Here is a 232943-nt window from a genome sequence, read left to right on the forward strand (position 1 = left end):
ATTCTCCCAATCCTTTAAAGATGATTGATAACTGGGAGGCGGCACGGTGGGCTCAGCTGGTAAAGCGTCGGCCTCACAGTTCTGAGGACCCGGGTGCGACCCCGCCCCGCCTGTGTGGGGTTTGCATGTTCTCCCCATTCCTGCGTGGGTTTTCTCCGGGTGGGCACTCCGCTTTCCTCCCACATCCCCAAAAAACATGCAACATTAATTGGACACTCTAAATTGCCCGTCGGTGTGATTGCGAGTGTAAATGTTTGTCTCTATGTGCCCTGCGATTGGCTGGCGACCGGTTCAGGGTGTAACCCCGCCTCCTGCCCGTTGACAGCTGGGATAGGCTCCGGCACTCCCCGCGACCCTCGTGAGGATCAGCGGCAAAGATGACTGGGATATTTTATATTAACCAAAAAAAGGACGCTTAATTTGAACTAAAATAAATGTAAAAAAAAAATGGAAATTACAAGTACAAAATATCATATCAAAACCATGAAATATGAGCGTAATCCTGCTATAAAAAAAAATGAAAACTTATGGATCATTTTTAAAATCGTACAAATTGTTCCTCTGGTGAATATTGAGATCATTTTCAGTGTAAATTGTCTTCATAAGGCCCAAGTTTGGTGGTTATGAATTGAATGTGACAACTCGTCTCCCAGCACGGTGATCAAATCCAACATGGCCGGACGGCAGACGGCGAGCCCGGCCGAGCGGGTGATGATGCCATCCCCGGGTTGACTGACATCGTGCGGGCGCAAGGGCAGCGCGAGCCTCGCGGGGGTCGCGGCGGGCGGACCCGTTTGCGATTTCGTTGTACACTTGACATCCCTTAAATGGGGAAAAGCTGAGATTTCTGTCCATCTTAATAGTGTTTGCCCCCCCCCCTCCCCCCTCAGCCCCCAGTCTGGAAGGCTGAGGAAAAGCAATTGGAAGGAGCCTCGCGGTGGCCACTGTTGTGTATTTCTTGGGTGACAAGAGAAGAGGAAGGCACTTCCATTAGGGCAGTGGAACACAATCTGAAGACCTCTGGCTCTTTCATCACTTGTGAGGACGAGCGAGGATGAATTCTTAAACCCACATTATACTCTTGCGGACGACGTTTCATCTTCGTAGCTTGTGCCTAGCCTGCCATGCACAGGTAAAAATAAAAAAAAAATAGCACCGGGGAGCTCATCTCTCGTGATTGGCCAGTTTTGGTCACATGCTACGATGACATATTCACTGTCCCTCCCGGCTCCACATACCACCTACGCCGTCGCTTTCTCGATCAATTTTGCGGGATAATTAAATGTCATTTAAGTCCATTTTTGCACGCAGAAACACTTCCACTGTCGCCATTGTCGTTGTTTTGTCCCTAGTTATGGAAAGGAAATTAATATGGAAATGATCAAATTGGGCTGAGGGAACTCCACCCTTTGGCATCCTCGCCAATACCAGCCGTTAGCGCCACCGCTGCCTCGGAGAAGAATTGCAGCACATTTTCACTCAGCCAAAGTGAGCGAGTGTAAAGAGGCCTTTAGCGCTAATGAGTTTTGACTTTGTCTGCAGACGAGAACTTGATGTGCACGCCAACGGCGAGAGACAGCTACGAGCGCCTGTCGCTGGCCGGACCGACTCTGCCTCCCGGCTTCCCCTCGCCCTTCCTCTTCCCGGACGGCCTGTCGTCAATAGAGACCCTCCTCACCAACATCCAGGTGCGATCGATCACGCCGATGATTCCCGTCCCGTACTAGTCACTATTTCCGTGAATAAGTGCAATTCCAGGGACCGTTATGATACCGTGGCACTTTTTTGGTACCAGGTAAATATTACGAGCACAATTCCGTCTTGTACCAGCTATTGGTTCAGTGACTATTGTGGTTCTACATATTTCAGGACAGTTCTAGTACCAGGTACTATTTCAAATACTGGGTCAAACGACGCCATCCGGGCGGTATAGGGCAGATCTCTTACCGCTCCATCAGAGTCGTCGTTGTATCGTTCGAAACAGTTCAGAAACAGAAAGAGACAGTTCTCAAGTTCGCTTAGCCTGGTGCTGTGCATTCGCTCACGATGCTGCGGAATTATTCTCACCGGGCGTTCCAGTTTCCTCCCACCTCCCAAAAACACGCCTTAAAACAGAGACTTTTTGATTGCCCGTAGGTGTGATTGCCAGCGGGACTGTTGTCTGACTCTATGTACCCTGCAATTGGCTGGCAACCAGTTCACGGTGTTGAAAGCTCGGATAGGCTCCAGCACTCCCTCGACCCTTGTGAGGATAAGCAGCTAAAAAATGGCTGGATGGATGAATGATTGAGGTTTATGGAAGAGTTGAAAAAGCCCCATCTCCTCTATATGGCCTCCCTCGAGGGTGCAGGACCACCAGGCTGAGGAACTGTTTAATTGTTCAATGTCTAGCAAGTCAAAGGACCTTATTTTGTTTCATCTTATTTTCACATAATATTTCTATTTCACAAGTCTCGGGACATGTTGGATCTAGCCTGACACATGCTAATATACGACGACAACAACGTTGGAGAAGGAGGCTCTCTCAAATGGAGACTAATTTTACCTACGACTGGGACAACCGTTGGCAGCAAGAAAACACTGAAGCAAAACGGCGACTGCGGCGAACAGTACCACAACCGCACCTGCAAGTATGACCTTCGTGTTCGATCTGCAGGGCCTGCTGAAGGTGGCCATCGACAACGCGCGAGCGCAGGAGAAGCAAGTCCAGCTGGAGAAGACCGAGTTGAAGATGGAGCTGTTCCGAGAGCGGGAACTCCGCGAGACTCTGGAAAAGCAGCTGGCCATGGAGCAGAAGAACAGAGGTAAACAAGAAGGGGCCGGATAACGGCAGTCGGCGGGATTTCATTTGCGTTTTATACAGCATATCTAAGAATGTATTTTCATTAGCCATCATCCAGAAGCGTCTGAAGAAGGAGAAGAAAGCCAAGAGGAAACTGCAAGAAGCTCTGGAGTACGAATCCAAGAGGAGAGAGCAGGCGGAGCAGACCCTCAAGCAGCCGTCGCCCGCCGACAGCATGCGTTCGCTCAACGGTCAGACACTGAAACACAATCTTTTAACACAAGCTGCGAGTGTAAATATATATATTCATATATATATATATATATTTGTAGGTTGTAATTATACCACAGTTGACAGTTGAAATTGACTGTTCTGATTTGTATTTCACGTCTTCTTTACTTTCCAACATTCAAAACTTGTTTTCACCTTTTCACACAGTGAAGCTAATTGTCGCCACAGACAAGCAAACATGCTAGGTTGCCTCCAAAAGCAGAATTGCTAGCTCAGAATTTATAAACATATGGGATCAACTACCTTTTTGCCTGGTGAAAGTCACTCCTGGTAAGCGTTCACTGTCGAAAATGTTCTGTGAACTCATAGTACACAAAATATGAGGCCAACTCTCGTAGCTAGTTAGCGATGAACGGCTTTTAATTTGTCCTTAGCGTTGTGTGCGACCTCAGCATGTGATGCCGCGAGAATTTCCGGTGAAAGATGCTTTTTTACACTCAAGACACGTTTATTTGAGTGAAGTTCGTACTCGCGTCAGGTTAGCGCTTTGCTAGCGCTAACTCAATATCAGCGAGGTGCCGTTGACTGTTTAGTCAATACTACAAACCAATGGCAGTTTTTCATAATGGCCAATCTCCCTGTAATTGGGACATTATAGTGTTAGCATCAAGAGGCGGAAGAATTCAGGCAAGGTACCAAATGGACGGCCCACCACTCAGAATGATGCCGCAACCGCCAAGTAATTGAGACGCTGCGTCTATTCTGTTGGCTATTTGAGGCCGAACTGTGACCGGTTCTGAACCTGCCCCTTATTCGGGTCGAGCGACTCCGAGCGACGGATTATTAAAGCGAATGTCGGCCTCACGCGGCATAAGCCCGCGAGGCTCCGGGGCGCCGCCGCTCGTTTCGGGAGAGCTGACATGGGGCCGGCCGGACGTCGGCAGGATGTTTAACGGCGCTGATCTCTTTTGTCTCGCAGACGCTCTGACCCCTGAGATGGAGAGCGACCGCGGCAGCGGAAGAACAGATGCTGAAAGGACAATACAAGGTACAAGGGCTCAGATGAGACTATAAATCTTTCTTTTTCTTCGTCTGGTCCTCTTTTACACACACACACACACATTTAGTGTGCCTGCTGTCGGGCCATCGCTATTCGCCATCTGGGCCTCCAGACTGGGTCAAGATCATCGCTTCTATTCAGAAACAATGTAACCCTTCCAAGAGGGAAACAATCAAACAAACTCAACCGAACCGAACCAAACGCTTTATTTACCGTCCTGCAGGCGCTGCAATGTTCACCATTTCACCGCAAGGCTAAGCTAAAGTAGGACTGCCAGCTGTCAAACTTCACAAAAACGAACCGACAAAGAGTGAGCATAAAATTGTGATGGGTCATATTCATAACTGTCAACTTTTCGGAGTGCCAACCTGTATAAACTTATGGAGAGCAAAAAAATCCTTAAATCATACCGAAGCAAATTATATGTCAAAAACCCACAAAGTTTTCCAATGATTTTTTTATTGGAGATTTCCATAATGGTCATATCTGAAGTGAATGTCTAATTATCAAAGTCTATTTAGTGGCATGACTGTGTTCAGAATTGTATTCATGTGTAACTTCCTTCACCAATTCTAAATGCTGAATTTTCAGAATCCGTATGATTTGTGATATACGGCCGTTTACGTAAGATTCACCACAAAATCCGGATGAACTACGGCTAAACCGTACGATTTGACAGGTATGCATATTTGAGGAACTGGGGGCGATTGTCGATATGTTAGCCAACACAACTTTTCTCGGTTCATAGAGATTGACTTTGATTATTTAGATGGAGTCTACCGTTTGCGTTCAGTCCTGGAGTTCGCTGTTCTATCACTACTGAATCAATGAAAATATAAAATATCATTGTGGGCGGGGAGTCCATGTTAGCTAGTACACCACTTCCTGTTTTATTGACTACGACGTCACGGTAAGATTTGAACTTTGCAGCGGAGGAGCACTTTCGTAGCTATTTTTTTTTTTTTTTTTTGCTAGGGCGCAGGCAAACTTCGGGGTTGTCAAGAATTACCAATTTTATTTAAATAAGACAAGATAAAGTATCCCATATTGGATCGGCACCGCTAACCTGCAGGGCGTCAGTGGAAATTCAGCTCCTGTGGGTCAAAGACAAAGAACAGGAGGAAACCGGATCCGTCGTCAGAAGAAGAAGAGGAATGCACAGAGCCTCCAACTCAGTGTAGGGACTTTGAATGTTGGGACTATGATAGGAAGAGCTCAGGTGTTGGTTGATTCGTGACTTTGTATCCCACAGGGGCCTTTACGCCCCAAGACAGGTTGCGTCAGGAAGCGCATCCGGCGTTAAAAACTGTGCCAAACAAATATGAGCGTTCATCTGAGATGTCACGCTGTGGCGACCCCTAACGGGACAAGCCGAAAGAAGCTTACTTACTTTCACTAGCTGGATAGGATGTTGTGAGGGAAGACATGAGGACAGTTTGGGTTAGAGAGGAAGATGCAGGAGATGGAAAAAGATGACACGTTGTGGCGACCCCGAACGGGACAAGCCGAAGGAAAAAGAAGAAGACTGGACGCTACCATTTGAAATGGGTTGTTGGTGGAGGTGTACGATCCCGTCATAAATCGCAAAAGACAGATTTAACCAAGTCCTCACCGAAATCGAACGGTTGCTTATTTCTTCAACTGTGCAGTTTCCGCGTTTTTGTGCGACCTGACAAACGAATCAACCGAGCGAAAAGTCGCCCGCTGTCCTGTTGTGTGCTAAAATGTTGCAAGCGATCGCAAGGCGGATTCGTTTGGGATATTTGCTCGCACTATGAAAATAAATGTCATCGTTTGGGAGGAGCAGCACGCAGATACAAACAGCGACACGCTAAACAAACATTTAACCCTTTCACCGTCGCCAAGGGTAAAAACATCTCCGTGCGGTTTTAAAGCGCCAAACGGCGCGCTTGTGCGCGTGTTAGCTTCCTTTGCAGAAGCAGACGCGTTTTGTTTACCGCTCAGGAAATACTAATGAGTCATAAAACCACCAAAAGCGTCAAAATCTCCCCTTTGGTAGCAATAAAAGAGGCCAAATCAATCCAGTTTATGAATAAGCCTTGTGCATTTTTAATGCTTTGTTTGTTTGTTTGCCTCCGGGGCCTGGAAGGAGGGAGGGGGGGGGGGGGGTCGGGGGGGGCGCTTTTTTTCGGGAAGGGCGCACACCGGCGATAACCACAGCGGGCCGTCTGCTCCACACACAAGACACCGCGCTAAAACATCCTCAATTATCACAGCGAAGTCGGGTGGCTTTAATTCGCCTCGAATTTGGCCTGAAAATTGTTCATAAAAAAAAAGAAGTTAGATTTGCGAAAAGAGCAAACACGACTCCTCTTTTAATTAAATGTCATTCAATTGCTGTTTGATGTCAAGATTTACACGGTTAACGCAAAGGTAGCGCACACATCCAAAAGTTCAGATAGCCGAGCTCGAATTCCAAAGAAAATCACGTCAAGTCACTTAATGAACAATAAAACATTTATCAACCGTACAGCTACCGATAAGTGTTAAACATTATGTAAAACGAAACTGTAAAAAAATGCTGGTGAGGTTTTCACGCTAGTCTTTATACTCGCAGCTACGTGCTAATTACGTTAGCTTCGTTGATATTTGCAGATCGTTGCAATAATCACCAGCGCATCCTCTAATTGGTGGCCCCACCCAACCCAATCGCACATTTCACAAACTATGCTCTCAAAAGAATTTGGTATTATTTTAAAATCATCATCTTAACGATCATTTTGGAGAAGAAAAATCACTTCGCAAAGTGCTCGTATACGTACGGCAACGACAACTTTCTGGAAACGTTTTTCACCGACGTCGACTTTGATCAAGGCGTCTTTATAGTACGGCGCTAGCACGGGCGACGACGCCCACATTGGGTCACGTGACCGACGCGTTGCAACAAAAATGGTTGTTGCTTTGTTCTTTGTTTGCGGAAATGACCATAAAAGGCAGAGGTAGCTCCCCGATAGCCAATAGCGACACCCCTGGCTTGGAGGGGAACTGCAGGACATTTGAAAAACTGCATCAGCGTGGTTGAAAGAAGCCTCGAGCTCGTCTTTGAGTTGGGACGTGTCACGTCAACGTATTGCTTTGTCTATGTTGTTGCATTTTCATTTTTTTAAATCTGTGAATATGCACACCACCACATGCAAAATTCTGGTAGCATTCTGTAGCGACAACTCAAAAAGCAAAACACGGCTAAACGCTAAATCGCAATTCCGTCGGATAGCACACGGAGACTTAAAAAGAGCTTTATGAGATTTATTTTTTTAATGTTTTGTTTGTTTTCTTCTTTTTTTATACTGTCCTTGTCAGTCATAAAACTGTGAAAAATTCTCGTGCCACCGCCTTGAAGGAGCAATCAAAATATTTAATCAAATAACGTTTACACTGGGCGGCAGCTGGAAAGCTTTGGTCTCGCAGTTCTGAGGACCCGGGTTCGATCCCGGCTCCGCCTGTGTGGAGTTTGCACGGTTCCCTCCCACATCCCAAAAACACGCAACATTAATCGGACACTCTAAATTGCCCGTAGGTGTGATTGTGAGTGCGGCTCTTTGTCCCAATGTGCCCTGCGATTGGCTGGCGACCAGTTCAGGGTGTCCCCCCCCGCCTCCTGCCCGTTGACAGCTGGGATAGCCTCCAGCACTCCCCGCGACCCTCGTGAGGATAAGCGGCTAAGGAAATGGATGGATGGATGAATATTCATACTGCAGAATAAGTCTAATTTTTCCATTGTCTCCGTGTGTCATAAATAAGTGAAATTTGCTCACCTGGAGAAGGAAGTGAAATGAACAAATGGGCAAATGAAAGCTGCTTTTTGTTTTGTGCATTTTTCATTTTTGTGCGCCACGCGCGTCTCTCCCCCTGCCAGCCCGGCTGCATAATTAACCTCCGATGGCAAACAAACAAAAAAAAAAAAAAAAAAGAGGTTGACAAATTGCACAGAGGGGGAAATAAATAACAAAATAAAGGGAAGCCTATCAGCAAAGCGAACGTGTTGGTATATTCGCGTCCTCACTCCGAATTGAAGGAGGTGGCGGGGGGGGGGGGGGATAATGAGGGCGTAATTTTTGGCAAACTAATTATTTCTATTTGTCTTTTGTCACACTTCTCTAATTCTGCAATATGAACACAGTCGGTGTTTATTAATTGCTTTTGGCTGTGTTTTGAATGGCTTCCAAGAGGGAGCGAGGCTCTTTTGGCGGGGGGGGGGGGGGTGGGGGGGGCACAACCACCGCCTTCTTCAATATCTCCGTTATCGACTATCTCTAAAATTCTTCCTTCTGTTGTGTGTGTGTGTGTGTTTTTTAATGTTGTTATTAGATTTACCGTCAAAACAGCCAAAGTCAAATAAAAAAAATTAAATGAATGAATGTCGCCGAAGCAAAAGAAAGGCAGAGAAGAAAATGGCTGTAATTAATGAATCCCTTAATTGTCTTCATAAAATATTAGCACGGGCGTAATTTGCATAATTTACATGTATTAATTAATCTTTCAAAGGATTTTTTTTTATGCTGAGAGAGGCCGGAAAAAAAAATCCCTTTGTTTTATTTAGCATCCAATTAAATATGTATTTTCTGTAATGAATTCTGAATGTAAAAATACTAAAGTTTTAACGCGTTTTAATGAGGCTGTTTCGTAAAAACAATTTCTCGTGCAATTTTTCAACATTTGCAAGCGCGCTAATGGTTTGGGAATGAATCGTTTAAAAATGAAAAAATGACATTGTTAGGAAAAGTACAGTTCATATCGACAAGTCAATTCTAGAACGGCCTATTTCTATTTCTCATGATTTCTAATGAGCAAAAACCAAAAACAAAAAAAATTCCCATTTTTGTTAACAGTGTGCCCTTCTTGTTCTTCTCTGCACAATTACAAACATTAATCTCCAAATATTTTCAAGTTTTACTAAAAGTAAAATAAAACAAAAAAAAATGGATGTTTGTGTTGGTGCATGAAAAGATTCATTTGGCAAATTTGGATGTACAGTACGTCCTTGTCATTGTTCTTCGAACCACAATATTTTTACTCGTAATTTGATATTTGATATTAAGATATTTGTCAAAATAATGATTTTACATGTATGACAACTTTTTTTTTTTTTACATAAGTATCTGATTTGTACAACAAATGTTAAAAAAACAGGGAACATTTTAACGTTTTCTAGTTGTTAGCTTGCCTCCTCTGCCGAACTTTTGTGGAAATCTTTCACTGATGCATTTTTTTTCGCACACCCCCTCACCCACTATTTTTTTTTTTTTTTGGGGGGGGGGGTTGAAATTATCAACACCACCCACGACCCCGCTTTCAAACATTATTCCCTAGGAATTGTGAAAAACGTGATCTAAGATGCTAATCCTCACAAGGGTCGCGGCGGGGCACGCCCTCAACTGGTTGGCGGCCAATCACAGGGCACATCCAAACAAGCGACCATTCACACTTCAGGGCAATTGGGCGTGTTTTTGGGGATGGAGGAGTTACGGTATTTGTCAGAGGGCCACTATGACTGAAACCACGAAAATATGTACTTGACCCATCATATTTACACATTAAATTGATCAACTCGTTTTGGAATCAGAAATCAAGAGTAATGTGTTTTCCAACTATTGTTGATGTTTGCTAACACAAAAACGCTTGCGATATCTCAGCCCCATCATTTATGATATGACGGTTTGAAATTTTGCTTTAAATTTTAACAAAACTCATGGAAGTTGATCAAATCTGGCCCCCGGGCCTTGGGTTTGACACCTGCGCTCTAACCAGTTGTTCCAATGTGCCGCCTCATGATGAAAAGTGTTTGCGGTGGGCACGAGCACCACCGGTTTGAAAACCGCTGCCCTAATCTATTTTATTTGTTGTTTTGCTCAAGACGTTAAAACCGAATGACAAAACTTGAACCCAAAACAAAACGTGACAAAGTTCCAAAATCTAAAAGTAAAATGAGCAAATGGCGAATCTAGGCCAAAATGTTTTTGTGGTGTTTCCCAACATTCCCAGTTCCGACTTGCCCACTTAGCATCCATTTAGCGTCGGTTCGACCTCCGCCGAGCGCAAACTGTCCACGAAGGTGAAACCAATTTGTCTGTAAGCAGGCTACTTCCCGTTTCCTGGAGGACGCCAAACGGACGGGCCGTACCATTTTCTTTCCGTGGGGTGGATCGGCTCCACTGATGCGATTGCGACTCAAACGGTAAAAGAAAAAAAAAAAAAAAAATCCATTCCCGTGTGTGCGCCTTTTTCCAGCTTCTTGACACCATGAAAGTTTCTTGACCACCCCCATCGGCCATGTTTGGTCTCGTTTTGCGCAATCGGCCAAAATCGAAGTGGACCGGGAGGAACGTCGAACATTCAAGACAGACGCATGAAACGGAAAACAATTTCACATGCAGAATATTTCATGGAGGGCGGCACGGTGGATCAGCTGGTAAACCGTTGGCCTCACAGTTGTGAGGTCTCGGGTTCAATCCCGGCCAAACCTGTGTGGAGTTTGCATGTTCTCCCCGTTTCTTGGGTGGGTTTTCTCCGGGTGGGCACTCCCTTTTCCTCCCACGTCCCAAAAACGCGCAAAATCAACCTGGCACTCTAAATTGCCCCACGGTGTGATTGTGAGTGCGGCTGTTTGTCTCTCTGTGCCCTGCGATTGGCTGGCGACCAGTTCAGGGTGTGCCCCGCCGTTTTGAAAGGTGGTACTTGGTGTAAAAAGTTTGAGAAACGCTGCACGGGAGAGTCGCGAGCCGTTCGGGTCCGCGTCCGAACGGCCGCCGGCTAACGGTGCCCGATTTTTGTGTTGCAGACGGACGACTCTTCCTGAAAACGGCCGTCATGTACTAAAGGCGCCGGCGGGAGCTGCGAACTGGCACGAAATCTGGTGGGAGCGAAACAACAAAAAATGAAGAAGAAGGAAACAAAGGATGGGAAAGATTCTCCAGAGTCCGTTTCCAGCGCCATTTTTTTTTTTTTTTTTTTTTTTGGGTGGGGGGGACGGACGCCGCAGGAAGTCTGAATGTAGAATAACAACAAGTTTTTCTCTCCCTGGGATTTTAGCTCATTTCGTCATGGGGGGGGAGGTTGTGGGGGGGGTGGGGGGGGGCGTAGACCGAGCACAGCCGGAACGTCGCTAGCGACACATCCAAGCGCAGTACTGAAGATTTCTTTTTAATACCAGTGAGAGGAATTTGCCCGTTTTTTGTATTTCAAAATTTGAATTTTCAGACGCAAGCAGAAAAGATGGAAACGGTTGTGAACAAGCGTTTAGTTTTTTTCCCCCCTTTGACAATACAATCAAGTTTCTTTTTTCTACCATTGTTGTACATACAATGCTAACAAGTGGAGCGGGTTGATATGATATGTGTGTATATATATCTATAATGTCATGCAGTAGCGCTATTAGGCAAACAAAGCAGCGTTTCTCTCGACTTCTCTTTTGTTTTTCGGTTGTCTTCCTGAGCCATCCTTCTCCTTCTTTCCTCTAGCTGACACTTTGTTGAGAAAGCATGCAGGCATGATGTAAATGTTTGTCCTGGAATTATGATATTTAATAATAAATCCTCTATTGTAACGAACAAACACCACCACCACGAGAAATTTCAAATTCAAGACTTTTCCTCGTACGCTCATGATGTAATCTTTGTAAGGGGCGATCTTTTCTTGGAAGCTTCCGGAACTTTTTGGATGATTTTGAGCCCTCAAAATCTGCACCTTTTTTTTTTTTTTTTTTGTGTTGTTGTTCTTTTTTTCTTTTCTAAAAAAAAAAAAAAGATGAGACTCTCGAGGAAAAACCCGTCGATGTTTGTGCAACAAGTTCTCCGAGGAAAAAACAAAAAACTACAAAAAAAAAAAAAACACTGCACATCTTTTTCCATGAACTTTCCTGCCATCCCAACGGACGCTGAGCGAACTTTTTGCCCCGGAAAGACTTTTCAACGTGTGTGTGTGTGTGTGTGTGTATATTCTTATCGAAATAACCCGATGTCACTTTTGAGCGTTTGTGTTCCAATCAGAAAACGACAAATACGACGAAGCCTCGCGCACGTGTGTGTGTGTTTTATCACTGCTAACTTATATAGCTTCTTGTTTTTTTTCCCCCTCTCCACATCATCTCTTCGTTGTACTTTCAATACTGTTGACAATAAAACCATGTGAGCGTGAGAAAGGGGGGTGCGCCCTCTCTTTTTTTCCCCCCACGCGTGTTCCCCGAGAAAATTGCCAGGTATGCTGTACTGTAGAAAAATGACTGAGCATATTGTTCTTCTCTTTGTATAGCAGTGAAAGAAAAAGTATACAAATCATCGTGCGGGTGGGCCGCCCACCTTTGACTTCCATCTTTGTGTGTGTGTGTTTTTTTGGAGGCCAGTCGGAGACCCAAACTGTAAATAAATTATTCCCTGTGTTCTTTCAAGTGTATGACGCTGCTGATTGGGCAAAAGGCACCGACCGCCCGCGTGTCAATTGCGCTGCGCTCGGCTTGGATAAAGCTCGCCCGGGTTCGGGGTACGGGTGGGAAGGGCACAGATCTAAAAAGACTGGATGGCTCACTGGCCACCACCAAAAGTGAAGTCGCCATCCGCCATCTTGCTACTCCCAAAACGAGCGTGCCGAACCTGTGCGTTAATCGCCAGTTTCGTGGCTGTGAGAAAACATTCCACAGGTAAGTTACAAAGATTTACTTTCACACTGTTAAAGTTGGTTTGTAAACCGTTTTTTGTTTTTTTTTTATTTACTGATCAGCATAATTCAGTTGAACAAAGTTTTGTATACTGTTGTTGTTGTTCACTGTTCAGTCTCTACCTTAGCTTCATACGCCGACTATTTTTAGCGAAAAAGCAATGTCAATATTTTCCCAAACTTCATCAGTGGATAAGCAAAAAAAACACATTTTCTGTGACATTTTTGATGAATTTCATTTTACAGAACTCTGCAAATTGAATTAGATTTTCAAATGCGAGGAAACAAGTTTCAATTTTCCGTCTGAAATGGGACGTGGCACAGACAACAAATGAACAATGCGTTTAGCATGAATTTCCTCATTTCAAGTCCTTATTTCCAAAAATATATCCAACTGATTGATGCTTTTTTTTTTTTTTGCTATGTTATGATGATAGTGCTTCACAGCGTATTTTGGAAAAAGTTAACGTCACGCAAATCGGGCCCTGGGTAATATGCAAGGTTTCTTGCTAGCCACGGTGTTCTATGTCTTTCCTTTGCACTTAGCTTTTTTTTTTTTGGCTTACCAAATCGAATTAAAAATCCTTCGCGTTAGCAGAACCGAAAAAATGTTAAGCTCACCCAACCAGTTTTAATTCTACATGCCAAATTGTGAGAAACAACCCGCCATAATCTAACCTGTAAACCGTGTCTTCCACACGTTTTGGGAGTACCGAGCTAGCGTCCAACTGGCTTCAACCAATCTGCATACCGCTCGATGTGTCTATGCGCTAGTGGGGAAGGGGCTATCGGATGTAAAATCACGGAAGGACAAACCCTTGAATACCGTAATTTCTCGAAAATCATGCGCAATTTCTTTCCCAAAATATTTTCAAAAATTCTATAAAGCGCATTATATTTAGGTATGGATGAAAAATGGGAAGGGCACTGATCCAAAAAAAAAAAAAAGACTGGAAGGCTCAGTGGCCACCAAAAGTGAAGTCACCATCCGCCATCTTGCTACTCCCAAAACAAGCACGGCGACCTGTGCGTTAATCGCCAGTTTCGTGGCTGTGAGAAAACATTACAAAGATTTACTTTCACACTGTTATAGTTTGTTTGTAAAGGTATTTTTTATCATTTTCTGATGAGCTTAATTCACTTGAACAAAGTTTTGTTTACAGTTGCTGTTGTTCACTCTTCAGTCTCTGCTTCCGACATTTTTTCGCAAAAAAGCGATGTCAATATTTCATCACTTCATCAGTGGATAAGCAAGAAAACACATTTTTTGGTGAAATTTTTGGTATCAGGAGGTAGTAGTAGTAGTAGTTGTTGTTCAATTCTCAATTAATTTTACAAATGCGACCAAAATGTCGACGTGTCCTGCACACATGAAAAATCTTTTTGATTGTGCGCTTTTAAAAGTTGCATCATTAATAATGATAACAATCTCTTCTGCCTGTTGAAAACCATTTCCAGAGTTGCCCCATTGCATCTAAATGTTTTTTTTAAATATAGTTTTTACTGTATACGTGCAGTAATGCTGTTGGTTGAACAGGAGAATATTGAGCACATTTTTGTGTACATTATTTTTCCGAAATATTTGTTTTCTATTGTATCTACATTATTTTCCATTTCTGCAATTTTTTTTTCTATATCTCGCCCTGACTAATTATTGAAAGTCCGTGGTCGGGGTGGGGGGAGGGGGGGGGGGTCGGTGTTTTCACGCGCACGGAATATGAAATGGACACGGAGAGACAAATTTCTCCCGTAAGCATTTCTGAGTGAAAAGTGTCGACACAGCACGCCGGCCCGGGCCCGTTCCCGTTTTGCGTGCTTTTGAAAGCGCGGCGGCAACGCGTCCGCCCCGATGAATAATTGACCGATTGTTGCATAATTCAAGGGCGCATTGTTCACGTCGAAGGACTGCACTATTTCGAGCGGCCGCGTCTTCTTTCTTTCTTTTATTTTTATTTTATGCTTTTTCTTCCTTTTTTCAAGCAAAGCAAGGTTTAAGTTTTCAACCGAGCCCGAAAGAACAATACGGCCCGCGACGGGGACGGCCGCGACCGAACCAAGTCGCCTTTTTTAATGACTCGCTGCTTCGCGCGCATTTTTTCACTCACTTCCTGCGTGCTATGATATTATATTTATTTCTCTTTATGTGATGCGTGTGCTCGGGGGCAGCTACATGTTTCATATCACTGCACATTTTGTCGGAAACGCAACTCTCGGCAAATTTGACCACGAGGCACACAAACACTTTAAATACCAAATGTGCATTATTCTTGCTTTTTGTTGATTTATTTATTTATGAAAGAATGTGACTCATTGCATATTCAAAACATGCAAGGCATTGTTTCCGCGCTTTCCTCGTGGGGATTTCATCTACAGCGGCATTATCACCTTGCATTTGTTTTCTGTCCCAAGTGGACATTTTCGGATTATTTTGGAACTTTTCAGGAGTCCTTCAAAAGTCGACTTGTCCCACAAATTTCATCCAATTGTGACCAAATTTTAGATATCTTACCTACCCGACACTAAATTGTGAGGAATTCGGTTTGGCTCTTTTGAGGTCAAACCACCCATGCGCACTATCAGCACCGGGACACCCCAAGGTTGTGTCCTCTCCCCTCTGCTCTTCTTGTTCTACACAAATGGCTGCAGCAAACTCCCGAAGTTCGCAGATGACATCGGGCTCATCAAAGACCGCAACAAGTCGACAGGAAGTGGTGAGAATGGAGCTTTGAACACTCGAAAGACTGTAGAGGTGATTGTGGACTTCAGGAGTTGTCCTTCAAGACTGTCCAGCTGTCTTGTATCGACTGTCGAGACCTTCAAGTTCTTGGGGACTGCGGGAGACCAACATAAACTCCATCCTCAAAAAAGGATGAACGTCTTGCGGCTTCTGAGGAAGGACAACTTGTCACAAGAGCTGCTGAGGCAGTTCTACGCAGCGCTCATCCAACCAGTACTGTGTACCTCCGCCACAGTCTTGTTTGGGGCCGCCACAAAAAAAGGACAAACTCCGACTGCAACGGACAATCAAAACCGCTGAATGGATTGTCGTCGCCACGCTACCCACTATTGAAGACTTGCACGCAACTAAGTCCAGACCAGGCAGGATCCTTTCGGACCCTCCGCATCCCAGCCAGCAGCTCTTCCAGCTCCTTCCGTCTGGAAAGCGCTGCAGATCAATGCAAGTCAAAACTTTTTCCCTCTGGCATTTAAGTCATTAAATTATTGATCAGCGAACATACTTTTCATATTTTCTGCCTTGTGCCGTTGTTGGGACACACCCTCACATCCTGCTGGTCCAATCAGTATTGGTAAGATTTTCTGTAGACTCGCACGATTCGTCACTTTAAACTGCTCCCTTTGCACAATTGGCATTGCACTTGCACCGGTCTAGAACGGGAACCGCGCTAGCGTACGGGCGCTCTGTACAAGCTAAACGTAGCGTGGGGCGTTGACGGACTCTTAACTGTCGTAAATGAAGAAGACGCTGCATCTTACCCATCTGCGACTCTTCTAAGGACTCGTTCCTATGAACTGAATTTCCCTTGTTCTTTGGTCTTTGTTCTGAATGTCGTACCAGGGCGGCACCGACTGCCGGAGACAAATCCTGATATGCCCGCGACCCTTGTGAGGATAAGCGGCATGGAAAATGGACACGGACTGCACTGTCTCTCAAACACCCACGGGCACATTTTTGTGAAGAGAAGGACACGACTTCAAAGTCCCGCTTTGTCGTTTTGAGGCTCCAAAGCCTCACCGGTTTTTCCGCGGAGTCCGAGGCGAGCCCGGCGAGAAGTAATTCGCCGCCGCGTTAATCGAGATGAACTCGCATCAGGACGCTCCGATAGGCCCGCTGTCATCTAATCAGATGGACCATTATGTATTAGGCCACGTACAAAACACTTTCATCTGACAAGGGCCGCGGACACATTACCTAAATTAACATTTTGCAAGTATGAACATGGAGGCCCACCGAGGCGGGGAGGGGGGGGGGCGGCTTTGACGGTCGCGGCGGCGCGGCCTGCGCTTAGACATTCGGCAGTAATTATTAATTTATGATTGTCTCTGCTCTTAATGAAAATGAAAGGCAGGCAAGAGAACAGGGAGGGATAATGTGGCGTGAAATTGAGTTTCATTTGTACAGGGGCCACCTTTTAACTCCGCGGAAATGGAGACGGCCGCTTCTGTCGCTTTCTCTCTCCAGAGAGAGATTCGCTCGCTCTCTCTCTCTCTCTCTCTCTCTCTCTCGCTTCCATTTTTTTTTTTCTCGACTTTATCATCCACGTTCCCTTTTGTGATCGGGGACCCTCTGACATCTCCATTCGGCGCTCTCGACGGCGGTTAAGTGAGCGGATATTTGGCGTCCTTCTTTTCCTATCAACAGGCCGTCAGTGACTCATTTGTGATTTGCTTACTTGTTTTTTTTTTTTTTTTTAATTTAAAAAAAGAAAAAAGTGTAAACGACGTGAGTGGAACACAAACAGACTGGGGGAATGAAGCAAAATTATTCATTTGGGGAGAGTGAACAAGTTTTTATATTGACACAGAAATCGAACAAAAACCTTGATTGCAGGACGTCTCCAGTCAAATGAAGTCGATGCAAGCGGACTGTAACGCCGCATTGTGAGCGACGTCCGAATCCATCCATCCATCCCTCCATTCACTTAGCGTCGCGCGGAGTGCTGCAGAAGGCGGGGTTGCACCCTGAACAGGTCGCCAGCCAATTGCAGGCCACATGTAGAGAGACAACAGCCGCACTCAGAATTACACCTATGGGCAATTTAGAATGTCCAATTAATATTGCGTGTGGGAGGAAAGCGGAGTGTCCGGAGGAAAACCACGCAGGCGGGGTCGGGATTGAACCCGGGACCTCAGAACTGTGAGGCCAATGCTTTACCAGCTGATCCACTCTGCCGCTAATAAGTCCAAAATTGCGTGGCTTTTCTCCAGTTGGGCACTCCGGTTTCCTCCCACAACATTAATTGGACACTCTAAATTGCCCCAAGGTGTGATTGTGAGTGCGGCTGTTTGTCTCTATTTGTTTGGGTGGCGACCAGTTCAGGGTGTACCCCGCCCACCTCCTGCCCGATGACAGCTGGGATTGGCTCCAGCACTCCCCGCGACCCTCGTGAGGATAAGCCGCTAAGAAAATGGTTTTCTTTCGATGCGGGTGTCAAAAAAGGGAGGAGGGAATGACGAGTTTGTGGGCACCCAAAGAAAATGGACGCTCAGCGGGCGTCGCTTCAAAACGCACAAGCGCGCATGCACAAATACAAAGTTAAGCCATTCCGTCATTTTGCCGCTCTACAAGTATGAAGAAAAAAAATTAAAATGAAATACAGTAAAATAATTTTTAAAAAAGATGAAAACTTACACATGAAAATAAAACTACGCATTTCTGTTGAACACAAATGAAAAATTTAAATTAAATTAAATTAATTCATTACAAATTCAACCTTTTATCAAATGAGAAATACTATTTTTTTTTCAATATTTCAAGGTGAAAACCTCCTTTAGAAAATATCAAAATGTTTTTTAGATGACGGTCCTTTTGAGAATGCTCGCGGGCACTCCAGCGTGCAGACGTTGCGCGTTCAGCGGCGTTCACTCGACGTTTGTTCGGCAACATCACTCACTTCTGACCTTTCACCTTAAGTCAACGCAATGAGAAAAAGATGCTCAAAATCAAGCAGGAATGTTCAATTTTTATTTTTTTTTTAGCATTTAGCATTAGCCACAAGGAACAAATTGCTTGTCTTTGCTTTGCGCGTAGCTTCTATTGTGCGTCTGTCGTCCACGCTAGCAAAAAGTGAACGCGGAGGAATGGTTTCGCGCGGCGCTCTTGACAGCTGCGCCGGCCCGTCGCCGGGTTGTTTTAATAAAGTTGTGCGTCGAGCGGGAAGATTAATGGACGCGCGGGAAGTGCGGCGAGGAGACGCAAGACGGAGCGGGCCCGCCGCCATCTGTTCCCTCCCCTTTTTGGATCTCTTAATGGAGAAGCCAAAAAGCAAAACAACAAAACGTATCGTGGCGTTAAAGGCAAGGTTTTTTTTCCCCGAGTGTTTGTGTTATACGTGTGAAGCGAAAGCGCTTAAATCTGTGTGTGTTTGTTGCGGCGGGGGGGGGGGGGGGGGGGTGCGTCTTATTGGGGTTTCTCACGCTAATGACGGCTGTGCCCAGCGATGCCCACAGCACTTTATGGAGCTGTCTGCCTCGTTCACATTATTTACTATATGATGGAGCTAAACGGCTCTGGGACAGGCTTTCCAGTTTTGTTTTTGGTTTTTGGTTTTTGGTTTCCGCCTTGACTGAGTGACAATCGAATGAGCGAAATAAGTAGCTCCATTAAGCAAAATGTGAAAATAATGCTCAGTTTTGGGGCACGAGTCAATATGCAAAGCTTTTTTGATTTATTTTTAAGTGTTTTAGGGTTAGCTCGTTATTTAGCCTTCCGTTGTCACGGATTGGGGTTTTGTGCTTAGGTTACCGTGTTGGGGATTGGTTAGTGTTAACCATCCTTGGTTAGGTTCAGGGATTTGGGATTGGGGGGTCACGATTAGGAATTTAAAGTTCAATGAAAGTTTAAAGAGGTCATTAAATTTAGGATTAAGGGTTACAGTTATGTGCTAATGGTTAGGTTTTGGGGTAAGGATGAGGTCTTTAGGATTATGATTATTGGTTTCCACTGGGTTGGGATTCGGGATGTGTGCTTAAGGTTTGGGTTTCATTTTAAACAATTTGGGATTGGTGTTTGGGTGGAATGGTTAAAATTATTATTAGTTGGGGTTGGGTTAGGTTTAGGGCTTGGGGGGGGGGGGTGAGATTGCGGAAGAGCAGGGGTCGTGAGTTTGTGCCTCACTGGGGCCTCGACTCCTCAAGAGGCGTTGCGCGAGGAAGGGCATCCGGGGTAAAAACTGCGCCAAACAAATAGGAGCGTTCATCCGAGATGTCCCGCTGTGGCGAACCCTAACGGGACAAGCCGAAAGAAATTTACGTACTGGTGCAGGGTGAGATTAAGTAGGTTTAAATTCAGGGGTTACCATAATGTTGAGGGGGGGGGGGGGTCGTCTAACTGTGGGGTTAAAATGAAATGGTTCAGATTCAGGTTCAGGTAGGCCAGTTTTAGAGAGATGATTCAGGGTTTAGGGTGAGGTAGCGAGGGTTGGGTTTAGCGGTTATGATGAAGATTCGCGTTAGGTGGTCAGTCAAAATCTCCAAATTATGTGAGATGATCTGCAGGGACTCAGTCTGTAACGTTCGAGAGACTTTTAATGTTCATCTGTAAGGTGGCGTGCTTTTTGTGAGCAACTGAGTTCAAATTGGCTCAGCCGTTAGCTTAGTTACAGTTGATGAACTGAGCTCATAAGTTGCTACTTCCGTTTATTCATTCGAGTAAATGACACGCAAAAAGCGTCGCATTGAATGAGCGCGCACGTCGTCTCTCGTACGACTCGATCCAGTTTCCTCTTTTCGTCTCGATTTCGTGACTGAGCTCTCGGAGCAGAGTCGGACCGAAACGTTAATATGCAAAAAATATTGGTGGCAGTTGACGTTTTTCCCCTTTTTCTCCCCCATGCCTGAAATATTTGACTGGTATATTGTGTTTTGTTTTTTGTTTGTTTGTTTTTTTAACTACAAAAGCGGAAATCTTAATTTCAGTCATCAGTAATGGCGCAGTGGTGAGAGAGATAATTCATCTTTTTCTTCATTTAAAAACATTAAAAGTGACTTACCGAGTCTGTGTTGGGCACAGTGGAGCTATCATTTTTTTTTTTGTTTTTTGTTTTTTATTGATGCCCCTTCATACGCGGTCAGTCCTAAATACCAGCGATCCGATTGAAAAAAAAGATTAAAATTGCCATCTTAAGGTTGGTTTTCCGCGATCAACGTCCCGAAGCTACGGAAGCTACGGCGCCGTCGTTGGCCTCACAAGGTTGCTTCCACGTTGTGAAACTGAAAGTTAGACGGGATTAAATATTAACAAGACCCGATATGGACCCCCGCTTTCATCTCACGTGATACAATTGAAAAACATCTCCGGCGCGTTCCAGAACACGGAGCTTTGCCGACTTAAAATAAATCTTATACTAATCTATGGAGGAGAGTGACAAGCGGAGGCCAAGGTTCCTCTGCAGGCACTTAGCTGAGTGGGGGGGGGGGGGGCTTACATTATTTATATGTGCTAATGGCGTTTGGCAGCAAATGTGAATGAGCAAGCGCACAATCAGATAAAATAGACACACAGCAGTAATCAAGGACGTTTGCTCCTCCTCGCCGGGGTCAATTGGAGTCACTTTAGCAACGTTTGAAACTCCGCCACTACATTATGTCTTTTTAATGGAGACGACGAAAGGCGACGCAGGCGGGGGGGGGGAGAAAGTAAAAGATTGCCGCGGCCAAGCGGCCCTGACACTTCCCGCTGCGCCCCGAGATCTGATTGTTTATCTAGCGCACGTGGCCACGATACATCTCGCGCCGAACGTCGTTTTGCCCCGCGAAAGGAGTCTCATTGAGTAGCCCGTAAGAGCGAGCATCCGAAAGGGGGGGCGCCACATGTGCCTCTCATTTCCGATGGCGGCCCACGAGCATCCTCCGACGCTGTAAACTTTACCAGGGGAGAGCTCGGGTGTACGAAAGCGCCCGCAGCGGAAAGCTTAAGCACGTCAACGCAGGCAGCTGCGCTCGCTGAATGTTTGCACAGCAGACCGAGCGAGAGGGGCCGACCCCGCCGACGGAACCCCGACGACATCGGGAGCTCACTTTCGTTCCTGCTACCCGCTAATGAGAACAACGTGGGCGCCCAAGCAAAAAAAGACGACGCCGGCCTTTTTTCACGAGGTTGTAAACGCGTGTAAGCTAATTAAGGCGTTCGACATGTTTGGTCTTTTGAGGTGGCTTCTTGGGGGAGGAGTTACGACATGCTAAACCGCCGACAAGTCAGTCGATGGCGAGCCGTCGACCTTTCCACGAAAAAAAAATGTGATTTTTTTTCTGGGATTAATCGCACAATTTGACATGGGCTTCACGTTGGTCGAAAAAGATTTCGGTGATCGGGTCGGCGCCTGCGCCAGCACAAACGTGAGCCCGGAGACGTAAATTTTGCTTCAGAAGTCGACTCGGATGTGAATTTTCCACAAAATAAAGCCGACTCTCTTTTCATCAAAGCGCAACAATCTTGAAATATCACCGGAAAATTTCCCCCCCAAAAAAATCATGGATCGACAATCTCAATAAAAATGCAGAAATGAATGGTAAATGTCGTTGGCGTCAGGCCAAAACCTCCTCTTTTCCCAAATCTGTATCGAGAATTTTACGATTGTTATTTCTCCAAATGATTACCATAATTTCCAGCCTATAAACCACAACATTTTTCAGACACTTTCAACCCTGCGGCTTATGCAGTGATGCGGACAATTTGTACATTTTTTCCAATGGCCGAGAGGGGGGCACTCGAGCAGTAAAGGTAAGAGTGAGACTGGTGGAATATATGTGCCGAGGAAGTGACTTTTACAGGTATGTTTACTTTTTTCACCGGCCCTGTTAGCGCCACGCTAGCGTCAGTGCCACTCTTGCATGTTGCTGCTGTGTTACTGCCGTGTTTCAGTGAATTTACTGGTATGTATTTTTTTTTTTAAACCAGCCCTGTTAGTGCAGTGCTACCGTGTTGCTACTGTGTAGCTGCCGTGGCTGTTTTTTTTTTTTTTTTTTAATCGGTATGTTTTTTTTTTTTTTTTAATACCAGCCCTGTTTGTGCTACCGTGTTGTTGCTATGTTAAGCTAAGCTAAGGTATTAAAACTTTGAAAAAACGCTTTCTGTGTACCGTCTTTGTAAATATCTCGTGTTTCAATGTGGGCCCTTGCGGCTTTTACACGGGTGCAGCTTATATATGTACCAAATGGTATTTCCTTTACAAATGTACTGGGTGAGGCTTATAATCAGGCCGGAAATTACGGTAACCAGTCTGGAGTGTTTGAAATAGCTTGCTTCGTTTGACGATGCAACGTTAGCGGCTCATCTTGTTTGTTGTGTACGTTCCAAAAAAAAAAAAAAAAAAAAAGTTGGATTTTTTTATTGTATATATTTGTGGCACGGTGGCTCAGCTGGTAAAGCGTTGGCCTCACAGTTCTGAGATCCCGGGTTCAATCCGGATTGGAGTTTGCATGTTCTCCTCGTGCCGGCGTGGGTTTTCTCCGGGCAATCCGGTTTTGCTCCCACATCCCAAAAACATGCAACATTCATTGGACACTCTAAATTGCCCCAAGGTGTGATTGTGAGTGCGGCTGTTTGTCTCCACGTGCCCTGCGATCGGCTGGCGACCAGTTCAGGGTGGAGTTGCCTCCTGCCCGTTGACAGCTGGGATAGTCTTCACCACTCCCTGCGACCCTTGTGAGGATAAGCAGCTAAGAAAACGGATGGACGGATATTTGTCTGTATGGCCCGCCCAAAGACAGCCGACCCCGTGACCCCGACGAGGGACAAGACGGAACTTCTTAAGGACGCCTAGCACACGATCTCTGCTAATTCGTCATGCCAAAGCGAGCGCCGGCGCATGCATAAACATATAAAAGCGACATTTGGGACGCAAAGGCTCCGTCTGCGCCGATCACGCCAAAGTCTATTAGGCCGCGCACGCGCACGCAAACAAACAACGATATGATTTGACAATGATTAGAAATCCACTTCCCCAGCTGGCGGCCTGGAGCGTCTCCATTTGTCATCGACTAGTGTCTCCAATTATATGATTAGCTTTGAACACTCCGCCACGCCGAGAGAGCTCTCGTGCGCTGATTCGCAAACAAAGTCATTACAACGCGTATTCACACATATCAAATAACAAAACAGATGGCCGAGTGCGCTCGTCGCCTGATTTGTTTTCTCCACGCGAGTGGTAGGAAGGAAGAAAAACACGAGTATTCTGGCACTTTGCTGTTTTTTCGCGGCGAATGAGAGAGCAGCTGGCTGTCGCCTTTGTCAGATCGACTCTCACCAAAGACAATCTTGTTTCCATTCATTTCTCCACAACAGAGGGACTTGTTGGGGAAGATTTGGAATCACAGCGGGTAAAGCTTCCGGATAATTCATCACGGCCGTTTGAAAATGCCAGCTCGGTGGCCGTTTCCTTTAGTTGCGTTATCGGCGACGCTGGAAAAAAGATTTTCACATCCACCCCAAATCTGAAATGAAGCGGAACATTTTGGTATGCACGTCGGACAAAAGTAGATCCACAAGCCCGGGAATTGAAACCCACTGGGGTTCTAGGCAGGACGTGTCCCACCGCTATCTGATTGGATCCAGGACGCGGCCTGTCGCAATCAGATTGGCTGAGGGCGGGTCCTGCCTGGATGCAACAGCCAATCGCGTTACTTCAGGGCGTGTCCTGCCTGGAACTCTGAAATGCATGATTTTTAATACGTTATCAATGGAAAAAAAAAAGGCACCTGGAACGGAATCCACCCGTTTGTTTTTTTTTCACCACACAACATGATTTTGACGTATTTTTGACTATGAAAATCCTCTCGAGGGATTTGTTTTCGAGAAGAAGCAGGAAGCGACGTACATGGCAGGACCGCCCTCAGGTGGACTCGTTTGTTTCTATTAGTTTTACCTGCTGGGAGGTAGCTCGTTGCTCCTTCGTGTTAGCCAAAAATTTCCGGCTCGCTGCATTGCCGGATCTCGTTCGAACGCTCGGGAGGACGGATTCATTCTTCATACTTTTCAAAAAGACCCGGTTGGATTGCACGGGTCCAAAGGACGAGAGCTTCGTGGGTTCCAAATCACAGGTAGGTGTGTATAGAGCTACTAAAATAATAGTTTGGGGGGGGGGGGGGGGGGGGGGGGGAGCGTAATCCTCTCAGAATGTAACAAAAGATCCCCCCACATGCAAGTCAGGGGTGCTGAATGTGTCGATGTACACGTCCGTCTTCGGCCGGGCTGGCTCATACTGTCTGGGAGTCTGTTGTTAGTGAGAGGTGATCCGCATATCATCTAAATATGACTTGAAATGATTGGGTAATCACTCGATTTGCGAGATGTTCTCTTCGCTTCCGTGTCCCATAATAGGTGGCACAGCTTGTTTTCAATAACGAAGGGGATGATGCAGCCAAAATGGCTCCCACTCGGATGTCGAACGGGAATTCCGCAACTTTGCGCACGGATGACGGGCTCGCCGCTCATATTTATTTTTCCGTATGGACATTGAAGTGAATAACGTTACATGTATTTTTCATGACAATATCTATTTTAGAATGTTTATAGGCATGACCCTTGACCTTTAAGGACGAGCCTGAAAATAGACAAGAGGTCGGCCATTTTCCCATCCCGAACGTTCAATCGACGAATCAGATTTTCCCAAAAAACAAAAAAATTCAAGAAAAGTAGTTTGACTTTTGAGGAACACTTTTTTTTTTTTTTTTTGAACCACTTCCCGTCTGTAGTCCAACCGCCCGCCGAGGACGACGGCGACCGCCGCCACGGGGCGAAAAGAAGACGCCCGCAAATGTTTGCCCCGTTTCTCGTGTTGTCGTCTTTGTAGCCCCGCTGACCTCGCCCGATGATGTTACTGTAAATGCACTTCCAGTGTCTGAATCATTTAAGACGCAATCGATAACGTGCACGCCGCGGCGCTGTTGTGATGGCCGCAGGAGTTAACAACCTCCATTTGTCGTAGTAAAAAGATATGGACGCATATACATCAAAGCTTCTACTTTTCCCGCTTGGATATGAGAGAAGTTTTTCTTTGTCTTGATGTGCAAGATGGCCGGCGAGCTGTGCCATGCTGCCACCGCCTGTTCGTTCCATGTATTACACCGCTCTTGCTATCAGCCTCTCCCGGTGCATTTCAAATCGAGCAAATGCTTGTATTGCTATGATACATATTTGAACACAAGCATTGTCATTCGACCATCTTTAAATTACTTTGCAAACACTTACTTTAAGCCCTATTAAATAGCCCCCATTGAATGCATAGAAATGTCCATCTATTATCCAAGCCGCTTATCCTCACAAGGGTTACAGGAGAGCTGGAGCATATCCCAGCTAGCTTCGGGCGAAAGGCGGACGACACCCTGAACTGGTCGGCGGTCGGTCGCAGGGCAGATATCGATCACACGCTGGCCGCACCAAAGTCAGGCGTGTGTACCGCTACGCCACGGTTGACTCCATAGAAATATTTCATAAATATTGGACGACAGAGGCGGCACGGTGGCTCAGCTGGAAGAGCGTTGGCCTCACAGTTCCGAGGTCCCGGGTTCGATCCGGACCCGCCTGTGTGGACTTTGCATGTTCTCCCCATGCCTGCGTGGTTTCCTCCCACATCCCAAAATCAAGCAACATTAATTGGACACTCTGAATTGCCCCAAGGTGTGATTGTGAGTGCGCCTGTTGGTCTCCATGTGCCCTGCGATTGGCTGGCGACCGGTTCAGGGTGTAACCCCGCCTCCTGCCCGTTGACAGCCGGGATAGGCTCTAGCACTCCCTGCGACCCTCGTGAGGATAAGCAGCAAAGAAAATCAATGAATGGATTGTACTACAGAAGATATCAGTCGGCACACTTTTGCACAATGGTCACATTTGATTTTTCAATTGGACCGGAGTTGAAATGTATATGTTAAATAGTTTGTTTTAAAATAACAAACTCGAATATTTTTTGGGAATTGTGCGATGTATAATTTATCTAATCGTCGTCCGCCACAATATGGAGCAGTCCAGGCAAGAAGTGGAGTTTGTCAAGGCTTCTGTCAATCCAGATCCTTCATTCTAAGACACAGCAGGTGAGGCTGGGGGGGGGGGGGGGGGGTCAGCACCTCATCCCCACGCACCATCAGCACCGGGGCACCCCAAGGTTCTGTCCTCTCCCCGCTGCTCTTCTCGGTCAACACAAACCAACGCGCCCGGCTGTAAAAGTCATCTCAAAGACGCCTGGCTGGAGTTTTGGTCTGGCCGACGCAACCGGGACCTGAACGCACTAAAGACTGCAGAAGTGATTGTGGACCTCACGCAGTCCAACTGTCTTGTAAAAAAAAAACCGCCGAGACCTTCAAGTTCCTGGGAGTCACAGTCTCACAGAACCTCAACGTCAACCCCAGCCACCCTTCAGGACTCGCACGCCGCCCGAACCAGGACGAGACCATCTCGAATCCAGCTTGACCACCGAATAAAGTCGTGTCAGTGTTGTGACATCACTTCCCTTGCGTGCGGTGGCCGTGCGCGGTTCCGCCCCCTCGAGAAAATGATGCGCCGTTAAAAGTGCGTTTGGCAGATTTAGGGCGAGTTATTGATTGGAAAAGTGGGCTCTGTCACAGCCCATCAGCTCTCGGGGGAGTCGTCCGCAGCAGGTTGCTGGAGACGAGCATCTGCTACGCCGCACAAGTCATTAAAAACAGGATGTTGAGCCAGTTGCCGCATAAACAGGAACTAAGAAGGCTGGACTAGACGCATCACGCCGCTGCTGGAAAATGTGGTTGTTGTTTCACAAAAAAAAAAAAAAAAATCTCTGGTGACTTTATGAGCGGGAGCGAGTGGACGTGAGGTGAAACTTGAAGGTCAGCCCATCAAATACATATTTGTGTTCTCTTGGAAAATTGGGACCAGGCTTTTTTTTTTTTTTTTTTTTTCCCCAAACGTCGTCATGTGGCCACACGTGCTCATCTGTCGTCAAATTGAGACTCGCATTTTCCCATTTTGCAGGAAATATGAAAATTCGGCTGTTGTAATGATGGAACAAAATATCAATGCAAAGTAGAATCAAAATAAAACAATTTAATGACATCATGAGGTTGTCTGTAGGATTCACAGGCAGTGGAAAGAAAAGACCACCAGGGGGCAGCGTAGCTCCGCCTCATTGCCTACCTTGACTGCACAGGATTGTAGCCATCTCTTGTCTAAGCCGCTTATCCTCACAAGGGTCGCGGGGAGTGCCGGAGCCAATGCCAGCTGTCATTGGGCAGGAGGCCGGGCACACCCTCAACTGGTCGCCGGCCAATCGCAGGCAACAGCCGCGCTCACGATCGCAATTTAAAGTTTCCGATTCATGCTTGTTTTTAGGATGGGGGGAACTGGCGTGCCCGGAGAAAAGCCACACAGGCACGGGGGAGAACATGCAAACTCCACACAGATTTGAACCCCCTGAACTGCGAGGCAGCCGCTCTAACCAGCTGCCCCACCGTGCCGCCTCGCTCTTTTCAACAAGAGGTCAATATTGTAATTCTTAAAATTGGTTAACATTCCTACATTGCAATAACTTCAGAAATATGACAAATCCGATCCCTTCAGAACAGATTTCTGTCATCAACCGAGATGGACTCGGGAGAAGCGGTTGCTGCTGCGTGGCGGCCATATTGCAGAAAAAAAAAATGATAATAATAAAGAACTAAGAGTCGTAGTTGTAGTAGCGGGTGGAGTAAACGTCAGTTGTAAATTAAAACACAGAAGAATCCATTCATCCATTTTTTTTTTAATATATATATATATATATATTTTTTTACTGCTTTTCCGGGTCGGGTCGCGAAGGAAATAGCTTCAGCAAGGACACCCAGACTTCCCTTTCCCCAGCCACTTCTTCCGGAGGGATCCCGAGGCGTTCCCAAGCCAAACGAGAGACGTACTCCCTCCGGCGTGTCCTGGGTCGTCCCCGGGGTCTCTTTCCGCTGGGACACGCCCGGAACACCTCACCGGGGAGGCGTCCGGACCGGATGCCCCAGCCACTTCATCTGGCTCCTCTCAATGCGGAGGAGCACTGAGCCCCTCCCGGATGACCGAGCTTCTCAGCCGTTCTCTAAGGGAGACCCCGGACACCCTGCGGAGGAAACTCATTTCGGCAGCTTGTATCCGGGATCTTGTTCTTTCGGTCACGACCCGCAGCTCGTGCCCATAAGTGAGGGGAGGCACGTAGATCGACTGGTAAACTGAGAGCTTGGCCTGTCGACTTACAGTATCTCCCTCTTCACCGCAACGGACAGATACAAAGTCCGCCATCCGTGGAGCGGGAATCACAGAATAATCGCTCAGGATAATCAATTGAAGCCATTTCACAACACCGCGTTGACTCGACTGCTTGCTTCACGAACAACAACAACATCATCATCATCAACATCTTCTTCTTCTTCTTCTTCTTCTTCCCTGTACACTCGCATAATCGTAGCTGGCCTTGTCTGACATCTAGTGGCCTTTTGTCGTTACTACCACAAGAGCGTGGGCGTCGCGCTCGCTCGCCGCTCACTGAGCTGAAGTCTCAAGAGATTGTTTTCCCTCCAATTTTGGAGGCACAGATGTTTTGCGCTCGGCTTGTTTTGATTTGAAAGCCTGCCGCGTGTTTTCGGCATCCTTGTTATTTCCGCGTCCTCATTCCTAATTATCGATCGACTTGTCCCCTCAATGAGTCTTAAAAAGGTCCCAAGCAGATGGCGCTTTGTGTTCACGGCAATATGTTGTTATGACAACAGTCTGTCCGCTCTGCTGTTTTGTTTTTTTTTTTTTTTTGTTTTTTTGCTTGTTTGTTTTTGTTTTCTTAATCCCTTTGATACTTGTCATGTGCTTATTTTTACTATAATTACTGTTGCAGTTGTAAAGTCTGCTTGACATTTTTATCAAGCTATTTCTATTTCTACTTCTTCTGTGTACGAAGTACCATGTTTTGCCTTTTAATTATGACTTGCACGCCATATTTCCTCCATCCTCTGGTATGTACTGCCCTCTAGAGGCTCAAAGTAATTACTGCACAGCTACCTTCGTCAACAATGTTACAGTACATATTGTATTTGTGTAAGATAAAAGTCAATAAGACATGCATTACTGCAAACGTATTACATGCACACTGTATACATGCATTCATTCATAGTGACAGAAAATTGAATACTAATATATATCATTGTAAAAATTTGTGTTGAATATAATGTGTGAGATTTAAAAAAAAAAAATAAATAAATCAACTCAAAGAAATGCAGCGTTTGTGTTAAAGATTTGATTGCACCACTCAAGTTAACACGCATAAGTTAAGCATTTTATCATTAAAATGTATGTGAAGTTGCAGAGCACTGTGGTCAGAGCGTCCGCCTCAGTTCTGGGGACTGGGTTCAAATCCCGGCCACACCTACGTGGAGTTAGCGTTCCAAAAACACGCATAGCCGTTGGGTTGTCTTGTTTCTTTGTGGCCCGTGATTGGCTGGCAACTAGTTCAGGGTGTGCCCCGCCTCCTTCCCGAAGACAACTGCGATTGCGACCCTTGTGAGGATGAACAGAGCGGATGATCAATGAATGAGTTACTCAACCTTGAAACGAGTTAAAGATTTGAGAGAGAGAGGAGGAGAAGCGGCTGAGAAAATGGATGGATAGACATTCCTTCTGCCGCGCTTTTATCTATGTACATTAAAAATGATCATTGATGCAGTTTTTTTTGTACATTTGACTAAAATATAATTACTTTTTAAATCAAAATTTGGCTCTGATCCAGCAGCAAGTGCAGTGATAAGTGCTAAATCGAAGGTGGATACTTGTACGTTGTGAAGATTTTGGCTCTACAAATTATTAAGCTAATCATAAAATGTCGCTAATGCTCAGCGTGTGGGGGGGCAAACGACCATAAAATTTATTCAAGCAAATGATGAGAGCCAGACAGCCTTGGCTGGGGCGGTTCGGAAGATGGGCGGCGTTGCTGCCGAAAGACGCCATCCTGTGCTCAGCAACAGGAAAAACATGGCCGCATCCCTCAGCAGTCCTCGTGCCTTTTGTGACCTCGACCCCCGGGCGGTCCCCGGACGGCCCAGCTGCCTGCGCCCGGCTTCCCGGTGCTGCTTTCTCGACGGATTGCTCCCCGATGACTTCAAACTGGAAAAGCCACAAACGTTCAGACAATGGAATTTTTTTTCTTCTTCTTTTTAATACAACGCGTGTGCTGGCGGCACAGTGGATCAGCTGGAAAGCGTTGGCCTCGCAGTTCTGAGGTCCCGGCTTCGATCCCAGACCCGCCTGTGTGGAGTGTGCATCTTCTACCCCCCCCCCCCCCCCCCCCTGTCTGCGTGGTTTTTTTTTTCCGGATGGGCACTCCTGTTTCCTCCCACATCCCAAAACATGCAACATTAATTGGACGCTCAAAATTGCACAGAGGTGTGTTTGTGAGTACGTCTGTTTGTCTCTATGTGCCCTGCGATTGGCTGGTGACCAGTTCAGGGCGTATCCCGCCTCCTGCCCGTTGACAGCTGGGATAGGCTCCAGCACTACCCGCGACCCTTGTGAGGATAAGCGGAAAAGAAAATGGATGGATGGATGCATGCACGTGCTTCATTTCACGCTTGTGGGGGGCAAATACTCCAAAACACACAAAGCAAAAAAGCAGTCATTAAAAAACACACAAAAAACTAAAATATTTTGCTTAAAGGAACTATCTTCAAATGTCTTGTTTAAAAAAAAAAAAAAGAGGAAAGTACAGAGAAAATCATTTCTTTTTTTTTTTTCTCCACGGGAATGAGGATGCCCTTCGGTCATGAGGATGATGATAATGATGAGGAGGAGGATGATGCAACATGTCCATCTTGTGACTCGCTTGCTTTTTTTTTTTTTTTTTTTTTTGTCACGCGTTGTGCAGGAGACGCTTTCAAACCCGCCGCCACAATGCAGTGCGCTTTGCCGAGTTTTGCAGATTCAAATTCATATTTGTGCACAGCAGCCGGCACGACGACGTCGGCTGGTGGGGGGGGGGGGGGAGCCTCGAGGGTGTCAGGGGCGTGGCCAGGCCACTGCCCTGGGCGGAGCTTCCTCAGGCAGCAGCTCCACACCTGCACTGGATTGAGACCAATGACCGCGCACAGCGCCCTTTCACTTGGTAATTCGGCTTCAGCTTCCGGTCAGGGCAAAAAACATTGTAAATCGTGAAACATAATATTGCTTTAGCTTTTTTTCGGTGTCAAAATGGTTCATTCTTGTTGTGCTGTTAGCTGTCAAAACGGCAAAGAAGTAACTTTTCACCGGTGAGTGTGTTTCGGTTTAACCTTCGTAATTAATTATTATAATTATGAATGTGGAAAATACATCATGACTGTATTATGAAGGTCTGTATCTCCTATTGCATATGTGTCAATATATCTTTTAAACCTTCCTGGCCATGCTGCACATGTTTACATTATATTCATGTCTCTGGGATCCAAAACATCCCAAGTATTTAAATTTATCCCATCGTTTTTCATAAAGTGTGTATTGTTTTCCCTGCTTTTTTTTTTTTTTTGCCCTGACCGGAAGTTAGTCTGTTGACCATGCTAGAACCAATGTTGGATGGTGAGTGTCTGGTTTTTATTCCGCGTCACTGATTGAGACTAATTAGCCTCGAATTCGTCACTTTCGTGCACCGGGTCGTTGTGCGTGCTGGACACTGCATGGTCGTGTGTAAGTACGCAAGCGTCTTATCGTGCGTCTCCTTCGTTACGGCGTTTCTGTGCCATTATAGTCCAAGTCTTGTTGTTGTTCATGTTTCAAGTTTAGCCTCGTAGTTGGCGAACCTCGTTTCTGGATTTTTGGACCTTGCCTTTTGTCACGTGTTTTTTGTACTTCTGCTCCCCGTGTAAGACCTCTGACAGGACAAAACTCCTCTCGTAAATGTCGTCCTTGCCTCGGAACCCTGCATTTGGGTCCCATCCCTTGCCGCGTGCTCGTGACACAGAGTTGATATTTTTTTAGGTTTGAAATTGGTACCGTTTGTAAAGCAAACCTCTGTGAGCTTTATCGGAAGAGTGCTTTCATTTGATTTCTAGTTCACTCAAAAAGTATTTATTGCTCCTAGTCTGAGATGTTTTTTTTTTTTTTTTTTGAGAACAGTGGAGAGATGTCTTAAGTTGAAGTGCGCAAATTTCTCTTTAAAGTTCAGAAAAATATTTTGTGGCAACACCTGAAGGGAAGTGACATCATAACCGCATCCACTTTCGGAATCACAACGCTCGTGCGCGACCGGAACAGTCGAAAATGTTTTTTTTTTACAAAGACGAATGCCAACATAACGTTTGGGATTGTCAGAATAATCCATAACTTCATTGTTTTATTACGCGGTCGATGAATTATGATGTGGAACAGGTTAAACGTGTCTTCGAGCCATGAGAATATTTTCCATCTTAATTGTGGAATTTTGCTGTCAGTCCACGTGATCCATACGATTCTCAAAGTTGTGGTTGCTGTGAATTTCATACCGCATTTGCTTATGAATACAAAACTTATGTATTCAGCAACCGACGGCATTGGACTTGACCACAGTTTACGGCTAAAACTGTTTCACATTTTCTTGTGCTTGACAGCCCGTTCTTTCGAAAACCTTTTTAAAAGCACCACTGGTGATTTTTTTTTTTTTTTTTTTTTAACAACGCGTCCGTTTTACGTGAACAAATCACCACCGGGATTTTTGTTCTCGGCGACTTTTTGGAAGCAGCTCAACATAAACACGAAAATGTTAGTCAGCTCAGGCGCAGAAGTGAGCATAAAAGTCCAAGTTCCAAGCCTGAAGTTGGTCTTGAATGCTTCTGGAAGATGAGCCATGAAAGTTGTAAGGCTTCCTTCTCGAATCAGCGCGCTCAAAAGTTCTACCCCGATATTTTGCGGAGCAGTCCCGGCGGACTAGCGAAAGTTCAACATTCTCCTTGTCGACACTGCAGCAGCGACCGCCGCGTCGTCGGCCTCTCGTTGGTCGAGGCCAAGGCGGCGCAGGCGAGTTGGATTTTGTTGCCGTCGATAATTTCCTTGGAGGAGCCTTCGGGCGAAGTTCTGCCGACGCTGGAGACGGACGCGCTGACCTCCAGCCTCAGCAGCTTCAGCAGCTTCCTCTTGTAGCCCTTGCAGGCGAAGAAGTAGACGAAAGGGTCCAAGCAGGCGTTGAGGTTCATCAGACACACGCTGACGTGCAGCGACACCTGGAAGGCGGCCAGCTCGGCGCAGTCGGGCCGGGACGCCAGCTTGCGGACCATGTACTGCAGGATGTTGACGTGGTACGGGCTGTAGCAGAGCACGAAGACGAGGGACACGCAGCAGATGACGCCGATGGCCTTGCGGCTGCGCCCCGACTTTTCGGTCAGGTGGTTGGTCTTGGCCGTGGAGCGCAGTTTGGAGCACAGGGTGGAGTAGCACACCAGGATGGTGACGACGGGGACGACGTAACCCAGGAAGACGGCGCCGATGAGGGCGGCGGCGATGTGGTCCACCCTGTCGAAGTTGGGGTACTCCATGCAGGTGACGAAGCCGTCCGGCTCGGCGTTGGTCATCGGCATGCCGAGCAGCGGGAGCGTCTGGCCCAGGACCAGCAGCCACACGCCGACGCAGATGTAGCGCACGTTGCTAACGTTGCGCAGTCGCGAGAAGCGCAGGGGCAGCACGACGGCGACGAAGCGGTCCACGCTCAGGCAGGTCATGAAGTTGACGCCGGCGTAGGTGTTGACGTAGAACACCAGGCCCGAGATTTTGCAGGCGGCCTCGCCCAGCGGCCAGTGGAAGCCCATCGCGTAGTAGCTTATCCTCAACGGGAGCGAGAGGGTGAAGAGGATGTCGGAAATCACCAGGTTGAGCGAGTACAAGGTGGTGGAGTTCATCTTTTTCAGGTTGGCACGGATGACGTGCAGCGCCAGCACGTTGCCCAGCAGGCCCACCAGGAAGACGCCGGAGTAGACCAGCGGCATGAGGACCCGGGCGTAACGCCGGTGGGCGTACAGGCCGTCGCAGACCGAGTCGTTGTCGGCGCCGATCGCGGGGGAGGGGGCGGCGGCGGCCATCTCCATGTCCTGATTTTTGGGAACGTGAAAGAGAGTTAGCCTTTTCCAAAGGGGGGGGCAGACACATGATCTGAAGGTGCTTTCAAAGAGGAAGTCGGTCTAAATATTGCTCTTTCCCCGTGAGTAAAGCTGCTTCCTTAAACGCTCGTTTTCGTGACATTAACGTTTCTGTCGGACTGGAACAAGCGACCGAAAACGAGGCTGCGGTTTTCTCGTCTGCCGAGCCGAGCCGAGCCGGAACCTTCCCCGGATGACTTTGGCCGAGGTGCCCGTCGGACAAACGAGCCACCATCCGAACATTTGGGGCAGTGGTGGCCAAACTGCTCCCACCCCCGTTATAAGAATTTATGCTACTGTACATGGTCGATTGGTTGCTTTTACCAGACTTCAATTTTACGGTGCGTGGTCTTCATAGGAAAAAGTTAGTACGTCCCTGATTTAAAATCTTCGGTGAACCTCACGTGCACGTTTTGAGATTGTGGGAACTCAGCTTGACTATCTGGCAAAATTTGGGAGAAGAAATCCACACAAGGAGCCCAAAGCAGGGAATGGGAGCCCAAACTCAAGTTCACCGTAAGGCCACTGAGAAAAAAAAACTAAAAAGTGGCACGCTAACTAACATACAAACACAAACGGGCATTGCAGGTTCCTGCGACTTGTCTTGTCTTTTGCTGTATTTTGGAAATCTGGCATTAACTGTTATTTGTTTGAAAGCCCAAGTCTCCAACGCACTCAGCAGTTTCTTGAAATAATGAAAATAAGAAAAGACGCACTCATGCGAGAGCTGCGGTTGGCCACAGCTCGCACTCACGCGTCGACCCTCACCGGGCCCTCCCCATTAAACACAAACATACTACAGCTGCTGCTACACTTTTGCATTTCTTTTTGTTCAATTATCTTGCCAGTGTGGTCTAAATGTGTTCTAATATGTTTCGTTATATTTCAATTGGGCGGCACGGTGGACCAGCTGGAAAGCGTTGGCCTCACAGTTCTGAGGTCCCTGGTTCAATCCCGGACCCGCCTGTGTGGCGTTTGCTTCTTCTCCCTGTGCCTGCGTGTGTGTTTTTTTTTTTTTTTTTTTTTCCCCCCCCCCAGGTACTCCGGTTTCCTCCCACATTACAAAAACATGCAGCATTAATTGGACAATCTAAATTGCCGCAAGGTGTGATCGTGAGTGCGACTGTTGCCTGTCTCGATGCGCCCTGCGATTGGCTGGCGACCAGTTCAGGGTGTGCCCCGCCTCCTGCCTGTTGACAACCGGGTTAGGCACCGGCACTCCCTGCAACCCTTGTGAGGATAAGCGGCTAAGAAAATGGATAGATGGGTGGGATAAAATGGCTTAAAAATATATGGTCTCATCGCAACAGTTCATCGTGTCCAAATTTGATGTTTTAATTTCTTCCTTCCTTCCTTTTGAATGGAATTATCTAATAAAATCAATTTGTGCTCATAAGTAGGTGATTTAATGTGGTTTTATTTTTTTTTATTCCCCCCCCCCCCCCCCCCCCCAGCGTTCCCCAACGTCAAACGAGCGGACTCGCAACTTTGTCGCCTGTCAAAGCGTAACCGCACAAACAATACTGAGCCACCTTCAGCGAGCGAAAACGAAAAGTTGCCCGGGTGCAGCGTGAGGAAGTGGGGCCTCCCCCAACGCCGACCCCCCCCCCCCTTTTTTTTTTTTTTTTTTTTTTTTTGCCTTTTGTGTTTGCAGCTGGCACACGGAATTGTGAATCGTAGAAGTTAAAAAAAAAAATCATTTGAATGAAATATGAATGCCGGCTTTGATGTGACAAATCACAAGTTTGAAATGATGGCCGAGCTGGTGTCAAACCATCGTTTTTTTTTTTTTTTTTTTTTTTTACAGCAGGTAACAAGTTTGCCGTTTCCCCCGCTTATGTCATTCTACAACCATCCGTAAGTGAATATGCAAAAAACACATTTAAGATATTTTTTTTTTTTTTAAATTTGAATATCCCAATAAAAGAAGCGATCTTACCTCAAAGCTGCGTGCGGTCTGCTTTGGCTCCTGCGCACGTGGCACCACACGCCAGACTTGCCCGAGAAAGCCGCCCGCCTTTCACCGGCTGCACGCAAAAAAAAAAATTATATAAATAACGATGTGCTGATTTGCTGCCAGCGACAACGGTGACAAAATATCCTGTTTTTGCACTCACACGCAGACACACACTACCACCCCTTTCACCACTTCCCTACCGCCCTCTCTCGCTCTCTCGCTCCACTTCCACCAATTTCACAAAAAGTCTCAACTCGATAATCGAGTTCACGCTCGTTTTGACTCCTTTCAATGGGGGTGCAAAGTGAAGACTGAAGATTCTGCTTCATATTTCATATTTTCAATGGCGGGTTGTCAAACGCATTTTTGCGGGGGCCACGCGGATGGTATGGTTTTCCCCCAGAAGGCCGCCAAAAACCATATACAGTACTGTCAATGTTTTATTACCTCATCGTCGTAATACAACAAACGCAAAACAACTTGATGGGGAAAAATCCGAAGGCCGGGACAATCGTTTGGGGTTTGGTAACTGGAAAATGGCTTACAATATTTCAGCCTTATTCTCATATATATATATATATATATATATATATATATATATGACGATTTGGAAATTTAGCAAGAACCACAGAAGTTGACAGATGATTTAGCCTCGATGGGCCGCTAAACATGTAGTGGCGGACCCCGAAAAGGGTGGCGTTACCCCCTCCAGGTCAGGGAAAGAAAGTATCTCAAGGTCTCGTCGACGAGTGAGGGAAGAAGGAAACCGTAGATCGACGCAAGTCACGCGGACTTTGTGTCAGGTCCGTCGTGGTGTCGAAGGAGCTAAGTCCAAAGGTGAAGAACTCAATTTAGCGGGCGATCTCCGTCCCACCTTCACCTTCGGTCAGGAGCGGGAATGACCCGATGAACGAGATCCCACTTGAATTTTGACAATCGTAGCTATTCCGGCAACAGACACGCAGTTCTATCCATTTAGCGGCGTCTCCAGATGGCCACAGTTCAGTTGAGGTGTTGTGTCCGTCCGTCTAAAACCGGTAACTGGATGAGCCGACATTTTCTTCCATTAAACTGCGACAAAACCGAGAATAGTTTTTTGGCACTAAATAAAAAAGGATCGCTATTGGGTAATACCTGGACTCGCTATCTTTAAAAACCAAAGACCGAGTCTGAAATTGTGCTGTTCTGGTTGATTCTGACCTGACTTTCAACATTCCCATCGAAGCAATAAGTAGAACTGCCAGACCAGGAGAAGCTCATCCATGCTTTTATCTCAAGTTGACTTGACTATTGTAATAGTCACTGATGGTAAAGTGGTGCGGGCAGGGTGGGATCGATTCCCGCTCAGTGACTGTGTCGCTATCTGCCAGTTCGGGGTGTAGTCTGCCTTCGCCCGAAGTTAGCCGGGATAGGCTCCAGCTCCCTCCCCGGATAAATGCAGAGGAGGTCGCGTCAGGGAGGGTATCCGGCGTAAAAACTGTGCCGAACAGACATGAGCGTTCATCTGACATGACACGCTGTGGCGATCCCTGATGGGACAAGCCAAAAGAAATGCATGCAGACTTGACCGTTGTAATGTTCTTCTGAATGGCCTGGAAAAAGTAACTCGGTGACTACTGATTAATTCAAAGTAAAGTGTTTCGTTACATTCAGCAGCTGCATACGGCACATTATCGGAAATGTGAGCGCCACTTTCCGACATAAATCGAAGCGCCCAATCGGCTTGTGTTAGCATAGCGAGCTCCGGGGCACAAATGCGTGGACTCGGCTTCGCCAGGATCAAAAGGTGTAATGAACTTCCGCAGGTTTTCCAGGAGAAATATCTTCGGTAAAACTTTTAGCGCCATAACTTACCTGATCACTCCGCCACTCTAACTTTGCTAACTTTTCTCTCTCCAACTGGTCTTCGTTTTGTTTCCAGACTTCGTTCAAGCTGCTGTGGGATCAAGAAAATGGCGCCCGCAACATTCGCAAAATTCACAAAACGTCTTTTGTCCACTGTAAACGATGTGACGTTTTTTTTTTTGTTTTGTTTCCTAATTGTTCGTGTTGTCCTTTTCCTTTTGACGTTGGAGCGTTACGAAAGGACCGACCGAGCGAGTTGCGAGTGCGCCAGTCTGCGAATTTCTCGTGAAAGAATTATTTCTTCAGCACGCTGAAGTTTCTCAACTTTTGTCAGCGAGGTTCTCATCACCGCAGTCCTGCGCAAAACCGCCGAGAAGGTCCTTTGGTCTGATGGTCACGTTGATAATACGTTGGGGTTAGAGACATAACGTGTGCTTCTTGGTTTTTATCATTTTTAAATGAAGCTTTTTGTTGAGTTTGCTCTCCCCAAAAAGAAAAAAAAAAAGATAAACCTTTTTTTTTTTTTTTTAAATTCTAACACCGATAACACAACTGACAACCGCTTGGAGTGTAAATCCACTTACCTTATGTCACGTTCTGAATGCACAATCTCGTCTCTAATGTCTTGTCGAGGTTATTAATAAGTGTATTAAAAGCAAGAAAGACGCCAATGAGCAAGGGACTCGCGCCCTCGCCAATTTATTTTCCCTCCAAAGATGTTGTTTTCGCACCGGAACTAGCTGTGATTTTCAAACTTGTTTTGCAGCTCCAAGGCACTCGCGCGCACACTCACACACAGGATGTTATTTAGTAAGCGGTGGCCTCCAAGCAAACAACGCGGAGTTGGTTCCATTCCTCCTCCAAGACGAGTGCGCTGGTCAGGACATGCGCGTGATCTCCTCCGCTAATGCAGTTGTAACGCTGCAATTGCAGTATGAACAATTGAAGAGAGGAGGAGAGCAAATCTTTGCCCCGAACGCTGTGGCTGTCTCGCACACTCGAGGGCCGCTCGCTGTTTAGTTCGCTCGTGACCTACGACCTCCGTCTGAGAAGCAACTTTGCCACGCAAAGAGGCGCGTTTTTCGCTTCTGGGTTGTCTGTCTTACGATAACTTTTGACGGCGCCAAAAACATCACGCGTCCTTCCCTCGGTGTCGTGTTTTTGTTTGTCCGATTTATTTCAGCGCAGGGAGTGACGTGCAATTTTCGCGGTTACAAACTGCGTGGGGATATATCGTGAAACGGCGTAAGAACACAAGAAGCCGTCGTTTTTCGCTTGAACGTTGACCGACAAATGTTTCGTCAAAGAATCTACGGTAATTAGGACTCGAGTTCCCGACAGCCGCGCAGTTCGGTTTTCCTGTCTGAACAAATTCAGGAAGGGCATCCGGCGTAAAAACTGCGCCAAACAAATGAGGATGTCGCCATGAATGGGTGAGCGTCATACATGAGAACGGGAAAATGTCGCATTTGTGCTACTTTACAACTCGTCACGACCGAGACGAGCAAATCGCGGTTCCTTTGTCGCGCTCGACCGATTTTAGATTGTGAGCAAAAGACATATTTTTTTGCTTGAAATGATAATAATTTGTACTTTCCGGCAACTTTCACTCATGATGATTGTTTGAAAGTGAGCAAACCATCTGATTTTTTTTTGTCTTTTATTCGCGACTTGTTGCTGCCGTTTTTGCGTTTATTCTTTGTACATTCTGCAGTTGTTCCTAATAAACTGGGCAGCGGGCGTCAGCGGGCGTCGGGCGGCGTCCGGCGCCAAATCTCGATAATCCGACACGCTAGCATTCGGGAAATGGGAGGGACTGTTTTCTTAAGCGCCTGCAAATGCAAGCGTCGTATTCTCCGGCGCTAATGAGCGCAACCGTCGTTTGTTCAAAACAAGTCCGGCGGCGCGGCGGAGGAAGGAAGCGCTCCGACTTCCTCACGGCCGAGACGTGCGCTCGTGACTCACCGGGGGCCTCGCCGGCGGGCCGCAGGCCGCCCGCTGCGCCGCCTACGCTATTTTTACACAACAATGCCCGAGGAAAAGCCGTTCGTGTTTTCAACATGCGATGAGTTCCGATGCTTCGTGTTGACAAAGTGAATGGGAGGACGTGCCTCTGAGCAGCTGATGCTCATCAATGTCTATTGAATGCGGCAAGTTACGAGAGGTAATCCCCTGTGGAAATGTGCTCCTTTGCCTCATTCAGAAATCCGCAAAGTCAACACCCTGTGCGAGCTTTTACATTTGTGGCTAGCTAGCTAGATACCCTTGAGCTGTGGTGGTAAGGTACTAAAAAGCACAACACCGGTACGGTTGTCCTCAGAGGGCCGTTATCGCCGTGAATCTATCAACGATTCATGACGCCTCATCGTTGTACGCAGTGGCAGGTGGTCAGCAGAGGGCGCTAGGGAAGTTTTTAGATCGCAGATGAGGCCTTGCTGGCCCTGACGGCTCGCCACTTTTCAAAACCAGAACAGTTCGTGGAAATACACACATGGTAGATACACACACGCCCTCCCCACCTTCACTGTGGTTTTGCTCTCTGCACCGCCTGGAGAGGACCAAATGTGTGGTGTGTATTGAAAAGTGAAGAAAACCAATAATAATAATGCTCGTCATATAATAATCACGTAACTCATGCAAAGCAGATCGCAGAGCCAAATAAAACGACCTGGCGATCCAGACGGGGCCAACGTTGCAGCACGCACGACGTTCGCCGTGTGAAGTTAGCGCAGTGGTTTTCAAAGTCTCTCAGACGTGCCCACCTTCTCCCCCCCAAGGGCGTGTTCCCCCCCCCCCCCCACAAGTTTGACAACCACCGACTTAGCCGACTAAATTTTTCTCACACTTCGAACAAGTGGCCTCGCATCAGTTGCATCAGATTTCCATAACTTCCTTTTGGGGATAATCCATGCGAGCGTTACTAACGTACAGTACGACGCACGCAGGCCCGCACCTAATTCTGTAAATGCAAATGAATTTCCTGTCTCGGTTTGACACGTATGAGCCGGATTCAAAGGTGCTGAATGTGGGATCTTTTTTTTTTTTTTAATTGTTGAAGTTATGACAGTTTTTTTTTTTTTTTTTGGTTTGTTGCTTAAAGTACGCGCCTGACTTAAAATGCGGTTTGATGTATCTGAGCGGCACCTCACGGTCTCCTCTGATTGTGTCGCAGTTTTTGCTACGAACGACTTCTAACCGTGGCGTTGGCGAGTGCAGCGTGCAGATAAACAAGCGTGACACCGAGCTGATTCGGTCAACTTGCGGTTAAGACAAGATTGCAGTCGTCGCACAGGAAGCGACCGCGGCTCGCTCCTTATTTTTCAACAGAACGACACCACACAAGCTCTCAGCGGGCCGGTTGGGATTTCGATGATGTTCTTACAAATCAAGTCAGAGTCAAGAAACGACAGGAATAATAACTAAAATAGACAAAAATGTAAATGGTAATCACAGCTCGCATTGCTACCTAACGGAAAACATCGTGGCAGGAGTTTGCTGGGGTTCACCGCGTGGTCTCAGTCTGAAAGGTTTTTTCAAAATATTTTTATTTATCGTCGTCTCTCCAAACCGATGACGGTGCGGCGCTTGAATCACTCTTTGATGTCACTGGCGCAGGGTAGAAGCCGGCGCTCCCTCTGAGCTGCTTTTTCCTCCCCAAAATCCAAATCCTCAACCCTGCTGTCCTCTAATCCCGCAACCGGGGAGCGGCTTTGTCCCATTTCTGAGGCCGCTAACGCTTACCACCCGTTGAGAGTGAAATTAAATAACGAACAATGAGCTGAGGCTAGCGACGAGCTAACGCTAGCGAGGCCTACGTTGGACCATCAGTCGGAAGACTACAGCGAGGACCGTCAGCACTTTGAGGACGCTGGACAAGTGGACACAACCCTCAAGTTCAATTTTGTCCACTCTTGCCGTGTGAAACACTGCAGGACGAATGAAAAGAGCGATGATGATGTTCGGACCCTTACTTTAATTTTGCCTACGTATTATGTGAATTGTGTACCTTGTGAGATGATTTCAATGGTTTGGACATGTCCAGAGGTGAGAAAGTCTGAGGATGGAGCGAGAGAGAGGAAGACCAAAGAAAAGGGTGATGGATGTCATGAGGGAGGGACAGGAGGACAGTTGGGGCTACAGAGGAAGATGCAGGAGATGGAAAAAGATGACACCTTGTGGCGACCCCTAACGGGACAAGTCGAAAGGAAAAGAAGAAGAAGAAGAAGTGTGGCGCTTGAATCTCATGCCCGCCGTAACACCGAAAGCAGAACCGAGTCGACGCATCATGCAGGTGTCCCGCCAAGTCCTTATTTGGCGGCTAGTTTTGCAGAATTTTGCAAATTTGAAATGCAGACAGGTGTAAAGGTCAATCAAAAATGCACAAAAAGCTTTTGCAGTAAAAAAAAAAAAATTCAACAATTCTGGATTCTGATTAGTTTCAAAAATTTGGAGGGATCGGCCATCCGTCCTCTAGGGGCCCCCGACATCGACGAAACAGAACGTTTGACGTCGTCTGTGTCGTTTTCCCGCTTACGTGCACCCCCGATGAATCCTTTGCTCCTTCAAGCCAGGTGACGTCACTTCCGACCTTCAAAGTTTTGTCCTTGCAACTGTTGGAAACAATCTAACTTTTGGGGAAACATTTGCAAATTCTCTGTATCTACTTTTTCTTTTGTCGTGAGTCATATTTAATAGACAATTAATTGGTTGCTTGGTCAATGACGCCATCTTGCTGTATATGATGTTGGGCAGCACAGCGTAACGCGTTTCCCTCGTAATTCTGAGTTGTTGCAGTGTTTGAATTCTTCCTGGATGGAGTTTGATGCTCTGTCTTCTGTATTTGGAGTAACAGTGCCACACCCCGGCACAAAAGAGCTGTTGCAGCTTTAGGGGATGATTGGGGGGGGGCTGCAGTACTACAAGAAGCCGCAAGAGAGAGACAAAGTCAACACCAACAGCGAAACGTGATCGCTGATGGAAGTACAGTACTATCACTATAATTTTCGTATCATGTAGACTCTTTTTGTGCTATTGTGTGTAATGTTTTGAAACTGTGAGGCCTAAGATGCAGAAGTGGATCAGAGGTGCACTTTCACAACGTGTGGACTGAATGTTGCACGCAAAATGGACGAACAATTTGACTTGTGCCCGAATCCCACAACCGCCTCGTCAGGGTACAAAGGAAGAGCACACAAGGAAGTGGCACTAGCAACTCTACAATTGCGCTTGAACGTCTCCCTCCCACGCTCCCAGAGGTTTTCTTCATGTTTGGGCCTCGTCAAGCAGATGCGGCGTGTGAAACTTTGATCAACTGCGTTTCATGTGATCAGCGTCGTCACAAATGCACGAAAAGCCTCTTCAACCACGAGGTTCTGCGCGGCTATCCATGACGTGGAAGTATTAGTCATTCAAGTACTGTGGACCTCAGGAATTAAGCCTTTCCCGGCAGGTGTTGCAAATTTGCAACAGGTTTCACAGAATCGAAAAAGTTTCAAGCCCAGAGTATCATTTTCTGAAAGTGTCTCAGATTTTTCTCTCTGCAAAATTTTATTTGTTCCAGAGAGGGTTCAATTTTAAATAATCCCTTCTTGGTTTTCTTTTTGATGGGAACCAGCCGTAAAAATAGTTCAAGCGTATTTCTTATGTCCGTCAATTACTCGCAGATCTTTGCCGTTGACAGTCCTTCTGCGCTGCATTGGGAAGCAGGAAGTAGACCAAAAAGTGAAATTAAAAGCCTTTTTGCGGAGTGAAGGATGACGACGCGTGAATTCTTTTCTCAGCTGTTGGTGCTGCTGTTCTCGGTGGTCTCGGGCGCGCTGGAGGAAGCGCACAGGCGGTCCGGAAGCAGGCTCAACATTTGCTTCTTGTACGTCTTGATGGCGAAGAAGTAGATGATCGGGTCCAAGCAGCAGTTGAAATTCATCAGCGAGACGGTAATCTGCAACACGGTTGTTAATGTTCATTCTTAGCGGCAGTCGGGATTTTGCAGCATAGCATCAAGGGCGTGTCAACTTTAGCTCGCAACGGGATTTGTCGCACTCAATCTTTGCCGGAAAAATTCACCTTAGTCACTCGCCATTTTTTTTTTTTTTTCTGTGTAGCCTTAAAAAAAAACAAAGCTCATCTGTGTATTTTGGTGCTTTTTCTGTACAACCCTAAATTGCCCAAAGTTGTGCTACCAGATAGGAACGTAGTGATTGATATTTTTATAGCTTTCAAAGCAGACATGCCTGGAAACCATTCATTTTTTAGGAGTATTATAAAATGATTTTTGTGTGTGCGTGTGTGTGTGATTATAGTAAACCACTGTAACATCATACACAGTTTGAACGTCAACACTTGCTTCAATATAGGAAAACAAAAATTGTACGTAAATTTAAAATGCATCGCACGATAAAGTTCAAAACAAGCAAAACTGTACTCAGGCAGTGATTATTTCACGTACCACTAGAGGGCGCCGCAAACCACACTTTGAAATCACTGCAGTAAGAAGTCAATACGATTGTTTGCTTGCAACAACGTTTATATTTTGGCAGTCTTGTAGGCATCGTTGCGCTCTGATTGGCTACTGGTAACGCTACACAAACTCTGCTAAGCGCTGCTTCTGTATCCCCCGCACTTAACGGGGCATACGTCATATGAAACGGCTCCCGAATATGACCGCGAAGAGCATCCGTCCTACCTGGGACGACACCTTGAAGCCCACCAGATCCTCGCAGGACGGCTCCCGCTGCGTCGTTCGCCACATGAACTGCATCACGTTGAGGTGGTACGGCCCGAAGCACACCGTGAACGTGAGGAGGATGAGGAGGATGATGCCGTTGGCTCGTCGGTTCCTCCTCGACGCGGACTTGCACTCGCCACCAGCCGCCAGCAGCTTGGAGCGGATCCTGGCGTAGGATCCCAGGATGGCGGCCAGCGGGCAGAAGAAGGAGAGCACGCAGGCCAGCAGCAGGAAGCCCGAAGTCCAGCGGGAGACGCCCAGATCCAAGTACTCCATGCAGGTCCGTCTGCCTTCGTGGTGCCGCAGCGAGGCGCGCGACAGCACCGGAGCCACCTGAGCGGACACCAGAAGCCAAACCGCGCCGCAGACCCGGCGGACCGCCTTCGCCCGCCGCATGCAGCGCAGCCGATGAGGGTGCACCACCGCCAGGTAGCGATCCAGACTGATGCAGGTCATGAAGCCGATGCCTGCCGCGAGTAAACGTTATTTCGAGACCGACCGGGCGAGCGAGTCGAGATGCGAGGAAGATGTCGGCGACGCTGCGGAAACGCACACCGTCTCGGGATAACGTGTGAAGTTTAGTCTTGGGCCTTCGACTTAGGAAGTCGTGGCCGTTAGGCGTATTTTTTTGCAAACATTTTAGATTCATTCAAATTGGATGTCAAAGGTTCCCCTACATCTACGGTGCTCATTCGAGATGGATCTTTGTGCCTGCACCACGCCTCTCCGCCCTTGGTCTCGAACCCCCAAGTCCGAATGGTCAAGTGGCCTCCGGAGTGGCCCACGCCAGCCGCGCTGCTCCGCATTGAGCCCAACCCTGCTCACAACTCCCGCGGCCCGTGAGTTCGACGCTATCGCAACTCCGTTCGGGCTGGTGTCACAAGCTCGACAACTATCAGCATTGACGATAAATGCCCATCGTGTGACGTCGCCCCCCCCCCCCCCCCACCATAAGCATCATCTCTTCAATTGTACTCAAAAACCGACAACACCTGTGGAGCCCCCCCGGCCGACGTGACTCACTTTCTGGACCTTGATACGGAATAACGACCGTCGTACTTGGCTACAACAACAACACGTCGTTTGACTCACTCAGTTCTTCGTTTGAGCTGCTCCCTAAGAAACCGTTCGCACCACGCCGAGAAGATACAACCGGGCCTTCGACATCCTCGTCCGTCTCGTTTACCTGCGTACGTGTTGGCAAAGAAGAGGAGCGTGCTCGTCCTGCACAGGAGGTCACCGAAGGGCCAATCGAAGCGCAGCACGTAGTAAACGACCCTGCCCGGCAGCGTCAGCGCGAACAGGCCGTCCGACAGGGCCAAGTTGAGCAGGTACGCGGCGGTGGAGTTGAACTTGCCCTGCCGTCGGCAGATCACCGCCAGCACCACAGCGTTGCTGCACGCGCTGACCAGGAAGACCAGCGAGTAGAAGGCGGGGAAGACGGCGACGGCGGCTCGCTGGCCGGCGAACACGTCGCAGCTGCTGTTGTTGCCGGCGGCCATCGAGAATCACAGCGAGCGGACCAAAACGACGCAGGAAGCGCAACGCTTAACGACTGATTGTTCTGCTGTGTGCGCTTCCACTTTTGGCAACACAGTAGAGTGTCAATACTTGGAAATACGTCTGCGGGCCTCTCAGTTCCACCTCTGCTTTTTCATACCGCGCAGAACCAGCGAAGCGTTTTTGATCCGCCGTTGCACTGCAAAAAGGTCCTTGCCTGCTTCGCCTCGCAGGATGCGTGCAAGCCTTAGATAATCATCTACAACTTTATTTTGTCTCGAATTTTAGTTTGCGAAGCGTATTCGTGGTTCGGAGTTCTTTTGCTTGCTTGCCGAATGAAGGTAAGGCAAGTAGTTGCAATGGCTGGCGCTGTGCCAGCGCGTGCCCACAGGTTGGCATTCATGCCACCCGCTTGCTTCCTTGTGAACGCTTCACTTGAGCGTTGCCACCTTTACACTCACAGGATGTGGATGGAACATCTTTTTTTTTCGTTTGTTTGTTTTTGAAGAACTTCTGTCACGCCGGCGCCCCGCGGCGTGCCATAATTGACCGGCGAAGCGACGCCAGCACGTCGAAGTCAACCCGAGATTTCGGGGAAAGTTCCCGACGCCGCAAACGTGCGCGGTGACGACTCTGCGGCGCGCTCGTCTGCTGCGGGAAAGCGGGCCGCAGCTCTGCTCACTTCCGATTAACCGGCGTGCCTGGAGAGAAGCCGGCTCGACGCCTGAATACTGCCACGGTGCCCGTGAGCAAGGAGCTGAACACCTTCCACTTGCTCGCTTTATCCCCTCAAAGAAGGATTTGCTTGCCCAAGACTTGTGCACATTCATACAAATGTTCTTCTGCCTTCAACTCAACTCAAGCCCTCAAAATTACCTTCCCAAAGGACTGACTCAAACCAACTAGTGACCACTTGACTTGGGGGGTGGTGGGGGGGGGGGGGGCGACAACGCGCCAAGAAGATAATGAGGAGAAATGAAGACATAAAATAGCTCGAACGACCCAACTAAACAATCACCACAGACAAGTTTGAAGAAACTAGTTTGCACAACACAAACAAAGGCACCACAAGCGAATGATTGACCGGAGGCAGCAAACTCATCAACTAACCGAAACGGACGACAGTCCCTCAAATCAATGGTCGCAAACTCAACTGGAACAAATAAAGTTTACTAACTCAAAAACTAACCAGTTTAGATGTTGGGGGAAACGCCACATGTATCGGCCGAGGGACTAAAAAGAAAAGGATGTTCTTAACCTTGTCGGAGCTACCGAAGCCCACCGGTTTCAAATTGGCATTCACCGAATCTCACTTTCGTGAAAAATAAAATCAGATTTTTATTTTTTTTTTTTTTTCACAAATTCGAGACAGTTTTTGCAGAGTTGCAGAACAAAACCAACATGGTGTTACATGTGAATTTAGACTAAAATCCCCAAGCTGGAACCAGCAAAATATGACAAAGCAGTTGTATTGCGTTGAAGACAATTGAATCACACACACAACACAAAAATAAAAGAACCAACACAGAATTGAAGTTCAAAGACTGAGTAGTTGAGCCAAGCGATGAATAGTCACCAGAGTTGAACAACTGGGCAAATGTTCATTCCAGCAAATATTCCAAGTCGACAAATGTCCAGAAAAGTTGCAGGAATTAAAGGCGGAATGCGGCGTGGCGTATACTTGATACTTTATACCTTCTCAGTCTTCTTAGGTAGCCACACCTCGGAACATTCCAGAATTCCACATCACCAAAGAACCGCATCATAAAGTATGAAGGGAAAATAAAAAATAAAAATAGACACGTACCAAGTGCACCAACTCGCAACAAATGACATTTCGGCACATCAGTGTGACTCCTGGTGTTGCCTTCCAGAGACCGGTTCAGAGTTGCGTCGTGTCATTTTCACGGCAAAGTCTGGTCCTTTTCTTTGTTTTTGTGTCCAGATTGCTTGCAAAGATATGTTGTAACAAATTGTATATTTAAAACAAACGAAAAAAAACCTCCAGGGATTTCTTGGCAATAACTGGAGACTTTTCCAATTGTTGACACCAACGCGTCGAGAGCGCTGCCGAACCTGGCTCTGCTGAGTTTCAATGATTTCATCCAGATATTCATCACTGACTTCTACTGTCTCAACGTCAAACGTGAACGGCTGTCAAGTTATTAGAACAAATCAATTTACCAACTAAATCCCACAAATAGCTCCAACAACCAAACTGGCTAAATACCACAAACCAAGGGATTGACGCACTCGAACTAAGGATACGACTAACACACACGCAAAAATGAACTAAGAGGCAATGTAATAATGCAACTCAACGAGTTATTTCAGTCCCAAGCACAAACAAATGAACCGATCCACGAAATGAAATGAAATCAAGTGGGAGACGACGTTCCTCCCTGGAAAATGAGTCCAGCAACTAATCGGGACAACCGGCTGACTAACCGATGTCGGAACAATTTCCTTGTTTTGGGACAAAGAATCCACTCGACTACGGTGGCTGTCAAGTGCAAAACACGACAACCAAAGCGGATTTGTTTTGGTGTTTCCGCTTTTGTTGTCGTGTTTTGCACTTGACAGCCACCGTCGTCATCAGATTAGATTAACTTCAATTAGTTTAGAGTGCCGACCTCAACCGCGGTCATCAGAGGTACGTCCGAATTTGCTCTTCCAGTTTCTGTGTTTGTTCGTTTTCTCCGTAATTCTGCCGACAAACAAACAAACGAAGAAGAAACGTTCTCCGTTCTCCAGCGTAGATGGCGGGCGTGCCGCCGTCCGGCGCCGGGGCGTCTGCTGTAATGGAAGCAGATGGCTTCCGGATCGGCGAAAGGTCGCGCACGTTGGCAGCAGTCAGCTGCGGTTATTGCCCGAGTCGCTTACGCCAGGTCACAACCGGGGCACGCCCTGCCGTGCGCAAAGTTACGAGCTCCGCTTCACGTTGACACGTGCGCGTTCCCCCCAGCTCAGAGTTTTACTTTCACCAAGATACGTAGGTAAGGGTAACAATATGTTAATACACAGTAATAAGGTAGTAATAAAGCTATGCGTGCGTGCGTGCGGTTGTCTTTCCGGGCTGACGAGTGTGTGACGTGAAAGGTTTCAGGAAATTGAAAGTGACGACCCAGCGTGCAACTGGTATGGAAGTCACTTCTCCGAAATGTGACCTTTGTCTGCTGGCAAAGTCGGGGGTGGGCTTCCAGGGGGAGGGGGGGGGGGGGTTGAGGTCAGGTCAGGGGGGGGGTGATGTGAAGAGAATTATACAATAATAGTCAATGGTTTCCACCGTGGCCCTAAAAAGACAAGCTCCCCAGAGGGAGTATGGTTTTCAGGACAACGGTGGAGGTGGACCAGTCCGCTGCGCCGCTGACCCAAACTGCCATTGACTTGTGGCGAGCGCAACGCGTGTGCGGACGCCAGCGTGGGTCCACAATTTGGGGCGTGCATCGCGTGCGAAGCAACTCTTGTCACGTTGTAAACAATCTCACTTTGTTCCCGCTGGGAGGGCCAATATGATAAGTGTGTTGGTGGGGGAAAATTATGCAAAATATTACAGATTGCACATAACCTCGTGGAGTATGTCCATCTAGTCTGTCCAGGAATCCACTGTGGCTGTGACTGAACTATACAGCATGTCGCTCGCTTGAACGGACGGGCTAACAACGAATTCAAACAAACCACCAACTCATTTGAAGTAACTTACAAATAAACGTTTCATGACCAATGTAGTCAAGTAACTCGAATGTATTTTGACAAACAAGGTAAAAAGGGATCAACTCAAACAAACAAAAGAATCCAAATAATCTGCAAACAAAATGAACGTGAATAAGCCGACCTACTAATTGTAATGAACTGCAGAAATTGGAGAAAACTAGCTGGCCAACTTAATAACTTGACAGGACCGGCAAAATAACTTAAGCTTAACCAACCAGTGCTAGCAAAGAAGGAGCTAACTCATCTGAACAAACGAGCTAACATTTGTTGCCACTTTGAGAAACTGACTAATAAAAAGTAAGAAACAAGCAAACCGGTTTACTCATGTCAACAAAGCAGCTCCAAAACAACTGGAATCGACAAGCAAACTAAAAAACTTGAGTGACTAACTGCTAGCTGACTTGTTTCGACTACAGAGCTAAGAACTAACCAAGGTCTTAAACAAGCTAAATAGCCAACTTGAAGCAACTAATTAAATCAAACAAACAAACTAAGCCACTTTCCAACTTGGGCAAACAAGCTAGCAATATAACTGAAATCAAGCAACTCTAACAAATTAATGACTAAAACCAATAATTTACCTGAACAAACAAGCTAGCAAAATAACTTCTCAACAGCCATCGCCAACAAAAAAAAAAAAGAGCTAATTTGAACAAATCAACTAACACTAACCAACTTATACCTTCTTACTAACTTAACCAAACCAGCTTGTAAAATAACTCTCCTTAACTAAAAAAACAAAGCAAAAAACAAAACCCGAACTGAATCTCGTTTGAACAAACAAGTCAATAACTTCTTCTGAGCCACTGCCAAAGTTGAAGTTTGAACGTGTAACTTGAACAAAGCGACTCATTCCGAGAAATGAAACGAGCAACTCTTTCTAGTTCTAACTAACAAGCTAATCGAGAACCTCCAACAGATAAAATGACTCCATTAGGCGACTCCAACAAACGGACTTGGGAAGGAGAGATGTTTTTTGTGTGTGTGTGTGTGTGTGGTGTTTTTCAAGATGTACCCTGCGACTAGTTTAGGTTTAGGTCTCAGACTGTGGACTGTGGACCCATTCCATCTGGTTCTCCTGCTCGCCCACGCTCGACTTGACGCGTGCACGGCCGCCGCTACTCTGGTTCTCTCTCCCAAACCCGTTCTTCTTTTGCTAAAATCTGATCGGTCTTCCTCTGTAAATTCAAATATTCCATTTATGTTTCGTAAACGTGTTCTTGTGGCGTGATTGGAGCAGCCAAGTGCAATTCGAGGCGAGACCACTAGAGGGGAGGCAAACCCAAGGAATTGTAGATTAGAATGACACTTTATAATCACACAGACACGTTACTCATCCACAAAGGATATTCACTACAATCTAAGTAAGATTTAAAAAAAACAAACAAACAAAGCCCCCCCTCCCGAATTGAAGGATTTATTGCTTCATTCAAATGTCAAATATTATTATTGTGTATTGCAGCAGTTCTCAGTCCAATCTATTTTAAAAAGCATGTCGCATGTGTGTGTAAACAGACCCGAGGCTTCATTGCGGCGAGGGGGGCCTCATGTGGCTCGTGTCTGGTCTCATCACCACCACGCCAGCAACACCCCCCCCCCCCCCCCCCCCCCCCCCCCCACACACACACACACAGACCAGACATCTGCCCCCCGCCCCGCCCCATGTCGACACCGTCGGCTTGCCAGGCCCGTTTTCAAGCGTGCAGCTTTTGTTGTTTCTCAGGGACACCGTTTGGACGTCACGTTTTGGTATTGTGCAGGTGTCCTGAATGAAAGAAGTTTCTATTTTGGGAAAAGAGCAACCCCTAACTGTGACTTAGCCGGTTGCGTCGAGATCCCGTGACGGATTCACTCGCCGCGTTCCATCCCAGCTGAGCGCCCGCCGCCGGGCTCGAGGGGCTTCATTCGAGGCCTTTTTAGCGCTCAGTGCCTTCGCACGGTAAAACTGGCGCTGTTGGTTTTGCTGGTGTCGGGAACTTCGCCCGGAATCTCTTTAAAACTGAGATTCCACAAAATTGCTGCGTCAAGAGCCACGAAAGAGGAGCAGCTATTGCGTAGAATCCAGATGCTGCGGCAACCTGCGCTCAGGTCATTACGTGAGGTCAGCGGCAGGATTAGGTGCCGTGTGCAAAATGTCTCGCTTTGAGCACAACACAGTGGCAAAATCTGAATCTCTGTCATGGTTCTGCCGGTCCAGCCCGGGCTGATTAGGAGGCGCACACCTGCGCCTCGTGCTGCTGATTGTCTCCGGTATATACAGGACCCAGGGGACGACTGGTCTTCGCCAGATCGTCGCAACTCATGCCCCGTTCCTGCACTCCCGTATCTCTGATCGTGAACCCGTGTGTACCGACCTCCGCCTGTTCTCCGACCGACCCCGTAAGCCTGACTTCTTTGACACTCCTGCCTTCTTTGATCGATCTCCCGTGAACCGACTCCCGCCTGCACGCGGACCTGCTCTCTACGCCCGACGTCCTTGTTACCACTGCTCCACTTAACGGTCTGCCTGATCCCTGTCATTGGAACGAATAAACACTTTTCCCAAAATGCCTCTGCGTCTCCAGAGTCCTGCATTTGGGCCGTGACAATCTCGGACTTTCCGAATTCTGTGCTGGCATCAAGACGCAGACGTCATGCCGCCTCAGAATCCAAACCTCGAAAAAAAGCGGATAATCGGGTGGTTTACAGGCAGCGTTTGGCTTCACAATCGCGTGTGTTGGTTGTCACTCAAATCTAACATTTTTCTTACGCTAAACGGTATCAGGATTTGTGTTCAATTTGCACTTTTGGTTCCTATCGGCCTTCTGTCCCAATTCTGCCAAGCAATAGGCACCATCGGGAAAATCATTTCGAGCGATTCTGTCCGTGTACTCTTCCACCGACTAAACCTGATCGCCTTGACGTATTTATTTTAGACTGCAACAGATTGGCCCACCAGACCGGGGCAGCGTAAGTTGATTTCTGTGCAGAGGAAAAGATCTTACGGGGTCCCCTTTGTTGCACCAAGGAAAGGGAAAATAGCAAGGCTTCGATCCAAAGGTAGACATTTTTATATGGCTCGGCAATATTTGCGGTTCGAAGCGCACGCGCACGCGCGGCTCTCATCCACACTGTTGCCCGCCCGACTTTTCTCTTCTTCTCAATATGATCCTGATAGGGAAATGTCATTCATTTGCTGAGGATCCATTCAGCCAAATATTTAAAAATAAATCAATCATTTTGAACTTCCAAACGCCACTTCCCGGTACACAGCCAAGATCATCTGTGACGAGCTGGCAATGTGAGAATTCTGACAATTTGCTCACTTTGCTTTGAATTATCGAGCCCAGTCAAAGGCCATATTGGTTCGCGGCTCCCGAATTTTCCGCCCGGTTCCCCAACTTTCGGGGCGACGTGAAGGCGACGTGCGTATTTCGGACGTGCATTACTGTTGTATTCGCGGGGCATGGACTAATTATTCCAACAGCTTCTGCTCTTTGGTGGGAGGCAGACTGACAGTTGCTGTCATTGGAGTGATCAGCGCGTTTCTCGGACTGGGCTGAGGCCGTTTGATTTGATGAAGAATAATTGGTGCCACCGCCACAATGATGTTTGGTAAACCTTTGTGCTATTTTCCACGAGGATGCCCACGAGGAATTTTTCAGCTCCGTCTAAAACAGATGGGTGGACCCGCCGCCGCCGCCGCCGCCGCCGCAGCACAGACGTGACGAGCAGATCGTTGTTATCACCTTACGGTCTACAGTCTCGCTCATTGTCTTGTTGTCGCCTCGCATCAGCACCAGACTCGCGTCGGGCGGGATGCTAACCTTTGCTTGACTGAACCGTGGGCTCCAAAAGAACGTGACTTGCACTTCGCCACTGGGCGATCGTCCGTTTACCTGTCAGGAGGTTGCGCTCCCGAAGGCGACGCTGAGCATCTCGTCGGCGTGAAATCGCCGCTCGCCAACGCTGCCCTCGGTACTCGCATTGTACGTTACGTCAGTTCATCGATTTTTCCCGATGCTAGGCAACTCTTAGCCACACTCGGGGAAAACAAAACAAAACAAGTTGCAGTCTTCGCAGAAAGGTTGTAAGACGAGGATAAAAAGGATAGCATTTCTTACAAGAAAAGTGTTATTTTGCAGAACAATGTGATTAAGCCTAAAAACGTGCAATTTAGACATTTTAGTTTGGGTTTCGAAAACAATGAAATCCTTTTTGGCTTTGAAATCCAGAAAGCATTTCTCCAAAAAAATGTGCCTTTGTTCTTGTAAGATAGCGACCTTGTTGTTCCGCTCTGGTCTAATCGTTTATGCTTCTTGCTTTATTTTGTCTTTTCAAAGGCATCAAATTGCTCTTTGGTGGAACAAAAGAACAAGGAAGACTGTGCCCCCCCCCCCCCCCGTCTCCTTCCCCAGTAAATTATGAATATATTTCCAGTGTCAGAATCTTCTATTAACCTCATTGCTGTCCGATATCAACTACCGAGATCTTTTATTTTGTGGTGCAAAAAGCCCGTTTTACCCAATTTGATTGAAGCGGGCTACAAAGTACCTTTAGCGACAGAAACGGATATCCTCAGTTCACAACAATCACCGTATGCATTACGTTGCATATTTTCAAATGTTTCCTAAGGTGGGCAATAAAATAATATGCATTTGAAATTGAATTCTCCATAAATGGAAGTTTAATTGCAAATTTGCCAGTCTGCAACAGCCAATCGTTTGCTTTCAACTTTTAAATTCATGACTTGAGGTGTCCAGTACTCGTTTTAAAAAAATAAATAAATAAAACTAAGTAAGGACGATCGTTTGTGAATCTGCAAGCTGTGGCGTGCGGGCCTGTGCGTGCCAGGTGTTCAGGACTCTTGTGACGGCTGATGAAAAGAGCCGTAAAAAACAGCACGATTAAGACGAGCCATGTATGGATTTATGAGGATTTCGTCAATGTTTGTGTGGCATTTTTGTTGCTTGGAAGTCCCTTTCACCGCTTTTCTCATCAGTTCCAGTATTGATGCAAGTAACGTACTGCAGTCCTTCCAATTGCACACTTTGCGGAAGTCATGTTTGACAAGCAAGTTATCGTTATAGCGACGTGTCACAATTCCCAAACCAGGTCATCGATTTCAACGGCCTCTTTGCCTCTTTGATGGAAGTGAAATTGGAAAAAAATAATGATGGAAAACGTGTCATTTTCTCTCAGGCGTGACCAAAAGCATATTTGCGTGTGCCGCCGTTCGAATTTCCAGCTGAAGTCGGTTTGTCGGGCGTTTTTTTTTTTTTTTTTTTCCTGACAAACGGCGACGGGCGCAGCGAGGTGTTGGCCGTCTGCAGTTCCGGCGCGGAGCGGCAGGTTTTTTCGGACTCTGCCAGATTCTACAAGTGAGCGCGAGGCAGATGTGCGGTGACAGCTGAACGCTCATTAGGCCGAATCAGTGTCACGCCGTGACAAGCGGCCAACTTGAGGCTTCTCCTGTCACTCGCGGTGCTTATCCATCCAGCCGAGACCGACTTGGACTCTGGCGGACTCTGGCAACTTGACACCTTCGGGTTCTGCCTTTTTTTTTTTGGTTTGGTTTTGTTTTGTTTAATCACTTGAATCGAGCATTTGGGTTATTAAATGCTGCTAAACCCATTCCCTGAAGTCTTTAGCGGTAACTTCTCTGCAGCGCCGCCTTCACAGTCCCAACTGGACGGACCCCTCGGGACACTCCGTCCTTTGGGCTGAAGTTGTGATATCTATCTATCTATCTATTTCAGTCTGCCGGAGAGCAGACGCTCGCCAACGTAGCCTCAGAGAATTCGCTGTCCTCGCCATTACGGACGCTAACGCGCCGCTCATATGCTTCGGCATCAGCCGTGTCCAAACCGCTCAGCGTCCGGCGGCTCGCTCGGAGCCATTAAGGTCCCGGTTTGCAATTAGAGATGTGTGGCTGCCGGGTAGCCAAACAGATGTGCTTTGATCTATTTACGCTAGGCTGCACGAGGGAGGGGTCGAGGGTGGAGGGTGTGCGAACAGCTTATATCCACGCGTGGGTCAGATCACGCACCTCTGACATCGCTCGTCTTACACTTGACTTGACATTCGCTGGTGTTTTTTCACTCAGCCAAATGTAAGTAAGTAATGAACCGGCTTTGGGGACTTGCAGCTGCTCCAGAATGTGGTGCTGCATGTCCGACCCCAACGCCCCATCTGTTCACGTTTCCGACTCTACCAAAGGGTGATGTGGTTGTTTTAACGCCTTGTCTTGGGCAGTCGCCCTTGGACTTTAAGTGCTCCGGGTGGTGAAAAATGGAAAACAAACGTTCTGTTGACACTTTTCTTATATGCCCAGGGTTGGGGGGAGTATTTATATCGAAAAGGTGCCAACGCAGTTGCAGTCGTTCCTACGGGACGACTCTCCCTGGGGGGGCACACCAGTTGTTACTGTGTTGTTGTTACTATCAAGCGTTTTGTCCAGAAAGGCGAACAAAACTAGCCCACGTCACGACGCCCGTTCACAGATTAGCATGTCTGCCTCATACTGTTGAGGTTCGGGGTATTGAATCCAGGCAAATCCTGGTCAATATTTTCTCATGTATTGAAATGTACTTGTACAATCCAAAAAGTCACCCCGCCAAACTTGCGCCACCGCTCCGCAAAGTTGCACAAAAGGGAGTTTTGTAGTTTTTGTGTCATCCTGCGAGCTAACAACCAAGAAATTGTCATCGCTTAGCTATTGTGTTTGCCCGAGGTCACGAGATGTAATAGCGACGTAACCACTTTCAAGGATAGATACGGCAATCAAGCTAGCAGTAAAAACCAACTAATAGCTTCGCTGTCTTCAGTTCTGCATGGGGCCTTTAGCACCTACTAGTGGTGGGAGAATGATAACCGATAAGCACGTACGGTACTTAACTAGCGTAATTGTTGTGAACAAATGCTAGAAATAAATTGACACTGCCGTTTGTTCATTGCGTACGTTTGCACTACATGTTCTGTCATGACAGACCTCACTAACCCTAAATGACAGGAACATTTAGTTTCGAGGTATTTTGTTTTATTTGCAATCGCATTTCTTCCACATTGTGTTTTCCTTGTATTAAAAATTCCGAGGTCACTTGAACGGCATTTAGCGCTGCGACGTCGCCGCTAACTAGTCACTTGTGACCACTTTTCACGGCGGCGGCAACGTGTTCAGCAAGCTGGAATTTCATTCCGTTTATGGTGTCGGCGGCGCGCCTCAAGGGAGAGGCCCTAATAAATCCGCTGCCGTTCTGAATTATGAATGAACGTGCTCCGTTTTGTGAAAGAGCTGAGTGAACGAGATACGCAACGCCACAGTAGTATTTAATTATTAAATGACAGCTACGCGTTTGAAACTCTGTTGAACCCAATAATGCTGCACGTTCGACGGGGTTTTAGACTCACACGGGGGGAGGGGGGCGACAGTGAAACCTCGTGTACACAGCTTAAAGGTACCGAAGTTGTCATTCTGCTGCTCCAAATGAGCTTTTGAAACTCCGACTCTCTTAGATGACATTTTGAACATAATTCTCAGGGATATGCTACCAGGAAGAAAGCCATCCATCAACAAATTAGCGCTAACCAAAAGCTTCAATCCTCTGGGTCTGCTTGGACCGGTGAAATAAAGTCAGAGGGTGAACAAGTTTCTCGTGATTCAGGGGGGAAAAAAACCGATTCATTCTTCCCCCTGACAATTTCCCTCAAAGTGAATATTCACGTACGCGTCTTGTGTTTCTGCCCAAATCCGTCACTCTCCTTCTCATCTCGCTCTGTTTTGCTCATGATTGCTGGGTCAGTAGCTTTGTAGTTGGCCGGGTCAGGGGGGTGGGGGGGCAGACTGGTTCTGTCCACCAGCTTCGGGCCGCGGGGGCTAATGCCTCCTGACAACCCCCCCCCCCCCCCCCCAACGACCCCCCGATCAGTCTCGGCCGCATCATTCCGGTAATGTTGCAGCCATTCAGGCCTCAAGATCGCGTCGTGTCTTTCATCCGGAAAAACTCAACAGTCCTTCTGGACGAATATTGAAAAATAATATTTTATTGTTGCTTGTTGGGAATTCTTGATGACAGGTTTACTCGCACTGGAAAAACAACTTTTCAGATGCAGTAATTATGTACTTAATGCAATCGGTGAAGCTTTGTTGGCAAACGCGAGGTATACGACTAGCAGGGCGGTTGGCCAAGGGTGCTTCTGAAAGGGACTACAAGAAGCTCACAAGTCGAGATTTGTTTCCGAGCAGACTGCAAGACGTCATCAGACAAAGATTGCTTTGGAACAAGACGACGAGAAGTCTGAAGACTGAGATTGGTTCAGAAGTAGACTCCGAAAAAGCCCGTCAACCAAACCTCGTTCAGACAAAACACAAGTTTCAAGACTTGATAGCTACAAAAAAAACCCCAATAAGACCAAGACTGGTTTAGAAATAGACCAGAATACAGTTAAAGACCCAGATTGGTTGAGGAGTAAACTACAACCAGGAACCTGACGAAAATCTGTGCAAGAAGCAAATTTGACCAGGACGGGGGCACCACTGCCTTCAAAAAGAACGCTTAGCAAAACAAATACTGTCGTGTTTCTGGCCAATAATTCAACTCTCTTCACTACTCTCTCATCTACATACACCGTACACTAAAAAGATGCAAGTACGATATTTTCTTTAATGTGGAAAAAAACAGTGTTTTGTGTTCAAGGTGACATCGATTAGGACTGACTTCCTATCGCAGGTTCTCGTGGCGTAGGCCATCTTGTTTGCGCTGTCACGCTAAATGCATTTCGCCCTTGTTTATGGTTGCCGTCCCGTTTTGTGTTTTTGAATTTTGCCGAAATGAAAAACGCAGGAGCCCATCTCGCGTGAGCATATACGCGATCCGCATACGATCGGTGACGCTTATCCGAACTGAACCACTTTGAGGAAAACATCAGCGGGGGTCCCCGGACCCACGTCGTGTCACAGCAGCTTTGGTTAAGATACGTCTGTGGCTTGACTAAACTCTGCAAGTCCAGAGCGAACATTCCGAAAGCTGTCTTCTGTGCTCTTTTACCGCGGCATCTGCGTTGCGCCCTCGCTTGCTGGTGCGCCGGTCTTTTCCGAGCACGCGGAACTCGCTTTACACTCAACTGAATCGTTGCTTAACCTGCGCAGTGACCCTGCCACTTGTCATCTGCGTCCTCGTAGCCCAGATCTTCCTCCGCGCTGCTTACGGCCCCTCGGGCGCAGGCGGTTTCGCGCCACCGCCGACTCGTGAAGGGAATCGGCAAGCCTCGTTCTGCACGGGAAAGTGGAAGTCAAGAGCGCTGCTCACTCATCTGTTAAAAGCGGAGTGATCGGCAAAGTTTGTACGAGAGGCTTTTTGACGGTGCCCTGCTGCTTTGTCAGCGCAGCACATGCCGCGGGCGCCGGCGTCCCCGATCGCCTTCCAGGTCGTCGGCCAGGCCCGGCGGGGGGAGCGGCTTCTAGCCCACGTCACGACGCCCGTTCACAGCTGGATCCGTAACAAGGTATCACAGCAAATGAGTCGGTAAAACATCACTCGGCCCAAGAGCGTGAAAAATTGTCATGATATCATTTGCGGCTCCTCGTCCGGGAAGACGAAGGAGATCCGGCGATGGAGCGCCGTCGTTCTCCCATCCGCCGCTCCGAAACGGCGCCCGAGGCGGCGGTCGCGATATGTCAGGCTAATGTAAGGAGGCAATAATTAAACATCTCGTGACGCTGGGCCAAGTGGCTCGTAGGTGTCGCGCCAGTTACATGTGGCCGCCGTGACACGCTGTCCCATCCTTACACGCGGACGCCCTCATCGCACGAGACCGCCGAGCGGTCGGGTGGCGTCGCGTCGGGCCGCTCGCGCTACATCGCGCTAATAGCCGTGATCAGAAAGGATGTACCACAGCTGCTGTGTGTGCGTCTGCGGCGTGTACGGGAATGGGCCGCTTGGCCGGATTTCAACTTGCCACTTCAGATTTGGTCTCGTGAGCCGCGTCCAAATTCTGAAGGCAGGAAATATGCACACGAGCGTCACGGATGAATGGCGCACAAGACATTTTTACGTATGACGTCACGCAAAATACATTTCAGATCCGCAGGGACTACCTTGACGACCGGGTGTTGCGTTTTCTTTGACGCTGTTTTTTTCATTTTCTTTGTGACGCCACCGCAAAGGGGTGAGTGTAAATGACTTGAGATACAGGACAGGCCAAGCAACATCCATTTTCTGAGTCGCGGGCGTGCCGGTGCCTATCCCGGGTATCTTCGGGCGAGAGCTGGGGAACGCCCGGAACCGGTCGCCAGCAGTAATTGAGCAACAAATGCACGCCTCATTCAATTGTCCCTAGGACACTAAGATGAGTAGCACAACGCTGAAATGAGCAGCGATGCCGGCAGACCCCTTCAAGAGTTAAGTTATTTTACTCAACTATTCATTTTTCTTTTATCTGCACGATACATTTTCTCGATTCTTGTGTGACAGTTAAGCATATGAAGTAATATTTCAGGGTGCAGCGACTGACTGGTGACCAGTTCAGCGTGTGGTTTGCCTTTTTGCCCAAAATTTAGCAGCACCCTTGTGAGGATAAGCGGCTTTGAAAGTGGACACGAGTAGTTATTATGACGCAAACAGTTTGCGAATAATTCTTTTACCCCACATGGTTTTCCTCTTGGCGGCGGCACGGTGGATCAGCTGGTAAAGGGCTGGCCTCACAGTTCTGAGGTTCAATCCCGGACCCGCCTGTGTGGCGTTTGCATGTTCTCCCCGTTCCTGCGTGGCTTTTCTCCGGGTGGGCACTCCCACAGGTTTCCTCCCACATCCCAAAAACATCCGACATTCATTGGACACTCTAAATTGCCCCTAGGTGTGATTGTGAGTGCGGCTGTTGTCTGTCTCCTTGTGCCCTGTGATTGGTTGATTCGCCTCCTGCCCGTTGACAGCTGGGATAGGCTCCAGCACTCCCCGCGACCCTCGTGAGGATAAGCGACAAAGGTAATGGATGGATGGATGGATGCTTTTCCTCTCTTATGTTTCTTACGGGAAAATTGTTGTGAAATTGTTACTGCGTTACAGGAAGCATCATTTCGCTGTGATCATTGTCTAGCCGTCCATCCATTTTCTTAGCTGCCTATCCTCACAAGGGTCATGGGGCGTGCCGGAGCCTATCTCAGCTGTCAACGGGCAGGAGAAGGAGTACACCCTGAACTGGTCGCCAGCCAATCGCAGGGCGCATAGAGACAAACAACCGCGCTCACGATCACACCTATGGGCAATTTAGAGTCTCCAAAGAATGTTGCAAGTTTTTTTTTGGATGTGGGAGGAAACAGGATTGCCCACCCGGAGAAAACCCACGCAGGCACGGGGAGAAACATGCAAACTCCACACAGGCGGGTCCGGGATTGAACCCGGGACCTCAGAAGTGTGAGGTCAACGCTTTAGCAGCTGAGACACCGTGCCGCCTGATCATCGTCCTCCCATCTAAATTAAAAACATTTTTGAGATCTTACGAAAATGTTTCTTTCCTGGGGGGGGGGGGGGGGGGGAGACGACATCCGTAGACTACTTTGTGTATTCTGCTGATGCACGACACGGTGGACTTCTGCGGCGCTCGGATGCAAAGCAGACCGGCCTAAAAAGAGCCACAATGGAGACCTTGGATCTAAATGTCACGGTTTCATAACGGATACGCTGACATTTGTGTGATGGGATTTAGCCGTGGGTTAATGCAGCCATCATTGATGTCCATCTTGCGCCCTCAGCCTGTGAAGTCTATTGCGCCGTTTTTGCTTTTTAGCTGCCCTCACAGAAGTTTCTTTCAAAAGGCACCAATTGAAAGTCAATTATTTTATCGGTGGAGAAAGAATCCGGCTTGATACGTTGATACGTTGTTTTGTCCGATGCTAATAACGGGCCTCAGGAGCTAACTGGCTAAAAAGCGCGTTCAAATCAAAAGCACGCAAATCTAATCAATGATACTGTTTCCCTTTTATTTCTTTCTTTTCCAATGAGAAACGCATTTGGCAAAAGTCACAGTATAATGAGGAATTTAAATTGGAAAGCCAAAAGCTTTTGTTTATGATTATAAATGCCAGGGCGAGGCGGCGACTCGCCATCCGTGAATTATCCTTTCATATTCCCTCTTTTTTTTTCCATTCTTATTGTTATTTAATCGCTGACTACAGCTTTGGCCCGCTTTTTAATGAAGGCAGACTTCTGAGCGTTGCACCCCCCCCCCCCTCAAAAAAATCACTTACCTTTGACGTTATTGTTTTATATTTGTCTACCTTTACGGGGGTCATTAGGTGAATGCAATATTTTGAAAAAAATGTCTTCAATGAGCTTCCTTGCTGTTCTCCCGTGCGTGCAGGTGGCAAAGGCTATTACTCCACGCCAAAGAAGATGATTTTCTTCTCTTCTTTTTTTTTTCTCTTTCTTTTCCTTGGGACAACACAAGAGAAACCCGCCGCTCCCCCGCCCTCCGAGTTGCCGCGGCGCGACCCGGCGTCGGCCGCTTTCTTGGGCTCAGGAGGTTCCTCGGGGGGGGGGGAAGCAGAATGGAAGTCGAGCATCTCGCTGTGATCCAAAGAACGTGTGCCAAATTCTATCAGCGCTGGATTAGCGCACGACATTTGTGTTCGATCAGCGGAAGGAGAAGAAGAAGGTGACGGGCGGAGGGATAAAGAAGCTTGTTTCCAAGGAGCACAAAGATGGAATTTTCTCAAAGCGTTTCGCCTTCTATTCCATGGGAACGGATGTTGCGCGTGAGCCCCCCGCCCCCCCCCCCCTTTTTGTTTTGTTTTGCAAATTTGCAGGGAAACTATATTTGTGCGCCGGATAACATCCTTGAAATCACGTTTTCAGCATGGGATAAGTCTTCCCGAGGTCCGCCGAGCACAGCGATGCGACCGAACGTGACTGGAGTGGCCCACCGCCAAAGAAATGACAGTTGGTGACTCTCGCCTGCACACTAAGCAATCGTGACCCCACAAATTTCCGAGCAACCGTGTGAATGCTCCTCACGTAATGGTTTCTTTTCACTGACGTGACATTTTTTCGCTGAATTAGCCACGCACCACTTTGCGCCGCCATTTAAGCTCTCGACTTACGGAATGCCCTCCGTTACAGTTTTTGCGTTTCACGGGCGTCTCGGGACTCAAAGTACACGAGAGAGGACTTGCTAACCATCAGAGAGCCTTCTTCCGACTTTTGTTCGACAACTCTCGCCAATTCGCTGAAGCTTTTTCCCGAGTTGCTAGTCGGCGCGTTCTTCCAAGCCTCGCGAGTCCGGCCCCGTAAGCGGGGGACATCGTCTAACGCTTCCGATGAAAGACTGCCAACGTTCTATGACCTCAGTGGACAATTGCCCGATGCTGCTATCCCGCTACCCGGCTTCAACCTCCATCGTGATGATCGGTTTGCCGAGCGAAGCTAACAAGCTTAATCGATACACTTTTCAGAAGGCCAACCTTACAGTTAAGATCGTTTGGTTTTTTTTTTTTTTGTAAGAATGGAGAATTTTCTAAAATACTGGATTTGTTGACGGCAGCACGGTGGCTCAGCTGGTGAAGCGTTGGCCTCACAGTTCTGAGGTCCCCGTTTCAATCCCTGCCCCGCCTGTGTGGAGTTTGCATGTTCTCCCCGTGCCTGCCGTGGGTTTCCTCCGGGCACTCCGGTTTCCTTCCACATCCCAAAAAACATTAATTGGACACTCCAAATTGCCAATAGGTGTGATCATGAGTGCGGTTGTTTGTCTCCATGTGCCCTGCGATTGGCTGGCGACCAGTTCAGGGTTGGCGTCCCCCACCTCCTGCCCACTGACAGCCGGGATAAGCTCCAGCACTCCTCGCGACCCTCGTGAGGATAAGCGGGAAAGAAAATCTTGTTTATTCTTTTGTCTTTCTGCCATTGTGGTCAAATTTGAAACCAATAATAAACATTTTGCTTTGCTTGTGGTGAACTAATATACAGGTTATTAAATGGAGTTTGCCTCGATATTAAAAAATATAATATTCCACCGTGTTAGCATACAGGTCAGTGCTCCAATTTCGTGATTTCTGTCACATAGAGGAAAAGATCAAGGGCACGATAGCCTGATAAGTCAGTCTGGGCTCGATGCGCTGTGGGTAGTTGGAAACGTAATGTCGTCCGTCCGTCCGTCCACCTTTTGCGTATGCATGAGAAACGGAGCTCAGGGATCGAAAATGGCCGCCGTTGGAGGCAGCCCAACGGTTGACGTCACGTGTAAACAAGCCATTGTTTAACATTTCACGAGTACAATTATTAAGTGACTTTATTTCTGGTTGTGGGGGTCAATACGATGGTTCGTTCGTTCGCTTTCAAAATCACACGGCGGCTTTTGGGCCGCCGTTGACATTTGGAGCAAAACTCCCCGCTGACTTAATCACGGCAGATATTGCGTGCCATTTTGTGGGGCGCGCTCGGACCGGAGCTGACGGCGGGCCTGGTAATTCGCCACCGCTGTGAGGGGGGGGGGGGGGTCACGCGTCTCCTCGCTCTCACTCGAGGTCACAAGCTTCATTCTGTCTCGGCGCCTTCCCCGTCCCGCTGAGCCGGCCGGTGTCAACACGAGCGGCGGTGACGCGAAGCGGTCTCCGATGCCACGCGGGACCAACATCGGGAGGCGAACGAGCTGGCAGCTGCTTCGTCACAATGAGCGTCCACGTGGACATTTTTCTGGGCAGGTGCTCAATTAATTGTTTTTCTACACATGTATTTCTCTGTCAATCCATTTTCTGAGACGCTTATCCACACAAGTTCATGGGATTTTGGCCAGGAGGCGGGCTACACCCTGGACCAGTTGCCAATAAATCGCAGGGCACATACCAACAACCCCTCGCACTCACAATCACACCTACGGGCAATTTAGAGTCCTCAATTAATGCACGTTTTTGGGGATGTGGGAGGAAACCGGAGTGCCCGGAGAAAACCCGCATAGGCATGGGGAGAACATGCAAACTCCACACAGGCGGGGCTGTAATCGAACCCGGGTCCTCAGAACTTTACAGCTGCTCCACCGTGCCACCGCGTTGAAATCCATCCATTTTCTTTGCTGCTTATCCTCACGAGGGTCGCAGGAGTGCCGGAGCCTGTCCCAGCTGTCAACGGGCAGGAGGCGGGTGAGGTACAGTACACCCTGAACTGGTCGCCAGTCAATCGCAGGGCACATCGAGACAAGCAGCCGCACTCACAATCACACCTTGGGGCAAATTAGAGCGTCCAATTAATATTGCATGTTTTGTTTTGTTTTTTTTTTTTTGGAATGTGGGAAGAAACCGGAGTGCCCGGAGGAAACCCACGCAGGCACGGGGAGAACATGCAAACTCCACACAGGCGGGTCCGGGATTGAACCGGGGACCTCAGAACTGTCAGGCCATGGCTTTACCATCTGATCCACCGTGCTGCCCCGTTTAAATATAATAAGGGGAAAAAAATACTCTCATTCAACATTGATTCAAGTTAAGTAAAAATATCTAAGTAATTTTTGATAATCGTACAGTACAGAGTAAATTTACTGCACTGGATTAAAAAAACTCCAAAACTCCAAACTCTGAACTTTCAGCGTTTAAATCAGTAATTGTCGCTTATCCCTAGACTAGTGGCACTTTTAATACACTTTGAGAAAAACTCGGCTCCAATGTAAAAAAAAAAACAAACACATTTTTAATTTTATTGTCAACGATTTACACAGATCATAATTATACTTGAATATTTGAATGGCTTGTTTTTTTTTTTTTTTTTTTTTGCCTACTTTTGAGCTGGCCTTTCTGTTCACTGTGGAAATGAAACGCGCCCCCCACCAAGGTTGCCCCCCTCCCGCACGCGCAAACATGACACCGCCCCTCCTCTCGTTGCGGCCAATGAGCTCGTTCCCGGTCAGTACCCGCCCCTCCTACCATTGCGACCAATCACTAAGGACCAAATTTGACCAAACCAGCCATTCAGCACCCGACTTTCCGTGACGTCAAAGAAAATGGCGGCCCCCGTCAGAAGGACTGTCCAGCGAATTCTGCAACAGTAAGTCCTATTTTATGCTTTTTTTTTTTTTTTTAACTTTATTGTTTTGCGACGCCTTTACTGTCGTTAAACATTTGAAAAATATCCCCGGTGGAGTTTGTCCGGCTGACCGCAGCGCTTATTTTGCTTGCTCAAGGAGTCCAACCAATGCTTGGAAGGCTTCATTTGTTTGTATAAAAAGACCACGAAGTCGTTTTTGATTTTAGCCTAACAACTGGTCGTTTTTCTATCTGCTCTCGCTTTTTAATATGTATAATATATAGTGTTGAATTAAGTGCACATGTAACCTTCGAAGAGGCTTCAGTGGTCAGTCATTGCGGCTCTGGGGTCATTTTCTTGTCCTGTCAGGTGCAATTAGCCTCACGTGAAATAAAGATTGAAAGGCGATAAAGCCTTGACATTTTAGAAAACAAGTGCAACACATTTGTTCAGGCATGTAACAAAAGTGAATGATCCTTTGCTGTGATGAGTTTGGGGAATTTTTGGAATAACTAAAACATTCGCTTTATGATTTCTGATTTGCATTCTAGAATTATGTGACGCAAGGTGTGAGTCCTTTCTGTATGAAGTGCTAAATAAAGTAAGTGATCCAACATGCCGTAAAGTAGATGGGCTTAAAATATCCAGTAAATCATTTTTGAAAACACCGAGAATAGATCTCAGCTAGGCACGAGACTTGTCTAGAAATGTGTTTTTGGTCCGTTCATTTTTTTTGCACAAACTGAATTCCCCAAAATGCAAATGCACTTTTCTCAACACGATTACACCACTTCAATCACAGTAGTATTAAAAACATGTCAACGCAAACGAGAGACCGTAAATAGGAGGCCATCTTGTGCGATCGACGTATTTGCCACACCTGAATCAAGCGACGAGATGGATGATAGGCTGACCGTCTTAATTTTTTTTACCTGTCTGAATCCTTTGACCGCTGTGAGCAACATCAGACGTACGCACTATGGTCCGATTAATGGCATCGTCAAATTCTGACATTAAAAGCGACCAAAAATTGCCGTTCGGTTTATTCAGCACCGCATGGACCCCACCCGAGGGCTGACGCTCCTGTCGGACTTCTTGGATGGACGAATTAGGACGTTAAGGGCCAGCCGCTTCCACATCAACTCATCACTTGGCCGTTAAAGCTGATTCCGATTCTGATCAACTGGCCCCCGGTGCAAGGAGACCGTAAGGGGGGAAATAACTTCTCCAATCTTGGAGGGGTAGACTAAATGTCTTTGATCCGCTATTGTCGTCAACAATTTATAAATTCATTTTTTTAGAGACCAGAAAATACACAGCAGTGTTTTTTTTTGTTTTTTTTTTTTGCATTTTTATTTCTAGATCGATTCTTTTCCCCTCAAAAGATCTGCTTTGCTGAATAAGTCAGTACTTTGTAAGAAAACGTTGAAAACTCTTCGGTCCCACTGATGCTACACGCGTCCTACGGGCCCTATTTGCGTTTTGAGCGGTGTCGTTTTGTTGTGCTGTCGTGTGATGGTGGCTCAAGGTCCCGTTCTAGTTTAGACCGCAACAGCGCCTACGCTGGCTCCAGCTGAGTAGTGCACTCCATTTTGTGCCAATTGCAATTATTTGTCTAATTCTACATAATTGACAAAATTAAACAAATCCATTTTTGTGCAGCCACGCTATTATAATGGGATTGTCGAGCGTTTGCCTAATTTTGCTGACTAATAAGCCATCAGAATGCCTCTCGTCCTCGCGTTTAACACTCGGCGGGGGTAATAAATGTAATCGATAGAATTTACAGCCTCAACAAAGGGTCGTGTCTTGCTAATTGGATCCGTTATGACACGAGGGAAGCGGCGTCTCCAAGGTTAAGACGGCCGAGACCGCCAAGGGGAACGTGCGCGCTTGTTGTTTTGTTTTATGGACCGCCCGAAGCCGCCGGCGCTCGGCCTCGACACCGGCGGCGGCGGCCTGCTCTTTGTCACCGACACCCTCGCGCCAAAGATGCAACGGCATCCTGGGAGGAAGCGTCGGCTGCCGCTATGAAGTCCACAAGTGATGAAAGTAGCCTGGAGCTTGTCAATTAAGGGAGCCGAGGCCTGGACCTTATAAGTTAATGGGCAGTTTCCCCTCTGGGGGCCTGCTGGGGCTACGGGGCCCACGCGGAATGCGTCGTCTCCGTCATGTTTTCACTTCAGAGATGGGAAGTGCGACAATCTTTTGCGCGCTGGCGTTTGGCGGAAGTTGCAACGGCACTTTAACCGCCGCCGTGGTTTGAAAGTGGCCACGACTCTGCGGGGACATTTTTGGATACTGCTTGCTCCACAGCGTCACTAATTGCACCACCAGTGATATTGCAGTGCAGTACAAACCCACATGAAAAAAAAAAAAAAAAACATCTTTTATTATCTATGTGCCCTGCGATTGGCTGGCAACCAATTCAGGGTTTACACCGCCTCCTCCCCGTTGAGAGCTGGGCTAGGCTCCAGCACTCCCGCGACCCTCGTGAGGATAAGCGGCTAAGAAAACGAATGGATGGATGTTTTAGTAATTGACAAACCTCTGAGGTAGAATACAAAATTTATGGAGGATTTTTTTTTTTTTCAGAACTGCTGCCAGTTATCCGTACGGACTACCAATTATTTTGTCTTCACGGGAGACTTTAACATTCACGTTGACAATTTGGGATGGATCAAGATCACATCTTAGAGCCGTTCATCGCTCAGGGTGTCGAAATTCTGACATTTCACATGAAGCATGCGGCTATTTCTGTCCATTTTTGTGTTTTCCTTGAATTCCAAAAGTTCAGTCAATCTCTAAGTCTATTAAAAAAATGTATGTAAATGAGAATAGCACCACAAGGTTTGTGGAGACCATAGAAACGGCGAACACTGAGATAGTTGATAAACTTTAGGACATTTTCACCTGGAAAACCTCAAATGTCAGGAGTATTGTCCCCCTTATCGAAACGAAGACAATCTTGAGGCGACGTCGAGCACCGCGGAGGAGCACATTGATGGAAAAGAATTTGTAATCGCAGCGTAGGAAAGCAAAATGTAAGTGGACAAAAACTATAAACTCCGAGTTGCCTACGACGTCTAGAAAGTCTTTGGGGTTTTAAAGGCTAGCCAGCGAAACCTTTCTGAACTCATCCGTAACAACGTCTACGAACGTCAATATTCGCTCTCAAGTTTGCTGTGGTTAACGAGCTCGCAACCCTCCAAAAATACATTTGCTTTGCCTTATTTTCTTATGGGGCGGAACCAACACCAAAAATGATTATTTGCTGTTTATCCCTTATTCAAGAATTATTTCCGCGTTCGAAGATCCACTGTACAGTGATTAGGTATTCATTATCTACAGCTGCATTTCAACAAATTATAATATTGTGTCAAAGTTGTGTTTGACAAGCAAAATTCATATAGATTTACCAAACCGAGCAAAATACTTTTCAGAAAGCCAATTCCCATCTACTTTTTAAAAGTAACAAATCACATATACTGTATTGTCCTTTCTTGTAAACAAGAATATTTTCATTTACTGTGACGTTAAAATGTCACTTAGCTGGTAGCCATAATGACGAAAATTTGAACGAAATAAAATTCCATTTTATTTTGTGTGTGGTGCGTCGAAGGAATATGAGCTCCTGATATTTGATGTTTTTCACAACTCTAATTTGTAATTCATTGAGCTGCACCTGTATAAAATTATATCTACAACTGAAGGATTGCTCACAAATTCAATAATTTAATCAAGTGGATACAAAAATACGCTTCAATTTACACCCATTACAAGTTTTCCCCAGCAAACCTTGTCCAATGTATATCATCCAAGTATAAAACGTAACAAAGCAAAGAATTTACTGCTGTATATTAATGAAAGTAAAACACAATGCCACGTGGTACGCTCACTTCACCTGTTCCCGCTGTCCACCATTTGTAAAATATGTAACAGGTTTTTCCCCGAGAGAAGAATTGGTGCCTCCGTTGACGCTTATAAGCCGTACCACCACATCTTTGATGTATGTATGACAACATCCGTGTTTCGTCCCGACCCCGCTACGCGTAACTCTGGAGCCTCGAATAGGCCCCGACACCGCGATCGCATTCATTTGCGTGAGCTTTATTTGTATAGCAGGGAGGGAAACCCTGGGTGAAAATCCCCTCACTCATCTGGTGTCGTCGTCTGTGCCGGAGCTGGCGTGGGCTTCCGCTAGAAAAATAAATGGCTGTTTGAATAAACACCCGCGTGTTGACACCTCATTTCCTCATTGATTGGCGCTGGTAACCGAGAGCTTCGAGTGTGTGTGGCCATAATCCAATCAGGCTGGAAAACAGCGAGTGGCTCTGTGTAACCAACTTTGTCGGATACTTCGTCCTTTGCGCGAGCTTGAGATTTGAATACATTAGTTCAACCGTTATTGACTTAGAAATACTGCGTTTCCTCATCGTGCCGACTGCATCGTGTCAACGTTTGTTTGGGGTTTTACGGATCGTTTGAGCCGCCACCGTGACCCTTTTTGTTCCCTCGTAGAGTCGTCATTTGACGTACACATTTGGAAAAATAAAGTCGTGACTGGCAACATGTCACGGTTCAAACATAACACGAAACTTTATGGCATCTCATGCCAGACCACAGCCAGACCGGCTGCTGAGTTCTGTTTCTGGCGTGTTCTTTGGGCCACTCGCCATAATTTCCGGCCTATCAGCCGCGACTTTTTTTCCACATGTTTGCAACCCTGCGGTTTATGCGGTGATGCGGCTCATTTCGGCATTTTTATCGAACGGCCGCAGGGGGGCGCTCGAGCGGAAAAGATGAGAATGAGACCGGTGGAACGTATGCGCCGAGGAAGTGACTTTTACCGGTCCGGCTACTGTTAGCGCGGCACTAGCGTTAAACTGTGTATTTCTTTGTAAGTATCTCGTGTTTCAATGTGGGCACTTGCGCCTTTTACACAGCTGCGCCAAATGGTATTTCCTTTACAAATGTACTGGGTGAGGCTCCGTAGGCCGGGAATTGCAGTATTTCCAGTGCCTTCGTGACGCATGACAGTCACACAAAATTGTAGCATATCGCAAATTGACTTTATTTTAGTAATATTTATAGAGCGCGACTGAGGTCATGGAGCAGGTCTGTATGTGTCACTTTAAATAGGCAACCAACTCCACGCAATCACGCTTTGCCTCTTATTCGGAGAGACTTGTGAGCAAGCCGGAGAAAACAGGTGCTGAGGATTACTTTAGAAACGGTCTTTGAATACATTGAAATTAAAACCTGATAAAAAGAAAGGATTTATGAATTAGAAATGATCCCTACATATCACAGATTCCGACGTCTTGTGGGCGGGCCTTCAATGCGTTTCCCTCAAAAAAAGGGGCTTAGCTGCTTGTGTCGTTATTAAATGTAACCATTCTTGATTTCTCTGCGTTGGTTTAACCTAGCAAGCCTCCATTTTTCTTTTTTTTTTTTAAAGCAATGCATCAATAAATGGCTCTATTACCTGTTGTTGACCCAGCTCAGCTCGCCTTTGAAATGAGTTACGGAGCATTAAGTTAACACATGTTGCTATGCAAAAACAAACTGTGGCGACTGGTGTGGGGTGAGTGTGTGTGTGTGTGTGTGTGGGGGGGGGGGGGCAGCTGAGTAAACGTGGGGCGGGGTGGGCGGCGAGAGGGAAGAGGCCCCACGTTACACTTGTCCCGGCGAAAGGTGGATCCATGCGGCCAACAGATGGATCTGTTGGGCCTTGGATCCCCCAGAGGCAACCAAAACAAGTGTCTCGGCCCGAGAACAGAAGCCTTTGATCAGCGGCACATCTTCAGCCGCCGAGGGGTTAAAAGGGAAGTGAAGAAGAAGAAGGGAGAGAAGGGGGGGGGGGGGGATGAAAGAAAAGACTTTTCGGACCCTCGGTGCGCACATCTGTATAAACACGACCAGGGAGGAATGTGTGAACAATGCAACAAAAGAATTTTGTTCTTGGCAAATAGGTCATACATATTTTGCACTTTAGTGTGAAATGAAGGAGCAAAGGGATGTTCTTTTGTTTTGAAGGATAACACAAACTGAGAATGTGCGCGTTTGCTCTTTACAGATGTGAGCTGAACTGCGTTGGAATTTTGACCCAAGTTTCAGTTAAATGGGGAAATGTTTTGACCCTATTGAGATTTTTTTTCAAGAAAAATACACTAGTTTAAAAACATACTTAGCACTCGAAAACAAAATGCATGGTGCCCAACCAAAATATGCACATCGCTTCATTTCAGGTGGGAATTATTCTTCTCAATCTGAAATTTGAGAACAATGCGTACTGTCGCAAAAGTTTACAGAGGTTAAGTGTGGCCGCAATCGCTTCCGTGTACGTTCCGTGAAGACGACTCGGTCCTCTTTCTTTTTTTTTTTTTTTTTTTTTTTTTCCCAATCGAATGCGAGTTTGTGTGAAACCAGCGGTCATTTATTCAAACATTTGTATTGAATACCAGCTGAAAAGATCGATGGACTCCGGCAAAGGTTAACGTGTGGCCGAACACGCTTCCGCGTTCGCGAGCAGTCAACCCTTCACTACGTGGCATTTATTCTTGATTGAGAGCAGGTCCAGCAATGAAGTATTTGTATGCGTCCAGACTTTTCTACGCTTTCAAACTTTTCCGTGTAAATCTCGACGACTTCCTCACCTGATCCATCTGTAGATCCAGTTGTCCGAGACAAGCGGAACCGGGTTAACGGTCCAATTTCTTATCGGCGAAAACATCGACTTCGGCATTAAATACGGGTCCTCTACGCCGAGTTTATCAAAATTTTCCACGTACCTTTTGTTTATTTTCACCTTCTAAATGTCTAACGGCATCGGACAAAACTCTGGGCGTCGTGCTATCGGACATTATTTTCATGTCGTCTCCGTCCGACTTAGCATTGAACAATGCTTAGCTCGACCGGCGATATGGCGGCGTAAACAAAAGTCGCGTGATTTTACGACGTAGGTGCACGAGCTCTATACTTGGCTTGTGTGACACATCATCCTGATGTCTACGATCAAACTTTTGAAGCAAGTGAGGCAGAAATCCCAAGTAAAAGAACAATCGGATCGTGAACCAAAGCTTGGCAAACAGAACTACGCTCAGGTCGGCCACCGTCTGCTAACAACGTCGTCGACGGTACATGACGATGGACTCTCTTTGGAATTCTGAAACCACGTGTACGCCATCAAGGGCACTCGAGAAGTTATGTATGAATATATTTACAGTGTGCAGCCATCAAATCTAAATGTTCTTATTAGGTGCTGATAGCCAGGTTGCTCTCTCCAAGTATGAGTACTCAACCCTAATGGCTTCCTTACGAGCTTGTTGCTGTTATAGTTCGACGTCCCGTGTAGGATTAATTGGCTACCAGTCGGTGATGTTTGTGTGTGGGCAGGATATTACTTCCAGGTTTGCTGTGAGACAGATTTTTTTTTTGTTTTTTTTTTCTTTTTAAACTATGAAAAAAGGCAATTCAATGAACCCCTCCCACCCCTTCTCTTACCCGGTGGTGAAGGTGGCGCTTTTGGTCTTCTTCTCACGCCTCTGAAGTTGGCTCATTGCCACGGTGACGGTTAGTCGGTTCCTGTCATTTTGCAGCTTCTCCTGTCTGATGCGCAACACCCGAACGTGGAATGAGTTTGAATTTTAATAGAGGGGTGTTTGTTAAGCGGGGGGTGGGGGGTGGGTACACGGTTCTCTGGGCCCAGCCACCTTTATGCTCGTTTTAAAGCTTCCAGTTAGAGGAGATACTGAGGCCATGTGGATGCTGTTCTTGCTGTGGCCCATAGGGGTCAGTATTGACAGTGGCCTTTTTGTGGTTTGGACTTTTGTTTCATGTCGGCTGTCCATTCGAATGTTAATAATTAGGTTTGTGTTACACGTTTTCTATTAAAAAGGCATTCACGTGGCACTTTAAACCCTTTTAATGACATTGGCATTGGAACAACAACAACTAAACAAAAACACAAAGGACAGCAGGACAACTATTATGAAAGTGACCCAAGAAAGACAAGAGATGATCCAGTTGTATTAAAAGAATGAAATATTCTTCGCCTCATGGCATCATTACCCCAAATTTTCAGAAACTGGTGAATTTTTTTTATATTTTGACGTTATGTAGGATGCTTATTAGACTGATTTTTTTTTTTTTTAAATATATATATATCCAACTGATATACCAATAAATAAGAAAGTATTACAGTTAATGCTTTACTTTTGTGTAATATATTAGTGTATGTTGGTTCTGTTTGCACTGAAAAAAAAACATTGTTTGCTATTTTAATTTTGCTGGTGTCGAACAATTGATAGGTTTGGTGTACATAATTTCTTCTTTTGTGATGCTCATTTGGGGGACTGTATTCTTATTTTTATACTAAACGTATCAATGTTACATGTTTTAGCTGATCTTGAAAAGGAATTTTGACCCGTTAATTGGCCGAACACGCAAACAATCTTGTACATTTTGTGTGTCAAAACCGACTTTGGTCCCGACGTTGACGTCGCACAGTTGAATCCGAGGTCCGACGTGATTTGTTGAAGTCCAAGTGGAGCGTGTTCATAAAGTGGACGAAGAGAAGAATATTGTACATGGTATTATGACAGGGGTGGTTGCATGTCATGTTTTCATCCAAATCTCAGGGGATTGCTCACTTTTTGTTAGCGTTTTTAATTGGTTAGCATTCAGACCACACGGAAGGCGGTAACAAAAAAATTCCTCCAGGACTTACTGTAAGTCGAGGAGCAATGGGCCGTCTTTGGCTTTGACTGTTCGTCACAGGCGATTAATTCGCAAAGCTCCTTATGTGTCATTTCAGTGTGAGATGACCAAAAGGAGGTAATAAATCCAAAGAGTTGTGTACCTTTGCTCGGGTACTGTGTCGCCGATCCAATCCCATCACTGGCACGACTTGTAGCCAGGCAGCCTCCCGTGAGCCTGGGACTTTATTAGAAACAGGTTGCAGTTGTACCACACACATTCAGAACAGCAGGGTCATCTCCGTTAGTTTTTGTCTTCCACAAAGCCTCGTCTCTATGCGTCTTCCCATGAGTGTCTGCTAATGATGCGGGACTCTTTAAATCGTCCTCTCCCTGTCACTCATTTGCACCCTCCATCTTTAGATCGCTTTCTCTCTTCCGTGGTGTTTGTTTGGGGCTGCTGGGTTTTTGTTTGTTTATTGTTTCCAGATGGCAAACGCAGACTTCATTTGTGTGGCTTTCAAGTTTCCCAGAGAGCTTTTTACTGCCTTGGCTCAAGCGCTTATCCTGTTTCCTCTCGGCGGGCTTTATGACGGGCCTTTTCATACTGGAAACAACTGTCACTACCACATACTAGCAGTGGACATCAATGAAGATCGTTTTGAACGTCTTCATTTCAGGCGACGAGGCAATCCAATTCTTGCCCAGAGGGCTCTGTGAATGACTATACTCGTGTCCATTGCTGGGTACGTTGAGACTCTGTGAAGAGCTAGCACTGTTGACTGTTTTGCTCCCCTCACTAAGTCCTGCTGAGTCTCGTCTGGGCATCGTTAAGCACTGTGACGTCACTTATTTACAGGAACCCAGGAGGCAGACTCACCCAGTAAACCCAGGGGAGGACCAAGAGCTTGTCTTTACTCATCGGATGCGGTTTTTAAGATGGTGCAAGAACCAAAGCTCTCCGCTATATAAAACCCAGCCCTTCTTCGCCTTTAAGGAGGGCTTCTCTCGCGGCCGTTGCGGAATGAGTGATTACCGCGGCATTCTGAGCTGCCTAATCCCGTTTTCAGCATTGATTTAGCTCTGACTGGTCAAGGGGGTGGACCTCTCTGACCCATCCCCAAAAATCTTCAAGCTCAAGGCAATTTACAGTCGTTTAGCCTTTGTCTTCCCCCCCCCCCCCCCCCCAGTGTATGATCAAGTCAAGTTGTTGTTGTTGGATTTGCTCATTCGTGGTTCAGATCCATTCGGGCCAACGGTTCAACCGAAAGCAAGGGAATCCGATCCGAGGTGCTGGGCATCCGACGGTAGTATTTGCGTAATCAGTGGTGTTTTTTGCCTTACAACTGCTCAGCCTCCTGGCTGGCCAAGCTAATCTCATCAGGGTTTGGGCTCTACTGCGGGGGTGAGCGAGAGGACAGCCTACCGTGACCCATATCTCCGTGCCAGGACGGCTACACAACTCTGTCGCGACTGTGCAGTTGCATCAGTTTACTACGAGGACGAGGCCCTCTGCCAGGGTGTTTACTACAGAACTGTCTGGCACAACAAGATAATGCCCATGCTAATGCCCTGCGAGTACACAGCCACTCGTATTAATGAGGGCCTGAACTTTCTCATCGTACACCACATTCCTACCCTTTGTAGAAATACCGAATGGACCGTGTTACGGTAATCAGTTTTCCCAGTCTTGTGTAATCCTTGCTGTGTGAGGGTGTGGTTGTGTGTATTTGTTTTTTTAATTGCACAAATAAACATCATTCCCATTAGGACGCAAACTTAAATTCTTGCAATCATTTATTGTCATGAAATAGGGATGGTAGTAATAAGTGATGAATGACCCTGAAGAGTTCTGTTGCTTGTGTGGAATTTTAATGAACCACATATTGACGCCACAAAGTGGCGAATTCCACGGCTGCGACTACCAGAGGTGTGAACGAGATAGCCGTCGCAAGAACAGGATGTCAGCAATGGGAAGTTGAGCGACACGGACAGCATATTGTTCCAATACATTTTGTTAATTGCCCACCGATTGTTAAAGGCATACTTGAAGTAGGAAAGTAGAATGCGGACTAATTTTGAAGAACAATACATAGTTGTTTTCGTGATGATTCACAGAGTTGCTCTATTGTTTAACCTTTTTCTTGTTGTTTTTAAAAGAACATCAGAAACTACATGAAACTGATATTTGTGTCACCTCAACAAATTTGGCTGAAACGGAACCAAAAGCCCGTCTCAAGTTTAAGCGTCCACCTGAATGCAAAACTCATTCCTCTCAATACTTGCTTTATAATCTTAGCCTGACCAAGTGCAACGGATCCATGTCGTAGTACTCTGTCACTCCTCTAGAGGTGGCAGTTAATCAACAGGATCACTGAAGGGCTCGATCAAAACCCAGCTCTGCACTTGCAGCTGTGGACCAACGGGACAATACGCAAGCGAAGCTGGAAAAACACACACACACGAGAAACACCAAACACACCGACAGAATAACAAATCAGCAGCTGTCTGTTTTGAGTCTCTCGTACTGAACAGGTTGATTTATTTAAAACCACTTTCAGTCTTCTGGTGGATCTTTTGACATTGGACTGTTTGGTCAGTTTGAGGGGTTAAGACTTGAGTTTTGAGGTTAGGCCGGTTGGAAGGGTTAAAATAAAAACCAATGGTCAGTGTTCCAGAAATTAAAACATACACACGTACTGCCATTGTATCAGATTCAGATCAACCGAAACTCAAAATCAAGGAGCTGGGGTGCATGCACCCGTTCTCAAGAGACTCCTAAAATGAGTCTTGATTGGCAGGCCGCTCTCTATCTCACCCTCCGTGTAATGCAGAATATTATTATTGACGGACAGGCGTTTTTGTTTTGGTGCAGTGGGGAAGGTCGCTGCCATACATGAACGTCTTGAAGTGCAACTTCATTCATTTCTAGTTTGATCATCCCTTTTGCCAGCTCTAGACCGTGTTTTAATCAGACTTTACGCCGATCTTATCGGTCTTATCGCTTCATGCTAATCATCTTTGTAGTAATTCGGCGATCCGATCAATGACTCCATTGATCAGAACAGTGTACAGTCTTTGAATCCAAAAGTTACTTTGACTTTAGCTTTGTCGCGTGTCTTTTGCCGTAGTACTGTAAATATCCGACGGCCAATAACGTGATTAAAAAAAATCCGCCACAATCTGGTGCAGACATCACGTCTGAGACCGACAGCGCATAATGCCCGGATCAGACGACAAGACAGAAATTTTCTCTTTCCCGATTGCACTGCGTCAGATTACTGCAATAAAATCTTGTATTGCGATACCACTGCGTCACGTTTTTCACAATCACGGGGCTTTAACTTGCCGACTCACTTGCGATCATACACACTCATTACCCCGTCGACGGCGTCACGAGTGGATCGCGCCGTCTGTATTATAAGAAGAAAACGATGAAAACTGTGTTGGTAGTTCATTCAAGGCTTGCTTGAGGTATGTTCACGTACTTTTAGCACGATACGTCTCGCGAGCAGCAACCAAACGCTATGTAGCTTAGCAACCTGGTACTAGCACAAGCGTAAGCATGCTACCGTTCGGTCGAATAATGCATGAAAGTTTGCGTTTGAAGTCATTTCATTACAATAAACTCATTTAATTACACTCATTATTGCTGTCTTGTTGTAACGTTGGTATTACAATACATGACCAGACTAGAGCGGTGACTTCCAGGCTTTTTGGAGCCGAGGACCATATTTTAAAGTTTGAAAAATCTCACAGCACACCAAAACGACAAAAATGTACATGAATTACTTCTACTTCTCATAGAAGACCACTCATTTGTTCTTTCCGTCACTCTCTGCCTCACTGGCATAAATAGATGAACAAAGATACATTATTTATTGTAAATGTAAATTAGTCAACAAGCATAGTCAGTAAATGATCGGAACAGTGATTGGTCGTATTTTTTTTTTTTTTTTTAACTCGCTGATCGGCCCCAAAAATCCCAATTGTATAAAATTTTAGTTTTAAGAGAAATGTGAGTTGTTTTTGCATCATCCCACAAACAAATTGTGATCAATTCCAAGATGGCAACTCTCCAAATTTTGCAAAAAACGAATGCGTTAATTATGCTTGCAAAGGAAACTTCAAAATGCCACAGAGACAAAACTACATTTTCCCGGTGTTGAGTTTTTCTGGGATGGGAGAAAATTATCAATGAAAGAAGAAGAGCAAAGAAATACATTTCCGGTGCTTTAGGCTGAGTTTTCGGCAAAGTTTAGCTGCCGATATTCTGACCCCAGAATCTACCTTAGCCACAGTTGAATTACGCCATTGGTGGCGGTACACTCTGTTCAATTTGCAGCTTGTTTTGTATCTTTTTCACCCGCTTGTTTGTCGACTAAAGGTCGCCTTTCACTTGGCCGTGTTGCGCCACGAATAGTCGACCAAGCCGTCGACATCGAGACCAGACCACAAACTAATCGCCGCGGCTGTTTACTCCAATCTTCGATGATGCGGCACTTCCTCTGGGCTTTTGTCTGCACTGTGGGCCGCAGCTGTCGGGGCTCTCGGCGCACCCCTGCCAAAAAAGAAAAAGGGGTGGGGGGGGGTGAGGGGGTGGACCTCAGGCCACGCGCCACTGAACCCCCAAACATTAAATAGGAGCATTAGACACACCTTGTTAAGGGCTGCTGGTGTCGGAGCCGTGGCTGCGGATGCGTGTCTCATCCCATGATGAGAGCAGATACACACATGCGCGCAAGTGCACAAGTACTTTGCGTCGCCCCCTTTTTATAAACCCGCAGATGTATTCTCCTTTTGTCCTCCACTGACACCTCACTCCGATTTCAGTGTCTGGTCGGAAAAAGCCCCAAGACCGAAGCTTCCTTTTTTTTTTTTTTTTATTATGTAGCGTTTCTGTAATTATGCACCTCTGGCGTCGCACCTCAGCAGGGTTGATCCAAACACGCAAATTAATTCACAGCTAAACGATGCTCTGTGTGGCCTGACAAGGTAAAGGAGAAATCAAACGTCGGGTTTAAAGTGTCAGAGCCTAAAGGCAGGCGCAACGTTCATTAATGCGGCGCTCGTTCGGATGGAGGCTCACTGAAGGGAATAGCAACGGGCGGAAGAAATGGACTTAAATGAAGCAGATGTAAAATATTCACTGCTTAAAAATCATCTTATTGAGCAGAAAGAATAAATCAGCATAATAAGATAAAACTGTAAACACGGGAGAGCTTGCGCAGCGGAGCGACATCCGTAGAGAGGATTTCTCCCATCTATTGACCGACAATGCCAATGGCGGACTTTTGTCACAGCTGTCCCGGTTTAACTGGATTTCTGGAACAGTTCCTTTAACCAAACATATTAAAGGCCAAAAATTTCATGAATTTTCAAGTGCACGCTTGCTTGCGCGCACACAAGACAAAAAAAAAAAAAAAACAGCTGTGCTCCGATTAAAAGTTACCAAACTGAAAAATTCCATTTCGGTTTTGAACGTTACGCTTGATTGATTTATGACGTATCGGAGTGGCCCGGTGAGCTGGCTCGAATTTGGTTATGAATTCAGTCAGAAATTCCTTATTCCATTTCGAAATGTTGCGTCATGAGCTCACTGAAATCGAAAGAGTCCTCATGAAAGCACTTCGTGATTCTGGATGGTCTCTCCTTTTTTTTTTGTTTTTTTTTTTTTTTTTTTTTTTATTTAAAGGTGGTCGAATTATAGCAACTGCTGTATTCCGTTTTTCAATCAAGAAGTATGTTAGGAAAAATATTTTTAAACAAATTGAAAGAATTATTTGACGGCTACGTTAGCCAATATAAAGATTAAAAAAAAAAAAATGGTATGAGGAGGCCTTTTTCATGGTTCCGGTATAATCTGCAAGGACAGGTCCTGATCTATATGAGTTACTAAATATATATATGCCTGGCTACTTTTGCATTATGTTGTCACGGTGTCCCTGATAGTTGCTAGCGGGACGGGCTCAAAGGCCCCTTTTGGTCCAGCATAGCCAAATGAAACACACGGCTTAGCTTCAGCAGAGTTGCAGGCGAGAAGCGCGAGTTATCGGGAAAAACAATCCTTCGCGTGCGGACAGCCTCCGAGTTGTCACCCTTGCACTGTCCGGTGAATTTGCCGGCACCCTGTTTTACTACGATATCGTACCGGGACTACCGTGGTAAATGTTTCGATGATTTAAACAATTTCAAGATCACGACAGTCACGGCCCGTCTTGTTTGTCCTTTTCGTCCCTTGAAACGGGACAACTATGACCGACTGAGTGGAAAAATAGCGTAAATGTAGCGTCAAGTTTCAATTTAAACGAGGCTTGATCCGAGATTTTGGTTTTGGTGACCAAAACATCCCTCAGCATGCAAAAATCTGTTTAAAAGCAAGTCGTTTATTTCTTCTTTTCCACTGGAAATCTGGACAGAGAACAGTGAGAGAGGAAAGTTCAAATCCAGCCTTGCAACTAATTAATATAACGTGACGTGGCACTCCTTTTGAGCATGGGGAGGAATTGGAGCGGGAAGGTCTGCAGCACCCTGCACGGGGGTTTCTGCCCTTCATGAGGCCGCGTCGAAAGCGTCACTCTTGTACTTGTTAGTAACTTCGCCACTCTTCAATTCTTTTGGGGAGAAAATAACAATGACAGACTCGGAGTTAGTTCACATCTACAAACAGCCAAAAAGGCGACGTTTCCAGATATGTTTGCCGCCGACGCAATTTTCCTCAAGTCATTTATTAAAAATAGCGCAGCGTTCCAGTCCAAACAGTCGGCAACAGGTCCACGTCAAATGTGGCCCGTGTCAATCGGCAGACGTTTCCAGCGGCACCAAGTTAACGCCAGAATCCACACACGCTCAGGAAATCTATTATTGACTCCAAATGGAATCTTCCTGATGATTTCCTGAGCCTCACGCCTCCTTTTATACGATCCTCGTGAGTTTTTATGTCGGCTTTGCTTTCCCGATTTGTTTTATGAACGCCGCTCGCAATAAGTGCTCTTGCCAAGCTTCAAGTTCAGTTCATTTGTTTTTCGTGTTTAGCGAATAGTTGTCCTATTTAAACACAAGCCGTAGACGCACGCGGGGCGGGATTTTGTACCTTGATAAATCAGGTTTTTATATGCCAGGTTTTCAATTGGGCCCCCCACCACCATATTCTTTTCTTTTAACACCTCTTCTTGTTCAGTCCAGCTGATGGTCTGTTTTTATATCAATCGGTTCACGTTTTGTCAAAGAACGCCGTTTTTGTCTTGACCTCTTCGACGACAAGATTGAACAAGAATTGGTGCGTCAGAACCGCAAGCCGAGATGTGGCTTTTATTGCGCCTGCGCCAGGATTTTTTCCATTATTTTGTGCGCTTTCACACGACGACACTGCATCCTGCGATCACATATAAAAATCTGAATTTTGGGTACGGAATCTCCGACACACAGGCGGCGTGCCCCAAAACGACCGGGCCGACGAGGTCTTTCGGTGGAGTCCAAACAGAACGGTGACCCAAAAATTTGTCACCTCTTCCGGGGCTTTTGTGTTCATTTTTTTTTCCTTCCATGGCTGTTCTTTAGGCCTTAAGATGATTGTGTTTTGATGAAAAATTGGCTGATTTGGTGCGAACCGCTTTGCAAGACTAATCTAACGGACTAATAGGTCGGCCCCTCTATTGGTATTTGATTTTCCTCGGGAGACGGAATCTGACGTGACAGGAGAGTGACCGCGGTGATTATCGTCAGCTGAAGCTAGCGCCCAATTTCTTGGATGGGCTACGACATTGATTTCAGATGCGTCTTTCTTACGAAACCCTAATAATTCCCCTCTTGAAGATTTGGATGACCGTAATCTCAGTTTACGCTGACATCATTTTCCATGTGATCCCGAGATGTGTGGCTTTGGAGTTGAATACGAGACCGTGTTTTTCCGTGGTCCACCCAGTAAAGGAAGGAAGCGGGGCACTTGGTTCGTGCCCGCCCGCCCCCGCCCAATCCGCACCCTTCATGGGCCGAGCAAGGTAGGATCCTGCTCACTGACACTTTCCGCTTTCTGTTTTTTTGGTTCTGAAGGCTTCACATACGAACATGGCATACATGCAGTCCCCCAACCCAGTATTTATTTATTGGGGACACAAATACTTAAACCACAAAACTCCCCCCACATATATGCTACATTTTGCCTGTTCGTATTGAAATGATTACACTGGGATCTCTTAATTTGAATGCAGCCAAAATTTGAGATTAAAGCCAAATATTTTAATATTTTGCGAAATTATTTTCAAAATAGTTGTCCATGATCACTGCACCTGCATTTAGCCGTTTATTGCTAACGTGCAATATATTGCTGTATTGATTTGTATATTGGGTTCATGTATTTCTTTTGCTTAGTGTAATTAAACGAAAATAATTTTGGGGAAAAAGTAAGCCCTTAGATCAAAACCCCATCACACGATATGCAAATTCTGCGAAACCTGTCAGTGAAAATTAAAATGATTAACTGTGTAGCTTTTTTCTTTTTTTTTTTTTTGTGGCACTTTGACCTCAGCACAGTTAGTTGCTGTATTTGTTTATTTAAAACGTGTAACGTAATAAACATTTGACAGGTTCCTTTCGATTGTGGAGATTAAAAGTAGTTTTGCTGCCAGAAGACCACGAGGAACATTTATGCTGCGTGTCCCCACAAAACGAGTTGAAATTCAGTGCTTTGCAGTTTGGTCTTTTTTTTTTTCCTGTAAATCGAGTTTTTTTTTTTGTTTTTTTTTCCATGATTTCTGAGGGTAAAAAAAATGGACGTCAGCCGGCTGTATTTTCTGAGGCCACGTCAAACCCACGTTAATTGTGGACCTGATCCTACTCTGAGCAACATATTTAGCCTTATTTGAAACGTCACGTTGTCAAACCAGAACACTTCCAATTAAATTGAGGTTTATTCTCCCAAGACGATTTTACCATTGAAGATGCGTTTATTTGGTTAATTTTTCACTTTCACAATTTGAATTCATTCATTCGTTTTGATATGAGAGCGATTTGAATTTGAAAGTGATTTTTTTTTTTTTTTCCCCCCGGTCTTTTTTCTGACTCATCGGTGGCTCGGTTGCGGTGAGGACGGGCCACAGGGCTCCCCTCACATGTGGTGCCTGTAGACATGCGCCACACAGAGCTCGGACAAACCTGACAAAACCTGCTTCCATTTTTGTTTCTTTTGCGGAGGGATATATGATGTGGATTTATTGACTGTGGAGGATTTGAGCTTTTTGTACATTTGATGTGTGGCCTTTACATCAAATAAATGTCCTCTAATTATTCACGTGTGCAAGCGACAGAAGGTAGTTAAGGGTTAATTCTTGCAGCATACCACAAAAATGTAGAAGCTTTCAGCTTGGAATCTTTTTTTTTTTTTTTTTTTTTTTATGTGGGGTGCCAGGAGGGGGCTGCGAGGGGGGTTGTGGCCTATATAATACTTTCATGGTTTTGGCAGTCAGATTTTCAAGAAACTTCCTGGTGTGTCAGGATCAATCAGGCCTAAGCCAGTCTTAATTAAAGGCTCGGGGCCGGGCAGAAGTCGAGGGCAAGCGGCATCCCCGTTGGTCAAAAGAATGAAGTGTCTGTCATTACAACGCGATAGGGAGCATCAGCTTTATGACTTAAATTCCTTTTAAAAAGTTTTCCTGGGCAGTAGTGACATACCTAAATTGACCATATCTTAGGGGGTTGACGTGCATTTTAGAATTCATTAAAAACATACAATTTCATTAGGATTACAGGTGTCGTTTTCCCGTGTGACCGCTTGGGGGCGCAGGCAACTTACAAGGGAGAAAGAGGAGCAAGGAGGTGGGGGTGTCTCTGTTCAGCGCTTCCGTGACGGTGGTCCATTGCATTAAGCAGACCATGATCCGAAAAACCTCAGTCGTGACACATTCCGGCCCAAAAGAGAGGAAATAAGAGCAAAAACATTTAAAACAAACAAACAAAAAAAAAAACAACAACAACAACAACACTCCTACCTTGCTTTTTTTCCTCGCTGGAGTTGCAAATGTGAACATCAGATGCACTGCACCTTAAGTCAATTTCAGTCCTCTTGAGTGGATCTTTTATGCGCACACATCTGCCTGACTTCTTCCAGGGTCCGAGTCTGGGTTATGAGCCCCGCAATCAGACGCAGGGCAGGCCAAATATTCCGACGTTCTGATCGACCGTCGGACCAGCCGTCCAAGGCTCGTCCCTGCAGCCCGAGGGTGGCCGTGCTTCTGTCCTCACGTTGTTTCTTTCGGATTCGTTTTTGCATCCGGTTGTGACCTCTGTGGTAGGAACACCCAGTTTTCCAAGTCTGCAAAGTACGGCTACACTGCTGATAAGCCGAATTCTGAATCGGAGTTGTGTTGAGGTTTATTTTATTGAAGTCACCCATGAAATGATACACTATCCTCACCTCTGCTGTTCAAGCTTTGAAATACCACAAACAAAAATGCTTTTGTTTCCTCGGTAAACACTTGTAGGGGTTGTGCTTCTACGGGTACCTTCACATGATGACAATGTCCAAGTCAAATATTTAGTTTAGTTGTTTTTTTTGTTTGTTTTTTGTTCGTGTTTTTTTTTTTTTTTTTTTCATACTGCAGCTGTTCCACAAAACGGAAAACAATTTTGTCGAAATTATCCCATTGAAAGTGAATCTTACGCAGTGAGGATTCGGTTAGACTTGGATGTCTTGGGAGTGAAAGCTCAGGAGGGTTTTTGCTCTGCACTGTTGCAGCCATTTTTTTTTTTTTTTTTTTTTTTCCTCTGGCCGGCTCTTTTCAAAAGCACCCGCTTGATCTCCGGTATAAAGACCAGGAAAAAACACGCTCGTAAAGATAAACCCGTGTTGTTCTCTGGTCGTTTTGAAGTTGGTAGCAAGAACCACCACGGTCGCAGCAGCTCAATTAAAGTGCGAGTCATTTGTCGTTATTTGTCCTCCTGGTGTATTTTTTTTTTTTTTTTGTACCCCATTCTTCAGAACCGTGAGTTACATCCACTCATGGCCAGATTGAGATCTGAAAGGTATTGAATCACCAGGCTAAAGGATTTCTTTGAAATTGCGTACTGGGCATAAACACGAGACGACTCGTATCTTCCTTTTCCTTGCGTCTGTGCCTTGATTTCCAAGTATCTTAATCTTAAGGACCCGATGCCACTTTGTCTCCGCGTTTGAACGGCTGTTTAAAAGTAAACTCTGATCATTCTGGCCCGTCTCTCTCTGTCGATACAGATTATTATTGGATTCACTCCACCCTCTCGTCTGCCTCCTTTCAATCCATTCTTCGTAATCCTGACACTGGAAACTGACCCCTGTTCCGCTCTTGGCGTCGTGGGCAGTCTGCGCCACCCCCCCCCCCCCCTCCATTTTCTGGTTTAGCACCTTCAAAACGTCTCGCGCTGATAGGCGTGACGATTAACAAGGCGCTGACCGCAGCGATGCGACTCGGCACTACTTTTTGACCGTCGTGTTGACGAGAGGAGTGGTTGAACTTTTTTTGAGGTTTCTCGTGTGTTTCTTGTCAGTTTTATGGGAACGCGTCGTGCCGGTATAAAATGACGGTTGCTGATCAGTTAGGTCACTGCGACCGATGCTTTCGACCCACCTTCGGCGTAAATACATTCCGAACGTGAAAATTCACCCCTCGCCATTGCGTGCCCCCTTTCTGCTCGTTCAGTACAGTACAGTTTTATTTTGATTTTTCTGCAGAACCAATTGCCCTCCAGGGACAAATGAAGCGTTAAAGCTGAAATTTAGCTCTGTAATTGTATTGTTATCTGTTAATTTTCCGTTGCACTTTCCCACCAGTTTTAATCGACTCCTATCGCTGACCCATTTTCTGGGCCCGAGCGCCAGTCGTCACCCAAGCATCCCCGACGTGTCGTTTCTGCCCGGGGTTCAAGGGAGTTCGGGGATAGATAAAGGGAGGGTCAAGTACTTTTCTGTCTTGAGCAAACACGGACACGGTGACGGCGTTTAGGGCAACGAGCGTTCCACGAGAACCGGGCCGTCCTTCCCGCCAACAGTCAACCCCGCCTGTGCACGACCACAGCGAACCCCCTGGCCCCTCCAGCCTCGGGGCCTGCGAACCTGCAAAGGCAGCATAATGAAGCCATATAAGCCTGTTATTTGCTGCTTTATGGCTTGTTTTATGAAGGTGAGCGGACAAGTTGCTCCCAGAATGGTTCCTGTCACTTTACAGACAGCATTACCAAGAGAAAAGGAGAGTCGGCGAGGGAGGACAGAGCTCGGCGGAGAATGGGCCGGGCCCTTTGATGGGTAGCGGCCTGGCTGCAGGCTATCACCGCTACATTTTACGTCTTCCCCCTTTTGTTTGGGGTGAGGTGGGGGCGGATGACCTATGTACTCCTCTTCACTAATCAATTACCGCATCGATCCATCTATCAGACAGGGGGATGGCCAGTGAAAGGCCCCCATGGGTCTGTCTGAAGAACGGCGGGATCGGCCTTGGGCTATCATGGAAGAGGACTTCGGGTCACCTGTGGACGCGCTCTTAGCCCCCCCCTGACTGAAATGCACCACGATGTCGAGGCATTGCATTTGTTGCTAAAAGTGGTTTGCTTTAGCGGCTTGTCCGGTTAGGGCTCGCCACAGCGTAACATCTCAGATATTTGTTTGGTACAGTTTTTTTTTTTTTTTTTGTTTGTTTTTTTTTACGCCGGACGCCCTTCCTGACGCGACCCTTCTCAGGGAGTGGAGGCCCCAGTGAGATATGAACACGCTGATAAAATAAAATCCACGTTCATACATAATTGCGAAAGCTTTTCAAATCTTTGTGCAATGCATGTCAGGTAAATTGCTCGTTCTGAGCATCTTTTTTCCAAAAGCATATTTTTGACAATCAGTTTCTGAGCTGTTAACAGAAAAAAAAAAAAAGGGGGGGGGTGCTGTGAGGCACATTTTTAGAAATTTGCAGTCGGAGTTACGCATTTAACAACTAAAATTAAAGATAGTCCAGCGAAAACAGAAAATTTGTTATCCATGAGACCTGGAAATGATTCAAAAAGTTTGCATCTGAAGTCTCTAAATCATACGTGTAAATGAACAAACTTTTCTTTTTTAAATGTATCCCTGAAATGCCCTTTACATAGCAATAACAAATACATTTTTTCCAACAAGTTGTATTGAATTTGGCAGACGCGTGGTCGTTGTCAATCAAAAGTGAGTATTTTCAATCTCTAAAATGCTCTCGACATAAACAAATAAATCTTTATTCACACGCTCAAGACCCTCTTGGACATGGAGCCCATGGGAAAATCCAAAGTCCAAATTCTTTTTCTCAAAGCCAACACAATCAATCACCAAAAACATGGAGGCATATTCAGTGAGCGCAAACATGTTTTTGTTTGTCCGACAGTTACCATGGCATTTCGACACTGGCATAATTATTAGCGGGGCGCAAAGAGAAACGTTTGTAAGATTAAAAAAAAAAAAAAAAAAAAAAACCAAGAAGGCGAAACTGCGGGAGCGGAAGTCACCACACTTGGATTTGTTTTTGGTGCGTCCCCCAGTGCGCCTCCGCCGTCAGCAAGTTTTTGTTGTTGTTGTTGTTGTGGTGGTTTTTGACAGAAGCGGGCGATATTTTGGAAGCAAAGTTAAACTGTTGTGCTTGATTCTGTCCCACCCCCCTTTTCAGCCTGAGCCAGGTCCGCCAGCGCTTGTGGGTTTAGTGAATTGAAAAGACACTTCTTGTGTGGATTTTTCAATTCTTGGACGTGTCATCGGCCAGGAGTGCTATTGTCCCGCCGCCCTTTCTTCGGGCTCCTTCTGCTGAGACAAGTCGTGTCATCCCCTCGTGATCAGCACTTTTGTTGCCTTTGTTTTTGCTGCTACCTCAGAAGTCCATCTTGTCTTTTATGTGGCTGCCTTTCATGCATAAGGGAACAGTTGTGGGCTGTTGTGGGGCTGTTCCACTGCATTTCCACCAGTGGGGTTTCCTTTCATTGCCTTCAAAGTAGTACAATGGGCCTCAGAAGGCCTGAATGGCCGATGCAGAGGGCACAATCCTACAGAGGCCGCTCATTTTGTTTTGCCAGAGTCAATAAAAATGCTAAGTTAAAAGCTAACCCCCTTACGTCCCCCTGAAATGGAACGACTTAGTTGACCTCTTTGAAGGCCTCCCTCTCAATTGACTTTTAATGATAAATTCATTTCGACTGTCAACAAAAGTGTTTTACGCCGCGCGTTGCCATTCAACGTATTCTGTTTGCTGTCCAATGAAAATGCGTTTTGGAGCCTTTTATGCAGTATTCACATCGAATGTTGATGCGCGTTATTCACTTGAAAGCGTTGACGGACCTCCACAGTAAGTGTCTTTTTTTTTTTTTTTTTTTTTTTAATGAGATGATGACAAATGTTTTCTATAAACCGGACCAAACTGGTCCAGTGAAAATGAGCCCATCGCACATCCCTCTTCGTAGGGTTTAATGGGAAAAGTTCAATATGTCCGTGGTGGTGTCATTTACTAATGTTCTCCTTTTGTCAGGTTTCCTTTCATTCCGTATTTCCATATTTGACGATTGACGTATTGTTATTGTCCTTTCTTTTACCAGATGAACAACCCTCAACATTTTGCTTTGCGTGCTCGTTGTTGGGTCGCAACCACAAACGTACGCAATGATCTTTTCCCGAAATAGCGACTCACGTTCCCTCGCGCTACATTTTCGTGGCGCTTGTTGTTCTTTCCGTTCCTTCACCTCGATGAAGATGTCTCCATTCTTCAGGAGAATTAAAGCTGTTTTATACGGGAGGGATGACAAAAGTCCAAAGTCGGCGGTTCCCCTTTGCGTTATGGTGGAGAGATTGCATAACGAGCGTTGTGCGCCCATTTTGTGAGCTTTGGAGAAATCTTGGGGGTCTTGGAAGAAGGATTACAGGTGGGACAGGCATTGGCTGCCCAAGAAAACTGCCATGACTTGGTCCTCATTGTGCAGCTGAATGCATAAAGCCCAAACTAATGAGGGAGGGGGGGAGTTGGGTTTGGTTCATGCTGAGGGTCTATCGGCAGCATTTTTTTTTTTTTTAAATCAAAAATATTCCTGCAATGCTGATTACAATCTGGGGAAATGAATCCCCAACGTTTTGCGCCCTTCTTTTTACACGTACCTGCAGTATATGGAGCAAAAATTGTGCAATAGTATCTAGAAAAAGATAATGGCTTGAATCTATGCTATCCTTTAGAGCTAAGAGAGTCCTGTGAAGAATTCTTCTCCAGGCAGGTTGACGTGAAACTGGGAAAATATTAACCCATCACCACCCGTAGACATTTTTCTACATCTGGATGTCATCACGATTACTGTTTGGACGCAATATTTCCTCTCCCCGAAAGTGAGAACCGGCGACGTGGGAAAATGTAGTTTGCATATGCATCGCTGGGTGATTTTTGTAAGGGGGGGGGGGGGTGGGGGGAGGAAGAAACCCAAATGTTTAATTTTGCACATTTGCCACACAGCATCTGTCCGCACCTCCATGCTGGAGGTAATTGTGTAAATCTACATATTGAGTGCGTGGCTGTTGTCGTCCTCTGTTTTAGAGTGGAGCCTCTTGTTATCTGCCATCATTCATGTGGTACAATGAATATCGCCACCTGAATTAGGCCATTAAGCTGCCGGTTGGAGGTCTGTGGAGTTACAGGAAACGCTCATCATTACATTGTGATAATGAAACAACTGCCGTAGGCTAATTCATTCAACACATGGGTGACACGGAAAAAAGGAAACGCAACAAAACAGGAAATTGGTGGAGCATCTTCGATACACTGTGGGATGTTATTTCGCTCTTGATTTGATTTGAATTTTTTTTTTTTTTTTTTTTTTTTTTAAACATGGAAAATAGTAAATGGACTGCACTTATGTGGCGCTTGGGCCACACCATCACAGCACCCAAAGTTCTCCGCTGAGCGTCACATTCACCCGTTCAGCCGCACATTTGTACACCAACGGCGCCGCCAAGCCCGCTGGGCCCTCACGAGCTTTCGCCGTCTTGCCCGAGGACTCGTCGACGTCCGGACAGTCGGAGCTGGGATTCGAACCGGCTACCCTTTGGTCAATGGACGACCAAAATCTACCCGCTGATCCCCAGTGGCCCATAAAAAAACAAATAGTCATGAGATAATAAATAATAAGATATATACTTTGGAGGTCTGACAATAATAAAAACACAACATAGACTAGTGACAAATAAGAGTGAATTTATTGAATAAAAAGTAATGATAACCAGTCACGCTCCTGTGACGGCCCCTTTTCAACTCTGTGTCTTTACAAATTGTGATTTTTATATTTCATCTCAAATTGATGCGCCTGAATTGTTCCACTGTCTCATCCACAGAATGAAAGATGAAGAAGATTCTTTTCATTTTGAACTTCTATTTCCTCCTTAATTCATAACCCCCACTCTAGCGAAGCCATTTTCTAAACAATTTTGCTTTATGATCCATATCATATACAGACATTGTAATGATACAGATAGCATAGCTACAATTTTCATCATTTTGACTGCAAGTGGAGTTGTGATTCTGATCTAAATGGTGAATTTTATGGGATTTTTTTTTTTTTTATTATTTATAGTGAACTGACTGAACTTTTATGGAGTTATTGCTCTAAAGCTTGAAATGGTAACTAAAATGTGGCAAGATTCTGGAAGCGTCTCTTAATTCACGATTGTCTCTGCTGTTGTTGTTTTGTTTCCCTTAACCGGCTGACAAGAAGGATGAAGACGTTTCCAAAACATATAGGCAAATTTCCCGCTTGTAGCAAAAAAAAAAAAAAAAAAAAAAAAAAAAGAGGCAAGATTTGCGCCTGTCCTTGCCTTGTTTTCAGTGCCATTCGGTCTGCGTCTGCCGCCGCTCTGCTAATGAGAACCAGCACCATATAAAGCCACAAACACGCACTCACTTCTGATCTCAGACCAGTAAACGCCGCCGCTGTGGTCGTGTCCCAGCACTTTACAGCTGCCTGCATTATCATAACCTTTCATGTCAAAAACCGGAAACATGACTGCAAGGGAAATGCATTGTTAATGTAGTCCCTATGCCATGTTTGGGACTGCTTTTAACATGGAAGACAGATGCGTTCGGATCAGCTAATAATAATTGGTCACGAGCCAGATGTTTCCGATTTCAATGAAAAGTCATTGAGAGTTGGAAAGAAGCAAGCTAAGGGTTGTTTTTTTTTTTTTTTTTTTTTTAAACAAACACAATTGTCCATGATTGTCCTTAATCTATATACAGTTACATCTGTGGATACAATCAGTTCCTTTATGAAAGGACAGAACAGACAACGTTACAGTCACTGTGATTTGACGGGCGCGTACGCGCCATCGCGCTCGCAAATCTGCACAGTCGAGCACAAAAAAAATCACGCGCGTAAAATTTTGTTCCGAGTAGAAATACGTAGACATTGAAAGGCGTCGCTTATTTTGTGTCATCTTGACCATTGTTCCCTCTAAGCTGCGCACTTGTCGCACAATCTCAGCGCACATGAAAACCGATCCAACGCAGTGAACCACAGCCTGACACGGAAGCACATGAAGTGCTCCTTCTACTTCCGCTCGGCTCTTTAAGGGGTACACTCATAAATGCAAACGGAACACACACCCGCAACTTAACATATGCGGGCATGACTGACCCCACCCCTACATTTTTCAACTGTGAGTGACTGACGTTACATTTTAATATTCTTAACATCCATACCACAGGGATGGAATTTCTCATTCCTTGAATTAATTTTTACTTTTACGATCACTGAACACTGTCAGAGAGGCAGAACCACAAAACGTGTCACCAGTCATCGCTACTGGATGCACCTGTTACCGTGGTGACGATGCCAACAATGGATCGCACCCATGTATTGTAATGTGTTGGAGGGGGGCAAAAAAGAAGTAACGGCATCGGAGAGTCCATACAAGAAGAGCTTGACGTATATTCTTACTTCTAATCCAATACGGCAACATAATGTTATGTGTCTTAGAAGGCTAATGTTCGTAAGTAAACGGGCCGGCTTTCTGTTGAATCACGCTTAAAGCTTTGCTTAACTTTTGTCCGTTTAAGTAAATGTTGAGAATAATGGGCAAGTATGTTGACAACCGCAAAAACGGGAGGCAAAGCTCCAGTCACAATCGGCAATTCGACTGGTAGACGCCGAGGTGCGCTGTCCAGAGGCTTGCGGTTGATACGTCTCATTGCACGGACAATATCACCAAAATGGAACATGCTCGGCTTTTCATTTTGGCGTCGGAGGGTCGAATCGTTTCTCGTGGATTATTTCGCATTCACGGAATTTTTGTTGTCGGGCCCGATCAGGGAAATACGACCAGGGAAATCTGTTGTCTGATCCGAGCAGAATCAACTTTAGCGGTTCCTCTGTCTGTATTTCATCGACTACAACTATCTATGCATACTCCCTTTTTTTTTTTTGTTCGTTTCCTTCGTTGAATACTTTCCACAGTCCAAAGTGCTTCCGTCACGTATGCAAGCATCCGCCTAATTCAGTGGAACTGGCTCGGACGAAAATCACAAGAAGATTAGAGCCGGCGCTGCCTCTAATCTGACCTGGAGGACACGTGGATGCGTTGTTGACGGGATTAAGTGGCTGTTGAAGTGATTGTATCTCCTTTTGAGAAAGCAAAAGACAAGTCATGAGGAGAATAATTGTCCTTTTGGTGAAAGGCAGAGAAGAAAATCCCCTTCATCCTCCTTTTGTAGCCGTCTCACAAAAGGACGTTGCCATAATCCACCAACAATATGATCCTTCTTAGTGAGATTTCGCAGGAAGAGAAGAGGTTTGTCTCTAATTAAATGTATCTGTGGCGAAACAATTCTTAGAGCGGACGTATATGTCGAATATTATTTTTCCAAGTCTGCATTTTCCCTCCCGCATCTGCCAATATTTTTCCAGACGAGCCGTGTTGTTGTGGTGAACGGCTCTACCTGTACATTTTTCTGAGCTTGCCCCTCTGCATTTATTTCTTCGATTCTTTCGTTATTCCGACAAACAATGTCGAAAAGCTGTTTTATGCGTACCCGGGCCTGTAGTTGGTGATGTCATTCATTCATTCACCACAGAGAAGAAACGCCAGTATCGGAACCTGTGCTCGTATATGTAAGTGAAAAGGTAACGAATATGACTTCAAGATGTATGCTCCATTAAGTAACTGTGAACTTTAAAAATAACTACAGCGCCTTGTTCATAACTGAGCGTGTAGTTTGTACTCGAGTATTAAGGCAAAGTACGAGTACGAGGAAAGCCGCAGCGACCTCACACGTGCGAGTATGGGGGGGGGGGGAGCTTTAAATGTTTCCACTCGTAGCCTCCCAATTCGTTCACTGCTCCCGTCGGTGACAACAAGCACAAGAAGCACCCCCCCCCCCAGCCCCCCCCCCCCCCCGACACGCAGCACTGTGGCCCCATTAGCATATGAGTGGCCGGAGTGTTTGGGTGAGTTTGTCTTCAACAAAAGAAAACTAAAGCCCGGGTCATCTTCACTCCAATGAGCAGCTGAAGGGCAAACGGAACTAAAATAAATAAACATATATATTTGCAGACTTTCACTGCGGTCTCCGCGTTTACCATGAAAGCTAAGCGGTTTAGATTATGAAGATGAATGCAACGACAACCTTTAATTATTCAATGCCCTTAACCCTGGATTCGTACCGGATAAGGGCTCGTAATTTATGCGACAAATATGTGAATTACTGTGTATTTGAGTGCTGATAGATATTGGTGTTAACAGGGAGGCTGCCCGGGCGAGGTTGTATACCAAGGGATGGCGTCACCGCCATGACGCCGCGGGCGCTTGGCTGCCCTACGTACCCCGCAGAGCCGTGCTCTACTGCCCCGGCAATGATGAGCGAAAGCTGAGGAAACTGGCCACGCTGGACGTCGACTGCGCCGTGCTGGACTGCGAGGATGGCGTCGCCCTCAACAAGAAGGTAAGCCAGCCAGCCGCCTTGCACTCGCAGGCGTCAGGAGCTACTCGGCCTTCGGCGTCTTGCTCAAGGACGCTTGGACGTGCTCACAAGGGCTGCGGGTCCAACCCGCAGGTTGCAAGATGGCCACTCTACCGCCTGATGTAACAACAAATCCCCTGCGTCGATAATAACTCTTTTCAGCAGTTTGTTTCTTAGTCGGATTCCACGCAAAAACTTTACAGCGCCGATGTCAAACTCAAGGCCCGAGGGCCAGATCTGGCCCACCATATGGTTTTATGTGGCCCCCGAAGGGAAATCACGTGTGTCAACTTCATGGGTTTTAATTCCAATTTCATATTGCCTCGTTATATTGGTGGGAAAACGCAACTACGATCTGGCCTGCGGCAAAAATGAGTGTTGACAAATATCTACTCGGCAATGCAACAAAACGGCCTCTATCAAAGGTTGCAGGACACCAAAATCAGAGATGGGACACCGGATCCTGCGCTAGAACAATGTCACCAGCAACTGCTGTGCTGTTCTAAAAATGTTTGCGTTGAACACAACCAGGTGGGAGAAGTGAGCGTCTGTTCGGGAAATTTCCCCGACGCAAAACCGTTGTCCAAAAACAAACGCTGATACTTGCCAATGTCTTGGCCATCTTCTCCTTTTCCTTTCGGCTGGTCCCGGTAAGGGTCGCCACAGCGTGTCGTCTTTTTCCATCCAAGCCCATCTCATGCGTCTTCTTCTTTAACACCCGCTGTCCTCACAACATCCATCACCGTTTTCTTTGGTCTTCCTCTCTCTCGCACCTTTGCCTGGCAGCTCCATCCTCAGCACCCTTCTACCAATGTATTCACTCTCTCTCTCCTCTTGACATGTCCAAACCATCGAAATCTGCTCCCGCTAACCTTGTCTCCAAACCCTCCAGGTTTGGCTGTCCCTCCCTCTAACGAGCTCATTTCTCATCCTATCCAACCTGCGAGAACCTCAAGATCTTCATTTCTGCCGCCTCCAGTTCCGCTTCCTGCCACCGTCTCTAATCCGTCCATCATGGCCGGCCTCACCGCAGTTTTATAAACTTTGCCCTTCATCCTAACGGAGACTCACATAGAACACCAGACACCTTCCAGCAAGTGTTCCACCCCGCTTGGACCCTTGTCTTCACTTCCTGACCTCACTCACCATTTTTCTGTATTGCTGACCCCAAGTATTTGAAGTCGTCCACCCTCGCCATCTCTTCTCCCTGGAGCTTCACCCTTCCCCCTCTGTCCCTCTCATTCAAGCACATATATTCTGTTTTACTTTGGCTAATCTTCGTTCCTCTCCTTTCCAGTGCGGGCCTCCATCTTTCTAATTGTTCCTCCGCCTGCTCCCTGCTTTCACTGCAGATCGCAATACCATCTGCGAACATCACGGTCCGAGGGGATTCCAGTCTCGCCTCGTCTGTCAGCCTATCCGTTACGACTGCAAACAGGAAGGGGCTGAGCGCGGATCCCTGATGCAGTCCCACCTCCACCTACGCCACATCTCACCGCTGTTCTGCTGCCCTCGTGCATGTCTTTTACTATTCCAACATATTTCTCCGCCACACCAGACTTGCGCATGCAGTAGTAGCACAGTTCCTCTCTTGGTACTCGGTCATAGACTTTCTGTCGGTCTAGAAAGACACAATATAGCTCCTTCTGACATTCTGTGTACTTTTCCACAAGCATCCTAAAGGGAAATAATGCAATAGTGGACATAAACACTGAAATTATTCCACAGTGGATTTACATAGCGTATGATGAACACTGAATGACAGAAAACTTTTGGGAAAGTACAAAATAAAGACAAAGATTATTGGCACTCTCTGATTTAATTTTTTTCCCCCCAAATTAAAAGATGCAAACGTACGTCAATAAAATGTACCGTACAAAATGTGAAAGGCATAAAAGGGTGGCTCGTAAGCCAAGACCGAAATCCTTGAAACGTTGGTGCGGATCTGGATGAAGGTTTTTCTTTAATGTTGTCTACGTTATCCTTAATGTCTGCGTGCATTTATCCTAATGAAGAACAACAATTTGCAAATCTGCACAAGTTGGATTTCAGTGACGGTGTTCAATTTTGATTTGGGCCTAAATTCAAATTCTTGGGCCAAACAGGTGCTTTGACGCTTAATCCCTTAAAGGCAAACTACCTAAGTAAGATGTTTGAAACAAGCAGATTTCTCCCCATTATGGTGGCATAAAGGCAGCGGTGCCCCCCTCCCAGGCCTCCTTTAAAACAAGGTGACCACGTCCCACTGGGCAAGCAGCGGGAAAGCAGCAGATGCAGCAGGTTAAAAGCATTCTCCTCCCGCCCGCGCCGCCTCCCCATTGGCCCGGCGGAACCGTCCATGAAATCGTGATTGGAGAGCCGGATAAAGACAAAAAAGTCAGCTAACAAAGGTTTTTAAGTCAGGATAATAAAGATGATTGATATGGCCGCGGGCCGTTCCTGCAGTTAGGCCGAGACAATACGACGGCGGAACCGCGTGACTGACGGCTCCGAGCTGTGACCCCCCCTCGATGATGTCACAGCAATGCCACCGTTCGTCCTGTTCCTTCACTTGGTTGCCACCCGCTTGTGCCGTGGCAGCCGCGCCGTCATTTGGTCAAAATAATTCGAGACAATGGCGGTTTCCGACCTTTCTGAAAGCCACAGCTGCTTTTCCAGTGCTAGTAATTGCCATCCATCCAGCCATTTTCCGAGCCACTTATCCTCACAAGGGTCGCAGGAGTGCTGTAGCCAATGCCAGCTATCTTTGGGCAGTAGAAAGGGGTACACCCTGGACCTGATGCCAGCCAATCACAAGGCACGTTTACCTTACTTGCATAGTTTCTGCACCATATCGCATCTATTAATTGTATCACTCCCGTGCTGAGCATTATCATATCGTTCCACCCTTAGATATGTCTGAAATCGGCTTCATGCCTGCCAGAGATTCCCAAGCCTACTTCAGGTTGTTTGTCTTTCTTTCCGGCCTCTCATGTGTTTTTTTTTTTCTTGAACACGCCGGCTTCACCTTTTAAAACTTGCCGAGCGCTTCCACGTATCGCTTGCCACCTCGACTCCCAAAATGTCCGCCCTCCTTCTCGGCAGCAGGAACGCGGGCACGAGAGACGTGGCCGAAGGGCCAAGATAAGGCTGACTGCTTGGAACGCTCTTCCACGTATCTTCATATCTGTATGATCAGTGGGGGGGGGCTCGAAACCCTGGAGCGGAACTGACGGCTACACCTGTCCGGTTTCCTCTGGGTTAAGATGCCTCCCCCCGGTCTCTCGGTTGCCCTATGGTCTACGTTTCCCCTCCCTGGCCTGTGTCTTTCTGCCCCCCTTTTCCTCACACGACTCCCTCCATCGTCCCCCCCCCCTGCCTCCGAGATTCCCTCCTAATCCTTGGAAATTTGGAACTAATGAACTAACTGCTGAGCTACTGCTACGGCGCTTGCTCCCAAACTATACTGTACTTCACACTCGATTTCATCTCCAGATGGCATCGTGGCTCGGCGGGGGCGTCGGGGGGGCCGCCGGGTGGGCACCTCTCTCGCTCTGCAGAGGAACGCGCGCACACACACACACGCGCACAATCTACCAGAAATACACGAAACACGAGTTGTATTCAAGGATGCTTTTCCTGTTTCCTTCTTATTCATTGTTGTGCAGATTCTTCACGTGAATGGAGGCCGAGGCGAAGGTTGGAGCAGACTTTGCTCGACAGTTCACTTTCAAACGGTCTGGAATTACATCAAGGATAGCAAATATCAGTGGCACAGTTTCGCTGTTCTATATCATTCAACTTTCATAGCGATCAATCCGTCACTCAGGTTGTCTGACGACTGCGAAGAAATAACGATCGCGGGTAGTTTTGAAACGCTGCCAAATGTCAGGCCGAGAATTGCAAGTTTGGTGAATTTGACACAGCGTACCGATAAACAAAACGCAGTGCATCGTTATTTTGTAAACAAAGTGTCGTGTTCCGTTCAATGCCACTGTATTGTCATTTCTATTGTCTTGTATATTTAACAGTTCTTTGGCCGACGTACGATCAGGTTTTACTCATTCAGCCATTTTCCACCAAACGGTTCAGTTCAGCCAGGCAAAACCTTCTCGGGTTGGTGTTTCTGCATCTGTAGTTTGTTTCCATCGTGTGACGACGTAGCCACTGCGTAATGTCATAAAGATGATATGACATGTGACATGAGCATGGCTGGCTGCTGGCATTAGCCATAAAAAGGCAACACAAACGCCATGAATTTCATCTTCTTTGTCATCTGTCGTTCATTTAAAGATTGCGTTTTTTTCGTTTTGCAATGTAACAGCATGAGGACAGCATAGTATTTCCTTCCCTCCTTCACAATAATAAACTGTAGTTTTACTGCATCCAGTACCGCAAAGCAAAGCAAATTTAATTGTGTAGCGCATTTCATACACGAGGTAACTCATGAGTACTCATTGATTTTACATGATTAAAGGCATTTGAAAACAAAGACAGAAACATTTAAAACGGGATAGAAACAATAAAAATGACAAAATATGAAAAGGAAAAAAAAGACAAAACCGCATACCGCAGTACAAATACTATGATCAAAAATATGTGGATATATTCTTATAAAGCATGAGGAAAAAAAGAAGAGTTTTCAACCCGGATTTAAAAAGATTGACACTCGGGGCTGACCTCACCTCTGTTGGCAACTTCTTCCATTTGTGTGCAGCGTAAGAGCCAAATGCTGCTTCACCATGTTCGCTTTGGACTCTGCGCTCCACGATTTGGCCCGAGTCAGTCGGTCTCAGAGCTCTACAGGGTTTGGATTCTGGATTTCTTTCACGTATTCAGGACCTAAATCATGTAGTGATTTGTAGACCAGTAGCAGAACTTTGAAATCTATTCTAAAGGTGACTGGAAGCCAGTGCAAGGATTTGAGGATTGGATTTATATGCTCTGACCGCTTTGTTTTGGTCAGGACGTGAGCTGCAGCATTCTGAATGAGCTGCAGCTGTTTAATACTTTTTTTTTTTTTTGGGTAGGGAGTCCTGTCAGAAGACCATTACAGTAGTCAAGCCTACTTGAGATAAAAGCATAGATGAGCTTTTCAAAGGCAGTTTTTGTGATTGATTTGATGTGATTGTTGAAAGTCAGGTCGGAGTCAATCAGAACACCAAGGTTTTGGACTTGGTCTTTGGTTTTTAAAGATAGCGAGTCCAGGTTTTTACTAACGGCAATTCTCTTTTTTTTTTTTTTTTTTTGCCAAAAACAATTGTCAAAGAAGGTTAACACCAAGTGGGATGTTGGATATTTATTTTGGTTGCCTTTTATATAATTCATCTGTCGTGTCTCTATCCCGCTTGGCTTCTTTAGAGTTTGCGGGTAACTAGAGGCGAGGTACACACTAGATCGCTTGCCAGTCAGTCGCAGTGCTGCTAAAAGAAGAATTTGCCACTTTTAGTCAATTGACAGCGAGTACAGGGAGAAACTGTAAACTCCACGCACGCTCCGCCGGACTTGGGAAGCCGGATCCCGACTGCGAGCTAAACGTGCCAACCACAATTCTCAACATACAAGCGCTGCTCTTTTGCACAGTGGAATGAAATCAAAAACGGATCAAAACGTAGCAAACGGTACTCACCGGTTGCCCCGGGCTTGAAAATGCCGCTGACGCGTGTGAATGGGCAAACTGGTGGCTTTTCCCTCCGCTGGTCTTCCTTTGAGCCAGTGAAGCAAAGGAAGATCCGTGTCACTGCGGCCCCAACAGCTGAGCGCAGATTAGATGTTCAGTGCATGACATTATTACGCGCTATTACCTTTTTACCGTTGGCGGTGCCGTCACTATATGAGCTGTGGCCTATGCGTGAACCGGTGTCTGACACCAGAGATTTTCAATTTAACATAAATTATGCGGCCAACTGTCAACTGCTACATGACCCTAGTTGAGTACTTGGTGTATTATTCCTGAGGACACGGAAAGATCTGCTCTGCCTTGAAGTGGTCTCGAATGACTAAACTCTTGACAAGCTCCTGGGAAATACCGATCTAGTCTCTTGGCTTATGAATACCGACTATTTTCTATTTGGTGGTTTAAGGTTTAAACGTGTGCTTGACACCAAGAAGGCCCAGGAGACTCGGGGAAATTCTCAGTCGGGCTGCCAAGACTCACAAATGGAAAGTCTCGGCTCGATCGCGTCAGAATCAGGATTTCTTTTATTGATTGTAAACTTTGACGCCGTAACGATTTTTCCTGGTATGCCGTTCCACTTCGAGGTTCTTGCTGGCCCCAGTGTTGGCTCCTTAACACTGCCGCCTCACTTCAGAGGAGTGAGGACGGGTCGGGAAGAGAAGATAACGTGAACGGCAGTACATTAGGTGGTGTTGCGCAGATGTGGAAGCACAATGAAGAGAGCGGTATCCATTGAAAAAAAAAAAAAAAAAAAAAGTGGGCTACACATGCTGTATGCATCCTTCCAAATGACATGGATTATTGGAATGTCACGTCAAAATATGAACAATGCTTGGGAGTAAACTGAAAAACTGTTGGAACCCAAAGGCATACATTTGGAAGGAACTCGGCTGTAAGTCTCAATGCCAGTCGATCATCTACGTTACGGAGCTCAGTGGGTTCAACATTCGGATCTTTTCGAAGAACCGATGAGTATGGAAGCGCGATTGCATTTTGAAGGTGAGCAAATACAATCGACAGAAGCAGCAGGGCTCTCCGCATTGAAGGCCCTTGAACGCGTTCCCCCTCGAAAGCGCAAACGCCGGTGTCAAGATGAAAAGTGTTTTCAAAATGTGACGTCCGTTCACGACCGCGCCGAGTGAGCAAATTAACTTTAATGAGCATGCGATGGAGATGATCAGGTAATTGCTTGTTTGGAAATGACCGCACCTGCCTCGCGAGGCCGACAGCTTGCAATGCGCGAGCTGCGGGTGCTCAGGCCGTGCCGTTGCAGATGCATATCCATACGCGTATGGAAGCGCCCACGATCTCCCGGTAATCGAGTCAAATTCTTTGTTTAGAATTGACTGAAGAGCTGATGGGTGAACTCGCAGGAAAGTTTTAGCGCATCGTAACAAAATGAAATCTGAAAGGGCTTTTTACAACAGCGACCAAAGGGAAACGGTGGAAGGACACCTCGTCAAGTTTCATCCAAGATGGGTGGACGAACGACAGTTTTATTTGTTTTTTTTTTTTTACTGTTTTCCATGAACCTCTTGCGAAGGGATGGACTCTTGTTTTGCTTCCAATCCCGATACGTATACCTACAAACATCTTCCTATCTTACCTAGTGGATATTCCATTCATCTTAATGGCAGTTGCAGGAGTCAAGTGAGGTGCGAATTCAAATTCAACAGATTTTTGGTCTCCACTCTGCAATTAGTTTTATGTTTCTGGGGTAATTATAAGTAGAGAAAATTTCGGGGTAGCAGTATCGTGCAAGGTGTGAAAGGACTTCAAGGCTTTGAACCCCAAGATCGCAGGTTTACGAGCTTCTGCTTGGGAAAGTCTGGAAATTGGCAATTCGTGATGTTGAACTCGCGACCGTGTGGGAAAGCGAAAACGGTGGAGTCTTCCAAGAGCCGGCCGAAGGCAGGAATTCCCAGCAGCGTTACGAGCAAGGGAGAAGATCCTCCTTATTGAACTTTAATGCCACGTTCGTTTTCTGGTCGGATGTGATGTCAACAAGGCGGTGTGCGTGCTGCGTCAAGCGTACGGCCGACTCGACGGGATCCGGAGGTTGAGGATGCGCGTTAAGGAGCCGCCGGTTCGCTCGCGTTGGGAGGCCCTGCCTTCGCCTTCCCTGCATGTCAGCGTCTAATGATGGCGATGATGGAAGGAATCAAAGAGGAGATGGAGCTGATGTTGGGGAGAGCGCTCCGTGGGGCACCGGCTGAAATGGGGTGGGGGCTTTGTAGCAACTAGTCGGATGGCTGTCCATTCATGTAAAAATCCTTCTTTTCAAAGGGCTTTATTCACGCCCTGAGAAGCACAAACCCATAGGGGTCAAGGTGTCTTGTAGAATCATATTCTTTACTTTACAGGGGGGGGGGGGGAACGCTCGGTGAGCTGTCCGTCTTTCCTGACGTCCTTGAGATCGCTCTCCAGTTACAGTGAAAGCGTTCGACCCTCCTCGCTCCACTTGATCCAACGACGTTTGATTTGGTCCGGGGATCGATGTCAGACGGACGTTTTCCACAGCCGCCACCGACGGCAGACGTCCTGGCACTTTTATGAAAACGTGAATTATGGCCTTGTAAATAACCATTTTGTCTAAAATTACAAAGATGGCGCCGGCTCGAGAGCGTGACGGTGAGATGCCGCCATGAGACGTTTCGACGTTATCATGCAAATCCTTTCTTGAGGCCAACTCAAGATCGCCAACATTGACCCCTTTCAAAAACAATGTCGTTTTTTTTTATATGTATACTTCGATACCATATTTGATTGATTCGAGACGAGTATTCATAATGTCAAAAATACGGTTGTGTATTGCAGTTGATGAGAGTTGGGAGCGTCCTTGTAAAATGCTCACACGACTTAATTTTCAGGTGAATCAGAAAAGATTTACAAACATTTTGACGCACGGCTCTCCGCGTTATATTTGTTTCCAGTTTCTGTTCATCGATAATATAACACAAGATATGTTACTGGGTCATTTCTTTTAGCAGCAGGACACCGTAGATATGAAATGCCGTCGAGTGATTGTGGGAGTCTGAAGAACAAACGTCGTCAATTCAACAGCGAAGCGACTCCGCCGAGCTTCCACAAAAGGGAGCGAGCGAGCCTAACGGGCTCGGCAGCAATTAGTAGTTGACGCTTGCCTTTGCGTTTCAAAAGTTGCTCATTAGAAGTTACGTACAGTAAGCAGCCGAACTTCTCCGCGGTCACATAAAAGTGTTTTTTTTTTTTTTGCTTTCAAAAACTTTGAGGCATTCTGACTCATTTCCCTGATCTAATGATCCGCGAGGCCCGAACGGTCCGTCAACAGCTCCGGTGTCTGATGCAACCCGACAATTTGGAAGCTTCCGTTTCCGTGCGCGATTTAACTCGGACCACGTTTCTCCTCTCAGGAACAGGACGTCATTGGCAGCTTTCCTTCAGTCGCGGGCATCTGTTTCAAATCGAGCGGCGCACGCTTTGTTACTGATCGAATTTGGAACTGCGGGCCCTCACTTTGATTTGCTTTTTCTTCCATCGGTCGTCCTCCCCTCCCTCCCTGCCCTGTTTTTCCCCCGTGTTTATTTTCGAAGAAGAACGTACAAAGTGTTTTATTGTGCAGCTGTTGCTCCTCTTCTCGACGTGTCGGTCACAACGTCGCGTGTCCTAATTTCGGCTTTTCTTTTTTTTTTTTTTTGGTTTGTTTCCCCGTCTTAGACGGAGGCCCGGGAAACCATCGCCAGGATGTTGGCGGAACTGAACCTGGGCCGAACAGAGAAGTGCGTGCGGGTCAATTCGGTGTCCAGCGGCTTCGCTGAGGGTGACCTGGAAGTTGTCCTGCAGGCCGACGTTCTGCCACCCGCCCTGATGTTGCCCAAAGTGGAGGACACTCAAGAGGTTCAGTGGGTGAGTTTGGGAAACTGTTGGCCCTTGGAGCTCCTGCCAAGCAAATAAGTGGAGCAGCATTTCTGTGGAAGTAAATCTGCGCCACCAGGATTTGAATTTGAAATGCCACAGAAAACAGGCTTTGAATTTAAATAGTTGTATTTCAGTGGAACTTTTCAATGGTAACAAGTCAAATGGCTACAATTCGGTGTCTAAAATTCACCGTCTGTGCCACCAGGCAGGGTTACTTCATGTCAGAACCCAACAGCCAGCCAATCCAGTTACACTTTACACTTAGTATGTGACATCATGTGACTGCGATTGGCTGGGTCTTGGGTTCTGACCTGAAGTAACCCTGCCTGGTGGCACAGACGGTGAATTTTAGACAGCGAATTGTAGCCAGTTGAATTGTTAGCATTGATAAGTTACACTAAAATACAACTACTGAAAATGTGACGAGACAAGATCCAACGTTAATCTTCTACATAATTAATCAATGAGGGAAATTTGGTTGACTTGAGTTTGTGAAATCCTGTAACCTTATGTGACCGCTTTCAACGAAACGAAACAAAACAAAACAAAACAAAACTCTATAGTTTCAGCACTTACATATCTTTACAACCCTTTGATACTTCTTCCCACGTCCTCTGGGTCCACCAAACGTAGTCGTATCCTTACACAAACTCAAGAAGTAAGTCGAAACTAGGGGGACTCTTCAAAGGAAGCAAGCATAACATGCTTTTGCATTTCACAGTAAAAGTGGGAATTGATCCCCGTGGCGGGACTCAGGTGGACCGGAGTGTTTTTCTTGGCCGCCGCTCAACAAGTCCACGTTTGTGCGGGTTCGCTTCATAAGCGTAACGGAGCTCACAATTGCGCCTTTGCTGAGGCTCGCTCAAGACTGCGTTTTAGTTGCATTTTAGATGCCACAGATAAAAATGTATTTCATCCAGGCTACAGCACGGCCATTCATCAAATCGCGCAACCGTCTGACCTCTAAAGTGCAGAATTTGCAGGTCATTCAATTTGTCTCTTCGAACCCGCTGAAACTTGATCCAAAAACTGAATTTCCTGACAAAACCGGTCTGACTCACTATCAAGACTTCTCGCTTTATTGAGGTCTAAAGTCTCAACTGATGGTTCTCTTTGACCTTGTCATTTGTTTGCAGGAATTGCGGGAAAAATTAGATTTGGACAAAGTCTCAGCCCTTTTCACGCATTAGCCAATCACGGCTGTCGTTGGCCGCGGCACCCTCGCACATTGGCCCAAATTTTTCTTTGACGCTTGCGTCCTTTCTTCTTCGTTTGGTCTTGTCGTCGCTGAGCAGATCATCTCATTTGTGCGGCGCAGAAGTTTGTCAGCAACTAAAAATATTGGATAATCATTTTAAACATTGGCTGTACCAGACCGAAATGTACTCGCAAATTCTAGGGGGGGGGAAACGGGACCATTTGTGGGGCGGTCGGGACCCCAAATTGGAACAACATCAGTGTCACCTTTCCTACGTTCAACCGAAAGACAAAGATTAGATTTTTTTTTCTTTCCCCCCTCAAATTTTTGAGAGAACGGCAGCGCTCGATTTGTCGGCTTATTCCGGACAAAGCGTTAGAAAAGTGATGTGTTTATGTCGAATGTGTTAAAAAGCGAAGCAGGTGCAGACGCTCGCTCGCTCGCACGCACGCACGCACGCACGCGTGTTGTCGTGGACGCTTCCTATCGGGTCAGCTCAACTTTCCTTTCTTCCTTTGTGGCCTTTTCAGCTGCTTTTGCATGCGCATTGAGGCATCTTGTGTTGCAAGCATGTGTCTGATTCTCTCCACTCTTGTAAGCCAGGCGTAGTAAATCCCCTCCCACCTCATGTCTCCCCTCCCTCACTTGTTTATTTTTCTCCTCTTTTTTTTTTTTTTTTAATTGATATTAGCCCAGGAGCCTCCAGACTGATTTGTCGCTAAAAGATGGACTCGCTTGTTTCCTTTTGTGTGGAAAATCTTTAGCGGGGGCCTTCCTCCTCTGGGCCGCACCCCCACGGCCCCCTTTGTGACTGACGGGCCTTATTGGGCTGTAACAGGCGTAACCCTCCTCCTCTCCGAGCACCCCCCCCCCCCTTTTTTTTTTTCACACAGATTCGGAGCCGTGCGGCATTCTTTGCCCGGCCGAGCTGTTTGGTGTAGCCAAAAGAATGGCGCCCCCGTCCCGCTCCGCCTCCTCCCGTAACCTCCCCTTATCCCATTCTCCGCTTCCCCTCTGTGAAATGAACACTTCAGCAGGCAGGAAACATTTAATCTGGCCTCCTTTTGAAGCAAAATTAATTGAAACTTGTCCCGCTATCGCTTCCTTTCTCTTGCTCTTTGCTGAATTGTCTGCGGGACTGCTTGGAAGAGGCGTTCTCTCTCTCTCTCTCTCTCTCTCTCTCTCTCTCTCTCTCCCCCCCCAACCTTTTTTTTTTTTTTAAAGAAATTCTTCTTTTTTTTTTTTTTTTTTTTTTTTTTTACCCACCCCAATTGAGTCTCAATTAAAGGGCCCTAGTTGTGAGAGGCATTGACATCTAATGGCGGCCGTACATAAGAGAAGCACAATGAAAGCACCTCTTATGGCGTGTAAATCAGCCTCTCCAAGTGCATAATAGCTAAAGAGGAGAATACGGAGACGGAAACATGTAATCAGAGACGCTTGGAGCCTCTTAAAAGAAGCTTTTTTTCCCCCCTTTCTCCTTTTCCCCCTTCTTCTTTTTTCTCTGCCTGACGACAATGTCCGCTGCGGCGCCCGATCCCAGCGCCGTCGCCGCACAATGGCCCCGCCGTCTCTCGATCTTGTTTCTTCTGTCACAAAAATAGATTTATCTTACACCCTCTTTTCACACTCTCGGACGCAAACTCCCCCCACGTCGCCTCCGCCCGCCCCGTGCCCGACTAAGCCCCCAGCGTTCACGTTGCCACGGCAACCAGGCTCCCACCGGGTTGTGACCTCAGATGATTACAGTACAAAGCCTGTTGGGGTCTTGGAAAGGGGGAAAAAAGACCCTTTTGAAGATGAAAAGTCTTTGATGGGTTTGTATTTATGCAAATCTCTTCAGATATGATTTATCCCGGCTGTGATTGAATGGAGAGATGATTAAAATTGGCCCTATTTTGGAAATCCTTCAATGGAGGCCTCGTTCTTTCAGAAACGAGCGAGTACGGGGGACGTTTGGGGTCGCGTACCTGCGATTATCATGGAAAAAGGCGAGGGGACACAAAATTTTCGCCTCTGCTTTGCGAGTAAGGGGGGCGGGGGGCTTCTAGCTTTGGAAGGAAATATCTGATTGGGGGGGGGGGGGTCTTTTGTGTGTTTCCAGATGATAGATTTTGGAATTTGGGCTATCCCGCCGGCAGTCCCGAGGCTCGCTGTGAACTGGTCTGATGGGGAAAAAAAAAAAAATTGGAACGCTTTGGTCTTTAAAAGAATTAAACTGCAGTTTTTAAGGTCTGCCCAGGTGAGCTCGCATATTAGCGCGGGGAAGGCAAAGAAAAAGAAAAACAAGACCTCGGCAAAAGAGTGGCATTGTTGGCCCCACTCGAAGTGACGGATGTGTCCGTGTGTGCGCGTGTCTGCGTGGAACCCACTCGAGAGACTTTTCTAATCTTGTTTGATCTCACCTTGACGCGTATGCAAAGCGCGCGTCTATTTACATGAGCGTGCCAAGCCTGTGTCGCCGTGCAGCGCTTCTGAAGTCCTTGAGCGAAACCAAGAAATGCTCCCCGGTGGTGATGTATAAAATATGTCATTGTGTCTGCTTCTCTTGGCGTTTGAACCCGCGGCCGCGTTGCTTGGCATGATGGCCGCTAAGTGAGCGAGCGCCGCAGGTAGCGGTAGATCCGCATGCATATGAAAATGTTGCACTTTGTTTTTTTTTTTCTCTCTCTTTTTTTTTTTTTTTTTTAAACCCCGTGACGGATGTTGAAAACTGTCATATCGCTTACCGGTATCCCAACATTTTTATTCCATTTTTGTCCCCCTTGAATTCATTCTCTCCCAATAGCGCAGTGTGAGCTCTTTGGAGTGGGCTAATAATGCATCGCTAAGTGCACTTAGGGTGGCAGCTGCACGGTGAGGAGCAGCAACTTTACAGTCCCTCGGAGCGCCGCGCATCTTCTAATTTATTCATTTAAACATCTATTACAAATTAATTCGGGAATCATCAAAAGGCGGGGACGGGGAGTTATTATTACGGCTAAATTCTGCGGAGGATACAAAATGTCTGATGCACGTCTGCCGTACAAACAAATATTAATTTATTGTAATTGCGCGGTGCCGTGTTGCTTTGCTGCACGCGCAAACGGCGAGCTAATGAGTCGGGCGGCGCCTGTGTTGTTCAGTTCGTTGACAGGTTTCAGCGCAGCTTGAAAGGACGGCCGCTGACGGAACCCGTTCGCCTGGTGACCTTTGTGGAAACTGCTGTGGGCCTGCTCAACTTTAAGGTAAATTCAAAATGACTAGCAGACAAACCCCCACCACCCCCTTCCAGATTTGGTTGTGGGTCAGTGAAATGACGTACTTGTTACAGTACAATTCAAAACACGTACCACCAAATTTAATGAATCCCACCCCTCCCCCCTTTTTTAAAGTTTTTTTAAAAATATTGCCAGATGGGTTTTCTAGTAATTGGAAGAAATTGAACTGTACATGCTTTTCATCGGACAGGGACAAAATCCATCTGAGTTCTTTTAAGTTTAGTTTTGTTTCTTTAGGCGGGTCAGTAGGGAGGATTTGGGTGGCCGTCAGAAGCAGAGCTGAGATCGGATTTTCTGAACGCTGCAGTTCGGTTTGCGGTATGAATGATGACGCGTGATGATGATGATGATGATGTCATCGACGGTGATGGCAACAATCCCTTCAGGATCCTTACTTGTCACTCAAAGCAGGCTCTCGTTCTTGGGCTTTGGTCCTGGACACCCCCGACCCCCTTTTTTTTTTTTTTTTTTTGACTGCACTCTTTCCCATTGCAGCTTTCAGCTTTCTTATACAACCCTTCTAAAAATGTGTCATGACATTTCTCCTTCCAAAGCAAGAAATTTAATCACAGATCTTTTGCTTGTGACGGCCACACCACGATGACATAATTCCAAAATGGCTTAATCATATATTTGCCTGTGTGTGTGTGTTATTAATATTTAAATATTTATATTTCAAACGTTTCCCGCATTTTGTTGTTTGAGTTTACGCCCAAGTTGACGAATCAATACCAATTCATCAATGAAAAAATGCGGCTGATTGTTTGGAATCAAATGTTGATGAATTTGTTTCTTGAGGCAATTGTGGCAAAATGGAATGCACCACTCGGCTGTGACCAGCAGAGGCGCTGTTGATTCAAGGCTAAAGGTTACACCCACGTAGCCATTAAATGCAACACTGGCGTGGAAACAGAAGTTCAGAACATTCAGACATTGTCGCATCCCAGTGGTGTTTATTTAAAAATTAAAAAAAAAATCAATTATTATGCATTGTTAATTTTATTTCCCCATCGTGGATGAAGGACATTGATGCCTTCCTCTAATTCTGCCGTCAAACATGATTAAAAAGAATCTGATGAATTAGAAAAAAAGAAAAAAAAATCTCCATGAAGGCTTGTCTCTCAGTATTTTGCACAATCATAAGATTGAAAAAGGGAGACGTCTTCTTGTTCGTGCCCACCGGCGACGTACCGAGTTGTCTCGTATTCTAATTTTCACCCTTGATGGAGAGTAAAGGCGAGGGAAGGGCTTTGCCTTCATTAGCATATTTGGTCAAAGCAAAGTACTTTTGTCATGAAGTGATTTTTCGTGAAGGCAAATCACAAAGGCAGACTGTTTGAAGTCGCAAGAGCGGAGCGTAATGAGATTGAAGTCGGCGGCGTTTGCGCCGACGTTCCGCCGGCCGGCCCGTGACGCGCCTCCCTCTTTTTCTCTCCAGGGGCTGTGCGAGGAAATCCGTCGGCTCGCTCCCCAGGCCGGCCTCCGCCACGACGGCGTGGTGTTCGGCTCCGACGACTTCTGCGCCAGTATAGGTAGCTATATCGGGCCAGAGTCGATCACGTTTGGGTCGCTTGCGGAGGGCCACGGGCCGCGATGACGACGGAACGTCCCGTTCAGATGAAGGCCTCGTTTTTACGGCGTCGTCGTGACGGAAAAGGTTGCCCTCGACAATTTCTTTATCACGACGTTGTGCCCTATTGATGACAAGGTGTCTCATGGAAAGCTACAACAGGTATAAAATAATGCTACTGATGTCATTACGAAAAAGTAAAAAAAAAAAAGTCGTTTAACATGACTTTCAATAAGGTACAACATTTGTCACTCAGTCTGGACGCCGGCTGACCGCCCAATTGTTCAGATTTCAATCCGTTTTCCGATAGAAATGATCGGAAATAGAACTAACACGACACGTGGCCGTATCCGCTGATCCGTCCGTCGGTTCGAGAGCGGCACGTCAAATTCCGCCTTTGCAACGGTATTCATTTAATGACACATTTATCAAACTGCGAAATGGATCTCATATCGTTTGTCGCGGTGTGTAAGATCAACTCGATGAAAGCAAAATGGATTTGCCGACTTTCCTGCAACGCCGCTGCACGCGAGCGGAATTTATTAGCGACGATGCCGTCGATGTTCCCGACTTGCTCGCTGTCCTCGCTTCCTCCCTCTCACACTTTGACACGTGAGCCGCGCGCGGCGTGTGTTTACCCAAAAGGCGCCACGCGGACCCGGGATGCCAAGGAGCTGCTGTACGCCAGGCAGAAAGTGGTGACCGCCGCCAAGGCTTTCGGGCTGCAGGCTATCGACTTGGTGTACATCGACTACAAGGACGAGGACGGGCTGAGGCGGCAGGCCCGAGAGGGAGCGCTCATGGGCTTCACAGGTAAGACTCCTCCTGAGTTACCCTTTGATTCCAGAAAGCACCGGAAACAAAAATGGAACGCCCACATTTTTTGTATCCCCAAAAACGAGCATTAACTCTCAAAACAAAAGGCAGGCAAAAGCTACGCGGAGGTCGAATCGCTCGCGGCGAAACTGAATTTGACGACCATCGCAACGGGAGTGCTGCTCGAACTATTTGGTCCACGGACACCAAAACAAAAAGAGGTTCGAAAGAAGCCCGCTAAGCCCCGGGAAAGTCTCGCCGCACTTATTTTTCGATACAACGTTTTGCTCCGTCAACGGTGACTGGATTAAACACGAATGGCCCCGGCGAGAACAAAAAGCTCGAGGAATTTTAGGAATTCACGTTCAAATTCTCAACGCTGACTTGCGAAGAACGACAGCCTACGCAAAGCTAAATTCGTACTTTTTGTGAGCACTTTCGATGTCTGAGGTTGTCCGAAGAGGCGACACACTTGTTGGCAGTGTTCGTTGCTGCTCACTGCACCCAATTAAAAAGGTAAATAAAACCCGAATTAAAAAAAAAAAAAAAAAAAGTCCTTTTCCAATCGCAACTAGTGATGCATTTAGGGTCACCGTGCTTTTTACTGAAGATGTACCGGTTCCAAATATTCACCCGCATGGAGCGGGGGATGAATTTTGAGGTGTTTTGAGACATTTCCGCTGCTATTCAGTCAACTTGTACCTTCGCGTATTGTCATCTTTTGTCTAAATCGGAGCGGCGCAGTCGCTTAAACGCTCTGACATTTCTATGCAAGAGTCCGGCCGAAACGAAGCGAAGGTGCGATTAAAGCGATCTGTCGGCTAAAAGCCGAGACGACGCCAACATGGCGCTCTGCGTTGCATATCGGTCGCCCGGCAACCGCCTTAAGTGTGTGCGCGCTCTCGCCGGCAGGGACGTTCCGATCTGGCCCCCCCGGTCCCCTCCCGCCCTCACTTCATTTTTATTCTGCCGTTTTCTCTCCCTAACGACTCGGGAAGGAATCTACACACACACACACACACACAGCCGCTTCATTAGGGACACGTGCGCAATACAAATATTGTCTCCCTACAAAGACATTAATAACACTTAGCTTTGTTACAGTGCGACAGATATTATATCAACCGAAACAGCAATCAGTACAAATATAAAGCAAACTGCAAACGCACTCTCCGTCAGTAGGAATTCAAACACAGCAGTATTATTATTTTGGATGTGGCTCGACTATCATTACTTTGCAAAGTTCAAATTTGGTGCAAATGCAGAATGTTGTTTTGTTTTTTTAAATCTCATGTTTTGTATTTGCATAACCATTTTTAAAATGATCTATCTGATGTTTTCCTCCAATATGGATCCTTTTCCCCGAATTTTAGCCGGTCGAGTTGCATCCGATTTTCTTTTCGGCCTCACTTGGCCGATTTGTGCAAGTGAATGAAAGCTGAAAATGCGCAAAATAAAACAAACTTTTGATTTGAAAGCTACGAGTGTCCCCTTGGGCAATAAAAGCATTGCGGCCGGAAGCTTCCACCCGAGTTGTAATTGATCATGGCACAATCCAAAAAGCATCCTGTGATTGGCGAGGAAATGGATTGATGCGCTCGCCTTCATCTTACACTTTATTTACTGTGAAGTGCCCCGTTTCAAATATATCTCCTCAAAAAGCTTTTTTTTTTTTTCTTCTTTTTTTTTTTCCGCCTAAGAGTTGACAAATTCTCAGCTTTTAAGAGAAGGTTCGCTTTCTCTTGCCTGCCCTGCCCGTGCATCCATCGCCGGAGAGCCGCTTGCCAAGTAGCCATCGTCCAATGAGGCGCCGGCTCCACACGGCAGCCCGCGATTGGCCGCCGGGCATGCGTGATGCATTTTGGGAGGGGGGGGGGGCGGTCACTCACTGAGGACACCTGAACAACACGCACACACACACACACACACACCACACACACACTCTTGAGTCTCTAGCGTCAAACAGGCGACACGCACATTCTCAAAACGCAAATTTGACACTCCAATGGTTAGCAGTTACATATTTCTCGCACATAATTCCTCCTGCAAGCCTGAGTCAGCGTTCTCACAGGTGTTGCCGCCACAAACTGTAAAAACAGGAAGACCGGGGGTTTGCAACGCCAAAGACGGTTCGAATTCAGTCGCATCTTCAGACAGTCGGAATGTTCCAAAAATGCATAGTCAGTTTTGCAGGACAAAATGTCTCTCATATTCCAGCAAAATTAAGATTGTTTATTTGCTAGAGCAAATCAAATTGTCAAATTTACATTTTACAAGAACTACAAGTTTTTGTAGAGAGAGAAAAGGAATTTTACAGTCAATTGCAGTCCCTTAAGAATTCATTTACGAGATTAAAGTTGTCATTTTATGAAAATAATGAGAGAGTGAGAATAATTTGAATCAAAAGGTGAAGTATGCTCCCCCCCCACAATAAAGATGGCATTTTCAAATGATAAATTCGGAATATTTACAATAATTCGCCTGATATCGTGACATTTCCTTTATTTTATGAAAATAAAACTTTTTGACTGTTTCGTTCCTTTGGCGGCGACATAACCACAATTTCTACATGGCAGTCATAAGTATTATAAATATTTACACTATCCATCCATCCATTTTCCTTTGCCGCTTATCCTCACGAGGGTCGCAGGGAGTGCCGGAGCCCATCCCATCTGTCAACGGGCAGGAAGCGGGGTACGCCCTCAACTGGTCGCCAGCCAAATGTTTACACTACTTTGCCATAAATTTGAAATAATAATGAGAAAGCCAGCAAGCGCTGTGATAACTTTTCGCACCTTGTTGTGCTGCGTGACGACGTATTCGGCGATCGCGACCTCGAAATGTGGGAAAACGAGGTAGGCCTCGGCTTTACGTTGCTGTCGTTTGCCAAAAAAAAAAAAAGTTTGAGTACGATACAAAACAAGTTGTAGTTTGAATTAAACGGGAGGGGGGAAAAAAAGATGTTAATTTTACAACTCTGCCTTCAAATTTAGATATTTTGTTTTTTTTTTTTTTAATTATCATTGATCAGGCGTTTGTTTTTGTTTTGAATTCTTCCTTTTCAGCGTGACCTTAATACGCCTTCGTAGTGAGCGGCTTCTCAGCTTGCCAACAAGTGTGTGTGTGTGTGTGGTTAGTACGTCACACACACACACACAGCAGCTTTTCCGCACTTGTCCTCACATTCATGCAAACGTGAAATGAGCGTTTTTAAAATGAAACGTCGACGGCTCGCAGCCTAATTAATGATGTCAGGAGACGTTCAACAGCCCGTAACCGCAGTGTGTGTGTGTGTGTGTGTGTGTGTGTGTGTGCGTGGGGGTTAACTGGGGTGAGCAGCTCGAATGGAAGGAGTCCCCCCCCCCCCCCTTTTGTTTTGGGGGGGGGTTTGGTTTGCTTCCTTTTTTGGAAGGATTCGCCGTTTCCTAACGGCTAAAACGTACGGAAACGAGTCCGATCTGCAACGTGCGCGGGATTACGTCTGCGGCGTTTGCCATGTTTATCCGGGATGTGAGCGACTTTTAGCGAGGGTTGTGCTGGCTTTGTCATTTTTGATCGTATGAAAAGAATTAAATGGCACGGCGACTTTCATCTTGGTGTAGTCGAGTCGTGAAAGATGAGCGCAGTTCAAAGAGCCCGCGTGGAGAAAGTTGGACTTGTCGTTTGACCAAACTAGTTGGACTAAAATGTCAAGTTTTATGTGAATCAAGTTATGGTATTATGAGTCATTTCCACAATCAAAAGTCAGCGCAGTACATGAATTTGACTTTGTTATATTTTCATTTAAAAAGAGAAACGCATCTTTTGAGAATAAAGTCGTAAAATCACGAGAAGTCAGAATTTGAAAAGGTAAAAAAAAAAAACGTTGTTTCGATATGACGAGTGGTAGTTTTATCAGAACAAGGTCACCATCTCATGAGGGTGTCATGAAAGCGTTATCTGTATGAGAATAAAAACATATCATCATTGGAAAAAAGTTGGACTAAAATGTGAAGTTTTATGTGAATCAAGTTACGGTATTATGAGTCATTTCCAGAGTCAAAAGTCAGTGCAGTACATGAATTTGACTTTGTTATATTTTCATTTAAAAAGAGAAACGCATCTTTTGAGAATAAAGTCGTAAAATCACGAGAAGTCAGAATTTGACAAGGTAAAAAAAAATAAAAAATTCACCAGAATAAAGTTGTTTAAATATGACGAGTGGTAGTTTTATCAGAACAAGGTCACCATCTCATGAGGGTGTCATGAAAGCGTCATCTGTATGAGAATAAAAACATATCATCATTGGAAAAAAGTTGGACTAAAATGTGAAGTTTTATGTGAATCAAGTTACGGTATTATGAGTCATTTCCAGAGTCAAAAGTCAGTGCAGTACATGAATTTGACTTTGACAAGCAAGTAAACAGTTGTACTTTCATTTAAAAAAAAGTGACAAAAGAAACGCATCTTGTGAGAATAAAGTCGTAAAATCGCGAGAAGTCAGAATTTGACAAGGTAAAAAAAAAAAACGTTGTTTCGATATGACAAGTGGTCGTTTTATCAGAATAAGGTCACGATCTCATGAGGGTGTCATGAAAGCGTCAATTGTATGAGAATAAAAACATATCATCATTGGAAAAAAGTTGCACAAGAATCTAATTGAAGTATTATGATGGGGGCGGCTGGTGTATTTTAAGTAAGTTGTTGGTGAAGTTTTACTGAGGATGAGTGGTACAGAAAATGGACGGAAATCACGTTTTGAAGGATTTTCATTATGTTTCACAAGAAATGATTTCAATCTTTGAAGGCAAATTTTGTCGTTTCAGGAGAAAAAGGGAAGGATACAATAAAGTTGTACCGGGACGTGATGTTAAAACAAAAACATTTGCACAGGCTCGATTCAAAAGTCTGAATTGGATCTTTGTATTAAAGTGTCGGAATTCAATAGTCAATAACGTCAAAGCTGAGCATTGATTGATCGAGCTCCGGGGACCGATCTTTGAATATTTTGCAGGTGTGCAATCTCAGTGTGAGGAATTCGGAATGGTTGTTGTCCAATTTCTGCTCCCGTCTTGCTTTACTTTCCTTTCTTCTTCTTCTTCTTCTTCTTCTCTCTGCTCTGCCTCCGTTTGAATGTATTCAAAGATGAATAAATGATTTCAAAACGACAGCAAAGCCTGTCGTGTGAGAGGCAAACGAGTCCCACGGCCGCCCGCACGCGACATTTCTGCAGAAACGCGCTCCGAATTCCCGTGACGACAAAGCTTCGTTAACAGCGCTGCGACTCCCGACGTCACTGTTTTCTGCTGCCAGTCACTTTTTAAACGCAAGCGATGTTTGGGGCGCAGGGGCGCTCGCCTTAATGATGCACGTCGTCCTGCGGGGTCCTGTGCTGCTGCTGCTGCTGCTGCTGCTGCTGGTCCTCCTCACACTCCACAAATCATTTAAACATGCACAATTAACTTTTCCCCTTCCGGCCAAATTATTCTCTTTGTGTGTGTGTGTGTGTGTGTTCGTGGGACAAAGCCTCCACGTCTTTTTCCTTCCACCTAGATTTTTTTTTTTTTTTTCCCCATATTTCCTAGCGCATTTGCTTTAAATGTGAAAGTAAGTGAAGAATATTTTTTGGGCTGTTTTTTTTTTCTTTCTTTTCATACAGAAATTAAATTCCCACATTTTTCCCCTCTTTTTTTTTCCTCACCCAGTTTGCTTTAAATGTAAAAGTGAAGACTTTTTTTTCCTCTTTTTTTAGATGAGAAAATAAATTTTAAAAACATTTGAAAATGTCATGTTTAATTGTAGCAAAACATTTTTAAACCTCCATTTTGTTTTGGAATTATCTTCATACTTTTTTTTTTTTTTTACATGCAAATTCATGTTTGAAAATATTTCAAGTACATGAAATTTTGTCAGCACGCGGGAGCTAATTTTTTGCCTGACTTCCGCGCGTTTAGGTAAGCAGATCATCCACCCCGGCCAAGTCGTCGCCGTGCAAGAAGAATTCTCTCCCACTCAGCAGAGGGTCCGCTGGGCTAAAGAGCTCATCGCTGCGTTTGAGCGACACCAGAAAGAAGGAAAGGTAAAACTAATAACATGCGAATATGGATTTAGGAATCTCCACAACTAGAGCGTGTTTGTGTACTTTAGCCAAAAAGTACCACGGTGCTCCTCTTATTTATTTATTTATCTATTTGTTTGCTTGTTTGTTTGTTTTGTGGAAGTTAAATTGCTGAAACAAAGCAGCAATTTAAATGCTCTCGCCGAAGCCATAAAATGCCGCCAAACACACAAATAAAGCATTCACAAGTTGACTTTGGAAATGTGCTCGGTTCCAATTACAAGTTACCAAGTTGAAAATGTAATTATTGTGTAAGTATTTCAATTTCTAAGACAACTACCGTAATTCCCGGCCCACAGAGCTCACCTGGTTACGAGCCTCACCGAGTACATTTGGAAAGGAAATACCATTTGGTACATAAAGATGCCGCAGCTGTGTCAAAGCGCAAGTGTCCACATTCAAACACGAGATATTTACAAAGAAAGACGGTGCACAGAAAGAGTTTAACGCGGTTAAAATAAAACTTACCGGTAAATATCACCGGGACACGCCAGTAACACAGCAGCAGCAGGGCCGGTAAAAGTCACTTCCTCGGCACATATATTCCACCGCTCTCACTTTTACCTTTTCCGCTCGAGTGCCCCTTTGTGGCCGTTGGGGAAAAAAAATACACAAGTTAGCTGCATCAGTTGAAAGCCTGTGAAAAAAGTTGCGGCTCGTAGGCCGGAAATTACGGTAATTACTTCTGCATCCCATTTTGTTGGCTGCTTCCTCGACAAAATTGACACAAATTACTATTTGGGGAAAAGTGTAGCATTTTGAGTACACCATGAGGGGTACCAACATCATACTGCGTTGACTTAACGACAAATTTGCACCGTTTTCGACAAAATTATTTCCTATGACAAGATGAGTGAATTTTTTTTTTCCCTTGCAAAAAAAAGTCCAAAATGACAAAGATGAAACGGTTCAAAAGTCAACATTCTTTTACGTTTTCTAAAAGGAAACTTTGAGTCGAACCTTTTTGAAATCTCAGACAACCTTAATAAAGGGCACCACAAGGTGGCGCTTTGAAGTCATATTTGGAAAAAGAGGTCATGTTTGAGACTACGGAAGGGCACATGACCAGAGGGAGCCAATCACGAATGTCGGTTTGACAAGAAGGAACTCCTATGGAAAAAAATGAGATATATATATAATTAACAGCATCCAAATGGAACGTAAATTGTAACTGTGGACATTTCCAGAAGCAGCTGTGATGTCAACTATTACGACGACGCGCGTTAGTGACGAAACGAGTTGGCGCTTGTTGGAGCGCTTCATCTTGCATCCCGTCCACCCTTGGGTGACTCTCAGATGCTGTCGAAAGGGGGCGGGGGGCCGGCGGGGGCCGGGGGCTCCTCGGGCCAATTAAGCGCACATTATTATCGTATCTAATTTAGTGCATGGTTGGATCGGACGTGTCGGGCTCGGCGGGCTATCTGCTGATGTAAAGCGCAGACGTGCCCGCGACCCAACCGGCTTTTCCCACCATGGCGGCTTTTTGCGTCGTTTTTTTTTTTTTGGGGTGGGGGGGGGGGGGGCTGTGTTCTCATGTCAATTCGTAGAAAAGTGAGGTCCAAAATATGCTTTTAAGCAAGCCTCAAAATGTTTGTTTCTGAAGGAATCTTACTTCATTCTTGCACGCAGTCCCAAATAAACCGACGCGAGCTGAGAGAAAAGTTAAGCATAAGTTCATTTGCTGTCACGACTACCCCGAAAAGTTATTGCAATCTTTTTTTTATAGTGCTGAGTGTAAATTTTCAACCATCCCCCAAATTGTAAGATGTCTACCACTTGCAACTTTCCTCTGTTAGAAATCGTGCACAAATCTGCTGTTCCAGATGCGCACTTCACGCACAACTTTAGTACAAATTCACACCCAAAATTCGCAAGCACGCTGGCCGACGGAAATTTCCCAAATTACTCTGTGCATGTAAAAAACGAAATTTTGAGAATTATGACTTCTGCTAACGAACAGGCTACCCAAAGCTTGACACGCCACTGAAAAGTATGACAAAGTTATTAAAATACAAAAACGAACCAATGAGCATTTAGTGAGTAGTAACGCCCCCACCCCCCCAAAAAAAAAAAAAAAAAAGTGCTGTATCACCTTCCTCAAATATGGCTGACGTGCTTTGAGACCAAAAAAATGGGAGGTTATGCCATACTTTCAAAGCACAATTTTTTTTTTCTTTTTTGTTTTGTTTTTAGATTTTACGAAGTAAATTCTCCTGGCGCCGTGGTACTTACAAATAAATTTAGTCAAATGGAATGGAAGGAAGTGTCGAGAGGTTTGTCGTGTATTTTGTAGATAACGTTCTCGTTTTGGACCCTGGGCAGGGCGCGTTCACGTTCCAGGGCAGCATGATCGACCTGCCCTCGCTGAAGCAGGCGCAGAACGTCGTGACGCTGTCGGCTGCCGTGGCGCGGGGAGAATGAGGCCGCCGGGGACGAAGTACGTAGAAGTGCTGCCGGGTGGGAACCGCACTTCGCCGGACGCCGGGAGGACGGTTTTGTTCCAATTTTTGGCTTTTTGCAAAATGAAAAAAAAAAAAAAAAAATGTACGAGCCACCGTCTATTGGTTGAGGGCCGTCATCGATTTGAGTCATCGCGTGCTGGAGGACACCTTGAAAGCATCTCGATGTTCTTGAGCTGCTGGGCGGGAAAAAAAAAAAAAAAAGTGTAAACAAACATTATTTTGATTTGCGGGAGATCCATTCAGCTCACGTCCCCCCCCCCCCCCCCAAGCCCTCATCAGGAATGCAGAACCACGTGAAGTCGCCGTTTAGCGCCTTTGTGCGGGTCCCTTCGGCGAAAGTCGTGCGGCTCCTCGCCGGCCGGCCTGCGGGGTTAAATGCGGACAAATATAATAAAAGCCGCCTGATCTCCGGTGGAAGGCGGAGCCACTTTATTCGGGAGCGGGCGCCTCTCGCGGGACTTTGGGCCCCGGCGGCGCCGCCTGCGTGCGCTACAATACGGCGACGTGGAATCGCCATCAGGCTAACCTCGGCGGCGCAGGAGCGCTATTGCCCCAGCAGAGGCGATAGCAGCTTTTGTCTTCTCCTGAGGATAATTGGGGGGACGGGGGGGGGACGGGGGGGGGGTGCCGCCGGTGTCCATGGCGATGAAAAGCTCGCTTCGCACCCCGCCTTACCCACTCATCTTCCCCTCGCTTTCTTGCCACTGTATGATGTATTGTGTCCACGAACGGGCCCGGGTCCGCGCCAGCCGAAAAGGGCGGGCGGGGGGCTGGACGGCGCCCGAGCCGAAGGCCCCGGCAGTAAGCTGTCTGTCTGGCGCGGGGCCACGCGATTCCTCCCGCCGCCGCTCCGCTTTTTGCCGCCGTCTATTCACCGGCTTTTGTGTTTGTTTGTTTTCGCGAGCGACGCAGAGGTCGGCCGCAAAGCCGCTGACGCCGGTCGCGCCTTTCATTAAGTCAATCGCGACGCTACAACTGACAACTTGGACGTCTAGTACAAGTTTGTAGACACACAAAAAATATTATAAATATTTCTTTCATCATTTTAGGATACGCTAATACCAAAGTGTTCAAACTACTTAGTGTCGTTTAAATTTTTTTTTTTTTTTTTTTTTTGCAGATTGTCTACGTTTTAGCTGAACACCATATCGGACCTATCTTCAGTATAATTTTGTTGTAAAACCATAAAAATCTTTTGCTCCGGGGGAGGCAGGAATTCGCTTCTTCTTGCTTTGTAGGATTTAATGAATCCTACATAATTACACGCTAACCCGCAACCCTAATCCCAACTTTTTTTTTTAGTTTGGTTTAAACAAATTAAAATTTTGGTACAGTTTTTTAATAAAAATAAAGTCAAGTGGGCCACATAAATTGATGTGGTGGCCAGATCTGGCCCCCAGGCCTGGAGTTTGACACCGGTGGTTTAAAAGGGCCAGAGTTAAAACTTTCCGAAATTTGCTAAACTTGCCGGTCGTAATCAGGCGTCACGTGCAGCGACGTCAGGAAAGATTTGATATTGTCCAATTTTATTTAAATGATTTCCACAGCAGTGCGGCCGTTTTCTTTGAATTTATGTATTTTTGCCCCGCAAAAAAACGATTCCTCGGTTGCGTGCGGATTGGCCCGCGAGACGATCTCGCCGTCGTCTTCCCCCGCGAGACGGCAGCCGGCCGGCGTAAATTACAATTAACACGATTAGAGGCCGTCCCCGATTGCGGCGAGAATCAATTAGAAAAGGGGGGGGGGGGGCGTGCAAGTGCGGGCCCGCATGTCTGCAAAACACGTCGGAACACAATTCAAATGTCGCCTCTTCCATATTTGCCCATTAATCTTAATGTGGCAAATGTGCGTTGCTTTTATTGCCCCCACCCGGGACGCTCTCACATAATGATTTCATATTCTAATTTGACGTTTTAATAGACTTGTAATGACAACATATCAGCAGCTTATTGCAGCCGAACGCCGTTGACCTGACGATCAATGAAGATTAACGCCGAAATGTTTTGCATATTTTTTCGTGAGATTATTTATCTTAATTATTTTTCCAGTGGGGAGGGAGTACACCGCTGCAGGAAAATTGTACAGTCATAATTTAATGCGGATTTTCTTTTCCCATGATTAATTTCTGTTGACTCGACTGAACGTTTCTGAGCTTGGCTTGCACAAATTATGTTGATAGCAAAGCTTTTGTTTTACATTTTAAATATAATTGAGCATAAAACAGGGCTCTGCTTGGTGCAGAGCCTTAAATGTCATTTAACAATGCATGGGGAGGAAAAAAATGTTTTTCAAAATTCTATTGAGGTGAAATATGCTGCTGGCATTTGAGATAAATTTCAGATTTACAGGTATCCAAACTAATGACAACATGCTAACGTAAAATTCATTCAAGTTGGAAATTTTAGGCAGGCCAGCATTTTTTTATGACATGGTTTTGTGACACCCCCCCCCCCCCACCACCACCACCCTCCTGTATAACTTTACATAATACGCAAATTTGACCAGGGACCGATGGATTATGTCAAATTCTGATGAAACGAAAAGACGTTTTCCTTTGGCGATTTCACAGTGCAGGTGTGCAAAGAGCCCACCTGCTGATCCTGCTGAATGGGGGGGTCCTGCAGAAGGCCCCCGAAACAGGCTGTGCACGGCCTGCCTGAATAGAAATATGCTTTTAAGTCGTGGTGTAAAATTTCAAAGATTTTAAAGTGAGACGTATTTATGTATGTCGGCCAAAAGCCCATTCATTGTGGTAACACTCAACAATAATTTATAAATAATGATAATTATTAAATTAAACAGCTAATTAAAATCTATTTTTTCAATGTATTAAATTAAAAATCAATGTAATTTAATATTAACAGAAATAACAAAGATATAAATATGCAATTTTTCTTGCTTAAATGTATGAATAATTTAGGTGATGCTTGCCTTTTTGTTGTTCTGTTTTGTGTATTTGGGGGCCTTGAGCACCCGCCGCCCAAAATGTGTGCACGTGCCTGTTTGTATCCCTTAAATAAACGAGTTTTGATAGTTTTCCTCGGGTTGTAATTGGACTTAGTTATGAAAAATTAGGAACAAATCTGAGGCTTTTGGGTGTTTATTCTTTTCAGATTGAACCAAAAGTCCCACGAGCCGCAGATGAGCCCTCTTTTCCCAATGCTTGTTTTAACACTTTTTTTTTTTTTTTTAATCGGGGTGGGGGGCATATAATTTTATTTGATGTGTGAGAGGAGGACAGAGCGGATGTGGACGCGTTGGTCACGCTCGGGACTCGAACACGACACCCCGTTAATCCAATTAAAGAGACGATAACCCCGCCGCTCGGGCATTCTTGTCGTCTTTCTTCGCCGACAAGGACTCTCGTGCTCCAGCGTGAAAGGAAAGGAGTCAAGAACCGGCTCTCTTAATCCCGGCCACGAACCACCAGTGAAAGAAAAGCCCTCATTGGCCCTCCAGCTTTGTTTGGATCGTGCCCCCGGCGCCCCCCCCCCCTTTCCTCCCCTCCCTACTTTTTTTTTTTTTTTTTTTTTTTGCCAACACAGTGCAAGGCAGCCTTGTTAATTTGGCTCTTCAAGCAAAAAGGAGGCGAAGGGGACTCGAATTCAAAGGTGCTGACAGTTATTAGTTCGTCTGAATGAGGATGACTAAATAATCACTTTGCATTGAGCGTCCTCGGAAGCGCTTTGACGGACGAGTCAAGCGCTCTTGAGTCCAAACTGTTTGGACAGTCGCTCTTACATTTATTTGACTTGATGCTGGACCTTTACGGAAAAGATTCGAGTGGAGACTTTCCGCTTTAATCCAACAGGCTGCACAATAATGTTTTTAGGAATTCGTGCTCATTTTAATACGTGAAGGGCGTACCTCTATTTTCAAGAAAATGAAGGATATAAAAACAATGTTAGGATGCTTTTGGAAGTCATCTTTGAAATGTTGTGTGAGTAGTACATTGAAATAATATGCAAATAAAGATACCTTAATTTTGAATAAGTTGTGGCTTATAGGCCGGAAATTACGCTAACTAACGTAATTTCCGGCCAACAGAGCCCACCTGGTTACAAGCCTCACCGAGTACATTTGTCAAGGAAATACCATTTGGTACATACATAAGCCGCACCTGTGTATAAGCCGCAAGTGACCGCATTGAAACACCAGATATTTCCAAAGAAAGACAGCACGCAGAAAGAGTATTCGAAGTTTTAATAGCTTAGCTTAACATAGCAACAACACGGTAGCACGAACAGGTCTGTTAAAAAAATAAAAAACAAAAACTAGTCAGCCAGGGCAGCTACACAGTAGCAACACGGTAGCACAGCACTAACAGGTCCGGTTTTAAAAAAAAAAAAACATACCTAAATCAATGAGATGCAGCAGTAATACAGAAGCAACACGCTAGCACGGCGGTAACAGGGCCGGATTAAGAAAAAATACTGGTAAAAACCACTGAGACACGGCAGTAACACAGCACCAACGCGCTAGCGATTCGCTAACCGGGCCAGTTTAAAAAAATACTGGTAAAAACCACTGAGACACGGCAGTAACACAGCACCAAGGCGCTAGCGGTTCGCTAACCGGGCCAGTTTAAAAAAATACTGGTAAAAATCACTGAGCCGCGGCAGTAACAGAGCAGCAACATGCTAGCGCAGCGGTTAAAAAAACATACCGGTAAAAGTCACTTCCTCGGCGCATATTTTCCACCGGTCTCACTCTTACCTTTTCCGCTCAAGTGACCCCTCGCGACCATTAGAAAAAATGCACAAATTAGCCGCATGAAAAAAGTCACGGTTCATAGGTCAGAGATTACGGTACTCAGTGGAGCAAAAATAATCAATTTTACCATCAAACCAAAGCACGAGTACTCTTACAAGTACGCTCACTCCAAAATGTTCAAGTTGTCTTTCTACCTTGATGACAGTTGAAGCGTTTCCTCAAAGCTGACCTGCACATTTAGTGTTGGACAGTTTGTGCGACGACGACTTTGAAGTCAACCGCTGAAAGTTTTCTGCGTTCGCACCGCCGTCGATCGAAGTGCATCCAGACCGAAGTCATTTGGAGTTTCCGTGGATTTTTAGCTGTCGCAAAGGGACGGGAAATTGACATCAATCCTATATGAGAAAGTGAAGTGGGAATTGGGGGGGGGGGGGGTCGACTGGGGTTCAGAGCGTCTCCTGTAAATGTGGCAGTAAGGGTTAATGACGGCGGCACTCGCCCTTTCGGGTCGCGGTCACACTGTGCGGCGTTTGTGTTGAATACTTTGTGGGCGGGCACGAGACGGCGTCTGTAACTTGAAGCGCAATCTAACGAGGGCCAATCCAAAACATTCGTTAGCCTTTGGCTTTACTAGCGTTAGCCCTTCCGTTCCGATGCGACCTGGATGGCGGAACGGAAGCATTGTTGGCGCTCTTCAGACTTCTTGCTGTCACTCTTGAGTCTTAGACCAGCTCAACATTGGAAAGAAGAAACTGTTCTCTGAGTTCTGTTACGGAACAGCACCGACGCGGGTCGTAGTCGAACCGTCACGACAGACTCCCCTTTGGCAGGACTTTTCAAGGCTGGTTGTTTGTCACCAATTTGAGCAAAAATGCGCCGATCGAGTCAACGGGGCAACGTTTCCGGCTTCAGGCGTCAAAAGAGTGGTCGGACGCTGGTCTCGGTTGAGGGACGCCTGCGGACTCAAGTTTCAAGGCCTCTTTATACTCCAGAACCGGCATTGCCTCACATGACCAAAGTGCTCAATGCCCGAGATGGCGCCCTGCGACCTTAAAAGCTACTGTGGTGGTCTGGACACGCAAGCAGCAGCTCCCGTTTGCCATTTTTTCCGATTCTCTGTCAAAGAGATTCAAGGAGCAAGTGCAGATCCTGGTGCTGATCCAAATCGGTCCTTGAGTGCCATTCGGCTCGTTGTCAAGACGGATTTGACGAAGGAAACCGTCATTTACTCGGGAATATGTTTGCGGGAGGCCGAAAGGTGGTGGGCCCCTGCTCGAGCCGTCCTAATGACATCATTAGTCTTGCGATCGGGACCCTGGCGGGGGCCTTTGGAAGCCTCATTGAAGAGCGTCCCACTGACTTGAAGCTTTGTTTAATTGTGGCTTTTTAGCAAATGGAGTATACGGTGGAGGCTACTTTGGGAACGCCATCGCTCATCTCGACATTCTCTCGTTTCCGTGCTAAGCCTCGTTGGGTCTCTTTGAAGCCATCGATTGGCTCCGATTGGCCGTTTCGGCCATTTTGTGCTTCCTTCCCGGCTTATCCCAGGCGGGTTGCAAACATCAAGACGGCGCATTTTCTTCCGTCCGACCGCGCCGCTATCAGTCGTCGTCGAAGCCGAGCCGTCCTGTGATGTTTGTTTCTGGATCGGCGCCGGTCCGGGGGGAGGGGGGTCCCCGCCTGTACGTGGTTGAGGGGGTCATGTGATGTGTCTACACTGATTTTTTTTTTTTTTTTTTTTTTTAAACTGGCGCACCGGGTTTATCCCAACAGATTAGCGGTCCTACGGCGAGGCTGAAGGCGATTGGTTGGTGCCGGTCCCGGATGGACTTCCAGTGAGATGTTAATAGGCTGTGGGGGGGCTTAATCTGAGCTTCCCTTCCGTACGATCACGGACATCAGCTTCCTCCGAGCTTCCCGTTATGTGGAAACGTTGACCTTTTCCCGCAGGCGGACCAGATGCATTGGAGGCCTCCCCTCTGATGATACCGATCTGTACCGCCAACAGAATCGCGAAGTCAAAGGGAACGGGAGGCGCCTCCGGGAAGGCTGGGTGCAAAAACTGGCCCGTCCCTCGCTGGTAGAAAGTCTGCTTTTTTGGCACGAAATCTTCTGTCCCGCTTGATGTTACATTTTATGAATCGTTTTTGTTTGCGAGCTCAAAAGCATTTTTGAAGTGAGCACAATATTTTCAGAGATGTTTGTCGTTTCCCCGTTTTTGTTTGTCTTTTGAAAGGCCAGACCCGATGGTGTGGCGGGCCCCGATGTGGCCCCCCCCCGAGCTTGAGTTTGACAACGCGGCGTCGAATCGTGTTCCTATTTTGGGGTTTGAAAGGCCCGCGGCAGGATGTCGTTCTCACTCGAGCGGTTCATCTGCCCCTTGGACTGTCCGCTCTCATCCCTGGGCACAAATCAAGAGTGTCCATCCCGTAAAGAGTCCATCTGGTTCTCTTGCCTTGTGCGCTTGCCCACCCCGCCGCCCCACCTGTCCGTGTTGGCTTTCTTTGCGAGTACGCCGAAGCCGACATCCCGCATTTAGAAGCTTTTAGGGGACGGCGCTCGATCGGCGACGGGCCGCCGGGCCGAGCTCGCTCACGCCTCTCCGCGCTTTCCTCCGGCCCGCGGACGACCTTGCCGTCCGCCCGCCCGCCCGCTCGCCCGCTGGCTTGGAGCGGCTCCCGGTCCTCGGGATGGGGCCCGTTGGACCGGCACCAAGTCCTCTACCCCCGCAGATGTTATGCTAGCCGGCCGCCGCGTATGATGCATTGTCTCGGTTGGCGACCGCCGGAGCAAGCGCAACCGATTTTCGCGTTTTATGGTTTGAAAGACGGATTCTCGCCGCTGCCCGTCGCAAACTGGCCGCTAAGAACGATCACTTCATTGTTCGGATTATCAAAATAATATAATCGCTCCCTGATTTTGTCAAAATGCAATTTAATCCCATGTGGGGAAGATGCATAACCGGATTTGATCTAAACTGTATTTCTTGACATTTTTGATGGCTAAATGAAGAGACTAATCACTTATCACACTTTAGGGTACCCAACATAAAAGTTCTTCATATCGGGAAGGATTCAAACCCATTGCACGTATTTGTGTTTAAAGATAATTTTCTTTTAAAAGTCCAAGCTTGGCTCCATTTGGCAAAAGCAGGTCTGAAAGGTTTTCCTGTCAGGATACCAAAGTTGATCTATTTATTTATTTATTTTTTAACCATAATTTGTTGTGCTTTTTAATGCTAACCATTTGAATGCTGCAACGTTTTCATTTTGGGTGTGAAGTCGCTTTTCGCTTCTGCGAAATCGTTTTCGCTTCGCATTCGAGCAAAGTCAAAAGTTCCTCAGTTGATGAAGCGAACCACGCACGCACAATGAATCCAAAATCCTGATGTGCTCACTGACTAATTGATTTAATGAAGTTCCAATGGAAAAGCCTGGAAGGGTCCAGGTCAGTGGGCGCCCCCTCCCCCCCCCCGACCCCCCCCCCCCGCCCTCCTCCGGGCGTCTCACATGTCTCAACTCCTCTCGGCCTTGAAGGGACGACTCAGAGACCACAACACCGCCACTCGCACCTGAAATGTGCCCACTCGGACCACTGAAAGCAAGATAGACTTTGATTGAAAGGGGGGTCGCCCCCCCCCTCCGCCCCCCAACACACACACACACACACACACACACACTCCCGCCCCCCTTTGCCGCGTCATTAAGTCACAATCATCATCTTTCCAGGAAAATGTTTTCTTTCAAAAAAGTGGAAAAATGTTTAGCCCCCATTTTTTTGTCACCCAAAAACATAAGCGCCCCCCCCCCATCCCCCCTCCCCTTGTCAGCCAGGAAGTCGCCATGAGTACACAGATACAATATTGCTTCTTCTTCTTTTTTTAAAAAAATAATGATCTTTTTAAAGAAAATATGATTTCTATATATTTCTAGTGAAGAAAATGCCAAAAGGCTTGGGCAAGGTGCAATTCCCTGTTGCCTGCATACCCCCCCCCATCCCCCACCCCCCCAAAAAAAGTATATATATTTTTTTCTCCTGAAATAACATTTTTTGAGAGTCCCGCAATGTGACTCTTCCACTAAACTGACTTTGTTGTTGGTGTTTTTCTGAATGGCCCTTTTTTTGTAGCACCTTGGAAATTTGGAGGCCACCCACCACCCCCTTGCAACGTCCTCCACCCCCCAAGAAGAAAAAAATATTTTCAAGATGTGTCCTGTGACACTTTTCCCTTCATTTCAGCTTCCTGCACATGACAACATTTTGACTTATTTTCAAAGAAAATGAAAAAAGTTGAACATGCTCTGTCGCTGCCTCGTTTTGGTCACCCCCCGCCCCCAAAAAAGAGGGGGCCATTCAAGTTGAAGCCCCTTTTCTTCCTCAACCCCCCCCCCCAAAAAAAATGGACGATGCCTCCTAAAACAAATCCTCTAATTTTGATGTTTAATTAAAAAAAAGAGTCTCAGGAAAATGTGAATTGAGTGGGGGACATTTTTTCTTTTGCACGCCCCCGTTTTTTCTTCTAAACCTCTTAAAAAAAAAAAAGAAAAAGAAATCAAATAAAAAATGAAAAGGTAGAGCAGCCTGGACCGGTGCCAATAACTCAGAGACCTCCTCCTTAAAAAGATATTTTTGAAAGTGATGACTGCCTTCATCAGGTTTTGTTTGTGCATCTCCCCGATTAGCTCTTAAAAAAAAGTGGAAGACCCCCCCCCGCTCGACCCCCCCCCTGCAATCCACACCTTGAGAACATCAAATTTGAAAGGTCGTGCGTCACATGACTTCACAATGACAAAAGTTTGATTTGTGCATGGCTTCTTTTTCCGAACCTGCTAAAAAGGAAGTCACACCCCTTGCGAGGTGCACCCACCCCCCACTGCAAAAAGGGGGGGGGGGTCTATTTTTTGCATAATATCTTTTAGTTGTATTTATTTTAAGGTATAGGTTATGTGAAATTATTAAAACTAAAAGCGGCAATCAATTAGTTTTTTTTCCTGTGCCCCCACCCAACAAGATTAAAACGGAGGCAACAATGCGCAGGTGCCTTGGACCCCCACTTCTTTTTCTATTTCGATTTATTTCTCTTAAGGCGTGATCCAATTGACGATTCAAATTTTGTGGTTTGATGATTTTTTTTTTTTTTTTTGTGCTCGGCTACTGTCACGCTTCCCCCCCCCTTTTTTTTTTTTTTTTTTGGTTTTATTTTGCGGTTTTGCTTCTCGTTTCTCTTCCGCTTGGTGCGCGGCGTCTGCTTGTCTGCGTCGGCCGCTCACTGATTTGCAGGTGGCCGCGTAAAAAAAAAAAAGAAAGAAAAAAGTGCCTTTCCACGGGCGTCCCACGAAAGGAGAACAAATCGCCGACAAAGGGGGGCCTCGGCCCATTCAGCGGCGTCGTTAGGACAACCCCGCAAGTATTCCCGGGAGAAGAACTTGGTCCACTTCAAAGTCTTGGCCCACTCCGGGGTGACCGACCGACCGCCGTCTTCTTCTTCTTCATTTTCTATTTTTACATTTCATTTTATGAACTCCCTTCAGCTGTTGATGTTTATTTTGCTCATTCGGAACGACGAGAAGGCGATTTTTTAAGGGGGGGGGGGGGGGGGGGGGGGATCAAAGTGCCCACTCACCATTTGGGTGGGCGGCAACATCAGAGAGAGGAAACAATTATATCAAACAATGTCAAACGGGTTTTTAGATGCGTGTGATTGATATCATCATATATATTTTGTTTTAATGAACATTTAGATGGATAAACGGCAAGCATTTTTTTTTTTTTTTGACAGCATGGAGTTGCAATTTTTCTTTGGCGTAACATTCAAATCCACAAGAAAGGCGCCAGCGGGTCATTTTGAAATGTATTTTTGTCCGATTTTTTTTCTGTAATTGGGATGCAAAATGCGATCATTTTTCTTTTTGTCTTTGAGCCGTCTATCAGAAGGGATGGGGGAGTATGTATATGATGGCGGCACATGACTACGATTATATTTACAGTTTTTATAGCTCCATTTATAATTATGATGATGAATTATGTATCCATAATCCATCGGAAGACTTTTTTTATTTGGGGGTTCGACTTCCTTTAGGCGAGCGTTGTGGTGATGATCGAAAATATAGCAGGGAACCACCTTTCAAAATGGACTATAATGCCAGAATATTTTATGTGTGTGTGTGTGTGTATATATATATATATATATATATATATATATATATGCACACAGACACACAAGACAGACTAGTTATGCTTTTTGTACTATTTGAGTGAATGAATTAGAAGTATAGTCAAAAATGAGCTGCACTCCAGCAATTTATTTATTCATTAATATCAAACGTTTTCCCCTCATTTTTTTCTCCCCGTGATTAAAACAATCGTGACTCCCAAACGTTTTTTTCTGTCTCGCGCTGTTTGTTTATTATTATTTTTTTTTTTTTGTAACGTTGCAGATTTTTGGGTGGACTCTCTAATATTTGTTGCGCATCTTGCGGAGCAGCCGTACACCCCCACCCCGCCCCCCGGGTTCGTTGTTGCAGGTTTCGGAAGCTACTTTTGCTCAAAGTCTTTGAGGTGACGAACGCAACGTTAACGTTACTTTTTTTTTTTTTTTTTTTGGGGGGGGGGGTCCTTGAAGCCGCTTGCACAGGCCGCTCCTCCATCGCGGGCCACGTTGGGCCTTCTCCACTTTCAATCCAAAATATTGTGTCAGAGCTTCGATCCGATTTTTTTTGTTTGTTTGTGTGGGGTTTTTTTTTTGCACCCCTCCGCTTCAGCAATTTGTAATTTCAGGTGACAATCTCTGAATATCATAACTCACACACTAAAATAATTCGGATCGAAATTAAGAATGTAATCAACGTAATAAAATGACGCGTGCACTTGTTACCTTCCGGACTGGAATTTATTCATCTTGTTTCTGTTGTTTTGCTTTTATATCAGAAAATGATATTTGAACACCAACAGCTGCACAGTCATCTTTTCCCCATTTTTTTTAAATATTCATCATGTACAAATGGCACCGTGCACCTCAACGAAAGAGACACATCACTAATATTTCAAAAATAAAAAAGGCATGCGAGAAATATCCTTTCTTTTTTTAAAATGGAACGTTTCACATTACAACATCCTATTCAAGTCAATATTTTTACAGGACAAAAATTTGTTTTAATAAAAAAAAATCTGCAAATCATTTTTAAAAATATATAACAAAAGTTACAAAAATATCAGCAGGGAACTACCACGAAAACTGGTATTATTATTATTATTATTATTATTATTACTTCTTTGGTGCTTCTGTAATTTCAGTACAACATTAAAACCAGCAAATAAATTAGAATGTACAAAAAAAAAAAGCCCAAATGTTTTTCTACAACATTCAAAAACAGGACACTCACAAATGCTCAAATCCAAACAGGCCTGTCACTTTTTTGTTTTTAAGAGTCCACAGGGACATTTTTTTCTTGTTGTTGTTGAATAAAATATAGACTTAAATACCTCTTAAATATTACAAAAACAATCCGTCCAAAAACACAATGACAACCCTTGAGACGAAATCCCTTGTTAGCAAAATCTGTATCTCATTATTTTTGAAAGTAGGAGATAGCTCATAATTGGTTTTTTTTTCGTTTTGTTTTGTTTTATAGTCCTTTACACAATAAGTGAGGGGTGAGAAACCTAAGGCCAGGGGGCTGTTTTGGAGCAGCAAGATTTTTTTTTTTTGCCGTGGATATTCTAAAAATCAAGCCAATAATAAACATTTGTTTGATCCTTTTTGTTTCCAGGAATTGGGTTGCACCCCTCAGGACCTTTTTTTTTTTTTTTTTTTTTAAACTGTTCAATGTTGGCCCAACCCTGCACTCCAGAGTGATGGAATCCGAATCTTGGACTTTCAAAGGCCGACGTGTGGATGCTGACGCAGCTGCCTCCACTTTTATTGAAGATGTTTTGTTTTTTTGTTGTTGTCGTTGTTCTTATCCTCCCCCCCACCCCCTCAGTGCGGCGGGGGCGTCAATCATAACACCGTCCTGGGGTGTTCGTCTCCAAACGAGCGGTCGTCTTCGGACTCTGAGGTGGGCGCCTCACTTGAGGGGGAGTGCAGGGGCTGCTGCGGGTGCTGGTGGACGCCCCCGCCGCTGCCTTGGCACACGTACCACTCGTTCAGGTTGCTCACCTGCGGGGAGAGGCCGCCGCAGCGGTTCCTCGGCGGCGGCGGCGGCGGGGTGAGGCTCTCCCCGAGCGGGTTTCCGGGGGCGTAGGTGGTGGCGTTGTGGCGGTGGTGGTGGTGGGGCGGCGGGGGCGGGGGGCTCTTGCAATGCACCTTCATGTGCTTGCGCAGGGAGCTCGGGTGCGTGTAGGACTTGTCGCAGCCGCGCACCTTGCAGTAGTAGGGCTTGTCGGACGTGTGCACGTGCGAGTGCTTCTTCCGGTCGCTGCTGTTGGCGAACTTCCGGTCGCAGCCTTCAAACTCGCACTTGAAGGGCTTCTCACCTTCAGGACAAGAACATTAAAAAAAAAAAAAAACATCTTGAGCGCATGAGTGCGCCCCCACATGCAAGGCATGTTTTACAGTGTGAACACGTGAAACAAAACCCCCGAGGCCTCATGCGTGGGGAGAGGAGGGAGGGGCGAAGGAGGAACGGGAGGAGGGGGGGGGCGCACGCACGCACCATGTTTAAAGTGCAGTGCGGTGGCGCACACTTGGAGACGTGCACCGCGAACCGCATCTTGCGCATGCGCAGCTCAAAGTCAACGGTATGGCATTGCTCGAGTTTGTTTTTTTGTTAACTTTTTTGTGTGTTTTTTTTTTTTTTAGCTTTAACTTTTAATGCGCGCGTGTGCACGCGTTTAACTTGACGATACTTGAGATGCGTCCAATTCGACTTTGTGTTGGCCAAATCTCGAAAACCGAAAACAAACCTTTAAATGTCGCCCTCGCTTCCGGTTTGCACGTCGACACCCCCCCCCCTCACTTTTGTGAACTCCAACCGCAACCCGACCTTCCTTCCGCGCGTAATTACGCACACCAATTGCCCGTCCTGCGGCTCTACTGACCTGTGTGCGTGCGCTTGTGGATCTTGAGGTTCTCGGAGCGGGCGAAGACCTTCCCGCAGCCGGGGAAGGGGCACGGGAAGGGCTTCTCGCCCGTGTGCACGCGGATGTGGTTGATGAGTTTGTACTTGGCCTTGAAGGCCTTGCCCTGGCGCGGGCACTCCTCCCAGAAGCAGACGTGGGAGCTCTGCTCGGGCCCGCCGACGTGCTCCACCGTCACGTGGTTGACCAGCTCGTGCATGGTGCCGTAGGTCTTGGAGCAGGGCTTCTTGGGACTCCGCAGCTCCGGTTCCAGCCACTTGCAGATGAGCTCCTGCTTGATGGGCTGTCGCATGTAGCGCAGGAAGGCCCCCGCGGGGCCGTGGGCGCCGCCGTAGCCGTGCAGCGCGGAGGCTCCGTAGTGCTCCGACCTGCCGTAGAGGTCCCCCGGGAGTCCCAAGCGCATCTGGCCGTTGAGGGCGTGGTGCTGATGGTGCGGGTGCGAGCCCGGGGACGCTTGCTCGCGGAGCCCCGAGAAGAGCGGGTGGGCTCCGCCGTCCGCGTGGCCGTACGCACCTGTTGGGGAGATGAAGACGCCGTGGTGCGGGTGGGGCTGCTGCTGCTGCTGCTGCTGCTGGTGGTGGTGGTGGTGATGCTGGTGGGCGTGGGGGGAGCCGGCGGACTGATCGCCGAGCGCGTGCATGGCGGAGGCTGACAGTTCTCTGCGGAGGATCAGGTCCCTAGTGCTCGAGTAGCCCGGGTGGGTTTGGTGCGCCACGGGGAAAGCCGCGGCGCCCTGCCCCGGAGCGAAGGAGGCTGCGCCCGCCGCCGCAGCCGCAGCCGCAGCCGCAGCCGCCGCCGCCGCAGCCGCCGCGGTCTGCGCCTCGTGCTGGCTCGGGATGTGCTGCGAGGGACTCAGTTTGAGCGCACCGCTCTGCGCCATGTGCTCCGGTCCGAATGGAGTGAGCGCCACGCCGGGGTCGTTGGCCAGCTCCCCGGGGTGGGAGAGAGGGTGATGCCCCCCCAGCCCCGGGAAGCCCGTCATGTTCTGCTGAAGGACGACTTGAGTGGCTGCCAAATCCGCTAATCTGAACGCGGGGTTCCTCTTGCTCAAAGGCGCTTCCATGACTACTCCATGCGCGCGCCCTCCGCCTCGCGCATGGAACTATGCTCACGAGGGGCTCCAAAGTTCTTTTGTCCGGCGTCTAACTCGGCTTTTCCCTTCGCTCTGTCCTCCGGCGATGGGCAGAACGCACAACAGTTGGAGCGCGCAGTGGGGGCGCGCGCTTGAGAAAGGCCGCCGCGGGTATTGGACGGATTTGGCTGAGTGGCAGCTCGGCGGACGAGGCCATTGGCTGCCGTTCAGCCGAGGGGCCCGGCGGGGGGCCGCCCGACCCGAGCCCTCCCCTCATCTTCCTCCGCGCTCCCAAAAGTTGGCCAAGTTCGTTGCCGCCGCCGCCGCTGCCGGCTTTTCGTTTGTCGGATCAACAGCTGATCGATCGGCCGCGACGATTGATTGTCTCTCGTTTCTCAGCGTGTCCACACACACTTCACGCACAATATTGCACTGGTGGGCGAAATCTTTCCCCGTCCTTCCTCTTCACGACTGTGCGCGACTTTGCACTTGTCCCGTCCGGCACTTTTGACGCCCTTCCTGACGCAATCCCCCCCCGCCAGATCATTATTATTATTTTCTTTTCTCTCCAAATATCTGCGCTTTTGTTGGGGGAATCGAACCCGCGTCGTCTGCACGAAAGCCAGGAGCATGTAACCACTACACTTGCGGTACTTCGTCAGCGCAGAAATGTAAATTTTCAAGCAGATACTTAAAAAAAAAAAAAAAAAAAAAAAAGAAACATTCATAAATGCATGCATTTATATTTATATTTTTGTTCCACTCTTCCCATTGAAATATTCCCCAAAAGATTCACAACATAACGCCAATCTTTATTGGCAAAAACGTTGCAGCGTCCAATGAGCCAAATGACGAAAACGACACTTGAGCGTCGTGCACCAGCAAAATGATTTCAGCTGTGTGCGCGTGCGTGTTCGCGCGCGCCGCCCACTATGATTTACAATCAGGATGGAGGGTTACACGCGCACGTGCGCGCGCACGCTTTGATTTGCCCCCTCTTGACGGCCGGACGGGAATCTGTCACTCAAATGTCTTCATCGGCGTCTCTGTCACGTTTGCTGCGCGGGGGGACTTGTTGCACGCAAACCCGCTCCAAAATCAAGTTTTGCAGTCAAAAAAAAAAAACAAATTTCACATCCCGTAGAACTGCGGATTATATTTACAGATGAGCAAAAGTGTAATATTTGTGTCCATAACGTGTATGTATATACGCATACACATCGCATATTCGTAGATTATTTTATATACTGTACATATCAAACCAGGCATGAAACACATTTGGTGTACAATCCATTTTTTTTTTTGCCTCCAAAAGACTCATTATAAGTATAAAACTCACATTTAGTTAATATGAGCAATTTCTGCTTTCAATTTACTTTTAATTGCAGCCATGTAAATACAGTCGTTTTAGCCCACTTGTATTATTTGTAAATATTTTAATTCAGGAGCCACAAAAACGTGCACAGATTGGCAACAAATTCAAATTTTCATCCTAAAACGTGGTAGGAATATGTCGTCATCTAGTTAAAAGAGAGAGAGAGAGAGAGAGAGATTCCAAAAAATGACCAAGGGGCTCTGAGGCATAAGAAAAACAATATTGGGGTTGGATTTGCGCAGATAAAAATATTTCTGAATGATGTATAATCATCAAGCCTCGTAAGGGGCAGCAATGGGTGTGTGTGTGTGGGGGGGGGGGGGTGAGGGGGGTCTGCGGCGGGCAAAAAACAAACACAACCAAAGCGTTTTTGTGACAAACAGGCTCATTTTCCAGCGAGGTGTCCGGAGGGCAGCATATGTGGTCTTAAGAGGGTCAAAGTTCAAACAGCCATGAAAGCAGCGGGTCACGCCGGGCCGGCCCGCCGTCGCAACATATTGATCTTGTCACCAAGTATTAGAAGACCCTCGCGGGGGCTTTCGGAAAGTCTGGCGCGTCGTTTTCAAAGCTTCTGGAAGGCGACACTCCAAACTTTCACCTTCAATTGGTTCCCGACACCTCTGTTGAGATTTTTGCTCCTTTTTTTTTTTTCTTCCATCCCACCGTTCAAGTTCTTCCAAGGCAACTCGACGGACCGGACTTCGAACCCGGATCAGCTCCTCCGTTTGCTGCCCCTGTAACAAATTTCCAGATTATTCTTCATTTTACAGCGATCGTCAGACACAGAAGGTACGAAAAAGCCAACTTCGGTCACATGACGTGAGCTGTTGCAAATTTGCCAACTCCTAATCCATTTTTCAATATTTCACCGTAACCCTGGAAACTCGCTCAAAAGGCTTTTATTATTTTGCCTGTTCCAACTTTTGGGCTTCCTAAAATGCACGCTGGATGGATACAAAATCACGTTTTGCAGCTGTTTGTTTGACTTTTGCATGTTGAATTTCCTTTTCGAATTGCACGGCAGGCCCGATCCGACACTCGCGCGGGTCGTATTTCCAGCCCATGGGCCGCATTTTGCCCACCCCTGTTTCTGACGCTTTCTTACTGCCGAATTTGGTGCTGCGACCTCACTGGTGGTTTTGTTTTGAATGGTCGTTCAGAGGCGCCGCCGCAACATGTCGCCTCCAGTAGTGTGTGTGTGTGTGTGTGTGTGTGTTGGAGGGAGTCAAAGGGAAACCCATAAAGTGGAACATGGGGGGGGGGGGCAAGCAAACAAGCAGTAACTCTTGTTTTGTTGTGTTGTGCGGTCGTCGCATTGACTGACAACCACTGGCCTCCCCCCACTGAATTTTGATTTTTCATTTTGAAACAAAGTGGAAGCTTTTTTGCGTCGTTGCAAAAACGATCAGCGTGCACGCAAATGAAGCACAAGTTGAAGACATGCTAGTTAGAAGCCACTTATTATATTCTTTTCCTTTCTTCAAAAAGGCATTTGTTATTTTCTCGCAACATTTGTCTTGCATGCCCCAAAACCTGACTGCATTATTCCAGCAAAACATAAATACAGCATTCAATCCCTAGATATTGTAATTATGTTACATGTGCTACATATGTTAATTATCACGATGGCTAGGGATATGAAATTGATATTTTATTTACAGGATAGTCACACAATCGCAATGCACAGTACTCATTATTAGTATGAAAAATAAATAAAAGATGCCATCCCATTTTTTAAATTCCCTTTTACTAGGCCCATAATGTCACAATTAATATGTAGTCCTTATATTTTTTTGTTGGAGGGGGGGGGGGTGTGTGAATAAATGCAATCCTCAGTTCTGATCAAATACCAGATGGACATTTTATTTTACTTGGGGTTAAACATGCATTCTTTTGGTGTTTGTACTTCAGCGACAATTCCAGCACACATCCCACATTCCAATAAGAAAGTCAAAAAGGGGTAAAAAAAAAAAAAAAAGAACAACAAAACATGTATTAACAGTGTAATAAATGACACTTTTTAAGATTCTTCCCATTATGAAACATAGTCAGAATATCCCCGTTACGTACCATAATATTGTCACTGTGAGGGGACCTGGCCAACGTGATGCAGTAGGTGTAATAAACATTTAATATGTGTGTAATAAATGATTAACATCGAATTCAATTGGTGTTGATACTACACATTTTCTTTCAGTGTACAATAATTGTTTGATATCTAACTCTAAAAATGCATTACTTAATTTAAAAGAAATACTTTAGTTAGAAGGCCTTCATTACTGAGCGAAATTCATTTAATTTTGGGCAATCATTGGGGGTGGGGCTCGATATCATGTATTGCCCTTTTAGATGAGTGAATTTATATTGGATCAAAGATGTGTAAAATGTGCACGTTTCCTAGCTTGTTTTTTTTTTTAAAGTAAATAACACGATGAGTTCTTCAAGCTTCACGAGCAATGCAATAAAAACATGCCTATGCAAATGGAGAAAACACACACATATCCTCTCCCTCCCTCTCTCTCTCTCTCTCTCTCTCTCTCTCTCTCTCTGTCTTTTACCAGACTGCCTTCTTGGCAAAGCAGTCTTGTTGGAAAAAAAAAAAAAATAAAAAGTAGGCGGTAATTATTGGCGGAAGAACGCCGCGTTACCTGCCATTGGAGGGCCACCTGGGATTGATGAGCCGGAGCGGCCAATGAGGCTGCGAGGAGCCCGTCGAGTGGCCCCAGTTAAAGGGGGCGTTGGAGGAGGAAGGGCCAGTCCGCCGAGGAGCTTTTGGGACCCTCGGCGCCAGAAGAGACCCCGAGAGCGAGCGAAGGAGCGAGCGAGACGCCGCGCCGCACGACAGGCGAAGCAGAGCGTGCAGAAAGACCACTAAAAAAAAAAAAAACTAAACAAAACAAACCACTTTGCGCTTGTTCAATCCGCCGCTAGGATCAGGGAGACTTGGGACGCCCGAGAGGAGGCCGCCACATTGGAATTGTTGCATCTTGGTGAAAGTTGAAGAGAAGTGAGTTGGTTTTGGCGCGGGGCACCGCAGTCAACGATGCGGCGGCCCTACGCGTGACCCTCTCGCGCCTCCTCCACCTCCACCTCCACCTCCTCCTTCTTCTCCTTCTCCACCTCCACCTCCTCCTCCTCCTCCTCCTCCTCCTCCTCCCACCTCCTCCCTCCTCCCCGCCGCCGCTCGCTTACAGCCGCCGCCGCCGACCGCTCATTTGCCGAACACTCCGCGCGGCGTCAGTCCGGCCGCGATGCTGCTGGACGCGGGCCACCAGTTCCCCGGCCTGGGCTCGTTCGGCCGCCACCACCCGGCGGCCGGCGACGTCCAGGAGCGAGACCTGAGCCTGGCCCAGAACTCCTTCGCGGACCCGACGGCCCACATGGGCGCCTTCAAGCTCAACCACGAGCTGTCCCCGCCGGGCCAGAGTTCCGCCTTCAGCAGCCAGGCGCCCGGCGGCTACCCGCCGGCGGCCCTGGGCGCGCACGTCTCGCCGTACGCGGGCTCCCCGTTCAACTCGACGCGGGACTTCCTGTTTCGCGGCCGCGGAGGCTTCGGCGAGGGCTCGGCGGCGGCGGCGGCGGGGGGCCAGCACGCGCTCTTCGGCCCCGCGGGGGGCGCCCTGCACCCCGCGCACCACCACGCCGACGGGCCGCAGGGCCACATCTTGTTCCCGGGCATCCACGAGCAGCACGGCTCCCACGCGGCGGCCGGCAACGTGCTCAACGGGCAGATGCGGCTGGGCTTGGCGGGGGAGGTGTTCGGCCGCTCCGAGCAGTACCACCATCACCACCACCATCACCACCAGGTGTCCAGTCCCCGGGCCGACGCCTACAACCAGTACGGCTCCGTCAACGTCAACGTGCACGCGGCGGCGGCGGCGGCAGCGGCGGCGGCGGCGCACCACCACCACCACCACCACCACCCGGGCGCCTTCTTTCGCTACATGCGCCAGCAGTGCATCAAGCAGGAGCTCATCTGCAAGTGGATCGAACCCGAGCAGCTGAGCGAGCCCAAGAAGTGCTGCAACAAGACCTTCAGCACCATGCACGAGCTGGTCACGCACGTGTCCGTGGAGCACGTCGGCGGGCCCGAGCAGACCAACCACGTCTGCTTCTGGGAGGAGTGCCCCCGCGACAGCAAGCCCTTCAAGGCCAAGTACAAGCTGGTCAACCACATCCGCGTGCACACGGGCGAGAAGCCCTTCCCGTGCCCCTTCCCCGGCTGCGGGAAGGTCTTCGCCCGCTCCGAGAACCTCAAGATCCACAAGCGCACGCACACAGGTAACGCGGGCGGGCGGTCGGGCGGGCGGGCGAGTCTTCCGCCGCTTCGGTTGGGAAAAGACAAAAAAAAAAAAAAAAAAAAAACAATAATAATAATAATAAAAAGAGAAAGACAAAAAAAAAAAAAAGGCTTCGAGCCGAGCAAAAGTCGCCGAAACGCGTTCGCCTTAACCAACCGGGCCCAATTCGTCGTGCGAACATTCTGCTCCGAATTGGAATCAACTTGATGACAAAAGAAAACAAAAATAGTCACATTTCTGCCCTCCTGCGGGATTTTTCCAACTTTGTAATTCCACCTGAAATGAAAACAACTCTTGCTGGTGATGCTTCCTAAATCATAAAAACGTAACGGACATTTTTTGGGGTTATTCGTAAAATGGATTGCATTTACACCGGAAAACAAATTCATAAGACTCGGGGGTAAACGTAGAAAATAACGGGTCAGCTATTTATATGGTCTTTAAAAAAAAAAAAAAATACCTCAAAAAATATTCCCATCATTTTTTCTTATTCATGCAACCCTAAAACAAATTTATTTGGTCATTTCATTTAACATTTTTGCGACAAACCGCACGATAGTAAAACCCAGGCTTTGCTAGTTGTATTTTTATGTATGCCATTTTCACGTGTATTTATTATTTTTTTGAATGCCAATAAAACACGAGCTCCTTTCGAATTGGTGTACTTTTGAGTTGGCAGAGATTTCAAAGAAAGCACATTTTCGGCGTGCTCCGTGTGCGGCAATGCGCAAGGCCTTTCAACAAAAAAAAAAAAAAAAAAAAAAAGAAAACAAAAACAAACAAAAAAAAAAGAAAACAAAAAGGCCAGCTGCTAATTCTGCCGTTTATGGTCTCCCTGCAAGCAAATGGTGCCTTCTGCGGGGCCGACTGTCGATGATGGCCCAAACAACTCTCCCCTAAATCAATATGCGCATTATTTAGCCAGGCACGCTAACCCCCATTCAGCTTTGCATATGCAAGAAATGTGCTGCTATCTTTGTTCCAGCTACGTGACTTTTTTTTCTCTCTCTTCCTTTTCGAATGCATTTCGCCCTGAGGCACTTTGGGGGCTGCTCCTGACTGCTTTTACTATTCTTATTTCGAAATGAACAATAGGAGAGAAACCCTTCCAGTGCGAGTTCGAAGGCTGCGACAGGAGATTCGCCAACAGCAGCGACCGAAAGAAGCACATGCACGTCCACACCTCGGACAAGCCCTACCTGTGCAAGATGTGCGACAAGTCCTACACGCACCCCAGCTCCCTACGAAAACACATGAAGGTAAAAGGAAAAAAAAAAAAATCATCATCTTGTAATAACAGTGTAATAAACATGACAAATGGCAGGCAGCCTGTAAAAATAACATAAGGACATTAATACAACATTTCCCTATTATGTATCATTTTGCACAGTTAACTTCATTGTAATGGTGAGGAGTTTGTAGCCAATAATTAGCAGTCTGTGTAATAAATGAGGGTTGATGCTTTTCCATGTTAAAAGCTCTATCAGATATGATCAATTATGAATAAAAACACGAGGAAGTCCCACTTCAAACACACACGCACACACACACACAGTGGAAAATGTGCCTTTCATGTACAGCAGCTAGTAAAATGCATTATACGTAATAGATGTGTAATAAATGTAATGTGCAATGAACAAGACATTACGTTGGAGGCAGTGAGCTATAAAATTTAAATGCATGATGTAGCCACTTTTACAGTTGATACAGAGTTACATAAGATATGCCAAATTTGGATTGGAAATATTTGGCATTCTCATATAGATAAATAGAACATGCATGCATGCAAACAGTGTATATTCCTTACTGTAACAAACATGGTAGATGTGCCAAGTCGGCCTTGGAAATGACAAACGATTCTCAAGGGCTAAATTAAGGTTCATTATAAACATTTGAGGAGTAAAATAAATGAGTAATTAAATCGTGAGCACTTTCATTGACCCAAAAAATAATCGCAACAATCGCGCTCTTTTCAGAGTACAAAACGTGATGTGCGATAGCACACATTTTGAATACAAATGTCACTTGTTGTCAACAATGAATTGGCTATTACATAATGTAATAGACATGTAATAAACGCACGAAATGTGTAATAGCCTCTTGGTCCTCGTATGAACTTTTTACCACGACCGCCCCACAGGTGCACGAGTCGTCCCCGTCCACGTCCGACTCGTCGCCGGCGGCCAGCTCTGGCTACGAGTCGTCCACCCCCCCGGGCCTGGTGTCGCCCGCCACCGAGAGCCAAAGCAACACCACGCTGTCGCCCGCCTCGGCCGTGCACGGCGGCGCCGGCCACGGCGGCCTCTCGTCCAATTTCAGTGAATGGTACGTGTAGGAAACCCAACCCCCCCACCCCGAAATAAATAATAAATAAATAAAGACACACACACACACACACACACACATACACACCACACACTCCACATCACTGGACCCCCCCCCCCCAAAGTGACACAAAATGTTTTGAGTTTTTGTTCTTGTTGCTGTCCTCCGTCCACCACAAGAGGGGAATTGTAAAATATTGTAAATAGCGGCCGACTTGGGTTTGTGCTAGATTTGTCTTTCTGTGTCTAGATGTTTCTTCAACGGTAGCTACCACTCCCAACCGGACTCTTAGCGCACACGATCCAATCAAAGTTGTACTCCACATTGTCGTCCTGATCGGGCAAAGTGAAACTTTTAAACGCCTACGAACTGAAAAAGCGTGCCAAAGTTGAACACACGGACACACCACGTTTATCATGCTTGTGAATGTACATTTTTTTTTTTATTTCCTTTCTTTAGTTTTTTTTTAAAGAAAAAAAGTTTGCCGGGCTGAACTTGTGCTGTTTTTTTTTTCTTTCTTTTCGTGCTCTGCAAATTGTGTAACAAATAATTATGCTACACGTACGTACGTGGAAGGCCTGTCGAGGAAAAAGGAAACTTTAAATTTTTTTTTTCCCGAAACTCTTTCCACTTTTGTGTGTTTGTGTGTGTGTGTGTGTAAATAGCCAACTGCCATATTTATCCATTTGTAATTAAATTATGGTATTTACTTACTACAGATGAAACAGTATTTATAAAAAGAATGTTTCTTTTTGTTTTGAACTATAAATATGTAAAATTGAAGAGCTTAAAACCCCCCCCGAGGCAGTTGTTTTTTCTCGTCGTGCTTTTTTTTGTTTTGTTTTGTTTTGGGAGGGAAAAAAAAAGTTTTAAAGAGGTGTTTTCATCCTGTGATAAAACATTTGACTCCATCTAAATATAATAAAAACAAAAGTGTTGCAAGTGCTAATATTCCTCCTTTGTGCGTCTTTTCTGTGTTGTTAGCGTCACGCTTGGGGCGAGGAATCAACAGCCCAAAATTTTGGGGGGGTAGAAAACTTTTGAAGCGATACGAAATATTGTCAAATCTTCAAGAAACACACACAAACTCTCTCATGACAATTATGTCCTGTAATTTAAAAAAAATATCCAAAACATCTTGTTTGTTTCTGGAGGTTTAGGAAGTTGTATGCACATTCCAGTTATCGATGGCGACAACATATGATGTGTTTTTAATAATTGTGGAAAAATCCTTTTGTAGCCTTGAACTTGAACTCGCGTGTGTGCAATTTGTGGTCGGCCACCTTCTTGCCGCTGATGCTAGTTTGAGCTTGCGGTTTATTATTCCGCGTGTCTTTCAATCATTTTGAATAAAATGCTAATTTAGGAAAAACATTGAGGGGAAAAAAAAGCTCGATTTGGATATACTATATAAGGGACAAAAAAAAAAAAGGAGTGCTTACCTTCGCTATATATATATTTATATATATATATATATATATATATATATATATATATATATATATATATATATATTTTTTTTTTTTTTTTAATAGCTCGACCGATTCATTGGTTATCGGAATTTAGTTTCTGCCAAATGTCAGAAACGGACTAAAAAAAAAAAATAGAAAAAATCAATATTGGTCCAGCTCTAATTAGAAATACAGCATATTTGTTAATCCCACAGAGAACCCCGACTCTTTTAACATATTTCTTCTCTGTAATTAGCATTTTTGAATGTGTTATTAATTCATGTAAATGAAACGCTGTTTGGCTGTTTTTTGATTTTGTCCTGCCTGATTTCGCAGCCTTTTGTTGAAAACGTTGCGGTCGTCTTTTCCAGCGTCATCAGTAGCAAAGGCAAGCCTTGAACTTGACGTGGGGGGGGGGGGGGGAAGAGACAATGGGGGGTCCGGCACTAGCCAGACTGCAGACTCGAACTGGGCGTTGTGCGCATGCTCGTTGGCACTTTTTGTTTGAATTCTCTTCGAAATGTTACCTGGCTTTTTTGCAGACTTTTATCAAATATGCACAAAAACTGCGAGGGAAGAAGTTGGCGTGGAAATATTGCAATAGAAAATGATGCAGTATATTTTTGTGTGTGCTTTATTGCGGCAGCATGTTGTTGTCGGTCCTGCGGTCCCGGCGGGCCGGTCCGCCATCGCCTCGTCATGGGCAATCAGGCCTCTTATTAAACTGGCAATTTTTTGGGCATTCGACATTTCTCTGGCACCGTGAAACGTAGACTTGATTCTTCAAATCAAGTCTTGAACTCGACCGAAGTCAACTTGGTGTACTTTTCTACTTTCTTGTATGATTTGCGACGACGTCTCGCGGGTCACGTCGACTTTTGAACGTCCGCGTGAAAGTTGCTGCGTCGCCTGTGTTGCCGGCTGGCCCACGAGGGGACTTTTGCCCGCCGGGCCTGGAACTCGCCAGAACTTATTTGTCCGTTTTTCCCCCGCGTGAGATGCGCATGCGCCGCCTCTTCTTCTTAATGCTGCTTTAATTCCAAGACGTGTGAAAGGCGGCGAGCGGATGGCGACGCCGTCGCCGGCCGGGTCACGTGCGGTGGGCTTCTAGACAAGAAGCGAGGGGCCCGGTGACCTCCGAGGAGGAAGGGGCGTGCGCGGCGGGGAGGGAAGCGGGGAAAGGTCGCGCGCGCTCGCTGGGCCCACAGGGCGCCGGGTTCCTCTTTGGCTCCTGCTGGGCCCGTATCGATCGCCACTGGAAACGGAGACATGCAGCTTCTTCTTCTTCTTCTTCGCCATCGTGAGCGAGCGTTGTCGTTGGGATGCCACGTGCGTCCTGATTTGATGTGAGTGAAAAGAAACGACCTATGAATGTTGAATTCATTTGGACACGGACGCCATTCAAATGTGTTCACCTAACATCCTTGATTTGATTATTTTCAATGAAATGATGAAAGGATAAAATCACTCAGTTTAATCACATGCAGCCTAAAATTAAAATACATTTTCTTCAACAGTGTGTAGTTAAAGATCTGCACAACTTCCTGTTTTCAATCATGTCACATGATTGAAACATTTTAATTTTTAATACGCAGCTCTGAAAAAAAGGTCACATTTGTTTCTTTTTCGCTGTCGAACGATCCATTTTTGACTCTTCTTTATTCTTTGTTGCAATCGTACGACATTGTGTGCGCATGTCGGTTCCGGCACGCTTTCGATTGTTGTGCTCAAAAGTTCGAGGTGGCTTGTTCATTTGTTTTGTTCTGTTTTCTTGAATTCATTCGTGAGGGTTTCACCCGCCGCGCAAAAGCGCCGTCGGCCTCTGAATGGCGGCTGCACGTGGACATAAATTGTGAGCAGGAAAGTGTATTTTTGAATCATTCTGCTCGAGCACGTTTATTCCTGTCATTGTTCCAAAAATGTGCAGTTGATCAGTGCAAATGAATTACATAAGGTTCAAATCGTCCCCAATCAACGCGGACGCGTTGCACTCATTGTGGTAATGACTCGATGAATTATAATTAGTTGTCATGGCAACGCCAGTAATGATGGCAAACTTAAACACAAAATGCATTTTTAGATTCCATGTAATCACTTTGACTGTGTTTTCAATCATACAGTTTTTAAAAATGAAATCACACATATTTTTGTATTCACAAGCTTTTTTTTTGTTGTTGTTTGGTCGGACTGCACTACGATTGTGCATCAGTTTTATTTTGAAAGAACAGAACAATCGCATAACGGGCAGCACCAGCCACACGCAATCCTCATTATTGGGATTTTTCGATTTGATTACTTTGAATTCCTGTGTTATGCATTGTTGTTTTATGCCTTATATTTTGGTGCATGACTTTATTCGACATATCCAGTCCCTTGCGGTATGAAGATTTAAAGGACTGACATATACGGCGGCGTAAAAATGCACTTAATGAATTGAAATCATGCTAAGATGGGCTCTGATCTTGCAGTCATCTGCCGGGACGCGAGCGAGCTCTCGATTGGGCTGCGCTGAACCCGCCTGCGATTGGGGGTTAGCAACAAAACGGCCGTGACGCCAAATTTCCTTTTTGACGTTTTTGCATTTTGTCGTCGGCGCATGCGAGTCGAAGTGGTTCTCAAACTGTGGGTTGAGGTGTGAAGTGGCTCCATTTTGATGAGGTCAAAGTAAAAAGCTGTAATGTTCTTTTTGTTTTGTTTTTCTCGGTTATCGGCGAGACATATTCTTGGTTTCGTGAGGCCAACAAAAGTTTGTGTACACTATGGCAAAGCACACACACCCTCTCCCGTTTGTGTCCCCGGTTTTCATTTTTTTCCGTCCCTTTGTCCTACTCCACGTCTGCGTTTTGTATTTCAGACATGTATTACATTGTGCGCGCTTTCCACGAGGCGCTTCAACAGCCTTCCTGCGCGAGAGCCGCCATCCCCCTTTCGCCGCCTTTCATCCCGAGCTCGTTCTCACACACATGAATGCGGCGCTGCCACAGAGCCGGAATGGCTGTCACTTCTGCTGGCACGCAGTAGAAACAAACAAACCCTCCCCCCGTGCACCACAACCCCCCCCCCCCCCGGACCCCCACTCCCACTCCTCCGGCTTTACTCCTTTAAGGAAGCACCTCCCATTTGCAGAAGACTTTTCCTCCACGCTTTGACTGGAATACGCTAAAAAATAAGAACAGGAAAAGTGCTGAGCAAAGAAGCGCCGGCGTCTTGTTGCTTTTACGCAATTCCCTCTCCCGAAACTTTGACAATTCAATCGAGGCCTCACGACTTTCAGCCTACAGTGGAACCAAAATCTTTTTCAAGCAGTCGAGCCCAAACTTCAGCCAACATAAAATTAACCGGACAGGAAATGTTCAAGTCATATTTGAAAGTTCTCGGGGCTTCCTGGATGACATTTTTGGGGTTCTCCAGCTCCGTCCCCAATTTCAATTTCATCAAAAAGCCAAACGCGATTCGTCTCCACTCGGGCTTCCTACGCGAGTATGGAAAAGTATGGAATATGATTTCATCCATTTTGAGCGCTGGAGTAGTAAGATGGTGGAAACTATTGGAAAGAAGCAAGTTGTCCAAAAACAACCAAATTATGGAAAAGTAAATAACAATCGTGATTTTTGTGGAAGCGCGGCTGCCATGTGAACACTGGGTTCTGAACGGCTCTGAGAATTCCATCGCTCCATTTGAACGTCTCAAGAAGTTCCTGTCAAAAACAAGATCGACGATCGAGTTAACCAGCAAACACGACAGCGTGGCACGCTCGCGATATCGAAGAAGTCGACGTGAAATCGTGAGGACGGCAAGAAGCGCATTTGAAACAATAATGAGCGATTTCATCATTTGGATTATTTGGTGATTGCGAGATCTCCCTGCAAAAAAGGACACAATATGTGAGCGTTTAATGGTGGAGGGGTTCAAAGGAGGGTTCGGGTTTCAAAAAGATGGTCAGTGTTTCAAATTGGGCTTTAAAACAGGGTTGGGGTTTCAAAAGAAGGGAGTCAAAAGAGAATTTGGGTTTCAAAACAGGATTAGGCTTTCAAAGTGACTTCAAAACAAGGCTGCCATTCCGAGTTATGGTTTTAAAACAGGGTCAGGGGTTAGTAGTCGGGTTTTCAAGTAAGGTTTAAGGTTAAGGAGTTGGGTTTCGAAAGAGTTCAAAGTTGGGTTGGGCTTTCGAGGTAGTAGACTTTAAAACCATGATCAACTCGAATGTTTTCTTCATTTCTCTGGAAGTGTGTACATTTCTAAATGATTTAGCCCCGTCCCCGCCCCCAAAAAATAATTCCAAGAAATCACAATGTATTATTATCAGTGGTGAGGCCATTTTAGAACGGGCCCGCGGGCTTCTCACGTGGTTCTTCTCACCGCCATGTTGGCCGTCTTTGACGATCTGCTCCATCAATCTTGACTGGTTTAAAAAAATAAATTGCACAATCATGAAAAAGCGCGAATTGGCGGTGCTGCGAAGGTGAACCCCCGACGTAGCGAGATTTAAGCAATAAACGATCGCATATCGGCACTGAATCAGAATCGGCCACTCAGCGTCGCTGGCCAAATCCCTCCCAAATGTCGCTGGAAGCAGACCGACGGGAAGGCGACTTCGTGTTGGAGGTGGCATCTGAAGCGGAAAGTTGCTCCTCCTGCGTTCGGCGGCACACTCCGCCCAGGAAATGTTCAATTTCCCCGACACCTGCAGACATCCGGCTTCAACTTTGCCGCCTTTCATCTTCAAAAGCACCAGAGACGCGCCCTGAGGGACCCCGTGAAGGACGGGGACTGGGTGGTGTGTGTGTGTGGTTTTTTTCATTATTATTATTATTTCTATTTTTTTTTTTTATAAGGGGAGGATGGCAGGTAATGGAAGAAACCTTGTAGCGATTTTGCATCCCATCTTTTTCAGAGAAGGGGGGAGGGGTTGCGGGCTGGGAAGGTTTTGCCGCCAAGGAAACCGGAGCAGGAACACCAGAGCTCAGTTCCAGAACTCGCTCGCGACCCAAGGCAAACGGACTGTTGACAAGTACACAGCCAGACTCTTATTTTGAAAAATATCTTATTTGGAGGAAAGATGTTCAAGAAAGTCAATTAAAAGATGTTATAAGTAAAAATGACAACCCAGCAGCACGAGCGAAAATGGACAATCAAAGATTTGATTTATTTCCACTGAAGACGTTGACCATCTTGAAGGTTGTTGAAAAACAAGTTCAAAAATCCAAAATGGAAGATCCTCGTGAAAATATTTCACTCTAGTGGCAGATATTCAAAGAGACTCGTCTGCACTTTGTCAAGTGCTACAAAACGTTTCTGGCTTTGTTCTCTGAGAAGATGATGAAAACATCTGTGGACGGAAAATTCCTTTTGCAGAATTAACGATGCTCCCCCATATTCAGTTTCAATATTATTCCGGCATGCGCCACAACATTTTTTTCTAACGTTCAGTTTCCTCTCCAAAGGCAACCACAGACGAAGGTTATCGGTTTAATTGTTTTTCTTTTTTTAACATGGATAACAAACAACAAGGGCTAATTGACACTCGATTGATCTTTTATTCTGGCATCTTGTACCCAGAAAATAAAAAAGTAGTTAGATTTGTTGTTTGTGGAACCCGCCCGAGGGTTTCTTTTAAACGCAATAACAAGCTGCATGCTGCCACCATAAAGGTTTCATTTTTTTATGATTTTTTTGTAACTTTTGTAACTTAATGAAGGCGCAACTGTGCTAGCTTCCCAAAATGCTGTCACAATTCTCACAAGGTTCAAAGATAAACACTTGAAGGCACGTTTAATAATAATAATAAAAAGATCTTTATGAAATCTTGTTGGCCAACAGCTGACACTTTCACAACGTAAAAAGGCCAGAATTTGTCGTCGGACTCTCCGCGATACCGAGCGGCAGATTTAATTTGAGACGCGTGGTGACGGATCGCACTTTTGACGTCCTTTTGATGCGTCGGCCAGGTTGACCTAATGAGATCCGAATGAAAGGCCGACAGGATCAAACCACTCGTCGGCCGGCCGAGTCATTATCGCCGGGATCTTAACGGCATTTGGGCCGTCTGCTGCTCTCCGGAGGGTTCCGTTCACCAGAGGAGACAAACAAATAAGGCGCTCGTGTGGGCTTTGTCACATGCAAATGAGCCGTGTGAAACTTTCCCGTCGTCTTTGTTCCTCCCCCATCTATTTTTATTTTGGCGCTGTGCGGAACTGGCTCCGGTCGCTACAGGTTAATCAGCGCTAGCTTCTCCGCGGGCGACCGTTCGGCCGGCCGCCCCGCGGACACCGGGCTCTTCTCGGGGTAGCGGGTCGGAAGGAATTTCTCTCCTTTGATTGGCGTTTTTTTTTTTTTCCTTCGTTGACCTTTCTGGTCAGCAAGCGTATCGACGGCCAGTCAAATCGTCGATGTGCTGTTCGCTCTCGTCATGTTAGCTTCTTTGCGTGTCATTGATTGATCCCAGGTGTTTGCCAGCAATCTAATATAGATTGATGTCTTCGTCGCCGTCTGTAACTAGTTAAACCTCGCTCGAGTGCCGTCTAACATTTTGTTCGCGAGCAATTGACCCGTTTCAGGTAAAACGGGCCTTGGACGGCAGCCACCTGACAAAATTGTCCCATTTGTTGTCAATGTGCTGCCCAACATCCTCTCACATTTGATTCATTTGCGATGAGTTCAAGTGCAGGATGAAAATTCTGAAAAAACTTCCCGGTGGGCCGTGCAGCAGATGATGTTTTATTTGATATCTCGTCTGTAAGTAGCAAACTTGGCTTGAGTGCAGCCGAAAATGTACACACGGGAACGACTTGCTTCCGAACTTTTAAGACTGATCGTAATACTTTGAGTTTGGCTTCAAAAATTGTGGAGCAACTTTCCCACCACAAATCGCACGATTTTAATTGATTTATTGTAGCTATCTGCTTCATAATCTCTGCAGCATTTCTTTTTGAATAATTTGCTCATAGATTTCCCTGATTAGTGTTTAGTGTCGCTATTTTCAAGCACTTTCCTGCAGCAATCAATCTCCAATTCTAACAAATTAAATCTTGTACGACTGCCGACAAATGTAGGTTTTTTTTTTTTTTTTTCCAGAACCAATAATTTGTGATGTAGAAGTATTTCAAAGATCTGCAAGCAGCATTTGTCCAAGTTAAGCCTTCTGTATTCACAGGTTCGGGGACCCCCCCCCCCCCCACTGTTTTCTGTTAATTAGCATCGAATCACAACACTAATTAACCCTAATGTGAAGTCTGAGTAACTTTACAGAGCTGCAGTGCGGCCCGTCTCGCTATTGAGAATTGGAAACGGGCTCAGTCAATATGATATCAGCATATATTCTGGACCAGTGTGAAACAATTAAGAAAAAATTGGACAATGCCCTTCAACGTGCTCCGTCCAAATGTGCAAATTTTCACACAAAAGATGAAATCCATTTGAAGAAAATTGAGTAATCGCTGTCTTTACTTGATTGCAGAGCCCTCAACTGTTGCTTCGCAGATATCTATTGAATGCTTGGAGACGTAAACAACGAGCACGCCAACTCTGGACACACAAATGCCACCTCAACAAGTCCCGCCCCTTAAAGGGACACATACGACGCACGCATACAACAATCTGTTTAAAAGTGTGTTTTAAGAAGTTGAACTACGTTTACAGTATGTGTGCAAAGAAGGAAGTAGGGATGAGTGAGTACTGATACCAGATACCGATATTAGACAGATACTGGCCTTATTTCATGTGCGAGGTACTCATGAAAGCAACTGAAGTCCTCCTTGCCGGTAGTTGGTGCTACAATGTGGCAGTCGTCATATGTGTCAGAAAGAAGAAAGAAAGAAAGAAAGAAAGAAAGAGAGAAAGAAGAAAAAGAAGAAAAGGTTAGGGTTAGAAGGGAAAAAAGAAAATGAAAGAAAAATAACGAAAGAAAAAGAAAGAAAGAAGGAAAGAAAGAAGGAGAAAGAAAGATAGAAAGAAAAGTCCTCCTTGCCAGTCGTTGGCGCTACAATGTGGCAGTCGTCATGTGTCAGAAAGAAAGAAAGAAAGAAAGAAGGAGAAAGAAAGATAGAAAGAAAGAAAGAAAAGGTTAGGGTTAGAAGGGAAAAAAGAAAATGAAAGAAAAATAACGAAAGAAAAGAAAGAAGAAAGAAAGAAGGAAAGAAAGAAGGAGAAAGAAAGATAGATAGAAAGAAAGAAGTCCTCCTTGCCAGTCGTTGGCGCTACAATGTGGCAGTCGTCATGTGTCAGAAAGAGAAAGAAGAAAAAGAAAAAAAGACAATGAAAGAAAAAGAAAGACAGAAGTCCTCCTTGCCAGTCGTTGGCGCTACAATGTGGCAGTCGTCATGTGTCAGAAAGAAAGAAAGAAAGAAAGAAAGAGAGAAAGAAGAAAAAGAAAGAAAAGGTTAGGGTTAGAAGGGAAAAAAGAAAATGAAAGAAAAATAACGAAAGAAAAAGAAAGAAGAAAGAAAGAAGGAAAGAAAGAAGGAGAAAGAAAGATAGACAGAAAGAAAGAAGTCCTCCTTGCGAGTCGTTGGCGCTACAATGTGGCAGTCGTCATGTGTCAGAAAGAGAAAGAAGAAAAAGAAAAAAAGACAATGAAAGAAAAAGAAAGACAGAAGTCCTCCTTGCCAGTAGTTAGCACTACAATGTGGCAGTCATGCGGCAGAAAGACAAAGAAAGAAGAAAAAGAAAGAAAGAAAGAAAAGAGTCTGTTCAAAATAACCTGTCATCCTCCATCCAATTTCTGAGCTGCTTATCCTCATGAGGGTCGCGGGAGCCAAACTCAGAATGTTTTTGCGACGTGGGAGGAAAGCCACGAAGGCACGGGGAGAACACGCAAACTCCACCCAGGCGGGGCCGGGATTGATCCCTGGTCCTAAGAACCGTGAGGCCACCGCGCCGCCACCTGACATCATGATCATTGAAATTTCATGTACCAAAACACTTGTGGGATCAGAACTCGGCATTGGTTAGTATCGGTCTGAGAAAAGGTGCAGTTGAAAATCCTCAAGGAAAATCTTCCATGTCAGGTGTTGCGAATATCGTGGACTTGAGGCGGCCACGGAACCCGTCCCCTGCGCTCAAGTGGAGGACGTTTGCCGCATCGACCTCGATTTGTCTGGCGTCTTGGATGACGTGATGCGTTTGCGTGCGTGTAAACAATGTCAGCGCATCACGCGCGTATCAACGTGCTGTCAGCTTGATGAATATATTTTGGAAGGATCCGCATTCATTTTGTTTCTTATGAATATAAACATGACTTTCCCACTACCCCCCCAAATAAAAAGGTCCTTGAAGTGCTCGAGTCTGACATGCCTTCCCGTCTCCTTTAGCTTTTTGGGGGTTTTTTTTTTTTCCCCCTTTCGGGTTCTCGTCGATGGCGTGCTTGCGTCGCGGCGCTCGGGAGTTCCCGGGCCGTCGGTTCAGTTCACTTCTCACCTTCTGGGGGCCGAGGCTCGGTTTGCCCTCCCCCGCGGGGCACGGGGAGCTCTACAAATAAAAGCCGGGGCACCGCTGGCGTACGTTTTGGTGGCCCGAATGAGAAATCCCCTCCCGTGTCGTCCGTTTGGAAGGTGGCACGGCAGGCTGTCGATGAAAGACAAACCCAGGCGGGTTTTTTTGGTTTTGCCGTAAAACCCCCGCCCCCACCTTCGCCGCGGCTCCCGTTTAATGGACGAGCGGCAGTGCCTTTGGGTTTTCCCTAATCAGGCGGCTGAGGTGCGCCCGGCCCGGGTTGAGCGTTTATGGCATGTTGGCACACGTCTGAGGGCGGAGTGGACACACAGACGGATGAGTTCATCAGCGGATGGATTACGGCGCTCCCATGCTGATCGCTAACTAGCGCCCGGCCCTCGGCGCGTCCGCTCATTAACGCCAGAGTCATGGCGGATCGGCAAACGGGCCTCGTTAAAGGAGCCTCCGAGCGCCAATGGGCGAAAAAGCTCGGACGGGCGCGTTCGTTGCCTTTTCGTGGCCCACCCCGTCGAACAATACGGCTTTTCAATCGTGACGATTCTTCCGAGGAGATTGATTCCCTTTCCGGTTTTTTTTTTGCAATCGCTATAAATTTTGCAATTTGCGCTTACACAGTTTACATAATTTAACAAAAATGATCTGACGAGAGATTAGGAACGAGACAAGTTAGCCTAAACCACTACACACAATTATTTAGACTACCGACACGTAAAAGTGCGGTATTTGCTATCCGAACCAGCTGTGAAATCTTAATTTAGTTATCCCTGACTAGGATTTGGAAGAACCTCCACAGAAATTGCTCGCAAAGCCCAAAATATAACATTTAGTTTATCTGCCGCATGCTGACCAGACACTTGTACAGTAAGAGCTCTTCGAGTACTTCAAGTAGACTCGGCGCATACGTTGCTCCTCTCATTCTGCCGTCTGATTGGCCGATGCTGTAATATTTGCACACGCATTTGCTCTGATCATTTCTCCGTGCTCTGTTCAATTTGAATTTCCCCACTGCAACAAGTATTCTAAAGCTAAAATAATTTGTGAGTATGAAGCCGCTATGTTAAATGTCAGATGTGATCCATGTTCATTGTCATCATTCTAATATCACTTCATTTGAAAAAGTACAAAATCCATATACAGGAAAATCCAAATATTGGAATACCAGCAGAAGCGGATTTGTGCAGTCTTTTTACATTTTGCACTTCTAGATTGAATTTTTCCACGTCTAATTCGGTGTAGATTTGCTACAAATGAACCAAATATTTCCCAAAATGTGAAGTAATACGCGGTCTCGTGATTGCAATCGAGTCCAAAAGTACCGCGCTTCCTGGGGTTTCGATTTAACCTGAATTTGTGACCAAAACAGTCGCAACGAGTGTTACTACCTTCCGCTAACGCAGCAGCGAAATCCCGACGATTGGATGAAAAACAATCCCTTGAAAAGGAGTCAGCCCAGCGGCAGGCGGCGTCTCGCCGTCGTGCAACCAGTTCTCATTTGGGATCGGCAGAAAACCCGGAGGAGGTCTTTGCGGCGAGAACTGATTTCAAATCAGAACCGCAAGTGCCGTATCGGGGGGCCGCCCGACGCCCCCTCTCTCCCACCAATTTTGGAGCCCCTCGTCTCCCACGTAAGAATGAAATAAGAAATACGGTGGCCCTTCAGGGTACAAAAAAAAAAAAAAAAAAAAGGGGCTAAATACTGAAAGGTGGACCCGACTTGCAGTTGTACGCGTCGGGGACTATCTGACACGGCGGAATGCAACCCACGCCAAAGCGGTCGGGTTGATTTTAGAGCTCGACTTTGCCAACCCCCGAAAACGCCCCTTGAAGGAAATAACCTCTTTCTCTCTCTTCTCATGTCGGCTTGAAAGCATTTCGCGCCTTCTGGGCCCAGTGTGACCCTCCTTTGTCAGAGAAAAATGCACCGTAAGCCGGCGGACATGTCAGGCCGCAGTATGGGGTCCTTACATGTGCTGTAATCCCGCCGATGACCTTTGAACCCGCCGCAGCTCACCGGCCTGACGTGGAACATCGAAAAACAAATGGGGACCTTGAAAACCAGAAGGCTCTTCTTGTTTACCCTCTAACTTGCCCGTGTCTGGGTTTTTGTTTGTTTGTTTTTGAACATTTCATCGTCTTTTGCATCTTTTTGGGTTTCGCCTATGTGAAAATTAAATATCTGATTTTCTGTGTGCGCTGCCGTATTTTGCTTTCAAACCACTTTGATGAGATGAATTCGGTGGTGGCCGCAGATTGATACAACTGATTGGGGGGAAAAAAAAAAAAACATTCATTCCTTTTCTGTACCGCTTATCCTCACTCGGATGGTGGGCGTGCCGCAGCCTATCCCAGCTAGGCGGGGTGCACCCTCAATTGGTCGCCAGCCAATCGCACGGCACATAAAAACAATCAACCAATCGCACCCACGGGGCAATTTGGAGTCTCCAAGTGAATACATATTTTTGGGATGTGGGAGGAAAGTCGAGGCGCGGGGAGAACACGCAAATTACACACAGTTGGGGCCGGGATTTGAACCACGGTCCTCATGCTCCAACGCCTTTTTCAAATTATGATTGATAATTCTCATGATATCAGGGTCTTCACGTAAATGAAGATCATGAAATTATAAATATTAGTCTACGCGCAAATGATTCGTTTCATAACTATGCACGAAACCGGCAACACCTGACATAAATCAGCCCCCGAGTAGTCGCTCCAAGTTTCTAAAAGGTTGTTTACCTCTTATCTAAAAATTATAAATCTTTGTACCGTGTTTTGCTTCATTGTGTATTTTGAAAAGTAAAGATTAAAAAAAAAAAAAAGTCCTTTTTATAATCATCCAGGGTTCCCATTTCCAATCTCGAGTAGCTCAATAAGTGCCCCAAAAAGGATTAAGGTCTTAGATCCACCATCAGTGTACGTATGAAGTTAATTTCCCCCTTCTCCCGCGTATACTGTAGCGCCCACCCCCCTCTTACTTTTACTAATAAAGCCATGTTCCCCGCTGATGGAAAATTGTTGGTTTACCTCGAGCGGCAGGGGGGCCTGGCAATCAGTCCTCTGGAAAAGCAGCGCCAGGTTAACCTGCTGTGATCGCGGACCCCGGGGACGGCGCCCCGCCCACCTGCGCTCGACGCGCTCGCCAAAATGAGGCGATGCCCCGTGCCAGCGACGTCATCGTCGCTGCCAACCTGCTCGCTTCAAGAATTGTTTTGTTTGAATTTGTGCTTCTGGCTGGGCAAAGCAAACACTGCGTTGTTTGATTGCTAATCGGGAAAAATCTACACTTACTGTTGATAATCTTTACATTTAGCTATAATGGAACAATACGCAAGAAAAACCGTAAATCCCGGCCTACAAGCTTCACCAAGTACATTTGTAAAGGAAATACCATTTGGTACATAAGTGCGTCCCAGCTGTGTAAAACCCACAAGTGGCCACGTTCAAACCCGCGTTGAAACGAGAGACATTGACAAAGAAAGACGGCGCAAGCGCGGCGTTTAGTTTGGTGCTAACGCTGGCGCTAACAGGGCCGGTTAAAATAGAACTTATCGGTAAATATCACTGAGACGCGCGCCAGTAACACAGCAGCAAGACGCTAGCTTGCGCAGCGCTAACAGCACCGATAAAAGTCACTTCCTCGGCACATATATTCCACCGGACTTGTTCTTACCTTTTCCGCTCGAGTGTCCCCTTGCGGCCGTTAGCGAAAAAAAAAAAATGCACAAATTAGCCGCGTCACCGGCTAAACCGCAGCAGGGTTGAAAGCGTGTGAAGAAAAGTCGCGGCTCGTAGGCCGGAAATTACGGCAATAGGAAAGGGACACTGATGGGTAAAGTTAACTTGGTGCAAGTGAAGGATTTGCTTTCTGCTGCTGTCTCTTGCTGTTACTGATTGATTTTGTTGGAAATGACTGGTTTCCAAGAACATCACGCTGGAAATTTTGCACTTAACGTCAGATGCGTGTGAGCTAAGAATGTACAGCATAAAAAAAGAACAGAAAGTGACCTTTTGAAATGGCAGCTTTTGAGGCATCGACACATCATGAATTTGTACTATTTTTGCAACATTAGTTGAAAAAAACCTTTAAAAACATCGTAATACGGTAGTTTTGAGAAATATGACTAGCATGTGTGCTGAATAGCAGATTACAATAAGATGTATTAGGAAGGCTATGATCAGCATTATTCTTCTTCTTATCATTCAATGCTCCCCACACTCAGGATGAGCGACCTCTTAAGCGCAATGCACACACCCGGCGGCATCTGACACGAGCCCACCATGCCTACAGATTTGGTGCTGTTCACATTATGAAGTTTTCTCTCTGACTCGGAATTTTCCCATCGTGTGAGCAGTCCTTGAACTCCTCGCGTTTTCCCTTTTGGTTCTCCCAAAACAGCCTGACCCGCATTTTTGTTGTTGTCCGTACATTACAAAAGGGCTCACTTTATTCGGGTGTTCCATTTGGTATTTCGTGAACGTTTCACAAAATATGTTTACTAGCGTCTGATGTCACTTCAATTGACATGAACCACCAAGTTTGGTTGGCATGCTAAACTGGTACAATGTCGTCTTTCATGCGAATGTGATTTGCTTGGGTTGGGTTTAATGAGTGAGTGCAGTACGGTGGCCTCGATGTGCTAAACACAAATACACAACTTATAACAAAACCCTAACAATAGCGAAATAAAAAGCACATCAGCAAATGACTAAAATATCCTACCGCAATAGGCGCAATGGCGGTGTGATGGGACTCGCCGATGATTGGATGAACCTACAGGAAGATCCAGAGAGATTTTTTATGGTGCTGAGGGTAATACAACTCATTCACTTCATGACTTGAGGAAAAACTGGAAGGCAACATTTTGAACACCAACAGTATTTTGAACTACGTTCGCCACAAACCCAACAGCCACATCTGCTCGGTCCAACGCGACACAGAATAAAGACCGAATTTGTTATCAAATGTATGGTCTCTGTTATCTCTTCTTTCTTTTATATTTGTAAGAAAAAAAAAAAATACACTGTTAAATTTATTGCGAGGGGCCATATACCGTGTACTAAGTACTGTGTATTTTGGAGGAGCTAAAAACAAGCCGAGGGAGTCAATCCCCAGTAGGAACCGGTTAATGGGCCACTTACACGATGGCCGTTCTGGCATTAAGATGCGCGACAACAATTCACATTTCCAACAACCTTTACCTTGAAATCTGTCTTGTGTGTGTGTGTGTGTGTGTGGGTTGTTTTTTTTTTTTGGGGTTTGTTTTTTTTCTGGGCAACTGGAGCAATCGAATGTACTCCAAACGCGCCTCGAGTGTTTTCCCAACACGAGCAATTGTAATGCTGATGCCTTCTGAATTGGCGGTACTGTAAGAGCACCGGAATTGGACAATTTAGAGCTCGTTGGGATTTGGATTCATGGCCCTGCGCGACCGTATTTACATCACAATGTGCAGCCGTGCAAATGTCTTTCTAGTAGCTGCACGGGGGTTGCAGCTATTGTTCACGGGTACTCACAGAACAGCCGCTGTTGTTTCTTCACACCGCAGTGTGAGGAATTGCTTTTCCTGACATTTTTTTTACAGCTTTTATTTCATGACAAGTGCGTTTGAGTGACGCTGTCGCAATAGTTTTTAGTAAGGAAAGGGCGTCACTGGAATGGATCTCTTGTTCCATTCTTTGCTCACTCGTGAACAAGACCGATGAGACGCTTGAACTCCGGCAACTGGGGCAGGATCTCGTTCCTGGATCCACAAGAGGGCAATTCACACTTTTCCGACTGAGGACGACCGTCTCACATTGGGAGACGCTGATTTCCGGCGAGACTCGGTGATCATGGCTGATGAAGCCACCAGAACCGCATCATATGCAAAAAGCATAAAGGCAACACGGAATCCACCAAACCAGACAACATCGCGGCCACGCCTAGAAGTTCGGTCCATAAAAGTTCTGAACAGACTCGGCCACAACGGCAACCTCGGCGGAGTCCAACTCTCACTGGGCATGAACCTGACTTCCTGCCGGAAAAGCGGCCCACAAGGGGACCGGAATGGTCCTAATCTGAGGGTCCAAGTAGCTCAGTCCCTCGAACAAGCCAAAATATAAAGATGGCATGAATTGGATTGGCTTTGTAAGCACGTCATCACTTTCCTGTATGTGGTTTGATTTGTTGTTCTTGCTGGAAATTCTATTACCAAACAAAAATATTATCACAATAATGTCAACAATGTATTTTCTTGTTCAAACGCTTTCCCTTGGACTCTGCAATATCATCACGATTACAGGCCAAGATCCTACAATCTGATTGGAGACTTGGTAAATGCATCATCCCTTTTCATTTTTTTTTTTTTTTGGCAGATGTGAAATTATGGTCAGAGTAATAGCATACTTGTCTCAGAGAAAAAAAAATAAAGCATAAAGCATTGTACTTTTTGTGTTTTTGTTGCTTGAGCAATTTTGCCTCGACATTGTGTCTGCGAGAAGAAAACAGATGACATAATCATAATCACATGCTGAGTGAGACCGTCATCACATTTTTATCCATCGGTTTACCTTTCAGTTTTGTTCAAAAAAGCGTGATTCATATTTGAGCAACAAGTCTTTTCTTCTTCCTCACATTGAATTAGTTTCGTTTACAAAGCCATATGGACATTAATGTGTAGTTTCCATGGAGATTCCACAAACGTTGTCCAGAAGGGAATCTGAAATTGTTGATTTTAGAGGCGGCACGGTGGAGCGAATGGTTAGATCGCCGGCCTCACAGTTCTGAGGACCGGGGTTCAAATCCTAGCCCCGCCTGTGTGGAATTTGCATGTTCTCCCCGTGCCTGCGTGGCTTTTCTCCGCCACTCCGGTCTCCTCCCACATCCCCAAAACATGCAACATTCATTGGAGGTTCTAAAATTGCCCCGTTTGTGTGATTGTGAGTGCGACTGTTGTCTGTCTCCCTGTGCCCTGCGATTGGCTGGCAGCCAGTTCGGGGTGCGGCCCGCCTCCTGCTCGATGACAGCTGGGAGTGGCTCCGGCACTCCTGCCATCCTCGTGAGGATAAGCGGCTCAGAAAATGGACGGGTGGGTGATTTGAGAGGAGACAAAGACTTTTTCAGGTGTCCGTTTCAGTATCACACTGTCGACAAGAAAAACAATTGACCTCAATTCAAACTTGTCAATTATGATTACAAAAAGAATGATTATTTTTAGGTGTCAAAATAATCGCTCACGCTGTAACTATTCCCTGACAAATAGTTTTTTTTTTTCATGCAAAATATCCCAGTCTTCTATCAACTATATTCTGAGGTTGCTAAGTATTATAAGTACACGAGGCCAGAGTTCTTCCACGGTGCTCCTTCAGATGAATGAATGAATGTATTTTCCCTTTTGTCCCTCTTTAGCCCCCTTAGCTTGAATTTATCTGTGCGCCTGACTTGACTTTGCGCGTTGGATATTCATTGCGTCCTGTTAAGTCGATACATTTAATTATGCCGTTCTGCCCGGGGTGCCGGCGCAGAGCTGCTCGTGAATGTTGCTTCTTCAATCTGCATGAATAAACAAGATCACATGAAGAAGGACCGAGAGAAGCTTTCAGCTCCTTTCAAACACAATTACGCTGGAAAATGGCAAAAAAAAAAAAGGGTTTGTGCCAAGAGAAGACAAAACAAACTTTGTTAATTGGGAGAAAGGAGCCTTCTAATTTAGCGTCATTTTTTGACGTGCCGTTTTCACACCATCAGTAACATTTTTTTTTTTTTTTAAATCTTATTGAACTTCACATCTTTTCTGACATGTTTGACATCGTAATCATTTGTGATGTTCAGTTGACGGGTACTGCAAATTAAATTATGTGCCACTTCTAATTATAAGCTAATTTGTGACAGTAATTTCCCACCAGGGAGCTTGTTTAAACCGAAGTGAAAATGAGCGCGCCCGAGGTGATGCTTGCACAGATAATGTGTTTATTACTGTTAGGAAAATCACGTTTTTCGAGTGTCACAAAGTCTCCCATCGCGGCTTTTCATCTAAAGTTGGCAATTTTTAGGTATCGGGTCATTGCGGTGATACTTTGACTATGAGCGCTCCAACTTTTGAGCCTCGGCCTGGTCGATTTTTTTTTTTTTTTTGCTTTGTGTTGCGAGCTAAAATCAGAAAAACGAGTGAGCAGACGGCGCAGATGGCGCCGCTCGATCAGAGTGAAAAAAAAGCAGAACACGGGAAAAAAAAGAAGCCACGGCCGCTGAGGCACTTTCGGCACGTTGCTCAAGACTACCAACAGTCGAACACACAAATACAAAATGAAAACCTGGCAAGGAGGAGCACATAGAAGACGCTCAGACCGAAGAACCCGCCTGCTAAGTGCTCAAGCGAACCTGGGATGGGAGGACCCGAAATCCCTCACAAGGCCACGCCCACAACAAACAAACAAACACTTCAGTGAAGATGATTTACATTACACATTCTTTCCTTTTATTATCTTTTGATTGATTTTTTACTTTACAATATTCTCCAGTAAAGTTCTTTACCAGATGGTTGAGTTTTTTTGGGTCAGGCTGGGGCAGATTAATGCCGTCTGAATTGATTTGGATGGCGAAAATTCACTTGGTACATGTAAATGAAGTTGGAGCTTGGCCACTGGATAAATAATATTTGTAAATAAAGGATGTCACTTTGGTAATCAAAGTCTGAGCTGATGATGTGACATTAACAGTACAAAAACACGTATTTGCAAATTGCATTAATTTTTCATTTTGCTCATGTTTTGGTCCCTAAAAAGTCATTTTTGTTGTTATTTTTTGTGGGACAACGGCTATCCTAAATGTCCCACCGTTGGCCGGCTCTTCGGGAGTGTTGAGGACTTTGTTGGACCACTTCAAGCAACAGGGGCAAAATGGCGGCAGCGGCGGCGGAGAAAAAAGGTGGCGAGGACTTGAGGCCGAGCCCAAGCTGTGCATCTGAAAAGAGGCCAGAGTCGGCGCTCAAAGCTTCAAGGCACACCGCCGCATTCCAAACCCTGGAAACGGCTGTGACGGGAATAAGCCTGGGAATAGCCGGGCGAGCGGAAGCGTAAAAGGGGGCACGTTTGCTCGGGATAGCAAAAGAATGAAACTAATCTTGCTCGTGTCGATTACAAATCAAATCGAACATCTTTTTCTATCTCACAAAGAAAGGAATTTGATCTGGCAATTACATTTTGGCGTTGGCAAGAGACAACAAAACTCAGTGGGGGTCACATGCCGGCGGAGTAAGTTGACGACAATGCACGGATATGTAAATGCGGCGCAAATATTCCAGCATTTATGGAGAAAAATGAGATTTTGAGCTCACATGTTGTGTTAGAACGGCGAGCAAAACCTGCATTGCAGCTTCTTTCTGACAAAGATCTTGGAAACATTTTTGGGAAAAATGCGCCACTTTTGCCGTGCACGGTTGCAAAGACCCGGAGCCCGTCCCGGCTGATGTCGGCCCAAAGCCAGACCACACCCTGGACCGGTCGCCAGTACACCGCAAGGCACGCATTGAGACAGACGAACGTCGCCGCCGGTCGGCCAAACTATGTCACTGACTCCATCCCAGAAACATTATAAAATGTTAACAGATGATTAAATATACATTTTCAGAAAATTGTGGTGTAAAAAAAAAAAAAACAGCAAAGTGTTCAAATAAATTGCCGTGAAGTAAATAAAACGATTCATGTCTAAAAAGATAAAACAGGTGTACCTAATCTCGTGAGAACTATAATTTTATTTATTTTTTTGCTCTCTCTCTTTTGACTATGAATGAAACAGCTTTAATTGCACACTTTGTGCGCTCTGTATTTTAAGATGTGTTTCAGTTTCCTGGTTGTGTGCATTAACCTTTGCAGTGGTATTTAATTAAAAGGTCCACACCTGTACCGTCAGCACCAGACGCACACACACACACACACACACGGACGCACGCACACGCTCGCCATTCTCTCCAGCACGGTCTAACTATAGGCACGGCGTATGTCCGCGACAATTAGTCTGACCTTAAGAACGCCACCGGCTCGCTTCCTTCCTGTCCTCTCTGACCCCGGCGGGCCGCGGCCATGGCCGTGACCGCCCGCCCGCCCTCGGTGAGGTCCGAACGATTTTCTGGCACCCGAGGGAACCCGCGTCAAGACACAAGCAGAGGTCAGAGGTCCCCGAGGTTCCGAAGCCCAAAATCATCATTAGGCCGCTCGCTTTCAAAGGGTGGCCCCGCGGCGCTCGTCCGACTTGGGAGACGTGCTGTTTCAAAAATGCCATTTGGGATTTAACCGTCAAACCGTTCTTCTCCGGTTATTCCAAATTAATTTGGGCTGCATTACGGTGACCGCACACTCGTCTCGGCTGTATGGCAGATTTAACGGAAAAACACTGAAACAAACAAAGACTTAAATGTCAATCAAACAGCACCGCTCCAGAAATATCAAAAGCTTCCTCGGTTAGTTCAATAAATTGACTTCTAAGTCAAAAATAACAAAAATACACGCACACACATAATATACAGTATACAGAGTGTGGTAAGTCATGTTTGAGTGTGTCAGCCAGTGCCGAGGATATGACTATGAATAAGGACATAAAAACAGCAGCTTTCCCAGGACATCGGATTTTTATTTATTTTTTTTTGTTTTCAGGATTTTTGGGACCTGAGAAAGAATTTGCTCAAAGGCCGAGCGGAAGGGAAGCGCTACGACGATCTCGTGAGAGTTAAGCGGAGGGGAACATGTTGAATATTCACACTCATTTGGCGGGCATTTGGGGGTGGGGGGGGGGGGGGCCTCACTCACGCCGCCATTCATATGCGTCGCTGCATTATCTGCAACTTTAACACCTTGCCTTTAATTCAATTAAAAGCTGCTTTTGTCACGCTGAAAAACTCAATTTGCACACACACACACGCATATGCTTATATCATTGCACTCCTGTTGATTTATTTTTTAATGTCACACATGATGACGGTTTGTTTTACCTTTGAGGAATATTTTTCACACTAGAAAAACTGCTTTAATCGAGCAGTATAGCAGCGTACATACTGAGTCAATGTGCAGTATTAGTTAAGCAAGGTATCAAAGATTGGAGGGAAAAAAAAGAAAAAAAAAAAAAAAAATCAACGATCATCTTTTCATCTTTGCACGAAGCAAGCCGGCAAGCTGTCTTGAATTAAAGCAGCCCAGAAAAGTCGGCGAGGTGATGAAAGCGAGCCGGCGACTTCTTTCATGATGGCTTCATCCTGCGGACTTTCCTTAACGACTGGCCCGTTTTAACATCCTTTTCAAAAAGCGAGATACCCATCTGGAGCTCACACCGGCGGAAGCGAATCCGATCAAGCCGCGACCGACATAGGCGTGCGGTCGGCGAGCGGGACTGCTGAAAAGACGACGAAACAAAATGCAGATATTTCCTGAAACGTGCGCAAAGGGATCCCTGACCGGTTTCAAATTGTCAACAGTCGATACTGCCACGAAGGGAAAAACTGGCGGGGTTTGTCGCCGAGACTCCTCAGGACTTTGGGACCCGGGAGACCAATCAAAATCTTGCCGGCGCTTTCACCGGGAACACAAAACAACGTCGATCAAATCCAAAATATTGACGTGATCGTTTCAATACTGCCACAGGGTCGACGTGGCCTTCATTCGACACGTTTGCATCCGCTTTGGGGACGACATGAATTCAGATTGTTCCCCGTCGTGGCCGCATAAAGAGGAGCTGCTAAAATGTCTCCGATGAAATCCAACGTCCGATTGCACCGTGACTCCGTGGCAACGCGGCTCGTCTCGGCGGAGACTTGAGTCGCCATCGGGTCGCCAAAGTGTTTGTTTCTTGTCAAACTATTTTGATATTTCTTCCTCACAGTTCACGTTTTGGGACTTATTACAGGATAGGGTTAAAAAAAAAAAAAAAAAGACCGGGTTCTGTTGGGGAAGGATTAAAAGTTAATAGTGGTACTTTTGCAGTGTCCCAATAAGACGACGTATTATTTATAGAATTTTGGTGTAACGGACGGCGCGGCTTGAGTCATTTTGCGATCACGCCCAAGTAATGCAGAATGAAGCAAAGCGCACGCATGTTCCTCGTGGACCTTTCCCCCTTCACTTCCCGACTGCCGCCTACTCCTACCTTGCGGTGTGACACTTGCAGTACGATGCGTGAGAGGGAGCCCACCGCAAGCCCACCTCCCCGCTTCCAAACAAGCAGCCCACCACCGTACACGTCACCTCCCTTCAAACACAATCAGCTCTCATCCCACAAGTTTCCTACTGGCAGAGTAATGAGCACCTCGGTGGAACGGCCACTTTTGCCGCCATCTTTTCATAGCGCCTCTTTATTTCTGCTCCCCCCAATCTTTCAGGAGCGCATTTCCTGTAGCTTTACAAAAGCACAGAGGTGTGCATGCAGTGAGGAACAAAAGCTCCTCCTCCGTGGCTTTTCCGCAGCCAATGAGAGCGGCCTTATCTTTGGGATTGTAATGTAATGAGTGGGCTCCCGAAACAAAAGGACCTGACAGCTCTCGCACCTCGCTGGCTCCCTGGGACCCCGCCATTGTTATTAGAATCCCCGGGAGTGTTGGTGCAGAGGCATAATCTACCTTCCCGGCTCTTAATATCAACAACAACGACCCCGTTGCCACCCCCCGCCCCCCAAAAAAAAAAAAAAGAAAATGCACCCAGCTAATGACCCCCCCCCCCCCCCCCCCCATTGACAAAGTGGCAGAAATCTCAAAAGCAACCTATGACAAGTTTTTTTTTTTTTATATGCATTGTTTTTTTTTTTTTTTTTTGAAAGTTTAATTAAGGCATTCAAACATAATAAACCCATTGGAAAAAAAAATGGTAGAAATGCGGAAAAAAGACCCTTTGTAACCAAGGTTGAGTCACGAACGGCTCACAGCATCCCTCTATTGTAGGAATAGTATGGAGATTTATTTGGGGACTTTTTTTTCCAATGGATACTACAAGTTATTGTGTTCAATGTGTATAATTATGAACAAGTATTCAAGAAATGGGTTCTAGAAATGTCCAAAACTGACTGAGAATTTGTTATTTTCCCCCAATTATTGATGAAGTCTGAAAAGGACTCTCGTGAGTTAATTTTCTAAATAGTCATCAACGTCCCTGAAAAAGAATCAATCTGGTAGAAGCTGTAGAAATATCATAACAGTTTTCAGGCTCTTCTTTCCCTCAATAGTTCCCAAATTCTCAGCAAAAGCAGTTGCGAAAATGTATCCAAAGACATCAATGCAATATAAGTCCAAAAATAAGATAATGTGCCCCCTTCCTCTACGGATTAAGTGACGTTTACACAAACCTTGTTTGAGACATTTGCAAAATCTGAAACGCAAACGCGGGAAACAACTTCACAATCTTTAACGGGAAAATTGCAACACATCCAACAGTTGAACCAAAAAGTAGGGGAAATGCATACCCCCTCCCCACTTGTTTTTGAAATCTACATTAAATCGAAGGCATTTTTCATTTTCATACTTGACGGCTGGTATAAGTTTGGTAAATGACGACCTCTGCATCGACCCTGACACCCCCCCCGCCCCCCATTTAACAATAGGCCAGCGCCGGCTCTCTTTCTGACATTCATCACCTGTTACTCATCCATATGAATATGCCAATCGGGCCCGCTTTCATGCGGGGGGCGTATGGAGGAAAACATCCCCGACCCCCACGAGTTGCCGCATAGGAATACGCACCACGCTTGCACTTTTAAAGCGAATCATCTCACAAACAACAACAAAACATTCAATTCACTTGACCACAAGTTGAAATTGGGCCATTTTGAAACGTTTCTCTTGATCTGTCTTGAAATAATTCTTAATGTCAAAATTCCGCACTTTAGTAGCCTCTCGCTAGGCCAAGTGTGTGTGTGTGTGTGTGTGTGTTTTTTTTTTGTGGCGTGTTTAAGAGTTGCGAGTGGTTTGTTTTGCTAGCTGACAGCCCCCCTCCCCGTGTTGGGCCCACCAGATGCAGAGGTGTCACCATGTTGATTAATTGTTTACGGTCACCTGTCTGCGTGGCAGCCCGTCTGCCATGTCGCCACGCGCTGAGGGGATGTGAAGCTCGGAGGTTGAAGTGAAGAAAGGGCCGATTTGGGGGACGACGACTTACGGACAGCTGAGGAAGGTGAAGGAAGGCGAGACGACAGAGGGACGGTGTTGAGTTCGGACGCAGGCGTCAACGATGCCGGCGGCGCGCCGGTCGTGTTGGACACGCTGCCCGGCGAGCTTCGACTTGGATTGGGGCCCTGAATTCCCAGCATGCCACGGTGCGCCCTCACCCTTTCGCCACAGCGACAACACACACACTGATGATCGCTTAATCAATTCGCTAAAGGTAGTTTTTCCCCCCCGAAGGTTTCCCACCGTACAAGAACCATATTTACCAATTTCACAAAGTCTGAAATGTGATGGTTCATGTTTGACCATTTTTCTGACGGTGGCGTCAGTCAATGCTCACCTCCATAAAACCGTCCAGTAATATTTCCCCTATTACATCGCAACTACGGAATCCATCAATACTGCAAGATAACAGCAAGTAGCTTGCGCTGGGGCAGGTCAAAATCAATACTTTAATAACGTGACAAAAACCATAAACCACATGATTATTTAATAATTGCGTGTAGATGGCTGCAGACGTGTTTTGCTCGGGTTGACACGTCTGTGTTTACGATGTCGGTAACGGGGCCGGGCAGGGGTGGGGTGCAGGCGTGCTTAATCTGGCCCTTTGCGGTTTTTAAGGCTTTCTGACCGGGATTGAGATGTTTCGTCGCACGGTGTCCGAAGTTGGATGCACCGCCTGCAACCATTCGGGTAGGCGCTGATGACAAAGTTGCTACGCACCTCCCCTTGGGGCACACTTGAAGGATGATTCTCGGGAGGGCGGGCACTGTAAAGTGATTCGTTTATCTGGTTTTCTCCTGTTCGTAGTATCGTCCGTGAGTTCAGCGGCGTACTCGCTCCCCACCCTGGCTGACGAGCCTCCAGAAAGCGGCAAAGGGTTGCAGATATTTGATTCAGTTGGAGTAGCTTTTGATTGAGCTCATATTGTTATCCAGGACTTACTTATTCATAGGCCACTAGCTTTCCCTCGCTTGCATCCATTCAAATCAATATTGCAGGAGCCAGTTGTGACTGTGGGCAGGGGCTCGCTTCAAAGTGTCAATCGGTTCCAACCATCTGCGGCCCCCTCGCTCTCGCTGCTCGGACGCCGCCCCTAGTAACAAGCCACGGCGCGTCAATCTGTGCTGTGATTCGGCGGATGAGGAATGAGCGCCATCAAAACTATTCGGTGTTGCCATGGCGATAAAGACCTCGATAAATTGTTCGCGGGGGTTTCCAGGCTCATTTTTGGGGAGGGAGGGTGGGTGGCGCTTGCTCAGTGGCATGGATGCACCAAATGTGTTCCCCCTCGGCACAAATGTGGTTAATGCGTATTTATCTCTCTCCTTGTGTGTGTTCTTGCACTGCGCTGAAAACTCATTTTCACGAATACATCTTCCATTTATTTGTGAGATGGTTCACTGTTGTTGTCGATATTATGTAAAATTATTGTTCTCTCTTCCTCGTCCGTTGGGATTATTTGCAGCGTGGCAGTGACAGTAGTCGTGGGAGTGTCATTATTAGTAGTAGTAGGTCGTTTGTTTGACTCTTAACGGTAGCTTGGCAACAGGAGCAGAAAAAGTGGATGAAGTTGTGCTAGCCAGAGTAATATTCACCATAAAAGTAGCAGTGGTAGAAGCTGTACAGTCAATTTCATTTATCAGAGGGGATATGCTCCGGTCTGGCATACGAGACCACGTAGAGAATATCTTGAAAAAAAAAAAAAAAAAGGTTGGGCATTGGACCGATACGTCTGGGTGACAATTTCCTGGACTCCACCGAGGAGGTATAAACCTCTGGTGGAGTGCCACATTTTTCCTCCAACCTGCAGGGCGGGGGGCCGTAGTACATCACCGGTTAGTCCGAGTAGTTCAGAGGTGATCCCCAAAGAGAGGACTCTGCTCGCCAGTTCCTTCTCCAGTGTAGGGTGAAGGCAAGGGGGAAAGGTTTGGAGCTGGACTAGGACTCCCTCCAACCTGCGGGGCGGGGGGCCGTAGAACATCACCGGTTAGTCCGAGTAGTTCAGAGGTGATCCCCAAAGAGAGGACTCTGCTCGCCAGTTCCTTCTCCAGTGTAGGGTGAAGGCAAGGGGGAAAGGTTTGGAGCTGGACTAGGACAACAGGGGTCTTCTTTGTGGTGTCCTGGGGTGCCCATCCATGGCTCAGGAGCATCTGCGGGAAACATAATGGAGCTAGAACTGGAGGTGGGCCAAGAGAAATTGTAGAGGACGCACGCTGACGTTGCTTGCGGGGGATCTGAACTGCTGCATCACAAGCTTGGGTTCCTCAAGGACACCTTCAGTCCTCTTCTGGCTTCATGTGTGCCCATAGAGAGTGGCAGAACCCAACAGCACACAAGACAGAGTTCCGGCAACGATGGAGATTTCTTTTTTTCAAAAATAAGGTACGACCAAAGAGGGAAGAGTATGATCTGGATTTCAAGTACCTTTGTCTAAAAACCAGGGTCTGTCGTGTCCCAGATGGGAGGGCTTCATTCAAGCCAAACTGACTGACAGACTCGAGGCAAGTAAAAAGCAGGGTCAGTATCAGACAAACAGATCCAGTCAAACTCTTGGTCGGAAACAGAAGCGAGATCGGTCCCCGGTGCGGGGTTGACGAAGAATGGTCAGGATCAACCAAGCTTAACTGGAATTCTGGCACAAGCTGGTAAAGCCGAAGCGGAGGGAAGCAGCTTCGAAAGGGTCGAGATGAGGAGCTCGAGTTGGGCATTGCAGGTGCGGGTGGGTGACTAATGAGCGGAGCTTTGCCCAGGAGCAGAGTGGAAAGTTCCAAGTTCCACCGCAGCAGGAGAGTAGGCAGCAGGGACTGCGACACCTTCAAATGACTACTTTAACGCACATGGAGTAGCAACACATAAATTGGGCTTGTCACCATCACAGCTTTATTTTAGAATTGATAGGTATTTAGATATATAAATATTTTGTCAAGTATTCCAGGAACGGCCGCCCTCCAATTTATTTTTTTTTTTCCCCATCATCATCATTCATTTCTGTACCGCTTATCCTCAGGTGGGTCAAGGGCGTACTGGAGCTTATCTTCAGGCGAGAGGCGAGGTTACCAACCCTTGAACCGGTCGCCAGTCAATCGCAGCGCACACAGAAACAAACAGCCATTCGCACTCACAATCGGGCAAATTACCTAGCATGCATGTTTTCGGGATGTGGGAGGAAACCGGAGTGCCCAGAGAAAAACCACACAGGCACGGGCAAAACATGCAAACCCCACAGGCGGGGGCCGTGATTGGAAACTGGGCCTCAGAACTGTGAGGCAGACGCTCTAACCAGATGTCCACCGTGGCCGCACTCTCAAAGATATATCCCGAAATTTCATCTTGCTAATCAACAATAGTTATTTCAGTCTGCCCTTGAGACTTCAAGATGCCCCGGCACACATAATAGAGTCCGTTTTTGCCTGGATTTGGTCCCTTTCCGACCAACAGCGTCAAATACCAGCCCATCTCATGTATGAGGTGTGTTACGAGGGCATTTGTCCCGATAATCGCGTTCGAAAAAGGTCGGGACCGACAATCTCAAATATTAGAGGTGTGGAATATTTATGAGTTACAAAATGGAACAGATGAAGCGCTCTGACAAGGAAACAAACGCGTCTTACCCGATGTTCTTTTTTTGGGATAATCGTGGATTCCGCAAGCATTTTTGGGGACCATTTTTCAAAAACGGGATCGCTGAATACACGGAAATGTTTCTTCGTCTTTGTTTGTTTTGAGATCACACGGGATTTCTGCCTCTGAGGGCTTGTTTTGAGATTGGCGGAGGAACAAAATCTCAGTGTGAGGTGCTCTGTATTGAGGTTATCGGAGCGCACACCAGAAAATATGACCAAAGTGGTAAATTCCTGTTTTGTTTTTTTTTTAAATCTTTTCTGTGCGGCATCTGTAACAATATACACTTGTGCGTATCAGGCCCTAATCCCACCATTTACATACTATGGAGTCGATTCACTCACAGAAAGTCTTCAATCTACTCGCACTCCAATTCTAAAGCAGTTATACTGACTTCCAGTCGGAGTTCGTATAGATTCTAAAGTTCTGTTATCGGTCTATAAATCACTAAACGGTTTAGGTCATGAATACGTGAAAGAAATATTAACGGAATATAAACCCAGTAGGGCACATCGACAGACTCGGGTCAAAAGTGGAGGGCGCAGTATAGAGCAAACATGCCGAAGCAGCGTTGAGCTATTATGCTGCGCACACAAGTGGAAGAAGTTGCCAAACGCAAATGCCGTCGGTCCCCAGTTGCGTGAACGTATGCAAACCGGTTCCATTTTTAATTACAAATTTTGACAAGATGTTTTTCCAATTTGTTTTTAGATGATTTACATTATGTAAATAAAAAATTACCATTGATGTTACGGGTACTTCCGGTTATGGCATTTATCAAGCTTTATCGACTCAGACACAAAGAGAGCAGCAACGCACACAAATAATACGCATATACTGGATTCTCTTTGCTCTGTGGGAACAACGGCAATAAAAATTGCCGCAACTTAGTACGGGGCCTTGTTTCTCTCTCTCTTCTTACCTTTAAAAAAAAAAAACAAAAACCCTCAATTATGACGCTGCATTAACTACGTACATCCGAGAACTCGGTGCCACTTGGCACTAAAGTGAAGGCATGCAATGCTAAACTTGGATTTACTTGTGTACTGTCAAAACCAATTCAAGAAAAAAAGGAACACTTAATATCAATCACGATGTAGCAGCGGGACGTCACGGTAATCGTAATAAAATATTATCCTCGGCAATATTCACGACTTCAGCAGCTGTGGTAGGAGTGGCGATGAAAGTTATGGCTCTATTCATAGTTGTCATAAATTAGCTGATGCAACAGCGGCAGTAGTATTACGAGGAAAAGTAGCGCAGCAGGACGAGCACCAGTTGTAGAAGAAGTTGTGTCTATAGTACTAACAGGCTAATAGTCGTGTTGATGTATACTATTACTAATACCAAGTTGGATTTATACAGCTCTATTAGTGTAACTGGGTCCTTTTCAAGTAACTGGATCTTCCGAATATGGAAGTGCGTTATTATGCGTCATCAGATACAGTCGACGCGTTTGTGTGTGAGATGTATTAGAGGAGGCGTGTCACTGATGTACAGTACCGCACAGCTTGATCAGATGGCTTCCTAAAAAAAAAAAAAAAAAGAAAAAAAAAATCAGCTTGAAGTTAATATTATTCACATGAACCCCCCCACTGCTCTCTGAGGGAGGGATGTGTGTGAGTACATATATAGTATATTACGTGCGTGTGTGTGACACGAGCGATGTCTCAGTTATCTTCGGCGTGTTGAAGGAGAACATTTGGGGTGGATTATTTCATGTAATTGGACAATTATTGCGATAGCGTGTGTCATCTCTCATAGTTACAATCTTGTGATGTGTTCAAGTTCTGCGTGTGCTGGGCTAAAGCTTGCGTGTTTTCGTGCCGCTAATGTAAATGAGTTGGACATGAAACGTGGAAAGGTTCCGTCAGGTGACTTGCGCTCCGCTAGCCAATTAGATCCTCCAAAATAGAAACATTACTGCTTGAGGCCATTTTTTTTTTTTTTCATCTTGACAATTTCTTTAATCGGACACCTTTGGACTTGTCGTCATGAGATGTGGAAATCGTGTTCTGTATGGAGATAAAATAGAACTTAAGCTGTTATTTCCTTTTAAAAGGAGCCTCGTCACACTCGACGATCTGGGACCAAAAGCTCCAATTTTGACTGCCACGGCGTGACCACAGAAGCAACCCGTGAATAGAACGCCACTCGCCAGCCGGAACAATCCACAATCCAATTAGATCCTTGACAAGACTTGTTTGTATCAAACAAATCGGCCTCGACAAAGATGACATATTCTTCTTCTTTTCCTTTCAGCTTGTCCTGTTCGGGGTCGCCACAGCGCGTCATCTTTTTCCATGCAAGCCTATCTGGCGCATCTTCCTCTCTAACACCCAACTGTCCTCATGTCCTCCCTCACCACCTTTTCTTTGGTCTTCCTCTCTTTCGCTCTCTCTTCCTTGACAGCTCCATCCTGACCATCCTTCTACCAATTTCCTCACTCTCTCACCTGTGAACATGTCCAAACGAAGTCAAAGTCTGCTCTCTCGATGGAACCTGGTCTCCAAAACATCCAACTTTGGCTGTCCCTCCCTCTTCAGAGCTCATTTCTAATCCTATCCAACTTGCTCACTCCGAGCGAGAACCTCAACGTCTTCATTTCTGCCACCTCCAGTTTTGCGTCCTGTCGTTTCTTCAGAGCCACCGTCTCTAATCCGCCCATCATGGCCGGCCTCACCGCTGTTTTGTAAACTTTGCCCTTCATCCTTGCGGAGACTCTTCTGTCACATAGAACACCAGACACCTTCCGCCAACTGTTCCACCACGCTTGGACCCTTGTCTTCACTTCCTTACCACACAAAGATGACATAATGATGATGAATATTGTTTCTCTGAGGTCAAACACAATCCATATTTTTTTTTTTTTTGTCAAACTGATGGCATCATTAAGGCTTTGATAACTTTTCAGACACTTGTCAGTGACATGAAGGCAAACTTTGTGTAAAATAGGGAGTACGTCGAGGCTGGATCCAAATATTCAGCCACCCCTTCATCTTCCATTCTGCTGATCCTCACTATCTTCAAGCGAGAGGCGGGGTACACCCTGAACTTGTCGCCAACCAGTCGCAGGGTCCATCTACACAACCGACACTCTCGCACGTCCGGGCAATTTAGAGTCGTCAATTAATTACCATGCATGTTTTTGAGATGCGGATGGAAACCAGAGTGCCCGGAAAAAGAAAAAAAAAAACAAACGAACAAAAAACGGGGAGAACGTGCAACCTCCAACCGGGCAGGCCTGCTGCCCATTTGAACGGCAAGTTGTAGCAATAGCATCACTTGTGGACAGAAAAAAAAAAAAAAAAAAAAGGGGTGCATATCTAAATTACAATCATGTTCCGCATCATTTCACGGCAGCAAGCCGCTTGTTGCTCGCTAACGATTGTGTTACCTTATCTGCTTGTCATCAGGGCTTCACTTCCAGATCGCAGCTGACCCTCACCTTAGCCGATCCGGAGGAGGAGGGAGAGTTTTGTCCCCCCCCCAGCCTGAAATGGAGATGTTATTACATTAGCAGTTAAAAGGCCGTATTCCCAGTTAGCGGAGTTCAGGCATGCAAATGGAGGATTTTCAGCGGCGCCGCGTAGCCCGGAGCTACGGCACAGAAAACACAAGAGATTTGCAAAGGATTAGTTAGTTCCACGACTTCCTTTTATCATGCTAAGGAAAGCCGAGGAGAAGGGAAGGGGCGCCGAGGACAGATGTTTTGATTCTCTCGTTGACATCTTGTCTCTTCGTACGGCGCGCCGGTTGGCCAACAGCCGACGTACAACCAGACGGGCGTCACCGGCGAAAGCCGTCGTTATGATGACGACGACGCCGATGATAAAGAGGCCTTTTGGCGTCCACGTCGCTCGGGCGCACGTGAAATGGAGGGCGGCGACCCGTTCCCTCACGCTGAGGGTTGTCGCCGCAATCCAATTGGCTCGGCTCGTGAAGTCAAAGCCTTCATTATCTCCGCACGGCGCGCGAGGTGTCACCTTCAACGGACCCGCCGAGCTGCGGGAGACCCTTCGCGCGTGCAAAGGACACCAGCCGATCCGTGGGAGATGGAGGCTTTTCAGGTGGATCCGGACAGAAAAAGTCTGAATTAATGGTGTGCGGGGACCGAGCCAAGGTCATCGGGAGTGGAGCTGGCGACGGCGGGCAACGCGGCACGTCGCGACGGTGGCGAACCGGCGTACGGTCGCTTATACGGTACGCGGGAGGCCAATAGCAAATGACTCGCGTCTGTTCAGCGGGGAAGAGAATGGAGATGGCAAAAATGAAGATTGATGGAAATTGGGTCAAAGAGCGCGCGTGCCAACTCTTCCTGCAGCCTTTGACCTTCATCAAGGAGGTTTTATTTTGGAGGGGGTTGGGGGGAGTAGCTTTTGACACTCCAATTAAGCATCTTGTTTTTATTGGCGTGTTGAATTTGGAAGGGCGGCACAGTGGCTCAGATGGTGATGAGCGTTGGCCTCACAGTTCTGAGGACTCGGGTTCAATCCCGGCTCCGCCTGTGTGGGGTTTGCATGTTGTCCCCGTGCCTGCGTGGGTTTTCTCCCACATCTCACATAGGTGTGATTGTGAGTGCAACTGTTTGTCTCCATGCGCCCTGCGATTGGCTGGAAACCAGTTCAGGGCGTTACCCCGCCCGCCTCCTGCCCGTTGACGGCTGGGATAGGCTCCAGCACTCCCCGCGACCCTTGTGAGGATAAGCGGCAAAGACAACGGATGAATGATTGAATCTGTGAGGTGGTACCTTCAATTCTGAGTTCAACTCGTCTTGTGACCAAGCTTGCAAGTCAATTTCTTGTGTTTTCTGTATTGAAGTGGACACTCGCATACATGGGTGCAGATGCATCTATTCTTTATGAAATAAATAGACACATACATATTTATGTGGTTTAGTTTTTCCACTGCAATTGTGCAATGATAATTTTGGCGCTTGGTGGTCCGGCACATTCTCTATCCCCCTGACTTGAGCTGAAGTGGTTGAGACGAAATGTGTAAGCGATCACAAAATCAAGCCCAACGACGGATTGTGGGACAACTGGTCATCTAAAGTGTGCACCTGAGACCACCCTGGATGCACAACTGGTCCTCATGTAAGAGTCAGAGAAAGTTCGTATTTTACATCATTCTGGAATACATTTATGATTTTTTTTTTTTTTTAAATTGAGATTTAGTATTTTAAGTTTATATTTATTTTTAGGTTATTACGATATAACAACACAATGTATGGTATTGCTAAGAAAATGTGGACTCACTTTGCAAACAACGGCACTTCCCCGTGTATGTATAGTGAGATCGTGAAAAAATTATGCTAATTGCACCTGTGATTTGGCCCCCAAAAAGTGTGATATATTTTTCTTTTATAGGAAATAAAGATTGATTGCAATTTATTGTCTTTGTGTGTTAAAATACAAGTTTTTAAGAAAAAAAAAAAAAAAAGATGTTGCATTTGTGAAAAAATAGGTACATTAAGTTTTTGATCTACACACTTTTGAGGATCAGCTGCCTATCCACCCCTGCGCTCAGCGTACATACAGCGTTTATCTGGAACACAATCAATCAAGAAATAAATACAAATTTTTTAAATTCACTAAATTGGCTGTTTTCACAAGCTTAAATCTCCTGGAAGGAGGGGGACAAACGTGCCCCCCCCGACTGTGGGACAGACACACGTGCGTTTGTGTAACCAAAGGCAGCCATCTGTCAACGGCACAAAGAAAAAACACAATCGCATAAATTCTCCCCGTGCCGACATTATTTCTGCACGGAAGCGAGCAAATTGGTGTGATTCGAGAATCGTGTGGAATTCCGGCATCAAAATCTGCATCGTGGCTAAATAATTTACGCTGACACCGCCGGTGGAATTTTAAAACAAAGTTTTCTGCTGCAGAAACGAGACTATTAATTTGCAGGAGGTAGGTTAAGAAAGCGGGTGGCACGGTCAGAGCGTCTGCCTTACGATTCTGAGGACCGGGGTTCAAATCCCGGCCACGCCCGTGTGGAGCTTGCATGTTCTCGCCGCGCCTGCGTGGGTTTCCTGCCACATCCCCAAAACAAGCAGGGTAGCTTCATTGACGACTCTAAATTGCCCGTAGGTGCGAATGGTTGTTTGATTCTACGGGCCCTGCGATTGGCTGGCAACCAACCCCGCCTCCTGCCCAAAGATAGCTGGGATGGGCTACTTGTGAGGATAAACGGCTCAGAAAATGGATGGATGGAATTTTGAGCTCATTATGTAATTCAGGTTGGTATATTGGGAGATAGTAAAAATCGGTGAATTTTTTTCAAAAGTTTGACTTGTGTCGACTGGACGAGGACACGTGCATGCACGTTTAATCATTGAAGAACAAAACAAAAGCAAAAAGCTCGACTTTCACACAGATACGCTTTCGGAGACTTGCATCATGATTGGGACCTGTACCAAAATTACGATCATTTCATAAAAAAAGGAAATAGTGAACTGGACAGCTTTCGAGTATCTCCCTCCTGAATTCTGCATGATTTTTCTCTCAAATGTGAATTCCTCGCTCGGAATCCCTTTATCTTTAACTCAAGTAAAGAACTTCAATGGCGCTGTCATGGCAAGACGTTTTGTGAAGATTTGGTTATGTAATCCTAATATTAAAAAAAAAAAAAAAAAAAAACACACGTAAAAAAGTGCAACGAAAACACGGAGGCACACTTCCTGACCCAGTGGGCTGAACCTCCATCTGTTCAGAACCACAGTGGAGCTGCTCCCCCTGCTGCTACTGGGAAGAAACTGCCACTCGACCCCCTCAAACTTTTACACTTGTGCCTGGGCCCTCTGCGTACGATTGAGTGTGTTTGTACGCGTTATTTACAACTCGGTTATTATTCTTTATCCTCCCACAAATATGAATGTGACCTCACCTTCCCATTCTCACTTTTGCTTTTTTTTTTTTTTGAATTGCCTTAAGATCTTGTAAATAAAAAAAAAAACATGTATGCATTTTATTGTAGTATGTTTTTCTATCATTATTATTGTATTTTATTGTATATTATTAATTTGTGAAGTAGAAACGCAAATTTGAATTTCTTTTTTTTAAATACGCCACCATTGTGTTTTTCAAAACAACATTAAGGGTCACTTTCACCGACAAGACCGGAATAGAAAAGCCAGACTAACATGCTGAGTTCAATTTTTACCGTGCACAGTGTTAAAAAGTACTCATCGATTAATAGGGTGATGAAAAAAAATTAATAGACGCCCCGCGCACCCAAAAATAACCTTCCGATTCTGTACACGGCGAAGGCCCATTTATGACAGGGGAGACGTCACGGATGCCGCGATCGCGACGAGCACGACGCCACTCGCGTTGGAAAGTAAACGAGCGAGCGACGAGCTCTCGGACATCTGACAGTTTGTCAGGTTTTGCGTTGGCGAGCAACATCCACGCAAAGACCGATTCCATTCTCCCGTCCTATGTCTCGAATGAGGAAGAGTGGGAGGGGGGGGGGGGGGCGACTGTGGAACAAAATAGGTTTTCACTGGGCAGAGCGAGTCGCAATGATTGAGTTTTAATTTGGGAGGGTCACCCACGGCCGTCCCCACGCCAGCGCGAACTCCCAACGCCCCGGTGATGAAAGTGTTGCGACGAGAGTCAGGGTGGCCTTTGTGGTCAGAGGCAGCTGATAGGGAGGAAAACTCAACTCAGCAGGCCCGTTGTTTGTGTTTCCATTTGTGCGCAGATGTTACTTGGCGTTTCTGCAACCTCGCGGGGGCTCCACGAAAACACGATCCGTCACTGTCGACTTTCACAGGTGGTCATCACCTGATTCCTCCTCCCCAACAACTTCCTACATTTAATTTAGTTACATTCTGCTTTCTTTTCCCTTTCCTCATCACCCAATTTGTAGTTTAGCTTTATATGATTTCATCGGAAGTAATCAGACGCAAAGCACGCAAAGACGTCTTCTGATGAGTGTTTACTTTACCAATCTAATCGCTGACAAGTGTTATTACCGTTTTATTAATGTGCAGCTTTAAAAGAAGTCGGGGTTAAGCCTGTGTGCGCAAAAGCGCGTGCGCTTGTGTGTTGTGTTGTGTTGTGCGAGAGGTCTTTGGAGGCCCACATTCAAGCAGAAGAGCAGAGAAATGCTGCAGGGCTGCTTCAAGCAAAGCGCGGCCCACTGGAGGCAGGAAGACGCATCGTGCTTTGCGATCTTGAAAGTTCGCCTGAGATTCCAAACGAAGCCGACGTGGACGTAAGGACCGCTACCAATTACAGATGCTCTTAGCCCAAACACCCAAACTTGTCTCAAAGTTTTTCCCCAAAGACTTGAATAATCCCTGAATCTTTTTCACGTTTTTACTTCTTGAATTGGGAGGAGTGACCAAGTGTTGATGGCCGTTGTCATGCCAACATTTCCGTCTGATGTGGGGGAGGGCCAGAGGACTCCACCTGGGGAAGGAGGGGGTGACATCTTGCACCAGCTGTAAAAAAGGATGACCGGGGGGGGGGGGGGGGTGCCCCCGAGTAGAGAGACAAAGATGCGGGCTGAAGTGGCCTCCCGGGCAGGGGGGGGGGGGGGGGTAGGCGTTGGGGGGAAACGTCATGTAGTGCATGACAATTGGCCATAGGCGGGACCCAAAACCGTCTTGGTTGTGAGTGCTGAACGTGTGACGTAGGAAGCGGAACTTCTGCGGGATAGCCGGGACCAGTCCCCCCCCCCCCCGCGCCAACCCAAGTAGGCGCTCAGAGCCCATCAACGAAAACGGGAGGTGCCCCAAGAAGACCCAAGACCAGCATCCTTCCCTTTCCCGAGCAATGGCGACCACCAACACTCTTTTTTCCCCCCATTTTGTTCTTAAAACACGATTCACTCGCGTGGTCATCCCCGTGGTAACAAGTTTATTCGCATTCACCATATAAAGGCATCGTTAAAAAAATAATAATGAAAAAAAAAAAAACAGGATGTAGTGGTATTGGAATACCAGATTATACGTGTTGACTCTCACTGCACCGACATTAAAAAAAATAAAAAAAGTTAACTTACTTTACTTACAATATTTTATTGGCTATTTGTTATTGGCTCTCAGATATTTATAATGCTACATCAAAAATCATAAAAACCCATATAAATAGAACTGTATAAAAATAAATTTGAATTTGGATTCAGATATACTGTGCACAATGGCAACACGGAGTAAAAGTCTTTCTCAAAGCCAATCAATGACATCAAAAATGAATTATGACAAAAAAATGCTAATTATCGGCTGATCCGATCGGGGTGTAAAGTCAGTGAAAAATCTACTAAACATACAGCCATAAATCTCTGAAGCATTTTCCCAGTAGTGAGTGATTGAAAATTATTTTAAAATGCTTATAATTTATTTCTACGTTGCCACATTTTTTTTTTTCACATGTGTTCTGTGATGTACGGGAAGTCCCTTCTATCAACCAAATACGAACACTGTGGGGGCTCAGCCGGGCACAGCCTGAAAGGGTGACGTGGGTCCCCCTTCTCATGGGCTTCACCACCTGTGGGTACCCCCGTTTTTGTTTTTTTAATATATATTTTACGAACACTTGGGGCTGGCACGCTTCTTACGGTATGCTGGTAATTGAAGGGCAAAGTATTTTTTGAGGTGGGACTTTGAGAACCGCTCTTCTGTTGAGAACATCAAATTGATTAAAAAAAAAAAAAAAAGTGCACACGAAATCTCACCTGCATTTCAAAATTAAATTGGAGTCTTTTTATAGCAAAAAAGTCGGCACGACGATAACAACCCTCTCTCCCCCACCGGTATTTGAATCTGATCAAATTAGCACTTTGGAAAGGAGTGGGGGCGCCGAATTAAGAATCCCGAGTTCCCGCCTGGGCCGAAGTGCGAGACTATTCGGGAGGGGGGAAGGGCGAGTTCTGATTATTGCCTGCCCTGGAGGAAAGCGCCGTTCCCGTGTTCCCAATTCTCGGGGAGAATTAATTAGGGCGCCGAGCAGCCCCGACATGCACGGCCGGCTCCGAAGCTGCATTAAGATTAATCACAGGTGAAATGTATATCATTCGCACTCGCCTCCTGGATGATGAGCCGAGAAGTCACATGTCAAGATTCATTTTGACGTCCGTTATGACACGGGCAGGTCGAGGAATTGAGGCGCAGTTAGTAGCCTGTAAAAGAGAGCTTTTATGTCATTTCCAAAGCAACAAACAAACAAAAAACAATCAAATTTGGATCCCACGGCGACATACAGACAAATTCATTCAGGTGTATTGATTGGGCAATGCTGTGAGATTTTTTTTTTTTTCATTAGCGGACGTTTCAGTGTCAAACATCTTTGCGCTCACTTTGAAAGGCGCTGAGTGCTACGATGAACGCAGACCGCAGACAGACATCCTTGGCTTTCATACACCAAACTCCAACCAGTCCTTCAAAGCTAAACGTGAACTTGATTTTCGGACAGGCTCCTTTTGTCTCCTTTTATGCCTCATTCAGACTGCAGGATTTTAACAACCGATATCGTCGAGAACGACAAAACACCATGTCACGTGACATCATCCACGAGTAACGATTTAGCCTCACGATAGCCCAATGACGCTAAAATGAAATGTTTAGCATGTTGGACACGTAACACATGACAACAGCTCTGTGACGGCCCACCAATCGGAGGGCACGAGATGAGCGATCCGAACTGGCATTTAAATTCAAAAGACGAGCATCAGTTCGTCGTCGGGTCCGTCTGAACGCCTCTGTCAATTGCATCGACTGGGCAATAAATTTCAACACTTGTCGAGGGCTACACCAACATGTTGAGTATGAATTATGAATAATATCTTCTAGTGAAGCAATGAATTGGATCGTTTTGATAAGCTGCTTCTTGTGTTGTTAAAGAGTGATGGCGGAATCGCAGTGTTTAAAGTCAACCCCTCTCCATCGCGATAGCTGAAAATCCGCAATATTTAATACTTGTAGAAATACACGGGATTTTTTTTTTTTTTTTTACTTTTAAAACAATCCACACACAAACTGAAAATATGTCGAGAGTGCAAGCGCAATTGATTTTTAAAAAAATGACAAAAATATGAAGACAACCAGCTGCACTCACAATCACATCGATAGGGCAATTTAGAGTCATCAATTAAATTATGTTTTGGGAATGTGTGAGGAAACCGGAGTGCCTGGAGAAAAGCCACGCAAGCATGCAAACTCCACACGAATGGGACCAGAATTGAACCCTGTGAGGCCAACGCTTTACAGCTGCGCTACCGTGCCACCCCCAATTGCAATAATGAGGTAAAAAGAAGAAAAAAAGGTCATCTGCAGTTAGAAAATAAAAAAGCATGACATGATTTTAGTGAGCACAATGTAAACATTCCTAGTAGGGACTTGACTATTCTGAACCTTTTCAGAATTTATTATCCAATTGACTATTCTAATGTCGACCCTCCCCCCGCTCCTTATTTATTTATTTATTTATTTATTTTTAACTCCTGACTTCATTTCTTAAACTGCATATGTTGGTACTGAGTGAATGTTATAAATTCTGTGTTCAGGTTTTGAGACAATCAGACGCTAACGGAACACAATCGCGATTAGCTTTAGCGCGCTAGCGGTTAGTATTTTAGGTATAAAATAAAACAAACCTAAACTAGCATTCATCTCACTCAGACATCGTGTTCTATTTCTATTCCACATCTAATGGTGTCTTGAAAAAAAAAAAAATCACTTACATTCGCTCCTCTTGTTATTTTTTGCTGGGTAGACACTGCGTCCGTCTCCAACAAATGTCCGTGCGGCAAACAGGGCCGGTGGCAGAGAATGGTTCCGACCGGCGCAAATAGTTTCCGGGCAGTGCGGATAGCACCTCTACTTACAAACGTCTCTAGTGACGAAAAATTCAGGTTATGAAATGCCTCCGCGGAAAAATACGCTATTTACGTGTAAAATGACTTCTGGAACTGATTAATTTTCCGAGTACTTTATTGCCTCCTGGCAGAGATTGTTTTTAGGTGGACTTCACTCTGTTAGCTGATTTTTTTCACAGCCTCACTTTGCCTGAGAGTTACCCGTTTATGAAGGCCCGCACTCAAACTTTCCCACAATGCATAGCAAAATGTTGTGACCAACCAATGGTCACTCAGGAGTTCTGTTGCAGACAGAGGTCGTCATTTTTTTGTGTATGTAAAAGAAAAACCAAAAACAGGCAAGCATGTCACAGATTTGTCTCCCAAAAATCTAATTTGAATCATGGGCAGCAAAATTTGACCTCTGCAACAGCTTACTGACTTGAATATGTTTACTTGATCCTTTAATGTTGTGCGACAGCGGTGACGTCATCAACGGAGCAACAAGTAGTTTCAGAAAACTATAAAGTCGACCAGTGCAACTGGAGAGGGAGAGAATGAATGATTTTGGACCCGCTGTCAATGTTTTCCACACTGTAACTTCAGTCAGGTAGCTTCAGTCAGTCTGTCAAAACAAACAAACAAACGAAAAAAAAATCATAATTATAGATTCCCACAGACTGCATACGTGTACATTGAGATTGATTAAGATGAATGCATTATTCAATGAGACGTAAATATGTCCCACGGCCAAAAAAAACCTACTGAATAAAATTAGGAACTGTGTTACATTTTATTCTCTAAAATCAATAAGAATAAAGGTTTATTTAGCAAGCAGACTTGTGAAAATGAGAATTGACTAATTAGCAGTTGTTCCTTTTTCACGATCGTCCCGCTTCAAGAAGAAGCATCTCCAGCAAAGTGTGTTTTTGAGCGACGCGCTAATAAAACGCTTGGGCTCCTCGCAGTAGCCGGCCGGCGCTCCGGTTCCAGCCTTTCTCGGGCCCCCCGCCGGGTGTATTGATAAGCAGCACTGAACCCTGCGGTCAGTGTTTAATTGCATTATTTGGAGTCCTCCAGTCGCCCTGCTCTCGCCTCCTGGATGGGAGGGAAGAACAAGTGTTTACTGATAAAGCGAGGGCAAGATCAAAAAAGGATGCGCGGCGGAGAGAGAATGGCCCAACAGTCGGGAATTCTGCATATGATATCGATGGATAAACCAAAGCTTCGGTGGCTTTTTTTTCCCCCTCTTAATCTACGTGAGGGGGTGGCCGCAGCGTAACCTGACTGTTCGATCATCCTGGACTCAAAACAGCCAATCAATCTCTCCACTTATGTTCATGTTTTGCTCATGTTGACGAGCGCGTGGTTGTCGTTCACGGTGTGACGTTGGAGCTGTGCGTAGTACCAGGACGACGGATTGTTAAACTCCTCCTCCCCGTGAATTTCAAAGCAAACCAATCTGGGTCCGGGGCGAACCACGTTCGGGTGATGTGGCGTCCGCGACACTCTTGAAATTGGGTTGGAAACAGGCTCCGCGCCCCTTGTGAGGATAAGCGGCTTGGAAAATGGATGGATGTTTTCCTTTGACCGACCCGTACTCTCTTTCTATTTTCCTCAGGAATCCTCCAGGTTTCCACTTCTTGACGTCGTTCATTTTTTTGTCCTCAGCCCTCTTTCCACATCCGCACCTTTTATCAGCGCTTAAGCCGCACGTGGCTATGTATTGAACTTTTGGGGGAAAACTGCAATTTGTAATCCAAGGCAGGGCTGTAATTATAAATCCTGTCAGGGAATACTGACTGACGAGGTCGTCATCATCAAAAGAGCGCTGCAAGATGTCGCAAACGCCACAAAAGGGATTCGACAAGGTGGCGCGCTTGAGCACCTCCCTTCCTCTCGCGCTGATGTTTTTGTGCCGGCATCTGAAAGTTGCATTGTCCACTCCCCGATGGCCCGAAGCCCCGTCTCCATCTGGGACCCCCGCCCCGGCCTCGTACTCCACTGCACAGATATGCAGAGGTCAAAGGGAAGCGCTTCCCCCTTTTGAGGAGCAGCCAGCTGCACCCTTTCCCTCACCTGGCGCCTCATCAGAAATGGACTCAAGAGTATGACACAAACTTTTGTGTTCTTAGCGGCTTTTTGTCCGTCAACTTCATTTGCAACGAGACTACATCCATCCGGCAATCAAATTGTGCAACGGTGTGGAAGAAGACCGCCCCCGCCCCCCGCCCCCCCGTCCGTTCCTGTGGCGGCCATTGTAGACACGGCCCTCCTTTTGGAAGCAGCTGGGGCGGAAAAGACTCACGCCGTCGTAGCTACCGTGTCGCGCCGGAGCCGAGAGGTAAGGACAGGACACGCAGGCTAGCCACGCTTCCTGGTGACGTTTTGAGGACATGGCGGCTGATGACATCATCACGCCAACGCGCTCACGTAAGTGGGATGTTGGACAATTTCCATGATTGTTGATTATTCACTGAGGACAACTCGTGTGAACTTTGCTGGCTCTCAAACTGTTAAAAGAGAGAGAAAAAAACTTCATAACATGAAAAAAAACAAACCATGAATGAATCCATCACATGTAATATTTTAGCTTTAATTCAATGAAAATGTTTTAATGTCATGGAAACCAAGTATGAATGAGCGTCATTAGCCCACGCTGTTAGCGCTTGCTACCTTAGCTTAACACGGCAGTGGGGTTCAGCGCTTGCGCACTTATTACACGAACTTCATATCAGGTGGGAGCTTTTACCATGAATATTTACCAACACCCAATGGCATATTTCTGGTTTATGTAAGATAAACATCTCCATTTAGGCAGCAGCTCCTCCCGTCCCCAGTCGGCTGTCCTCTAGTAGCATCAAATTTCTTTCAATTTCGCTGTGAGTTGCACTGGTTCTGACAAAGAGGAAAATGTTCCTCAATTTTGCCGCCGTTGAGACTCACAGGCGCATCCGATTCGAGCACGACGGAAAACTTCATGGATTTTCTGTGGAGTTTGCTCTCGGTTTGACCGGCAAGTCCAGATGGCTCGAGTGGACGCCATTGAGAAATATCTGAAAATGGATTATTTATACATTTTGTTTTCAATCAACAAGACTAATACGCGGGTACTTTTCTACCAAAGAGTCAACATTTTCGTCACAAATTTGTGAATGATTTACATTATTCATGATTATTTCTATTAGGGGCTAGAATTTTTGGGGGGACAACTTGTGACGTTTGTGCATCACCCCTTTATCGCTCTATTTCAAACATCTTAGTAACACAAATATATATTCTGCATGCTTGATTAATTACAGCACACCTTTCAAAGAAGTGAACTGGTGGAGGATTTCTGTGCTTATGTTTGAAGCAAACGCTGCACCCAAATGCAAACCCAAATGAAAATACGGGCAAACTTGACATGGCGCAAGACAAACGTAACGGCGACAACGACGACGTGAGCCCGCAGATGCGAAATTCTAACTCAACGCGGATCAAGTGACGGGACATCGAGGCACACCCGGACCACGGCAAGGCACTGAGGGTGAATGTGAGGAAGTTCCAAAGGCATTTCCATTGCTTTGTCGTAAAAACTGGACAGAACGTATTTTGCTCGCCAAAGGCATTTGAAATGTATTAAAAAGAAAACGTTTCACATTGATTTCAGAAGAAAGAAAACAAAAGAGACTGAGAACAAAGATCAAGCTCTGAAAAACAAATGAGAATGTTCCGAGAGCACACTCATAGATGATAGAAATAACACGAGAGGAATGTGGAAAACATTGAGCGGTATCGCGGAGAACGGGACTGCAGGCGGGTTATTCCGAGTCATTTATTGTCAATGTAAAGGACGGATATGACATTTATGTTGTTGCAAATCGCAAATCGTTTTGGGGTGAACGTCGCGAGAGAGATTCCGAAGCACGGCGGAAACGATGAGAACACTCATTGGACAAAATTTCCACTCAGTGTTTTCTCACGCCAGTAAACGACAAGGAAATGATTGAAACTACTATGAAAAGTCCGCCAAATAATGCAAAATAAAATATAATGATACTGGTGGGCATTGCAAAAGCATTATTGCAACTTATTTCAAGATGGGACATTCTGACTTCAAATGAAAAAAAGTGAAACTCATCTCTCGACTCAATACTGCCACAGTTGTCAGATTCTTAAAGTTTTTCACAAAAGACTCTTCAAAAATAAACTCCGTCAACATCAGATTGAATTGGGTGCGCAACAACTTCTGCAGATCAAAACAAAACCCAAAAAAAAAGCGGACAATTGAGCTTTTTATGGTGATGGAGGCAAGAGGTTGTTGACCCATGTGTGGGGAGGAAAATGGGGGGGTGTTTCTCTATTTTCTCTAAATATTTTCGCATATCTGACGAGATTGTCAAAATGCAGTCTTCGATCCTGGCTGTAACTTTTCAAATCTCGGTCAGAACATTGCATTGGATTTGAGTAACGATTTTCTGCCAGCCAATCAAACTGAAGCGAACGATGGCCAACGGAGGAAGGAGCGGAAGTCCCAAAGTGTTGCAGAAGCCCAAATGGATCACCGCGAGAGGCCGAGATGGAGGACCGTCGGTGGGGTGCGGGGTGCGGGATGGGGGTTGGGCGGGGGCGGGTCACGTCCGAGTTCAGTGTGCCAGAGGTCTCGGAGCTCCGGCTCTTTGATTCGGCTCCCTCGCGGCTCGGAGAATTTCCTCTCTGGTTTCCCAGTGCCGAGCCCACGCTGGGCAAGGAGAACCGCGGCCAGGAAAATTTATGTTGATGTCAGCAAAGAAAACAGCGGCAAAGCCTCGGAGCACGTCTCACAATATTTGTTAAGCAGCGGTCTGTCCATTCTTTTCCCGCCGCTCTCCTCTTTCTCTGCCCAAGATTTCCACTCCGAGCTTTTCCGCCATCTTGCATCCGTGCCGGCGGCAAGTTTCGGGCTACCCGTGACTTGTTGACCGTGTTGACAGCGGCGCCGGTGACCGCAACTCTGTTTGTCGGGGGTGGGGTGGGGTCGTCCCGCAACCCATGGATGAATCAGGAATATGTCAACATCTGCTTGCACCAAAAAAGCCTCGCCACAACACAACACAAACGCGTTCAATATTTACAATTGCGGGTGCGGGGGAAGTCGTCTTCTCCTGAGTCATGACACCGTGATCCGTGACCTCTAACGGAGTGGAGCCAATCAAAGAAGGGACCTGACTCAGGCACAAAAAGCAGTTATAAATAAAAGCGTGTCTTACACAATATCAATTTTTGGGATCAAAGTGTTTCGAGCAGATGGCAAGAAATATTTTTATGTATCAACACCACTTCCATGTCGATTCCCTTCAGCAACACTTGGCAAAGATCGGCGCATACCGAGGAGCAGAGTCTGCCCGTCTTCGCTTTTGTGATATCGCTCGAGGTCGTTCCATATTTCAGATAAGCGGCGAGAGAGAATATACAAGTGTAAAGATTATCGGGATACACGATGCACAGGACGACCAGCAACTGTTGCATGCCTGATTTTTTTTTTTCTCGTCTTCATGTGTGGGGTCTGTTACAGATAAAAGATTCAAGATTTGAAAAATCCCCACGTGTGTATCAGACCCAAGTCACGTTATCCTTTAGGGCGTGGCTTCTTCTTGATTGACAAGCCGCTGCCACGGCAACAGACCACCAGGACCTCCGAGAGAGCGACACGCGCTCGGCTCAGACGACTTCAAGCGACCAGAAGCATCACGTCAAACGTCGCTGTGCCCGCATTTGTTTGTCTTTGCCTGCCGTTTTTTTTTTTTTTCCCCCCAAGTGTGAAAAAAAAAAAAAAAACCCCAAACGGACAAAGAAAGTAGCTGAAGCGCCCCGGAGGCTAAAACATTCTGCTCATTTCTCTCACGTCCCTTTCCTGCTTGGCATCTACCCGTCATCTTATTGGTTGGCATGCCCAGCTCCTGCCATCGTCACCATGGCGATGCAAGTGTCCTCCCGTTTGCCATCACCATGGCGATGGGAGTGTCCCCCAGCAACCATCAGCATGGGTTAATCCTCTTAAACGGGATCACCATGGCAATCGGCGCCCGCTGGATCGGCGGGCCCAGTTCAGGACTCGCGGCGGCGATACGACGATGGCATCTCTTCCTCCTCTTTTATACGCTGTGCATTCGTCCGTGTTGCGTTGGGTGGACGCCGCCACCTCGAAGCGGGCCGTGACGAAAAACTTTCCAAAGGGCGTCAGTGCGGCACGGACGCGTGCAGGATGCGCACACTCGCATGCTGGGATAATCGTGCATATTAACATACAAACTGGCTGCTTGCTTGCAGAAGGGTGACTTGGTTTGTGTGTGTTTATACAAATGCGTCCATTTAGCGAAAGAGGAGCGTCAACTTGGAAGTAGCAACGCTCCGAGGTAGGATATGTTAATAAAAATGTGTCGAGATGTCTGGAACCTGTTCCCTCTTTATAAAGCAACGTCGAGCCTGAGCGTGGCTAATTAGCGAGCCCATCTGTTCGCTTGGGCAAACTTGTTGGGATTTAGCGGAGAAACTGTAAAAAGACGCGCTTGCTCCTTCTTTTCGCAGCAGATGACAAGTGTGAGAAAGACCAGATTCCAATCCCCCCAGGGCGGCGGCCCTTTTTGTTCAAATGTTTCATTCACGAGTATTATTTGGAGGAAAATCAATCGATAAATTGGGTTGCATATTCTAACCCTCAAAGATTCATCCATCCGTTTTCGGAGGTGCTCATCCTCACAAGGGTCGCAGGAGGGTTGGAGCCTACCTCAGCTATCTCCTAAACTGGTTGCCAGCCAAACGCAGGGCACGTAGAAACAACCAATCGCAGTCCCGGACTCATCTGCATTGTGAGGCACGCATTTTTTTTTTTGTGCGTTAAGGTGTGTTAAAAGGTAACAACATTTCGGCAGAAAAACGCCGTACCAGCAGTTAAACACGCCGACGGTAATGGATCTCTGGGGTTGCTTTTGTCCTTCCGGACCTGGACGACTTACTGTGACTGACTTTGCCATAAATTCTGCAGTTCTTTACAAGAAAACCCAGAAGTTTTGTGACCTCAAACTGAACCGCACCAGACGATGATCCAAAACCCACCAACAGGTCCACTTCGGAATAGTTGGTCGGCCTCACCACTGTTTCATAAACTTTGCCGAGCCTCTTCTGTCACATAGAACACCAGACACCTTCCGCCAGCTGTTCCACCCCGCTTGGACCCGTTTCTTCACTTCCTTCCCACACTCACCATTGCTCTGCCATTTTGGACACGATATATGGAACGCGAATGTCAGTGCGGCCGCACAGCAGTCGTTGTTATTGAAATCAAACCTCCGGCACTCGGTCCTGCGTGTACTTATTGCTTCCTCTGTGCGGACCACAAGACACATGAAGAGACATCTTTGTAGTCTCCCCCCCCCCCCCCCTTCTCCCTCCACCACTTCCCTAAACTATTGGATTCTGTTGCAATAGCCCTCCTAAAGCCCACGGTGCATCCTGTGCGCCTGGTTGTTGTTTTCTCCAGGGGCACGTTACTGATTGTCTAACTTGTTATGCTAATCCAAGCGCTCCGCTCAGTCTGCGCAGCACCGGCAAGGATTTATTGGCCATTTGCTCGGAGGAGGAAAGAACACAATTTGGGCTAATTACTCCCGTTAACCAATGATAACTGGGCCCAAAAGAGAAAAGACAGCCGCCGGGAGGAGTTGCAGTTAAACCTGCTTCCTGTGTTTAATTTTAAACTTTAATGTTTCCTCTTGTTTAAACTTCCTCCCGAGATTCCTGCTAATCTGCTCGCCGCTGATGGGTCGAGGCCTATGAAAGTGGCGCTTGAATTCGGTCACACGTTAGCGAGGATAGGCTTTCTGTCCAAGTTAGCGTCTACATTCATTTGATTTTAATTATTGTGAAATAAAACTTGTCAATGTGGTAGATGGAATGGCTCAGGTGAAATGGAAAGGCTTCCATATTTTTGCAACAACGATCTTCACTTCAAATGAATGCCTGAGGAAGCCAGAACATCTGAAGAAAAGCAACAGGGCCAACGTACGGACATCACACGGCAAGGCCTGAGCTCAAAATTGAGGAAAAGAAATATACTAATCTTTTACCATCAAAAGGCGAAAAATTGAGATTCATTCATTCATGAACTAGTTGATGAGATGATGTCGCCCTCTAACATCCCTTCAGCCAGTCACAAAACGGAAGATCAAGTCAAAGCGCATTTAAAATTCAATCCAACATTCAGAAATGACAGCAATATGGAGTATCAGTGTGACGGTCTGAGCGCTCCCCCATGCTGAAAAATCTCCTTGTGATTCATGAGTTTGATTCATCTTACTAACAGGGGAACGTAGGAGACGCTTACTGGGAAATCCCCCGGTCTCACAGTTCCCCTTCTTCTACATAGAGGGAGCTAACGTATGTTATAATCTAACCTAACCTTAAAACAAAAGTTGATGAAAAAAAAAAAAAAAAAAGATATACACAGACATGTACGTTCGCCTTTCTGAGACGTCCGTAGCGAACGTGAACGCTCGGCGACAAGTTGTCGAATGGCACGCGTTGAAGAAACACAGATGGGGATGTTTCAGACTGGCCGGACGTTTACAAAATAGACGCGCATGCGCGTTCGTCACAAGAAGACTTTTCAGCACCGGGAGCGCTCAGACCGTCACACCGGTGCACGTTTCACACCCCACAAAATCTTTATTGAGCTCGGTTATATCACAGATCATCAAATATTTTAATGAGTGATCTGTACTGTATTTCAAAACTCCGATTGAATTTCATGAAAGGAACAGTGCGTAAAAAAGTAGCGTAAGTTGGATGTGACAATGTTTTTCAAAATGTTGCTGACACGGTCCACACGAACACACAACGGATTAAATGTTGCCCCTTTTTACGGCATCGTTAACTCTGCATCGGTGGGCACTTCCGCCAGACTGTTGTGGATTGACGTGTTTCCACGGCAACAAACGTTTTCTAGCTTCTGCTGAGGAGTTCCCATGCACATTGCGTTTTACGATCAGCTGCAATAACAGCCGACGCTAACGCTAACTGGTTCCATACCTGCCGAGGGTTGGCTCGATCCCCCTCGGGAGAAACACTCATCTTGTTTTTGTCAGTACCACGCCGAGACGGTAACCAGAAGAGGCAGATCTTGATTTCAGGGAATTCACAGGCTGAGGCGAGACCTCCGGGAAGACGTCGCATTTGGCCTACAACAAAAAAAATGTTGACGTGGTTGAGAAGGCAACGAAGCACATTTCATAGGGTGACATGATTTGCTTATTTGGCTTTCTCTTTTAAATTGCACTGAATTCAAAATTTCAACCACAGTTAATTAGGTAGGAGTTCGTTTTATGCCAATGTTAGTATCAATATTAAATAATCATCCCATCCTTCCCACTTAAAAGGGATCCAAAACCTCACTTAATTAGACGACTTACCTTTTCTCATAAAGAAAAAACGTGTTCATTGATGAGCCTGTTGAATATCTGGACATACACGGACGGCTACAAATAATGCAAAGAAACACACGCGCTAGCGTTAGCTTACCCTGTTTCTGATGTGATTGAAATGAAGTTTTATTGTTCAAGAAAATAAGAATAAAGTCTTGTTTTACCAGGACAAATATTACAAGTGTATTTCAGGAACACAAATGTATTCTTAATAAAGTATGACAAAGAGAAAGTGCTTCACACTTGAGAGGTTGCAGGTTCAAATCGAGCCTTGCCTGTGTGGAATTTGTGCGTTTTCCCCGTGCCTGAGTGGGTTTTCTTCAGGTGCTCAGGTTTCCTCCCACATCTCCCCAAAAATGAAGGGTTGAATCATTGAGGAGTCTAAATTGCCCATAGATGAGAATGTGTTATATGCATTTATTATGTGGGCCCTGCAATTGGGCAGGCGACCAGTTCAGGGTCTTCCCCGCCTCTCACCCATAGTCAGTTGGGATTGCCTCAGTCTGGCACACCCTCACCCGTGTGAGGATAAGCCGTAAGGAAAATAAATGAATGAATGAAGAGAAAACGGGAAAAAGAGGACAAAGTTTGAATACCAAACCTTCCACAGTCATGGCCTGTGAATCGGCCACGCATGGTTGAGTTAAGTCATATCGGAGCCGCTTTGCTAGCTGCGGTCTTGTCGATGGCTGATAACGTTCGTCTCCTTTTTTGTCTCTCAAAAAGTGACCCACGTTTCCCTCTCCATTCATTTTTTTTTGTTAGCTCCTCTACGATACGAAATGATCAACTCAACGCCGGTGTGGTTTTCGCACTTTTCCACGGTGTCGAATCAAACACGCCCGCCACAGCTAAAGTAGAGCTAAAAGTAACAATCTTGCGATGTTGTGATAAAAGTGCCCTGGTGGCCGCATCCATTTGTATTGTCACCAAGTTTACTTTCGAGCTTTGATGTGGGTGAAATTCAATGACCAGAAGTAGCCATTTGTCTTGTGTTTTCGCTAATTGTTGTTTTGATCGTTCCCCAGCCACCCGGTCGCTAGCCACACCGGGTCAGATTAAGGGCGTGCCGAGACCAGGCCGGGTAATTAAGAGACTTCATGAATACGGCTAGCGTACCATCAAGTGTCAGCGAGCTAGCAGGAAAGAGCGTGTTTGGCTCAATGTGAACTTGTAGTCCTGCGGTTCCGGGATGTCACGGTGGGCATTTTAGCATCCGCGGTACGGCCGCTGTCAGCGTGGCGGGAGGCGAGGGCACGGCCGAGGGGGCGCGGTGGGGGTGGGGTGGCTGACACATCCGCTCGCAGCCTCATTAATGACTGTAAATAATAAGAAAGCATTTTCTTGATTTGTTTTCTCACTCGGGCCACGTTTTCTTTCTCTGTTGTTTTTTTTTTTCCCCCGTTTTGCCATTTAGGTTATGCGCCGCGCCGCCGCCGCCCATCCCGTCTCGTGTTTGCCTGCGCCATATGCTTGTAGATCAAATAGTGTCAAACATTTTGCCCTTGCAAGTTTTGGCAATTTGCAGTTTGGCAAACGTGAGACCTGTTGAAAGCAGGAGTGATAATGGACGCCGGCCGCACCCCCGTTGTTTGCGTCCCGCCGTAACCGCCTCCAATTCATGCTTCAGCGGGAGCTTACTTGCAACAACACTCGCGCTTCGGAGAACGGCAAAAAAAACACCCAGAGCGCGGTCCGCTACGATTCCAAGTGGGCCTACGACGCCGTGACGACAATGGGAGGCGACGCGACGGGATTGGCAGTCCAGGGTTGGCCGACGCGCTAAACTCGTCTATCGCCGTCGGCGAATGCAATCAAAGTGGCGCCGGCGGGATGGAAGATGACAGCTGTAATCACCCCTCGCCATGGCAATCGCGTTCGCCCCCCCCCAGCCGGTCACTTTTTAATGTCAATTGTCAGGTAGCGGAGGCCCGGCCGGACCCTCAGGATGGGCCCGGGCTACGGCGGCCCCTCCGTGTTTTTAATCATCCAAACGGAGGGGGTGGGGGGGTGCAAGATATCACAGCCTAAAAGTACAAAGATGATGTGTGTGTGTTGCGCGTGTTTACAGAACATGAGCCAGCGTAGGTGGACTTTTTGATTGCAGCGCACAGGATACATCTTTGTGGTTATCTATAGAATCCCTTTGTAACGGAGTACAACAGCAAACATCATCATTGTCTCACTCCTGCGTCCTTTTGCTCTCATCTCGCCCTCATTTATTTATTCAGCAAATGACCCGAAGGGAGTTACTCACAGTTTTAAGAGAGTGACGTTTCGACTTTTCCCGGTATGGCACGAAGCATTTTCCAAATAAAACAATCGCGATACGACTCGCTTTGGTGGAAGAGGTTGCACAAAAATATCACGTTTAACAATTATGCCAGGAGGATAATTGTCATTTTATTTATGACTTTTTCGATGGGAAAGAAATTTTACATTTTACAATTGCCAAGTCAATCATTTTCAATCACAAAAAAAAGACAAGCAGCGTCACGGTCCGGGTTTGGGGACCAGAGGAAGGCGACGTAAAACGTAAGGGACCCAACTGCAGGGAAGGAGTGCAGGAGTCTCAAGGAAATGACATTTAATTGAAAAAAGTAACAAAGAAACGTCTAAACCTAAAACTAGAAGCAAAACGAGTGGTGACAAGGAAGCGGCACAGATAGACAAAGTCACAAAGCCACACGAGCAAACGTTACGTCAACAACGGACTGACGAGAACTGAAAGATTGACGAGACAACGAGGAACACCGGGACAAGATCTGGAAGCCGATTGGTCGACACAAAGGAGGACGTTAACGGGAAAAGGTGGACACAGCTAAAAAAAAAAAAAAAGAAAAGAAAAACATCATACAGAAAGACAAAGACTAAGAAATAGAAGAAACGTTCAAGGGAAATGTCTGATTGATTAACGCCATTGAGCCACTTTTTAATTACTTAGTGAAGATGAAAGTGAAAGCACAAGTTCAAGAACAAGCAGTAACTGAACGGAACTTTCCGGACACTGCCTGCTCATATTTGGCAAACAGATTAATAGTCATCTTACACTATATTGTGCAAGCAATTCATAATGTACCCGCTTTCAAAAAAAAAAAAAGCCGCTTTGTTGTTTTTGTCTCCCCAAAAGCAGCGAGATCAACAGAAAGTGAAGCGAAGGCCTGGCAAAGCATCTTCGAACCGCTCACCTTGCCCTCAGATTCTTCTTTCTTCTTCTTCTTTTCCTTTCGGCTTGTCCCGTTAGGGGTCGCCACAGCGTGTCATCTTTTGCCATCTTAGCCTATCTCCTGCATCTTCCTCTCGAACCCCGACTGCCCTCATGTCTTCCCTCACCACATCCGTAAACCTTCTCTTTGGTCTTCCTCTCGCTCTCTCTTCCTTGACAGCTCCATCCTCAGCGCCCTTCTACCAATATACTCACTCTCTCGCCTCTGAACATGTCCAAACCATCGAAGTCTGTTCTCTCGAATCTTGTCTCCAAAACATCCAGCTTTGGCCGTCCCTCGAATGAGCTCATTTCTAATCCTATCCGAGCTGCTCACTCCGAGCGAGAACCTCAACATCTTCATTTCTGCTTCCTGTTGTTTCTTCAGTGCCACCTCTCGTCTCTAATCCGTACATCATGGCCGGCCTCACCGCTGTTTTGTAAACTTTGCCCTTCATCCTAGCAGACACTCTTCTGTCACCTAACACACCAGACACCTTTCGCCAGCTGTTCCACGCCGCTTGGACCCGTTTCTTCACTTCCTGACCACACTCTCCATTGCTCTGTATTGTTGACCCCAAGTATTTGAAGTCGTCCACCCTCGCTATCTCTTCTCCCCGTAGCCTCACTCTTCCCCCTCCACTTTTCTCATTCACGCACATATATTCTGTTTTACTTCGGCTAATCTTCATTCCTCTCCTTTCCAGTGCATGTCTCCATCTTTCCAATTGTTCCTCTGCATGCTCCCTGCTTTCACTGCATATGACAATATCATCTGCGAACATCATGGTCCAAGGGGATTCCAGTCTAACCTCATCTGTCAGCCTATCCATTACCACTGCAAACAGGAAGGGGGTCAGAGCTGATCCCTGATGCAGTCCCACCTCCACCTTAAATTCCTCTGTCACACCTAAGGCACACCTCACCATTGTTCTGCTGCCATCATACATGTCCTGTACTATTTTAACATACTTCTCTGCCACACCAGACTTACGCATGCAGTACCACAGTTCCTCTCTTGGTACTCTGTCATAGGCTTTCTCTAGATCCACAAAGACGCAATGTAGCTCCTTCTGACCTTCTCTGTACTTTTCCACGAGCATCCTCAAGGCAAATAATGCATCTGTGGTACTCTTTCTAGGCATGAAACCATACTGTTGCTCGCAGATACTTACTTCTGTCCTGAGTCTAGCCTCCACTACTCTTTCCCATAACTTCATTGTGTGGCTCATCAACTTTATTCCTCTATAGTATATTTGTTCTTAAAAATGGGAACTAGAACACTTTTCCTCCATTCTTCAGGCATCTTTTCGCCCGCTAGTATTCTGTTGAATAAGTTGGTCAAAAACTCCACAGCCATCTCTCCAAATTGCTTCCATACCTCTACCGGTATGTCATCAGGACCAACTGCCTTTCCATTTTTCATCCTTTGTAGTGCCTTTCTGACTTCCCCCTTAGTAATCATTTCCACTTCCTGGTCCTTCACTCTTGCCTCTTCAACTCTTCCTTCTCTCTCATTTTCTTCATTCATCAACTTCTCAAAGTATTCTTTCCATCTATTTAGTACACTACCGGCACCAGTCAACACATTTCCATCTCTATCCTTAATCACCCTGACCTGCTGCACATCCTTCCCATCTCTATCCCTCTGTCTGGCCAACCTGTAGAGATCCTTTTCTCCTTCTTTCGTGTCCAACCTGGTGTACATGTCTTCATATGCTTCTTGTTTAGCCTTTGCCACCTCTACCTTTGCCCTACGTCGCATCTCGATGTACTCCTTTCGCCTCTCCTCAGTCCTCTCAGTATCCCACTTCTTCTTCGCTAATCTCTTTCCTTGTATGACTCCCTGTATTTTGGGGTTCCACCACCAAGTCTCCTTCTCCCCTTTCCTACCAGATGACACACCAAGTACTCTCCTGCCTGTCTCTCTGATCACCTTGGCTGTCGTCGTCCAGTCTTCCGGGAGCTTCGGTTGTCCATCGAGAGCCTGTCTCACCTCTTTCCGGAAGGCCGCACGACATTCTTCCTTTCTCAGCTTCCACCACATGGTTCTCTGCTCTACCTTTGTCTTCTTAATCTTCCTACCCACCACCAGAATCATCCTACATACTACCATCCTATGCTGTCGAGCTACACTCTCCCCTACCACTACTTTACAGTCAGTAACCTCCTTCAGATTACATCGTCTGCACAAAATATAATCTACCTGCGTGGTTCTACCTCCGCTCTTGTAGGTCACTATATGTTCCTCCCTCTTCTGGAAATAAGTGTTCACTACAGCCATCTCCATCCTTTTTGCAAAGTCCACCACCATCTGCCCTTCAAAGTTCCTTTCCTGGATGCCGTACTTACCCATCACTTCTTCATCGCCCCTGTTTCCTTTACCAATATGTCCATTACAATCTGCACCAATCACAACTCTCTCGCTGTCTGGGATGCTCAGAACTACTTCATCTAGTTCCTTCCAGAATTTCTCTTTCAACTCTAGGTCACATCCTACCTGTGGTGCATAGCCGCTAACCACATTATACATAACACCCTCAATTTCAAATTTTAGTCTCATCACTCGATCTGATACTCTTTTTACCTCCAAGACATTCTTAGCCAGCTCTTCCTTTAAAATAACCCCTACTCCATTTCTCTTCCCATCTACTCCGTGGTAGAATAATTTAAACCCTGCTCCCAAACTTCTAGCCTTACTACCTTTCCACCTGCTCTCTTGGATGCACAGAATATCAACCTTTCTCCTAATCATCATGTCAACCAACTCCTGTGCTTTTCCTGTCATAGTCCCAACATTCAAAGTCCCTACACTCAGTTGTAGGCTCTGTGCATTCCTCTTTTTCTTCTGACGCTGGATCCGGTTTCCTCCTCTTCTTTGTCTTCGACCCACAGTAGCTGAATTTCCACCGACGCCCTGTAGGTTAGCAGTGCCGGGGGCGGGCGTTGTTAACCCGGGCCACGACCGATCCGGTATGGGATTCTTTAGATGAACGCTCATATTTGTTTGGCACAGTTTTTACGCCGGATGCCCTTCCTGACGCAACCCTCTGCATTTATCCGGGCTTGGGACCGGCCTACAGATTGCACTGGTTTGTGCCCCCATAGGGCTGCATTTGTGCCCCCATAGGGCTGCATTTGTGCCCCCATAGGGCTGCATTAAAGATAGATAGATAAGATAGATAACAATAAACATGCCACAAAGGCATTTTAAGATTATTTGAAAGCAACGAAAGTCAATATTTTCTCGTGGCTACGTCAGCACAAAACAAACGTGGAAGCAAGCAATGTTGTGGCGGCGAGACAAGAAGGTGGCGGAGGCAAGGCAAGACCCAGGGGAAACCGGGAGGCAAGGCGGGACGAACCTCGAAAACTCAAAGAGGCAAACAAGAGCCACGGAAGATGAAATACAAAATGAACAAAAGTTTACAAAAACAAGGTTCAAAGCGACAAAGAAGCGCTCGGAGTAAGCTCACAACCGTGACTACAAACTACAAGGACTGAACCAAACCGGGGAACTAAATACGAGCAAAGTGACAACACAACAAGGAAGACCTGGACGTGACTCATTGGTAGACACAAGGGAGAACGCTGACGAGAACATCTGGAAACAAAAACCAAAACCAGTCCCGCAAGACTCTAACACGAGTAGCAAGAAAAGACGGAACAAAGCGAAATCCCCTCGGCCACGAAAACGCAGCTCGTGACAAGGCGCCGAAAGCCCAACAAAGCCGCCGCTGTCGCTTCTCACGTTGCAACTGAATGCTAGCAAACTGAAAGGCGAGCTCAACTGCGAATGCTAGCAAACTGAAAGGCTAGCTCAACTGCGAATATGCATCCCCGCCCACTCAAGACTTGTACAAATCTTGGAAAGAATGAAATTTCCCTACACGGCAAATGCCAGATGATGATGACAACTCTTCAATCAAAGCTGAAAGTCCTGACTTCAATCATTTCATTCATTCAGGAAGGCAACATCACTTTTCAAATACTTCCGGCCCAAACAGTTTAGCCAAGAAAAAAAACGTGCTTTTGCTGCCTTGTCCGATAATATGACGCGGCGTCGTGTTTTGGTGAACGAGAGAAGGCTGATAATGTCACTGTGATAATTAACGCTCGCAGAGGGGCTTAAAAAGCAGCCGTCCGCAGGGAGACCCCCCCCCCCCCCCCAACTCCCACCCCCGGAGCGGGGAGATGACGCGCAGCTGGTTCGCACTTAATTAACTAATTGAATATCATTTCGCCACTTAGCCATAAATTAAAACATCGACAAACGCGGACGGACACGATGACATTCATTTAAGGGAGCGAGCGTTAATCGGCGAGTGATTAGCGCTGATTGGATTTGATTGTAAATAAAAGATCGGCCGGATTTTTCTCAGTTTCACAGGCAGATGCGTGGTAACAGCTTGCCTTAACGTCATGCAAAATTTAGAAATACATAATGAACAGAATGAACACTCAATTGACTGCATTTTGGAACCTCTCGCCACAGACTCAATTTGTTGCGTGACTCCCGTTTGTAATCCGAAACATTGGCAGACCGAGGTCTCATTCCCGTTGAAATGAACGGAAATGCATTTCATCGGTCCCGGACGCAGAGAAATGTTATATTTCACTTCTTTTGAACGTTGTGCGGTTGAAAATAAACACTGTGCAATACAGAAATCGGTGAGGATCGCTACGTGGGGTACGTGGACTCACGTTAGCCGCTAGCCGTAGCTGCAAATCGACTGACAAGTCGTTAACCGTGTACGGCTATACGAAGTATTTCACGTGCTAGTCAGCTGGACGTGACGGGATGTCGACATACATAATTTAGCAGTTAGTAATAAATCTTTTCAGGCTGTCGAGACGGAGAACGTTAGCAGCGAGTGGGCGTCGCGTGCTGGACTTTTGAACCCCGCGTATGTCGTACTAGAGCGGCTCCAACTAGCGTGGAAAAATTCCTCGGATGTTTGCGACTAAAGATGATTGGGATTGAGAATCAATCGGACTCTGCTCTTACCAATGACAAGTAATGTTTTTTCTTTAGCCGAGACTGCTTGAGGCACGATAGGACACCGACACGGGTGGATCAATGCCAGAGCCTTTATGAGAGCCAATACAAATAAAGAGATACTGCGCCTCGATAAGCGTCTCATTAAAAGTGCCACAACGTGTCGTGTGTGTGTTAAGCATTGCGTACTGTAGCTCTCCACGCCAGCCGTCTGGCGACTTTGACTCGCGTTTCGCACGAGGACCAGCGTGAAGCATCGCCACGCGCAGGAGGAGGCCACTCACAACGCTGCCTTGCTCGGTGGAGCGCCGCTTCCCCACCTGCACCTGCGGCATCCCCGCGCCCGTAAACAAACAAAGCGGCGAGAAAACAAATCGCGCCCGTGCGGCGGCTCGGCTCTTCGCTCTCGGAGGGTTCCGTGCGAGATCTTACGAGACGGGATTCGCACGCCGGAGGACGAGTGCACGGTTGCGGTTTTGTGTGCATTTGACCTGCAAGGAGGGGTGGGGGGGGCAAATCACATGTTGGTCTGAAGGCCTGTTTAGAAAATATACCGTTGACTCTTGAGTTGCCAGTATGACAAATCAATTTTCTCCATTGTGATGAATCTAAATTATTTTATTTGGTTCCATACGTAGAGAAAGTCTGTTGAAAAAAAAAATGCAACCCCAAAATTGACGCTCCACGGCGGGGATTCCCTTCTACCTACATTATCAATACGCACCATCGATCTGCTGGCACTATTGCTGAATAAATGAAGTATTATCTGGTCGATATTTAAAATAACAAAAACCTCGCATTTTCATATCCACTGTATGTAGCCATCTTTGGGTGCTTCTCAAGGAAAACAACGCAATCGTTTTTAGTTGATATTATGACAAGCAACAAATTTTAACTCTAAAATGATCCTATATTTGATGTGGTCCTAACGCTCTACTTCTTCCACGCGTTTTCTGTACTGCTTGTCCTCAAACGGGTGGGAGGTGTGGCCGGCGCCTACCCGAGCCGACTCTGACCCTGAACTGGTCGGCACCCAATCGCAGGGCACATAGAAGCAAACAAACATTAGCACTGACGTTCACACCTACGGACAATTGATGGAGTCTTCCATCAACCCTCGCGTGCATTTTTTTCCGGAATGTTGAAGGAAACCCGACCGAGTCGCCAAAAGAACGGCGGGGAGAACACGCAAACTCCACACCGGAGGGGATTTGAACCCCAAAACTGTGATATTGACATAGATGAATGCAAATTTAGCACACCTGCTTCAGGTTGGACGGCCCCAAAAAAAATGGAGCGTTATGTAGAGGTACAGAAGAAAAGTGGTTTTCAGCCCCAATGCACGTGGGCGGAATGTGTGGTGGGTCAGCGCGACAACAAAGCGGCTTTTGGCTTGTTGAATCCCAATTAAGAATGAAAAAAGGGGGAAAGGGGGATTATGCTTCAAAGACGTTTCCCCTCGCAATTGTGCTCTGAATGCAACATCCGCTCATTTGCATTTTCTTGTTTTGCCCACCCCCCGCCCTGAACTTGATCACTTCTTCCTTACCACCCCCCCTCCAAACAAAGCTCCTTTCTGTGTCGCGTGCGCCCGTTTGATCCCTTCGACCGTGCCCGCGCCATCTTTTTGCGGGCGAAAGAGGTCCGCGAGGGTCACCCACGCGCACCCAACGTGACCCCCCTCGTGCGCAGATGGAGACGTGACCAATTTTTTGACACTTACACGTTTGAGGAATTCCGCCTTCTCTTCTTCGTGGATGACGGCGGGTTGGACTGAGCTAACGACGCCAATGAAGAAGCTGTTCGGGAACGCCGCACACGTACCTGCCAATCTTCTTCTTTTCCTTTCGGCTTGTCCCGTTAGGGGTCGCCGCAGCCTAAGCCTACCTGGTGCATTTTCCTCTCATGTCCTCCCTCACCACCTTTTCTTTGGTCTTCCTCTCTTTCGCTCTCTCTTCCTTGACAGCTCCATCCTGACCATCCTTCTCCCAATTTCCTCCCTCTCTCGTCTGTGAACACGTCCACGTCATCGGAGTCTCCTCTCTCGATGGAACCCTGTCTCCAAAACCTCCAACTTTGGCTGTCCCTCCCTCTGCAGAGCTCATTTCTAACAGAGAACCTCAACATCTTCGTTTCTGCCGCCTCCAGTTCTGCTTCCTGTCGTTTCTTCAGTGCCACCCGTCCGTCTCTAATCCGTCCATCATGGCCGGCCTCTAAACCCTGGCGGAGACTCTTCTGTCACGTAGAACACCAGACACCTTCCGCCAACCGTTCAGTGCCACTTTCTTCCCTTCCTCAGCACGCTCTCCACCGCTCTGTATTGTCGAGCCCGAGTATTTGAAGTCGTCCACCCTCGCCATCTCTTCCCCCTCCGCCCCTCCCATCCACGCACATATATTCTGTTTTACTTCTGCTGATCTTCAGTCCTCTCCTTTCCAGTGCGAGCCTCCATCTTTGTAATTGTTTCTAAAAAGACAAACAATACCGATTTTGAGAGGCCAACACGAAAGTTTCCAAGCAAAAATGTCTGACAAGGCGACGAGCCCGGCCTCTTCCTTGCTCGTGAGCCTTTCGGGATTGCTCCTTTTACGGCCCATCGAGAGCCTCACCAGGACGTTTTTGGAGCATTCCTCACCTTTTGGCGGCCCTCTTCCAAATTTTTCCAAATGTGTTGAACGCATCTAGTTCCAAAGGAAATTTGCAAATAAATTGTGAACTGCGAAATTTGTCGGCACGGCGGATCAGCTGGTAAAGCGTTGGCCTCACGGTTCTGAGGACCCGGGTTCGATCCTGGCCCCGCCTGCGTGGAGTTTGCATTTTCTCCCCGTGCCTGCGTGGATTTTCTCCGGGTGGTTACTCCACTTTCCTCCCGCATCCCCAAAACACGCAACATTAGTTGGACACTCAAATTTTCCCCAAGGTGTGATCGCGAGTGCGGCTGTTTGTCGCCATGTGCCCAGCGATTGGCTGGCGACCAGTTCAGGGTGTACCCCGCCTCCTGCCCATTGACAGCTGGGATAGGCTCCAGCGCTAGCCGCGACCCGCGTGGGGATAAGCGGCTAAGAAGATGAATGGATGTGAAACTTGCAAAAAAACAATCCCGTGCAGGGCATTTGGAAATCATTGTATTCAGTTTTGGTTTCTTTTAGATGGCATCCAAACTTCATTGGAAAAAGGGCTTTGAAAAAAATAATAGTATTATCCTGACGTTGTTAATACTGTATTTTGATTTGGTTTCACCTTTTTTTTCTTCAACTTTAATGAAGGGCTTGAAATTCATGTGGATGACAAGAGTAATTTTGAAGAAGCAGATTTTGTTGCCGCCGTTGCCATGACGCCTCTCGTTACTGTTCAGTGTCGTTGCTGGCGGCTTGTCCAGCCAACGACGGTCCGACGATGAAACGACGAGCCCTGCGAGTGATTCACATTCCCAGTCATATGCAATAAATGCGCATTTACTGCTGTCGTCAAAACAATACGCAGAAGAATAAATGACAGGGTGCTCGGGAGCAGGATGACCCCGCGACCCCGACTTTCGCTTTTATGTCAGACGCGGAAGATGTCAAACGATGTCGTTGTTTGTCTCGCGCCGCGCACAAACGGCGCTTCCCTCGGCGAGTTGAAAGATGCGCGACGTTGGCCGACGAGGCGTTTACTCCGGCCGCCTCCCAGCGCATCGTGCGCCGCGCCGGCTTCGGCAACAGCGATAGCAGATGACGAGCGTGACGTTGGAGTGCTTACGGAGCTCAACGTCTACTCGCCGTGTTAGCGATGCGAAGGCGTCTTTGTTTTCCGTTCAATTTACCAACTTTTTACCCGCTACCGGCAGCGTCCGTCTTTGAGGCGGGCGTAGCACCGCTGTACTCAATCACGGTACCATCCAGCTCAGGTCTCAACCTCAAGGCCCGGGGGCCAGATCCGGCCCGCCACGCGATTTTATGTGGCCCGCGAGGGCGAATCTTTGGTCAACTTCTTTTGAAAATCTGTACCAAAACTTCAGATCATAAATGATAACATCATTGACGGTGGAGTGGTAGTGCAGGCACCGTGGGATCGATTCCCGCTCAATGATGGTGTTGATATGACATATATATGATTGACTGGCAACCAGTTCAGGGTGGAGTCCCGCTTTCGCCAATCGTTAGCTGAGATAGGATCCAGCACTCCCGCGACTCTTGTGAGGATAACCGGCTTGGAAGATGGACATGGACATAAATAACGTCAACATGAGCATTATTGTGTTACCAATTATGAATAATGGTTGAAAAACTCATTACCTTTGTCTCTCTGATCCGAAAACTAGTCCATCAATTGCTTGTGTAAAAATGATGAAGCGATGAAAGATTTTTATGGTTTTGCCGTTATCAAGGCCCTCTGAGGGAACGACCAGGAATCTGACACCCCTGTATGGCATACTTGGTTCTCTCCATGTTTTGTCGTAGGTGCGGCGCGTAGACGCAGGCCGACGTCGTCTCGCCGGGGACGGCGAATGGTGCCGGAGCCGCACGGGGCTCCGCTCGCTCGGGCGAGGACTGGAACGTGCGGGTCGCACGACGCCAAACGTCCAAAAGTGAGCGCGGGCTTGGCGTGCCGGGGGGGGGGGGGGGGGGGGGCGTTTTGAACTTGTTTACCGTGCTGTGCCGTGATCGTCGCACACTTGGGTCCATGCTCCCACCTCGCATTTATGTTTCATTTTTCCTTTCATTTGATCAATGATCCCTGGATTTCAAGCCCCCTTACGGAGCCCCGGGATGCCGGCTCCCGTCTCAATTTTTCTGTCCGTTTGGGATTCGCATGACAGGGACTGATCGGCACAGATGCTGATCTCGTCCCCTTTGACTCCGAGGCCTCACCGAAGTCCGAAAAGTGGCAGCGAAAGCCTCTTGATGAAGCGCATGTACTTTTCGAAGGAGGCTTGCGTCCCACGCGGGCAGGTGAGCCGCTAGTCCGACAATCCGGTTATCTGTGTCTATTACAGAAGGCCGGCTGAAAGCGAGGATAAACCCTCCCCTCCGCGCCGACGTGTTCGGGGGGGGGGGGGGGGCCTATCAGCCGCCGACAGGACTTTGAGCCCTGATGAGAAAACGGGTGCAGGGAAATTGAATTAGCTTTTGTGTGCGGCTCTTCATTGATTGCCATTCGAGGTAGCCCGGAGGTAACTTCCAGCAGACGAGATGGAGGCGCTTAAAGCCTTCGGGAGGCCTGGCCCGCTTCCCCGTTTTGGAAGGAGAACTCCGGCGTCGCAGGGGTCCCGACACTTCTCGCAATGCTCGCAAACTCATGTAAATATTGGGATGAATTTGGATCTGGACAACTTCGGCGGTGCTTTGAAACCGCTCCGTGCTTAAGATGCAATAAATGGAGAAAAGGGGTTGCGACATCTCTCGAAATGATCCACTCGGGGCAACTTGGCCGAAGAATTTCACGTCGTCGGCCGGGTTCGGCTCCAAAGTCAACATTTTACTGGGATCAAGTCGTCATTTCGCAAGAATAAAGTTGGCAAAGCAGAAGGGGAAAAGAATGATACAAATCATCATTCAAAAAAAAAAACGAAAAGAAAAGCCTAAATTTCAAGAGAATTATCTGCTAACATCGCCAGGAAAATACTCGCAAAAAATGAAGTTGAAACGATTGCCAAACTGTTCGAATATTCAGAAAAGTTATTTCTGAACATATTTTCAGGGGGAGGGGGGCACGGTGGGGCAGCTGTAGAGCGCTGGCCTCGCAGTTCTGCGGACCGGGGTTCCAATCCCGGCCCCGCCGGTGTGGACTTTGCATGTTCTCCCCGCGCCTGCGTGGGTTTTCTCCGGGTTTCCTCCCACATCCCGAAAAAGACACGCAACATTAATCGGAGACTCTAAATTGCCCCGTCGGTGTGATTGCGAGTGCGGCTGTTTGTCGCCATGTGCCCTGCGATGCGATTGGCTGGCGACCAGTTCAGGGTAAGCGGCTCAGAAAATGGATGGACGGATATTTTTTCAGGACATTTTGGGGACCAGAATGAAGTCGTAATTTGAAAAGAAAATAACCTTTCGAATCAAGCAGTTGTTGACATCCAACCATCTTCGTCGAAAGCCCCAATATGAAATCCCGGAAATTTCCGAGACAGGCGAACCCTGTCTTGGAACTTCCATTTAAAATCCTAGACATGTCCTAAAACCCTAAGCTTCATATGAAAGGCTAAAACTGTCTTAAAAACCCGCCTTAAAAGCCAAACCTTCATCTAAAACTCCCAAATTTGAACTAACCCTAATCTGGAACCCGACCAGACCAGACTTGAAACCTTAAAAGGCCCCAAATGTCAATCTCCAGTCAAATAAGAAGCGTCTTGATTATGAGTTCTAAGCATACAGAAGATGAAATCTGTGAAAAGCAAAGCGTCGGTGGTAGTTGGCAGCGCCCGACCGGAGTCAAGCGGCCAACGTCTGGAAACGGCCGGCGGATGACGGATGAAGCGCTTGATGGCGGCGCTTCCTGTGTCCGCGCCGCGCTGTGTTTTCAAACCGGAGGAAGAACAATAGGCCAGATGGAGCGAGAGGTTCCCCTGACCCGAGAGTCCACCCCGACCCGATCGCTTCTCGCCGGCCGACCTACGATACCTGGCTGGCGCTGATCCACACGCCATTCGACGCTGCATCTCGTCTCTGCCGCGTATTTGGATTTTTATCTTGCTCATCTGCGCCACAAATAAGGACGCCAGGAGTCTGAAAAGCACAAAAATGATTTCAAAGTAGGATTCTCGGTTCCCAGACGCTCACTTTGTACTGTCGTCCGCCCGCCGTCTGGAGGACCGCACATGCCCGTCACGTGCACCCAAAAAAGATATCTGCACAGAAAAACCGTGATTATTTATGAGTTTCCTTTTTCTAAGCAGCCTCAAGGCTCCAAGAGCAAGAGGTCACGAGGTCAAATATGCGTTGGCTGACGTTTGTGTGTGCTATATTTTCTACACAAAAACAAAAGCAACAAAAATTCAAGGACCAAAAAGAATATCATTATCATCATAAAACCATTATCAAGGCAAAATATGAACAGAATAAAATTGTATTTGTAATTAGTTGTACAAAGTTGTATTGTGATTTTTGTTTTTAAACAATCTTCCGTTACATTTAGCGAAAAAGGTTGTCATTTTACTGGAATAAAGATGTAATAATAATGGAGAGAGAAAAATGTAATAATTTCACTATCATTAGATGGAGACCCCTCCCCCAAATCAAAATGAATTCCTCTGAGGTGGATGAAGGGAAAAAACAAACACCATTTCCATTTTCCAAGCCGCTTATCCTCACATGTAACTCGCACACCCTACACCCTGAACCGGTCGCCAGTCAGTCGCAGGACAAATATCGAGTGACATAAGCGCGTTAATATCTGTCAACAGCAGAGAGCGATATTGACCAAAATGGCAGCCCCCCGAGATGGATGAAAACTGAGGAATTCATTTGTTTCATCACTATTTTACAAATGCAACAGCAATCACAACACCATATTTCAACTCCCCGTCACTGAATTGGAATTGAACTCGTGGTGCCTACACCATCAATGACTTCATTACCAAAAAAAAAATAATAATCATTTGACTCAATTCACCCAAAATGGAAACGTGCGCTTTTGTATTTTGAACACTTCAAATATATTGTGTATTATTACACACACACACACACACACACGGACACGCGCACACGCTGAGGCGTCGTGCAGCATAGCGAGCGGTAGGTAGGTCACGCTCGCTGCGGCCGGCCGCCGTTGACCTCAAGCGAGCGTGTATATTTATTCTAATCAGTACGCCACTTGTGACAGGTAAGCTGCTGAACTTTGACCCCGTCCCGCTCCCCAGGTGTCAGCGTCCGGGGCGCTCGCTGTCAGCTTCTGCTCATTTCGCTGCGGCACAGAAATAGATGACGCGAGCTTGTTCCTCGCCGTTAGCTATGCTAACGAATTACAACCGCACATAAGCAGCAGACGCTACGTCGACTAGCACGTAGCGAGCGCCGGCGCTAGCCTGGCTGACTCATTTTGATAGCAAATATTCAATCGCATCAAGCTTCATGGTAATGAATTGACTTCACTTTATTGGAACTGAAATGATTTGTACAATTATGTTGGAATTGCACAAATGGAAGCTTTTTTTTTTTTTTTTTTTTTTAAATCACTGAATCCAACGGAGAGCTAGCAGGCAACGGCGGGGCTGCGCCGGCTCGCCGATTGGCCGCTTCGCGTTGGGGGGGCGTGGCCTAGCGCGAGATCCTCGGAAATGTGGCGTCCGACCGGCTGCGGCCGAATTAGCGCTTTTCAGCCTCCATCGGAACAATTTTCCGGCGATGACTCTAAAAGCCTTGGCAGACTTGATCAGCGTTATCATAATTCTTTCGCCGTAGGCGATATGAGGGCCGCTGGGCCCGCTCGGCAAATCGCATTTGCGATGGCGCCAGACGAGCGCCATTGATTTTTTTTTTTTTTTTCTCCCCCCGCCGCCTCCTCCAGCTTTGCTCGATTCATTTAAAATTGCTCCATGTGAAACATTTCATTTCTAGTCGCTGGAGAATTTCTCTATTTTCTTAGCTTTTTAGGCATCTGGTAAATTTGACTCCGAGCTCATTGGCTCCATGAATTTGAGTCTATACAGGAAGTGGTCGACGCTTGCACAGGAAATTGTTTTCATTTTATTATTCTGACACATTATGATGACATTTGTCATAATATTACGAGTTTTTGTAAAGTAACGTGTTTTTTTTCACCTCACATAATGACTTCATTACCATATTAGGATGACTTTACTGTGATATCATTTTCAAGTTTTATTAGTCATCAGATGAACTTTTTTTTAATGTTGAAATCAAACATACATTTGGACTCGATTCTTGTCCGCTTATGATTGTTTTTTTTTTTTAATGGATTTGTGGATTTGATGGTCAAAGGCGCTCGCACGGGAAACCTTTTCAACGGGCGCGTGCTAATTGATATTCGTAATTTGATGGCGAGGGCGCGCGTCCACGCGCAGGTGCGTAATCGTCAGTATGGGCGCCGCGATTGGGCCCGGCCGCGCCATTATACAAGCGCTGTGCAGTCTGATGGAACCTATTGATGTCTGAGTCGACGGGCCCCGCTCAATTAGTCCATGACACCCACTGCTTTGGTCTCCATAGGATTGCCCCCCCACATTCTTCTTTGCACAGGCCACACCACTTTTTCTTAGCGAGGCTTCGGCTTTTAATCTAAATGATGGCAAGAAAAACAAATGTTAGACATGTCGCGAGGGGATTGGAGCGAGGTTCCGTTTTACGTGTGCGCGCTTTCTTTTTCTTTTTCTGTTCTCCCCCCCCCCCTAAAACTCACTAATCCGGGACGCCTTTGCCTGGGCATGGCTGGCATTTTGGAGTGTGTCATTGATTTGAAATCAAGCACCTCACACTCCTTTTGTCCTTCACTCGATGTTGAAATCAATCGTGTGTGCGCTTCTACCCGAGAAAAAAAGGAAACCCAAAACAAGTTTGGTGTGCATTTGGCTTTTCCTTCCTAATCTTGCCGCGCATCCGATATTCACGCCGCAAAATATGTGAGCCGTCCGGCAAGGTCACCGGCGTATACATTTGAGCGCCGGTGCTTTGTCCGAGCCTCGTTTCTTCGCGGCGATTGATTTTCTGGAAGATAACGCTGTGGGGTTCAAAAGAAGCGCGTCTTTGTGCGCTTTCACGGCTTTGCGTGAGAAAAGAGAAGGACCTTGAAAGGTAACCTGAGGTACACCCGCACGGCGTCAAGCACCGTAAATGATAATGACCGCTGTCAGCGAGTGAGCGACAACTTTATTCTTGTAAATTCTCTTCTCAGCATAACCTGACTTTATTCTTATATTATCGAGATTTTTCTTCTTGTTTCTGCAAAGATTCTGACTTTGTTTTTGTAAGATTATGACAGAACATTTTCTTCTGCTTCCCTGCGATTGACTGGCGATCAGTTCAGCTGTCATTAGCTCCGGCGCTGCGAGGACAAGCGGCTCAGATCGTCTTTTCCTTTCGGCTTGTCCCGTTAGGGGTCGCCAGATCGTGTCATCTGTTTCCGTCTTAGCCTATCTCGTGCATCTTCCTGTCCAACACCCACGGTCCTCATGTCCTCCCTCACAACATCCTCACATCAACCTTTTCTTTGGTCTTCCTCTCGCTCGTTTGCCTGGCAGCTCCATCCTCCGAATCTCTCGCCTCCGGACACGTCCAAACCATCTCTAACGTCGTCCTTTGGCTGTCCCTCGAATGAGCTCATTTCTAATCCTATACCAACCCGCTCACTCCGAGCGAGAACCAACCGCAACATCTTCACTTCTGCTTCCTGTCTTTTCTTCAGCGCCAGCGTCTCTAATCCGTACATCACCCCCACTGGTTTATAAACTTTTCCCTTCATCCTGGCACAGACTCTTCTGTCACATAGAACACCAGACACCTTCCGCCAACGTGGAGCCATTTCTTCACTACCTTAGCACACTTTCCATTGCTCCGTATTGTTGATCTCAAGGATTTGAAGTCATCCACCCTCGCCATCTTTTCTCCCTGGGGCTTCACTCTCCCCCCCCTTCGCCCCTCTCATTCGGGCACATTTATTCCGTTTTACTTTGGCTAATCTTCATTCCTCTCCTTTCCAGTGCGTGCGTCCATCATTCTAATTGTTCCTCCACCTGCTCGCTGCTTTCACTGCAGATCACAATATCATCTGCGAATAGACAGCTCAGCTAAAGGATGGATTTTCCTCTGTAACTTTGTGATGTATTCTCATATAATAGTACCGTTTTGTTTCATACTGTCACGATAGAAATCTTGTATTTATCCATTTTTTTGCAATATTTTTACTTTCTTGATTTAGACTTTTCTCTCATCCCTTTTTTTGTGTTTCTTTTTGTGTTGTCAGATGATTTAAAAACGGTTTTAAAAAACGTCCCCCATGCCCCAGACCCCCATAATCTTCATCTCGTCGGCAGTATTGAGACTTCTTTTCCTCCGCTGTTTACGGATGCCCTTCGACTTGAGGTGAGACGATTGATCCGCGCCATCTCCAATATCCTTTCTGTATTTCGTCCTGTGGCCTCCGCTTTGTACGCTCCGCTCCATTTTCCACTCGTCCAATTGAGTTGAGTGGAGTTCGCACGTCGGCAGTTAATTGGGACACCTCACTTTCATCCTTAGGTGCAAAAGAAAAGACGCCAATCGTGGCGGGGGAGGGGGGGGGGGCGAGGGCAGTTATCCGGGCAGGTGGAAGGACGGCGGACAAATGGAGAGGGCACGTGACGTGCGGTTACCCCCCCCCCCCCGCCCACCACAACCCCCCCCCACCTCCACCCGCCACCCCCCCCCCCCCCCCCCCCCCCCGCCGTGCCCGCTTGAATAGAGCTAGCAGATGTCAAAGGAGAGGTGCCTCAGCCGCAAAGTACACCTATCTGGCGGCGGCCGGACAACGGGGGGTCCCCCTTTTGCCGAGCGGCAAAAAAATTGTGGACACTTAAATGAAAATCGATCGATGCGGGTGTGCAAACAAATGTTTTGGCGCCTTTGACCAGCGAACATCGCAGCACTTCCGCTTCCGTTGTGTTTGGAAACAATTTTTTTACCCCCCATCCTCGGGACATCACAGAAACCAAACTGCCGCCGTCATAAATCCTTGATGAGTAAATTGCCAAATGTGTCAAAATTAGCTCACCGCTGTACAGAGAATGCAAATCAAATGACGCCGACGATCCGTTTCCACTTGTACATTTCCGCGATTGTGCAACAGATGACTAGTGACGTCCTTTGTTGTTCGCAAATTTGCAGTGGAATTGTCGGCGTTTTCCTGCTCATCAATCCCATCAATGCTCTTCTCTGGGTTTCGGCTGAATTTCGGGATGTCATCTCAATAGATGAGAAGAAACAGATGGATTATCACATTCCGGCGAAACTTACAAAGGAGATTGTGTTTTGTTTTGGGTTTTCTTGTCAAATTACTGCTGATCTTGCCAGCCAGTACACAAAAACACTTGTGCCGTTTTCACTTCAATGGCAAAATTTGCTTTTCTTCTATTTTCAACTCGTCAAAGAAAATAATGCAGAACTTGTGCAACGTTCCTCATTTGATGGCCTTTCGGAACATCGCAGCTCTGTTGAAGTGCACCAAAAAGTGAAAGATTGGAAGGAGAAACTCCCAAATGAAGCAAAGTCGTTCTAATCAGACTCCAGAAAAGGCGTTTTTCGGAAGCTCTCCGCTGCCTTTGCCGGCCGAGCAGAACCGCGATCACTCGGTAATGAGTCCCCGAGCCGGGTAGACGCCGCTTTTTATATATCCAAGTTTCAGAGGGCTTGATAAACAACCATCAAATGTTAGCTCTAAAACCTTTGGACGACGTGCGGAATCAAACTGTTCCGGCTCTGGGTCGCCATTCTTAAGCCCCCCCACACACACACATGGTGGTGTCATGGGAGGCAAAAGCGAGCGTATGATTAGGCCCGGGTGCGTTCGGGTGAGGCGCATCTGCGCACTGTTATTGCCGCCTTCACATTGGGGGAGGACGACAGCAGCGGAAACGGATTCCCGTTCTAAAGAGCGCCGGCCGGCGGTGCGCGGCGTTAACGTGGCTCACCGGGAGGCTCTCGCTCCTTTCTGCCTAAACGCTATGATTGGCAATGCCACCTTTGTGTGGATGTGCAGTAGCAGCCTAATGTGGTCACCCCCCCCCCCCCCAAAAAAAAAATCCAACAACAGGCTTTTATTTCCCTTTATAATTTAAAGCGATACTATGTTGTCGTTTTAACGCGAAATCACAGCTTTGAAATCACAGTGCCGGTTCTGCTGGCTTGTGACGAGGAGGATACGTGCTCTGTTGTTGCTATGGCGATGACCCCGGCCCACCTAATGGTCACTTATGTTTGGGGGAGCAGCAAGGACAACTGCGACCTTGCATTAGCATTAATGCTAACAATGCAGGAACAAACCTGACACAAGATGTTAGCTCGCGTGTCCTGCGACCGAATGGCGACGCCTTCGGGCGGAGTCCGCCTTTCGCCCCCCCAGGTCAGCTGGGATAGGCTACGGCGCCCCGTGACCCCAACCAGGAGATACGGTGTTGACAATGGATGCTTGGATATTAGCTCAGAGTTGCCGAGGGAATTAGGAATTCAATCAACTGACGGGAGGACAAGTAAAGAATTTCCGTACCCAGAGAGTTCGAGCTGACCAAATTCTCTATTAAAGGGCTGGGGGTATTCATTGGTTGTAGATTTCTGTACAACTTTCTTTCTCAGCCCTTTAATGAGACATTTTTACGACTATTAAATTCTTTCCGTTCAATCTTGAAATGTTTAGCAGCATTGTCCCTTGCAACCAACTTTATCAATTGCATCCGATCATGCAGACTGCGTGCGCTGCGTCAAAGGCTCGTGTCGGTCGACGTACCGGTTAGCGTGGCTGCTATTGCCACCGACGTGTTCTTTTTCCACAAAGTAATAAACGGAGACATCAAACTCTCATTAGATCTCGGAAGCTGAGAGGTTTTGGCCCTGGTTAGTACTCGGACGGGAGACCGCCTGGGACTACCAGGTGCTGTCAGCTTCTGGTTGCGTCAGGAAGGCCATCCGGCGTAAAACTGCGCCAAACAAATATGCGTTCATCTCAGATGACGTGTTGTGGCGACCCCTAACGGGACGAGCCGAAAGGAAAAGAAGAAGAATAAAGTGAGATGTCAGTTTGGGGGGGCGCCACTTATTTGTGCATGGAAACCTCCGTTTGACAAAATAGTGGAAAACCGGCCCCACCCGAGTACCTGCGTGGATTTTCTTCAGGCACTCCGGGTTCCTCCCACATGCCAAAACATGCTAGCATTGATTGGAGACTCTAAATAGGCCGTCGGTGCAAACGTGAGCGCCAACGGCCTTTTGCTTCTGTGTGCCCTGCGATTGGTTTGCGACCACTTCAGGGTTTACCCAGTTACGCCCGTCACCCTTGTGAGTTTCAGCAACTCTGACAAGGATTGTCCGGATGGATGTGCACCGCTGTGGATTTGTTCTTACCAACCACGTTGACAGCAAATTACACACCACAACTGTAGCGGGCGCAGTGTTTTGGCAGCGTTGATTGTGAAGCGTCTCTGTCATGTTCCCTGCTAAATAATGAGTTGATGTCCAACTCAAGATGTTTGCTGGCCATTTGTCCATGAGTAATTAATTGCCGCTCAATCAAAGAGACGACTCGTCCCCTGCAAGTGACATTTGATCAGGCATCTAAAGCCTCCGAGTGTCGACGTTTCCCAGAAGTGAATTTGTAAAAATGCGGCTCAAAGGCCGCCCTTCAAGGAGAAGGAGACCCCCGCTATGTATTTTATTTGGCGCCGCGCTTCCTCCCGACATGTTTGATTTGCGGACACTTTTCCAAAATGTCCATTTCATCTCAACGATGGCGCGGCGTCACGTTTAAGCCGTTGGTTTTCAGGATTATTGTTTTTGGTCCGAGGTAACACGGAGATCAGTGGTTTTCCGAATTCTAAGTATCATTAAAATGGTTTGCCCACCCCCGACCGCCCCCACCCCGCCGTTGTTGTTTTAAGTGCACCATCTGTCTAAACATGTCTCGGGGTTCTTTCCCCTCCATTTTTTCTGATCATTTCCTCGCCTTATTCATGAGCCCTAGGAGTCCAGCTTTGTAGCAGCTTTCAATTCGGAGCAGCTTTATCCCGCACCGAATGCAGCTCTGTCCCCCAACGCCCCCTCCACGGCCCGCTCAGAAATGACCCGAGATCCTCGCCACTCCGCCCGTCGGACCCCCTCGGCCTTCCCCTGCCTCGCCTCCTCATTGCGAATTTGTATGCTGGCGGCGACTCGGCAGCTACAAAGCGCCACACATTATTCTTGATCATTCTTTGGCCCCCCTGTGAAGCCGGTTATGAGGAAAGATCCCCTAATGATCACCGCTATTAACGCCGTTTCATGTGCAAACGTCTCACTTGCTCTCTGAACACAACACAGACGGCGGATGGCGGCGACTCGACAGCGGCGAGACCTCGCCGATCGGCTCCTTTAACGATCATCGACGAGTCAATGCGGGGCTGGCTCTAAAAATGGATCTTAAGGTTCATTTTGAGGTGAGCTGGCAAAACGTGCGGTCTCCGATGCCTTGCGCGTGGTTAGCTCGTCGGGAAGTTGTGGCTAGCGTCACGATGTGAAGGCCGACCTTCTTTTCGGCTTGAGCAATTTCAATTTTGTGCACATCTTGGCATTCTTTCAAGGGAGTGTCGCGATTTCTCGGATAGCTTTGAGCTTCGAGATGTACCGCAGCCCGGTAAAACTTTCCAAAACTCCTGCGGAATTGGACAAGCTCTCCAAACTTGCGGCTGTCTTTTTGGAAGTCACACTACTAATATTCTTGTTTGAACATGTCCAATTGTCATGGATCTTTTTTTTTTTTCCAATTGTTTGTATGCAAATACTGCAGTTGGGGCTCCGTAGTGCCCGTCCGTCTATCAAGTCTGAAATGAAACAATCAAGGAGAGTGTTTGTCAAAAGGTTTGTAACGCTCACCCCCGAATGGGGTTCGTCTCCCGTGTGAATGGAGTCCTGACCGGCAAGTTATCAAATGGCCACAAACCTCACAAATATTTGACAAAAAAAAAAAAAAAAAAAACACATGCCACAGAGGCAACGGCGGACGAAGGAGCAGAAAACAGTCCGTGGTGAAAAAAAAAAAAAAAAATGGCTTCAAAACTGACGATTGCAAGAAAGCGTCGGTGCCGGTTGCACAACATCACCACAAACGTGCGACTATGAGGGTACACGAGTTCGTGTATTGTGCACACGTGTGTTACGCATTTGTTCTTGCAACGTCAACGACTGCATTCAAAGCTCGTCTTTCTCCCCAAAATCCAAATTGCGTGTCAGGAATGTAGCTAAAGAGAAAAAAAAATGGTAATTGTTCTACTTGCGCTGACATGGAAAAAAAAAAGTCCAAATACGTAACATTGGGCAAAAAAATTGACCCCTAATGTGAACGCAGCACTCGGCCAGCGAGCAACTGCCCCGTAATTCCTGACAGCCTGCAGAAAGTCCAGGGCAAAAACAAAAGTTCCGAGTGGACGACAGCCGCCTAGTAAGCAGCTGGATTTGTGCCACGTACACGTCGGGCAGGTCGCGCCACTTCCTCCGGTTGCGCTTTGCTCTCAATTGAACAAGATGACCTCTTCGGTCGACCGCCAGCAATTGTTCTGTTTCAGTCCCAAGACCTCATCTGCAGTCGGGCGAGGCGGTTGGGTGGCCATTTTCACCCACGATCTCGTCCTTCACGCGCGACGCTCATAAATTCGAATAACTCCGGCCCGACACGCTCCCCGACGTGTTGTCACGCTGCCAGTATTGTGTCTGCATCTCGTCCGTCCAGGCCCCCGCATCTCCCGTCCTGTCCCAGACTCGTCTCTCTCTCTCTCTCTCTCTCTCTTTGTCTGCGGGAAGACGAGTCACAGCGGCCGGCTGGCGGTGAGCCAGCGCCCGTGAGCCTTCGCCGCCAAACCGAGATTACTCCGAGATGTTAAACACCGGAGAACAGAAGACGAACATCTTCTCGTAAAGTCTGAACAGGAGCAAAACAATGCGCAACCTGCCAGCGTTTTGGTATCCACCAAAAACCTCCCCAAGGCTAAATAGATGGCCTCCACAGTCCCAAAAGCAAGACTGAAGTCGCTGCTTATTTTGTGACTCGATAGAAGTGAGTGGGAGCTCCCAATATGATCATATTTCAGATTCTGTGTCTCTTTCTGTCCAATGAAACAACGCAATATAGCGGACAGCGCGATTGTGACTAAGTTGATTTGGTTGGGATGCGTGTAGGTGACAATGAGGCCTGTAATCAGTTCACTTTGGGAGGGGGTACAGTATACATTTGGGCCCCCTGTGGTGCCGCTGATCTTATTACAACACTGGAAAATTGGCTAAGCTAAACCTGCTCGAGCGCTAACCACTAAGCCGAACCCAAAAGAAAACAAACGCAAAAATCTCTTTTTGCCAACAAAATATTTACTCTGGTCCGATTTATGTTTTGCCAACCCCACCATGCAAAACAGTGCAAACACACACGGACTGAGAGAGAAAGCAGGCTAGCAAATAAATACAAGCGAACTGACGGGACAACGAGGCACACGTGGACAAGACACGATTGGGACTAACAAAAACAGGAGGAAACCAAAACCTCGCGAGAACGCAAAATCGAAACAAAAACAACAACAACAAAAAAAAACGACCATAACAAATCTGAACTTTTCAGGCAAGGCAACCGTTTTCACTTGGAAAAATCTCATCGCACACCACAAAAGAAAATATCTCAGCAAAAGTGCAAAAAGTCAAAGAATGACATTTTTGTTTTCACTGTAAAATTTGGGCTCGTGTAAATGAATTCGGAAAGTCCTGCGCTAGTACGAACGGCGAGAAGGACTCCCGAAGGTCAATTGGATCTTGTGGCATCTCCCGGAAGCGCACGTAATTGTTCTGCCTGTCACGTGACGTCACCGGCATGGACAGACGGACGATTCTATATTTGTCGTGAAACAACTATACGTGTTTTTTGGACAAACTGAGGGAAAATGAATCTTTTTCTTGTGTGCCACTGCACCGTAGACCCCTTAACTTTTAATTCTACTGCCGAAACCAGAACGCCATCAGATTCTAAAGGCTTCTTTATAGTCGCGCATGCAGCAGTGGATTGAAAAATGGCAAAAATATGAAGACGAATAACACATACACACAGACTGTAAGCATAGAAACAACGAGAGGGGAAAGTTCTTCGGTTCGTGCGGCTCGAAGGAAGCGAATTCACGCTGAGTTGAGTCCACAACCCGAGGTGAAAGCTGGCTTTGCGTTGCGTCTGCTGCGAACGCATCGAAATACTCGTGCGTGCCGAAGCCAAAAACTCTTTGGAGATGATATTTTCGGCGAATGGTTTTTTGCTCTGGTTCCTGCCACTGGCGGGATGCCAAAAGTCCAAAAAGGGGGCCTCGGTACGGCACCGGCCCGTCAAACGCGCTCGCAAACATTCCTCAAATACCTCGACGGGCTCCTTCCTTTGTCTTGGTCTGCTCCTTTTGTTGACGTGCGAACTTAACGAAGCCGTCAGTCAACGACGCTCAATGACAGCCGTCAACTTTCTCATTAAGAGCGTCGGAACGAATCGAGCCGCCGCTCAAAGTGGCGTCGGGGGGCCGATGCAGGTGTTACACGCGCACATAATTAAAGCACACGGCGACGGGGGGAGCGTGACATCTATTTCATACATCTTATTATGAGTTTCGTTTTTCTTTTTTTTTTTTTTTTATTCAGCGCAAGTTTAATTAGTGAAAGTCGTCAACGGAAGGTTTTGCTCATCCCGGGTCAGACGAACGACCTTTGCCGAGAAACTTTTTTTTTTTCTTTGTTTGTCCCCGTCACTAAAATTATTTGCAGAAAATTCACTTTATCGTCATCTGAAACTGTTTGACATTTAAAGTAATTTCTTTGTGGGGTTTTTTTTAGGGACGACTAACCTTTAGGAGGCAGACCGGGCTTGTTTTGGTATTTCTGCTTGGCTACATTTTATATTTTGAAACAAGATTGGACATTATATGCATTTACTTGCTACAGTCACTTTTTTGGGTGGGTGTGGGGGGGGGGGGGGAGAGGGGGTGACTTTTGTGCGCTTGCTCCTCGACGTTCCGCCCCCCCCCCCACCTGACCTTTGAATGTAAAGCGCTTGTTTGAAGTTGCCACGTCGCATCAGCAATTCTGAGAAGTGCGGAGAAGCTTTCCGAGGGCCCTCTCGAGATCTTTGACCTTTTAATGAAGCTTTTATTAGTGACAAGTGCGTTCACTTTGCGGATGTTATTTTCCCCTCTTGGACTTAACCCTCGTTGAACTCCGGAGTTCCTCGCTCGCCCTCCTCGTTCCCCCACTTGATTTATTCCCTCATTCGGCTCATCCGTCTGCCCCCCCACCCCACCCCTTCCAACAAGATATATGTAAAATCGATGGCTAATACTGCTCCTGATTCTATATGAGGTCAAAGTGTGGCAAAACATTGAAAACTGCAGATCGTACTTCAAAGTCATTTTAATTTATAAACAATTCCGACAAGCGATTAATTATAATGAAGCAGTTTGTTCCAGTCAGTGCGGTTTGAGAGGCGCGTGTGCGCCCGAGCGCCATCGCACTCCCAAATCTGCACAATCCAGCATGAAAAATCACGCGTGTAAAATTCGTTACCAGTAGAAATACATAGATATTGAAAGACGTCGCTTATTTTGTGTAGTCTTGACCAATGTTCCCTCCAAGGTGCGCCACTGCGCAATTGCGCACTTGTCGCACACTCTCAGCGCACATGAAAAACCGATCCAGCGCAGTGAACCACAGACTCACGTCTTTTTTTTTTTTTTTTTTTTTTTAAACACAGAAGCACACGGTCTCTGCTGCTCAGCCTACTTCTACTTCCTAGTTTACCTGACACCGCCCCCCTCCGCTCTTAAAGGGGCACACTCATGATTACAAACAGAACAGACACCAGCAACTTTATATCTTGCTTTTTTATATTTTTCTTTTTTTCAAATGTGAGTGAGTGCAGTTGCCATAACTACATGTCTATAAACTGTACAATTGTAACATTTGTAACCATCTTGCAAGTGTAAATATATATTTTTTTAATTTATATATATATATATATATATATATATATATATATATTATATATATATATATTTATTTTTTTTTTTTGCACAGTAGCATGACATTCAAATGTGAATGAATGGGATGTTCGTTTGGATTCCACTGATGAAAATCCACCGCACAGTGAAGAGTTTCCACTGTTGTTTAGTGTTTAAATGTTGGAAGGAATCACGTTACTTCCACGTTGCGTTGCCCACACACCCCCCGGTCGCACTTGTAAGTAAACGGAGCATAAAACAGAAACGAATGAACGTATACACGACGACTACGAGCGACTACGCTTGGTCCGTCTGGCACGAGGACCTTAAGGGGCCTCCGTGAACGCGTTTGCGGCAGAGACACTCATTGTAAATAATGAATCGGCCATCGGAGGCCCCTTCAGCGCTGGGGCATTGTGTCTGTGACACGACACACACAGGCACACTCTCCCCTTAGCAAAGCAGCCACTTCAAACTGTCACAGCAGATCAATGGGGAGCCAAAAGTGGACATGATCCCTTTTGTGGCAAAGCTGAGGGTCTTCAAATGGATGATCCAAAATACAGCAATAAAAACATGATCCATTGCACGTGTTCTGATGATTTCAAGGCAACAAACTTGTCTTGTTACACGCTTGGCAGATGAAGCGGACTCTGATTATACATGATTCATAATGAACGCAAGTCATCTATTTGTCGGAACTGTGGCCGTCATCAGTGTTTTTCAAATATCATCTGAACAGTCCACAGTTACACATTTTATCTGGAATGTTGCTACCCTTGTGGGGACCGAGGCGCTAAACAGCTTCATAATTGGAATGCGGAGCAAATCTATTGGGCAACCTGTCAGAAAGAGAATGTGATTGGACTCCCCCAATTTCAGCATTAGATCATTTTCACGATGAATGAGAAAATTCCAATGAGACATTTCATTATTATTATTTTAACCTTATTGTATTCAAATTTGAGCTGGCTCACTGTCAGGCATAATATTTAACCACAACAAATCCTTTTTTCTGTTTAAGCAATGAGAGTACAGACTATAATTTGACACCCCGCATTATTTTCTCGTAAATATGCTCTTTTATCGAAAAACAACAGTGCATTTGAAAACCCCAAAATAATAATTATGATATTCCAGCATTAAATAAAAACATCCACGGAATTTCAACAGCGCTTATCCTGGTTCAGGTCGCTGAAGTCAATCCCACCTGACTCCGGGGCGAAAGGCCGACGCCGCCCTGGACTGGTCGCCGATCCGTCCCGGGAACGCAGATGCACGCAGAGAACCGTTTGTCACTCCCCCCCCCCCCCCCCCCCCCCCACAGCAGCGACAACGTCAACCACTACATCGGGGGTGCCCAGACTTTTTTTTTTTTTTTTTTACCCCAAGATCTACTTGTCAAGCATCCAGCCTCTTGCGACCGACGCGGGGGAATTTGCGATCGACGCATCGAGCAGCCCTGCGGTGACTGAATTCCAAAAAGATTTCCCTTCAATACCTTTGATAAACTGACAATATAGCTTTGGGTTTGGCTGCCATATAGCGGCGTGTTCCCCTAAGAGACTAAAAACAAAAACAAAAAACGACAACAACCTCACATCGGGTAGTGCATACTTTGGGTAGTTTTGCTACAGACACTACATCTGTACATGAAATACATAAAGGTGTCCACTCACGGCCGCCCTCGTCCTTGGGACGTGGTTAGAGTTTGCGGCGGTACACTCCATTTTGCGCTCGGCTCACGTGGCGGCAGCGGCAAGTTATTTACCACGACGCTCAGTGTGATGTAGCTACGCAAATACGCAGTCGGTGAAATGTATACGTGTCCGACGCCGCCGATCAATTATGTTCGGAAAGGCAGAATTTGTCAGGCAGCTCCTCAATTTGATACCGTTAGACGGTGGCCTCGCGCCTCTTCCCTCCGTTCACTCGTTCCAAAGTGCGCTTGATTATTCCCGTGGCCTTAATTGAGACACCAATGCAAATCCGCTTCATTAATTGTGACATGGACAATTTCTCCGGGGGTCTCCGCTGGGACGCCATTATCTTCAGAGCCCAGCGAGCAGGTTGCGAGGTGTCATCAGATATTCAAATGGCGTTGCTCGCTTTTAATTGCAGTAAATGTAGCATGTCCGGACAGCTCGGCGGAGGACATTTGGGCCTCGAGCCTGTCCGTTTTTTTCTCCCCCCGCCCCCCATTCCTTGTGTGCTGGTATGTGAGAATTATTTGGGGGCGCAAGTTGAGGTAGGAGTCAGTTCAAGGTGTGTGCGGTAGCGCAACCCCCCCCCCCCCCCGATTTTGGCAGCTGCTTAGCGTGATCCCGTAGCAGCTCCTGAGGGAACCCATCGTTGGACTCTTGTCTTTTATGGCGGCAGCGGTAAACATGACGGGCTGTTTGGAGACCATCTGTTTCCGATGGCCGCCACACGGTAACAGGGAGCTCAACGCAGGACGTGCCGGGTGTCTGTCTCCGAGGTAACGGCGCCGACATGACAGTCTAAAGCGACGGAACGAGCGGTTGCGGCGTGACGGACTTGGCACCGGCGCGTTCTGCCCGGCGTCAAACAGCACCGGGAGGACCCACGGGCGAGCCCTCGTCACCGGCATTCGATGACGAAAAAACGGCCTGGAAAGCTCCGGAACTCCTTCTTTTGGACCGTAGGGGCTCCGAAACTACCGCCATCTGAAATTCTGGAAATCTTTCAAATGTATTTCTTCCAAGGGCTCCACGCAAAACAACAACAACAACAAAAAAATAAAAATAAATAAAAATAAATTGAAGGGTGCAGGAGTCACTTGGACATTCCTCAGATTTCCACGTTCATTTTCAAAGCTGCTTATCTTCACAAGGGTCACGGGAATGCTGGGGCCTATTCCAGCTCGCTTCTGGCAAAAGGCGGACTACACCCGAAACCGGTCGCCAGTCAGTCTCAGGGCACGTATCGCATAAAAGACGCAGAAACCGAGCCATCAGTGTGGGGTGGAGCAAGGAAATCGTAGCGGCTTTGCAAAATGACACTCAGGCCCTTGCTGTCTGTCCTTCATGTGTCCACGTCTTGTGGGCCGGTAGAAAAACGCCAGATTTTTCCGTTCCATTCATTCACGTCTTCTGCAACACGTGCGGATTTCCTCGCTTGAGGTCGTCTTCAAGACATTTTCGTCCTTCTTGGTTCTTTTGTTCCACTGAGGGATTCCCCCCAAATCTCCTTTTGGCCCAGAGCTTATCTGCCGACTCGGCGGTGTTGGCCCGTGGTCCCGTTCCCGTCACCCGTTAGGACTTTGCACCCACACGCTCCAATTCTAGCCACGGACCCGCTCTTGCCCGCCACTCGTTATTAGCCAGTACATTTCCATTGAATAGGTCATTGGGAGCCAACTAAGTGGAACTAATGCGGCACAGAAGAGTGGAGGGTTCGAGTTCAGCGTTACGCAAACCGTATGCTCGCTAATAAGCCACCTTTGAACGGCTTTAACAAGCAAGGACAAATCGGTCTTTGGACAATCACCAGAGTACCGCGTAGAAGATAAATGCGGGCTATTATTCGCCGCTTCCTTTGTTTAATTCGTCGTTGGGTTTTTTTTTTGATCCAGTTGATCTGTCGCCCCGCGTAAAAACATCACACTTGTAATTATGCGCATGCAGAAGGCAAAGCCATATGGTAGATGTCTTCCGGAAAAAAACCAGAAGAGCTGCGAGCGAGCGAACGGGTCCTCATCTGGACGGGAACTATATCATAACAAAGCCGGCTAAAGGTTGTTATTATTATTTTTTAGCCTGCATATTTTCCTGTCAACAGCGCCAACGGAATAACGGGGACTAAGTCGTCGTGTACAATTTGCGCTCGTGAGGGGGTCGAAGATATTTGTACGTATAAAAGGCCAAAGCGGAAAAACGGGTGCGACGTTAATCCCGAGAAAGTCCCTTCCCCCCGTCTGGGTGTGTTGACAACATTTGTCCACCTCTGATGATTATTTGATAGGATGGTGATACTTGCAACACATTTTGACTTGATTTCAATGATTACCTTTGTGAATATCAACCCGATGATTATTATTATTTTTCACCCATTCGTGGGCAGCGTCCCATTTTTGGGACATCATGATTTTCACGCTTTCTATCAAAATATTGAAGTGTTTTATTCTGAAGCCATAATTTGGGATCAGGAGGGCGCTGTTCCTTCCTCTTCCCCACGAAGTAGACTTCACTTAATGTTTGATATCAGCAACTTACTGATAATCGTAGTGAAACCGTTTCTGTTAGCTGTTTGGATGAAGCTTCTCTGACACCGGTTACCTCGGTCGGAGCGACATCGGACGCAATAAAGTTTGGAACGTTGAAAAGATGATGTTTTTAATTTACTTATTTACAGGACATAACTGTAATCAACTACTTGGGTTACAGCTATACCATTTTTTTCCCCCTCGAAAAATATATCCTTTAATGAGCAAGGTCCTATTTTTGGGACGATCTAATAAGAAAACCCAAGAATTCTCTCACGGGCGGCGTCCCATTTTTGGGACGAGATTATAAATTAGTAAAGTTATCATATACCATAAACGAAAAAGAAAGTGTTATGTCCTTGATTGTGGCCTGTTAGGAGACTTTTATCTCAATAAGACAAAAAATTGCCACCCTGCCCATGAATGGCTTTATGATGTATGTAGAATATGATATTAATACAGTGATATTGATCTGAAAAAATGGCGCCCCGAGGAGTTGTGCGGTAAAGACGGCCGTGTTTCTCATCTGCACTCGGACCAAATTTGTCTTCCAGTGTGGAAACTGGGAAATTACAGGCGGGCCTGGTTCGCCTCATCTTTCGTGTTTTGTTTTTTTTTTTCTCTCTCTCACTCGGCATTGGCGGTTCCCCGCAATACGAAAGTATTTCGATTTGGAAAATCCATCGGCCTCATCGGCCATTTATTGAACAAGGCGTATAAGGCGCAGTGCGGATGGAGGATGACACGATGGGGGGAGGGGACAAAGAAGAAAGCGAGAGCCACGTCCATGAGAATCCGCCGCCGCTGGATTTAGCGCGTATGAAGTGGAATGGATCACGTATTGAGTCGGCCACAGAAGGCCACGGGAGAGATTAAAGGCAGCCTTGAAGAAGTGGCCGAAGGAGATCCAACTGCGGCGCTCGCGGCAACGGCCGGACGGGCCGCTCGATAGCCGGCGCCGCTCGCTCGCTGCTTGAGCTTCCTTTCCTTTCTTTGCCGGATCTCACGGTCGCGAGAGCAAAGCGGGAAAACGGGTTACGGGCGTCGTCGGTAGCCGTGACGGAAGAACACGTCTACGATAACAAAGCGGGGCGGGACTCCCGAAACGCGCTCGCCGTGCCCTTTGCCTGCCACGCTTGTGTGCCCGCAGCTTGGCCAAGTTTGAAAAGTCAGCCCCGCCTGTGTGTGCGCGTGACTCATAAATATGGATTTGGCCTATGCAGTATAGTCCCAGCGCTCTGTGCTCTGCCTTGCTTGGACTTACTGTACCTTATGCTCCTCTCGCACGTCAACCCTTCGTAACTTTCTGCGGAATATTCATAAAAACATGTGACACGGCTTTAGGATCAATAGCTAAAGTAAGACCAAGTGGGGGTGGGGGGGGGTGCTTTCCTGTCCTGTCTGCGTGCGTCTTTTGCAGTTTTGTGATTTATATTTGTAGGCCGTGGTACTGAAGTGACATTCATTTTTTAAGATGTAGTCATGACGCTATCGTGTGCTCGGATCGGACGCCATCTTGCTTTGTGTTTTCTGCTGACTCGTAGGACAATTGTTTGGGCCAATGCAATAACAACAACAACAAAAAAGTCAGCGGGCTAACGGCCAAATAAAACTTTTCGATATTTGCGCCGGGGACTGACCAGCGCGCTGTGCCGGCCAAGCGCTCGACACCAAAACCTGCCATAACCTCGACGGCGGCCAATTTAACTTTAATCCCTTTATTTGTGTAGCCTCGTCCCCCGCTGCAATAAGAACAGAGTTGGCCGATCGTCGCTGCAAATTTGAACGGAAAGCCATCAAAGGGAAAGAAAAAAATGGCACAATGTGCCTTAAAATGCATGACGGTGTGTGGCTTTTCCTAAAACACAAAGATCGTAACGGGAGATGGAGTCCTTTCTTCAAGAAGGTCGGGCACGCTGTGTTGAAGGTGAAAAAAAAAAGGGCCAGAGAAGAGTTGAGTTGAGGTCACGCCAGACGCCGACGAGCCGAAGATGGCAGCTGGAAGGACTTTTGTTGCACTTTTAACCGAAACTTCAAATGTCCAACAGCCACACGCCAAAACGGCCACCTCCAGCGATGCCGAAAACGCCTCGTGACATCACCTCTCCTCTATTTACGATGTCATATTTTGTCGTTCCAAGCAAACTCGACTCGACTAGCGACAAACGGCACGGCCTCCTTGAGCGGCCATTTTCCAACTCTGCTGGACGCACGCCGGCCTCTCGGCCAGGCGGCTTAACGGCTCTCCCCCTTTTTTGCATCCCAAAAATAACGATTCCATACACGGTGCCTCTGAATTGGAGCATAAATATCGGAGTTTTCCACACAAACCCCTCCTAGCCGCGCCTTAACTCCACTTTGTCGCATGAATTGATGAAGCCGGCCCACTCGCCATCATTTCCATGCCCCGAGAATGAAATGACCCGGCAGAATGAGAATATTCGCAGGCACGTACACCGTGAAGCGTTTACTCTGCAGAATAACGCAGCCGCCGCACACCACCCTCACGAGGCAAACCTCAGGTCCGACATCTTTGTCGGGGAGCCTCTCCGGGCCCGGCCCGCGCGGCGAGGGCCCCGCCGACGCCTGTCCACCCGGCGCCCCGGCTGTCAGCATCGCCGGCAGGCCGCGTTGACGAGGGGAGGGCCACTCGCGCTGTCTGTCACGGGGTTATTCTCGGGGCGGAGACGGGCCAGCCGATTCGCTGACAGCGTTTTGCCCGCGCCGTGCGACGCGTGTGCGCATTTGGCAGGGAGCTAGCAGGGGTTAGCGTCGCCAGATGACGGCCTGGGAGCGCGGCGGAAAGACGGGAAGGCGGGGTCGGCGCAAATGAAGGACAATTCGTTTGGGCGTCGGCGGCACATCTGGGACTACATCGGAACTAAATGTGTAAAAAAAAAGAACGAACGAATGCAACAATCCGGTTAAAATGAGTCACGTTTTTTTCGTAGAGTAGCGAGTAAATTGTGAGACGCCAAACTAAGTGTCTGAATTAAAAAAAAAAAAAAAAAAAAAAGAAAATAATAATGTTTCATTTGTAAGATTATCTACTAAATTACTGTGAGAACTAAAAATCCATGAAAACACAAAAGAACATTTTCAATACAATTTCCAACTTCGTTTTGTAAGATGACCAAGTTAATTACTTCAAAAATGTGTCCGTGTTTAAGATTTTGCAAACTCGTACGTGTGTTTGAACTTGAGGAGTTCTGGCCCTCATTAGACGAGAAACTCAACATCAGCGTGATGTCAATCACTGGTGTTACCGTGGCGACGCGAAGCCTGAAATCTCCTGCAGTCAAGAAAGTGGCGTCCCCATCTCAGATTGCTCCTCTGATGCTTCTCCCGGTTTTGCGCTTACGTTTTCTCGGCTCCCGCTTGAAGTCGAAATCATCTGGAGCCGTTGAATATGTATCGCGTGTGCGTGCGGGAGGCTTTGAAGCGCACACGAGGTCCCCGCCGTCGCCGTCCCGATGCCGGCTCGACTTCGGGGGCGGCTTCGGCTCCGGCTCCGGCGCCGCCGCGGCCCCGCCGGCCCCTAAACAAACAAGCTCGCTTTACAAAGAGCAAAAAGGAATGACACCGGACTCTCTGGCGAGAAATTCCGCGTGGGGATATTCATAGCGAACATATTCCTCTCATCTGAGACTTTGCAAAGTCTCTCTTGCGGTCAGCGGAAAGTGTTCCAAACGTTTTTTTTTTTGGTTTTTTTTTCTGGATTTGAGCAACTTTTTGGTGACTCTTCTTGGTTAAGGATGGAGCGCTAATGACAAATTTGTTGTGAGAGGCCAATAAGTTGTCACTTTCTTGAAATGCATTCCTACTTTTAGCAATTTTAGTCAGCCAAACGAGTTTGTATCCTAAACTAGATGCAGTAGAACCCAAAGGACATGACCCCCTTTGTACTTTCAATTTTTTAAAAATTAAAATTTATTTTGATGAGTTCAATGCACGCGCAGTCCACGACTGTCCTTCCGTTCAAGCGCTGTAATGAAATCCTGACGCTGCAAACGAGGAGCAGGTGGCACTGCGAGAGTTCAAAGGTCAGACAGTGACCCCCGTTTGTGGGGGCACATGTTCAAAATCAGCAATTTGGAAAGACCGTACCAAAACATTTTGATGAATAATTTTAAAACCTCGCCACATGCTTTGAGCACACTCAAACTTATCAGGACACACAAGAGCGTAAATTACTGTTTTGAAAAGATTATTTTTGCCATCTATGGAACGTCATGTGACCAGACCAAAGTCGGAAAACAGGTTAGCTAACCTCCTGTGTGCGTCCTGCTACGCTAACGGACGAGAGTACGATTTGTGGACGGTTTGAAGCCGAACTTGCTAAAATTTGATCTATGGCTAGCGTCTTTAACACAAACACGATATACGTGAATATGAAGAAGATGAATGAGAATATTCACAGGCACGTACACTGTGAAGCGTTGACTGTGCAGAATGACACGGCCGCTCCACACCACCCTCAGGGGCCAAACCTCAGGTCCTCTATTTTGTCGGGGACGCCTGAAAACGTTGAATGTTGTCATCTTTGGTGGTTTCATGGTGACATATGTCGAGTTCAACAAAATCCTTTGTAGACGTTTAGGCTGTGCCACAGTCCAGGAGGAATCCCTTGAAAACGAATAAAAATAAGAAAACATGTGCTGTGCGTTGCGCTTCCACCAGATTGGAGCGGCGCAAACTACTTTTGGAGAAATGAAGTTAAGTAAAAATCAGCGTGAAAGTCTTTAACCAAATACGAGCCCGGCCCGCGTGGTGAGACGTTCGCAAGCCCGAATTCTTCTTCTTCTTCTTCTTCTAATTGCGTCCCGATACTGCAAATGAGTCGACAGGGGTCTCCGGCACTTAGCGTCGGGTTAATTTGGCCCAAGGCGCACCGGCGCCGTCGTGCCTGGCGCAGAAGCACTTAGCCCGCGCTAAGGATTAATGGCGGGCCGTCGAAAACAATTTGGGAGCCGATCATTCCGAATATGTTAATTCATCTGCACGGACGGCTGGCGGCAGGGGGCGGGCTATGCTAATTGCGCGACCCTTACCTTAAGCGAGTCGACGCACACAGCTGGACGCGCCGCCTCCATTAAGGCAACTTTGGGGGACTTTGGAGTTTTACTTCTCCTCGGAATGACGGCGAGCCCCCCTCCTCGCGTTCCAATTTCCATAATGTTCCCGCTCCCGCGACACGACAGCGAGGCGCAAATAAGTACCGACGGCGCTCTCACACGGAGAGGGCGGAACGCCGGCTCGAGGCCCCGCCTCCTCATCTCGCGGGAGCATTTTAGCCGACGCTCACGCGGCTCCGGAACGCTCTCTTAATTGATTCGTTTAATTAGCCGGAGATGGAACCAGGCCCGCGTCCCGCCATCTCGCATCCGAGGAGCGACCGAGCCACTTAGCCCGCCCAGTCGGACTCCCGTTCAAGGGGAATTATATGGAAATGAAAGCGCATCAAACTCACAATTTCCAAAGATAAACCAAATCGCAAACATTTCTCTTCTTCTTCAAAAGGGCACATCTTGGGAAGTTGCTGGGGTGGAAAAAGGCACGACTCAGACGTGGTCAGCACAGTTTGAACGACGGCAAAATCAGCTCAGTAAGATTCACGAATGAACTTTTGGCTTTTTTTGCGACACCAACAATGTTTAGGAAAGACGCTTCTGAAGAACTCGAGACCTCACTTCAGCGGAACTCAAGGGATCCGCTTGTTGGTGAAGACTTTTGGGGTTTCTCACTTGTACGAAAGTTAGGCGTCTTAGTTAGTGAGAGCGCTAAAAAATTTCCTATGGGGAATTTCCCGGAAATGTGATGATATCTGAATCTGAAACATATTTTGTTCGCTTTTGAAGGGTCCCCAGTATTTGGGCGGTTCTGCTTTAAGACATTGAAGGCGTGCAGTCGGCTGAATTGGGGGCGGGAAAGGGAGGAAAATGTGTAAGCGTTTCACGACTTCAGTTGTTTACTTCTTGCCCCCCCCCCCTCTGAACATCCTCCTTTTTCCTAGCTATGAAGTTGCTGCGGCGTGATTACAACTTCCTTGAGAGCGAATAATGGCGCTGATGTCGGCCCGGGCCTCAGCGGGGCCCAACAAAGGCCTCAAAGGCACCCGCACACAATGCGGCTTTCTCCTCGGTGGCGCGTCGCGGGGACGTTAAGCTGCTAGGTGCCGCACGGGGGGCCCGCGACGGACCTCCGGGCCCTTTCAAGTCCGACCCCAAACCCGCCTGTGAGCTGGGCTGAAAAGCTTCGGCGCGGAGATGAGTCGTACGGTCGGAGCAGGCATTAGCGAGCCGACGTGTCGCTTAGCTGCGGATTAGCCGCCGTGACGCTTCATCGTGGATTTGCCGTCATTGATGCGCCGCCGAGGGATCGGCGCTCGCTCTGATCCGACAGAAGATTCAGGAAGTTGCAAAGTGCTCCGCTGCCCCTCCCTCAACGCTTGCTTATCCCCGCTGCCTCTTCTGATGGTTGCTACTTTGATTGTTTTTGGGTTTTTTTTAAACCCAGCAAAGACAAAGCAGCAATGTTGATTTGAAGTGCAAACTTCAGCAGATACTGTACATTATTTTTTTATACGAATCGTGTATGAAGTCCTTTGATGGGGTTTGCGTGCTCATTTGCTTTGGAAACGCCAAGATTTTTTTCCTCGTTATTCTTTTGCGATTGAGAGAGTCGTATCTCACACGATTTGGATGACTGCTATTTCGAAGTCAAAATATGGAAATACGGCAAATAGTTGTGCCTCGGCGATATTGCGGCGCCACGTCGCCTGCGGCTGCCAAAGCCGTTTGTCGCGACATTTGTATTTTTCGATGCGAGGTCGGACCACCGTCGCCGAGCAGGATTCGCCAGGCGTCGGATGGTCGACCCGCTGATGGGGAATCTGAAAAGGGGGCGGGGCATATTTGGAGGTTGGGCTTGTCTTCCGTTTCCTGTCACCTGAACGTTAAGTGGCGTGCGACGTTGTTGAGCACTTGCCACGTTTTGGTGAAAGTGACCGCAAGCTTCGCTAACGAATCCGCTGTTACAATACCTCGAGTCATTATCCAAGCCGCTTATCCTCACAAGGGTTGGGGGAAAGCTGGAGCCAATTCCAGCTAACTTCGGGCAAAAGGCAGACCACACCCTGAACTGGTCGCAGGGAAAGAAATGGACACCATCACTGAGCAGGAATCGATCCCACGCTGCCCGCATCAATGGCAGGCATATGTACCACTCCGCCATCAGTGACTCAAACAAATATAAGAACGCAACAAACTGTGTGTATAATTTACGGACTGTATTTGTAGGACTTGAGTCTCCCGTAAAAGGCCGTGTTGGCGTTCGGCCGGGTTGAGCGGACCAAATGTGCACGTACTTGAATATTTATCGAAGAAATCACAATGACGGTCGTTTCGAATTGGGCCGTTTTACGAGGTTTTCTCCGGTTTATTGACTTTGGCCTTCGGTCCACAAACAGCAATGATGTCAAACTTAAACAATGTCGCGAACGCGTTACGACCAGTTATGCATGAAACAATTTTCAAGTCACGGGCCCTTTCATATTCTTTCCAAAAGTGCACTTCCCGACTTTGTGGTCGTAGTTTTACAGTTTCAACGATGACGGCGTCCCACCTTCAAGTCCTTGTGTGTGTGTGTGTGTGTGTGTATGCCCGACCGACTCTTTTATGTTGCTTTGTTTTCTTTCCATTTTAATGCATTTCTTTTTTTGCGGGGCGAGCGGCGGGGACCAAATGAGGAAGAGTCACCTGGCGTCCCCCCTCCAAGGTCTGTCAAGAGTTAACATGTAATGAATAAATTAATATCTAATGAAGGAGGGGGGGCGCCTATGAGTGTGGCCCCGCGCTCGGGGGAGGCCGCAGAGGGTGATTTGTGGCGTTTTCGGGGCGAAAACTGACAACAAAAACAACAGAAAGCGCCGCTAAATGCTTGCGCGCCTCCCGTTGCGCCGCGCGAGTGTTCTAATTTGAAGTTTCCCCACTTCGGCTTCAGTTTTGTGGCTCTCGTACGACTTTCCCGAGGTTCGCCGTCCTGCGCGACAGCAACGCGGCCGCTACGTCTACCTCGGCCGCATCCTTTGTCATTGAGGGATTTAATGCATAGCGGACGCACGTGCCAGCCGAGAGTCCCGCTGGGCCCTCGCTAATGTCGAGACCCCCTCGCGAGACTACATTATCTTATCCGAGGCTTCCTATTACTGCCAAACGCTCTTTGATTCCT

The 232943-nt window shown here is 46.7% G+C and overlaps 6 protein-coding genes and 1 long non-coding RNA gene across 16 annotated transcripts in view; 3 read left to right on the top strand and 4 right to left on the bottom strand.

Annotated features, from left to right (window-relative positions):
* The window catches only part of dachd (dachshund d), a 135188-nt gene extending 122957 nt beyond the window's left edge, over positions 1-12231 (top strand). For 3 of the 5 annotated variants that reach the window (XM_061841664.1, XM_061841665.1, XM_061841666.1), the window contains exons 7-12: positions 1543-1688; positions 2657-2804; positions 2890-3033; positions 3993-4061; positions 10172-10269; positions 10873-12231. In XM_061841664.1, the coding sequence (XP_061697648.1) occupies positions 1543-1688; positions 2657-2804; positions 2890-3033; positions 3993-4061; positions 10172-10269; positions 10873-10890 (623 nt within the window). In that variant the 3' untranslated portion in view covers positions 10891-12231. The remainder of the gene's footprint in view (positions 1-1542; positions 1689-2656; positions 2805-2889; positions 3034-3992; positions 4062-10171; positions 10270-10872) is intronic. The other 2 variants (XM_061841668.1, XM_061841669.1) reach the window with 1 other exon arrangement.
* Positions 12232-31711: 19480 nt separating this feature from the next.
* Positions 31712-36540, bottom strand: LOC133512153 (G-protein coupled receptor 183-like). Its single transcript, XM_061841498.1, has 2 exons — positions 36469-36540; positions 31712-34481 (listed from the first exon to the last, which is right to left on the bottom strand). The coding sequence occupies exon 2, from the start codon at positions 34476-34478 to the stop codon at positions 33339-33341; it is 1140 nt and encodes a 379-aa protein (XP_061697482.1). The 5' UTR covers positions 34479-34481; positions 36469-36540; the 3' UTR covers positions 31712-33338.
* A 7406-nt stretch (positions 36541-43946) lies between these two features.
* On the bottom strand, positions 43947-47410 carry si:ch211-184m13.4 (uncharacterized protein LOC798560 homolog). Its single transcript, XM_061841844.1, has 3 exons — positions 46242-47410; positions 45014-45522; positions 43947-44269 (listed from the first exon to the last, which is right to left on the bottom strand). The coding sequence occupies exons 1-3, from the start codon at positions 46555-46557 to the stop codon at positions 44108-44110; spliced, it is 987 nt and encodes a 328-aa protein (XP_061697828.1). The 5' UTR covers positions 46558-47410; the 3' UTR covers positions 43947-44107.
* An 18794-nt stretch (positions 47411-66204) lies between these two features.
* Positions 66205-136901, top strand: clybl (citrate lyase beta like). Of its 6 annotated transcripts, XM_061841639.1 has the most exons (9): positions 88979-89272; positions 94696-94894; positions 104265-104453; positions 108789-108890; positions 110362-110455; positions 111139-111306; positions 117243-117367; positions 119729-119843; positions 122982-123108. In XM_061841639.1, exons 1-8 carry the CDS (start codon positions 89106-89108, stop codon positions 119825-119827), a joined length of 1143 nt encoding a protein of 380 aa, XP_061697623.1. In that variant the 5' UTR covers positions 88979-89105; the 3' UTR covers positions 119828-119843; positions 122982-123108. The 6 variants fall into 6 exon arrangements, with proteins under 6 accessions (XP_061697626.1, XP_061697621.1, XP_061697624.1 ...); XM_061841642.1 differs by lacking the exons at positions 88979-89272; positions 119729-119843 and adding an exon at positions 66205-66273 and having other exon boundaries at positions 122982-123352; XM_061841637.1 differs by lacking the exon at positions 119729-119843 and having other exon boundaries at positions 88975-89272; positions 122982-123352.
* zic5 (zic family member 5 (odd-paired homolog, Drosophila)) lies at positions 132180-135600 on the bottom strand. The gene is made up of 2 exons (XM_061842424.1): positions 133621-135600; positions 132180-133056 (listed from the first exon to the last, which is right to left on the bottom strand). Exons 1-2 carry the CDS (start codon positions 134720-134722, stop codon positions 132581-132583), a joined length of 1578 nt encoding a protein of 525 aa, XP_061698408.1. The 5' UTR covers positions 134723-135600; the 3' UTR covers positions 132180-132580.
* Positions 135941-174870, bottom strand: LOC133512222 (uncharacterized). Its single transcript, XR_009798130.1, has 4 exons — positions 174772-174870; positions 158354-158404; positions 141607-141648; positions 135941-136840 (listed from the first exon to the last, which is right to left on the bottom strand). It is a non-coding gene; the product is annotated as an uncharacterized LOC133512222 (long non-coding RNA).
* zic2a (zic family member 2 (odd-paired homolog, Drosophila), a) lies at positions 139296-142755 on the top strand. The gene is made up of 3 exons (XM_061841636.1): positions 139296-140387; positions 141503-141666; positions 142548-142755. Exons 1-3 carry the CDS (start codon positions 139358-139360, stop codon positions 142740-142742), a joined length of 1389 nt encoding a protein of 462 aa, XP_061697620.1. The 5' UTR covers positions 139296-139357; the 3' UTR covers positions 142743-142755.
* Positions 174871-232943: the final 58073 nt, after the last annotated feature.

Source organism: Syngnathoides biaculeatus, chromosome 14 (genome assembly GCF_019802595.1).
Source record: "Syngnathoides biaculeatus isolate LvHL_M chromosome 14, ASM1980259v1, whole genome shotgun sequence".
NCBI lineage: Eukaryota > Metazoa > Chordata > Actinopteri > Syngnathiformes > Syngnathidae > Syngnathoides > Syngnathoides biaculeatus.

What these genes read in the sequence shown, in the direction of transcription:
- si:ch211-184m13.4 (XM_061841844.1), bottom strand. Translation starts at nt 46,557, where the DNA reads ATGGCCGCCGGCAACAACAGCAGCTGCGACGTGTTCGCCGGCCAGCGA. An exon ending in CTTTGCCAACACGTACGCAG is followed by an intron (nt 45,523 to 46,241) that starts GTAAACGAGACG and finishes TACTCGCGGCAG; the next exon opens with GCATCGGCTTCATGACCTGC. An exon ending in GCTTCAAGGTGTCGTCCCAG is followed by an intron (nt 44,270 to 45,013) that starts GTAGGACGGATG and finishes ACCGTGTTGCAG; the next exon opens with ATTACCGTCTCGCTGATGAA.
- clybl (XM_061841637.1), top strand. Translation starts at nt 89,106, where the DNA reads ATGATAAATTCATTTCGACTGTCAACAAAAGTGTTTTACGCCGCGCGT. An exon ending in ACACTCAAGAGGTTCAGTGG is followed by an intron (nt 104,454 to 108,788) that starts GTGAGTTTGGGA and finishes TGTGTTGTTCAG; the next exon opens with TTCGTTGACAGGTTTCAGCG. An exon ending in GACACCAGAAAGAAGGAAAG is followed by an intron (nt 117,368 to 122,981) that starts GTAAAACTAATA and finishes TATTCTTTTCAG; the next exon opens with ATTGAACCAAAAGTCCCACG.
- zic5 (XM_061842424.1), bottom strand. Translation starts at nt 134,722, where the DNA reads ATGGAAGCGCCTTTGAGCAAGAGGAACCCCGCGTTCAGATTAGCGGAT. An exon ending in CCACAAGCGCACGCACACAG is followed by an intron (nt 133,057 to 133,620) that starts GTCAGTAGAGCC and finishes CTTGTCCTGAAG; the next exon opens with GTGAGAAGCCCTTCAAGTGC.
- LOC133512153 (XM_061841498.1), bottom strand. Translation starts at nt 34,478, where the DNA reads ATGGAGATGGCCGCCGCCGCCCCCTCCCCCGCGATCGGCGCCGACAAC.
- zic2a (XM_061841636.1), top strand. Translation starts at nt 139,358, where the DNA reads ATGCTGCTGGACGCGGGCCACCAGTTCCCCGGCCTGGGCTCGTTCGGC. An exon ending in CCACAAGCGCACGCACACAG is followed by an intron (nt 140,388 to 141,502) that starts GTAACGCGGGCG and finishes AATGAACAATAG; the next exon opens with GAGAGAAACCCTTCCAGTGC. An exon ending in CCCTACGAAAACACATGAAG is followed by an intron (nt 141,667 to 142,547) that starts GTAAAAGGAAAA and finishes ACCGCCCCACAG; the next exon opens with GTGCACGAGTCGTCCCCGTC.